At 47.1% G+C, this 279,178-nt stretch overlaps 11 protein-coding genes, 1 non-coding gene and 2 pseudogenes across 35 annotated transcripts; 8 read left to right on the top strand and 6 right to left on the bottom strand.

Moving 5' to 3' along the window:
• The first annotated feature begins 83,734 nt into the window (after positions 1 to 83,734).
• On the top strand, positions 83,735 to 110,435 carry CTDSP2 (CTD small phosphatase 2). The gene is made up of 8 exons (XM_025403569.1): positions 83,735 to 84,323; positions 100,831 to 100,979; positions 102,827 to 102,865; positions 103,276 to 103,377; positions 103,969 to 104,025; positions 106,048 to 106,140; positions 106,277 to 106,462; positions 106,639 to 110,435. Exons 1-8 carry the CDS (start codon positions 84,260 to 84,262, stop codon positions 106,762 to 106,764), a joined length of 816 nt encoding a protein of 271 aa, XP_025259354.1. The 5' UTR covers positions 83,735 to 84,259; the 3' UTR covers positions 106,765 to 110,435.
• Positions 110,436 to 112,294: 1,859 nt separating this feature from the next.
• On the top strand, positions 112,295 to 134,834 carry AVIL (advillin). Its single transcript, XM_025403557.1, has 20 exons — positions 112,295 to 112,370; positions 114,921 to 115,005; positions 116,753 to 116,827; positions 117,556 to 117,752; positions 119,843 to 119,951; positions 120,044 to 120,154; positions 120,419 to 120,621; positions 121,077 to 121,155; positions 121,272 to 121,370; positions 122,419 to 122,572; positions 122,673 to 122,773; positions 123,239 to 123,376; positions 123,477 to 123,635; positions 124,423 to 124,602; positions 127,735 to 127,880; positions 128,013 to 128,157; positions 129,042 to 129,230; positions 130,479 to 130,547; positions 132,415 to 132,540; positions 134,322 to 134,834. Exons 2-20 carry the CDS (start codon positions 114,940 to 114,942, stop codon positions 134,433 to 134,435), a joined length of 2,460 nt encoding a protein of 819 aa, XP_025259342.1. The 5' UTR covers positions 112,295 to 112,370; positions 114,921 to 114,939; the 3' UTR covers positions 134,436 to 134,834.
• Positions 124,704 to 124,808, top strand: LOC112635606. The gene has a single exon (XR_003121953.1). It is a non-coding gene; the product is annotated as a U6 spliceosomal RNA (small nuclear RNA).
• Positions 128,542 to 148,584, bottom strand: TSFM (Ts translation elongation factor, mitochondrial). Of its 6 annotated transcripts, none has more exons than XM_025403560.1 (7): positions 148,477 to 148,580; positions 148,066 to 148,239; positions 144,582 to 144,710; positions 143,719 to 143,841; positions 138,470 to 138,557; positions 135,746 to 136,117; positions 134,254 to 134,264 (listed from the first exon to the last, which is right to left on the bottom strand). In XM_025403560.1, coding segments are annotated over exons 1-7 (945 nt in total). In that variant the 5' UTR covers positions 148,534 to 148,580; the 3' UTR covers positions 134,254 to 134,262. The 6 variants fall into 6 exon arrangements, with proteins under 6 accessions (XP_025259347.1, XP_025259345.1, XP_025259343.1 ...); XM_025403558.1 differs by lacking the exon at positions 134,254 to 134,264 and adding an exon at positions 139,505 to 139,567 and having other exon boundaries at positions 135,526 to 136,117; positions 148,477 to 148,572; XM_025403562.1 differs by lacking the exons at positions 134,254 to 134,264; positions 135,746 to 136,117 and adding an exon at positions 128,542 to 128,842 and having other exon boundaries at positions 148,477 to 148,584.
• Positions 148,585 to 149,115: 531 nt separating this feature from the next.
• Positions 149,116 to 159,533, bottom strand: EEF1AKMT3 (EEF1A lysine methyltransferase 3). Of its 2 annotated transcripts, none has more exons than XM_025403570.1 (3): positions 159,136 to 159,533; positions 158,930 to 159,041; positions 149,116 to 151,394 (listed from the first exon to the last, which is right to left on the bottom strand). In XM_025403570.1, exons 1-3 carry the CDS (start codon positions 159,331 to 159,333, stop codon positions 151,003 to 151,005), a joined length of 702 nt encoding a protein of 233 aa, XP_025259355.1. In that variant the 5' UTR covers positions 159,334 to 159,533; the 3' UTR covers positions 149,116 to 151,002. The 2 variants fall into 2 exon arrangements, with proteins under 2 accessions (XP_025259355.1, XP_025259356.1); XM_025403571.1 differs by having other exon boundaries at positions 159,157 to 159,533.
• On the top strand, positions 159,511 to 163,516 carry METTL1 (methyltransferase like 1). 4 transcript variants are annotated; one of them, XM_025403565.1, is made up of 7 exons: positions 159,564 to 159,636; positions 159,946 to 160,073; positions 160,784 to 160,947; positions 162,044 to 162,228; positions 162,322 to 162,435; positions 162,599 to 162,700; positions 162,848 to 163,516. In XM_025403565.1, exons 2-7 carry the CDS (start codon positions 159,964 to 159,966, stop codon positions 163,001 to 163,003), a joined length of 831 nt encoding a protein of 276 aa, XP_025259350.1. In that variant the 5' UTR covers positions 159,564 to 159,636; positions 159,946 to 159,963; the 3' UTR covers positions 163,004 to 163,516. The 4 variants fall into 4 exon arrangements, with proteins under 4 accessions (XP_025259349.1, XP_025259352.1, XP_025259353.1 ...); XM_025403564.1 differs by having other exon boundaries at positions 159,511 to 160,073; XM_025403567.1 differs by lacking the exon at positions 162,044 to 162,228 and having other exon boundaries at positions 159,511 to 160,073; positions 162,848 to 163,406.
• A 514-nt stretch (positions 163,517 to 164,030) lies between these two features.
• Positions 164,031 to 169,142, top strand: LOC112634833 (25-hydroxyvitamin D-1 alpha hydroxylase, mitochondrial). The gene is made up of 9 exons (XM_025402687.1): positions 164,031 to 165,162; positions 165,810 to 166,000; positions 166,509 to 166,711; positions 166,797 to 166,997; positions 167,082 to 167,254; positions 167,456 to 167,628; positions 167,829 to 167,907; positions 168,194 to 168,391; positions 168,735 to 169,142. Exons 1-9 carry the CDS (start codon positions 164,968 to 164,970, stop codon positions 168,846 to 168,848), a joined length of 1,527 nt encoding a protein of 508 aa, XP_025258472.1. The 5' UTR covers positions 164,031 to 164,967; the 3' UTR covers positions 168,849 to 169,142.
• Positions 169,143 to 171,904: 2,762 nt separating this feature from the next.
• On the bottom strand, positions 171,905 to 177,209 carry MARCH9 (membrane associated ring-CH-type finger 9). The gene is made up of 4 exons (XM_025403781.1): positions 176,423 to 177,209; positions 175,210 to 175,365; positions 173,982 to 174,174; positions 171,905 to 173,720 (listed from the first exon to the last, which is right to left on the bottom strand). Exons 1-4 carry the CDS (start codon positions 176,777 to 176,779, stop codon positions 173,386 to 173,388), a joined length of 1,041 nt encoding a protein of 346 aa, XP_025259566.1. The 5' UTR covers positions 176,780 to 177,209; the 3' UTR covers positions 171,905 to 173,385.
• A 2,563-nt stretch (positions 177,210 to 179,772) lies between these two features.
• On the top strand, positions 179,773 to 184,077 carry CDK4 (cyclin dependent kinase 4). Of its 3 annotated transcripts, none has more exons than XM_025401047.1 (8): positions 179,773 to 180,119; positions 180,557 to 180,793; positions 180,949 to 181,084; positions 181,202 to 181,369; positions 181,527 to 181,636; positions 182,792 to 182,842; positions 182,981 to 183,116; positions 183,681 to 184,077. In XM_025401047.1, the coding sequence occupies exons 2-8, from the start codon at positions 180,576 to 180,578 to the stop codon at positions 183,771 to 183,773; spliced, it is 912 nt and encodes a 303-aa protein (XP_025256832.1). In that variant the 5' UTR covers positions 179,773 to 180,119; positions 180,557 to 180,575; the 3' UTR covers positions 183,774 to 184,077. The 3 variants fall into 3 exon arrangements, with proteins under 3 accessions (XP_025256832.1, XP_025256833.1, XP_025256831.1); XM_025401046.1 differs by lacking the exon at positions 179,773 to 180,119 and adding an exon at positions 180,179 to 180,381 and having other exon boundaries at positions 183,681 to 184,076; XM_025401048.1 differs by lacking the exon at positions 180,557 to 180,793 and having other exon boundaries at positions 179,889 to 180,119; positions 183,681 to 184,076.
• Positions 184,056 to 194,287, bottom strand: TSPAN31 (tetraspanin 31). Of its 4 annotated transcripts, XM_025401050.1 has the most exons (7): positions 194,105 to 194,287; positions 188,979 to 189,038; positions 186,390 to 186,557; positions 186,053 to 186,133; positions 185,589 to 185,720; positions 185,168 to 185,281; positions 184,056 to 185,083 (listed from the first exon to the last, which is right to left on the bottom strand). In XM_025401050.1, exons 2-7 carry the CDS (start codon positions 188,994 to 188,996, stop codon positions 185,009 to 185,011), a joined length of 588 nt encoding a protein of 195 aa, XP_025256835.1. In that variant the 5' UTR covers positions 188,997 to 189,038; positions 194,105 to 194,287; the 3' UTR covers positions 184,056 to 185,008. The 4 variants fall into 4 exon arrangements, with proteins under 4 accessions (XP_025256835.1, XP_025256834.1, XP_025256836.1 ...); XM_025401049.1 differs by lacking the exons at positions 188,979 to 189,038; positions 194,105 to 194,287 and adding an exon at positions 187,096 to 187,432; XM_025401051.1 differs by lacking the exons at positions 188,979 to 189,038; positions 194,105 to 194,287 and adding an exon at positions 187,082 to 187,318.
• On the top strand, positions 193,924 to 208,963 carry AGAP2 (ArfGAP with GTPase domain, ankyrin repeat and PH domain 2). The gene is given in 20 exon segments (XM_025401033.1): positions 193,924 to 195,227; positions 196,882 to 196,940; positions 197,711 to 197,798; positions 197,987 to 198,072; positions 198,218 to 198,365; positions 199,416 to 199,550; positions 199,861 to 199,970; positions 200,744 to 200,902; positions 201,069 to 201,155; positions 201,241 to 201,345; positions 201,748 to 201,819; positions 201,821 to 201,911; positions 202,093 to 202,212; positions 202,945 to 203,073; positions 204,340 to 204,399; positions 204,631 to 204,779; positions 204,948 to 205,038; positions 205,162 to 205,384; positions 205,516 to 205,771; positions 205,951 to 208,963. Coding segments are annotated over 20 exon segments (3,579 nt in total). The 5' UTR covers positions 193,924 to 194,059; the 3' UTR covers positions 206,194 to 208,963.
• Positions 208,964 to 211,126: 2,163 nt separating this feature from the next.
• On the bottom strand, positions 211,127 to 240,213 carry OS9 (OS9, endoplasmic reticulum lectin). Of its 10 annotated transcripts, none has more exons than XM_025401037.1 (15): positions 239,836 to 240,213; positions 239,232 to 239,408; positions 237,991 to 238,054; positions 237,793 to 237,869; positions 237,462 to 237,560; positions 216,723 to 216,933; positions 216,508 to 216,609; positions 216,194 to 216,294; positions 215,962 to 216,013; positions 214,760 to 214,848; positions 214,288 to 214,566; positions 213,528 to 213,717; positions 212,449 to 212,613; positions 212,194 to 212,306; positions 211,127 to 211,913 (listed from the first exon to the last, which is right to left on the bottom strand). In XM_025401037.1, exons 1-15 carry the CDS (start codon positions 239,995 to 239,997, stop codon positions 211,788 to 211,790), a joined length of 2,007 nt encoding a protein of 668 aa, XP_025256822.1. In that variant the 5' UTR covers positions 239,998 to 240,213; the 3' UTR covers positions 211,127 to 211,787. The 10 variants fall into 10 exon arrangements, with proteins under 10 accessions (XP_025256822.1, XP_025256823.1, XP_025256820.1 ...); XM_025401038.1 differs by having other exon boundaries at positions 214,333 to 214,566; XM_025401035.1 differs by having other exon boundaries at positions 216,194 to 216,612.
• Positions 240,214 to 257,945: 17,732 nt separating this feature from the next.
• Positions 257,946 to 258,531, bottom strand: LOC112634246 (annotated as a pseudogene).
• Positions 258,532 to 277,645: 19,114 nt separating this feature from the next.
• On the top strand, positions 277,646 to 277,741 carry LOC112635717 (annotated as a pseudogene).
• Positions 277,742 to 279,178: the final 1,437 nt, after the last annotated feature.

Here is a 279,178-nt window from a genome sequence, read left to right as displayed (position 1 = left end):
AGACCATCCTGGCTAACACGGTGAAACCCCGTCTCTACTAAAAAATACAAAAAACTAGCCGGGCGAGGTGGCGGGCGCCTGTGGTCCCAGCTACTCCGGAGGCTGAGGCAGGAGAATGGCGTAAACCCGGGAGGTGGAGCTTGCAGTGAGCTGAGATCCGGCCACTGCACTCCAGCCTGGGCGACAGAGCCAGACTCAGTCTCAAAAAAAAAAAAAAAAAAAAAAAAAAAAAAAAAAAAAAAAGAAAAAAAGTCTAAAAGGCTGAGAAAAACTGTCGTATACAATTTGATACCATGTTAAAAAGAATGAGGTAGACTTGTATGTTGACAAAAGAGGATGCCCCAAGATACACTGTTTTTAAAAAACAAGTTGTAAAATAATATGCATAATAGGATTCCTTTTTTAATGATTAATATATGTTGATACAAACAAAAAAGTATTGATGGTGTTTTTCTTTGGGGTTAAAATTAATGTTTAATTCTATATTAAGTAGAGGGGTCCAGCCAGAGGAGGGTCAGAACAGGGGCCCCTACCTTGGTGTAAGTACTACAATATAATTCCCACAGTCTGAGTTTTGCAGATCGCATCCCCAAGGTGTCATTAAATAAGGTTTTTTTTAATTCCCTCTATTTCCTGTAAATTGATGTTTAGATCTAGGAGCTTGATCAGATTCAGATTCAAAAATCTTGGTAGTATTTCATAAGTGACTTTGTGTGCACCCATCAGGAGGCACATAAATATCACTTTTTAATTGAGTTATAATTAAAATACACAGATAGTAACAGCTCAATTTGTTTTCACAATTGCGTGGACCCATGTAGCTTCCTCCAAAAACAAGACACAGAATATTTCCTTCATTCTGGAAAGTTCTCTCATGGGTCTTTATAGTCAGTTCCTGTCCAGCCCCAGAGCCAACTATTTTCTCATTTCCATCACCACAGATAGTGTCTTAGTTATTTTATGCCACTATCACATAATACCCTAGACTGGGTAATTTATAAATAATAGAAACGTATTTATCACAGTTCCAAAGGCTGGGAAGTCCAAGATCAAAGCACCAGCAGATTCACTATCTGCTAAGGGCTTGTCTCTGCTTCCAAGAGTAGTGCTTTGTTGCTGCAACCTCACATAGTGGAAGAGGCACTGTGTTCCCACATGGCAGAAGAGACAGAAGGACCAGGCAGCTCCCTGAAGCCTCTTTTATAAGGGCACTAATCCCATTCACAAGGGCAGAGCACTTAGCCACTTACCAAATGGCCCCACCTCTTAATAACACCACAATGGAGATTAAATTTCAACACAAATTTTGGAGAGACATAGGCATTTAAACCATAGCAGGCCAGGCACGGTGGCTCATGCCTGTAATTCCAGCACTCTGGGAGGCCAAAGAGAGTGGATCACTTGAGGACAGGAGTTCAAGACCAGCCTGGCCAACATGAGGAAACCCCGCCTCTATAAAAATACAAAAATTAGCCAGGCATGGTGGCACACACCGTTAGTCCCAGCTACTCAGGAGGCTGAGGCACAGGAATCACTTGAACCCAGGAGGCAGAGGTTGCAGTGAGCTGAGATTGCACCCCCCTGCACTCCAGCCTGGGCAACAGAGTAAGACTCTGACTCAAAAAAAAAAAAAAAAAAACATAGCAGATAGTTTTGCCTATTCTTGGACTTCCTATGAATGAAATAATACAGTATGTAGTATTTTATGTCCAGTTTCTTTAACTTAACAAAATGTTTTTTAAATGTATCTCCATGTTGTTGCATATATGAATGCACTAGTTCATCCTTTTTTATTGCTAAGTAATATTCCATTATGTGAATATACCATAATTTGTTTATCCATTCTCCTTTTCATAGACATTTAGGGTGTTTCCAGTTTGGAACTGTTTGGGAATAATAGTTTGGGAATAAAGCTGCTGTGAACTTTTCGTTTTTCTGTTTTAGAGACAAGGTCTCACTCTGTTGCCCAGGCTAGAGTGCAGTGGTGCCATCCTGACTCACTGAGCCTCGACATCCTGGGCTCAAGTGATTCTCCCACCTCAGCCTCCAGAGTAACTGGGACTACAGGTGCAAAACGCCCCACATGGCTAAATTTTTTAATTTTTTTGTACAGACAGGGTCTCACTATGTTGCCCAGGCTGGAATTTTTTAGTACTTTTGTAGAGAAGGGGTCTCTCTATATTGTCCAAGCTGGTCTCAAACTTCTCTTCAAGTGATCCTCCCACCTTGGCCTCCCAAAGCACTGGTATTATAGGTGTGAGCCACTATGCCCAGCCCTGAACATTCTTATGCACACCCTTTTGTGGGCATTTTAATTTCTTCTCAGTAAGTACTTGGAAATGAAAATTATTATTTAACTTCAAAAGAGACTGTCAAACAGTTCAAAGTGGTTGTATCATTTTTCATTTCCAACAGCAATGTATGAAAGTCCTAGGTGCTCCACATTCCATCAAAATTTAGTGTTGGTGGTCTTTTTTATTTGGGGTTGTTGTGTGTGTGTGTATATGTGTATGTGCAAGTGGTGTATGTGCTGTTAGCAGTTATTGATTATCATTACTTACATATATTAATTAAGGTTTACAAAATGGTGATATTCTAATTCTGTCATCCATATATTTGCTGAAATGCTTTTATAAAAAGAAACTTCCCTTCAACATATATTTGGTTTCCCTAAAATACAGTTTATATGGGAAAGGCAGGATTCATGCTTAATTCTTTCCCTTTATTTAACAATTTTCAAAATAATGAGTTGGTTCCCTCATATCCATCAAAGATTACGAGTGAGAGTTGTGAGGGTTTTAAAGAATTTAAGAATTTAAATACAGGCCGGGCATGATAGCTTACGCCTATAGTCCCTGCACTTTGAGAGGCCAAGGCGGGCAGATTGCTTGAGCTCAGGAGTTCAAGGCCAGCCTGAACAACATAGCGAAAACCCATTTCCACAAAAAAATATCAAAATTAGCCAGGCATGGTGATGCACGCCTGTAGTCTCAGATACTCTGGAGTCTGAGGTGTGGGGATTGTTTGAGCCCAGGAGGTCAAGACTGTGCCACTGCATTCAGTGGAGCAAAACCCTGTCTCAAAAAAAAATATTTTCAATGGTGGTTGAGCATTCCTAATCCAAAAATCCAGATTCCAAAATCTGAAACTTTTTGAGCACCAACATGATTCCACAAGTGGAAAATTCAACACCTGACCACATGTGACAGGACACAGTGGAGACTGAAAGCAGCCATGTTGGCTGTCACTGTTGTTTACCAGCTGACACAGGTGTTCTGATGATGCTACTGTGCCATTTAGTTACCCTGAACACATTAGTTTTTCACTGGATTAATAATGGTGGGTCACATTTTTTATTGTTAGGCACTTATGTGTGACAAGTGTAAGAAAATGTTTGCTTATCAGTAGCATATAAATTCAGAGTCAGGAATAATGGTGATGTCAAACAACCACAGATTGTCCAGATGGGTGACTGAGATAGTGACACCTTTGCTTTCTGACAGTTCAGTCTACACAAACTTTGTTTCATGCACAAAATTACTTAAAATATTGTGTAAAATTACCTTCAGACTGTGTATATAGCTGTATATGAAACATACATGAATTTTGTGTTTAGATTTGGGTCCTATCCCTAAGATATCTCATTATATATATGCAAATATTCCAAAATCCAAAAAAAATACAAAATCCAAAACTTTTCTAGTCCCAAGCATTTTGGATAAGGGATATTCAGCCTGTATATTTGATGTGTTTAATTCATTTCAATTCTCATTCTCATTGATGTTGAAATTGTCCCACCTTTAGCCAATGGGAATCTTCTCCAAGTAACTTCTGAGTTCTTTGACATGACTATAAAAGCCTTTGATAGCTTCCTTACCTTCTAAATAACAAGATGTTCCAGACTCATCTTCAACATTTCCTGCCTCAGATGTGGAATCAGCACGTCTCCAAGGAGCCCTAATTCTTCTCAGTGGGAAATGGTATTTTAGAGGCCACTATCTAGAATGGGTGCTTATTCCTACAGGGTCATTCTTGACCGGTTCATTGTTTCTAGACCTTTGCAGTGGGTGGAACTAGGAAATGTTGTTGTTTTAAAGATATAAAACATCATGAGTTTTATTGCTGTATCCAATTCAAAACCAGTACTATCTTCATCAACCTCATATCTGTATCTCCTTTTCCCCTGTGCCTAAAATTCCACCGTAATTACCTATTTACTTTTTCCCATCATGAATAGTCTCAAAATAACAGTCCACAGCACCACCACAATATGATCACTGAACATAGTTTGGGTTTTTTGTTGTTGTTTTGGGGGGACTTTTTTGCAATTCTTTTTCTGATTAGGGTATATTCCAATAGAGATGTATAGTCAATTACTATGTTTTAAAGTCACTTGGAGGACAGTTGCAGTGGCTCACACCTATAATCCCCGCACTTTGGGAGGCCAAACTGGGCGGATCAGTTGACGTCAGGAGTTCAAGACCAGCTTGTTCAACATGATGAAACCCCATCTCTACTAAAAATACAAAACTTAGCCGGGCATAGTGGCACACACCTGTAATCCCAGCTACTGGGGAGGCTGAAGCAAGAGAATTGCTTGAATCCAGGAGGCAGAGGTTTCAGTGAGCCAAGATTGCACCACTGCACTCCAGTCTGGGTGACAGAGCGAAACTCCATCTCAAAAAAAAAAAAATTAATAATGATAATAATGTTACTTGGAAAAGTTTCTCATGTGTGGTTATGCCACTAGCTCAGTACACAGGCTGATGTGCTTAATTTTTATTTCAATTTTTAGGGGTTGCATTTTTTGTTTTAATTTTGTTTTATAATTATATAAATTATTTGTGTGGTTCTAAAGTCTATAAAACAAGGTCTATTTGAGAAAAATCTAGCTTCCACTTCATTCCATAAATGCTCCCTCATTCCTTATTATATAAATGGCCATTTATTTTTATGGCTTGTCCTTCCATTTTTTAAAGTATAAGCAATATTTCAGATATATGTATATATGTCCATCCTCTCTTTAAATATAAATGGCACCGGGTGCGGTAGCTCATGCCTGTAATCCCAACACTTTGGGAGGCCAAGGCAGGCAGATCACAAGGTCAGGAGTTCGAGACCAGCCTGGCCAAAATAGTGAAACCCCGTCTCTACTGAAAATACAAAAAATTAGTCGGACTTGGTGGTGGGCACCTGTAATTCCAGTTACTCAGGAGGCTAAGGCAGGAGAATCACTTGAACCCGGGAGGCGGAGGTTGCAGTGAGCTGAGATTGTGCCATTGCACTCCAGCCCGGCTGACAGTGCTAGACTCCATCCCAAAAATAAATTAATTAAATAATTAATTAATTTTAAAATGGCAACAGACTGCACTCAATTCACTCATTTAAATTATACAATTCAATGGTTTTTAGTATATTCACTAAGCTATGCAACCACTGCAACAATCAATTTTCAAACATTTTCATTACCCCAAAAAGATATTCCCACCAGCTGGGTGGTTTCCAATTTCTCTGAATCCTTGCCACCATTTATTACTGTCCATTTTCTTTATTATAGCCATCTTAGTGGAAATGAAGTGGGATCTCATTGTGGTTTAGTTTGCATTTCCCTAATGGCCTATAATATTGATATGGTTTGGCTCTGTGTCCCCACCCAAATCTCATCTCAAATTATAATCCCCACATGTCAAGGGAGGCACCTGGTGGGAGGTGTTTGGATCATGGGCGGGGGTTTCCCCAATGCTCTTCTCTTGAGAGTGAGTGAGTTGTCACAAGAGCTGATGGTTTTAAAGTGTGGCACTTCCTTGCTGTCTCTCTCCTGCTGCCATATGAAGAAGGTGCTTGCTTCTCCATTCACCTTCTACCATGATTGTGAGTTTCCTGAGGCCTCCCCAGCCATGCAAAACTGTGAGTCAATTAAACCTTTTTCTTTATAAACTACCCAGTCTCAGGTAGTTTCCTTATAGCACTGTGAAAACGGACTAGTACAAATATGGAGCATCTTTCATGTGCGTTTTGGCCATTTGTATATCTTCTCTTTGAAGAAATGTCTGTTCAGATCCTTCACCCATTTATCAATTGAGTTATTTATCTTTTTGTTGTTTTAAGAGTTATTTATTTTTTTTTGGACATAAGTGTCATCAATATTTAATTTGCAAATATTTTCTTCCATTCTATTGTCTTTTCTTTTTTTCTTTTTCTTTTTTTTTTTTTTTTTTTTCATGAGATGGAATCTCACTCTGTTGTCCAGGCTGGAGTGCAGTGGCACAATCTCGGCTCACTGCAATCTCTGCCTCCCGGGTTCACGCCATTCTCCTGCCTCAGCCTCCCGAGTAGCTGGGACTATAGGTGCCCACCACCACTCCTGGCTAATTTTTTTTTTTTGTATTTTTAGTAGAGACAGGGTTTTGCCGTGTTAGCCAGGATGGTCTCGATCTCCTGACCTCGTGATCCACCCACCTCGGCCTCCCAAAGTGCTAGGATTACAGGCGTGAGCCACTGCGCCCGGCCCCTATCGTCTTTTCTTGATGGTGTCCTTTGAAGCACAAAAGGTTTTTAGTTAGTTTGTTTTAATTTTGATCAAGTCCAATTTATCTGCTTGTTCATTTGTCACTTGTGGTGCTGGCATGATGTCTAAGAAGGCTTTGCCTAACCCAACATCACAATGATTTACTCCCACATTTTATTCTAAGATTTTCATAGTACTATTTCTACATTTAAGTCTATGATCCATCATTATGAGTTAATTTTTGTCTATGGCATGAGGTAGGGATCTAACTTTATTCTTTTGTGATATTCAGTTGTCCTAGCACCATTTGTTGAAAAGACTATTTCCTTTTTTCTCTGATTTAATTGGGTTGGCACCATTGTTTAAAAAAACAATTAGCCATAAATATAATAGTTTAATATAATATAAAAACAAATATAATAGTTTTTATAGAGATTGTGTTTAATCTGTGAGTCAATTTGGAGAGTATTGCCGTGTTTGCAACATTAAACATTCCAATCCATGAATGTTAGATGTCTTGCCATTTATTTATGTCTTCATTAATTTCTTTTAACAATAATCTTTTAATTCCTTTTTTAGTTTTCAGAGTACAAGTTTTGTACTACTTTTGTTAAATTTATTCCTATTTCTTTTTGTGCTGCTAATATAAATGGAATTGTTTTCTTCAAGCCATTTTCAGATTTCTCCTTCATTTTTTGTCTTGTTTTGTTTTTGTTTCTTATTCTGTTTTTTAATAGGTTTTATTTTTTAGAGCAGTTTTAGGTTCACAGCAAAACTGAGCAGAAAAGTAAAGAGAATTCCCATCTGCCTCCTGTCCCCACACATGCATAGCCTCCTCCACTATCAACATCCCACACCAGAGTGGTAAGTACATTTTTTACAATTGATGAACCTACATATCATTATCCATCATTTGCGTTAGGGTTCACTCTTGGGGTTGCACATCCTTTGGGTTTTGACAAATGTATAATAGCATGCCCATCATTACAGTATCACACAGAATAGTTTCACTGTCCTAGGCCAGGCTTGGTGGCTCATACCTGTAATCCTAGCACTTTGGGAGGCCAAGGTGGATGGATCACCTGAGGCCAAGAGTCCAAGACCAGCTTGATCAACATGGCAAAACCCCGTCTCTACTAAAAATACAAAAACATTAGCCAGGCATGGTGGCACGCACCTGTAGTCCCAGCTACTAGGGAGGCCGAAGCATGAGAATCACTTAAACCCGGGAGGTGGAATTTGCAGTGAGCTGAGGTCACACCAATGCACTTCAGCCTGGACGATAGAGCAAGACTCTGTCTCAAAACAAATAAATAAAAAGGATAGTTTCACTGTCATAAAAATCCTCTGTGCTGCCTCTTCATCCCTCCCTCCCCAATAACTACTGGCAAACACTGCTCATTTCATAGTCATGGTTTTTTCTTTACCAGAATGTCATATAGTTGGAATTACACAGCATACATCCTTTTCAGCTAACTTCCTCTACCTAGTAATGTGCATTCAAGTTTCTGTTGTTGTTGTTAGTTGGTTGGTTGATTTGTTTTTTTGTTTGGGACAGGGCCTCACTCTGTTACCCAGGCCAGAGTGCAGTAGCGCTATCGTAGCTCACTGCTGCCTCAAACTGCTAGGCTCAAGGGATCCTCCCACCTTGGCCTCCCGAGAAGCTGGGACTACAGGCACCCACCACCATGGCTAACTTTATTTTCTTGTAGAGACAAGGTCTCATTACGTTGCCCCGCTGGTCTCAACATCCTGGACTGAAGCCATCCTCTCACCTTGGCCTCTCAAAGTGCTGGGATTACTGGCATGAGCCACCATGCTCAGCCACATTTAAGTTTACTCCATGTCTTTTCTTTTTTTTTTTTTTCTTTTTTGTGGACATGGATCTCACTTGTTGCCCAGGCTGGTCTCGAACTCCTAGGCTCAAGCAATTCTACATCTCAGCCTCCCAAAGTCCTGGGATTATAGGCGTGAGCCACTGAACCCAGCCTACTCTGTGTCTTTTCACATCTTGATAGCTCATTTCTTTTTAGCACTGAATACATTCCACTGTCTGGATCTACCACAGTTTAATTATTCATTCACCTACTGAAGGGCATCTTGGTTGCTTCCAAGTTTTGGCAATTATAAATAATGCTGCTATAAATATCCATGTCCAGATTTGTGTGTAGATGTAAGTTTTCAGCTCGTTTGGGTAAATACCAAGAAGCATGATTGCTGGATTGTTAGTAAGAATATGTTTAGTTTTGTAAGAAACTGCCCAACTGTCTTCCAAAGTGACTACACCATTTTGCATTCCCACCAGCAAAAAATGAGAGTTTTTCTTGCTCCACATCCTCACCCATATTTGGTATTTTCAACGTTTTAGATTTTGCCCATTCTAATAAGTGTGGCACTTCCTTGCTGTCTCTATCCTGCTGGTGTAGTGTGTAGTGATATCTCATTGTTTTAATTAGCAATTCCCCGATGACATATGATGTTGGCCATCTTTATACCCATTTATTTGCCATCTGTATATCTTCTTTAGTGAGGTGTCTGTTCAGGTTCAAGTGTCTGTTCAGAAAAATTTTTTAATCAAATTGTTTTCTTATTATTGAATTTTAAGAGTTCTTTGTTTACTTTGGATAATAGTCCATTTTCAGATATGTCTTTTGCAAATATTTTCTTCCAGTATGTGGCTTGTCTTCTCATTATCTTGATCTCCTTGGTTTTTCTAGACCTAAAGATCATACCATAGTAGTAAATATACTTCTCACTTCTCTTTACAACTGCAATTATTTTATTTGTTTATAGCTTAAGTTTTTCAAAAGGATTGTATATTTGTGTAATTTAACAAGAAGCTATTATGTATTTTGAAATAGATAAAATAATATGCCCATCAGATAATTACTTTCATTACATTTTATGATGTGGCAAATATTAGTATATTTGAGATGCCAATAATTGCCTGCCTGCCCACATCTTCTAAAAGAACTTGTTTTGTGCACAGATTTTCTTTCCCTAAAGGATAATTTAGACAAATGTGGTGGCTCAGACCTGTAATTCCAGCACTTTGACAGGCGAATCACTTTGAGCTGCTCAGGAGTTCGAGACTAGCCTGGGCAACTGGTGAAACCCCATCTCTACAAATACTACAAAAAACAGCAGGGCATGGTGGTTCACGTCTTTAGTCCCAAATACGCAGGAGGCTGAGGCTGAAGAATCGCTTGAGCCCAGGAAGCAGAGGTTACAGTGAGCTGAGATCATGCCACCGCACCCCAGCCTAGGCAACAGAGCAGACCCTGTCTCAAAAAAAAAAAGATAATTTACTAGACCAAATAACCACTTATCATCACCATGACTGATCAGGCCAGGGAGTGCAACACTGCATTCAATACCATTCTCTCATTTTCCTTTTCCATCCTAATAGAAAAATTCCTTTATCTTAGCCAAATGTATTATGACAGGCTGAGCACCTTCTCAGCCTAAGAGGATGAACCTTGATTAGTCCAAGTCAGCCACAATAGTTGTCATTTACCTTGCTTAATCTGCCAATGAGATGTAAGGGGAAGTTTGTTGGAGGCTTTCCGGGAACATTTTTCCCTGCCCTAAAAATGGAACACATAGGAACAGAAAACCAAGCACCGTATGTTCTCACTCATAAGTGGGAGTTGAACATTGAGAACACATGGACACAGAGAGGGGAACAACACACACCAGGGCCTGTTGCAGGGTGAGCGGTGAGGGGAGGGAACTTAGAAAATGGGTCAATAGGTGCAGCAAACCACCATGGCACACGTATGTATACCTATGTAACAAACTTGCACATTCTGCCGATGTATCCCGTTTTTTGTGTTTCTTTTTGTTTTTGTTTTTTTGAGAAATTTTTTTTAAAATGGAACACATGAGAAGGACAGTTCATTTTCTGTGTCCCAGTGTTGTGAACCCCTGTAATGCCTGAAGCTATAACAACCAACTTGGAATCATGAGAGACACCAGCCTCAGTGGAAAAGCCAACCTGTTGAGGATGGCAGAGCAGAAAGATGGGAGACACCTGGGCCCGCAGGTAATGAGGTCACTGAGCACATGCCCTATCTCTAGATTACTGTTATATATGATAATAAATGCTTAAACAACTTTGGATTGGGCTTTTTGTTACTTTTAGCCAAGAGCATCACAACTGATCAAATCAGATACCTAACTCAAGGGCAGCCAATCCCTAGGCCTGCCAGTTGGACACAGAAATATGCAAGGTGTCATCATTCACACTAATGCCAAAGCATGGAGCTGAGGCCCACACATTTCTGCTTAAATCCAGAGCCACTCTCCAGCTCTCATCTGTTGATGCCTAATCCCAGTATGTCTCCTATTTGTCGAGTGCCAAGAAAATTGGTCCCCCTTAGTGCAATTATCACCTTTTGTTTGAACTAGCTTGAGTGGCTTATAACCAAATGAGTTTGATTAGAGCAATCTGGAAAAGTTAGTACCTCGGGAAATAACCTGATTTCTTTAAAAGAGAGATGAAGCTTGTCACCTTTAGCCTACAAGACATAATAGATGCATTATGCTGCATTTTGCTTTTTCAGCTACCCCTATTACAAATTAAGGAACTAAAGACAGTCCATTTGACGGGCAAATATGGAATCTGGCCTAAAAACTTCACAGAAAATTTTATAGTATATTTTATATACTATGTTTTATATACTTTTCAGGAAGATATTTTAGTACATATGTGAATTATAGGTATTTATTTTAGTTTGTTTTTGCTGAACCTTTTGAGGCTTATTACAGAGATTATGACTCTTCTCTCCTAAGCACATCTGCATGTATGTACTTAGGAGAATATGAGAAACCAGCCTCAGTGGAAAAGCCAACCTGCTGAGGATGGCACAGAAGAAAGATGGGATACACCTGGACCCCCAGGTAATGAGGTCACTGAGGATATGCCTTATCTCTAGATTATTGTTACATATGATAATAAATGCTTAAACAACTTTGGAAGTTGTTTAATATACATTCCATCTTCAAATTTCAATATTATCAATATTGAAATATTGATAATAAAATACCAATATTATCCTTTATAGAAATGTTTTTTTACAATCTAGAATCACATATTTCATGTAGTTGTCATGTCTCTTCAGTCTCTTTTTTTTTTTTTTTTGAGACAGAGTCTCGCTCTGTCGCTCAGGCTGGAGTGCGGTGGTGAGATCTTGGCTCACTGCAAGCTCTGCCTCCCAGGTTCATGCCATTCTCCTGCCTCAACCTCCCGAGTAGCTGGGACTACAGGCGCCCACCACCACGCCTGGCTAATTTTTTGTATTTTTTTTAGTAGAGACAGGGTTTCACCGTGTTAGCCAGGATGGTCTTGATCTCCTGACCTCGTGATCCACCCACCTCGACCTCCCAAAGTGCTGGGATTACAGGCATGAGCCACCGCGCCTGGCCTCTTCAGTCTCTTTTAATCTGGAACAGTTCTTGGCCTTGCTTTGTCTTTCATGACAGTGATGTTTTTGAAGAATACAGGCCCATTGTTTTATCCCCATTGTTTCCCTGTGATTCAATTAAAATTATACATTTTTGGCAGAGACACTACGTAAGCAATGTATGTTTATCACATCAGGACCCACCTACAGTCAGTTTGTATTATTTGGGAGGATGTTGTTGACCTTGATTACTTGATTAAAGTGGTTTCCACTAGATTTGTCCTCCTTTTTTCTCCTTGTATTTAATAAATAATCTGTAGGAATATACTTTGGTACTGTGTAAATATCCTCTTCTCCAATAAATTTTCTACCAACTTCCAGCATCCACTGACAATTCTTTCCTGAATAAATTATTACTATGGTAATTGTTGCAGGTGTGACTTTCTAGGGCTAGTGGCGCAGGCTGTAAAGGAATTTACCAAGACAGTTGTAGGTAAAGAAAGTCAGATTAAGACATGACAATGCGTTGCAAGGATGCAACAGGCAGCACAGCAGAGAAGGAGCTCGTGTGCAAAGCTCCTGCAAAGAGGCAAGGGCTGGAAGGAAGTTTTGTAGGGCCATGCTGGAGGGGCCTACTTGCCGAACAGGTCATTGTGCCACAAGGTCGTTGTGCCCTTGGGTTGTTTGATTAGCCATCTCTCAGAACAATTGTTCACTGTTCTTCCCCACCTGGGGCCCCTTCCTTGCTTTTGCTACTTATCAGTACTCCACAGTAATTGCATAAATGGTGACTTTCTAACTCATCATTACTTCTACATTAGTTGACACCCTACCGTAAAGAGCCCTCCTTCTCCCTTCCCTATCTGTATTTGCTTGCTTGCTTGTTTTTTACTGTCAGTATGAATTCATGGATTCTATTTTATTCAGTGGGATGTAATCCATTAATGTCACTACTTATTTTTATGCTCAAATTATCCCAGGTTTGGCCAGGGAAAGCCCATCAGCTGGCTTCTGTGTCATTTTGACATAATTTCATGCATTTTTAGCACTTCTTTACTTTCTGGCCTAGCAAATTTTTCAGGCCCATGTTACATTTTCCCTCCTCTAACCATGAAAACAGTCCCATCTTCAAGAAGCTCTGGTTCCTTGTAGCAGACAGTGATTTTTTGAAAACAAGATTTGGAAACCAAATCTCTTCATTGAAACTTGCTCTTTCAGCAAACATAGCTAGGATGTTGTTTTGTTTGTTTTAAAAAGAGGGAAAAAAAAAAAACATGAGTGTATGCCAATCCAGCACCACCACAAGGTTCTTCCTTACCTTTCCCCATTCCATATTGAATCTCCCTCCTCAAAGCAAGAACTCTGGCTCCCAACAATTATCAATGCAATTATTTGCTCAATACTATAATATACAAAAAATAGTTTCAGAATTGCTACACCTGTGCCACCACCAACAATAAAGCTGTCAAGTAGAGCTCAAAATTTCTCACAGCTCTTTTGTTTTTAAACTCAGGATATATAGTCAAGATACTTTGTCCAAATGTTACTTGAGTAGGTTGGGTTTCTTTTTCCTTCTGTGTGATTCTCCATTTTTATGTACGTTCAGTTTCTTTGTTTCTATTTGTATCCAATTTTAGGACTTCTTCCCCAAAATTGTTGATTATTTTATAAACGCGTAAAGCATTAACATGATTCCAAAAGTCAAAATAATACACTAGTGGATATGGAGATGTGTCATTCTCTCTCTATATTCCTCCCATTCTGTTCCCACTCTCCCCCTGCAAGTAACAAATTTCAGTCCTTTCTGCTTTGTCCTTCTAATATGTCTTTTTGTTAAAAGGAAGCAGATACATGTGCATTCTCTCCCCTTACTCCTTTTCTATGGTAGTGGCATACTATTATTCTCTTTTGCTCTTTGCTTTTTTCACTTAGCAGCAAAGCCTGAAAATCACTCCTTAAAAGCTGCCTAATATGCTATTATGTGTATGTAATGTAATATAATTTATTCACTCTGTATCCTTGTGTATACACATTTAGGTTATTTCCATTTCGCAATTACAAATAATACTGCATATAAAATCTTACACATGTGTCATTTTATATTGTTGAAGATGTTTCCTCAGGTTAAATTCTTAGAAGTGAGATAATTAAGGCTGAGCACAGTGGCTCATGCCTGAATTCCCAGCACGTTGGGAGGCTGAAGCAAGCAGATCACTTGAGTTCAGGAGTTCGAGACCAGCCTGGCCAACATGATGAAACTTGGTCCTACTAAAAATACAAAAATTAACCAGCCATGGTGGCGCATGACTGTAATCCCAGCTACTCAGGAGGCTGAGGCAGGAGAATGGCTTGAACCCTGGAGGCAGAGGTTGCAGTGAGCTGAGATCACACCACTGCACTCCAGCCTGGGCAACAGAGTAAGACTCCATCTCAAAAAGCAACCATAAAACAAGAAGATGACTGGATCAAATGGTAAACTTACATGTAGTTTTCATAGATGTTGCCAAACTATGGGGATTATGTCATTTTGCATTCAATACCAGCAATCTATGAGAATGCCTGCTTTTCCACAGCCTACCTGACAAAGGTCACAGTGTTGTACTTTTGATTTGTTTGTTTGTTTGTTTTGAGACAGGGTCTTGCTCTGTTGCCCAAGCTGGAGTGCAGTGGTGCAATTATAGCTTGCTGCAATGTCAACCTCCATGTCTCAAGTGATCCTCCCATCTCAGCACCCCCAAGTAGGTGGGACTACAGGTATAAGCTACCACACCTGAATGATTTAAAAAAAAAGAAATTTGTAGATACAGTGTCTTACTATGTTGCTGGCTGGTCTCAAACTGCTGGGCTCAAGCAATCCGTGTGCCTCAGCCTCCCAAAGCGTGAGACACTGCACCCGGCCCACAGTGAGTTTTTTTTGTTGTTTCTTTGTTTGTTTGTTTCTTTTTTGAGACAGAGTCTCGCTCTGTCACCCAGGCTGGAGTGCAGTGGCACAATCTCAGCTCACTGCAACCTCCGCCTCCCGGGTTCAAGCGATTCTCTTGCTTCAGCCTCCAGAGTAGGTGGGGTTACAGGCACCGGCCACCACACCCAGCTAATTTTTGTATTTTTACTAGAGACGGGGTTTTGCCATATTAGCCAGGCTGGTCTCAAACTCCCAACCTCTTGTGATCTGCCCACGTCGGCTTCCCAAATTGCTGGGATTACAGGCATACACCACTGTGCCTGGTCACAGTGTTTTTTAAACTACTGGTAACACTCATTTAAAAAAAAAAATACAACTGGAATCATCATGTCTATCTGTGTATCCTAAAATTGATGCATTTTCCAAAAGAATTCTAGGTAAAAGTCTGTGGAATCATGAGCAGCTTGCATCCATGAGTCTACATTACGTGGCTTTAGAACCATGTTGATTCTCTATTTGGATTTTTTTTTTCCAGCTATACTTTGAAACAGTATGGGACCTAGAAGAAGGCAAGCACCCAGCCCCTATCATGTAGTCAGTCTGGCTGCCATCCCAGCAGCAGGATATAGTGAAAATATTATGCCCTGGGGATAACCACCCAAATAGATACCCACAAACGCCCTATGCTTGTCAGTGTCTTGAGACTGGTATTGCGTTGTGTTTGTCTTTCTTGCAAAATGTGTCTGTTTTATTCACATATTTTCATCATGTAAAAAAAAAATTTCACTGTTTTGAAACTCTGGCACCAAGGAACAGAGAAAAATGGATGTGAAACTAAACATTATGGATGTGAAACTAAACATTATCGGCCGGGCGCGGTGGCTCAAGCCTGTAATCCCAGCACTTTGGGAGGCCGAGACGGGCGGATCACGAGGTCAGGAGATCGAGACCATCCTGGCTAACACGGTGAAACCCCGTCTCTATTAAGAAATACAAAAAACTAGCCGGGCGAGGTGGCGGGCGCCTATAGTCCCAGCTACTCGGGAGGCTGAGGCCGGAGAATGGTGTGAACCGGGGAGGCGGAGCTTGCAGTGAGCTGAGATCCGGCCACTGCACTCCAGCCTGGGCGGCAGAGCGAGACTCCGTCTCAAAAAAAAAAAAAAAAAAAAAAAAAAGAAACTAAACATTATCAAGAACTATGTGCCAGGAGAAGACAGCTAACATCAAAGGTTGCTTGGATCTGATTGAATGCACATTGCAAATCTCAAGAAGCTCAAAGCCCTTGAGTGGCTGGAGTGGGCACATGCCTTTAACCCTCATTTTGTTCTTACCATCCTCAGAATCCCACACAGGAAAAGGCCCATCTGTCAATGTGCAATATTGTAGAATCAGCCTGGAGCCACAACTCCTCTTTAAGGGAGTCAAGCACCTCACTCATGTCTTCTTCCTCAAAGTCCGCCTGCCTAGCTGGCCTTCAAGCCATCAACCTGTGGAGGGTGGAGGAAACCACCCCCACTAACTACAACCCTGCATCCAACAGCTTTCCCTGCTTATGCCTCACCTCGACTTCCTTTCCTTGCTCTTTCTTTCTTACCCTGCACTTCTCCTACTCTTGGTCACTTCACCAATTACCCCGTTGGTACTTCAATAAGCCCATCTGGGTCCTCTCCTTCCCCCAGCCTGATGGAGGCTGCATAGTATACTGGAAATAGCAGAGGCTTTGGATAAAAACAGTAAGTTTGACTTTTGGCTCTGCTTTGATGAGTTTTCTTTGATGAGTTTTATGAGCTTGGTCATGTTATATAGCCCCTCGAAGTCTGTGTCTTCATCTGTTAAATAGGGGTAATAAGATTTACCTTGCAGGAATGAAATAATGTATTTCGCACAACTTGAATGGAGCTAGAGGTCATTATTCTAAGTGAAGTAACTCAGGAATGGACACCCTAATATCATAGGTTCTCATAAGCAGGAGCTAGGCTGTGAAGATGCAAAGGCATAAGAAAATTCATGGGTGACTGGGTGCGGTGGCTCACGCTTGTAATCCCAGCACTTTGGGAAGCTGAGGTGGGCGGATCACAAGGTCAGGAGATCGAGACCATCTTGGCTAACACAGTGAAACCCCGTCTCTACTAAAAATACAAAAAAATTAGTTGGGCAAGGTGGCAGGTGCCTGTAGTCCCAGCTACTTGGGATGCTGAGGCAGGAGAATGGCATGAACCCGGGAGGCGGAGCTTGCAGTGATCTGAGATCACGCCACTGCATTCCAGCCTGGGTGACACAGAGAGACTCCGTCTCAAAAAAAAAAAAAGAAAAGAAAATTCCTGGGAAGACTTTGGGGACTTATGGGAGATTGGGAGGGGTGAGAGATAAAAGACTATACATTGGGTATGGTGTACAACTGCTCAAGTGATGGGTACACTAAAATCTCAGATATCACCACTAAAGAACTTACCCATATAACCGAAAACCATCTGTACCCCAAAAACAATTGAAATAAAAATTTAAAAAATTTAAAAGATCTTCCTTGCAGAGTTGTTGCAGGATTAATAAAGATGGTTTTAGTGTCTGACATATTAGTAGTGAAACAGGACAGTTCCCTGACCCACCTTGCAGGACATGTGACAGGGGTGTGACTCATCTGTTCGGACGCTGCTGCTGCTCAAACCCCTTACAGGATGAGAAGCACATAGATGCACAGGTTAAGGAGCCGGGGTGCTGGGCTCAGGCCCCATGGCAGCATCCAGGGTTGGGAGCCTGTGACTCTTTGAGCCCAACGGGCATGTGTTTCAGTGTGCACTTTTAGCCTTGCTAGTGTTAACCAGCTCAGTGGACTCTCTGCCTTTTTGCAAGGGCAGAGGGCCAGTGTGGCTGCTTTCTGTATCCTGAGCTCTTATCCAGTATCCCGGAAGTATCAGATCACATATGGACTTGAAGGATGAATGCAGGGGTTTTATTGAATGGTGGAGATGGCACTCAGAGGGATGGATGGAGAACTGAAAGGGGGATGGACTGGGAAGATGATCTTCCCCCGGAGTTTGGCCATCCAACAGTCAGTCTCCTCTCCATTCGTCCCCAGCCGAACTCCTCTTGGCGTTCAGATGCTCCTTCTCTTCTCTCCTTCTCCATCATTCATCTGCTTATCTCCTTGTCAGCTTCTGGAGCCTGGGGTTTGGGGCTCCAGGTCTACCCCAGGATAGGAGGATGGCAGGCCAAAAGGCAAATTTTTGGGTGCAAAAACAGGAATGCCTGTTCTCATTTAGGGTGACAGGTATCTGGGCTTGAGGGTGGGACCTTTGCCAGGGAACTGCCCTCTTCTACCCAGTATTTCCCTGTCTCCTGTTGATATCATTAGCTCAGTAAGCAGTAACTGGTAGTGGTAGTGGTCATGGAAGGAGAGAAGGAACTTCAGGTTCCTATGCAAAAAAACACCACACAAGGAAGGCTGAAAGGTAACTTTATACTTTCTTTTTTTTTCCATCTTCTATTCTGTACTTCCTTACTTAAAAAAATAAATGATTTGTAAAGCCTTTCCGATACTAGAATTCTGTTTTTAATGTCAAAAAATAAACATCCATATTAAAGGCCTATTATGTACAGAGAAATTCAAATACATTGCTTTAGGTCAACCTGCTTAAGTTAAAATCTGCTAAAAAATAATCTTTAGATTTTTGTTTTTTTCTTTCTTCACACACTATTGCCACTAGTCTCACTACAATCTCAGAAATCATCACTAAGTTACCACTCTGAGGCTATTTTCATATATATGTATATATTATATACACATACATATGTGTATATAATACACACTCACATATATACATATATATATATATATATGAAAATAGCCTCAGGGGCCAAAGTACTTATGTAGAGGAACGCTTGTCATTTGCTGCTCCCTTTGATCACATACACAGTGACACTAGTGGCAATAGTGTGTGAAGAAAGAAAAAAAACAAAAATCTACTAAGCTCATAAAATATGAATAATCATAACTGAAATGTGCTGTAAGTGCAGATTACGCACTAGATACCAAATATTTACTTTGAAAAAATGGAATCTACTTCACTGACCAGCCTGGCCAACATGATAAAACCCCATCTCTACTAAAATACAAAAATTAGCTGGGCATGGTGGCACACGCCTGTAATCCCAGCTACTGGGGAGGCTGAGGCACAAGAATCACTTGAACCCAGGAGGTGGAGGTTGCAGTGAGCCAAGATCATGCCACTGCACTCCAGCCTGGGTGACAAGAGTGAGACTCCATCTCAAAAAAATAAATAAACAAATTTCTCTTGCTTATTTTTACTTTTCTTAACGTGGTTACTCATCAGGTCTCATCAGGCTAAATTTAAGAATTACCTAAGGGGTTCACTTTATATTTCTACTGGACAGCACTGCTCTAAACAAATAGGAAATCTATATAACATCAATAATCCCCAAAACAGTTCTTGTCACAAACTTATAGTAAATTTAATTTACTAAAGAATACTATGTATGATTTCTTTTTCTCTACATACTCTTCAGGGGAATAAAATCAATACCCTTCTTAGTAATTTTTACATTTTAATTTTTCAGAGTGATTCTCAAATCAGTAGATATCAGTAGCTATCTCATAAAGACTGGCTGTTCTACTCAACAGTGTGGTCTCATTCCAAGGAGTCCATCAGGAAAAGATCAGGCTGAGATGGTTGCTTTTCAGCTTCAGTGTCTAGAAATTCATTTTATTAAAATTGAATCTGTTCATTGCAACCCAGCTAAGTGTTCTCCTGGGTACTATGAGAGTCTTTGGTGGGAGAGAACAATGCTATCCCTAGGAAGCCTCATTTCACCCACTTGTCTCTTCTGAACATACCTTTTGCCTTTTTAACATCTGCAAACATTTTTACCCTGGGTCCATGAGGTGTGCTCTGGTGAATTCATGAACCTCTCAAAGCTGTATTCAAAGTTTTGTGTGCATGTGAATTTTTCTAGATAGAAGATCCACGGCTTTCACCAGGTTCTCAAAGGGGCCTATGACACTCAAAGAGTGAAGGACCATGGATGTAAGGAATTAAGTAGTGCTCTACCTTTTGTATTAGTTTTCTATTGCTGCACAAAGTACCACAAATTTAGCAACTTGAAACAAATGTATTATCTTACAGTTCTATAGGTCAGAAGTCTGACGTGGTCTCATGGTCTCATCAGGCTAAATTTAAGGTGTCAGCAGGGTGGCTTTTCCTTCCTGAGGTTCTAAGGGAGAATCCGTTTCCCTGCTCCTTCTGGTTTCGGGCAGAATTCACCTCCTGGTGGTTGTCAGACTGAGGTCCCATGTCCTTGCTCACTGTAGTCGGCTGTCCCTAGCTTCTCGAGGCTGCCACGTTGCTGGCCCCTGGCCCCTTCCTCCATCTTCAAAGCCAGACTGTAAGTACTTCTCACACTTCGAGTCTCTCCTGCCTCATCTTCTGTCTCACCTCCCTAACTCATTCTTCTGCCTTTCTCTCCACTTTTAAAGGCTCTTATGATTCACATTACGACCATCTGGATAATCTAGGATAATCTCCCTATTTTCAGTTCATGATCTTAAATCCCTCTGCAAAGTCTTTCTTTTTTTTTTTTTTTTTTTTTTTTTTTTTTTTTTTTTTTTTTTTTTGAGACAGAGTCTCTCTCTGTCACCCAAGCTGGAGTGCAGTGACGTGATCTCAGTTCACTGCAACCTCTGCCTCCCGCGTTCAAGCGATTCTCCTGCTTCAATTTCCTGAGTAGCTGGGATTAGAGATGTGCACCATCACGCCCGGCTAATTTTTGTATTTTTTGTAGAGACAGGGTTTCACCATGTTGGCCAGGCTTATCTCAAACATTTGACCTCAAGTGATCTCAGCCTTCCAAAGTGCTGGGATTACAGGCGTGAGCCACTATGCCCGGCCAGCAAAGTCTCTTTTACTATGTGATTTAACATATTCACAGATTCCAGGGATTAGGGCTGGATGTCTTTGGAAGGGACCACTCTTCTGCCTATCACATCTTTCTACCCATGTTTGTGCCATTTGCTCTCTTCCAAGCACAGGGTGGGTGAGGCTGATCACTAGCCCCCATGCAGGGAATCCCTCAGCAAACATCGTGAGGCAATGTTTGTCCTCAAAAGCTTCCTAAGTCTTCTTTTAATTACTCATTATTGAACTATCATCCAAGCCTCTCACCTAAAGATTCAATGCACTTGGGCCCCAGTCACACCCACTCCTCCTGCCCCTCAGGCCAGGCTGTGACCACCATCTCTCCACCTTTCCTCCTAGTTAAAAATAAAGTTCCTCAGTGACTGCCTGGTAGGGATCTAAAGAACAATTTACTCTAAATTGCTTGTAACTGTTTAGCAGTAACCCTTCCATAATAATCTTAGTGCAAAAAAGAAAATCGTAAAATGTATTAAAGTGCAAAAGAAATTTGTTACTAAATTTCTGTGAATTGCAATTAAACTGTGTCCAATGCTAATTAAATACTTCTACTTACCTCCATCCTCTTTTTTTCTTCTTAGCAGCAGCAATTGACCCCACTTACTTCTTTTATCCTGGGGACTATCGTTCATCCCTTTTGCTCCTAGGAGACTCACCTTCTGTGCCAGACCCACAGCCCCTGGTTCCACACACAGGTCTCCAGGAGAGCATTGCAGGGCTGCCTGTGATGAAGCTCACAGACAATCAAGGAAGGAGGTTGCATTACAGGAAGACGGCCCAGGCTTCTTGGCCTAGACATTCTTTAACTGTCTTCTTTATAAAGGAAATTTTTATAGACTTCCTAGCTAATTCCTTAAAGTATCCTAATTTTTTACAAAAATAGTCAAATGTAAAAAGATATTGAGAATACTTATATTCACCAGTAGAGATGATCTCTCTCTCTCTCACACACACACACACACACACACACACGCACACACATGCAACTATTTCTGCTCTGCGTGGTCACAATAAATAAAAAAATTTGTTGCTGATAGACTGTTTCATTTTTAAAACTCAAAGTTTCAGGTGTGCCTAACATTAAGCCAATGCCTCCCTGACACCACAGACAAATGGCAGGCCTCTTCAGCACAATACTTGCTCACCTACTGATGCTTGCCACAGTGGGAAGGGGAACATTACATTGTCATGCGGCTGTTTTGATGTGGGGCCATTTTTTAATAAGGTCTGAAAACCGACATCACTTCTTTTCTCCCTCTCTCTCCACAGCCCTTTCATTGTTCATCATCAGGTGGTGTGTGCAATGCACGTCCTCCTCTCAACCCTTCTCTCCCATCTCTGATCTCTGCCCCATTCCTCAGTCACCTCCAAGGGTGGACTCACAGTGAAGCTAATGAAACTTCAGCTTCAGGGCCCCTCACTTTCAAGGCCCCTACAAGTGTTGAGAGTTGCTGGGAGTTGTGAAGGGGTCTAGGTGGAGAGGGGAAGCTATGCTGCAATCACAAAGCATTTCTGCATGAGCAATTTTGGTAAATTGCCTGAAAGGCTATTAGGAAAAGGATTCTGGTTCCCCAAAGCATCAATAATTTTTCTGTGATTTATTGTCTCATCCTAAATAAGTACCTAAATAGGTACTTTTGTACCAAATTTAGCATGTTTTTTATTAAAGCACCCTCCCGTCAAGTTGTAAAAGCTTCAGCCCCACGAAGCCTGGATCAGCCCCTGCTCACCTCATCACAGTTCCCCACAGCATCCGCAGGTGTCAACCCACTCATACTTCATTCCTAGCCCCATCCCCATCCAGCCTGCCTCAGCTGTGGGAGCCACAAGGGGGAGAAGTCAGTTGAAATACTTTATCACTTATTAGCTCTGTGGCCCTGGGTGAGATATCGAAGCTCACTGAACTTCATATTCCCACCTGTAGAAACTGAATAATAACAGTACCCATCTTGAAAGATTAAGGTTCAGAAAGAATGGATGAGAAGTACCCATCATCACGCTTGACATGTAGGTGTTAAATTTATATAACCTAAGGCTTTCAATTACTAGGGTGGATGGAGATGGGGAACACAGACTACACTCAAACTAGGTAAATTCCATAAATAGTTAAGTACTTAACATTTGCTTACCACAACTTATATATCATCATGCTCTTAACAGAGGGTTGCTTTAGGTTTGACCCACGTATTAACCATCTTCAGACCCAATCCTGGGTGTCTCACCCTTTGGTAGCTGCAGAATCTACCTCTTAGTCCTTTTCTGCAGTTCTGCAGGTACCCAAATTCTGCCTCAGACTCTGCCTCCGACTTCCCGATTCCTCCCAGTGCCTCTTCATATTATGTTTCTGCTTCAACCCTTTATTTCTAGTTTAGAAAAACATTAATTGCTGCTTCCCCCATTTATATTATTTCCTAAGGATTTCTCAGTAATCAAATTTTTTTTTATTTTTTGAGACAGGGTCTTGCTCTGTTACCCAGGCTAGAGTCCAGTGAAATAATTATAGTTCACAGCAACGTCAACCTCCTGGGCTCAAGTAATCCGCCCACCTCAGCCTTCAGAGTAGCTGGGACTACAGGCACGTGCCATTATACCCAGCTAATTTGTTAAACTTTTGTGGAGACCAGGTCTCCCTATATTGTCCAGGCTGGTCTCAAACTCCTGGCCTCAAGGATCCTCCCACTTGGCCTCCCAAACTGCTGACATTACAGGCGAGCCACTGCACCTGACCCAATTGTTTTTTAATATTCATTGAGTACCTGTATATGTGCTGGACATTTTGTTAGGCTCTTGAGAGAAAACAAGGAACATAATACAAGACCCTTTTACCTGAAGAGGGTTAGAGGAAATAAAATGGATTCTAAATTACTACAAAAGTATAGGGAATATGTTAAGTGCGGTAGAAGTTCAGAAAAGTGATTTTTTTAAATGGTTTGGGCTAAAAGAATCCGGGAAGGTTGAAAGGACTATTCGATCTTGACCTTAAAGGATGGAAGGAATTTGGGTGATGACACAGAGGTAGGGGAAGTGAGCTCCAGTGTGCCTGAGGTTCTGGCTGGGTGGAAGTGAGTGGAGGAATTCTGAGCTAAAGCTGCAAGAAGAAGTTGGGATCAGATTTTAGGGGCTGAATGCCGGGCTTGAGAGCTACTCTGTAGGCAGTGGGGATCCCTGGGAGAAGGAGACTAAGAAAGGGAGAATGAACGATTGTGATGGGGAAAAGTGAACAGAACTACTCGTGAGCCAAGCTGGTGAGATCACAGCGGGAGAGAGGTTGCAAGGGAAAGGCCCAGGGGGAAGGAGCCCACTCTAACTCTAACTGTGGCCAGCTCCTGTCTATGCAGCAGAACCTTAGGGCAGAGAGGGGTGCTCTTACAAGAAAAACCTTTTACAAAATGTGAAGACAAGCATTGAACAAATAAATAAGCAAACGCATGGTGCAAAAAACACAAGAGCAATTCTGTCTGGACCAGGCTTCTGATCCTGTTAGGCAGACTCTAGCCCCGAGTTGACTAGCCCTTTAAGGACACCTGCCTCGGCCAGTTTCCCCTTTGGTTCTCCTCCTCTCCTAGCTCCTCTTCTGCCCCTACCCACCCATTCTTTGGTCACCAGAGTTCATCCTCTGCTCTCCCCACTGGTCACACACTCCACACACTCTCCGGGTTTCTTTCATTCAGTTTTGTGATCCTAAACCCAGACCCATGTATTCAGATGCCCTCTTGCCATCGACCTGGAGGTGCCACAAACACCACCGCTATGTTCTTTGCCTTCCCTTCAAAATCTGCTCCAGGCAGGCCCCACGCCAAAACTCTGGGTGGCATCCATCCTAGACCCTTCTCTCTCTTACATTGTCTCTACTGATTTCTGTATTCCCAACAGTACTCAAATCCATTCTTTCCTCAATGTTCCCATTTTACTGACTTAGGACTTTGTCATCACTCACTGGGTTATTTCAGTAGGCTACTAATTAGTTCTCTGCCTCCTTCTCACTGATGCCAAAATTGTTTTTAAAACATAAATATGATCATTGTCACTCCTCTGCTTAAACCCTTCAAAGGCACTCCCACTCACACCCTCTCTCACCTCTTCTAGCATGACGTTCAAATTCCTTAGTGTTATGACCTGCACCCCGCCCCCCATAAGCTCTTCATCCTCCTCTCTCACCATTCCCACGGTCACCATTCATAGATGCATTCATTCAGCAAGGATTTATGCAGCATCTGCTACCTACCTCACACCATATGCTACAGCCCAATGCAATGTCCCACCTGTCTGCGTGTGCTTCCCAACTGCCTGGGCCTCCCTCTCTGATCCCCACCCTCACCCACCTATCTGGAAAACTCCTTATTCTCTGAGACACAAGTCAGGTGCTAACTCCTCTCTTTTAAGCCTTCACTGACCTCAGATAGAGGGGCCCATTCTGACTTCTGTCCTCACAGTATGGTATGCTCTTCCCTTGCTATTGCACCTGTCACATTACATGGCATTTCCTTGCTTTATTGTCTGACTTTTCCGCTACACTTTTAACTCTTTGAGGACAGGGCTTATTGATATCTAATTCAGCCTTAAGTCCCTAACAGCACGTAGTACAGAGGCACACAGTAAAAACTCAATAAAATCGTATTGACTCATTTCTAAGATCCTTTCCAGCTCTAAAATTCTATGATTCAAAAACAGGATAAAGATTTTTTTAATTGAGAATATGTCATAAAACTCCACCACCCCACTCCACCCAAAATTATGAATTGGGATTGTCATATTTGGGGTTTTTGTAAATCTCCTGTGGGCAGCAGGCAGCAGATACCACGCCAGCGTCGGTGCTGTCCTGGCTCCTCCCGGAGCCCCATCTGCTTTAGGGCATTAAGTAAACGTTAACTGTTAACTGCCTTCCTTCCTGATCTGTATCTTTTCTGTAATCCTGAACAAGGCAGGGCGAAGGATTCCTACCTAGGGCGTCATACCACCTCTTGCCACGAGAGGACAGCAGGGAGCCCTGGCCTGTGTTAAAATCTTTCTGGCCACCAGATGGTTCCCAACACCACTTTAATGGAGGCCAGGACTTAATTTAAATCAGGTGCACTAGACAATCGTTTTCCTTTATTCCCGCTCCCGGAAAAGTGAAATCTCTCCCACCAGTGAACACACAAATACCTGCCAGTTGTCTAGAGTTGTCATGTTACTTTGCTTAGGAAGAGGAAATGTAGGAAGAGAGAGGAGCAACACTGACAGCTTTTTTTTTTTTTTTTTTTTTTGTGACAGGGTCTCTGTCACGCAGGCTGCAGTGCAGGCGTTACCCACCGCGCCTGGCCGCTAGTGGTGTTTTTATTAAGAAAATAACAAATATACATACCTAAAAGCAAAACAAACAAAAGCCCTTCAAAAAGTCCTGGACAGGCCGGGCGCGGTGGCTCACGCCTGTAACCCCTACCCTGGAAGTCCAAGGCGGGTAGATCACTTGAGGTCAGGAGTTCGAAACCAGCCTGGTCAACATGGTGAAACACCATCTTTACTAAAAATACAAAAAAAAAAAATTAGCTGGGCGTGGTGGTGGGCGCCTATAATCCCAGCTACTCAGGAGGCTGAGGCCGGAGAATCGCTTGAACCAGGGAAGCGGACTTTGCAGTGAGCCAAGATCGTGCCACTGCACTCCAGCCTGAGCAACAAAGCAAGACTTCAACTCAAAAAAAAAAAAAGTCCTGGGCAGAGGGTGAATCCCTTGATCATCAAATTATATTCCTGTAAGCCCAGCATTCTCACCATGGCTCAAACAACCAAAATGAGAGGAGAGGTGTTGGTGAACAAAATAAAAACCGTGTAGGGGACAGTTTTGCTGTGCCTAGAAAAGTGTGTAGGCCAAGTACTGTCACCCAAGCCCTTGGGGACTGGCAGGTGCAAAGAGAGGAGGCGAGATGAGGAAGCAAATCCTTCAAACGTGCTTCAAGGAAGATGTTTTGCCTTGAAGGGCAGTGAATTCAAGAGAGGGGCTTTTCATGTTAGTTCTGGATAGACCTCTGGAATTTAGATTATCTTTCAATGCTTTTGGGTCCTCCCATTAAATATGGGTGGTCATCTTTTACCTCAAGGAAGAAATTTCCGTGAAAAACCAAGATGCACATCCAGATTGAATGAAAAGACTGCACTTGGGGTATCTGGTGTTTGCATTCAGCAAGAAAAGCTATCCAGGGAGGCTCATGGCTATTTTCATTTTGTAGACCCCAGAAGAAAAAAGTGCATACCCTGCTTTTCTTCTTTGTATACTGGTGTTGTTTCTCCTCAGTTAAAAGAAAACTGTTTATATCAAAGCTGATTATAGGAGGGTTTTTGGGTTCTTTTTGCTATGTCATGAGGTGTTTTTTATTTTCAGTAATCGTACAAATAATGTTCTTTAATGAAAATTATTTGTATGATTAATACAAAATTATTTGTATTAATTTTCATTACAGAACATTATTTGTATGATTTTCATTATAGAAAATTATTTTGTATGATTTTTCATTACAGAAAATTATTTGTATGATTATTGAAAATAAAACACACTTCATGGCATGGCAAAAAAAAAAAAAATCCTCGTATAATCAGCTTCCTCCACATGGCAGACGAAGTCTGGAAGATGATGGGGTAGGGAATCCTCCAGGCTCTTAGGAAGTCTCTCACCGCTTCTCCTGCTCAGCAGTCTCTTGGGTTGGTTGGCAGGGTGTTCTGCATCCCCATTTTCCTCAGCTTGACCTTATGAAAGCTGGCGATTTCCTCCATGCCCAGTTCATCTGCCATTTTCTTAAAACAACCCGAGGCGTCCTGCTCTGAGCCCAGGCTCCTGATGCTCCTGCTGGCATGGTTGCAGCAAAAGACCTGTAGGAGGTATTTTTAATTCCAAAATAAACGTTAGTACCCAAACACCCACAGACCTTCCCTGACCCGCCCACTAAAGTCAATCCCATAATATTCTCTGTCACAGCACGTGTGTATGTACCTCACAGCACTTACGACAGCTGTTAAGTATTTTATTTGTTTACTTGTTTATTGATTATCCCTCTCACTAGACTGTAGGCTCCGTGAGGGCAGGCCCTAGGTCTGTTCACCACTCTTTCAGCTCTTAAAAAGGTGGCACAGAATGTGAATGTGGTAAGCAGTTGATGGATGAGTAAATGAGTGAAGAGAAAGCTTAATGTCATCCAAATTGTACTGAATGCAAGACAGGGAAAAATGGAATCTTGGCTGGTTTCTCCGTTGAACATTCTTTCAGGCATGAACAGGACTATTAAGTCTATTGCTGTTTTTCAATAGAGCTCAATTATAATTACTGTTAATTTACCTGTGTTCTCCAAGAGGGACTACTTAAGTCAATTATTGACATTAAAACATAGAAATATGAAATTTCACTGTTGAGATGGCAATCTATTTAAAATATGTTCTAATTTGACTCTTTTGTTGTGAGGCTCTCCTGATCTCCGTATAGAAGCCAAGTCTTCCCCTAATTGAGACTAATCATGGTAGAACCATTAGTATGCTGCAAAGAACGGGGCTGAAGAGTGAGCTAGTCCCAGAGTTGAATCCAAGCTTAGCCACTGACAGCCCTGTGACCTGGAGCAAATCAGCTTTCTTGAGCCTCCATCAGGGCTGCATGCCTGGTACAGGCCAGACCCTCAGAACTATTCCATTCCACCACTCTTACCACCAGCCAAGGGCAGCCAAGCTGCACAAGGCACTTCAGACTTCCTCACCAGGGCATTAGTAACGTTTCACTTAAGAAATGAGAATGCAGACCACATTCCTATTGCTCCAACTCAAACTTTCTCTCCCATCTCTGTTTGTCTTACCCTTTAATAGAAGATGGGCATCCACAGCGTGCACGCTCCCTACCCTAGCTGCTCCTACTTACACAGAACTACATTGCTCCTCCTGCCGCCTCCACAAAGACTCCAATTGCAGCTTTTTACATTCTTGTGCAACACAGCTAGTGTTCAAGGGCCAAAGCGGGCAAATGTGGTACAGAGGCTCAGGTTTTTCTAGTTTCATCCTCAATGGCCTGCAGTGAGGAGGTACACATGCAGCACGTAGCCACATACACGGCAGAAACAGGGTGTATTTCTTTAGTATTCAGAAAGCCTTCACAAATCAATTAGGAAAAAGCAAACTACTCAATAGAAAAATGAAGAAAACAGAAAAAGAAATGTAAAAGGCCAGTAGCCTGTGAAAATATGCTCAAGCTTACCCATAATTAAGACAGATCAAAACAGTGAGACACCATTTTCACCTATCAGATTTAAAAAATTAAAATCATTCAGGCCCAGTGTTGGCAGGAGTGTGGAAAACCAGGCACTCTTATACACTATTGGCAGAAGTACAAGCTGAGCAATTAACAATATCAAAAATTTAAATACAAAACTCAACTATATTACATCAACTTCCGTTCATCAAAAGTCCACTCATTTTAAAAGTGAAAAAATAGCCAAGCATGGTGGTGCACACCTGTATTCCCAGCTCAAGGCAGGAGGATCACCTGAGCCCAAGAGTTCGAGGCTACACTGCGCTGTGATCGCACCATTGTGCTACAGCCTGGGCAGCAGACTGAGACCCTGTCTCAAGAAAAAAAAAGTGAAAAGATAATCAACAGATGGGAAATATATTTGCAAAACATTTAACTGATAATAGACTAGTAAGCATAATATTTACTGGAATTCTATAATCAATATGGAAAGGACAAGCACTCCAAAAGAAGAAAATGGGCAAAGGTAATTATCACAAGAGGAGATACGTATAGCAAAAAAAAAATATGTGAAGAGATGCCTAACTTCACTAGTAATCAGAGAAATGTAAACCACAACAAGAAAACATTTCATACCAATCCAATTCACAAAAATTGAAAGTTTGACAACAGTAAGTGATGGTAAGGAGGTGGAGTAACTGGCTGTGGATAAGACTGTAAATTACAATAACCACTTTGGATGGAAAAGGCTTCTTTTTTTTTTTTGAGACAGAATCTCACTCTGTCACCCAGGCTGGAGTGCAGTGGTGCAGTGTCGGCTCACTGCACCTCTGTCTCCTGGGTTCAAGCAATTCTCCTGCTTCAGCCTCCAAGTAGCTGGGATAAAAGGCTCGTGCCACCACAGCCAGCTAATTTTTGGGTTTTTTTTTTTTTTTTTCTTTTTTTTTTCTTTTTTTTTTCTGAGACGAGTCTCGCTCTGTCACCCAGGCTGGAGTGCAGTGGCGTGATCTCGGCTCACGGCGAGCTCCGCCTCCTGGGTTCACGCCATTCTCCTGCCTCAGCCTCCTGAGTAGCTGGGACTACAGGCGCGCACCACCACGCCCGGCTAATTTTTTGTATTTTTAGTAGAGACAGGGTTTCACCGTGTTAGCCAGGATGGTCTTGATCTCCTGACCTCGTGAGCTGCCCGCCTCGGCCTCCCAAAGTGCTAGGATTACAGGCGCAAACCACTGCGCCCTGCCAATTTTTATATTTTTTTAGTAGAGACAGGGTTTCACCATGTTGGGCAGGCTGGTCTCGAACTTCTGACCTCATGTGATCCACCCACCTCAGCCTCCCAAAGTGCTGGAATTACAGGTGTGAGCCACCATGCCCGGCCTGGAGAATACTTCCAATATCATTGAAGATTCCCATAATCTATGAACCAGTCAGTAATTCCACTCCTAAGCAAATATCCTAGAGAAACCCCCACACATATACAAGCAAAAGATGATGTATACAAGAATGTTCATAGAAGCACTGTTTGTAACAGGAAAAAAACTGGTACAACTTTAATGTTCATTAACCAGAAAATGGATCCATAATTGTAGTATATTCATACAATTTGAAGTTATACAGTGAAAATAAATTGCTTTAAAAAGGTAGCAACATGGAAGAATCTCAGAAATATAATACTAAGGAAAAGACGATGCGAGTTTCAGCCAGGAACAGTGGTGCATGCCTATGTAATCCCAGCTACCCGGGAGGCTGAGGCAGGAGGATTGCTTGAGGCCCAGAGTTCAAGAAGAGCCTGCGCCACATAATGAGACTCAGTCGCCACAAAAAATTTGTTTTCACCAGGCACAGTGGCTCATGCCTGTAATCCCAGCACTTTGGGAGGCCAAGGCGGGTGGATCATGAGGTCAGGAGTTCAAGACCAGCTTGGCCAAGATGATGAAACCCCGTGTCTACTAAAAACTACCAAAAAATTAGCCAGGTGCAGTGGCAGGCGCCTGTAATCCCAGCTACTCAGGAGGCTGAGGCAGGAGAATCACTTGAACCTGGGCAGCAAAGGTTGTAATAAGCTGAGATCATGCCACTGCACTCCAGCCTGGGCAACAGAGCGAGCCTCTGTATCAAAAAAAAAAAAAAAAACTTGTTTTCATCAGCCAGGCATGGTGGCGCAAGCCTGTAGTCCTACCTACTCGGGAGGCTGTTGTAGCAGTTTGAGCCCAGGAGTTAGAGGTTATAATGAGCCATGTTCACACCAGTACCCAGCATGGGCAACAGAACAACACCCTGAATCACAACAATGAAAGATGCAAGTTTCGGAAGAATACATACAGTAAAATATAATTTACGTAAAATGTAAAAACATTCAAAGCATTGCACAGGAAGGATAAACGCCAAATTCTAGATCCTGGTGTCCTCTAGGTAGAAGGGAAGCGATGGCAAGATCAGGGTTGTATAAAGCAGCATTCTGCTTGTGTTGACAGTGTCATTTTTTAAGCTGCTTTTTTTTTTATGTCTATTCATATGCCTTAAATGGTGTATATTTTTAAATTTAATGTATATATACTTTCATCCAATTCCATTGCCAGGAGTTTATCTTATGTAAGCATTAGTGTATGCGATAACTATCCGCAGAGCATTTTACTAATACTTGCCTTACTCAAATCACCATTCTAAAAACCACAAACTGTCTTTTCACCTAACAAGTTTTTTTTTTTAAGAAACTCATTCAAAAAGGAAATTAGGACCCAAAGTATATTTGGGTATATCAGGCAGGGTGGGTTAGCATGCCCCAGCCACGGTGGTTCCCCGGCCGCCATGACTTCAGGTGCTACTGTTCATCCTGCCTGACCAGAGACAGTGCACCTGGCCGTCTGCCTTGCCCCAAGCTCAGCTGGTTCACGCTCGTGCAGCTGAAAGCTGGGCAGAGCCAGGCTGTTGGCATCATCGCCAGAGTCAACACTTGGCTCACACAGAGGGCACACCTAGGGGTCTGTGAAGCCTTCTTGGGCTGGGGCCTGGCTTTCACCGTCAGGAAGTTTGTGGCTAAAAAGGAAAAGAATGAAGCTTAGTGTAGAGGGAGAGGCTCTGGGTGCTGGGTTACCCCACAAGGAAAGCCCCACTTCTCAGCCTGGCCTGGGGCTGGGAGTGGGAGCACAGCCAAGCAGTCGTGACTCAGAACCTCCCCACTGCACTGAAACCAGAACTGGGTTGCCTATATCTATTTTATTTGACTACTGAGTAAAATTATTTCCAAAAATAAAGGGCTACAAATAGAAGTTTAGAAAGCTCTGAACTAGAGAGTACTGATTAGACATGTGGTTCTCAACAGAATAATAAAACTTTTTACAACCATTCTTCCATTTCTTCAGCTGTAGTGGGGAAAAAAAGGCCTGATAATACCTGCCTTCCCAAACCCTGCAGGGCTGCTGGAAGGATCCAGTGAGGTAATAGCCAGCTTCAGCTAAGAGGCCCTTAGGAAAAAAATTTATTATTTCCTTCCTTCGTAATGGAGGGTATTTCCAGTTCAAATAATTAGTCATGCAAACAAGACTGTGTGTTTCTTCTAGAAAAAGAAGAAGGAGATGAAGCAGAGGAGGAGTAAGAAGAGAAACAACAATTTGAAAGGAGAGAAACTGTGTTCAGGTGCCTGCCATGAAAGGACATAGAGGGTGTGGCAGGAAGGGAAGTGCGGAAAGGAAGAACAGCTGGTGCTTGCCCTGCGCCAGACACTGTGCAGTGTGTGAGATGCTTCAGACATTTCACGTCATCATCACAGAAAGTAAGGCAAGTGCTGTTAGTGCCATTTTATAGATGAGAAAACTGAGGTGCAGACAGAATAAACAACTTGGCCAAGGTCAGGCAGAGACACTTCACGCCCAGGTTGGTCTGTCCCTGGGGTATGAACATTCCTTCCACAGCCTTGCCAGCGGCTCCTTCTCCTAAACATGGGTGTCCCCTGGCCCTACTTCTCTGTCTCCCTTTCTGTGATCTCCCTGTAAGATCTGCAAGATCTCTTTCATCCCTTGAGTTATTTCCTCTGACTTCCAGCCCACTGGACATTTCCCAGTTAAGAGCCCACTGTCTTCACAAACGCCATCTCCAAAAGGAGCTCCTCCCCTGGCCACTCGCAGCCCCACCGCAAGGGCTGCCCTCTTCTCCATGCCACCCATGCTCAAAATCAACATCACTTCTGGTGATTTCTCCCCTTTTCTGTATACACAATCACTCAATTATCTCCATTCTTTCTTCAAAATCTCTTATTTCTCACTGTTCATTTTCTCCTTTTCTCTTAACACCCCAGCACTGTGACCTTATGTCAGCCTGGTTCCTTGCAGAAGCCTCCAACGGGTCTCCGTCAATGCTTCGAGTTTATCCTGCACACTGCTGCCAGACTTGTGGTCCTTGAAAACACCCCCTTCATCATACCGTTCACCTGCCCTCCCATCTCTGCAGGCTCGCCCACTGCCTTCACCAGACCAAGTCCACACTCAGCCCTGCACTCAAGGCCAACTGCACCTGGCCCCCCACCCCCCACAGCTTCCCATCCTCATCCCCTACTCCCCCTCTCTCCAGTTCCTCAGTTTAGCAAAGGGATTACTCCAACATCATGCTCCTTTCTCCGCTCCTGACACATGCCGTCCCTCCTCCCCCAGCTCCCTGTCCCCCTCCTGCCTCTGGCCCACCTCTCAGTCAGGGCCTCCAGAGCCCTCCTCCCAAGGCCTGCAGGACTCATTATCTGTACTGTTGATCAAGCAAGTAATTATGCACAGCCTTGTAAGGCTCTTCTGTTTAGCCTGGAACAGGTATTGAAACTGACTAGCGCTATTTAATCTCTGTATCTCAGGTCTGCCTCTATGTCTGTATCTACATATCTCATCACCTAAATCCTATAAACCACTTGAAGGTGACAACTGTCTTAAAGGTCTTGGTTTCTCCCTACAGTGGCTAATAGGTAGACGATAGGTGCTGGATATATATGTTGAGCTCGTCTTTCTGCCCACATAACTTGGTCTCAAACAAATAACCAGGGCTGGTCAGAACAGTAAGCGTCACCGTTAGAAGTCTGCTCTTGGCCACCACAAATCTGCCACAGACCAATTTCACTGTAACCCCTCAGCTCAGGGTCCCCCACGGGCATCGCCGGTCTCCAGAGTGATCGCTGACCGAGGCGAGGCGCTGGAGGCCGCCCCAGCTCGGCTCTGTCTGCTGATTTGGCGATCGGATTTCCATGCCCCTCCCTGGTCCCCAGCTAAAAGGAAACATCCCGGGGATGGGGGATGGGTGGGGGGATTCCTGAACCCTGAACCCTGACCCCTCCTTGGTGAAACCGCTCCAGCCCAGCTCAGGGGTCGTCAAAAGCACTCTGGGGAACCTCTGCCCTTGGGAGAGAAAGAAGACACTGCACCTTTAAGTCTGCAGCCGGTTGAGAAAAACAAGCTGTGATTTATATAAGCGGGAAAATCATGTGATTTGCAGGAACGCTCCCTCCTCCCCCGACCCCCTCCCCGCGTCGCCTCCAAGCCCTTCCCAGAGGGGCCCGGGCGGCGGGCTGGGCCCGGCTGCCCATGAGGGGCGCGGGCGGGGGGCGCGCCGAGCCTCGGTTCACAAAGCCTCCTCCCCGGGCCTGCACTCCCGCAGCTCTTCCTTGTGGACGTCGGACTCGGGGACAGGCGGCGGCGGGCTCTGGGGCGCGGCAGTTTGGTCCCCACGTTGCCTCGCGGCGGGATGCAGTTCAGGGGGTCCTCGATGGGGCCCCGCGGACCTGGGCCTCCGAGGGCGCCCGAGGCCCACTCCCCCGACTGGGTGGGCTGTTGCCCTCAAGCCAGGGTGTGCGGTGGAGAAACTGAGGCTCTCCTTCAGCTGCTCAGGGAGAAAGGAAAGCCGGGGACCCCACACACTGGCGTCTGTGTCCCAGAACACCCAGCAGGGGGGAGAGCAATTTAAGAAATAATCTGGTTGGCAAAGGGCATAATGAAAATCAGCCATTTCTAGAGCTGAGGGGCGGTCGTGTTTAGCCCAGAGGACCTAGCCAGCTTTCAGGAAAAAAACGGATGTGGCCTTTCAGGCAGAGCTCAGAAAAAAAGAGCTGTGATTAGGAGACCCTAAGAACCAGGAAAGATCTTTTAAATATTGGAGGGGAGGTGGTGTAGCTGCTGAGGAGCCCACACCCACGCTTAGTTAGCTCTGACAGCTTCTAAAGGAAAGGGAGATGCTTAGATCATCCTGAGAAACTGGAGGATCTCCTGAGTGACCTGAAAAGGTCATCTCATCCATCCCCCTGCTGCTGGAGGAATATACAGAGCCCATCCCAGAAGAACTCCCAATGGGAGAGGATGAAAATCACTTCTGAAACCAAGCTCAGGAGAAGTTGAGGAGCTTTCTCAAGGGAGAAGAGCTGCCAGGAGAAGCAAGGGTCTCTCTCATTGCCACTTCCTTTCCATAAACCATATTGATGGGCTCTGAAATTGTCCAAGGAAGGAAACCTGTGGCTTCTCAGAGCAACCAGTACCAGGGGTTCAAGCTCATCGGAGAGCATGTTGAAGTTCTGTTTTATTTTCCTCCATTGGTCACCTGCTGGGGATGAGGCATAGGCCTAGGGTTGTCACCTGGAGGAAAGACATGATGCAATTAACAAAGCTGCTAATGCCTCCTCTCACCCTGAACTCTGCCCTCAGCCTCTGTCCCAGCCCACCCTCTGCATCCTGCACAGCCAGCTGGGCCCTGGGGGGGTCCTCCTGGCCCTCCTCCCACCCGCCCTTTCCCTGTCAGATGGAGGGTCTTTATGCTGAGATCACTGAAGGAACAGAGCCTCAGTGCGCTCTGTCACACCAGCAATGAGAAAACCTTTCTAAAGGCGAAAGCTCATGGAAGGCAGATTCCTGATTATTCCATAAATCCTGGAGAAGAAAAATATAGGTTAACATAAGGATTCAAGAGGATGGCACTCTGTGTGTTCAGGCACATGCTAACTTCACTCATTCCGTTATTTAGTGATTTTGTTATTTAGGGTGTGCCTGGCACTGAGTTAGGCACCAGGGCTACCACATAAATAAGACAGAGATGGTCCCTCCCCGAACCCTGCTGCGCAGTCCTTCACTCTGCCTCCCAGGACAGGAGGCTATGATAGACTTTTCTCTCCTGCACCAGCATATGTCTGTCTCCTTCCCAGCCCACCCCTAGCAGGTGTTGCCCCCAGCCCCAGCTGCTTATGTCTCGTGTGTTCTGCCAAGAGCTGCTTCTGTCAGAAAGCACTAACTCTCTGGTGATTGGGTGGTGGATAGAAGAGGTAACCTAAAGGCCTGTCCAGAAAATGAGATCAAAGTTGGCAGCCTCCTGGGCCCCTCCCAAAAAAGGATATAACCACCACCATTTATAATTATTTCAGGCCCCACTTCACTCTGTCGCACCCGCTTTCTGTCTCTCTCTCTCTCTCTTTTTTATTATTATTTTTTTTTTAGTTCTTTTTCTGATATGCCTGGATGCCCCAGTGCAAGTCTCCTCTTTCTGAAGCCTCCTGTGCCAGGGACCTGTCCACCTCAGAGCCCTCCGAGGTGCAGCTCAGCTGCATCCACAGGGGGTCCTGGGTCCCTAGGCCCTGCACAGATGTCTACCCAGGGTCTCTTGGTCTCTCCCCATTGAGGGTGCCCAAACACCATCCTTAATCACAAGTCTGCCAGCCTCCACCTTCTAACTCTCCTAGACCACACCAGCCCCTGCCTTATTCCAGTATTTTCCTGATTTCACCTATTTCCAGCTTCCCTCAGCCATGCACAAGCACAGCCTGATGCTGTGCATAGGAAGAACTGGCAATAAGCCTGTGGTGAACAAATATTTCTAATGAAAAAAAGGAATTATGGCCCCAAACTGAAAACACACTGAAAGCCACAAACTCTGTTACCTTCAAAAGAAGTCATATCTGGACCGCTGAGGTTTTAAAAAAATGCAGAGTGAATTAGTGAAATCAGCTCATCACGGACACTGTCTCTTTCAGGAAATGAAGCCTCAAAAGAAAAAAGGCATCCCAGCCCCTGCCAAATTCCATTCTGTTTCAAATTAGCCTTCCAGTAAAATGAGGGGGCTGTCCTAACTGGTCTTTAAGGTCCTCCTAGTACCAGCGCTCTGAGGCTCTCTATTTCCCCTGAACAACCTCTTGGAACTCTCCACATTCTCTTAACTGAGAAGAAACTGCATTTGTGCTCTGGGCTGAAGCTCAGAAGTGGGCTTTCACGACAGTCATTTCAGGCCTGTTTCCCTTTTTCTCCCTTCCCTGAAAGGGCCTCTGGTCTTTCCCAAGCTGCCTGAGTAGAAGGGAACACAGCTCCCCCAGAGCAGAGGGGCCCGCGAGAGGGAAAGCTGGCCCAGGCCCAGGGCAGGCTCGCCTCTGACTCTGCAGGGACATTCTTCCCTCCCAGCCAGCAGGGAATTTCTGGAACTTCTAAACAGCACATCCTCGAGCCAGCCCAGGCCCCCACGGCATCCTGCACCCCAGGTTTACAAGCTTTTTAGTGGTAACTAACACATTTGGCAAACCTCCTCAAGTGTGAGCCAAGCCAGGCCTTTTTCCCCAGGTCCCAAGTAACAAAGGGATACTGGGCTGGGCCAAAAACAGGATCCATCCAGCCAGATGAGCCTAGAGCCTTGGTTCTCGGGGCCAAGGCTGGAGAGGACAAGAGGGAAATGTCCTCGGCCAGCCTCACTGTGGGCTCCGTCACCATGCAGGCTGGTCCAGAGATTTCAGGATGCATCACTGATTCCAGGCAGGGCTCCATCCCCCGCCCACATTCAGCCCAGGACCTGGCCAAAGAATCACCAAGAATTCCCAACAACACAACGCACGGCCCATTTTCCATGTCAGGCTCCTCCAGGATCTCTGGGTGGGAGCAGCCCGGCCTTCTCACTGGGTTCCTATGTCTGGGGGGTACAAAAAGCACATGTTGGCCAGGCACAGTGGCTCATGTCTGTAATGCCAGCACTTTGGGAAGCCGAGGCAGGCAGATCGATTGAGGACAGGAGTTCAAGACCAGCCTGGCCAACACGGTGAAACCCTGTTTCTACTAAAAACACAAAAATTCGCCAGGTGTGGTGGCACATCCTATAGTCCCAGCTACTCGGGAGGCTGAGGCAGGAGAATCACTTGAACCAAGGAGGCGGAGGTTGCAGTGAGCTGAGATCATGCCACTGCACTCCAGCCTGGGCAACAGAGCGAGACCCTGTCTTAAAAATAAATAAATAAATAAATAAGGCATATGTCTCCATCAGAGATAGTCAACTGCCATATATCTCTGCTTTCAGATGATTTTAAAGAGAATGTTGTTTTGAAAGCTCGAGACATGTTCAGGGTTTGGCTTTGGTTCTACCTCCATCTCTGTTTTGAGAAACACAGTCCTCTTCTCTGTGCATCTGGAAATCTTGAAGGCAGTGAGCTGTGTTGCAGGGACTTCCTCATTACCCAGGCTGTGCCTTGTCCAAATGTTGCCGAAGGTCTCCAGGAAGAGAAATCCATCCACTCCTTCCTTCAGGCTGTCTAACTGGCGTGCCTGCCCTGTAATATCCAAGCAGTGACTCCAGCCCCATTCCCCTAAGTGCAGGGACTCCATCATTGTGTCCCCCCAACCTTGCAGTGCCTCTCAAATCTTGCCACAACCTCCCACCTTCTGAGTGCCAAGATTCTCAGGTTTGTGCTTCCTCTGGTGACCTCTTGCTGGGCTTCCCTGCTTCCCACCTCTCACCCTCTAACTGCACCTCTCCTCCCGCAGCTGCTCTCCTCTCCCACCCCCTCTTTATCACCCTCTGCTTAGCCCCATCCCTGCATTCCCCCAGCCACCCACAACTCACACAGCAGCAAACTTTTACTCAAGGTTAGGGGTCATAGAGAGGAAATGGCAGTAAGCAAATGAGAATCTATGAATAGATATTACCCTGAAAGTTCACCAACCATCTCCCACCTCAGAAAACTTCTCACTATCCCCTAAGTCCCAACTGTTTTAAACCATCTTCTCTCCAGCCTTCCTCTTCTCTTCTAGACCCTTCTACCCAAACTCCAAGTTCCTGGGGATTCATCTTGCAAAACAATTTGTCTTGCCTTCTGCATGCACAGAAAGTTCCATTGTTCTCACCAGAGCACTTCCCTATCGGGGTTCATCATAGCTTAATCCTCAAAACAGAGGCATCTACCTCCAGGATAGATGCCAGCCCGCCCCTGGAATGATAAAGCACAGCATTTTGTTTTCTATGTAACACTTTCTTCCTATCCACCCCCCACCACCGCCCCCTTACATCTGGTACCCCTGACAGTCAAGAAATCCACCCCAAAATGTTCCTGTTTTCTTTTTCCTTTTTGCTCCTTCTTTTTTTCTTTCTTTACTCCTCTATAGGCATGGCACATCACTGATCCGCATTCCTGCTGCAGTTGAAATGGTGATCTAATTAAAAATAAGTCAGCATGAAACAGATACAAAAGCACAAAATATTGTATGATTCCCCTTACATAAGGTACCTAGAGTAGCCAAATTCCCAGAGACAGAAAGTAGAATAGTGGTTACCAGGAGCTGGGGAGAGGGGAGAAGGGGGAGTTATTGTTTAGTGGGTGTGGAGTTTCAGTTTGGGAAGATAAAAATACTTCGTGTCACTAAACTGTACACTTAAAAATTGTTAAAATGGTGTATTTTATTTTATTTTATTTTATTTTGTTTATTTATTGAGACGGAGTCTCACTCTGTCATCCAGCCTGGAGTGCAGAGGCGCCATCTCGGCTCACTGCAACCTCTGCCTCCTGGGTTCAAGTGATTCGCCTGCCTCAGTCTCCCAAGTAGCTGGGACTACAGGCGCCCACCACCACGCCCGGCTAATTTTTGTATTTTTAGCAGAGATGAGGTTTCACCATGTTGGCAGGCTGTTCTCAAACTCCTGACCTCAGGTGATGCGCCCACCTCAGTCTCCCAAAGTGCTGGGATTACAGGCGTGAGCCACCATGCCCAGCCAAAATGGTACATTTTCCATTATGTATACCTTACCACAATACAAACAATAATGTTAATAACATTCATTCTGACCTCAAGAGAGACCTGCAGTTAATTCCACAAATAGGGGCTTTTCCCTCAGCAACTTTGGATCTTACCACTTCTGTGAACTCCTGGGCAGACAGCCTGTGCTCAGGAGATCAGCCTCACCTGCCTCAGGCTTGGTGTTCAATCATCTTTCTGCTGACCCCACCCACGTGGCTGTAGACTTTAGGCTCTCCTTCCAAACTGATGGAAAACAGAAGCAGCACGCAGCAGCTGACACTGGAATAGGAGCCTTCAGAGTTGGTTTTAAGCCTAGTTCAGTCATTAACTAGCTATGCAGCCTTGGGCAAGTTATTTAATCTCTTTCAATATCCTTATAAAGAAAATGGAGAAGATAATAGCCGGTCCCCAGTGAAATAATGGATGTGAACACACTTTGAGAAGTATGTGCAAGCTTCATCATCTCTTAAACACCTCAGACATTAGAAAGAAGTTGCTACCTGGAAATAAGGAGGTAGCCAGCAAATAGCTCAGTAAATACAGCCTAAAAATACCACTTTGATCTTGGGCCAATGTCCCTAAATCATTATCCTCCTCAAAGATGGAATGAAGCAAGGTCCTTCACAGTCTGGTCTCTACTAAGAAAACTCCATTTTACTGAGACACTGATTTTCCCCATGATTTGCTTTTATTCAGAACCAATATCCAGCTTTGTCCACAGGGTGCCCACTGCATTGCTTCACTGAGGTGAGGAGTGGGTTCTGAGCAGGAGCATCATCAGGGAGGAGTGGGAACGGGACAGAGGGAAGGGCTGATTCCCAGGAGCATGTGTTCCCAACAGCCCCCTCTCATAACGTTCACAGCACTCGGGCATGTTGACTGTCAAAAGACAAATGAAAAGGTGACAGCACGAGTAGGGTGGATACAAGACTAAAGTTCTCATAAAAGACGGTGGCCTGATAGTGGCTTCAGACGGTGGCATTGGCTGCCCCTCAGTCTGGCTGCCAGCTGGTCCCGCTGCCCTGGCTCTGGTCCATTCGGATGTAAGAGGCAGCACTTCTTGTCAGGAAGTCCCTCTTTCCCTCAGGCCTTAGGAAGAAGTTCAGGTCCCCACAGCCTAGGTAAGTCCACACTCTTCCTCCCTCTGCCCTCCCCTGCCTCACCAAGACCCTCTCTGTCTTTCTCTTATCTGTCCCCTCCCACCTCCAGGGAACGCCCAGAGGCAGAGGACCCTGTACTCCATGTCTCTGGCCCCAGCCACACTCAGGCCCGTCTCACACACCTCACAGTGACCCGGCTTAGCCCAGATGGAAGTCATCTGGTTAGGGCTTCAGACTGATTTCACCAACAATGACGTTATGCTTGTCCACACCCATTCCCACATCACCTCCTTCCGAGTCCCCTTCCCACTCACTCAGGCAGTGCCAAGAAGTGAAAATGGAAGCAGACTCAAAGGAACCCGGGCTGGGGTTGCATCTGGGGACACGACCAGGGCCCAGGGCTTGGACCACGGACAACTTCAGGCTCCGACCTTATCCAGCCCAACCTCCCAAGCCACTACCACACCACAGCTGCAGAATCTGCAACCTACAGGAGCTCGCTTTTCACTTAAAGCCAAGGGAGGGGAACGGAGAGATTTCCCGCAAAGCCGTTCTCTCATAGAGTAGCCTGTTTCCCTGCTTGCCTCTGGGCCTCGGGACACTCAGGGTGGACTGTCCTTGCTGCGGCCCCACAGCCTTCAATCCAAGCCAGTCAGGGGTGTCTGCGTATCACCACACCCCAGGTCCGAGGACCCAGAGGGGCACAGGGTTGTTGTGGGCTCTGAGAATATCACCGTGAGTTGCAAAATTTATGGGATTTTAACTTTACTTAGTACCCAGCCAGGACAGACCCAGAGGACCTTGATCCCATGGACGACCAATGGAATAAACTGTTCCTACAAATGGGACCTCATCCCAACCTCCTCTCCACCCCTCCTCTCAAAGGTGGCCTGTTTAAGAGCAAGCTGCTCTAACCTTACCACACCTTCCTGAGAGCTGGGTAGAGGGGAGGGGTAGGGGTGCTGAGCAATCACTGTGGCTGAGAGCTCCCTGGAAAGGGGGAGAGAATTCAAGAACTCCCCATTCTTGAAAGAGCCAGAGTGGTTCCTCACAAGAAACCATGGAGTGTCACTGGCCAGACCACTAGCACAGCCTGGAATGTATGAGCCACCAGCTTCTCCACCAGCGGCCCTCTCAGCTCCTCCATGGAGGCTGGGGGTGGAAAGGAATAACGTTTCTTCTGAGGCCCTCCGGGGCGTAGCCCACCCCAGCCTTCTCACAGGGTGCTTTGAGGGAGAAGCTGCAGCCCAGCCTCTCCAGCCTCTGCCCTCACAAAGGCACCCTCTGTCACAGCCTCCCCCACGCTCCCCACTCCCCGCACCCCGCACCACACACATGCACTTCCTACAGGAGCAGATTCCAAGCCCAGTTAATGTCGGATGCTGCCTCCCGACAACATGCTGGAACAAAGGCTGCTCATGACTAAATGTGCCGGGGTGCTTGTCAGGGCTTAGGCGAACGTAATTATAGGGAGAGGCAAAGCCGCTCTTGCAGCCACACCTGGCCATACAGTAAACAGCACTTTTTCCTGTCGAGCTGGGGGGAGCTGAGAGACAGGGAGGCGACAAACCACAATTTGAATCATTTGGAGAGAAGCTATAAATATAATAATGAGTCATTTGTAAAATATAATTTCATCCAAAAGCCTGGAAAAAAATAGGAAAGAAGTTCTTATGCTATTTCAGGCTAAATTGTTCAAGGGTGTTCTGCCAGAACCTGGGGAGGGGACCCAGCTGCCCACCAAGAGCCAGGCTGGGATTCACATACGGGCCTTCCCGAGCTCCCCGCCTCCCACTGAGAGTGCTGCCTGGGACAGCGCCTTCCCCTGGCCCTCGGAATATGCCGGGATGGAAATGCCGCAGACTCTAGCGCTCACTCTGTGGAGAGCTGATAAGAATCATGGACAAGCCAACCTGAGGTCCAGGCTGTGCAGCCTCAGAACAGTTTAGGGCAGGCCCGCTGTTGTTTTTGGCAAATTCTGGCCCAGCCTTGAGGCCCTACCAACCTTTCATGCTCAGGGTGGCTTTTCTAGTGGTGTTCCAAGGTCTCTTCTAGAACACTGGGAAGACAGTTCCAGCCCTGGGCCCCAACGGCTCTGGGGGAAGAAGGTGGAGCCTTTCTAAAGCTCTGTCTGGGGGAGGGGGCTGAGGTCACACTAGGGTTGGCCCAGGTCACCACCACCATTCTGGGTAGTTGTGAAGAGCACGTGCTGTGGAACTAGACTTTTCTTAGGTTCAATTACATCTGGGCCACTTAATATCTTTGTGACCTTAAGAAAGTTACTTAATCTCTCTGGGCGCAGTTGCTTCACTTATTAGATGGGTTTAATAATAACTGTACCTTCCTCAAAGGATTCTTGACAAGATGAAATGAGTTAATATGGAAACACTTGGAATAGGGCTTGGCATAGTCAGTACTTAATAATGTTGACTAATAAGTATTATTATTTCTCACTGGCATCTCTGTACAACAGAAAACCACAGGACAAAGGTACCATGGCATACATTGTTCACCATGGGTGGCTGTGGATACACAGGGTCAGGTCCTCTGGCTTGTCCTGTCAACACTGAGCAAACTCTTCAATCTCTGCAGCCAGAGGATCCCCTTTATCCCTCCTTACACCCCTACTTTGTCTCTGAACTGAACTGCAAGTAGGGAGAGGAGGCAGGGTAGCATTCTACCTACTGGGGTTTGGTTTTGGTTTTGCCTTTTAGAGACAGGGTCTCACTCTATCACCTAGGCTGGAGTACAGTGGTGTGATCATAGCTCACAGCAGCCTCTAACTCTTGGGCTCAAGTAGCTGAGACTACAGGCCGCACCACCACACCCAGCGAATTTTCAAATTTTTTTGGAGATAGGGTCTTACTATGCTGCCCAGGCTGGTCTCAAACTCCTGGCCTCAAGTGATCCTCCTACCTCAGCCTCCTGAGTCATGGGGATTACAAGTGCAACAAGCCACTATGCCCATCTTCTACCTACTGTTTAGGGGCCCTAAGTCAGTTGCTACTTTAAAACAACTGAACACATCCTGAGGTCTAACTTCAGCCCCTCCTTCTCTCCTCTTCTCCTCCTCCTTTCTTCTCTTCACTTCCCTCCATACTTTCCTGTTCTTCGTGCTATACCTCTCCTCCTTCCTTGTCTTCTAATCCCAGGGCAGAGCTGGGAGAGTGGGATGAGATCAATGTACTCAAAGCCTCTGTTCCACCCAAACCACCAGGTCCTTTTCTCTTGTTGCTAAGAGTGGCCTTGAAAACCCTCAGTAACACTTCTCCCCTGCCCTTAGGTGCCTGCTACACCCAGGGAAGCCAGAAGTGGTGGACAGAAATAGTCTCCATGTCAATATGCTGCATTTTCCTTTCTCAGAAACCAGAGCACCATAGTCAGCTCTAGCCCAGAGACAAAGTAAGAGGATGTTTTTGCAGCAGGTGTCCTTTCTCCTGTAACTACTAAACTGTCACCCCTCACTAAAGAGGATGTCTTTGCCTATGCTGTCCCCACCCCTGAGGTGAGCTTCCTCCTCTATTGGCATAGGTAACCATTTTCTCTTCAATAATTCTTTAATGTTATAAAATACTGCCAGTGTTCACATTCCCCTGAATGATTTTGAATTCTTTTTCCTTTTTTAGTATGTTTGTTTGAAGTAGGAATCTAAACAAGATCTATATATTGTGATTAATTGATATGTCTCCAGAGTCTCTTGTTTATAATTCTCTCTCTTTGTAAATCTCTCTCCCCTTGCACTTTTTTTGATGAAAAAAAAAATTTGATTGTTTATCTTACAGAATTTCCCAAATCTGGATTTTTTTTAAAAAAAAAATCAAAACACAGTGATATCATTTAACACGTTTCTCTGTCTCTTGTAAAGACAGTAAATTGATAGTTAGATCCAGTGGCCAGGGTCAGGTTTGATTATTATTATCTCTTTTTGTTCTTATTTTTTGACAATATTACTTCACATGGGTGGTATATAATACCTGGTTGCCTCTCTTTTTGTCACATTTTCAGTCATTGTTGATCATTGCCTACACTCATTAATTCATTCGAGCATACAAAATTTTGTTACTCTATTCTGTTATTACTTATTCATTTATTAGATAGAATTCCCTATTTCCAGGGCTCTTAAATTGTTTTGTATAGATTCAGATTTCTATCTAGTATAATTTTCCTTCTGTTTGAAGGACTTCTGTCACTGTTTTTTATAATTCAAGTCTTCTGGTGATCCTTGACATTTTAAATGCCAAAAAAGTTTTTATTTCCCCTTCATTTTTGAAAGCTACTCTTGTTGGGTATAGAATTCTAGGATGACAATTTTTTTCCTTCAGTATTCAAAAGATGTTACTCCACTGTCTTCTGGCTTTCACTGTTTGCAAAAAGAAGTCTGTGGCTAGGTGCAGTGGCTCACGCCTGTAATCCCAGCACTTTAGAAGGCCAAGAAGGGCAGATAACCTGAGGTCGGAAGTTCAAAACCAGCCTGGCCAACATGCCGAAACCCTGTCTCTACTACAAATACAAAAAGTAGCTGGGTGTGGTGGCCCACGCCTGTAATCCCAGCTACTCAGGCGGCTGAAGCAGGAGAATTGCCTGAACCCGGGAGGCAGAGAATGCAGTGAGCCAAGATCATGCCACTGTACTCCAGTCTAGGCCACAGAGTGAGACTCCATCTCAAAAAAAAAAAACAGCAGACTTCTTTTAGATTTCTTTTTGTTTTTCTTTTTCTTTTTTTTTTTTTTGAGACAGAGTTTCACTCTGTCACCCATGCTGGAGTGCAGTGGTGCGATCTCGGCTCACTGCAAGCTCCACCTCCCAGGTTCACACCATTCTCCTGCCTCAGCCTCCAGAGTAGCTGGGACTACAGGCGCCCGCCACCACGCCTGGCTAACTTTTTGTATTTTTAGTCGAGACAGGGTCTCACTGTGTTAACCAGGATGATCTCAATCTCGTGACCTCATGATCAGCCTGCCTTGGCCTCCGAAAGTGCTGGGATTACAGGCGTGAGCCACCGTGCCTGGCCTGCTGTCATTTTTAATGTTGTACCCTTGTACATAGTGTATCCTGTTTTCCTCTAGCTGCTTGTAAGACATTCTGCTTCACAATGGTTTTAAACAGTTTGGTTATGATGTGTCTTTGTGTAGTTCTCCAGTTTTTTGTGCTAAGGATTCATTAAGCTTCTTGGATTTGTAGACTTACAGTTTTCATCAAATTTGAAATATATTTGGCCATTATTTCTTCAAATTTTTTTTACCATCTCCCTTTTCCTGGGACCCCAATTACACAAATATTAGGCCACTTGAAGTTTTCTTACAGATCACTGGTGCTCTGCTCTTTTTTGTTTTCCTCAATCTTTCTTCTCTGTGTTTCTTTTGGATAGTCTCTGTGACTATAGCTTCAGGTTCATTTGTCTTTACCTCTGCAGTGTTCACTCTGCTATTGATTTCATCCAGTATGTTTTTTATTTCAGTATATTTTTCATTTCACATTATATTTTTCATTGCTAGAGGTTTAATTTGGATCTTTTTAATATCTTCCATGCCTTTATTTAACATACTTAATCTTTCTTTTATTTTCTTAAACATGTAATAACTATTTTAATGTCCTTGTCTACTAATGTTCTTTTTCTAACATCTATGTCATTTCTGGGTCTGTTTCTATTGATTGGTTTATTTTCCTTGTTATTGGTCATATTTTCCTCATTATTTGTATGCCTGTATCCAATAATTTTTGACTGGATAGTATACATTGTGAATTTTACCTTGTTGGGTGTTGCATATTTTTATATTTATGTAAATACTCTTGAACTTTGTTCTGAGACACAGTTATTTGGAACCAGATCTTTTCAAGTTTGATTGTGTTTAAACTTTGTTAGTTAGGACCATAATATCCACTAGTTTAGTGCTAACTTTGCCCCACTACTGAGATAATACCCGTCTGAGTACTCTGATGTCTTGTGATTTATGAGGTTTTTCAACTGGCTGGTGAGAACATACACTCCAGAGATTAATTATTTCCTCTGCTCCTTTTGTGTGGTTGTTTCCCTAGACTCAGATACTTTCCTCACATACATGCTCTGATCAGTACTCAGCTGACGACTCAATGGGACCTCTGCAGATTTCTGCCTCTCTCTCACGCTCTCTCTCTCCCCACATCTCCTGCCCTCCACCCTTATTCTCCTCCTTCATCTCTCTGTAGCTCTCTCCTGTCTGGCACACTGCCCTTAAAACCATAGCTGCCTTGGCCTCCCTGAATTCCCTGTTCCATCTCCTCAGCTCAGAAAGACTATTGGACTCTGCCTGGGTTGCTCCTCTTTGCAGAGCAGCCTGGTAACTCTCTCAAGGCAGTAGGATGGAGCAAATGTACAGCTCAGCTCACTTGTTTTCCCTCTCTCAGGGATCACTGTCCTGTGCTGTCTGATATACAAAACCATTGCTTCATATATTTTATACAACATTTTAATTGCTCCAGGAAGGAGGGTAAAGTCCATCCCTGTTATTGCATCTTGACCAGAAACAGAAGTTGTTCTGGATAACTTCTGCTTAAATTTGTATATTCAGCTCAGGACCTTGCTTTCAGAAGATTTCCCTATGCCCCACCATTATCTCCACCAGTGCAGGTTGGAAACTCTTTATCAGTGAGCTTATAATACCTTACCTGTGAGTATGACTATCACTCATGAGTCTCCCTGCAGGGCCACCAAGTTGCTTTCTTGTCTGTGAGTTAATCTGGAGTACAGTTATATCTACACATCTTTGTATTCTCTCTGGCATCTTGAATATAGTAGGTGCTGAATTAAATGTTTAGGATATCTCAGTAAACATAAGATTCAGTTGAAAAAAGAAATAAAAAGAAAAGAAAAAGCAAACAAGAAAGAAAAATAGAAAAGAAATAAATATTTAGGAGAATGAGGCCAGGTGCAGTGGCTCATGCCTGTGATCCCAACACTTTGGAAGGCCAAGGCAGGAGGATCACTTGAGGCCAGGAGTTTGAGGTCAGCCTAGGCAACGAGAAAGACCTTGTCTCTACAAAAAAAAAAAAAAATGAAAAAATTAACTGAGCATGGTGGCATGTGCCAGCAGTCCCAGCTACTCAGGAGGCTGAAGCAGGAGGATCACTTGAGCCAGGAGTTCAAGGCTGCAGTGAGCTGTCACCATGCCACTGTACTCCAGCCTCGGCAACAGAGCAAGACACTTTCTTTAAAAAACAAAGAAAGTTTAGGAGAATGAAAGAAGAGAAACCCATAGTCACTTGGCCATCACCAGCTATAACTAAACAATGATAAGACCATACCTATAACTGGCATTTACCATTAGACTCACCATAAACTATGCGCACTGACACTGACAGCTGTCTCTGGGCACCTCCCTCATCCTGAGCTGACCTGGCAATGTCCAGAGCACTCCCAAGAACGTGGCTTTAAATATCCTGACCTTGACAATCCCAAGGACTTCAATGGAGGGTGTGTGTGGCACTGAGACATATGAGTCATTCAAGGTGCCAGAAAAGTGTAACTGCTTCACTAAGGCTTTCAGAATACTCCCTGTCCTAAGGTGAGGTGGAGGAAAGAAAATAAACATGGAAAAGCCTAGTAAACACTCTCCCCAGAGTTTGTCACAGTCTCTACCTCCCACAGACGTGTCCAGAACTCTCTGACTATACAAGGGACACTGACAGAGGATCCCAGGCACACTCACTGCCAGGTCAGTGTCTGGACAAAGCAATCCTAATAGAGCCAAGGCAGAATCAAACATAATCAAGGAGTAAGGGAGCAGGGACCCAGGGCAAATCAGTTCCTGAAATCATAGTCTGCAAACTTCCCAAACCCACCTTGGCTCTAGAAACCCATGCTTTTCAGGTCTAATAGACAAGGCTGTGCTGAGCTCTCACTGTGGGCGCTATGCAGTGCACAGATACTATCAGGACAAAATGAGTCCTGCTGATCATCCCTAAAGAATTTAATACTAGGCCAGGCGCCGTGACTCACGCCTGTAATCCCAGCACTTTGGGAGGCCTAGGCTGGCAGATCACAAGGTCAGGAATTCGAGACCAGCCTGACCAACATGGTGAAAACCCGTCTCTACTAAAACTACAAAAATTTAAAAAAAGAAAAAAAAAAAAATATATATATATATATATATATATATATATAAGCCAAGTGTGGTGGAACGGACCTGTAATCCCAGCTACTGGGGAGGCTGAGGCAGGAGAATCGCTTGAACCCAGGAGGCAGAGGTTGCAGTGAGCCGAGCTCATGCCACTGCACTCCAGCTTGGGCAACAGAGCGAGACTCCGTCTCAAAAAAAAAAAGGCTGGGCACAGTGGCTCACGTCTGTAATCGCAGCACTTTGGGAGGCGGAGGCAGGCAGATCACGAGGTTAGGAGATCGAGACCATCCTGACTAACACGGTGAAACCCCGTCTCTACTAAAAATACAAAAAATGAGCTGGGTGTGGTGGCGGGCGCCTGTAGTCCTAGCTACTCGGGAGGCTGAGGCAGGAGAATGGCATGAACCTGGGAGGCGGAGCTTGCAGTGAGCTGAGATCACGCCACTGCATTCCAGCCTGGGTGACACAGAGAGACTCCATCTCAAAAAAAAAAAAAAAGAAAGAAAAGAAAAGGTAATAATTTCCTTAAATGCAATGTTTCCCAAAGCAGGGCTCCCTAGCCCCCTACATGTGATTCATCAAGGATATTTGTTAATAATGCAGATCCCTAAGCCCAATCCCAGATGGAAGGAGTCAGATTCTTTGGGGATGAAGCCCAATAATCTATATTTTTAATAAACATCTTATGTACACAAAAGTGTGAGAACCACTGTTTTAATGTTCACAGAAGACATTAAAGCAGTGGTTCTGTGAAGACAGATTCATTGTGCTTTGGGACCTGAGAATTATGTTAGGAGTTGAAAAGTCTCCAGCCATTGTCATCTGGGCTTGGAGCTTCTTTGTGGGCTTCAAGTTTATTTGCTTCTGGTTAGTATATGAAACCAGAGCTTTTTTTTTTTTTCTTTTTTTCCCTTGAGGCGGAGTTTCATTCTTGTTGCCCAGGCTGGAATGCAATGGCGTGATCTCGGCTCCCTGCAACTTCCACCTCCCAGGTTCAAGCGATTCTCCTGCCTCAGCCTCTCAAGTAGCTCGGATTACAGGCAGGCGGCACCAAGCTCAGCTAATTTTTGTATATTTAGTAGAGATGGGATTTCTCCATGTTGGTCAGGCTGGTCTCGAACTCCCAACCTCAGGCGATCTGCCCACCTCAGCCTCCCAAAGTGCACTGAGACTGCAGGCATGAGCCACCGCGCCCAGCTGAAACCAGAGCTCTTTGTGAGACTAGTCTTTGAGTCTGCAGTCTGCAGTCTGGCCTGGATATTTCTTTCTCTAAGCAAATAGGTCTTAGTTCTCTTCCCAAATACCCAGCCTTACATTTAGTCTCGAACTGTACCTTTGAACAACTTGAAGAAACTGGCTGGAAGGCACTCTAAATCTGGTCATTGCCTATAAGCTGTGTCCCACTTACATCTGTCATGGAAGTTATGGCCATCTTTGTTTTAGAAGAAGTAAAAACCAGGAGGTGCTTGGGAAGGGGCTAGGGATAAGCCTTCAACCATATCCCATATCCTATATCCCATATTCCATATCGCATATCCCACATCCATATCCCATAGCCCATATCCCACATCCATAGCCCATAGCCCATATCCCATATCCCACATCCATATCCCATATCTCATACCCCATGGCCCATATCCCATGTCCCATATCCCACATCCATATCCCACATCCATATCCCATAGCCCATAGCCCATAGCCCATATCCCACATCCATGTCCCATAGCCCATATCCATAGCCCATATCCATATCCCACAGCCATATCCCATAGCCCTTAGCCCATATCCATATCCATACCCCATATCCCATATCCCATATCCCACATCCATATCCCATAGCCCATATCCATATCCCACATCCATATCCCATAGCCCATATCCATATCTCATAGCCCATATCTTATATCCATATCCCATAACCCATAGCCCATATCCATATCCCATAGACCATATCCATATCCCATGTCTCATGTCCCATGTTCTATATCCCATATCCCATATCTCATATCCCATATCCCATACAATGCACTCCCCATCCCTGCTTCTGTTCATATTAGGTTAGTGCAAAAGTAATTACAGTTTTGCAATTCTTTTCAATGGCAAAAAACGCAATTACTTTTGCACTAACCTAATACTAACTTACCTTGAGACAAAGTTTTTGGAGTTTTCCAGTACTTCTCAGTCATTTTTTTTTTTTTTAACCATAGGCACAAAGGGCTTCTCTTATCAAAGCTGTATTTTCTTCCTTCTTTGTTTTGCGGTAGGCTAGTTTGAGCATAAGCTTACCTTTTTTTTTTTTTTTTTTTTTTGAGACGGAGTCTCACTCTGTCACCCAGGCTAGAGGGTAGTGGCGCGATCTCAGCTCACCGCAACCTCTGCCTCCTGGGTTCAAGAGGTTCTCCTGCCTCAGCCTCCTGAGTAGCTGGGATTACAGGCGTATGCCACCACGACTAGCTAATTTTTGTATTCTTAATGGAGACAGCGTTTCACCATGTTAGCCAGGCCGACCTCGAACTCCTGACCTCATGATCCGTCCGCCTTGGCCTCCCAACGTGCTGGATTCAGGCATGAGCCACTGCACCCGGCTAGCAGCTTACCTTTTTATAGTACTTTACTAATAGTAACAAGAAGGAGCCAACACAATCCAACACTCTACATTTTTTTACTAAGTAGTGTACCGCTACAGCCGCAGTAGGCACGTGATCTGCACATCAGGATCGTCACAACAGGAAACTGTAGAGCTAATTAGATGACCAGTTTCTCAGCCGAAAATGTATGGGTTCTTTATCCTTCATCTTACCTCTTTGGTTGGACAATCCCATTTTTAGGGCCTGTCTCTTGAAACACCTTATGGAACTCATTTCTGTATCAGTTAGGAATCTTTAGGTTACAGTAAACCAATCTCCAGTTCAACTGGTTTAAACAATACAGAGAATGTATTGGCTCACTTTACTGTAAAGTCCAGAGGAAGAGGTGGCTTTAAATAAGGCTTGAGGCCAGGCGTGGTGGTCATGCCAATAATCCCAGCAATTTGGGAGGCCAAGGTAGGCGAATTGCTTGAGCCCAGGAGTTTGAGACCAGTCTGAGCAACATAAAGATACCCCGTCTCTACCAAAAAAAAAAAAAATTTAATTAGCTGGGCACAGTGACATGCATCTATGGCCCCAGCTACTCAGGAGGCTGAGGTGGGAGGATCACTTGAACCTATGAGGTCAAGGCTGCAGTGACTGTAATCACACCACTGCAGTCCAGCCTGGGCAACAGAGCAAGACCCTATCTATAAAAAAAAAAAAAAAAAAAAAAAACAGTAAAAAGTAAATAAGGCTTGATCCAAAAGTTGATACAATGTTACCATGAAATCAGTTCGCCCCTTCTCTCTCTGCCTTTCATGGCATCATCATGTTTCATACAGTGGTTTTCCAACAGCTCCAGATTTTCCCATAATAGTCATGGCCTGGCTACAAAAATTCACACCTCACATCTTCATACTAGTAACTGCTATACAAGTCCTGAGACTCATATTCTCTCACTCACTCAAAATGGATCAAGTGCCCATCCCTGAACCAGCCACTGTGGTCAGTGCGCTAATTAACTTAGCAGTGGTTGGGAAGAAGAGCTCATCACACCCCAATCCAATGGTTGAAGATGTGAAATCCTCTAAAGGAAAACCATGACTATGGCAGCAGGTGGGGAACAGACACTGGCCAGGCACCCAACAAAGGGTTTGTAGCCAAATAGCCAAAAATGAGTGTGATCTACTAATTTTTTCCCATACTTTGGTCAAAGTGATCTTACTAAAACTCAGATTCAATCCCATCACCCTCCTGCCTTAAATCTTCAGGCTTCCCATTGCCTTTTGAATAAAGTCAATATTTGTTCATAAGGTTAGCAGAATCCTGTATGATCTGGCCAATCTCTCTTCCTCCATCACACTTCAGATAAACTGACAAGGGTCAGTTTAGTGTCTTAAATTTGCCGTGCTCTTTTTGAGCTTTCACACATGGTCTTCCCTATAACTGAACTTTCATCATACTTCTTTTTCTTATTCCTACTCAGTCCTCAGATTTCAGTTTAGAAGTCACTTCTTCCTGGAAGCTTTCTCCGCGTCCCCAGTACTGAGTCATGTACCCCTCCATGGACTCCACATCACCTCTAATTTTTTTTTTTTTTTTTGACAGAGTCTCACTCCATCGCCCAGGCTGGAGTGCAATGACGTGATCTCGGCTCACTGCAACCTCTGCGTCCCAGGTTCAAGCAATTCTCCTGCCTCAGCCTCCCAAGTAGCTGGGATTATAGACGCATGCCACCACACTCAGATAATTTTTTTTTTTTAGTACAGACAGGATTTGCCATGTTGGCCAGCCTGGTCTCGAACTCCTGACCTCAGGTGATCCACCTGCCTCGGCCTCCCAAAGTGTTGGGATTACAGGCATGAGCTACTGTGCCCGGCCTCCAAAATCATTTTTTAGTGTCATTGGCATTTAGTAAAAGATAAGGAGATCATTACCATGGTACTCAAGAAATGACCACCTGAACTAAAAGCATGGCTGCAGAGACAAACAAGGGAGAGAAGGTAATGAGGGAAGCATTTAGAATAACTCCCATGTTTCTGGCCTGGTTAATAGAACACCGGTGTCATGAGAGGGAGGTTAGATCCTATCAAGCCGGTGATGGAGCTGCAGCAGACAACTTTAGGTGTCCTGTACTCTATACCCTCTCTCCCTGCTCAGATTCGGGTGCAGCTGTGGCAGACAGTCCCTCCAGGCACTCACAGCTTCCCTCCTTAACGGCCACCACATGGCTGGCTTTCTGCCTTGGGCAGCCCAGAAATGCAAGGAGGCTAATATCCCCAGTACAGCGCTCAAGAAACGGGGCACAAGAGACCATTGAAGTGCCCTGGCTTCCTATGCTGCTGAGGGCCAATCTGAGATGCATTCACCCAGTTCCTCACAGGCCCAGCCAGATTGAGCTTCATTTGCTCACAGTGGTAACCAGCTCAATAACATACTCTTTGTGGCTTTTCCTTCTTCCCTGCCTCACTCTTTTTGCTCTCGCACCCTGCTTCCTAGGATCATCTCCCAAATAAACTCCCTGAGCTCAAGTCCAAGTCTCAGTCCCTGCTTTCATCCCAAACAGAAACTCTTGAAGACTCTTTGACAGAGAAAATAAGAGGAGAAGCAGGTTGAGGGGCAGCTGGCACCTTAACAGTCACATGTACTGTGTGAGAAGCCCATGGGACAACACAGGACCATGATGTCAGCAGGGATTTGACCTCTGCTCAACCTACAGAACATCTACCCTTTATTTGTCACTGCTGATCTCTCTCTTTGACGTGCTTCACTGACACAATCCTTTCCTGGTCTTCCTTCTACATTCCTGACTACTACTTTCAGTTTCCTTTGTAAAATAAAGTTGTTAGTGTTGAGGCTGGGTATATAGGAGGTTGTGACAGAATGTTACACTTTTGTGTGTCTTACTCTTTCCAAAATACTTTTTGTTTTGTGTGTGTGTGTGTTTTTGTTGGTGTTTTTTGTTTTTTGTTTTTTTTGAGACAGAGTCTCACTCTTGTTGCCCAGGCTGGAGTATAGTGGTGCAATCTCCCTCACTGCAACCTCTGCCTCCTGGGTTCAAGCTATTCTCCTGCCTCAGCCTCCCAAGTAGCTGGGATTTACAGGCACTCACCACCATGCCTGGCTAATTTTTTTTGCATTTTTAGTAGAGACGGGGTTTCACCATGTTGGCCAGGGTGGTCTCAAACTCCTGACCTCAGGTGATCCACCTGCCTTGGCTTCCCAAAGTGCTGAGATTACAGGCGTGAGCCACCACACCCAGCCTCCAACATGCTTTTAAGGAATAACTTTTAGGCCAGGAGTGGTGGCTCACGCCTGTAATCCCAGCACATTGGGAAGCCAAGGCGGGTGGATCACCTGAGGTCAGGAGTTCCAGACCAGCCTGGCCAACATGGTGAAACCCTGTCTCTACTAAAAATACAAAAATTACCCAGGCGTGGTGGTGCATGCCTGTAACCCCAGCTACTTGGGAGGCTGAGGCAGGAGAATCGCTTGAACCCGGGAGGCAGAGGTTTCAGCGCGCCAAGATTGTGCCACTGCACTCCAGCCTGGGCAACAGAGTGAGACTCTTGTCTCAAAAAAAAAAAAAAAAGAGTAACTTTTAAATGGGGTTTCTCTTCTCATCTCTTCTTCATCTACCCTAATGGTTTTCAAATGTGTGCAGAAGCTTACATAAGTGTCACCTGGGGATCTTGTTCAATGCAGGCTCACCTTGCCCTACTTGAATGCCTGAATGGGCCCCTGCTATTTTTCTGACTTTATATCCCACCACTCCCTTGTGCCTACATTGCTGCAGCCACACTGGCCTTCCTCCTCTTCCCCAAACACACTGATAAGTCCTCCAGGCCTCTGTGACCTTTGCACTTGCATAACCACAAATGACAGATACCACTACACGATCTCTGCTCAAATGTTACCTCCTCAAAGCAGTCATTCTAAAATAGTGTGCATGCACACACATGCATATACCCTCTATCACACTGACCTGTTTTATTGTCTGCATAAAACCTGTCACTATCTAAAAATATCTGGCTTACTTACTTGTTTACTTGGATTTTGGCCACTAGCTCCATATTGGCTAGCACTCCTAGAAGGTGAGTTCCTATTTACTGCCCTATCGCAACTCTGGGCATATTCAAACAGCTTCATAAATATGTGCTGTGTGGATAAAGAGCTATATGCCTACAGGACTCGGGAGGGAGAGCTGGGGGCATAGACATAGGAGCTGGCGTCATCACAACAGTAACAGTGGAAACCATTTCGCAAAACGGTTTGCCCAGTAAGAGTGGGTAGAAGTGAGGAAGACCAGAATAGAATCCAGGAGATCAGCCACAGAGTGGAAAAAGGAAAAGGAGCCTGGGAAGGAAACCAAGAAGCAGCCAGAGAGGCCGGACAAGGCTGGAGGGAGAACTGCCATAGAAACCAGGATAGAGAGCGTTCAAAAAGAGGAAGTGGTGGACAGAGCAGGCCAAGATGAAACGCACTCAGTGGATTCTTGTCACTAGGAAGTCACAGGAAACATCCAGTTTTAGTAAAATGAGGGGCAACTGGCAGCCAATGAAGGTCTCTGGATAAATGCCCTAGCCTCCTGCCATTTGGAGGGACAATTATAACAATAAGCTCAAAAGTATGCCCTTTGTTGGCTTCTCTTCCTTTCCTGTTTCATTCTCCCCACTCCCTTCTCCCTCCTCCCTTTTCCCTGCTCCCTAGAATCCCTTACCACGTAAACAATTAGCATTTTAATCCTGTCTCAGGCTTTGCAATCCAGGAAATCCAAACTAGAACAGACTAGCTGCATTTCTCACCTGTTCCTGTTTTCCTAGGAGGGAACGAGACTTTCTCTTTACATTTCATCATCCAAAACTGGTTTGTGTACCCATGTCTAAACTAATTACAGCCACCAGGGAAAGGGATTATTAGGATTCGCCTAGACCAACCATGCTTCATTCCCTGGAGCTGGGCATGCTGGGCATGCTGGGCGTCGATATCAAGCCTAGTCCTGGTTCCATCTCCAAACCATCAAGATTCCCAAGACTGGCCGGGTGCAGTGGCTTATGTCTGTAATCCCAGCACTTTGGGAGGCCAAGGCAGGCGGATCACAAGGCCAGGAGATCAAGACCATCCTGGCTACGGTGAAACCCCATCTCTACTAAAAATGCAAAAAATCAGCCGGGTGTGGTGGTGGGCACCTGTAGTCCCAGCTACTCGGGTGGCTGAGGCAGGAGAATGGCGTGAACCTGGGAGGCGAAGCTGAGATGGCACCACTGCACTCTAGCCTGGGCAACAGAGCGAGATTCTGTCTTTAAAAAAAAAAAAAAAAAAAATTCGCAAAGACTAATGAGTACCGGGGCCCCTGGAAAGGATGACCCCTCCCAACCTCTACACCTACGTACGCCCAACTGCATCCACCACAGCGAAGAACTGCTGCACATTCATCCCTCCCCTCTGCAGGGCACTATGCTGAGGGCTGTGGGCCAGAATGCTAAGATCGTAACATAGGATTTCTGACCTGCCGGGGTTGTCATCTGGACACATTACATACACACGATATAATGTGAAAACACAGAGGACAGCACAGTGGATTGCAACACAGAGAGGGAAGGCTTAGGGTAGACTCAGTTGTGCTGAAGAAACAAAAGGCCCCCTCAGATATATGTGTCTCACATTACATAGCGCCCACAGGTGGACAGGAGATTCTACTCCATGGTACCACACACACTCCAGAACCTCCAGCCTGAGAACAGCTTTTTTTTTTTTTTTTTTTCAGACAGAGTTTCACTCTTACGCCCAGGCTGGAACAAAGTGGCATTATCTTGGCTCACTGCAACTTCTGCCCCACTGGAGTTCAAGCAATTCTTCTGCCTTAGTCTCCTGAGTAGCTGGGATTACAGGCATGTGCCACCACACCTGGCTAATTTTTGTATTTTTAGTAGAGATGGGGTTTCACCATGTTGGCTAGGCTGGTCTCGAACTCCTGACCTCACGTGATCCACCCACCAAAGCCTCCCAAAGTGCTAGGATTACAAGTGTGAGCCACCACACCCGGCCTGAGAACAGCTTTTATCTGGATGTCACCCATCACTGAGCCAGAGGGAAAGACAGCTCAGAGGGTTTTGAATTAGCAATTGAATTCTGGAATTCTTGGCCCAGAAGCGAAATGTATGACATCCACTCACAACCCATTGGCTAAAGCTGGTCACATGGCCCCATCAAACTACAGGGAGCCAGGAAGAGAGATCCTACCATATGCCAGAAGGCAGAGAGGCACAGATATTTAGTGAGCATTGGAAAGACATTCAGAAACCACCAAGGAAGAATGACATTTGAACCGAGCTTTAAAAAATATTTTAGTCTTCAATAGATGAAGTTAAGGGCCAGGGAGGAGGACCTGCCAGGTAATTACATAAGAGAAGTCACGGAGGCATGAAATGGCCTGGCAGATATGACCAAAAGCCAGGTTGAATAAAGGGATAGGGATTGGCCTGGGATCCCCATCCCAGGGGATGGGGAAGGAAGGAAGGAGGAAGGCTGAGCCTAACTGTGAAGGGCTTTGAATCACATAATAAGGATTTTGTACTCTACTAAATTATTGGCAATAGAGAGCTACCAAAGAATTTTTAAGCAGGAAAGCACCATGATATGATTTGTGTTTTAGGAAGATCTTTGGCAGCAGAATGGGAAGAAGACTGGATGGGAGAGAGATCAAAAGCTGGGAGACTCTAAGAGGCTGTTGCAGTACAGTCCAGGTAGGTAGTAAGAAGAAACTGAAGTGAGGAAGGGGCTGGGAGAATATGAAGGAGGAGGTAGATGAGAGAGACAATTCTAATCTAAAAGGACCACTGCTTCTTTTTTTTTTTAACTTGTATGGAAATATTCAAACATGTACAAGAGTAGAGAGAATAGTTTAATGAACCCCCACATACCATCACCCAGCTTTGTTACCCACACACGGCTGATTTTGCTTCACTTCCACCCCTCACTTCACCCCACTAAATTATTGTCAAGCAAATCCCCATATCATATCATTTAATCTTTAATTTCTTCATTATGTGTTCCAAAAGATAAAAACTTGTTTGGAACATGACTACCATACCATTATCACTCTAAAAATTAACAATGACTACTTAATGTTATCAAATAACTAGTCAATATCAAAATGCCCCTCATGGCCTCTTTTATTTTTTCCTAGTTGGTTTGTTTGGATTGGGATCCGAACAAGATCCTCACTTTTCTTTCTCTCTCTCTCTCTCTCTCTCTCTCTCTCACAGAGTCTCACTCTGTTACCCAGACCAGAGGGCGGTGGCGTGATCGACCTCCTGAGCACAAGAAATCCTCCTGCCTCAGCCTCTCAACGAGCTGGGACCACAGGTGCAAGCCATCACACTCAGCTAATTTTTAACTTTTTTGTAGAGACTGGGGTCTCGCCATGTTGCCCAGGCTGGTCCTGAACTCAGGGTCTCAAGCAATCCTCCCACCTCGGCCTTCCAAAATGCTGGGATTACAGGTGTTAGCCTCTGTGCCCGACTGACCTTCACATTTCACTTGGCCCTCTCTCTTTTCATTTGTTCATTGAGGATTCTAGGTCATTTGTCCTATAGAATTTCCCAAATTCTAGATTTTGCTGATGAAATCCCCCCCGCCACCACCACCATTTACCATGCTTATCTTCCTCCTGCATTTCCTGTAAACTGGTGGCTGATTACAAAACTCTTCTCCTTTTTAACAGAAGCAGAGGGAAAAGGAAAGGGGGAAGGGAACCATTATTTATCAGCACCTACTGTGTGCCAGGCACTGTGTGGGTTCTTGTATAAACATGATCTCATTTAATCCTCACTGATACCCTTTGAGGTGAATATTTATTATCACTATTCTTATGGATGAGGAAACTGGGACTCAGAAAATCTGAGTCTCACAAATTGATCTGACAAAACTGGAAAATGACAGAACCAGGGTTGGAACCTGGCTGTGTGTGACTCCAAAGCCCCTTCTCACTGCACTACACAGCCCCGGAGTGAAAAGGGGCTTGACACGTGAGCGATGGTGCAGGAAGGTGGTCTAGCTAGCCTGAGTCCTGGGACTATTATTCAGACTGTTCAGTGTTAATAATACACATTGTGACTTCATATGTGCCAAGTACCTTATATGCATCACGAGGATGTGGACAATGGATGCTTTATTATCCCCATTTTACAGGTGGGGAAACTAAGACAGTGAGGTCCAGAAAGGGCAAGTGGCTTGCCCTGGGCAGTGCCGCTGGTCTCACCAGGTTTTGCTGCCAGGTTTGTCTGCCAGTGGAGCCCATGTTTCCACCACTGTCCTACATGACCTCTCCTCACGAATGGCTCCAACCTCCTGGATGCAATGGATGGAGCCAGGTGCAGAGATGGAAAGAGCAGCCCAACTTTCCTAACTGGAGGACTGGAGCAAGAGCTCTCACTGTCGGCCTAGTGTAGATCGACTCCTTTCCATCACATTCCCCAACCAAGGACAGTCTAAACCAAGCTCACAGCACTGAGGCACTGGGGGAGGGCCAGCCCACACCTAGCCCCGTCAATCTTGGTGGCATGGACTCCCTCCTAGGGCTTTCTCAGGAGACCCCATTTCCTACTGCAGCAGGGCAAGAATTCAGGAGGAGCCCACTCAAAGGGGAGACAGAGGCAGTGCTCCCTGTGAGCAGCTCTTCCTCCCCAGAGCTGTCATGGACAATTGGAGAGAAAAACCGGGACATTCTCCCCCACCAGGATATTTTGTATGCTTTGCACTTACTGCTGCGTTCCCTTCATCTGAAAGCTCTAAAATTTCAAATAAAAAGGTACAATGAAAGCAGCAGCAGGATAAATAGCCACAGTGATCTGAGCTGAAACCCTGGAAGCTTTATTCACATCTTTAGAAAAACTCTGAAGGCTCCTAGTAGCAGCTGCAGTACAAAGCCTCACACTTTAATTCTAAGGCTGCCAGAAATAGGTCTGTCAGGCCTGAAATATCACTGCATTTCATTACTCTTAAATGTGCATTACCATCTCCGCTTCATTACCAGCTGGGGGGTATTCTCCGGATCAACTCCGGAGAGCACCAGGGATCTGGGACATATGCGGAAGGGCAGAGGACAGAGTTGGGTCTAGAACACCCAGATGGGCGGGAAGACCTAGTGGGCTTAAAGATCACACTGAAGCCCACAGTAGAGGAGGATCCATGTCCCCAGCAGAGGAAGGCGAGCTGCACTCTCCAAGTCTGATGTCACCCACTTGGGCAGTGAAGCCAGTAGGAGATGGGAGAGGCAGCGGCAGGACTGCTGGGGCGGTGGAGAGGACAGTTTTTAAGCACGGAATAGGGCTTGTGGAAGCAATGGGTAAAGGGCCGAGGCTTTCAAGTCCAGCAGCAGGTAGGAACTGGTCAAAGGGAAATTAGGCCATCAAGGCCTGGGGAAATCACAGGCACAAAGCAGTCACTGCAAAATCCTGGAGGGAGACGGTTGCTGGAGGTTTGGAAGTTTGGAGCCTGGAGCAATCTGCATGTTTATAATAAAACTGACACTCAGGGCAGCTCTGAATAATTCAGTAGGCACTGTGATCTCGTTACAGTGCGTGTCCCTGGGGTACAAAGGGAGAGGGGCTGGCTCGGCCCAGGCTGGCTGCCGCCACCAGGCTCCCTGAAAGGGCGTGACAGATGGGCCGACACCAGCCACCACCCAGTCACGCTTCGCATGGTGATTGGTTTTCAAAGGAGGACAGGGTTTGTGAATGGAGCCAGCTTGTTGCTTGCGGCCTTCAAATGGATGCTGCTGGGTCGCGTGGCCGACCAGGCCCCCTTGTGAATGGAGCATCACCAGTGGGTGGTGAACAAGCCCGAGATGACTCCTGCTCCCCTCCCCTGTCGTTGCTGAAGCTGAGATGGAGGGAAAGGGGAGCAGGGCCCCTGACCCTTCTCTCTGCTGACGGGCTTAACCCTCCATTGGTCCTCCTCTGCTCTAACCCTGCATCAGTGAGAATAAAGTTCAGGCGCATATACCAAAAAACAACAACAAGTTAAAACTAGATGGGAGTGTCTTTTTCTCTCATATAAACAAATCTAAAGTACAGACCTAGTTTGTGAGCTCCACCACCATCAGAGACCTAGGCCCCTTTCCCCTCACTGCCTGCCATCCTCAGTCCTCAACATGCTAGTCCTGGTCCCACATGACTGCTCAAGCTCCAACATCATGTCCACATTCCAGCCATCAGGAAAAGAAGACGGGAAGAAGCTGCCCAGGGTGCATGCTAGTCATTGAAATTTCCCAGAAGCCGCCACACACGCAACAGATAACAATTTAGTTACATGGCTACACTTAGCTGCAGGAGAGGTTGGGAAATGTATGCTTGTCTTATATGGCCGTTTGTTCGTTGGGAGACAATGCTCCATGGTTCTATTCCATTTCTACACATCTTGCAAGTGAGGCATTGACTGTCCCTTGTTCCAGATTATCATTTTCAGGATATAGTGGACAGCCTTGGAAGATCTACAATGTCTCCCTCCCAAAGGGGCAGGCATGCTGCCCCTTATAAAATATTCATGGAACATTCTAAAAGATCTGGGTTCCCTAAGTTCAGGGTTCCTGTCTTGAAATGCAATCCACTGGGTGTGCAGGCATCACCAGGCCCTTTCTGCAAAATCCTGTGGGAATTAGGACTGATACTCTTGTTACTGCTATTGCTGTGAATAATAAACTGTCCTTCATCTCTGACCCGGGAGTCTAGGCTTCTATCACAAGCTATGACACAGGTGGGCTAATTTGTTAGCTTGTAAGTAGGACAAAATCTCAGACCCTTTACAATTCCTGGCAGTGTTCAGCTAAGAATCAGGGTTTCTGCAGGGGTAGTTACTAGAAATCTGCCATAGGCTTTTTCCAGCTACTTGAGTTGGCCATAAAGGCGTTCCCAGGTATCTGGACCCCTCCCACAACCAAACAGAGGAGAGTGCCTTCAGGTCAAACTCCAGTCACTTCCAAAATTATAGCAAGTCTCAAAATGCCTAAAGACAGTAGGAGTCGGCCAGGCATGGTGGCTCACACCTATAATCCCAGCACTTTGGGAGGCCAAGATGGGAGGATCACTTGAGCCCAGGAGTTCAAGACCAGCCTGGTCAAAACAGGGAGACCCTGTCCCTACCAAACAAAAAGAAAAGAAAAGAAAATTAGCCAGGCTTGGTGGCACATGCCTGTAGTCCTAGCTTCTCAGGAGGCTGAGGTAGGAGGATCACTTGAGCTCAGGAGGTTGAGGCTGCAGTGAGCCATGATTATACCACTGCACTCCAGCCTGGGTGACAGGGTGAGACTCTATCTCAATTTAAAAATAAAAAGTAAAAAAAAGACAGGGAGCTCATGCACCTGCTTAACTCCTTAGCTCTGAGTGTTCTCTAAAGAACCCCATGGACTTCCTTGTCGCTATCCAGTAGGACCAGGTGCAGGCCTTGGGATCCGGATTTATACCAGGTGCTACAGGAACCAGCAGGCAGACCTAGCAGGAATCCCTTAATAGCATTCTCAGGATATCCAGGGCTCGAGGTGTTTCCTGGGCCATCAGGACAAGGACAGGGAGGTCAATCCAGTGCCAGGGACTCTGCTTCCTGCCTCATTGTCAAGGGGAGAGACTCTACACAATGAAATCTGGATTACATACTAAAAGGCTTCAAACCCCTAAATGCAAGGTGATGTACCAGACTGAATTCTGAAACAGAAAAAGGACATGAGTGGAAACATGTGAAATCCAAATAAAGTCTGTAGTTTTGTTAATAGCATTGTTCCAATGTTAATTCTTCATTTTGACAAACGTACCATAGTTACGTAAGATATTAATTTTGGGGGAAGCAGGGTGAAGAGTACATGGGAATTCTCTACACTATTGTTGTAACTTTTATGTACATCTAAAAATTTTCCAAAACAAAAAGTATACTAAAATAAAATAAAGCTAAAAAAATTCAAGACCTAAGCTCAAGATTTAAGAGGCAGGAAAAGAAAAAGACGAAGGGTGGGGCATGGTGGTTCATGCCTGTAATCCCAGCACTTTGGGAGGCCGAGGCAGGCAGATCACTTGAGTCCAGGGGTTCAGTACCAGCCTGGCCAACATGGTGAAACCCTGTCTCTACTAAAAATACAAAAATTAGCCTGGCATGGCACGCATCTGCAGTCCTATCTACTCAAAGACTAAGGTGGGAGAATCGCTTCAACCCGGGAGGCAGATGTTGCAGTGAGCTGAGATTGTGCCACTGCACTCCAGGCTGGGGGACAGAGCAAGACTCTGTCTCAAATATGTATGTATATGTGTGTGTGTGTATGTATATATGTGTATGTGTATGTATATATGTGTGTGTATATATATATATACGCACACATAGATGATTGTCAAGTATTTAAATTCAAAGAACTGAGTTAGGACCCCTCTTCTGGAGTTAACTATAAACTGTCCTCTTTTCATCGACAAAGAATCTCCAGGATTGGAGTAAAAATGGAAGCAAAGGCGCTCTCACTCAGTACAGGGCGTCAGAGTGGGCGGTCAATCCGGACCAATGCCAACATCAAGGTCGGGTGAGGCCCGGCACCCGCTTGGTGTTTGGGCAATCCCACCGGCGCTGCAGGAAAGGGTAGGCTGGGACCCGGGCTCTGCGGCCCCGGTCTCTGGGCTCGGCTCCCCGGGGAGGGCCTGGCAGCCGCGCTCCACTTAAACCCGGGGCGCTGCCAGAGGCCCCGGACACTAGGGCCGCGCCCCGCGAGGGCCCCAGCGCTCGCGGCCCCGCCTTGCCTGGCCCGCCGCCCTCGGAGGAAAAGCTGTTGCTCAACCCGGAGGAATGCGGGGCCGGCGCTCCAGCGGGGGAAGCGCGGGAGACAGCACGGCCGGCGGCGGCCACAAACTTCGCCCCTCTGGACGCTGCGGCTGCGGGCGGGAAGAGAGGGGCGGCCCCAGGCCCGGCCGGCAGCCCAAGGGTGGCCCAGCCAGAGCTCCCAACTTCGGGGCCGTTTAAAAACGGCGGCAGACGCAGGCCCGAGGGCCGAGGCAAGACCCTCCCACGGAAAGCTCCAAGGAGGAGGGGATTTCTGCCTCACTGTTGTGTTCGTGATTCATCTGCGGCGCCTGAAGAGTGCCTTGAACATAGTAGGCGCTCAGTAAACATTTTTGAAAGAATAACATAATCCCTCCCGGCCTCAGTTTCCTCCTGTGTACAGGAAGGGTTTCATCTCGGAGGGCCTTATCAACTCTGAAATTCTAGGATGTTGAGATTAAATCCCATGTGTACTGCTGTGGTTTTGCTTTTAGTTTTTCGGGGACATTTTTAGTGCTACCCTTTATGATGTGCCAGGAGTGAATTTGACACCAGATGGCTTTTTTTTTTTTTTTCTTAATAAGAAAGAAGACAAAGGGAGGGAGAAAAATATTTTCCAACTGGCAGTGGTGACAGCATTTTGGAAAAGAATCCAGGGAGGAAAAGAGGAGCTGTTTCAGCCTGATTCTGCCTCCTCCTGCACACTCTGCCACCCTGGCCTCCACCATAAACGAGGTAGATCTGAGTGGAGCTTTTTATGGATGAGGCAAAGGGAGCATCATTACAGGAGGCTCCACCCCGAGTTAGCACTTGCTTTGTCCTCTGTGGCAGTCACAGCAAGCTGGCCCCTGAGCCGCAAGGTGATGGATTCCAGCTATAGGCAGGGCTCTGGCTAAAGGCTGAGTCTGGTGTTAATTAGAAGAACAGAGAGACACCTGGCCGAATCAAAAGCTGGCACTCCCTGCCTGGGGAACATTCAGGAAAAATAGCCAAAGTGTCAGTGCCTCTTCTGGAATTCCTCTTCTCTGGGATCCCAACTCCCACTCATGGAAAGGCAGTGGAGAAGGGTTCCTTGCTCAAAATGACCTCTAGCTGAGTTTTTAATATGTCATGGCGCAGGGAAAGGAAATTCCTAGAATAAGACAATTTGGCAGTGTGTACAGGGGTGCCAACCAGGGATGCTGCAGGCAATCTGCTTGGGTTCAAATCGTGGCTCCACTACTTACTAGTTGTTTGATAAGGGTAAGTGACTTTATCTTTCTGTACCTTAGTTTCCCCAACTGTAAAATGGAATAATTAAAATTCCCACCAAAGGCAATTGTTGTGTGGATTGAATGAAATAATACAAGAAAAGTGTCATTGGTCTGCCTCTTTAAACAGACACTGGCACAAGGTAAGCACTCAATATTTTCTCATTTAAGTGTCAGGACCCCCAAAACTAGAACCTTGTGCTGGATAGGTCTCAAAATGACTGCCTGTGAAGAGCCCCACTGTGGTACTATCACCTTTGGGCAAAGAAGTCTCCATCCAGCTGACTGGTCCCTCCCTCCTCCTCCTTCACATCCCCAGGAAATTGGAGGAAGGCCACACACGATGAGCAGAAATGATGTGTCAGGCTCCAACTTGATGGATCACCTCCAAAGGGATCTTGGAGGGAAGAAGGGAGTAGTGGACAAGGAGAAGAGGACTGTTGGTGCCAGTTTGGGAGGCTGGGACTAATGCAGTAGATGGTATATAAACCAGTGCACTGTATACCATAGGTGGCTTGTGATGGCCACACATGGTCTACACCTCTGTTGGATGTCCTTTATTTTCTACTGATAAATTATTTTCTAATTATTTCAGATGCAGTGTTCTCAAATTTGACCAGCAAACTCCTTGAGGCCAAGTCTTGTCTTTCTGTCATGGTATCCACCTGACACAAACATGTCAAAGACGCTACTCACAAAGTAAAGACTTCAGAGGCACATATTGATTGGATGAGATGTTAAACAGGGGAGCAGACTGGAATTCCAGACTGCATAGGCAAGGGGAGACAGAGGCAGCTGGGCATGTAGGGATCAGAGGTGTGAGTCATCTGCTGGCCCCAAGTATCTTCCCTCCAACCCACAGTAGAAAATCAAGTAGCAAATCTATTTATCAGTAGAAAATTAAGGACATCCAACAGAGTTATAGACCATGGGTGGCCAGCACAAGCCACCTATGGTATATAATGCACTCCAAATATTCCACTCAGACCTCTCCAGCTTCCAGAAAGTCAGCAACACCAGGGTTCCCAGTCTGTCCTGCCCCAGGGGAGGTGATATCCATGCCAGCCCTGGGAAAATATATCTCTCCAGCTGCTCGGTCACTCTTGGCCTGCAGGAACCTCCAAGGCAAACTTTGCTACCATTTCTTTCCCTTTTCTGAATGGACATTGGACTTTGTTGCTGTAGTTAGGACAGAGCCCACTGTTGCCCTGAGATGTCTTCTGGAGTCCTCCTAAGTTTCTTCATGTGGCTGGCCCATCCCTGTACCCCCAGGCTATGTAACCTGGGGCAGGTGCATTACATGAATGTTCAGTAAATATTAAAGTGAACTGAAGGACCCCTCAGTGGCTCACGCCTGTAATCCCAGCACTTTGGGAGGCCGAGGTGGGCGGATCTCATCTTCTTCAGAGGAGACTTTCTGGACCATCCTCTATCAAAATTAACTGCCCCCCGCCAAATTACTTCCCATTATCTTATCCTGTTTATTTTGTTACTTACAAGTTCATTGTCTCTCTGCCCCACCCAGACTGAAAGTTTCCCTAAGAGCAGGGACCTTATATTTCTATCTATCACTGTATCCCACCCCCTTTCACAGTGCCTGGCATATGGCAAGTGTCTGCTTCATGAGTGGTGGCCTCCTTCTCCCTGAGTTAGTCCCCTTCTCTCTAGCATTTTCAGTCAGTTCTTTTCTATTAGGTAATTCTTCTGCCTTCAAAAAATATATCAGCGCCTTTATTTTGCAAACTCTTTTCATTTCACCCTTTAGCCATCAGCTTATTTTCCCATCTTTAGCCCCACCTACTACCCAGGAAAAATAGCTAGCCTTCATGTGTCAGAACCTTTCAACTGAAAGCACAGAAGACCAACTAAAAGCACCTTAAACAATGGGCAAGTATATTATTTTTCAGAGGCAGAGAGCATTAAGTCCACCTTTAATAAAGTCAGCTTCTCTGTGTTTCTTTCCGAAAGCCCTGGCCTAGTGGGCTTCCCCTTGTGTGTCCTTGGCCAGGGCTGCATCACATGCCTAAACCTAAACCAATCACTGGCACAGAGGCAGGAAGTGCCCTGGTTGGCTGAGACTCATCAACATTCATCCCGTGTGGCTGAGGAGGGGGTCTCCTTTCTTGGGTACAGGCAGGTAAATTTCAGGACAAAATCAAGCCTTTACCAGCACAGAAAAAGGGTAGAGAGTAGCTGTTGAATCTATGAGCTGCCCAATTTTTGAATCTATGAGCTGCCCAATAACCTTCCAATAAATTGTTTTTCTGCTTAAGTTAGCCAGAGTTGGTTTCTGTGGCCGGTAACCACAGAAGCCTGGCTGAGCTACACTCAGGGGCTGCCTGATGAGATGACAGGAGCAGCCTTCTCGGCCAGGAGGAGTGCTATCAGCACACATCTGTGAGGCGGCATAGAATGACCATATAGAAGCACATGGAAAATAGTCCAAGGACGTCAGGAAAAGACTGTGGAGTCATGCATGAGAGCTGAGAGTTACAGCTTAGAGTAAGAGGCTATGTATTTTAGGTGTCTCATTGTGACTATACTCCAAGCTATGTAACCTGGGGCAGGTGCATTACATAAATGTTCAGTAAGTATTAAAGTGAACTGAAGGTCCCTTTCGGTGGCTCACGCCTGTAATACCCAGCACTTTGGGAGGCCGAGGTAGGCAGATCAGTTGAGCTCAGGAGTTGAGTTGAGCCTGGGCAACAAAGGGAAAAACCCTGCCTCTACCAAAAATACAAAAATTAGCCGAGCTTGGTGGTGTGCACCTGTGGTCCCAGCTACTCAGGTGGCTGAGGTGGGAGGATCCCTGGAGCCCAGGAAGTCAAGACTGCAGTGAGCTGTGATCGTGCCACTGCACTCCAGCGTGGGTGACACAGCAAGACCCTGTCTCAAAATATAAATAAATAAAATAAAGTGAACTGAAGTGATCACCATTCCTTTTTAAAATTTTAAGCCAGGCGTGGTAGTTGGAACCTCTTGTTCCCACTACTCAGAAGGCTGAGGCAGAAGGATCATTTGAAGGCCGAGTGCAGTGCCTCACACCTGTAATCCAAACCCTTTGGGAGGCCATGGTGGGTGAAGTGAGTCCAGGAGTTTGAGACCAGTCTGGGCAACACAGCAAGACCCCATCTGTACTAAAAATACAAAAAAATTAGCTGGGTATGATGGCATGTGCCTGTAGTCCCCTATTCAGGAGGCTGAGGTGGGAGGATGGCTTGAATCCAGGAGGTAGAGGCTACAGTGAGACTGCACCACTACACTCCAGCCTGGGCAACAGGGCCAGACCCTGTCTCAAAAAAAAAAAAAAAAAAAAAAAAGAAGGATCACTTGAGCCCTGAAGTTCAAGGCTGCAGTGCCCTATGATCGTGCCTGTGAATAGCCACTGCACTCCAGCCTAGGCAACATAGTGAGACCTCATCTCTAAAAACTAAATAAAATAAAATAGTATCTTTCCTTGGTTCCTGAGAGGCCACCCATCTAAACAACTGGCCTCTCCCACCTGCTGCCATTCTTTCTGAAGACTTAACCATTATACCACTGCTTCTTCCCACCTCACCTCTTGCCCTCCTCAGGGACACCCTGCTTCATGGGTCTGCACGTGAGCAGTCTCTCACCTCTGGAGCAGGAGACTCCATCATCACTCAGACCTGCCCCACTCCCATCTCCGGGACCCAGCCCTTCCTTCACTGACCTACACCGCCTTTCCTTTCTCCTCCTGGCTGCCCACTCCCACTGAGCCTGCTTTGAAGAACCTGGCCCAGTCTCTGGCACATCACCAACATCTAATCAGTGGCTGTCATGTCTTGTCCTCTTCCGCTCCCTGGCCAACGGCCTGCCCCCAAGCCACTTCACTGCCCTCCTTCTGGCTCTAGAATGCCCCATCCCCTCACATCCTCCTCTGAGCTAGAAGCTGTTGCTCACTGCTCTGTCTCCATCCCTGTTCCCTGCTGAACTCACCACCGATTCTCACGGTCTCACCTCAACCAGGCCTCACTGGGGCCCAGTAATCTTCTTCCTCTTGGGCCCTCTTAGGAGGGCGGGGGTCAGGGGTTCCAAATCAAGTTCCCACAGCAGCTTGTCTAAGCTCCAGAAGCTTCTCTCCTCCCCTCCTCACCTTCCTCCTAACAGATGGCCCACTTTCAGTCACTTTGTCAGCAAGAGTGTCTGGCACAAGCACCACCACTTCCACCTCAAGAAGACATCTCTGGCCGGGCGCGGTGGCTCACGCCTGTAATCCCAGCACTTTGAGAGGCCAAGGTGGGCGGACCATAAGGTCAGGAGATCAAGACTATCCTGACCAACACGGTGAAACCCCGTCTCTACTAACAATACAAAAAATGAGCCGGGTGTGGTGGTGGGCACCTGTAGTCCCAGCTACTCAGGAGGCTGAGGCAGGAGAATGGCGTGAACCCGGGAGGCGGAGCTTTCAGTGAACCAAGATCGCGCCACTGCACTCCAGCCTGGAAGATAGCGAGACTCCGTCTCAAAAAAAAAAAAAAAAATAGAAGACATCTCTGCCTTCAGGTCACAAGATAGTGGAGTAAAGCCCCCTTCTCCTCTCAAAAATCACCCCCAAGATGATAAGGAAAATAAGAAACAGGAACCCAAAGTCCATCTTCAACGAAACAAGGATTTAGAATCCTGGCCCCCCATCATATGAAAACAGAAAATGGATAGAAGAATGGCAAACGACCCCACAGAGTCCAAGAAGGGCAGACCAAAAACATCTGGAGGCACAGACCCATGAGAAGCAAGCTGATTCTTCCCTCGGAAACCCAGGAAAGCTCGGGAATTGGAAGTAGCAAGTAAGTCAGAAGGATGGGCAGGGGTCTAAAACTGAGGCAAGGTCTGAAACTCCAGAGATTGCTTGAAGATCTCTTTAAAGAGCAATTAGACTGTCAGGAACCCTAGCCATCCCCAGCACAATCAGGTAGCTTAATGTGTCCCCTCCCCATTCCTGCAGGAGACAGGAAGATGGATTCTAGAGATACTGAAGCAGAAAGATTCTGGACTTACGGGTTGGGGAGATGCAGGAAAAGGAGTGGGATCGCCGGGCGCGGTGGCTCAAGCCTGTAATCCCAGCACTTTGGGAGGCCGAGACGGGCGGATCACGAGGTCAAGAGATCGAGACCATCCTGGCGAACACGGTGAAACCCCGTCTCTACTAAATAGTACAAAAAACTAGCCGGGCGCGGTGGCGGGCGCCTGTAGTCCCAGCTACTCGGGAGGCTGAGGCAGGAGAATGGCGTAAACCCAGGAGGCGGAGCTTGCAGTGAGCTGAGATCCGGCCACTGCACTCCAGCCTGGGCGACAGAGCGAGACTCCGTCTCAAAAAAAAAAAAGAAAAAAAAAAAAAAAAAAGGAGTGGGATCAAAGACTGAGGGAAAGTCGGTGATACGGTTTGGCTGTGTCCCCACCCAAATCTCATCTTCAGTTGTAGCTCCCATAATTCCCATGTGTTGTGGGAAGGACCCAGTGGGAGATAAATGAATCATGGGGGCAGTTTCCTCCATACTGTTCTCAAGGTAGTGAATAAGTCTCACGAGATGGGATGGTTTGATAAGGGGTTTCCCCTTTCGCTTCATTCTCATTCTCTCTCTTGCCGACCACCAGGTAAGAAGTCCCTTTGCTATTCCTTCCTCTTCTGCCATGATTGTGAGGTCTTCCCAACCATGTGGAACTATGAGTCCATTAAACCTCTTTCCTTTATAAATTGTCCAGACTTGGGTATGTCTTTATTAGCAGCGTGAGAACAGACTAATACAGTTGGCATCTGAATGATAACACCCGGTCTCCCTGCCACACACTTCTCTCTTAACTCCCACACTATAGCTGGCTCTAGAACTCTGGATGAGGGGTTTGTAACCTTCAAGCAGGAGATGAAATTAGATCATTCTTTTCTGGAAAAAAACAAAATGTGCCAGAGAAAAAGCCTATTGACACTGACAATTGATACCCTCCAATGAAGGAGTCCAGCCAGCCACTTGATTGCCCTACTGGAAGCCCACAGGGAGAGCTTCCAACTGGATCGCTAGAGCCTCCCTCTCAACAGGAGTGGACAGCCAAGGACCACCAAACCTCTGAGGAGAGCCTCCAGCATGATGCAAATCAAAACACAGGGGAAGAAAAATTCAAGTTAATATCCTCAGAGAGATAAGATACTTCATGTGTCCCAAGGACATGAAACTATTTCTTTAAAAAAAGGAAGAAAGAAAGAGGCCAGGTGCGGTGGCTCACACCTGTAATCCCAGCACTTTGGGAGGCCAAGGCAGGAGGATCCCTTGAGGTCAGGAGTTCAAGACCAGCCTGGTCATCATGGTGAAACCCCATCTCTACTAAAAATACAAAAAAAAAAAAAAAAGCCGGGCGTGGTGGCGGGTACCTGTAACCCCAGCTACTTGGGAGGCTGAAGCAGGAGAATCGCTTGAACCTGGGAGGTGGAAGTTGCAGTGAGCCAAGATCACACCACTGCACTCCAGCCTGGGTGACACAGCAAGACTCCGTCTCAAAAAGAAAAGAAAAGAGGCCAGGCGCCAAGGCTCACACCTACAATTCCAGCATTTTGGGAGGCTGAGGCGGGCAGATCACCTGAAGTCCCCACCCAAATCTCATCTTCAATTGTAGTTCCCATAATTCCCACATGTTGTGGGAAGGACCCAGTGGGAGATAAATGACTCATGGGGGCAGGCAGCTCAAGACCAGCCTGGCCAACATGGTGAAACCAAGTCTACTAAAAATACAAAAATTAGCCAGGCACGGTGTCAGGCACCTGTAATCCCAGCTACTCAGGAGGCTGAAGCAGGACAATCGCTTGAACCTGGGGAGCGAAGGTTGCTGTGAACTGAGATCGCACCATTGCACTACAGTCTGGACGACAGAGTAAGACCGCTTCTCAAAAAAAGAAAAGAAAAAGAAATGCTGGGCATGGTGGTACAGTAACTTCAGAGGCTGATGTGAAAACGTCACTTGAACCCAGTTCTGGGCTGTAATGTGCTATGCTAGGATCAGGGAATCACCAGCTTGCCTAAGAGGGAAGAGGGAACCGGTTCAGGTCAAAAATAAAGCAGGTCAAAACTCCCATGCTGGCTGGGTGCGGTGGCTCATGCCTATAATCCCAGCACTTTGGGAGGCCGAGGCGGGCAAATTGCTTGAGGTCAGGAGTTCGAGACCAGCCTGGGCAACACAGTGAAACCTCGTCTCTACTAAAAATACAAAAATTAGCCAGGCGTGGTGGCACACACCTATAGTCTCCTGCCTCAGCAGGAGAATTGCTTGAACCCAGGATTGCAGTGAGCCGAGATCACGCCACTGCACTCCAGCCTGGGCAACAGAGCAAGACTGTCTCAGGAAAAAAAAAAAAAAACCTCCCATGCTGACCAACAGTGTGATCATACATGTGAATAGCCACAGCACTCTAGCCTGGGCAACGCAGTGAGACTCTTTCTCTTTAAAAAAAATATTTATCTTAAAAGAAAGAAAAAATAGAGAACATGAAAGCACTGTTGAAAATTATATAAAGAAAAAAGAAAAAGAGTAATAACGATATACTTAGCAAATAGATTAGGATATAACATAGCGAATACCTACCAGAAAATAGAACAAAGAGATGGTTAATAAGAGAGAAATAATAAAAAAAATTAGAGGATCAATCCAAGGAGCCTAGCATCCAAGTAATCAGAAATACAGAAGGAATGAACAGGGAAAATGGAGGAAGAAATTTCAAAGAAATTATAAAGCAATTCCCAGAACTAAAGTACATAAATTGTTTTGGGACAGAGGTTCTTAAGCTTTAGCATGCATCAGAATACTTGGTAGGCTTGTTAAAGCACAGACCGCTGGGCCCTATCACCAGAGTTACTGATTCAGTAGGTGTGAGGTGGGGCCCCAAGTTTGCATTGCTGACATGTTCCCACAGGTGATACTGATGCTGCTGGACTGGGGACTATACTTTAAGAACCACTGTATTAGATTTAAAGAACCTGACAAATACACAGAAAAATGAATAAAAAGCGACCAACAGCAATATACCGTGACATTTCAAAACAGCCGAGATAAAAGAAAACAATCCTAAAACTGGCGGTTGGGGGAAAGGGCAGAGGTGAATTCAAAGTCTCAGAAATCAAAATGGCAAGAACTTCTGAACCACAAAATTAGAAGCTGAAAAATAAAGGAACAATGTCTTCAAAATTATGAAGGAAAATGATTTTCAACTTAAAATTCCATACCCAGCCAAAACTATCAATCAAGTGTGAGGATGGAATAAAGCCATTTTAAGTAATGCAAAAGGCTAAAATGTTACCTCCCAGGCACTCTTTCTCAGGAAGCTACTGGAGGATGTGCTTCATCAAAACAAGGGAGTAAACCAAGAAAGAAGAAAACACGGAGTCCAGGAAAGAGGAAAAGGGCAAAGGTGATGAGAAACCCAGGATGACAGGTGTACCACGGCCCAGAGAGCAACATGTCCAGAGTTATGTGCAAGTATGGAGCACCCCAGGACAAAAATCTCCAAGGGAAAAAGAGAACCAGTAAGATTATATGACAGGTTTGGCCATATGCAAAATTGTACTGAGAGGGCGTTTTACAGAACTGTTGAAGGGTGTGGGAAGACAGAGCCAGAGATTCAAAGAAAAAACCAAGCAAATTAAAAATGAGGCAATTAACTCCAGAAAAAACAAAAAGGTTGTACAAGAAAGGAAATATAAACAGAGTATATGACAAAGTTATTTAGAAAAGGAAATGTAACCAGAATACTTGCCTTGAGAATAAACAATATTTACAAATTCAATAATGAAACCACTGAATATGGATTTAACTATAGATTATGATATAAACATAATGTGAGTCGGGGAGGGGAAGAAGCGAGTAGAGAATCAAAATCCTCCACTACCAAGACAAGAAGTCAACAAATTAGATGCATCCAGAATGGCAGTACATATACTATTTAGAAACAAGGGGCCAAGCATGGTGGTTTATGCCTGTAATCCCAGCACATTTGGAGGCTAAGGCGGGTGGATCACCAGAGGTCTTGAGTTTGAGACCAGCTTGGCCAACATGGTGAAACCCCATTTCTACTAAAATTACAAAAATTAGCCGGGCATGGTAGTGTGCGTCTGTAATCCCAGCTGCTTGGGAGGCTGAGGTAGGGAGAATTACTTGAACCTGGGAGGCAGAGGTTGCAGTGAGCCGAGATCGTGCCACTGCACTCCAGCCTGTGTGACAGATCAAGGCTCTGTCTAAAAAAAAAAAAAAAAAAAAAAAAAGCATAAATAAGGAAGGAAGTACCAGGAAAAAAACAGCTGAGAATTGAAAGCAGTTGACCCTGGGGACTAGGATAAGAGCTGGGAGAAAAGCCAGGGGGACTTCTGTTCGCGTTACAAGCCCTTTAGCACGATTTGATTTTTCAGCTAGGTGTATGTATTATCTTGATAAAATAAATACTGATTTTCTAAAGCAACTATAACTCTGGTGCCGCAATCTCCACTACAGCAAACCTGCAGGACTGTGTGGACCCAAAGGAGCAGGGATTTCTCCACGCTCACCCCGTCTGGACAGGTATTATCCATCAGCTTAACCCTCTTCCACTCACTAAGGCAATTTCTCCATCTCCTCCTGTTCCTGTGGCAGCCATCAACTGGGTAGCTGTACTGAACTATAAGTTTCTAGAGGTCAGGCACAGTGGCTCACACCTGTAATCCCAGCACTTTGGGAGGCCAAGGTGGGAGGACCGCTTGAGCTCAGGAGTTCGAGATCAGCCTGGGCAATGCAGAGAAACCCTGTCTCTACAAAAACATTTAAAAATTAGCCAGGTGTGTTGGTGCTCACCTGTGGTCCCAGCTACTTAGGAGAGTGAGGTAGGAGAATTGATTGAGCCCAGGAGGTTGAGGCAGCAGAGAGCTGTGATCACACCACTGCACTCCAGCCTGGACAATGGAGCAAGATCCTATCTCAAAAATTAATTGATTAATTAATTAAAAGTAAATGTCTATAACATGCTTTTAAGGCTTTACAGGTACTCACTGTGCCCCTTGCTGGAAGACTAGTCTTCCCTCCTCTGCTCCCATCCAAATGCTGAACTCTAGTTTATACTTCAGATAACATTTCCTCCATAGCTGTTGCTCTCTCCACTTATCTGAGCTATCCCCACTTAGCCCTCCCCCGGCCCTCCTGGCACTCCTCCCCTTCTTCCTCCTTCCTCCCTTTCTGCTCCTTCCTTCTCCTCCTCCCAGCCCCTCCTCCTCTGCTTTCCCTGCTGAAGCCTTTAGCGCATTGTACTGTAACCGCCCCTCACTGTTAGACTGTAAGCTCCTTGAGGCCAGAAACTCTGTCTTGATCACTGTAGCCTCAGGACTGGGCCTGGTGCACTGTTAAGGAGTCAGTAATTATGCAAATAGATGAATGCATGACTCACTTTTAGTAAGAGCTCAAAAAGGATTTGAGCGAATTAATGAGTCACAAAAAATGCAGGCTCCCCTCAATATTTAAAGTCTGCCTCTCTCTGCCATCTCCGTTCTACCATCTACTCTCCCTCTTTCCTACAAGGTCACACCCTCTCAAACAAGTTGGCTGTCGCCAGTGCTCCACGTCCCAGTCATTTACGCCTGCCTCAACCCCATAAAGAAGCCAGGGCTCCCTTCATGTGACCAGGGTCAGCTCCAGTACAGGGCTTATTTTTTTTTAGAGATGGGTCTTGCTCTGTCCCATGGGCTGGAGTGCAGTTGCCCTATCATAGCTCACTGCAGCCTCGAATTCCTGGGTTCCAGCAATCCTCCTGCCTCAGCTATGGCGGCTGGCTTTCCCAGGGCTTTGCTAGCTATCTGAGTTTGTACTATACTGGAATGAGCTGCTTAGGGGATATCTGTCTACCCAGCTCTGATGGAAATCAATCCTCTCTCAGTTTCCCTTTCCCTAGGCCCAAAGTACAGCTCTCAGAGGTCTAGGACCTAAGCTTGACACGGGGTACCCAGGTAGCTCTGGACTTTGGCCTGCCTGACAAGGATAGATCTTGGCCTAAACTAAGTGGCTGGCCCTTCCCAGTCTTCTCACTTTCCCGTCCATTTTGCAGGCCAAGAGTTGAGATTCTAGTCCTTTAGGTTCACCTGCCCCGGTGACTCCCGGCCAGTATCTTCGAGTAGGATAGCTATGCAGCCTGGGCTGGGGATACAGGGAGGACTGGAAGACCGCTTAGCACCGCAGACCCTGGAGAGTGAAAACCTGCCTTGCGCAATTCCCCACTGAGTTCTTGAGGCCAGAACGAAGCTGGCCCCTGGGAGGTCTCGGGAGAAGGGCCCCCAATCTGTTGATAACTGAAAGGCCTCAAGTACGCCCGCCCGGGTCAGGGCGGTCCCCTCCCCACCCCCACCACGCCACTTGACCTCAAAGAGCCACCCGGGCTTTGGAATACAGCGACCTAAGCTGTGCCCCTAGAGGGCCCAGCAGGCGGCGGGGAAGGGAGGGAGGTAAGGGAGGAGAGCACCCGGGCTTGGAGGATTGGAGAGGTGGGGGTGGGGCGCAGGAGAGGCCCCTTCTTTCCTTTGCCCACCACCGGAGTAGGGAGGAGCGTGGGAAGTGGGAGGTTTGGTCTGTAAATAGGGAACATGTAAATACCGGCCGAGAAACTCGATCGGGTCTCGTCGCTTCCCAATTTAGGAGAAGGGCTGGAGCCAGGCTCTCAGTGGCTGCTTGGGGCTCAGGTCACGTGGTCGCCCAGGACCAGAGGGTTGGAGGGAGACTAAGGGGGTGCTCCCGATGTGGGTAGAGGGGAGGCAGGAATCCCGGCAAACCTCGCCAGCTCTGGCCCCCAGTAATTATTTTTGTCCTTACGGCACACTCCCCCAACACTGACTGTGGGGCTGGGAAGGTCGGGGGGGCTGCGCTGCTCCGGATTCATCCGCCCCAGGCGCTTTCTGAATGCTAAGGAAAGGTGTGTCTGTGGTTTTCTCCAAGCCTCAGTTGGCCTCGGTCTTGTTTCAGAAGACAGGTGTAGATCTGACTCCCGGGCGGCTCGCTGCTGCCTGGGGTGATGGGCAGGGTGCTGGCAGGCTCTGCCCTGAGTTGAAACTCCATCACTGACTGGCTTGTGGAGAAAGTGCCTAGGAGGCTGGCATCCCGCCTCCCAGCCTCGCTGGCTCAGTGCCCCAGGGAGCTCAGCAGTGCCCAGAAAGGAAGGTGCCCGCTGGGACTGGTTTCCAACAGTGTGCCAGGCTCTGTGAGAGGCATTAGGGGTGTGCAGAAAAAGAGACAGCGCCTGCCCTGAAGGAGCTTACACTGCAGTGGGGAAACAGGCAAGTAAACCAGAATGAAAATACAGGAGCTCCGAGAAGCTTCTAAGTCAGACCGGGACCTGGGAGGATTTGAGGAAGAGGTGGCACTTGAATTGTATCTTCAAGGATGAGGTTTAGCACACAAAGGAGGGGGAAAGGGCATCCAGGCAGAGAAAACTGCCTGTGCAAAGGTAGGGAGGCATAGGAGATGAGTAACAGGATCCCAGACACTTAGTTCCTCCTGACAGGAGCACAGGGGGCTGTGGGGGAAAGTGCTGGAGATGGGGTGGGCAGGCTGACAGGAGCCAGATCTTGGGGACCATGGGTGCCCAGCTAGGCATCTGAGCTTCCTTCTGGAAGTCTCAGGGAACTGCTGAATCATTCCATACAGACAGGATCAGGACAAGACAGAGTCAGATTTGCATTTTCTAGGAGAGCTGGGAATGGATTTGAATTTGGGATGTAGAGAATGAAAAAGGTTGATGAGAAGCCTGTTGCCAACCTCCCCTGAGACAGCAGCCAGCCATGCATTCGAATCGAAAGAAGGAAAAGGCCTGACAAATCTTTGGGAGTGGAGGAGCCATTGGTTTTCAGGACTGATTAGGGGTAGGCATGAGTTAGGTGGAAGAGAATTGGATGATCTCAGGTTTCTGGCTTGGGGAACTGGGCAGATGATGGATGCAGAAGGAACAACTTTGGAGGAAAGGAGAATGATGATGATGAGCATAGAATCTATTAAGCACTCAGTTTCAGGCATAAACACTTCATATATCATCTCATTTAATCCTCACGATAACTTACAAAGTAGGTACTATTGTTGTCTCCATCTTAAGGGGAAACTGAGTCAAGAGGTTAAGTAACTAAGTGGTGGTGTTGGAGTGATGAGCATGTGTGCACCTTGCAGGCAGTGAGGTTTCCCAGGCTGTTGCACAGAGGAGCTATCCCCCCTACCACTAGCTCCTCCCTCCCTCTCCAGCCCTCAGCAGTTCAGTCATTAGTCGCTGGGTCTCTCTCCCTCACCCCACCCCACCTCAGCCCCGAGACTCTGCCCTGGGAAGCCAGGACAGGACCATACCACACAAGCCTTGTGACAGGAGGGCACCAAGCTCTGGAATCTTGGCACTGACATTCACCTACCCATGAACAATACAAAGCAGAACTGAGACTGCAGGGACAATCAGAAAAACCAAGAAAATAAGTGTGTTCCTTTCCTTTTTTTTTTTTTTTTTTAAAGGTTTTAAGAAAAAAAGTAGCGTCTCAGTGACATCAGAGATAATCATGAAAGGTCAATAGCCCAACCTTGTACTTATTTTCTGTGGGAAAAAGGGCAATTAGGTATCTTCCATGGAGGAAGCTCCTCCAGCTGTTTCCCTTTCGCCGGCCTTGGCTCAGGACACCCAGTCCGATGTCAGTAGCCACAGCAGGAGACAGACAAGGACAGCCACACCGTGTTTGCCCCACCTAGTCCCCCGTTCCAGCATTTGGGGGTAATGGGGACACCACTGTTGTTTCCAAATTGCCTCTTTCCAACCATGCAGTCAGAGAGGACAGAGGAAAGGGGATAGAGCAGGTAGGGAACCAAGTGAGAGTCAGTGGACATTCTCCTGGGAGAGTTGTTAGACCTGGCTTCAGCTATCTCCCTTGAACCACCTAAAATGAACCACCTAAAGTTACACAACCAGCAACTGGCCCAGGCCCTGTAGGCAAGATGTTATTTTTAAGGCTGTTTTAGGCAGAAGTTAGAAGGTCCACTTGCCTCCCACCACCCTCACCACTTTACAGGAAAGAGGCCCACCATGACCCTAGAGCTTTCCAGGATGCAGACCTTTTCTTAGTCATCTGTGGGCAGAGCAGTGAGAAACCTGTGGCATCAAGAGAGCAAGCCCCACCTATGTTTGGGGTTCCAGGCTCCAGTAGAGCCTCCACTGCTTTTGTAGTCTCTGGAAACACGGGGTCCTCACCAGGCCTCTTGGGAACTGTCCCTCCTCCCTCATTTACCCCTCCTTGCTGGGTTCTATTTGCATCCCTGTGCCTCTGGCCTTGGAAGGGGTTCTATCTGTTATACACAAACTTTTCTTTGACCTCAGAGCAAGAAATGCTTGAGGACCATCTCCTCTGCATTTTTCAGGGACAGCCAGAGCCCTACACATTAAGGCATCCACTGTATCCAGGAGTGAAAGTAGCATTGTTTTCACACTGGGTCACAATCCAGTGGTGGTTTGTGAATTCAATTTAGAAGGTCATGGCTGGCGCCTTAAAACCATCAAATAGAATACAATACGTGCAATAGAAAATATGAGTGTGCACACATAGCCAGGGTAAGTATTGTCCATGAAATTTTTGTATCATTTATCCCACAACATAAAATGTGTTTCTTGCTGTAGGTCACTGAACGAATCCCTGGACAAAAGAACACTGGTTAAGACATAAAGTCAAGGCCAGGCATGGTGGCTTACACCAGTAATCCTAGCACTTTGGGAGGCCAAGGCAGGTGGATCACCTGAGGTCAAGAGTTCGAGACCAGCCTGGCCAACATGGTGAAACCCCGTCTCTGCTAAAAATACAAAAATTAGCTGGGCATGGTGGCGGGTGCCTATAATCCCAGCTACTCAAGAGGCTGAGGCAGGAGAATCGCTTGAAGCCAGGGGGCAGAGGTTGCAGTGAGCCAATATCACACCACTTCACTCCAGCCTAGGCAACAGAGTGAGACTTCATCTCAACATGTACAGGTCACCTGTTCTGCGCTAGGCACTCTGCTAGGCACAAGAAACCCAGTAAAGACATCCCCTAGTCTCAATCCACCTTCTGGTTGGGAAGCCAATAAGCACACAGTTGCAAGATATGATGCCAAGTGGTCTGAGAGAGTATGTACGAGGCTATGAAACCCTGACATGAGGGCGGGCATCTGGGAGGGCTTCCAGGAAGAGGTAATGCAGTTGGAGCTCTCAGCAGGAAAAGAGAGCGATAGGTTCTAGGGTCTCCTCCATCCTATGGATAAGAAGGGAACTATGTTAAAATGTCAAGGGTTCTAGTCTTTTTTTTTTTTTTTTTTTTTTGAGACGAAGTCTTGCTCTGTGGCCCGGGCTGGAGTGCAGTGGCCGGATCTCAGCTCACTGCCAGCTCCGCCTCCCAGGTTTACGCCATTCTGCCATTCTCCTGCCTCAGCCTCCCCCGTAGCTGGGACTACAGGCGCCCACCACCTCGCCCAGCTAGTTTTTTTGTATTTTTTAGTAGAGACGGGGTTTCACCGTGTTAGCCAGGATGGTCTCGATCTCCTGACCTCGTGATCCGCCAGTCTCGGCCTCCCAAAGTGCTGGGATTACAGGCTTGAGCCACCGCGCCCGGCCTGGGTTCTAGTCTTAAAGTCCAAAGACATCCTGTCTCCTTAACAAGCCGTGAGGTCTCAGGTGAGTCAATTAACCTTCCCAGACCCTGATTCCTCATTTACAAAACAGGCATCTATAAAAATGGGCACAGTATCTGCTCTATCAACCTCAAAGAAGTGACAGATCAAATGAGACAGATTAGTACGTGAAAACACTTTGTAAATTACAAAAGGGGAGGTATTGTCTCTATGGATGAGGAAATGGAAGCATAATGAAGTGTCCTGCCCTACAGTGCTATGGGTAGCAGGCCCCCCTCAATCCTCAGTCCTCAGCTCCTGCTTGCATTGCTCCCACTGTAACTATTCTACCTTAAAAGACAGCAGGGGCAGGGTCTAAAAGGCCCCCCTAGCAACCTGACTGTTGAAGATTTACCTTAAAGATCCTATTGTTTTAATGATGGGAGGTGGGTATGTCAGAACTCCTCCGTTTCCCTTTCTGTTAATGAATTAAGATCTACCCAAATTCAGTGTTTAAAGTTACATAAGCATCATTCAGATCTGTAACAGCCACTTTCATTTTGGAAAAACAGCATTTCCATTAAAATGGTGTTATATAAAAAGGTTTTGTATACGTGCGTAGGAACAGCAGAAAGAAACAGGCACACATGATCACTGTATGGCACACAGGCATATGCAGATCATGACCTCACCTGTCCTCATGAGGAAGGGACCATAGGGAGCAGGTGTCTGATAGTACCTGGCAAGTTTAGCTGTGACCTAGTTGTCCTCTAACCATGGGTAAGACCTGATGCATGTTGGGCAATGGGAACTGCAGCAGGAAGGAAGCCCCTTCTTTGGCAGGGTGAGTGCCATTGAATCACAGAATATTAGGGTTGGATTTAGCTCAGAAGTCACCCAGTGCAATCTCACTCTGCACCACTCTTGCTGGCCTTGACTCGAACAGCTACCATTGTCCCCAGGCAGCCCGTGTCACCTGTGGACAGATGTAGATCACTGGAAAAGACCTGATTTTGACCTGAAACCAACCTTTCTTTTTTTTTTTTTTTTTTTTTTTTTTGTATTTTTAGTAGAGACGGGGTTTCACCATGTTAGCCAGGATGGTCTCGATCTCCTGACCTCGTGATCCACCCGCCTCGGCCTCCCAAAGTGCTGGGATTACAGGCTTGAGCCACCGCGCCCGGCCGAAACCAACCTTTCTGGAGCTACTGCCTCTGGGGAGCAAAAGCACCTACAACCTTGAGCAGAGACTCCAGGAGCCATAGCCAGCGGAGCATGCCCTGAGGCCTAAAGAGCAAGTGGGGAGGGCAGTCTGAGTCCACAAAGCTGAAGCTCCTCCCTGAGGGACCTCCATTCATCTAAAGGAAGCTAGGACGGTGGGGGCAGAGAGAGGGGTAGGATGAGGAAGGTAGGGTGGAGGGGAGGAGTCGGGGCTGCCTAAATTGGAGTAAGTCGTTGGCTGTGAGGAAAGCCCAGCACCTCAGGTCTCATTTTCAGTGTTGGGGGTGACACAGTCCTGAGGTCAGTTGCAGCTCTTATACTCTGGAGTCCTAGGTCCGCCCACACGCATACACCCCTTTCGGGATTCGAAGGTTGTACTTTTTTTTTTTTTTTTTTTTTTTTTTTGAGAGGGAGGCTCGCTCTGTCGTCTACGCTGGAGTGCAGTGGCACGATCTCGGCTAACTGCAATCTCCGCCTCCCGGGTTCAAGCAATTCTCTGCCTCAGCCTCCCAAGTAGCTGGGATTACAGGTGACCGCCACCACGCCCGGCTTTTTTTTTTTTTTTTTTTTTTAAGTATTTTTAGTAGAGACGGGGTTTCACCATCTTGACCAGACTGGTCTTGAACTCCTGATCTCGTGATCCACCCACCTCGGTCTTCCAAAATGCTGGGATTACAGGCGAAAGCCACCGCGCCCGGCCTCGACGGTTGTACTTTTATGTGACTTGGTAGGTCCTTGATTCGAGGGCTAAGCAAGGGGTAAGGTAACTTCCGATCCGCCCCATCCCCTGCCGGAGTCCGGTTAGGCTCAGCGGCTTGTCCTGGTCACCCCTGAAGGGCAGAACCATTCCACTTTCCCCGAGTGCAGCCACCGAGACAAGAACACCCCAGCACTGAGGACAGAAACGTGAGCTTTGGAGTGGCCTTTTAAATAGTTGGGAAGGGGGTGTGGCCGAGGAGACTGGGAGGCCGCAATCTGGCGATGGAGGAGTGGCCCGGGGGCGTGGCCGTGGCGCCTGGAATGTTGTTAGGTCCTCTCACCGCATAGTAAGGAGGGGCCACGCCCCTTTTCTCCAAGAGAGCCAATCGGAGCACCGGAGCGGTTTCAAGTCTCCCCCGCCAGCCCGCCCGCCCGCCACCCCACCCCCCTTGAGGATTCGCTTTTTCCGTAACAAAATAGCAAAGCTCCGGACTGTCCGAAGCCCCGGTCGCTCACAGGTGGAGGGTCCCGGGGCCTAGGACGCAGCCCCGGAGCGGGAAGCTCCAGTGGGCCGTGAAGAGGCCGAGTCGAGATCCGGGAGGCGCGGGGGTGGGCGCTGCAGCCGCGGGTTGTTTATCTGGAGTACGGAGGGGAGGGGGGAGCCTGGAAACCGCCCCGTGTCCCATTTCCTCCTCTTGTTTTCGCTCCGGATTCTCCATGTTGGACCCAAACTGAGGAGCCCGGAGCTGCCGCCGGGGGATCGGGGCCGGGGGCACCCGGGGGAGCCGTTGCCCAGGCCGCCCGCCCTCTGTACAGGCCGCCTACCTTCCCGGCCCGGGGAGGAAACGAGAGGGGGGATGTGAACAGCTGTGGAAGTCGGAATCTCGGGAGCTGGAGCGGGCCCCCGCCCAGGCCCCCCAGCCCAGCCCAGCCCGCGCGCCCGCCCGTCCTCCCGCCCAGCCAGCCCGGGCCCGCGGGATTGTTAGATGGAACACGGCTCCATCATCACCCAGGCGCGGAGGGAAGACGCCCTGGTGCTCACCAAGCAAGGTAGGGGCAGCAACTTCCCAAAACTTTGCGTCGCCCCCGGGCGAGGAGGGGGCTAGCATAGCCCCGAACCCCAGGTCTCGGCCCTTGACCTCCCGGGCTCAGAGCCAGTGATCCCGACTGGACCCCTTCGGTCCATCCGCCCCCGCATCCCGGCTGGCACTCAGACCTCCGTGGGGGCTGCACGGGACCCGGGATCCCGGCGCCCTAGGGGAAGGGGCGTCTTCGGCGCAGCTGTCACCCTTTCCCGCAACCCCTCCCCTCGGGATTGAGAGACGGAGGGATCGCTCTCGAAGCACTGGGCCACTCAGCGTCCGTCCCCTCGGAGTTGGGGGATAGGGTCGTCACTTTCCCTCACAGCCGCGCGCGGCTGCCCTGGGATCGCGGGGAGGGGTTAGGAAGGTGACGGAGGGACCCCCAGATGGAACGCAGCCGGGACTGGAATCCAGTACTTCCAGGCCCCCCAAGCCCGAGGTCGCTCCGGCACCTAGCTGGCGGTGACGGCGTCCGGCGGGACTTGGGACCAAGTTCACCTCTTGGAGGCGGGGGCGGTCGCGGTGGGGGAGGGGCCCGGGCCCTGGCAGACCAGACGTGGCGGGTCCCCGGCTCAGCGCGGGCCCCGGGACATTGGCGGCGCCGGGCTCCCTCCCGGCTGCCTCTGGCTAGTTTCGCTGAGCAAACAAGCCCGACTCCGAGGCCCGGCCAGAGCCCCTCCCTGCCCGGTGCGCTCCCCCGGGGCCGCCGCTGCACACACAGAGCCGCGTTTGTTTAGCTCGGGAGCGGTGTCCCTGGTTACATAATTCGCCGGATGGCATCAGACCCGGCGTGGTTCTGAATCGCGCAGCGAAAAAGTGCGAGTTCTCTGTGGGCAGGGGCTGGCGGCCCCCGCCTTCCAGAGTGTCAGGTGGAGGCGCGAGGGGGCCCGCAGGCCCTCGCCGGGGTGAGGCGGCGGCCGAGGCCTCTCCCGGGGCGGGAGAAAGCTGGGGAGCGAGGGTGGAACCTCTTAGTTTGGTCACAGTGGGGGACTCGAAACTCTTTCCCCCTCCGCCACGTTCTTCTGGCCTTGAGGAATGTGTCCAAAATAGCGGCAGAATTTCCGCGGGATGTAAGGACGAGTGTGGCGTTTCTCTGGAGAGCCGCCGGACCCGGGCCACCTGGCCCCGGAGGCTGGGGCGGGAGCTGGCTCCTGGGGCGGAATCCGGAGCGCTCCCGCCCCTCCTCCTCAGAGCGCGAGGGGCCGGTGCTGCAGTTGAACACACTGAGGCCTAGAGCCTGGTGGGCGGCCAGCTTCGGGGCCTTGTGTGCCCCACGTCTACCCGTTTGGCAACATTAGTCAGCAGGTCACTAATTCCTGGGGTTCACGTTCCAAGGAGCTCCCCCAACTTCCCTAGGAGCAAAGACGCTGAGTTGGTGGTGTCAGCCTCTCCCAAATTTCCCAGTGGAATGAGAAGAGCTGGGAGGGGGTTAGGGGTGGGGGAGGGGGCAGTGTGTTCCTCTTGCATCACTGGCCGGACTTTAAATAAGCCTGCCCTGAGGAGGGATGAGCCTGGCCTACTCAGATCCCAACCCCCCAGAAGGCTCCGGCCTCCCTGACCTCGGTGTTGCCATGATTTCTGCTCTCCTGGCTGCATCACTAACCAGACTGTGACCCAGGCGGCAACTTCACCGCCTCTGCTGGCTGCTCAACTGTGCTGACGGCTGAAAAAGGGAGGGAGGCTGCGTGTGTTCATAGCTCACTCCTGACTCTTCCCACTCCCTTCCCAAACTCATCCCAGGAAAAGGCCCTAAGAACTAGCCAGAGGGGAAGAAATCCAGATGTGGGGGGATTCAAGAGGGGGCAGTGGTGATGAATAGGGGGAGGAGCCCTGTGCTCTGGAGTGTGCCTTGGGCATCGTGAGACCACGCAAGGAGTAAGGGATAGGTGGACTGCGCCGGGGCATCGTAGAAATCAGAGCTGGAAGTTTCATCCACCAGGGTGAATGGCAGGCAGGCCACAGAATAGATAACAGCAGAAAGCAAAGCAACTGGCTTGGCAGTGTTAAGTTGCTGGTGTTGGATTTTCTTGGAGTTAATGTTTCCCTTTTTTTGTGTGTGTGGTTTAAGCCAGCAGCCACTGAGTCTGTCCCTCCCCATGTAATTTTTTATTTTTATTTTTTAATTGAGACGGAGCCTCACTCTGTTGCCCAAGCTAGAGTGCAGTGGCGTGATCTCAGCTCACTGCAGCCTCCGCCTCCCAGATTCAAGCAATTCTCCTGCCTCAGCCTCCCGAGTAGCTGGGATTACAGGCGCGCGCCATCACGCCTGGCTAATTTTTTTGTATTTTTAGTACAGACGGGTTTCGCCAATTGCCCAGGCTGGTCTTCACTCCTGAGGTGATCAGCCCGCTTCAGGCTCCCAAAGTGCTGGGATTACAGGCCTGAGCCACCGCGCCCGGCCCCTCCCCAGCCCCTCCCCATGTAATTTGATTGCATTCCAGAGAAGGCATACTTTCTTCCTGGGCTGCTTAGGCACCCATCAGCCACTCAGCCAGCTTTCTCAGTCCCACATCATTTACAAACAAAACCTACATCTTCAAAACAAAACAAAAAACAAAAGCTGGGGGACTGGGGAAGCAGACGTTTTAATTAGCTCCTTTTGGAGTTCCTGCTTCTCCCCACTCCCTCCTGTCCATAACATCCCATCTCCATGCCTTGCCTGCCTTTGGAAAAAGGGGAAGAAGGAGTGTGAGGTACTTATTAATAAGTAAATTTCTGGAAAGAAACAAATTGCTCCTAGCTTGGGTGGCTATTTAGTGAAGTTACTTGCCATTGCAGATTTTTTTTTTCTTTTTTAGCATTCTGTTCTCTGAGGTTTAAGGCTGTCTGGGTGTGTTGATGATTCAAAAGTAATTACAGTAGGGGAAGTAGAACAAAGTTGCTGAAAGCATTGATGATAAAAGCACCAAAATTGGATCATCTTCCCAGACAGATGGGTGAAATGGCTTTCTGGTACAGCAAGGACAGGATTGTGTGTAACATCAAAAAGAAAAAAGAAATGTTAATATCAGCTTGGCAAGAATGGCTGTTTACTGCAGCTCTATATGAGATTGTCACCCCATTGCTAAGAGGTTGTGACCTTGGCTTTTGGATTAGATGGGGAAAAGCCAAGAAAACAAGACCCACCCTGTAACCTCCCAACGTGAAATGAGAACTGGTGGAGGCAGCCTCTTTGGGAGCTCTCTGACCCACACGCCTTTTGGAGGAATCAGAGATTTTTTTGTTGCCCATGAATCCTGATGCCCCTTCCTCTCGATGATGCCTTGGATTACCTTCTCACATGCGGAACTGGACAGGTTCTGATAGCTAATCGCAAGGATTCTTCTGAGAGACTGGCCATCTCTGAAAATTGGGATGTGGCAAGTTTTCAGGGTGGCTAGCTCTTTTGTTATCCGCATAAGGGGGAAATTCTGCCTTATTCCCTCAAGAAGTTGTTCAGGCACCCTTCATTGTAGATGTAGCCAAGACTTTAACTTGAAAAGCTTAGACATGAATCTTGCTGGAAGCTTCCTTCCATAGCTTGCTATGTGGGGGGCGGGAAGCCTCCATGTTTATAGCTGACTCCTCCTCCTGCCCTGCTGGTGCCTCTCACCTTCCTTTGCCTACCCTGGGTCTTGGCCTCTTTGTGCTCTCACAGTGACTGCTGAGGCTCCCTCCTGCATCTCCTTTGGAGTTTTTCCCCCATCTTGGGGTAAGGGGTGGAGCCTGTGTGGTGACTTAAGCTTGTGTTTGCTCCTGCCCTCAAAATCGCAGAAGAGTGCTGATAAATCAGCAACAAAGTTTGTAAATGTCTAACGTCTGGGGCTGGGGGTTTGCAGTTGACTTGCGGAGCTTTCCACTGAGCAGCACTGGAATTGCTGTGAAAAATCCCTCGGAGGATGGCAGAGGTGGGGGTGTTCCTTTGTCCTCTCTTCTCAACCATGGAGGTCTTAAAGAAACTGGGTAACAGAAAGGTGTCATTTCATCCTCTCCGTGGGACCTTCCAAATCACTTATCATGGATTTTGTTAAAATGGTAAATACTAAAGAAGTCACATTTCTAGCCAACGTGAATTGATGCTCCCAACCTGTGGAGAATTAAAGTGTTTATAAATAAGTATGGGAAACAAAAGCAATATGTAAATATATATGGGATTATGTGTGTATGTGTGTACATATCAATACATAGCTTCCCTTCCTCTTCCTCCTCCATTTTTTTTTTCCTGGTAGTTTTTGGGTAATTTGGAGTATTGTCTTTTATTCCCATCATGGTCAGTTTGGTTCTTAGATTGGATGAAGTAGGACCAGGGTCGGGGTTAAAGTTTTCATTGTTACTTCAAAGCATTGTTTCTGAAGCAAAATTGCTTCAGACCTGGGTTCAAATCCCTTCTTTTCCTATTCACAGTGAGACTTGATAAATCACTTGATAAATCACTTTAGTAACTTATCTATAAAATAGTAATAATGATATCTACTCTTCTATTATACCTAGTAGGTGCTTGATAAATATTAACGTCCTCCTTTTTTACATAGTGAGACGACTCTGTTCGCCTTCCTCCATTCCCCCAAGGACACTGTGTAAACAGCACGTAGTCTTGTGGGTTTTAGTTTTCAAGACAGGTGGCCAGGGGTCAGAGGGGACACTGACTGTGGGGGCTTGGGCCTTCTGGAAGGATCAACCTCTGAGGCTTACAAAGAGCCTTGCTGCACAGACCCCTTCTTTGTGTCATGTGACTTGGGATGTGATTTTATCTGCCTGGGCTTTGGGACTTTTGCCATTGTGTCTGATGCCTGGGCATCTGGGGGTGGGAGAAGGCCAGGCATGTGCCCCCTCTGAGTCTCTAAAGTCTAAATCTCTAAAGTCTAAACCTCCTTAGAGGTTCTCAAATATGGATATAACGAATATTCAAGACAACTGTATGCTACATTCTCTCACTGTTTGCTTTGAGAGTTAATGAATTCAGAGAAATTGAGGTTTCTTTTAGGTAATTTTAGTAAGAGGGGAAAAAGAAAATGGGGTTTGAAGAGAAATAGATGTTCTTAAGCTATATGTTTTTTGCTGTGGTTTTGGGGTCCAACATTGAGAAAGTACAAAAGCAGCACTGATCTGCTTTTCATCTTGTCTTAGTCTAGCCAGCTCTGGGAAGCATGGAATTAACTCGCTTGTCTTGGGGACGTGGGATTGGGTGTGGCCCTGACATATTTCCCTCTCTCTTCTGAAATGGAGGAGTAGTTCTGAACTGGGATGCAGATGAGCACATTAACATGCAAATCTTACGAATAAAATACTAGAAATTAAAGTGGATAAGTTGACTTCTTAAAACTGGAAGCATCTCTGGACCAGAGACCAAATAGAATGGAGTTTCTTTGTTTGGCAAAATGCCCAGCCCTTCAGGTCTGAGTATGCCTGCACCAGGATCTGTTATCACAGGGTACTCCAGTGAGCGCCACAGCCTCCCTCTAGGCAAAAGTGTGTATGCCCTGTTTTATGTTAGCTATTCTAGGAGTTAGCCTTGAACCTGATCTCTGAGTGGATCTGACCTTTCCATTTCCCTCCTAGGTGCTCTAGTCCTTCCCCAACCCCCATCCCCCCAAATCAGACTTTGCTGTTACTCTCTTTTTATTCTATACTTTCTTTTATTTCTTGCCATAGCTTTTTCCATCCTGTTGAATTTGCACTTTCCCACCTGCACTTTTCCCAGGGAAGAAATATGGCCCCAGTCCCAGTGAGAGCCAAGCAGACTCATGGAAAGGCTCAAATTGCCTGTGGAAAGCTTCCTGGATAGTAGATCCCAGCTGTTCTGTTCCCACAGCAGAATAGAGCTAGGACCCCTCTTTCACAGGAACAGGGGCCTGCAGGTAGAGACAGCAGACCCAGGTTTTCTGTCTCACATCACATAGAACTATCCCTAGAGAAGAAAACCGGATCCTGGGCATGAGTCCTCCAAGGCTTGCAGAAACACTGAGCCAGTCAGGTATGGTGGGGAGAGGGGCCAAGGGGACTTTGGCTGAATTGCCTTCTAGCCCTGGGTTAGTCAGAGACCCTGGCACCTTTAGTTGTTGGTTCTCAGCCAGGGACACACATCAGAGTCTCCTGTGACACTTGCTAAAAATACAGACCCCCCACCTGGGATCTACTGAATCAGCTCACGGGCAGGTGGGTCAGGCATGCATGTGTTCCAAATGCTCCTTGTGGCTCTGACAGGTGCCCCTGGAGAAGAGCCAGGTAGGCACAGCAGTGGCCCCAACTGCCTGTTTTGCTCCGAGCAGGAAAATTCCTCTTGGTAGTCCAGTTTTACTGTTTGTTAAAGATCTGTGGCTCTTCAAGAGGAGTCCTAAAGTTTTCAGAGTAAATGGACAGAGTAATGATCCATCCTTGTTTACCCAGTAAAGGTTATAGCCAGTATTTATAGAGTACTTGCCATAGGCGAGGTACTATTCCAAGCATTTTGTATCTAGTATCTCACTTAGTTCTCCTGACAACTTTTCCTTTCCGATAAGAGGAATTAACCTCACTTAACAGATAAAGAAAACTTTCTCTTTTTTTTTTGACAAGGAGTCTCGCTCTGTCGCCCAGGTTGGGGTGCAGTGGCACAATCTCGGCTCACTGCAAGCTCCACCTCCCGGGTTCATGCCATTCTCCTGCCTCAACCTCCGGAGTAGCTGGCACTACACTACAGGCGCCCACCACCACGTTTGGCTAATTTGTTTTTTATTTTTAGTAGCGATGGGGTTTCACTGTGTTAGCCAGGATGGTCTCGATCTCCTGACCTCGTGATCCGCCGGCCTCGGCCTCCCAAAGTGCCAGGATTACAGGCGTGAGCCACCGCGCCCACCCTGCAGATAAGGAAAACTTTCACAGAGAGAGGGGAATGACTTTGCCCAAGGGTACATGGCTAGTGTCAGCCAGACATTTGCATTGTCTGGCATTTCACTTTTTTGAGTGCCTTTGAGTTCATGCTTCAGGTGCATGCTTCAGGTAAAGCCACCTTTTAAGGGACCATGCAGGGGAAACCTTTCCAGATTGACTTATGAGGAAACTGAACCCCAGAGAATTGTGCCCTAGCAAGGCCACGGAACTGTTGAGAAGCTGAACTGGAGCAAGAGCTGGGTTTCCTGATGTCTAGATCAGTGCTTTCTCAAGTGGACTCACCTATACAACTTGGCTGGTCCTAGGTGAAGCTGAGGGGTGTAGGGGGAGAAGGCGAATGTCCCTGGAGATGGGTGCCTCCCTGGCAGACTCCTTCCAGTCCTTCTGCAGAGGCCAGCCACATGAAGGAGGAACTGGTTGGCCAGCCTCAATGAGTGTGTATGTGTGTGTGCAAGTGATTGGTTTTTGTTGAGTCCCGGAAAACATCATTTCCGGTTTGGCCGTTACTACCTCTGAAATGAGGTAACCTCTGAAATGAGTTAGAAGAAATCTCTATGGTCCCTTTAATGTGAACATTTTGAAACGGGGACTGAGGTTAGGAGTATGAAAGTGCTCTATGCTTAATGAGTAGCAGTTGACACTTACCAAGCTTTTGTTAGGACCAGGACTCTCCCTGAGCTCCTTGTAATTCTGACACTGAGAAATAGGTAGTCTTCCCGTTTTGCAGATGAAGAAACTGAGGCCCATGGCTGCATACCTTACACATGGCAGAGCCTAGATTCGAACTCAAGTCTAGGTGCCTTATGTATTGTTTCCTGGTCAGAACAGATACCCTTGCTTTGTCCTGTGTCCTCACTACTTTCTCCAGCTCACGTTTGTATCAACCTAAAGCAGGCCTACATACCTGGAAGGGAAAGAAGCACTGGATTCTTCCTAGGCTTCAACTGTATCCAAGCATTCCAGGAGTCAAGGGCACAGCACCAAGGCAGGAACTTGAAACACTCACTGAGAGGGTGTCTGTGTGTAGCCCCTCCCACACGGGCTTGTTCTACACCTCCTTAAGGGGACGGAGGGGTTGAACTCCAGGTGGGCAAGTGTGGTTTCCAGTCCCTTACAATCTTTGCTCTGGCTGGTGCTACATAGGGCAGGGTCTCCTGCTGAGGCAGGGGCAGGATCCAGCCCTTTGAGTTTTCTTGGATGGCATCTCAGGCTTGTCCCTGCTCCCCTGTGGGCTATTATATCACTTCCTGACATCCCCCAAGAGCCCTCTGGAGTGGGGCTTGCAGGGCTGAGCCTGCAGCTGACTTGTCTATGAGGAAATGCCTCCTCTGTCTCTGGTCCAGGACCTACTACTTCTGGAGGCCCACCCCAACCCAGCACGTTTTTAAAGTATGTTAGAGCTGCCCAGGAGGGTGTTTTGGGAATAACTCCTTTAGAGGCTGATTCTGAAATCAGCATCCTTTAGAAGTTGCCAGAAGTCCCCTGCTCCCAAAACCGAGTCCTCTGACCTCTCTAGCTGAGGTCAGAGAACAGACTGCTGAAGGGGGAGAGACAAGAAAGTGTGTGACCTGTGACCCTCGCCCCACAGGTGGCATTAAGGACTCAGGTCTGAAAGAAGAGACAGCCATGAAGGGAGCTCTCCTGCCCAGGGAAAGGGAACTAATGGAGACACTGGCTTAGGTAGGACTGCCCCAGTTGCTGGTGCCCTCCCTGCACCAGCATACAACATGCTGGTATGAACCAAACAGCATGGCTAAAACTGCTTTTTAAAATTTAATTTAATTTAATTTTATTTTTTGAGACAGTTTCACTGTGTCTCCCAGGCTGGAGTGCAGTGGTATGATCTTGGCTCACTGCAACCTCCACCTCGTGCCTCAGCCTCTAGAGTAGCCGGGATTACAGCAGCTCGCTACCACACCCGGCTAGTTTTTGCATTTTTAGTAGAGATGGGGTTTCACCATATTGGCCATGCTGGTCTCGAACTGCTGATCTCAAGTGATCCCCACCGCCTTTGCCTCCCAAAGTGTAAAACTGCTTTTTTCAAAAAATGTCCATGCAGTTAGTTACTTTTTGGAACTTTGGGAGCCAGTGCTAAGCTGGGTCCGGCCCTGCCTTACTTGTTAGCAGTAGAGAACAGTGTCAGTGGCCGGGTGTGAAAGCAGTACACCCTCCCAATTGTTTGCAGTCTTTTGGGGGCTACCTAGGCATCCCACCCTCTTTTGTTCCTTGCCGACTCACCTGCTGGTCCCAGGAGCTCTTCCGTCCACCTGGCACTTTAGGGTATGTCCATAGCCAAGGCACAGATGCCCCTTGCAGAGGACCTGGGAGGACTTCTCTCCATGGGGGAGTCCCAGTCAAATGTGTCTTGGCTGCAGGGTTCAGGCAGCCGGCCAAGAAGGGCCGGAAATGCTCCAAATACTCTCCTTCCTCCAATAGCTGAGAGGAAGGAGGCCCCTCAGAGGGGCCATTTTATAGTGATAGCCAGGCTAAGGCTAAGTCCTTTGCTGTGGGGGATGGGAGGTGGTGGGGAAGGAAGTACTTCTGGGGATGAACCAAAAAAGAAAGCAACTTTCTACGTGAATGGGCTTGTTAAAATCTGATTGCCTCAGAGGTTACCTTCTGCCAAATGCCAGGCAGATGTGTGAGAAGTTCCTTTGCTGGGACACAAAGCTGTGTTGTTGACAAAAGTGGTATCTGGACCTGACCTTCAGGAGAAGATTAAAAATACTGTTGCCCTGGTCACTCTGGTCTTCATTTGTGTGTATGTGTGCATGTGTTCACATGTTAGTACATGCACACGCTTTTTTTTTTTTTTTTGAGACAAGGTCTCACTCTGTCACCCAGGCTGGTGTGCAGTGGTGCAGTCACAGCTCACTACAGCCTCGAACTCCTGGGCTCAGGTGATCAGGTGATTCTCCCACTTCAGCCTGCCAAACTGGCACTACAGGTGCACCTGGCTAATTTTTTTTTTGTAGAACAGGATTTTGCCATGTTGCTCAGGCTGGTCTTGAACTCCTGGGCTCTAGTGATCCACCAGGCTCGGCCTCCCGAAGTGCTGAGATTACAGGCTTGAGCCACCTCCCCTGGCCCATGCATATGCTTCTTAAGAGGCAGAGGCAAATAGTGTCCTCACCTGGTACTTCTTGAGGGTGGTGGGGGTGAATACCAGGGGAGATGGTGATTTTTGTCTCAAGTGAAACAGTCTTACTTGCTTTTGTTTTTCACAGAATACCTAGTCAGGGAGTTTGTGAGCTGGAAAACAAATTTTGTTGTGGATTGGGGAGAAGGTATAGGGGCTGTTTTGACTTTCTGAAACCTGCTCATAGTAGAGCTCTCAGGCACCTTTCCCTCGTCTTCTTGGGCTTCATCCACGTGATGATGGTGGGAGGGCTCCTGAGCTGTTGCTGGCCTCCTGGAATGAGGCCCATGATGTTGCCAATTAGTGGTCCTCTCCCCTTGGATAATTAATTAAAACAAGCACAGCATTTAGCTCTAGAGTTCGCACAGTGCCTTACTCTAACTTCGTTTATCCTTTCAGTCCTGAGTGAGGGCTTGCTGTTATCCCAGTTTATGGATGAGGAAACTAAGGCTCCAGAAGGCTGTGTGGCTGAGTCAGTAACTGGCAGAGCCCGGACCTCAGCCCTGATGATCCCCAGTGGGGGCATACTCCTCACATCCCCTCTTCTCCTCACACCCCGCTTCAGTAGGAAGCCTCGCAGCAGTGAGCTGGAGGGCTGGCCTGGCTTCCCTGTCTTCAGCCACCAGCTCACTTTCTTCTTAAGCCAGAGCTGCTTCCCTCATTGGGTCTGTGCTGGTCCTCTCAGACATCTAGCCCCAAACCAAATGTTTGGGGCAGGGAAGACAGAAGCACGTCTGCATCTGGGCAGGAGAGGAGGGCTGGATGTCCACAGAGGGTAGCAGGGAATGAAGGAGGGAAAGCAGCTTGTCCTGGGGCTACATGGCATCCGCTGGAGTCCTGTCCTTCCTGGTTGGGGAAACCATGTGCAATGAATTTCCTGTGCGGACCAGGCATAATGGCTCACACCTGTAATCCTAGCACTTCGGGAGGATGAGGCAGGAGGATCGCTTAAGCCCAGGAGTTCAAGGCCCCATCCTTTTTTTTTTTTTTTTTTTTTGTAGATGGAGTTTCGTTCATGTTGCCCAGGCTGGAGTGCAATGGCGTGATCTTGGCTCACCGCAACCTCCACCTCCTGGGTTCAAGCAGTTCTCCTGCCTCAGCCTCCCTAGTAGCTAGGATTACAGGCATGCACCACCACGCCTGGCTAATTTTGTATTTTTAGTAGAAACGGGGTTTCTTTCTTTTTTTTTCTTTTTCTTTCTTTTTTTTTTTTTTTTTTGAGACGGAGTTTTGCTCTTGTTGCTCAGGCTGGAGTGCAATGGTGCGATCTCCGGCTCACTGCACCCTCCACCTCCCGGGTTCAAGCGATTCTCCTGCCTCAGCCTCCCGAGTAGCTGGGATTACAGGCATGCGCCACCACGCCCAGCTAATTTTGTATTTTTAGTAGAGACCGGGTGTCTCCATGTTGGTCAGGGTGGTCTTGAACTCCCAATCCCAGGTGATCTGCCTGCCTTGGCCTCCCAACGTGCTGGGATTACAGGCGTGAGCCACCACTCCAGGCTAAGACAGGGTTTCTCCATGTTGGTCAGGCTGGTCTCGAACTCCCAACCTCAGGTGATCTGCCTGCCTCGGCCTCCCAAAGTGCTGGGATTACAAGCATGAGCCACCACGCCTGGCCTCTGTTTTCTTTTTTTTTAAAGAAGGAAATCCCTGTGGGCCTGTAAATCATCTTGTGCCCAGTGTTCCTCTCCTGGAAGGGCAGGCTGTACCCCTCCCCATCACACACAGATGGGTAGGGGCTGGCCTGCACCTGGCTGTCAAGGACACAATGCTGAGTGCTGGCTGAAAGGAGCCATGTGAAAGGCTCTTTGACACAAGTTTCAGATCCCTCTCTGAACTCTGTGGTTCCCTCACCCTTAAACCCAAGGAACAATGCAGGTCTTGGACCAAAGCTCCTGGCTCCAGCCCCTCCTTCTTCCTCTCCCCCCATTGTTATCTTGATCTCCCAGAGGTATCTGCTGGTCACAGCAGGTCCAGGCAGGGGTGGGGGTGGATTCCCTGGAGTGGAATCCCAGAACCTTGCGCTGTTTTACCCCTTCCAACTTTGGCAGCCTGCCCAAGAAAACCTGGGGCTAGGGGCAGGGGCTAGACCCCAGACTGGTCCTTTACCAGCTCATCCTAGAGAGGCAGAGAGCAAAAGTTCCCAAGAAGACTGTAGTCCTAGCTACTTGAGAGGCTGAGGTACGAGGATTGCTTGAGCCTGGGACATCGAGGCTGCAGTGAGCCATGATTATACCACTGTACTTCAGCCTGGGCAACAGAATGAGGCTTGTCTCCGAAAGAAAAAAAAAAAAAGTTATCCAGAAGAGACCTTGAGAGTGCCCCTACACCTCCCATTTGTTGCATGAGTAAATGTGTATGAGACCCTATACAGGGTAATGGTTAAGAGCCTGGGCTCTGGGTTCAGGCAGATCTGGGTTCGAATCCTGGCTCTGCTATCATACTACCTGCATGACCGTGAGCCAGGTTACTTAACCTCTCTGTACTTTAGTTTCCCTTCTGTAAAGTGGAGAACTAGTGCCTACCAAAGTGTTAATAGTAAGGATTAAATGAGGCTAATGATGTCAAGTGTCTAACGCAGGCCTGGCACATCCGTGATGCTCAGTAAACATGGCGGTGGCCTAGAAAGACTCAGTGGCTTGCCTCAGGGCCCCAGCTCCCTCAGTGTTCACCTTCCTCTCCTCACATAAAGGAGGCTTTTCTATCTAACTCTTCCGGGCTGTTGCAAACTAGTGGGGGCTTCCCCAGGTCCTGGCTCTGTAGTCGTGACAGGCCCTGGAGGACCCTGGAGTCATTTACTCAGCCAAAGTTACTGAGTGCCTGGTACGCAGAGGGTCACAGAGGCTGATGAATGCACTGAGTTGCGGCCATTGTGGGCCTTGCAGGGAGGCAGCCATGCTGGGAGAGGCTGATGCATTCTGATGAATTCTCTGGAGTAGTATTTAGAAAGGTAAGGAGGACAGCCAGCCTGGAAAAGGATTGGAGGGAAGCAGGACCCCATCAGGGGAGTGGGGAATGACGGATGCCTGAGGTGTTGACCTTGCTGTTGTGGGTCTGAGGTACTCTGCTTCAAGCTCCTGCCCCCAAGTTCAAGGCATTTGTGGGCTCAGAGGCCCAGGGGCTGCCGGCCACATTGTGTTTTTGAGAAGACCCTCATCTCCTGCAGAGTCCAAGCTCCCTCCCTGTTTAGGACTGAGGCGTTTCTGCCTGTTGGGCTCCCTGCAGCGGGCACAAGCCAGGCCTTTCCATGCCCCCAGCCAGCTGCCCCTTTCACTGCCCCCCCCAACCTCTCAGGATTACTCAGCCTTCACAGCGTCTGTCACTAAGATGCTGAGTGCATTCCTGACAGCCTCTCTTCAGGAAAAGCCCAGGCTGTGTGGCCTTTTAAAAAAGGCTCTGTGCCCGGGTTAAGCCTCTGATTGTGGTTCTGCATGAAGAAACCATAAACCAAACGGAAAGCAATGGTTCAGCTTTCGTCTTGGAGCTTTGTGTCAGCGTCTGCCCTGAGTCCCTGGGCTTAGAATTTAATGTGAGCCATACAGGCAGGTGGGGAAGCTGTCCTTTCCCTCCAATTTCAGCATAGAAATAGGGAAAGTCCAAGGAACCTCTGTCTTGATGACTTTTCTTTTTCTTTTCCCTTTTTTTTTTTTTTTGAGCTGGAGTCTCGCTCTGTTGCCCAGGCTAGAGTGCAGTGGCCCGATCTCAGCTCACTGCAACCTCTGCCTCCTGGGTTCAAGCGATTTTTCTGCCTCAGCATCCCAAGTAACTGGGACTACAGGTGTGCGCCACTGTGCCCAGCTAATTTTTGTATTTTTAGTAGAGACGGGGTTTCACTATGTTGGCCAGGCTGGTCTCAAACCCGCAATCTGCCCACTTCGGCCTCCCAAAGTGCTGGGATCACAGGTGTGAGCCACCACGACCGGCCTGTCTTTTTAAATTTGAGATGAGGTCTTACTGTGTTGCCCAGGCTGGTCTTGAACTTCTGAGCTTGAGCAGTCCTCCTATATGAGCCACCATGCCCAGCTTATCCTGGTCTCTTTGAGCGCTGGGCTCTGCTCTGAATTTTTTCTCCTTGATAAAGGGCTCTGGGGGATGTCCCCAGCACAACTTCATGACAAAATCCCTGTCCCTGGAAATCTTGGTTCCTCTTCCAGAGCCAGGAGCTTGAAAGTGATGTCTAGGCTTTTAGGCTAATTGCTGGAAAGGCCCAGTCATTTTCTAAAAGGTTTCCAATGGCCATACCAATGTTAAGGAATCTGGCCTAACCCAGGGAAGAGGGAGAGAGAGAGAGAGAGAGCAAGCTCTGGACCGGCCAGCAGGGGAGGGTGAGCCTGCACCTGCAGGAAGTCCTCTGCCTTTCTGTTGAGACAGAGCTGAGTCCCTTATCCTAGGGGGTGATGCTGACTGTACTTGTCCAACTGCTGTGTAAAGGCCATTTTCCCACCCTTGGTCCTGGGGAATAATTTGATCTTCCCCTGCTCCTCTCCAGGGGGCACTGGCAACCCAGTAACTGGATGTTATATGGCCCTCCCATCATCCACTTCTGCAAGGGTCACCTTGGTGCATTTTCTGGGTGTGTTGCTCCTGGGTAGCCCCTACCACATTGTCTTCCTCTTCCCTTCATCTTTGTCCCAAGTAATAACACAGGGCAGTTTGTCTGTCCTTCGTGGTACATTCTGCTTTCGTTTTTCCCCCACAAAGACAGAGGCATTTCCGGCATCCATTTTTCTGCACAGTAGTTTGCCCTGTGCTTTAAACTGGAATGGCTTGGGTTTAATCACTAGGCCCATCTGCTCAGGCTCTGGGAAACTCAAGACCCTCTGGAGAAGAGACCTGGGACCAAGGACCATTCTGTGAGTGGTTGTGCAGCGCCACCTCCTGGCCACAGTGCACATTGTAGCTTTCCACTCTTGCTCAACAGTCGTCAGAAAAGTTCATCTATAGAAGGAACTTGCAAAAGATAATCTTTTTTTTTTTTTTTTTTTTTTTGGAGACAGAGTCTTGCTGTGTCAGCCAGGCTAGAGTGCAGTGGCATGATCTCAGCTCACTGCAACCTCCACCTCCTGGGTTCAAACAGTTCTCCTGCCTCAGCCTCCCAAGTAGCTGAGATTACAAGCACATGCCATCACGCACAGCTGTTTTGTATTTTTAGTAGAGACGGGGTTTCACCACGTGGGCCAGGCTGGTTTCGAACTTCTGACCTCTAGTGATCCGCCCACCTCAGCCTCCCAAAGTGCTGAGATTACAGGCATGAGCCACCACACCCAGCGCAAAAGCTATCCTTAAGTCCGTTTCTAGTTGATCCTGTAATGCTCATAGTTTTTTTCCGTATCTGCTTGGCCTTTCTGGGGATGTCTTGCCAAGTCTCCTATTAAAATGACTTTGTTTCCACCACCCAAATTATCAAGGTAGGACTAAGCAGCTTCAGTCCAGAAGCAAGGCTATCACCCTAGAACCTGAGGCCGCAAATGTGTGTTCCAAGGGGCTAATCCATGGTATCTTGTGTTTTACCAATTAGGCTCCCCATCCTGGGGTGGGGGTGGGGGGGCCTTAAAGAGAGCTGCTGGAGTGGAGGAGGAAGACAAGACTGTGAACAAAAAGTGTAGCTTCTTCCTTGGGGCTGGGGCTGCTCTGTAGTTCCTGGTCTCTTGTTTCTAGCCTGAAGGGGTTTTTTTTTTGTTTTTTTTGTTTTTTTTTTTTTGAGAGGGAGTCTCACTCTGTTGCCCAGGCTGGAGTGCAGTGGCGCAATATGGGCTCACTGCAAGCTCCGCCTCCCGGGTTCCCACCATTCTCCTGCCTCAGCCTCCCGAGTAGCTGGGACTACAGGCGCCTGCCACCTCGCCTGGCTAATTTTTTGTATTTTTAGTAGAGACAGGGTTTCACCGTGTTAGCCAGCATGGTCTCGATCTCCTGACCTCGTGATCCACCTGCCTCGGCCTCCCAAAGTGCTGGGATTACAGGCGTGAGCCACCGCGCCCAGCCTCTAGCCTGAGGTTTTTAGGCAAATTGGGCTCAGTTCTGCCTCCCCTGACCCAGTATCTAGGGAAGCTGATGCTGAACAGAACTACAGCTCCACTAACTCGAAGGGGACCAGGTTACTCCGTTGTCTGGAACTGATGGCCTTCCTGGGAATTGATGTTAGGGAGGATTTTTGTCTTCGTGAATTAATTTTGAGTGGGCTGCAGCTGGAGCAGCAGAACACCTTGATTCTGTGCCTGGCCTCATCTTCCCCCATGGAATGAAGAATAAATGCTCTGTAGCTCAGGTCTCCCAACCCAGAGAATGGAGATTCCTGACATTCCTGCTTTAAAGAGAAAAGGCTGGAATAAACATGTATGTTTTACTGTTAACTGTATGTGGTTGTTCACCAGCCGTATACTGTGTGCCCTAGTAGAGCTTACAAACTGGAAGAGCTATGGGCATGGTAGTATCTGTGGACAGAAACTGATGTCCCTAGAGCTAAGGCTTCTCATTCTGTCCACCCTAGGCCTGGTCTCCAAGTCCTCTCCTAAGAAGCCTCGTGGACGTAACATTTTCAAGGCCCTTTTCTGCTGTTTTCGCGCCCAGCATGTTGGCCAGTCAAGTTCCTCCACTGAGCTCGCCGCGTATAAGGAGGAAGCAAACACCATTGCTAAGGTAGGTGGGTCGGGGTGGTAAGATGCCAGCAAAGAAGGGACTGTTAGTGGGAGATCCCTGCCAATGATGGCAACCAGACAAGGAAGCCTTGCCTGAGGTTGCAAAGATTTCTGGCTGAGAGGGGCCTTTCCTCTATCCTTCCATAAGTAGTTCATTTCCTTTCTGTCCCTTCCCCTTTGCGGTATGGGCCATTCAGATGTCCCTGTGGTTTCTGACGGCCCCTGTGATCCTGATCCTTCCAGGTTCCAGGAACTAGGCAAGGTGCTTTGCATATATTGTCTCATGTGATCTAGCCAGCAGCCCTGTAAGGAGATCACAGGATTTACACTTTGCAGATACGGGTTTATGGAGAGGGTTTATGTGGCACCTGAAGAGTTCATGGTTGATAAATAGTAGTGTCAGGATTTGAACTTAGAACTCTCTGGCTCTAAAGCCTGTGTTGTTGTTCTCAACTATGCAAAGCTAACTTCCAAGTTCTACCTGACTTACAGGGAACCAAGGAATTGAAACTACCATGCTGTTAATAACTCCTGTCAGTAATTCTCTCCTGTACTCACGCAAGGCATTTGGGATTTTGTGGGTATGTCTAGTACTTCACAGGTGGGGCCAGCCCCAACCAGCAAAAATTATTCTGCCCCAAAAGCCAGTAGTACTTCTCTGAAACACTGAGGTCTGGTTGTCCTTCCTTTTTCTCAAGACCAGGCTGAAGACATACATCAGTGAAAAATCACTGCATTTTGCAGTAGGGGAAATGGTTAAATAAAATACAACATGACAGTATTACTGAGTGATTAGCTTTTACAGAGTTCTCAATAACATGGAGAAGTATTGACTTGCAACATTAAGTAAAAAGGCAGAGTGTGTAATTATATAGCATTCTGAAAAAAGTCTGCTGACACAGATTTGAAGGCAGTACACTGAATGCCACATTGTTTATCTAAGTGCTAGGATTTTAATTTTTCTTCAGAGTTTTCATTAAGAACACTTAAAACCGTAACCTTTCTTTTTTTTTTTGGAGACGGAGTTTCGCTCTCGTTGCCCAGGCTGGAGTGCAATGGCATGATCTTGGCTCGCTGCAACCTCCGCCTCCCGGGTTCAAGCGATTCTCCTGCCTCAGCCTCCCGAGTAGCTGGGATTACAGGCATGTGCCACCACGCCCGGCTAATTTTGTATTTTTAGTAGAGATGGAAAAGGTTTCTCCATGTTGATCAGGCTGGTCTCGAACTCTTGACCTCCGGTGATCCGCCCGCCTTGGCCTCCCAAAGTGCTAGGATTATAGGTGTGAGCCCCTGCCCCCAGCGGTCATAATATTTATATTAGCAAAAATTGGGGTGGGGAGGCTTGCTGATCTCTCTGCACTCCCTCCCCTCACATTTTGGGTACCCACAGTGTGGCTTACTTGATGTTTTGTAGGGCTTGTTCCCCCATATAACCCCTAAGGAGTGCATAGAAAACAACATATTCTCAAAGAGAAGCTGAGTTTAAGGACTTAGCGAGAGTTTGCCACTGTGAGGAATTCAGACTTTGGTTCTGCCTCGACTCTGTGTCCCTGAATCAGTTACTTGAGTTCCCTGTTCCTCACTTTGTCCAATTGAGAGGCAGTGTCAACTGAGAACAGGGACACTTGTCTTCTTCATCCTTCACCAGGCCTAATGTGGAAAGGAAGCTCTAGCCTTTCCCTTTTCCTGCCCCACTCCTAGGAAAAGTAAGTTTTCACATGGTAGGAGCTTCCAGGTGGCTGGGTCTGCAGGAGAAAGTTGCCCTTCAGGCTTAAGACAGAAGTAGCGGGTTTGAATGGGGTGGGAAGGGCGGTGAGATGGCGCTGACCGCCTCCTTCTCTTCCTCAGTCGGATCTGCTCCAGTGTCTCCAGTACCAATTCTACCAGGTACGTGACTCTGGCCTGGTAAGTACTCAGAAGCCAGGACCCTGTGACGCCTGGCCAGCCACCTCCCTGACCTGCGAAGCCATTTATTCCCCATATTTGTTGAGGGCCTGCTGTGTGCAAGGCATTAGATTTTAGGGGACAGCTGGTGCTCCATGCCCTCTTCCCACAGCTGCTGTCCATCCCACACCAGCCCTGGCCACCACCTCCAATGTCCAGATCACTTAATTAGTCCCATTGGGAGGTTGAAAGCAATGAAACAACTCCACCTTCTCTCTTCCCGGCCTTTAAGAGGTGCCTATCTTGGGTTGGTGATTGTCTCCACAAACAGCCCAGCTCTTCCCATAGTTATGCCAAGGGGTACAACTGGGCTTTCTTGGTGGGCAGATCTCAGCAACCTGGCTTGGTTTTAGATCCCAGGGACCTGCCTGCTCCCAGAGGTGACAGAGGAAGATCAAGGAAGGATCTGTGTGGTCATTGACCTCGATGAAACCCTTGTGCATAGCTCATTTAAGGTAACTCAACGTCTGGGGAACCCTTCCTACCTTCATCTTGGGCCCTTTTGTGAATCTGACAACAATTGTGTAAGGAAGCCTAAAGGTGAGGAAAGAGGAGCGATTAGAAGGGAAAAGGCCAGGCCTCTGGCATTTTGGCCACCCTGGTGTCACAGGTATCTAGAGGCCCCACTAAAGACTGTTGAGTAGGAACCCTGTGTGTGCCACCAGGGCTGCTATCTCCAATCACTCCCGACAGGCTGCATCTGCCCCTGAGCCACATAGCACAGACAGCCACCAGGGCTCTGTGCAGGGCAGGCCTAAAAGAGTGGTTGAATCACCTTTGGCCCTTGCCCCTGCTTGTCTCATCAGGAAACTCAGGCCCCAAAACTCTCAGCTCAGGTAGAATTTGTCAGAGTGGAGGTGCTAAGGAGTAGGGAAAACCAGAATGGGATATCACATTTTGAACTAGGGTGAGAACCCCTTAATGGGGCGGCCAGAGGCACTTCCAGGAGTCTCTAAAATCTGTTTCTCCCCACCCACCTAGGGTTATGGTGGGCCCTCATATTTCTTTGCCACCATGCTGACAGCATTAACTTTTCTGCCTTCCAGCCAATCAACAATGCTGACTTCATAGTGCCTATAGAGATTGAAGGGACCACTCACCAGGTGAGCTGCCAGCCCGACCACACCCAGCCCAGAGGGTGGGGGGGTCTGCCTTCTGCCCCACGTGTACTGGGGTCCTCCACCCGTCTCAGGGCTTGCGTTCTGTCAGCTGATCCCTTTTCTATAACTCCAGCCTCCCCTTTTTATTGGTATCTTTCACACTCAAGGCTTTCTCATCTTAAAAAAAGAGTTTCAGCCCATATCCCCTCCAGCTGTCACCCTTGTTTTCTCTTTGCAACCAAGCTGTTTAAAAAAATAGTTTACATTTTATTTAATAATAATAATAATAGCTATCATTTGTTAACCACCATCCTGTCACGTGGCCAGCACTGTTAACATGATTTATTACATTTCTCTGTTCCTTAAGAAAGGTATCTATACCTGTTAAGATACCTTAACCAGGTATCTCTTTTCCTGTAACAGGCAAGGAAACCAGTAGTAACCATTTTCTCTGCTTGGAATGCCCTCTTGCCCATGCTCCCCCCCCCACACCCCCACTGTGAATAGCTAGTGACTTTCTTCCTCCCCAGCCCAGACATCTCCTCCTCTGTGAAGCCTTCTCTGACTGCCTTCCCTGGGGCCCTCCATTGGATTCTGCCTGAGGAAGTACTCAATGTATGTCTGTCAATGTAAAGAGCACTCAAATCTAAACGGACCAGGCTCCAGCCTGCAGCCCAGGCAGTCCCGGCTTAAGGATCATGTGACATTGCTAGTGAAAGACCATTTACTCAGCTTGCCTGCCCAGAAGACCTGCCAGGCCCCGGTCAGGCCCAGGCTTGGTCCAGCAGCCCTTTTACAGTCTAGCTGAGGGTATAGGGATGTGCTAAACCCTTGTAGAACAGGTGAAGGCATATTTTCAAACAGATACACACTGTGAACTCCTGGCTAACAAGGAAGGGTATGAATAATTTTTAAAAGGATGAGGTTAAAATAAGGGAGCACTACCTGCCCAAGGTGGGTGAAAGGATGCCAGACTTGATGAATAGCTGGGATGAGGAAGGGGCTTGTTGGAGGTCAAAGGAATGGCAGGCTAACAGAAGCTAAGTTGTGGCTGCCTAGAACAGAGGGTTCCTGCAGAGCTCTTGAGGGGTCTGGTGAGTTGGTGGCCAGTTCAGGCCCACTCTAGGAGGGAGAGTCACGGCAGGCTGACTCTCGTTGAGCTCGGGAGTTATGTGGGTAAAGGAGCTTTGGGAGTCAGGCGCCGTGGCTTACACCTGTCATCCCAGCACTCTGGGAGGCTGAGGCAGGAGGAACGCTTTGAGCCCACAAGTTACAACCAGCCTGGCCTCACACAGCAAGACCCCATCTCTAAAAAATAAGAAAAGAAAAAGGACCTTTGTGGAAATGGTTCTGGTAGCACCTGTGTAGGCTACAGTCATGGAGGCAATAGAGTGCAGACTGATGGGGGGTCAGGTAGCCAAAGGACTTGCCAAAATGTGCAAGATCGTAAAGGTGGACGCAGGTGTTCGGGGTGGCTGGCAGAAGCAAGCACAAAATCTGGTGCAGAGCAAGAGTCGGCAGGGTATCTGTCTAGAATGGGGCCATTGAGGGGAAAAAGTCACTGCTCCCTGGTGCAGTTCATTACCTGATCGTGACCTGGACAGACTGTCCTGTTGGAGCCAAGGACAGAAAGCTCCCATAGAGGCTGTGGCTGGATTCAAGTAATCCAGGATAGGCTGTTTCCATCTGTGAGGCCTATTCTTGATTACTTGTTTCTGGAGGCAGCTGATGGTCCGCCGCTGGAAACAGAGATGGCTCCTGGGACAAGGTGTATGCACTTCTTCCTGCGCCAGGTTGAGGTTGGGACCACCGATCCATTGGAAACCTGGTGAGGGGATACAGCCAGTTCTTGGGGTCTGTAGACCCCCCCCTCAGGGGGCCGCAGGCTTCCAGCCAGGTAGTCTTAAGAGGCTGGGCTGCAGGGGTTGAGAGCTCCTTGCTGCTCTCTGTAACTGGTGAAGGTACCTTGTACTGCAAAGCTTCATCACAGGGAGGCTTCCAACAGGCTGCTCTGCTCTTCCTCAGGTGTATGTGCTCAAGAGGCCTTATGTGGATGAGTTCCTGAGACGTATGGGGGAACTCTTTGAATGTGTTCTCTTCACTGCCAGCCTGGCCAAGGTACCTAGGGGTGAGAGGGAAGAACCAGGAGTGGGTGTGTGGCCACAGGGGTGGTCCAGCAGCTCCCTTTTGGTCCCTAGGGTGCCACAGGAGGACCAGGACTGCATCCATACTAAGGCATCTTCTCTCCTCCTAGTATGCCGACCCTGTGACAGACCTGCTGGATAGGTGTGGGGTGTTCCGGGCCCGCCTATTCCGTGAGTCCTGCGTGTTCCACCAGGGCTGCTACGTCAAGGACCTCAGCCGCCTGGGTAGGGACCTGAGGAAGACCCTCATCCTGGACAACTCACCTGCTTCTTACATCTTCCACCCTGAGAATGCAGTGAGTGCTCCTGACACGTCTCCACGGTAGGGATTGGGAGAGGAAGCAGACTGGAACTGTGGGTTCCACCAGAGAAGTACACCCCTCCAGGAAGACCCAGCCACCCTCTAGGGCTCTGGGGTGAGGGACGAGGAAGCGGCAGTTGGGAGATTGACACCACATCTTCCCCCCACCAGGTGCCTGTGCAGTCCTGGTTTGATGACATGGCAGACACTGAGTTGCTGAACCTGATCCCAATCTTTGAGGAGCTGAGCGGAGCAGAGGACGTCTACACCAGCCTTGGGCAGCTGCGGGCCCCTTAGCCTGCCCTGCTTCCAAGCAACGGCCATCCCAGTAGGGGACTTTCCCACACTGTGCCTTTTTGATCAGCGTGACAGAGTAGAAGCTGGAGTGCCTCACCACACAGCCCGTAAAGAGTGAGAAGTAATTGGAAAGAGCTTTAGGACAGCTTAGATGCCGAGTGGGCGAATGCCAGAGCAACGATACCCAGAGCTACCTGCCGCCACCTTGTTGAGATGTGTGTTTGAGAGAGTGTGTGTTTGTGTGTGTGTTTTGCCATGAACTGTGGCCCCAGCATATAGAGTTTCAGTGGGGGAGAAGCTGAAAGACCAAGACTCTTCCCAAGTTAGCTTGTCTCCTCTGTCACCCTAAGAGCCACTGAGTTCTATAGGGATGAAGACTATTGAAGGCTCCATTGCCAAACCATGGCCTTTCCTCAGTGTTGTAAGGCCTATGCCAAGGATAAAGGAAGGGTATGCCTTTGGGTACTCCAGGCACACACCTTTCTGAAATCCTTCTCCAGCCAGCTGCTGCAGACAAAAGATCACATTTCTGGGAAGATGAGGACTTATTTCCAGACCAGCACCCAGTGGCCATCAGGTCTTGTGGCCCAAAGGCTGTGCTTGCATCCAGCTGAGTGCCTGGGACAGGCCCTTTCTATGTTTCCCCAAGGCTGGGGTGCTGAGCCTGCCTTCCTCACCACCTAGCCATAGTCTCAAACGTGGGGAAGGAGGTTTTCTCCCGGCCCGGGAAGAGGACAGATAACTGATTTCCATTCTTTTGACTCTGTTTTAAAATTCTCTTTCTAAACACGGAGTGTCGGGCCTGGTTTGTTTCTGACAAAGTTACAATCCTGGGCCTGTGATGAATGTCGGCAGCGCTGGGGTTGCAGGGAAAAGATAAATCCTCAAAGCGTGGACATGTGTGTCCCCGTGACTTGTGGATCAACTGAGCTTGGGATCATTTCCATAAGTCTGCTCTTCAGGGATTCTCTGCTGGTGCTGGTGCAAGGACTTTTGTTCCAAGGGCTGGGAAGAACTAAGCTGCCCCAGCCCCTCCCATTTCTTGGGCAGGGCTCTTTCCTGTTGTGTCTTCCCCCAGGGCCTATCCTCTACTGAGCTCTGTCTGTTCCAGCCTTCATCCTTCCTGGCTGTTGCTTTGCCTCCCGAGGGCCTCAGAACTTCTGCTGTTCCTGGGCTGAGGGGGAATGAGTGTTCTTGCCATTTGCCAGCCTAATGCACATGCTTTCTGCCTCTGGTAACAGGAGTGAGCGAGCCCCTCAGACCTGCACTCTGGGTGTCTCCTGCTTTCAAAGGTTCTTAATAGTGAATGCTTTAGAATTAAAGTCATCATGAAATGGAAGTTTTCCCAGGGTGGAAAATGAGGAAGTGCTGCTGTAATTGGGAGCACAAGGGGCCTCCCAAAAAGGAGCCCCACCTCAGCATCACTGCCTTAATTATGGCCTCCCTGGGTGGGTGGGGTTCTCTCCTCCCTCCCTCCCTCCCTCCCTCCTGGGGTGGGAGGGAGCTCCTATTCCCATCTCTGTGTTCCCTGGAGGCAGGTATCACAAAGCATTTATGAATTGCTTCAGGTGCAGGGACACCACCCACTCAGGACTCTTCCCCATTATCCCTTCCATTGCCACACCCTAGGTCCAGCCTCAGGAACTAATAAGTTCCGAGAAAAGCAGAGGGTAGAGCAGCAGCTTGGTGCTCTCAGCGGTAGCTGGCTGGCTGGCTGGCATCTTTCTCTAGCGTTGTGGTACCACCTTGCCTCCTGTTACAAGGTTATAGGGCCTTGTCTTTCTCTTTGGAATCAAAGTGGAACACAGTCCCCAGAACTCATGTGGTCATTTCCGCCAGCATCATTCCCCTGGCCTGTGGGGTCCCAGTGTACCTAAAGGGAAAAGGGCCCCATATGCTAGCCAGGAATACCATCTCTTGAAGGAAAGCTGGAGCTCAGACCCTTAGAGCCAACTGTGGCTTTGGACCCAAGGCCTGGCCTAGGCTGCTATCCTAATATTGCAGGAGGGGCCTCTCTTCCAAGCCCCACCCTAAGGGTTAGCCCTTGGCCAAATCTTTCTTTGTATGGGCCCAGCTAGGCTCTTCTGACTAAATAAGCAATAAGACGCTCTAAGCTGACTTGAGTTTCTAGGACCCTTTCCGCCCTCCCTTGGATCTCCATGTTTTTCCAGATGAAAGAAGAGCGTGTGCCACCCCCTTTCGTAACAGGCTTGTCCAAGTGCTTGGTGTGGGGCCCATGACCAAAGCCCAGGATGGCTTGGTGGGAGTGTCCCTGCTGCATCTGCATGAAGCCCCTGCTTTCTAGGCCTCGCTCCCATCAGAACCCTGCCTGCCCACCTGGAACTCCCCCACAGCAATGCCATTCCCACTTGCCCCAGAGAAGCTACTCAGCCAAACCTAGCCAGGGTCCATTCATGTGAACCAGAGCCAGCCTAGTCATTATTTGCTGTCGGGTTTCCAGTTTCACCGTGTGTTAGGGTGAGGGATGACTGTAAAATTTGCTCCTCAGAGGAATCAGGCCAGACTCAATTTTGGAGGGCAAGACAGGGAGGAAGCTGCTTCATCTCGGACTCTGTTCTAGGGCTTCCCATCATCAGCCCCTCCCACTTGAGACTGGTCTGTGGGAGGTAATAGGCCACCATGCTTGGTCAGCACCAATTCAAGCCATGCCAGGAATCTGCCTACCTGCCAGGTTCAGTTCTTTTAAGGTGCCTCTTCAGGGACACAGTGTGTCTCTCTGATTGGGCTTCTAAATCAAAAGCCTGATGTTCGTGTCCCTCTCATAGGGGGAGCTTTGGACACAGGACCAGTTTGGAAAAGGGTCAGGTAAGGGTTTCCACTCTGCACATTGTAGAGGGGACACTCTGTAGGCCCATGGGTCCCTTACTAGAAAGGTTGAGTGAATTTGCCTTCAGTTAACCTGGGACCTTCTGTTTAGCTTCCTTCTGCCTCCCAAAGATTTTAAGCATTTTGTAAATGTATAAACTCACCTCTGGTAACAGTGGCCCAGACGCTGCTTTGTGCTAAAAGCATGGGAAGTGTAAAGGCAGTCTTTCCCTGGGAAATGGATGTTACTCTGTTCTGCTGCCCCTACCTGTTCCTGAGGCCTCATTTAGAAAGAAAGTCCCCTCAGAAGGCTGTCTGGCACTTAGTGTCCTAGCCAGGTCAAGTATATGAGAAAGGTAAGTTCATTTTCCCCTTCAGGTCCTCAGTGGATTACTTAACCACTGCTGTCCCTCGGTCCCTTTTTCCTAAACAGGGGTTTAGTTCTGTCTTTTTCTCCTTTTTTCTAAATGCCGGTAAATATCTACATTCAGCCAGGAAAGAGGAGGCCAGAGGTCAGGCCAGCTGCCCCCATTCTTTTAACGTTGTAGGGCCTGCCCCTGGAGTGGACCCTCCTCTTTGGGCCTCGTGAGCTTTTTTGCTTATCATGTTCAATCTCGTGCCGCTTTCCCCCTTCAAGACGCCACTTGGAGGGTAGGGGATCTGCTTCCCACTGTAACTGGGCTATGGGATGCTGACTACCTTGCTTACAGATTCATGGTTTGATAAATTTGTTGTATTCAAAAACTTGAAATGCAGGACGCCATTAAGTGTCTGTTTATATTTTTGGAATATTTGTATTACTTACAATTAATTAATAAAAGTGGTTTTAAAAACCTATCCAGGAATGTGAGCTGTCACTGACCTTCATTGGCCCTTAGGTGTTCACTGAGCCCTTAGCAATCAACGCCTTTCTTCTCGCAACCCCTTCCATCGTGAAGCAGCTGCACCCCAGGCTGAGTGGGGTGTTGTACCCACCGGGAGACCAGCTGCAGATGCCACATAGGGCTTCCACTCAAAGTTACACAAGTTCTGCTGTGATCAACCCCATTGCAGTCAGGTGCTTAGCAAGCATATATGCTTGATGTCCTGTTGACTTCTGGGCATCAACCAGAAGCCCTAAGGGAATGGAATCTTTTTTTTGTTTGTTTTGAGATAAGAGTCTTGCCCTGTTGCCCAGGCTAGAGTGCAGTGGCATGATCTCGGCTCACTGCAACCGCCACTTCCCGGGTTCAAGAGATTCTCCTGCCTCAGCCTTCTGAGTAGCTGGGATTACAGGCGCCCACCACCATGTGCGGTTAATTTTTGTATTTTTAGTAGAGATGGGGTTTCACCATCTTGGCCAGGCTGTTCTTGAACTCCTGACCTCGTGATCCACCCACCTCAGCCTCCTAAAGTGCTGGGATTACAGGTGTGATCCACCACCGCACCGGGCCCTGGGAATGGAGTTTTGTTGTTTTTTTTTTTTTTTTTTTTTTTTTTTTTTTTTTTTTTTTTTTTTTTTGAGACGGAGTCTCGCTCTGTCGCCCAGGCTGGAGTGCAGTGGCCGGATCTCAGCTCACTGCAAGCTCCGCCTCCCGGGTTTACGCCATTCTCCTGGCTCAGCCTCCCGAGTAGCTGGGACTACAGGCGCCCGCCACTTCGCCCGGCTATTTTTTTGTATTTTTTAGTAGAGACGGGGTTTCACCATGTTAGCCAGGATGGTCTCGATCTCCTGACCTTGTGATCCGCCCGTCTCGGCCTCCCAAAGTGCTGGGATTACAGGCTTGAGCCACCGTGCCCGGCCGTTGTTTTTTTTTTTTGAGACGGAGTCTCGCTCTGTCCCCAGGCTGGAGTGCAATGGCACAATCTGGACTCACCACAAGCTCCACCTCTCGGGCTCACACTATTCTGCCTCAGCCTCCCAAGTAGCTGGGACTACACGCACCCGCCACCACACCCAGCTAATTTTTTGTACTTTTAGTAGAGATAGGGTTTCACCATGTGAGCCAGGATGGTCTCCATCTCCTGACCTCGTGATCGCCTGCCTCGGCCCCGGAAAGTACTGGGATTACAGGCGTGAGCCACCGCGCCCAGCCTGGGAACGGAGTCTTGATTCTTCTCTGCCCCTGATTCTTCTAAACTGGGAACTCTGAAGCTGAGAGCCCAGCATGGTTCCTGGCAAACAGTAGGCACTCAAATATTGATTGGTTTACTGTATGACTAATAGAGACCCCAACGAGCAAAACTAATAAAATTCTCCTGGCTCCTCTCCCAGACTTCCCCTCCCTTTGAGAAATACCAGAATCTTCTTCGGGAGGCTCTTGCCAGCCTAGACATCACAGGCACACATGGGGCAGCTCCAGCCTCTGCCTCCTGTCATCACCATAATGCATCCATATCTACAATATGGCAAATTTCATATCCTTCCAACCTCTTTCCTGCATTATTGATGGGCTGTGTGCACTTTTTAAAAAATCAATTAGATCAGGGCGTGGAGCTGGAGTTAAAAGAAGCCTTTAAAAGTCTGCTCTTCTTGTTTTGCTGTTTTGAATAGGCACAGATAAAGCTTTCCCTCTGGTTTGAATAAGTCAAGCTCAGTGCTAGGTTGGCTCTGATTGGCCAGGACTAAGAAAACGCAGTTAAGATGCAAACACAAGCAAATATAACCCAGTGTCTCTGCGGCCATTACTAAGCTAAGGCAGCAGACCCGGAGCCTCCTGCTTTGGAGTGGTTCTTCAATACTGCTGCTGCTGCTTACTCACCGGGAAACAACTGGGAAAGCTGGTGAGCGAGAAGGCAAGGTAAGGTCTCTGATTTACGGGGGCATGCCAGTTAATCCTCCTGAATGAGGAATAAATGAAAGGAACAGGAGCTTGAGATTCCCTTGGCTTTGTCCTCTGAGATGAGACTTAAAATGAACCAAGAGTCTCGCCAGTTTTGCAAACTTCTTGTTGAGAAGTAGAAGCCCTTAGAGGCAGCTGAACATATAGGGCACATTTTCAAAAGCTGGGAAAGACAGACCCCTTTCACCTATCCTCAGAGAAAAATGGTATGGAGCAAGGCAAGAGGAGTTAAAACCAGCTTCCTGGCCCAGAGAAGTGGCTCACACCTGTAATCCCAACACTTTGGGAAGCCAGGGAATGAGGATTGTTTGAGCCCAGGAATTTGTAACTTGTGACCATCCTGGGCAACATAGTGAGACCCCGTCTCTACAAAAAATAATAAAATAGCCAGGCATGGTGGTGCACACCTGTGGTCTCAGCTTCTCAGGAGGCTGAGGCAGAAGGATCACTTAAGCCCAGGAGGTAGAGGTTGCAGTGAGCTGTGATCGTACCACTGCACTCCAGCCTGGGTGACAGAGCAAGACCCTGTCTCAAAAACAACAACAAAAAACAGCTTCCTCTGCTCAGGGTCCATCCATAAGGGCATCTCTGAGAATTAAAGGCCACTGGCTTTTAACCTCAAAACTGTGCCCCCCACCCAAGGGGTTTCTGTAGTCCCCTCAAAGAACACTGAATTAGGATTTAGGGAGGAGAGAAGGAGAGACGCAGCTTTGGGAGACTTTGATGTTAGAACTGTGTTTTCTGTGTGTTCCAGTGTGGCAGGAAGTCCCTTCCTGGAGTTTATCCTCTCGCACTCCGGGTGCCTAGCCCAGTGAGCTCCTTGATTCCTAAATTCCTGCTGGGAAATGGGACAGGTTTCAGCCTCTGAGGCTCACAGTCCTAACTGCTGCCGGCTGGTTTGGCTTTTACCAGGGTGACAGTTCTGTCTCCAAGGAATAAATTCACTGGCCTTTGTCCCCCTCCCCCAATTGGCTCATGGCTTTTGCCTTTAATGACTGCTACATAGGGTCTGAAGAAAACCCAAACACCATATTTCCTGGCAATTCTGAGCAGCACAGGGTGGGGCAGCACAAGTTATCAAATTAAATTCTCAAACACTGGCTGCTCCGCACCATTGCCTTGCTTTAGTCCTGTTATAGCAGTAGACAAAGGGAGTTTGCTTTGTGCTTTATGGTTTTTTGCCAAAGTCCATACTAGATGGCGCATGTTCTCCAACTTGGCTTTGTCCATCAAGGTTCAAGAAAACAATGGTCAGACATGTTCCTCTTAACAAGCACAGTATGTCCCCAAATAGCAAAAATCCATACAGTCCTTTCTGGGTGAATTTTTAAATCTTATGTAAATCCATCAACCCCATCCTTTTTCCTTTGCCTGTCAGGAGAAATTCATCTAGCTTTACATGAATTATGCATGTTATCAGATTTCAAGCTCCTTGAGAGCAGGTATTTTAATTCTATAAAGCCTCTACGTGACCTTGGACATGGGTAGGTGCTTAATTACTCAAGATGCTCCTTGAATACAGACGGTACACGACCCACACAGACTTAGATCTTTACCACTTCCTCCCTCTCCCCACCCTGACTTGCCCAATCCTGAAGGAACTGGAGACGTCTAAGTGTCTGAGGTTCACACTTCCACGGAGAAGCTTGGGTCTGTGTGGGAGGGAGAAAGGAAGCCATCTGTCCACAGGCCAGACCAGGCCACACCCTGCTGGCACCCAGAACCCTTTGTCCCAGGCCCAGCCCTGTCATTTTACTTTCCTTTGTATCTGGAAAGCACAGGAAATATAGTAGTCATATGACAAAAGAAGGAAGGGTTGTTTGAGTTTTAGAATAGTTTACTCAAAAAAAAAAACAAAACAAAACATAAAAGCCAAAGAGAAGGTCAAAGTTGACTGTGGAGAAGGCCTTGCAAGCAGGGAACTTGGGAAGAATTAGAGGGAATGAGTGAGAGAAGGCAACTGAGTTTGGAAATATTTTTTCTGACTAGCTTTTCTTTCCAAATGCCACTGAACTTAGATTGGTTTAGAAAGGGTTGTAGTACATCAAAGTGGCTAGAAGCATAGGTTTGGGGATCAGATAAGGATTTCATTCTACAGTGTGATCTTGTACAAGTTATTCAGCCTTTGTAAACCTCAAATTCACACAACGTAAGATGAAGAAAATCACCTTCTGAAAATTAGAGATAACATACGCAAAGTGAATCAATACAGGGCTTAACATATTTATCACCCCTTTGGTAAATAACCATGACGATTACCAGAGTTGTTAAGGGCAGTGGCAGGTGAGAAGCAGAACTCATGGGTGGTAATCCCTGGGCCAGCCAGGCTGACCATGTGCATTTGGACGGACAAGTCCTTGACCCCATCATTGTGAAATGGTGCAGGGATGCACCACGAGGGTGTGGCAAGATGGCTGACAACAGACTGGGAAGCAACTCAGCAGAAAAACTGGATTGATGCCCATTATGGCGAGAGGCATCACCTCCCTGTGTTCTGTGATGTTTCAGTCTTGGAAAGACAAGCACCATGTCTCTGACCAGTGCCTTCAGGGCTGTGGACAATGACCCTGGGATCATCGTCTGGAGAATAGAGGTGAGGTGGGCTGGAGGCACCTTACTTGTGACTACTGGAGTCTGGAAGCAGAGTCTGGCTGCCTGGGGCTGCTAGGCAACAGCCCGCCAGCACCCCTTAGCCTGTGGTTTGAGGAGAATGAGAGGCAGCATCAAAGTACCTATTTCCCATCCTTTACCTCTCCTGGGTGCTCAAAGCAGGTGGCTGGCAGGTGGAGGAAATGTTCAGACCCGAAGAGCAGGGCTCCAGGCAAAAACAAGCTTGTCCTTTAGCCAGCCACCTGCTCAGTGAGTCTGCACTCGCAGGAAATACCCTGGAAAGACAGGTGGGACCTACTCAGCAGATTCCTGGCAGCTTCCATCAGAGAAATGGAACATGTCTTCCAAGGGCACCCTGGCTCCTACAAAATATGGGGAGAGGTGAGGGGGCACTGCAGAGATGAGGCGCTGTTCAGCCCATCTCCTCTTGGGCTTGGGCCACTCTGTGTGGCCGTGACATCCAGCAATCCATAGCTGGGAACTACCCTGGCCTGGGTAGCTCCACCTGCCAGATATGAAGATTCCCCCTAACCCCCGCCCCGAGCCCAGTCAGTTGCTGCTGCATAAAACCCAGACGTAATGCCTCACTTCACTATTCTCAACCAGGATGGGGAGTCAGCTCTCCAGCAAGCCTTGCAGAGATTGTGAGGCCCAGGTCACTTCCATTGTTTTAAGGCTTCCAGTTTCCTTAAAAACTAACAGGTACTGGCCAGGTGCAGTGGTTTACGCCTGTAATCCCAGCACTTTGGGAGGCCGAGGTGGGCAGATCACGAGTTCAGGAGATCGAGACCATTCTGGCTAACACGGTGAAACCCCGCCTCTACTACAAATACAAAAACTTAGCTGGGCGTGGTGGTGGGCACCTGTAGTCCCAGCTACTTGGGAGGCTGAGGCAGGAAAATGGCGTGAACCCAGGAGGTGGAGCTTGCAGTGAGCCGAGATAGTGCCACTGCACTCCAGCCTGGGCGACAAAGAGAGACTCCATCTCAAAACAAACAAACAAACAAAAATAACTAACAGGTACTAAAACACGGTTACCAGAATTGCAGTATATTTAACATTTAACACATTTCACATAGAACACACACAAGTATGGCTGCAAGTTTCCCTCACTTGGAGAGTGTGATGAAAATCTACATGAAGGCTGTGTGAACAGTCCTCCAGGGGCAAGCCATACATGCAGTGACAAATCAGGGCCCTGATCCAGACTCCAAATATAAGACACTTGGCACAGAGCCCTGCTGACCGCTGGCACTCTCCAAATGTTATCCTCCACCTCCCACGGCCCCGCAGAATCCAAGTGTTCTTTCCTACATGGGCCTGGTCCAGCACCCTGTGGTCAGCATTGGGAAGAGTGTTGGAGGTTCTGGCACAACAGCTCAGAGAAGGGTTTGTACTTGGTCGTTTATATCCAGCAAAGGGCTGGAGGTGGCTCACAGGCTTCCCACAATAGTGTGAGATGAGATCGGGTGGGAAGTGGAGAGAATAGGGCGAGGGAAAGCAGGATAGGGACCAGATTCAGATCCAGGGTGATGCAAGCAGAGCTCACAGAAGTCAGAGGAGTGGCTACATTAACCCTGTGGCTGGCTGCCTCACGTCCTATAAGGTCATTGGGAACATCTCCCTTCCTTCTCCCCACCACCTGCACCAAATGACAGAGAGGAGAGGGAGGCTCGTGGGGAAGGGAGGTGGGAGGGGATGTAGCCTATACCCACCCCTTGTCCTTCCAGAAAATGGAGCTGGCGCTGGTGCCTGTGAGAGCCCATGGCAACTTCTATGAGGGGGACTGCTATGTCATCCTCTCGGTGAGCACCCTCCTCCTCCTCCCCACTCCTGTGAGCTTCTCCCCTGGGGCCAGTTCTTGGGCTCTACTGGGAGATGTGCTGGTGAGGGAAGATAGTCCCTGGTATCGGTCTCAATGGTTCCTCAGTGCTCTGCAGCAGACCTCCAGTCTATCAAAGGCCATCATTAGGCCTGGGTTTTTAATTCTGCATCAGAGGATGGGGGTATGACCCTCAGTCTGAACCTCAGTGAGCCACCCACAAGCAGCACTTCTCCCAGGCCTAGGTCCCACATTAAAGTGGTGTGGAAGAAAGCCAGATAAATGCAAGGCCTGTCTCTAGCCTCAAACTGCTGATTCTCATGGAGGAGACTCACTTGAACGGTGCTGACAGGGCCGTGCAGGTGTACAGATCAGCACTGTGCCAGCTGTGTGAGTGTAAGGGACCAAGGGGACCTGTGAGGTAAGCCTGCAACCTGGCTGGGAAGAGATCCCCGTTGGTCTCTATTTATTTGGGGAACAACAAGCTGTCAACTTTACCCAGATGTGGGGAGGAATTTGGGCTGCCAAAGCTTATGCCATGATCGCAGGTCTGCTCGGGGGCCAGGGCAGCTCCTGCATCCACCGCAGGAGAGAGGGCCCTCAGTCTGCCAAGGGCAGGCACATGTGCTGCATTCTCCCCATGACAGAGGGGCCACCAGCAAAGGGGGAGGTGAGCTGGCCCCTGACCTGATCTCTCTGACTACATCCCAGACCCGGAGAGTGGCCAGTCTCCTATCCCAGGACATCCACTTCTGGATCGGGAAGGACTCCTCCCAGGATGAGCAGAGCTGTGCAGCCATCTACACCACACAGCTGGACGACTACCTGGGAGGCAGCCCTGTGCAGCACCGAGAGGTCCAGTACCATGAGTCAGACACCTTCCGTGGCTACTTCAAGCAGGGCATCATGTGAGTAGGGGTGCACAGAGTAAGGACAGAAACAGCAGTTTACAGAGGAGGAAACCCAAAAGGCCAACATGCATATCAAGAAAGTAATCAGAGAAATGCAAATCAAAACAAAGCTGTCACTTCCACCCACTAGAGTAGCAAATTAAACAGCTGGGAGGTGACAAGTGTTGGCAAGGCTATGGGGAAATAGGAGCCCTTGTGCCCTGCTGATGGAAGTATAGACTAGCGCAGCATCCTGGAGAGTAGTCAGTGCCACTTGCAAATCGCACTTCTGTGTGTGTAACTCACAGAAATCCTCACGTATCCATGTCCATAAGGGCACATGGACCACACTGTTCACAGCAGCCTCATTAATGATGTTAGGAAGCTGCAGGCAACATAGGTGTCCATAACTGGGAGACAGGACATGCACACCACGGAGTATTATGCAGTAGCCAGAAGCAACAGATTAGATACATGCCTAACACAAGGACAGAGCTCACAAACATGGTGCTTAGCACACAAAGTAAGAAACAGACTAAGACATATAACAGAATGCCAATTTCTGTTTTAAAAAGCACATGCATGGACGGGCGTGGTGGCTCATGCCTGTAATCCCAGCACTTTGGGAGGCCAAGGCAGGCAGATCACAAGGTCAGGAATTCAAGACCAGCCTGGTCAACATGGTGAAACCCCGTCTCTACTAAAAATACAAAAATTAGCCGGGTGTGGTGGCGCATACCTGTAATGCCAGATACTCGAGAGGCTGAGGCAGGAGAATCACTTGAACCCCGGAGGTGGAGGTTGCAGTGAGCTGAGATCACGCCACTGCCCTCCAGTCCCGTGACAGAGCAAGACACCATCTCAAACAAAACAAAACAAAACCATGCACACAAAACAACATGATAGGTTGGGCATGGTGGCTCACGCCTGTAATCCCAGCACTTTGTGAGGCTGAGGCAGGAGGATCGCTTAAGCCCAAGAGTTCAAGACCAGCCTAGGCAACATAGTGAGATTTCCCATCTCTACAAAAAAATACTTTGTAAAAAAGCTAGCCAGGCATGGTGGTGCACTCCTATAGTCCTAGCTACTCCATGGGCTGAGGGTATCGAGCCCTCAGTTATCGAGCCTGCAGTCCCTGATGAGGATCACTTAAGCCCGGGAGGTCAAGGCTGCAATGAGCCATGATTGCACTACTGAACTCTAGCCCGGGTGACAGAGAGAGACCCTGTCTTTAAAAAAAAAAAGGGGGGGGGGCGAGGCACAGTTTACTAGAATGAAAATAAAAAGGTCAACAGTTAGAATGGAGCGTATGGGGAAAGGAATGGGAGTAGGGCAAGCAGGTAAAGGGAATGCACAGACACCTAACACAAGAGAGGGAGTGAAGGCCGATGATAATGTTCCATCAACTGAGAAGTTTAACTCAAAACTTTGCCCCTGATATTAAAACAAAAAGAGGAATTCCAATGAGCTTGAGAATTGTGAGGCCGGGCCAAGATCAGCTTCTTGCAGGTCAGCAGTCTCCACTGACTGAGGCCCTTCTGGGCACAGAGGACCACACTGAGCCAGTGGGGAACCCAAGGACAAAGCCCCTCTGCTCCAGGGCTACCTTCTGCATTCCTTTCAAGTGCAGGACGCCTGGCTCAGAGGTTGGGCTGGACTGAGTGCCAGGGCGGGCGAGCTGATTCCTAGGGTAGGTGGTCTTAAGGCTGTGGAGTCATTAATGCTTCTGCTGCGGCCCAACTTGTACCCCTCTCCCAGTGACACACTGGCATTCAGACAGTTCCTGGAACAAAACAAGCCCTCTGTGCAGGGGGTCTTCGTCACTGATGTCTCCTCTGCCTGGAGCACTATTCCTCTGGGTATTGGTTCATTTTCCTTGTAGTATCTCAGCTCAAATGTCACTTCTTCAGAGAAGACTGTCCCGACTCACTACCAGAAAGTCACTCACCCAGTCTACTTGTGGGGCAGCAGCTGTCACCATCTGTATTTACCTTGCTGATGTACTGTCATCATCACACGAGTGAGGCTGCATCTGTGTAATTCACCACTGTCTCCCCAGAACCTAGCACATAGCAGGCACTCAAATAACTGAATGGATGTTCCCTTAGCTACAAGAAGGGGGGTGTCGCCTCTGGGATGAAGCACGTGGAGACCAACACCTACAACGTGAAGCGGCTGCTACATGTGAAGGGGAAAAGAAACATCAGGGCCACTGAGGTTAGTCCTGCACACTGTCTGCCCCAGGCCCAGGATTTCTCTACCTGGCACCTAAGAATTCCTCCTGAACAATGTTTACCTCTCATCGACAGGTGGAAATGAGCTGGGACAGTTTCAACCGAGGTGATGTCTTCTTGCTGGACCTTGGGAAAGTCATCATCCAATGGAATGGCCCAGAGAGCAACAGTGGGGAGCGCCTGAAGGTATGGCTTCCTAGCCTTAGCACTCTCTCAAGTTCCTCTTTCTTCTTCCCTCCATGCTGGCTCTTTCCCAAGAATCAAGGTGGAGCCCTGCCTTTGAGTAGAATCTGTCTTGGAGACAGGCCAAGTGTGTGAGTTTGTGACTCACCCTGGACTCCTCAGCATCCGAGTAACTCCTGTGTCTGAGATCTAGGCTGTTCTCCCCAAAGACATCAGGCAGAAAGGGGTCCCAGAGGAGCTGAGGACTCCCTTGGGCTTCTCTGACAGGCTATGCTTCTGGCAAAGGATATTCGAGACAGGGAGAGAGGAGGCCGTGCTGAAATAGGAGTGATCGAGGGAGACAAGGAGGCAGCCAGCCCAGAGCTGATGAAGGTCCTTCAGGACACCCTTGGCCGACGCTCCATTATCAAGCCTGCAGTCCCTGATGAGATCATAGATCAGCAGCAGAAATCAAATATCATGTTGTATCAGTGAGTAACCAAACCTGGCTTTAGCTGGAAGCTGGGGTCGGGGGGAAGGTGTCCCCTAGAACATCAGCCACCTCTGCTTGGCTCCTTGTTTTGGGTGTAGTCATCTGGTTTTCTTCTTAGTCCTTTTCAAATGCAGCTCCTAGAAAGCTTGGAGATCCCCCGCTCAATGAGGCAGTTGTTTCTGTTAGCAACTCTCCTGATCTCTTGAGGAGACCTTTCCTTTACTCTGGCCTACACACGCCCAGGGATGTGGAAGGAATAATGTTTGGGACAGAGATGAACAAAAGTCTCCACCAAAGAAGAGTCTGCACATTCCTGTCCTCCCATGGCTGTCTTATTAGGAAGTCACATTCTACCCAGAAACTCCAAACTAAAACCAAACCAGAACAACATCTAGTTGACTACAAGATGCTTTATAGAGGAAAAGGCACAGGCTAATCTCTCCCCTTCTCCAGTGTCTCAGATTCACCTGGGCAGCTGGCAGTCACAGAGGTAGCAACGAGGCCTCTGGTCCAGGACTTACTGAACCATGATGTAAGTAGAGTTTGGGTGGCCTTAGCTTGGGGTAGCCAGACCTGCTTCAGAAGCAGACTCTGAGCAAAATCTTCCTTCTGGTCTTGAGCAACCATACCTATCTCTGGCTGCTTTAGGACTGCTACATCCTGGACCAAAGTGGAACCAAAATCTACGTGTGGAAAGGAAAAGGAGCCACAAAGGCTGAAAAACAGGCAGCCATGTCTAAAGCGCTGGTAGGAGCTACAGATGTGCAATACTGTTCAAATAATTCTGCTAAGAGCACTTCAGGTGTGTCACTTCACAGAGTCATGCTAGGTATGTGAGCATATAACATTGTGCTTACATACGTGGACTGCAAAGTCAGGCAGACAAACTGGGATTCAAATCCTGGTTTTGCCTTTTCCAGCTGAGTGCTCTGGGGAAGACTACTTAACACCTCTGGGCCTCAGTTTCCCCATATCTAACATGGAATCATACCCATCTCCTAGGGTTATTGTGAGGATTAAATATCATTTGTAAAGCACTCAAGGCTGGGCGCGATGGCTCACGCCTGTAATCCCAGCACTTTGGGAGGCCGAGGCAGGCGGATCCCCTGAGGTAAGGAGTTCGAGACCAGCCTGGCCAACATGGTGAAACCCCGTCTCTACTAAAGGTACAAAACAAAATTATCCAGGCATGGTGGTGCATGCCAGTAGTCCGGGCGGGGCTGAGACAGGAGAATCACTTGAACCCGGGAGGCAGAGGTTGCAGTGAGCTGAGATCATGCCACTGCATTCCAGCCTAGGTGAAAGTGAGACTCTGTCTCAAAAACAAAAAAAAAGCACTCAGAACAGTTCTTGGCACACAGCACCTGCTGAATAAAAGGTGGCTGTTATTATTGAAGGAGATATCACATACCAAGGTTAATAGCCCTGTCCTCAAGGAGCTTATATTTGTGCAGATTCATGCAGATGAACCAAGCAAGATGCACTTACAAAGCAATAAATGAGCAAACGGATGTGATGAAAAGTCAGTAAGTACAAAAGTACTGAAAGAACACAGCATAATCTTCCAAAAAATTAACAATCATAATCACTGCAAGTCAATAAAGAGATCCAAAAATGTTCCACTCTTTTTTTTTAGGCAGGTACCTTGGTCCTTAGATAGAAGTGAGTTAGAATTTGACTGACTCCCAGAGGGGAGACTCTTATCCTGTGGCTTCAAAGAGGTGAATTACCAGACAAGCAAAGAACTCAGTGTAATCCACAACTGACATGCCTTTGGGAATGGGTGGCTCTGCAGGGCTTCATCAAGATGAAGGGCTACCCCAGCAGCACCAATGTGGAGACTGTCAACGATGGTGCTGAGTCAGCCATGTTCAAGCAGCTGTTCCAGAAGTGGTCAGTAAAGGACCAGACCATGGGCCTGGGGAAAACGTTCAGCATTGGTAAAATTGGTGAGATTGCCCCCAGATCATCCTCTCACTGCTGGGACCCTAGAAAGGCAGGCACAGACGCTTCTTACTCACTCGGCTTTTCCCAACCCTTTCTCCACAGCTAAAGTTTTCCAGGATAAATTTGATGTGACTCTGCTACACACCAAGCCAGAGGTAGCTGCCCAGGAAAGAATGGTTGATGATGGCAGCGGAAAAGTTGAGGTAAGCCCAATGATTCAAATATCAGGGCAGGCAGCACTGGCCTTCCTGGCTGTCCTGCTAGGGGCAGGGGTGCAGGTGATTCAGAGTCTGCTTTGCTTTCCCTTTCCCCTCCAGCACCTCAGGAGTCTTCTCTAAGAGTCTTGTAGGTCTGTAGAGTTTTCAGGGGAAAGAGACACCCATCCTCAAATGTGCTATCAATATCTCACCTGGAAGATCTATTCAAATCATTGCTCGGCCTTACAAAGACTGAGCCATGATGGGATGCTCCTGACTAGGATGGCCCAGTTCATCTCAGGATTCAAATCATGCAAATGTGATGAGTCCTCAGCACTGGGACAGAACCAGAGGGAGAAAGAGAACATGGAGTAAATGTCAGCACCTTCCCCACTTGGATTCTCCCTTTAGCGTAGCCTAGCCCTTCCCAGCCCCCTATCTCTGGAAAACGGTGTCTCCTTCCATGCCCAGGTCTGGAGAATTGAGAACCTGGAGCTGGTCCCTGTGGAATATCAGTGGTATGGCTTCTTTTATGGGGGAGACTGTTATCTGGTCCTCTACACATACGAGGTGAACGGGAAGCCACATCACATCTTATACATCTGGCAGGTAGGCCTGGCACAGGCTTCAGCTTTGGATCCTGATGCGTCCTCTGGCCACTGGGCTGGGGCGGGAAGCATGGGTCCTTCATGGTCTCTCACCACTGCAGGGCCGCCACGCCTCACAGGACGAGCTGGCAGCCTCAGCATACCAGGCAGTGGAGGTGGATCGGCAGTTTGACGGGGCCGCTGTGCAGGTTCGAGTCAGGATGGGGACGGAGCCACGCCACTTCATGGCCATCTTCAAAGGGAAGCTAGTTATCTTTGAGGTGAGGATGCTCTGATAAAATTACACCATGAGCTGGAACGTTCCAAACTAACAAACCAGCATGGGACTATTGGCGAGCAGAGGAGGGGTCGGGTAGGGAGTTAGGCTTGGATTAGACAGAGGAAGAAGGGGGTTAATCCCTCTAAGACAGTCAAGTGAATCCCAAATGCCTAGGGCTTCAAGTCTGAACCACTATCTAAATTATGTTTAAGGTCTTTCATAACCTGACCCATATTACCTATGCAGGTGCACCACCCTCAGCTCCCTAACCCGCACCCTCCACTCCAGTCAGGTGGGTCTCCTCATTAGACCTCACGTGTGCCACACCATACGCCTCCTGCTGCAGATGTGCCCTTTCAAATTCAAGTCCCACTTCTTCCATGAAGCCCTGGCTGAAGCACTACCAAGCAATGCATAATGTCACATGCTTGATATCACACAAGTTTGGGGTCAAGTCTTAACCTTGTATTTACTAGTCAAGTTTCCAAGTCTCAGTTTCCTCATCTATACTGTGGAATAATAACATCTACTTCATAGAGTTATAAGGATCAATGAAATGATGTAGGTAAGGCACCAGTCACAGAGCCTGGCATATGATAAAGTTCTCAGAATGAAAGCTGTTGTTATTGGTACCATAACTCCAGCTCACCCTGACCCTTTCCAGTGAGCCTAGAAGCTCCTCAAGGGCAAACATAGTATTACAACATTCACGTTTCCCACAACAGCTCCTCTAGTGCTCTGCTCACATGGTGCTCCTCAGATCTGGACTCTGCTTTTCTTCTCTCTAGGGTGGGACTTCCAGGAAGGGAAATGCTGAGCCCGACCCTCCGGTAAGACTCTTCCAAATTCATGGAAATGACAAATCTAACACCAAAGCAGTGGAGGTTCCAGCCTTTGCCTCCTCCCTAAACTCCAATGATGTCTTTCTGCTGCGAACTCAGGCAGAGCACTACCTGTGGTATGGCAAGGTAGGATGACTGGGCCCAGGGGTCAGACCAGCCCCTGGGAGCCCAGACCTGCAGTCCCCTCCTCCTGTCAGCAAGGTCAAAGGACCTAGAGTAGGTTGGAGTGCTAGCTTCGGCAGCACATAACTGAAATTGGAACGATACAGAGAAGATTAGCATGGTCCCTGTGCAAGGATGGCATGCAAATTCATGAAGCGTTCCATATTGGGAAAAAAATAAAAATAAAAAAAAAAAGCCAGGTGCAGTGGCTCATTCCTGTAATCCCAGCACTTTGGGAGGCTGAGGCAGGCGGATCATGAGGTCAGGAGTTCGAGACCAGCCTGGCCAGCATAGTGAAACCCCATCTCTACTAAAAATACAAAAATTAGCCGGGTGTGGTGGTGCGCACCTATAGTCCCAGCTGCCTGGGAGGCTGAGGCAGAAGAATTGTGAACTGGTTGGGGGCGGAGGTTGCAGTGAGCCAAGATTATACCACTACACTCCAGCCTGGGCAACAGAGTGAGACTCCACTTCAAAAAAAAAAAAAAAAAAAAAGAGTAGGCTGGAGCAGTCCTCAAAAAGGAAGCCTTTTTCCTAAGAAATCTTCAAAGGGATCACCAACATTCTCCACAATCAGACTCCAATTAGAAACTCACTGAAGGCTGGGCACGGTGACTCATACCTATAAACCCAGCACTTTGGGAGGCCGAGGTGGGCTGATCACCTGAGGTCGGGAGTTCAAGACTAGCCTGACCAATATGGAAAAACCTGTCTCTACTAAAAATACAAAATTAGCTGGGGTGGTAGCACATGCCTGTAATCCCAGCTACTCGGGAGGCTGAGGCAGGAGAATTGCTTGAACCCAGGCTGCAGTGAGCCGACACTGCGCCACTGCACTCCAGCCTGGGCAACAAGAATGAAACTCCATCTCAAAAAAAAAAAAAAAAAAGAAAAGAAAAAGAAAAAAAAAAGAAACTCGGCCGGGCGCAGTGGCTCAAGCCTGTAATTCCAGCACTTTGGGAGGCCGAGACGGGCAGATCACAAGGTCAGGAGATCGAGACCATCCTGGCTAACACGGTGAAACCCCATCTCTACTAAAAATACAAAAAAAAAAAAAATAGCCGGGCGACGTGGCGGGCGCCTATAGTCCCAGCTACTTGGGAGGCTGAGGCAGGAGAATGGCATAAACCCAGGAGGCAGAGCTTGCAGTGAGCTGAGATGCAGCCACTGCACTCCAGCCTGGGCGGCAGAGCGAGACTCCATCTCAAAAAAAAAAAAAAAAAAAAAAGAAACTCACTGAAAACCCTGCTTACACCTAGCAGAAATCTCATAAACTTCTACGCAGATGGAGGCTGGATAAGTCAATCTTCCCATATGAGTTTGGTGGACTCTAACAGACAGGCACTAATACAGAACAAAAACACAAAATATTACGTCAATTCATATTGCAACAGTGGATTAAAATGCACTAAGTACGGGCACGGTGGCTCACACCTGTAATCCCAGCACTTTGGGAGGCTGAGGCAGGCAGATCACCTGAGGTCAGGAGTTTGAGACCAGCCTGGCCTCCATGGTGAAACCCCGCCTTTATTAAAAATACAAAACATTAGCTGGGCGTGGTGGTGTGTGCCTGTAGTCCCAGCTACTCCGGAGGCTGAGGCAGGAGAATTGCTCGAACCCAGCAGGTGGAGGTTGCAGTGAGCCAAGATCGCGCGACTGTACTCCAGCCTGGCCAACAGAGCAAGACTCCCTCTCAAAATAAAATAAAATGCACTAAAATTGTTTTACAAAAAAGAATTGAATAGGAAAAGATGCTTAACATCATTAGTCGCTAGGGAGATGCAAATCAAAATCACAATGAGATAACCACTACACATCTATTAGAATGGCTAAAAAAAAACAACAACATAAAATGTGAGCAAGGATGCAGAGCAACAGGAATTTTCATGCATTGCTGGCAGGACTGCAAAATGGTACAGCTTTTGGAAAACATTTCGCCAGTTTCAATTTTTTTTTTTTAAAGAGTCTCGTTCTGTCAGCCAGGCTGAAGTGCAGTGATGCGATCTCAGCTCACTGCAACCTCTGCCTCTTGGGTTCAAGTGATTCTCCTACCTCAGCCTCCCAAGTAGCTGGAATTACAGGCGTGTGCCACACACTAAGCTAATTGTTGTATTTTCAGTAGAGACAAGGTTTCGCCATGTTGCCCAGGCTGGTCTCGAACTCCTGACCTCAGGTGATTCACCTGCCTCAGCCTCCCAAAGTGCTGGGATTACAGTGGGGAGTCACCATGCCCAGCTGACAGTTTCTTACAAAGTTAAACATACACTTACCATATGATCCAGCAATCCTATTCCTGGGTATTTACTCAAGTAAAATAAAAAACTATCTTCACACAAAAACCTGTGCACAAATGTTTATAGCACCTTTATTCATTAGCAGAAAAAACCCAACTGGAAAATGGATAAACAAACAGTAGTACATCCACATGATGGAATACTACTCAGCAATAAAAAGGGATGAGCCGCTGGTAAACACAACAGAGATCTCAAATGCATTCTGCTAAGAGAAAGAAGCCAGACTCAAAGGCTAAATATTGTATGACTCCACTTATAGCATTCTGGAAAAGGCAAAACTATAGTGATGGAGAATAGATTCGTGGTTACCAGAGGTTAAGGATTCACAGAGGCTTTGACTCCAAAGGGGTCACGGCCCCAGATAATTTTGGGAGAGACTGAGGAAGAAACTGTTCTGTGCCTTTATTGTACTGACAATAACGTGATTCTGTTTGTCAAAATTCTTAGAATTGTATGTAAAAAGAGTATATTTTACTGTATGTACTTTTAAAAATAAATTTAATTTTTTTCTCTAAAAAAAAAAACCCAAAAGTAGGTACTTAAATTCCAACTGAAGCTGAAACGAAGGTGACTTTTGCCCACACCCACTGTGGGTTTCAAAGCCTAGTCCTGCTTTTTGCCCCACACTGTTTTCCTCCCCACTCCCCAGCACTAGAACAAACTTGTCTGTCTTTCCAGGCTGAGGGACTATGGCTTGGCAGCTGATCCTGGCACACTGAGTTATTAGTCTCAGATGCTTTTCTTTCCACGTCAAAGTGCCCCTGTGCAACTAACACTTGTGCTCTCCTCGCCCCACTCTCAGGGGTCTAGTGGGGATGAGCGGGCAATGGCTAAGGAGCTGGCCAGCCTTCTCTGTGATGGCAGCGAGAACACTGTGGCCGAGGGCCAGGAGTCCGCCGAGTTCTGGGACCTACTGGGAGGGAAAACTCCCTATGCCAGTGATAAAAGGTATGGGAACACAGCCTCCTCCTCTTCTGGGCTCCCCCTGCCTGCCAGGCTTATGAATTGCACAAAGGCTAAAACCTCAGTTTTAAAAACATTTCTAAGCAGCTTGGTGCCCTTAAATGGACTGTATTGCAGACTTCAGCAGGAAATTCTAGATGTCCAGTCCCGTCTCTTTGAATGTTCCAATAAGACTGGCCAATTCATTGTCACTGAGATCACAGACTTCACCCAGGATGACCTGAACCCCGGTGACGTGATGCTCCTAGATACCTGGGACCAGGTAAGACACAGCTGCAGAACTCAGAACATGACAAAGACTCCCATAGTAAGGGTTGTTTTTGTGTAGTATCCCCACCCTAGATAAACCCAGGGTAGCCCTGGACCATCCCCAGCTCAATCAAACCTCTGTCAGCAGTGACCAAAAGAAAGCCTCCGTTTTTTTGCAAGGGGTGATGTTTGAGAATGATGTTTGAAACTCACCATCCTGGGCATTTTCCCACCTTGCTTTGGAAAAATCAAGTCATCCTATCATCGTGCACTTTTTAATCTTAGGATCAATAGCAACAGACTCCACATGCAGAGGATATGGGCATTTGGGGGAACAACAGCAGTCAGTAGCCTATTGTCATAGTCAAGTAAGAGCTACTGTGGGTCCACATAAGGGCAGTGGAGTAGGGATGGAGGGATGGTGACAGATTTGACAGATGCTTAGGAGGTAAAGTTGGTCAGCCTGGTGACTCATTGGATATGGGGGGTTTCTAGGAAACTCCCAGGTTTCTGCCTTAGGTGACTAGATGGATACCACCTATCAGAAGTGGAGACTCAGATACAAGTTTAGTAAAGAAGAGCTACATCTTGAGGGTGTTATTTTTAAGGTGCTTAGAGCAGTCAAGAGGAGGTGTTCTGCAAGAAGTTGGATTCAGGAAGCTGAAGTTCAGAGACAGCTCCGATTTGGAAAGGCAGATCTGGAAGATACACATAGCAATTAAAGTGATAAACATCAAGCTGATTCTGGGAAATCCTTTCTCTGCTGAACAAATTAGGCTGAGAAAGTTTTCTGAGGCTGTGAATTGCTCACGAAAGAAAGGGGAAAGATAGGGTAGTGTGTATGATCTAGTACTTAGTATGAACACAGTAACATATATTAAATCTCCACCATAACAGGTGTTCTTGTGGATTGGGGCTGAGGCCAATGCCACGGAGAAGAAGAGTGCCCTTGCCACAGCGCAGCAGTACCTGCTCACTCACCCCAGTGGCCGAGATCCCGACACACCAATCCTGATCATTAAGCAGGGGTTCGAGCCTCCCATCTTCACAGGCTGGTTCCTAGCCTGGGACCCTAACATTTGGAGTGTAAGAAAAGAGAGTGGGGAAGCTCTTACTTCCTGCCAGGAACAGCTCAGTGGGCAGGAAGGTGGGGTACTGCTTCACGGCTCAGTGAAACCAGGACTTCATTTCCCTACTCCTGTCCTGCTCCCTGCCTTTTTCTTTTCTCCTCTTTTTCACCTGCCACAGCAGGAAGTCCAGGTAGACAATTCACAGCAGGTCTCAGCAATAAGCAGTGTGAAGTATAAACAGTTTATAAAGTGTATCCATACACATCATCTTTTTGATCTGTACAATGATCCTGATAGCCAGTAGAAGTACTGTTCCCTATTTTATTGATAAGGAAGCTAAGAGAATGAGCTATTTGTCCAAAGTCACAGTTAATCAACAGAAACCCAGGTTTCCTGACTCCTAATCAACTTATTTTTTTTTTTCCAAGACACAATTTTGCTCTTGTCGCCCAGGCTGGAGTGTAATGGCACAATCTCGACTCGCTGCAACCTCCACCTCCTGGGTTCAAGCGATTCTCCTGCCTCAACCTCCCAAGTAGCTGGGATTATAGGCATGCATCACCACGCCCAGCTAACTTTTGTATTTTTAGTAGAGATGGGGTTTCACTGTGTTAGTCAGGCTGGTCTTGAACCCCTGACCTCAGGTGATCCACCTGCCTCCGCCTCCCAAAGGGCTGGGATTACAGGCATGAGCCACTGCGCCTGGCCTTCAACTGCTCTTTCTTAAATCTTATAGGGAGGACTGAGGGGTTACCATCAAAGAATGTGCATTATGTTTAAGCACCTTTCAAGCCTTCATGGACCCAAAAGGGGGGATTTTCTTTTTTTTCTTTTTTTTTTTTTTTGAGACGGAGTCTCGCTCTGTTGCCCAGGTTGGAGTGCAGTGGCCAGATCTCAGCTCACTACAAGCCCTGCCTCCCGGGTTTACGCCATTCTCCTGCCTCAGCCTCCCGAGTAGCTGGGACTACAGGCGCCCGCCACCTCGCCCGGCTGGTTTTTTGTACTTTTTAGTAGAGACGGGGTTTCACCGGGTTAGCCAGGATGGTCTCGATCTCCTGACCTTGTGATTCGCCCGTCTCGGCCTCCCAAAGTGCTGGGATTACAGGCTTGAGCCACCGCGCCCGGCCGGGATTTTCATTTTTATTTATACTTGAAATGTCTTCTGACTCCCTGGCTCTTTTGCTTTTCCTGAAGACACAGACCAGACCTAAGATGTCCCTCCCCTATAAGAAAGACCTCATCTTGTGTTTTCTCTCCTTCTCAGGCAGGAAAATCATACGAACAATTAAAAGAAGAGCTGGGAGATGCTGCTGCTATCATGCAAATCACTGCTGTGAGTCAGGTTCGCTCTTGGGAGAAGCCAGCCACACAGGCAACCAGAGCCAAAGAGAACCCACAAATGCTACAGATGCTCATGGGCAAAACTCATGTCCTCCTTAGTATTACTAAGGAGTATTACTATAGTTGTCTGTTTTGATGTAAAAATTTTTTGTAATCAATAGAAAAGCAGGTCTGAGAGCCAAGTTCCTTATTTTCCTGACTTCCAGATTTTCAAACAGACTTGCTGCTTAAAAACAAAAATGGGGCTGGGTGCAGTGGTTCATGCCTGTAATCCCAGCCCTTTGGGAGGCCAAGGCGGGTGGATCACCTAAGGTCAAGAGTTTGAGGCCGGGCGCGGTGGCTCAAGCCTGTAATCCCAGCACTTTGGGAGGCCGAGACGGGTGGATCACGAGGTCAGGAGATCGAGACTATCCTGGCTAACACGGTGAAACCCCGTCTCTACTAAAAAAAAAATACAAAAAACTAGCCGGGCGATGTGGCGGACGCCTGTAGTCCCAGCTACTCGGGAGGCTGAGGCAGGAGAATGGCGTGAACTCGGGAGGCGGAGCTTGCAGTGAGCTGAGATCCGGCCACTGCACTCCAGCCTGGGGGACAGAGCGAGACTCCGTCTCAAAAAAAAAAAAAAAAAAAGAGTTTGAGACCAGCCTGACTAATATGGTGAAACCCCATCTCTACTAAAAATATGAAAATCAGCTGGGCGTGGTGATGGGCGCCTGTAGTCCCAGCTACTCGGGAGGCTGAGACAGGTGAATTGCTTGAACCTAGGAGGCAGAGGTTGCTGTCAGCTGAGATGGCACCACTGCACTCCAGCCTGGACAACAGAGGGAGACTCCATCTCAAAAAAACAACAACAAAAAATGAAAACTTGTTTTATTATTCAACTCTGCCATTTAGGAGAGATTAAAGTCATTGGCACTATTTTTCAGAAATAAGCTTCTAACCCAAATGACATTTTTATTCGTTTCTGACAGTGAAGTCCACAGAAACTTAGACCATTTACCCCTATTTTAATGGTTAAAAGAAGTAGAGCCTCTGGCCAGGAATCCAGCAGTTCTTTAACCTCAGGAGGAGTGCATGGCACCAGGAGTTCAAACCTGCAATTCTGTCCTTTGTGCTCCACAAACTCAGATTCTAAAGCTAATGTTGATATAGTATCTTTAAATTATATTTAAGTAGAACTACAACCTGAAGTCATTTAAAGGCTGGAAATGCAGGGCTAAATAAAAGTACCAAGAGAAGGTATGTGATCCCAATATTCAAATGAGATTCCGGCACAACATGTATGCCAAACTGGCTATACAGGACTTGCCTTGAACTTACTGAATCACTTTTCCCAAAAACAACCCCAAAATCTGAATATTTTCCTTTTTTTTTTTTTTTTTTTTTTGAGACAGAGTCTCGCTCTGTAGCCCAGGCTGGAGTGCAGTAGCCAGATCTCAGCTCTCTGCAAGCTCCACCTCCCGGGTTCACGCCATTCTCCGGCCTCAGCCTCCCGAGTAGCTGGGACTACAGGCGCCCGCCACCTCGCCCGGCTAGTTTTTTGTATTTTTTAGTAGAGACGGGGTTTCACCGTGTTAGCCAGGATGGTCTCGATCTCCTGACCTCGTGATCCACCCATCTCAGCCTCCCAAAGTGCTGGGATTACAGGCTTGAGCCACCGCGCCCGGCCAAAATCTGAATATTTTCTATTCCCAGATGATTCTGACATGCAGCCAGGTTTGGGGACCATTGCTCTGAAAGATGATTATAGAGGGTGAAGTGGCACAAGTCAAAATGTTAAATATTACACACATTTAGAACTGTAACCATACAGACACTGAGGAGTCTTTTCCCTGTGCCTACATTCTTATCTTACCTAGGACATGAAGAATGCAACCCTCTCCGTGAATTCTATTGACAGTGAGTCAAAATATTACCCTATAGCAGTTCTGTTGAAAAACCAGAATCAGGAGCTACCTGAGGATGTAAACCCTGCCAAAAAGGAGGTGAGTGACTGAAGAAACTGTCTGTTGGAAGTGGAGCTCTCCATGAGTAAATGGCCTAGGACAGTTCTGGCACGGCACGCTGTAGCTGCTCAGTGGACATCTGAGCTACTCAGGAGCTCAAACCAAAAGAAACAGGGTTCTTTCTTGATTCTTTTCTCTTTACCTACATCAATCTATCAGCTAGCTTCTGTCCACTGCTCTCCATCTCTCTGCTACTAGTCTAGTGCAGCCATCTTGGACTACACACTACAATCCAACTGGTTTCCACCTGTTCCTACAATCCGTTCCCCACGCAATAGCCAAAGGGATCTTTAAAACATATGGCACTGCCCTGTTTAAAACACCTCGAATAGCTTCCCACTACATTTTAAAAAAGAATGTGAAGGCCGATACAATCTGGCCCCTGCCTAGCTCTCTGATTTCATTTCATATACCAATACCCTCATCATTCACCACCCTACAGCCAGTACAGCCGCTGCTTTGCTGTTCCTTAAACATGCTTATTCCAGCCTTTGAGCCTTTACACTTGCTAGTGCTCGTGCCTGAGAAAACATCCCTCTCCCAAATCACCACAGTGCCAGCACCTTCTCATGGTGTAGGTCTCAGCCCCAGTGTCACCTCCCCGAGGAGGCATTTCCTGACCACCCTAATACTGCTTCCCATACCTGCTCCAGTCCCTTTATACTTGTTCATTGCCTATTTCCCCCTCTAGTAATATCCTTAAAAGGAAGGACCTTTGTCTGTCTTGTTCACCATCATATTCTCAGCTTCTCAGCATCTACAACAGTGCCTAGCAGATAGCAAGCATTCTTAAGTTTCGCTTGAATGAATTAACATATTTGAGTTAAAAGAATAAATTTCTTGGCCGGGCACAGTGGCTCACACCTGTAATCCCAGCACTTTGGGAGGCTGAGGCGGGCGGATCACAAGGTCAGGAGTTCAAGACCAGCCTGGCCAATATGGTGAAACGCCGTCTCTACTAAAAATACAAAAATTAGCAGGTGGTGGGTGCCTGTAGTCCCAGCTACTTGGAGGCTGAGGCAGGAGAACTGCTTGAACCCGGGAGGCAGAAGTTGCAGTGAGCCAAGATCATTCCACTGCACTCCAGCCTGGGCGACAAAGCAAGACTCTGTCTCAAAAAAAAAAAAAAAAAAAAAGAATAAATTTATTTTCCCCTTGAAGAAGTTGATTTGGGAATGGACTCTGGACTCTGGATTTCCCACAACGTCTTATCTAACCAACTCAAGTATCTGGACTACAATTTTCTTGAAAGCAGAGCCCATATATAAATAATCTTTACTTAATTAATAATCTTTACTTGTATATAAATATTCAATAAATCATTAAGTAAATGTTTAGAATACTTTTATGCTCAATAAGATCATGCATTTGAAAATTTCTGGGTAAAAATGGTACTTACAGACGGAAAACAAGGAAAACCATGGCTCAATTTAGTTCTTCATTCTGCCAAAATTTGATGTCTGTAATTCATCCTTAATACATAACCCATTTATTGCCTTCTGGCAAGAAACTGGTGCTTGCTGGCACTGTGAGAGCAGTGAATCCAGTAAGCTTCTGTCACAGGCCAAAATGGGACTCCCTGAACTGAAGAACACCTCTCCAATGAATAATTTAAATCTCTAACAGCCTTTCTGAGAAAGTCATCCTACCTCCCTCTTCAAGGATCCACCTAGAACTCCCTCTCGCTCTGACTTTCCCAACTTCTGTTGGCACTGATGTCATGTCTTCCTTCTAACTAGAAACTTTGTTTTCTCTCTTAGAATTACCTCTCTGAACAGGACTTTGTGTCTGTGTTTGGCATCACAAGAGGGCAATTTGCAGCTCTGCCTGGCTGGAAACAGCTGCAAATGAAGAAAGAAAAGGGGCTTTTCTAAAGCAAGAAGGCCTATATCTACTGCAAGGCCACAGAAGAGAGCAGATAGTGCCAATATCAGGAAATAATTTATCTGCCAATTTCTGCCTGACATTCAGCTACTTAATTTAGATATAATAGAGTCTGAAAATCACTGTTCTCCATTTTTTCTCATCCTTGCATTCCTTCCTTGTTATATACCTAAAATGTTAACCACATGGTTTTTGGATTTTGTGGCCCTCTACCTAAAGCCTCAGCAGAAAGCACTAAAACTGCATAAATCTGGAGAAATCAAAAGAAAGAGAACCAAAAAACAATGCTCAAAATGTTTAATAACTTTGTTTAGCATTATACCAGGACCTACCTTTGTTTTCAATTTTAAGATCATTATTTCTAAAATCTATTTAACCTGTAAATCATTTCAAAGCATTTTTAACTTTTCAAATAAAGATACCTCTAATGAACAAATGCGGTTATTTTCAGTATTCTGGGTTTGCTTGTTATGGTAATTTTATGTTATATTGGAAGAAATGTTTCAGTACTGGGGAAGTAAAGAGGCAATGTTAAGTGACCTCTCTGGATAACCGGACTACTCTAATTTCTGTTTCTGGCACAAGAATGTCAAAATCTGCCTTACAGCTGGCCAGGAAACCTCAGTACTCACCCACCCACACATTATCCAAAAGAGAAACAGAGGCATGTGTTATTAATTTAATTAAATGAAGCCAGAACCACTGTGCCTACCACTGCAGAGCACCTTCAAAGCATGCTACAGACAATCACAAAGAAGAGAACCCACAGTTTCCAGACAACTCTAGGTTTGAATCAGTAATCCCAAAGAATTCCATGTGGCAGAAGTAATATAACTAGGGAGGTTCCGAGGCAGAAGCATGGTCCACAGTATCGCAAAGCAAAAACAGAAAAGAATTCTATGTCATAAAAGGTGGAAGACAGAACATGTAAGTTAGAAATTTCAGAAACACCATAATAAATCTATGTTGAAGGGAGCAGCAGTATTGTTGATGCCTGTTCTCCAAGACACTGTCAATCACGTCAATAAGGCCCGCCCGTTATTTTTGAAAGGCACAGAAAAGCTAAACCCAGTATTATGCAAACAAGGAAAAAATTATTTTTATTATATAACTATTTAATAATTTTACCCATGAAGTCTATAATCTCATTATAATGCAAATGAAAAATACATTCTCAGTCTGAAGAGGCTTGGGAAATACTCCTTTTTGTAATGATGTCCAGAGCTAAAAATAAATATTCCTCCTGGGCCGAAAGTCTCTAGAACCTATTCAGTTTCTGCTGCCTCTTCACCTTCTCCACATTCAAACCGCACAAAGTCTACTACCGACACCCCCTGAGGCTGCACATACTGCCCCAAGGTAATGGAGGGATCCAGCAAGTATGGCTGGGACAACATCTTAGTCTCTGCCTCCCCCCCAGGCTCATCATCCAGGGAGCCAACAGAGAGGGGGGCCATGCCCACCACATGCTGCCCAAGGCGGCGGCCAATGTCTTCAAGGTTTGTTTTCTGTTCAGACGTCTCACAGATGACCAGGGCCCCATACTTTCCCAGCACCAGGTTGTGAAGTGAGGGACTCTGCATTGCTCCGTGGACATAAGAGCCAACGTAGAACCCAGATGGCACCTTCACCCATGCAGCTCGTTTAAGAGTCATGTTTTCTCCCAGTTTTCCTATTAAAAAAAGCAAAAACAAAAAACCAAATACACCAACAAATTGTGATGTCTGTGATGGTACCAAAATAAGAACAGAAGAGGCCCAGTTTGGAAGACAGTCCCTTTGCATTTACACAGGACATGCAGTAAGATGAAGAGACATCATTTTCAGTTTTTGTATAAAGAGGAAAAGGGGCATGGGGCGGGGCAGTGGGAGTGGGGGAAGTGAAGAATACCTTTATGAAGCATCAACTATGTACCAGGCACTCTGGTACTTAAAAACAGGTTGTGAGGCTGGGTGTGGTGGCTCATGTCTGTAATCCCAGCACTTTGGGAGGCTGAGGTGGGTGGATCACCTAAGGTCAGGAGTTCAAAACCAGCCTGGCCAACGTGGATGAAACCCCGTCTCTACTAAAAATACAAAACTCAGCTGGCCATGGTGGTGTGCACCTGTAATCCTAGCTAATTAGGAGGCTGAGGCAGGAGAATCACTTGAACCCATGAGGCAGAGGTTGCAGTGAGCTGAGATCGTACCACTGCACTCCAGCCTGGGCAACAGAACAAGACTCTCTCTCCAAAAAACAAACAAACAAACATAGGTTGTGGTGACACAAGTATGTGTGACTCAGGTCTCACTTCTGCCTCTTTACTGACTATATGACCTTGGGCAAGTGACTCAATGACATAATCTCATTTACTAAATTTATCAAGCCTTTGTTTCCTCACCTTTAATATAGAGATGAGACCACCTACCTTTCAGGGTTTTGGGGAGAAATAAATTATATATGTAAAAGCAGCCGGGCACGGTGGCTCACACCTGTAATCCCGGCACTTTGGGAGGCCGAGGCAGGCAGATCACCTGAGGTCGCGAGTTCGAGACCAGCCTGACCAACATGGAGAAACTCCATCTCTACTAAAAATACAAAAATTAGCCAGGCATGGTGGCACATGCCTGTAATCCCAGCTACTTGGGAGGCTGAGGCAGGGGAATCTCTTGAACCCTGGCGGCAGAGGTTGCATTGAGCGAGATCATGCCATTGCACACCAGCCTGGGCAACAAGAGCGAAACTCCATCTCAAAAAAAAAATATATATATATAGAAAGAGAGAGAGAGAGCATTAACTATAGTATGTGGCACAGAGTGAGCACTCAAAAGCTAGCTATTATTACAATAAGCTTAGGCTTAGAGAACTTAGGTAACCCACCCAGTAACACAAGGCAGAGTTAAAATTAAAACTCAGATCTGACTCCAAAGCAATTAAGTACTTTTTCCCACCATCCTGAATGCTCCATAACTGACACAGACAAGTCCTGATCATCCCTTGTATCAGGAGAAAGTCCACAGCTCAAAGCCCTCATCAAAAATAGAAAAAATAATATTGTCAGAGTTATTCATGAGAACCATAAACAGAAAGTATGCCTGGATGAGCCATAGTAATATCTAAAAGTCACGGAAAAGGAGAATACAGAAACCAAAACGAATTTTAAAATAGCTCAAAGCATATACCCAATAGTTAATTCCCAGAAACCGACAAAGTTGAAACACCCAGCTCTTCCAGAATTTCTTAATAAGCCCCATACACAGCTGTCTGCCTGGTTTCTAACCCATGACTCATTGAAACATCATAGATAATACAAGATGACCTGATAAAAACGGAATTGATGCTTTGACTGGAAACTTCAGATGAGCAGTAAATTCCCAGCAAGCTCCAACCCTTCCCTACCACCCTCCCTACATCAAGCACTTAGGAAGAAAGCAAGATCCCCGCTAGTCCCACCACAATGATCCAGATGTGGTTCCTATAGCCAACAGGCTCTAAAAGAATGTATCTTTACAAATTCACAACCAGATTTTTTGAAAAGAAAGATCAAATTCCTAAAAACAATGCTCCTCAATTGTCCTGCAACCTTTTATAAAAAAGAGGAAATAATCTTTAATGTACTATTTTCCCTATAGTGTATGCTAAAGTACTTAGCTGGAAGTCAAAAGGCCATCTCTGCCTGAAGACATGCTTTGTTTTGTTGGCACAGTAATGAAAATAATTTTAATTAGTTGCAAACAGCCAAAACCCATGAGATTTTGGACATAAATGTAAATCCTTTTAAGGAATTTAGAAATTCTGATGACCCTGGGACTCCATTTCCCTAGATATAACAATTGGTTAGAGCTTGGTAATGACACTTCCTCCAGCAGCGTATGAGCTCTTTAAGATGCCTAATGTTCCCTAACATCTAATACACAAACCACTTCTCACATTCGTATCATCTGACCCTTGTAGGCACATGATTCTTGACCTAGATTTGGAGGAACAAGATAACAAGAGATCCAGTCCCTAATTTCCAGTTTCCAGAACCTCTACAAATACTCACCAATTGCTAAAGCCAACTGATCCTTGAGTGAGCCATCTCTGTCAGGCCCAGCTGGAAGTCCAGAAAGCTCAGAGGAATTTAAGAAGCCCTAAGTACACAAAGAAAACAAACATGAACTGATTCTGTACTATTCAAATTATCAAAAGAATAAGCAAAAATAGTCTATTTCTAAGAAAATTATTGGCCAGGTATGGTGGCTCACACCTGTAATCCCAACACTTTGGGAGGCCGAGGAGGGTGGATCACCTGAGTTCAGCAGTTTGAGACCAGCCTAGCAAAAATGGTGAAACCCCATCTCTACTAAAATACAAAACTTAGCTGGGCATGGTGGCACACGCCTATAATCCCAGCTACTGGGGAGCCTGAGACACGAGAATCGCTTGAACCTGGGAGGCGGAGGTTGCAGTGAGCTGAGATTGTGCCAATGCACTCCAGCCTGGGAAACAGAGTTGAAACTCCATCTCAAAAAAAAAATAAAAATTATTTAAGACAACTAAGTGTAGATAATATTTTCATTAAGCCAAGGATGTTAAAAATTGGTAACAGTTCCATCTTTATAAATATTTTATTCTATCACTGCACCACCCCCAATAACATTCCACTCTCATTCTCCAGTCTAACTTCTTAGAATGTAATTTCCTAGAAATCAAGAACAATTATTTTCTTTTTATTTTAAATATAGAGATGGGGTCTCCCTGTGTTGCTCAGACTGGTCCCAAACTCCTAGCTTAAGAGATCCTCCTGCTTCAGCCTCCCAAAGTGCTGGGATTACAGGCGTAAGCCACTACACCCAGCCAAGAACAGTATTTTCTTTTTTTTGAGATGGAGTCTCGCTCTGCCGCCCAGGCTGGAGTGCAGTGGCATGATTTCAGCTTACTGCAACCTCCGCCTCCCAGATTCAAGCCATCCTCCTGCCTCAGCCTCCCGAGTAGATAGGACTACAGGCATGCGTCACTATGCCTGGCAAACTTTTATATATTTTTTAGTGGAGACAGGGTTTCACCATGTTGGCCAGGCTGGTCTTGAACTCCTGACCTCAAGTGATCCACCTGCTTCAGCCTTCCAAAGTGCTAGGATTACAGACGTGAGCCACCGCACCTGGCCAAGAACAATATTTTCATAAAATCATAAAATGTTAGAGCTAGACTTGCACATTGTTGATGGGAATGCAAAATGGTACAAATCCAATGATGTGAAATTGTAGTATCTAATAAAACTACATATGTATTTATCCTTTGACCCTGAAATCCTATTTCTAGGAATTCACCTTGATGATATACTTACAATAATACTGCACAAGTTTATTCATTGAACAATTATTTCTAATCATAAAATTGTAAAAACAGCCTAAATGCCCAAACATAGGAGATTAAACTATAGCACATCCATACAACAGAATACTATGTAGTTGGAAAAAATAAAAAGGATGACCTTCATGAATTGTTATGGAGTATTTCCAGGATATATTATTAAGTGAAAAAAGCAAATTATAAGTGTATATGCATATTATACTACTATCTGTGCAACAAAGAACTATTTGTATAAATATGCTTATTTTTGCAAAAAGAAATACTGAAAATGGATAACCACAATCCAATGACACTGGTTATCTAAGTAAACAGATGGATGGGAACGGGGTAGAAGGGACAGAAGCAGTAACACCTCTCCGAGTATAGCTTTTTTTTTTTTTTTTTTTTTTGACAGTTTCAACTTTGAGGACTTTGTTAATGTATTTTATATATTCAAAAATAAAATTAAATCTGGCCAGCCAGGCACGGTGGCCCACGCCTGTAATCTCAGCACTTTGGGAGGCTGAGGTGGGTGGATCACCTAAGGTGAGGAGTTCGAGACCAGCCTGGCCAACATGGTGAAACCCCATCTCTACTAAAAATACAAAAATTAGCCAGGTGTGGTGGGGGGTGCCTGTAATCTCAGCTACTCAGGAGGCTGAGGCAGGAGAATCACTTGAACCCAGGAGGTGGTGGTTGTGGTAAGCTGAGATCAAACCACTGCACTCCAGGCTGGCTGATGAGCATGAAACTCCATCTTAAAAAAAAAACAAAAAAACCTGGCCCAGTACCGTGGCTCATGCCCATAATCCCAGCACTCTGGGGAGGCCAAGTCAGGCAGATCACTTGAAGCCAGGAGTTTGAGACCAACCTGGCCAACATGGTGAAACCTCATCGCTATAACTATAAAAAATATTTAAAAAATAAACAAACAAACCCCAAAGTGCTGGGATTACAGGCATGAGCCACGGCACCCAGCCAAAACAAACAAACAAACAAAAAAACCCCACACATTTAAAAAATAAAATTAAATCACATATTTGGGGTGAAAATAAATATTGACTACTAAGAAATATAAAACTATATTTCAAACGAGTAACATAACCTCACAGAAGGAAAAAAAAAAATCCAAATAACAGAGTCACGTGACCACCTAACTTCAATGTAAAGACAAAACGAACTACAAATAAATCTTGAACTCCTTAGTAGTTTTGTTATTTGCAGTGGTCAGGGGTAGCAATTCTGAAACAATTTTGTATATATGTTGTAACACTGAGTACATATGAGTACATAGGTAAAAACAGTAAACATATTGAAGTTGCTATGAAAAAGGAACCACATACACACAGCACATACACCTGCACTGTCTGCTGAAAGAACAAATGACATCTCAGTAGAAATCAGCACACTTGGCTGGGCGCAGTGGCTCATGCCTGTAATCCCAGCACTTTGGGAGGCTGAGGTGGGTGGATCACGAGGTCAGGAGTTCAAGAACAGCCTGGCCAACATGGTGAAACCCCATCTTTACTGAAAATACAAAAATTAGATGGGTATGGTGGCACGTGCCTGTAATCCCAGCTACTCGGGAGGCTGAGGCAGAATTGCTTGAACCGAGACCCGGGAGGCAGAGGTAGCAGTGAGCCAAGATCGCGCCACTGCACACCAGCCTGGGCTACAGAAAGACACTCTGTCTCCAAAAAAAACAAAGAAATCAGCACACCTAATACTCAAATCTTGGTTTCTAAAAACCATTCCCCAGCTAAAAAGGACCAGGACTCCTTGAAGAAGTGGCCCATTCCACACTTGAGGAAAGGAAAGTATGACATAAACCCAAAAGATAAGAATAAACAAAAAAAAGGGCTGGGCGCGGTGGCTCACGCCTGTAACCTAGCACTTTGGGAGGCCCAGGTGGGTGGATCACCTGAGGTCAGGAGTTCAAGACCAGCTTGGACAACATGGTGAAACCCCCCGTCTCTACTAAAAATACAAAAAAATTAGCCGGGTGTGGTGGCAGGCACCTGTAATCCCAGCTACTTGGAAGGCTGAAGTGGAAGAGTCCCTTGAACCGGGAGGGAGAGGCTGCAGTGAGTGAGATGGCACCATTGCACTCCAGCCTGGGTGACAGAGAGACTCCATCTCAAAGAAAAAAAAAAAAAGCGATGATAACATGTACATAAAAAGTGACAGGGCCAGCTGTAGTGACTCAAGCCTGTAATCCCAACACTTTGGGAGGCCAAAGCAGGTGGATTTCTTGAGCCCAGAGGTTTGAGACCAGCCTGGGCAAGATGGCAAGACTGTCTCTACAAAAAACTTAAAAAAGAACCTAGCATGGTGATGTGCACACATAGTCCCAGCTACTCAGGAGTCTGAGGTGGGAAGACCACTTGAGCCCAGGAATTTGAGGCATCAGTGAACAATGATTGTGCCACTGCACTCCAGGCTGGGCAAGAAAGCCGGATCTGTCTCTATTTAAAAGAAAAAAAGAAGTGATAAAGCAAATACAGTAAAATGTTAACAAATGGTGAATCTGGATAAAGAGTATACTGAGGCCAGGCATGGTGGCTCACGCCCGTAATCACAGCACTTTGGGAGGCGGAGGCAGGCAGATCACTTGAAGTTAGGAGTTCAAGACCAGCCTGGCCAACATGGTGAAACTCTGTCTCTATAAAATATACAAATACTAGGCGTGTGTGGTGGCACGTGCCTGTAGTCCTAGCTACTCGGGAGTCTGAGGCAGGAGAATTGCTTGAACCCAGGAGGTAGAGGTTGCAGTGAGCCAAGATTGAGCCACTGCACTGCAGCCTGAGCGACAGAGCAAGACTTCATCTCAAAAAACAAAAACGAAAACAAAAAAAAAAGGAGTACACTGGTGTTTACTGGTAAAATCAGAGCTAAAATTTCTGGTTCCAGTGACTTATCTACTCAATACAATTAAAAAAAATAATCTCAACATTGTTTTCCATATAATATGACTATGTAATGCCAGTAATAATTAACATTTACCAAGACATCTCAAGAGAAGGATAAAGAAGATAAAAAGTTAGTAACAAATTCAAAAAAATTACTGTGAGTGGTTGGTTCATTTTTGCTTTGGCAATAAAGCTGAGTCAAAGGCAGAATGACATAATTCCTTTCCTTGATCCCTCTATGGATAAGAATATGCTTATTTTCCTAAACTGTGTCTTTTCCAATCTTTTTTTTTTTTTTTTCTGAGACGGAGTTTTGCTCTTGTTGCCCAGGATGAAGTACAACGGCTCACTGAAACCTCCACCTCCCGGGTTCAAGCGATTCTCCTGCTTCAACTGCCCGAGTAGCTGGGATTACAGGCATGTGCCACCACGCTCAGCTAACTTTGTATTTTTAGTAGAGACAGGTTTCTCCATGTTGGTCAGGCTGGTCTTGAACTCCCGACCTCAGGTGATCCACCTGCCTCAGCCTCCTAAAGTGCTGGGATTACAGGCCTGAGCCACTACATCCGGCTCCAATCTCTTTATTTAGAAATCCTTTCCTAAGATCATTCCAAATTTCTGAACACAAAGCCTAAAATGGCTTCACTTGATCTGGCTAACTCCATTTCCCTGGCATGCATGCATTCATTCATTCATTCATCTGACAAAGATTTATTGAACTCCAACTAAGTAGTGGGCCCAATTCTCTTTCACCAGAGATACAACAGTAAAAAGACAAATTCCCTGCCTCATAAAGCTTACATTCTATTGGGGAAGACAGACAACATACAGCTAAATTAAAATGTAATATATAAACACCATAATAAAAAATGTTAAATGAAGCACGACATGGGGATATAGTAATGGGGGAAGGGTAATCCTATGCAAAGAGATAGCATTTAAGCAGAGATGTGAAGTAAGGGAATGAGACATGAGAATGTCTAAAACAGGAACAGCAAAGACCCAACGAGGAGAGCAAATTCAGCACACTGAAGACAAACCCCAAACTTACTTTACTGTATGTAGAGAGTTGATCCTTTAGGCTCTGACAATACATCATGGTTCCAAGGGCTACTTGCTGGACCAACTGTTGAAATTTTAAATTTCTAGAAACAAAATCTGTCTCACAGTTTACCTGTGGGAACAAATTGATATAGCTGTATAAGCTGTTTAATAATTTCCAAAAGTGCCTTAAGGCTGGAGAGTAAATCAAGATACTGACAGAACAAGCTACAGACTCAACAGAAAAAAAATGACTCCAAAATTTTAAAGCTACAGTTCCTCTCCTAGCCCGAAACAGAATGAAGTGATTCACGTTGGGCCAGTGAGTTAGCAATAGCCTGTATATTCAGAAGATGGTTCAATAATGTCCTGAAGGACTCACCACAAGTTCACCACTTACCTGTGTCTGCACACCATCATCACCTCATTCTCCAGCCATCCCAACTCCAAACCACTTATGCTATTATCTTGTTTATTCCCACCTCTCATTCTAAACTAATCCACACCTGATTCTTCACCAACTATGGCCCCCAAACCTCCTCTAAAATAGCTACACTCTATTCAACAACAATTAATATAATTAACTTTGTAATCTAACTGTTCCAGGAAACAATCAGTGACAAGGGGTAAGGCTGCACCAGACTCACATTCAGGAGTAATATTCTAGACTGCTAGGCCATTTCTCATCAACACACCAGTACATTTCTATACTTAAATGAATTCATAACTAATACCCAAGGTTTCATGAGTTTAACTTCAACTACCCTTTATGGTTCTTAAACAGATCTCTTCCTCAAGAAGATAAAGGGCCTACTACAAGCTTTATACCCAAGGGACAGCTATTCTTGGTATCTGGAATTTCCAACAACTCACCTCTACTAATACAGTTGTGTTTCCTTCCTGCAACAGCCCAATCAGGCCTTCTTTGGTCTTTCTCCCTTGGAGCTTGGCAGCTTTGCTCCAGCCCTCTTTCTGGGCCTGCTTGTGGAGCCAGATCTCTGCCTATAAATTGAGAAGAAAAAGAGCAGACAACAAAGTCACAGAATTTAGAACTAAATGTAATTCTAAGATACGCTCAGGTTTCCTGATTCTCTAAATTCTCTAACAGAAACTGAAGTAATCTATCATTTACTGGCAGTCTACCACTAAATGCCAAGCACCAGGTATTATTACAACCGGTGCCTTGGATGAATTTAATCTTCACAACAACCCTATGGGGCACACAGTTGTATTTTCTGTATACAGTTATGCAGCACATAACAATATTTCGAACAATGATGGACTCCACATACGATGATGGTCCCTAAGATTATAATGGAGCTGAAAAATTCCTATTGTCTAGTGACACTGTAGCCCTCCTAACATTGTAGGGCAACATATTACCTACATGTTTGTGGCAATGCTAGTGTAAAGAAAACTTCTGTGCTGCCAGTCCTATTAAAATATAGCACGTACAATTACACACAGTACATGATACCTGAAACAATGAACAACTATGTTGCCGGTTTATGTATTTACTATAATATATATACTTTATTGTTTTTTTAGAGTGTACTCCAACTGATAAACTACTCGGGAGGTTGAATCTCTTGAACCCAGGAGGCGGACGTTGCAGTGAACCAAGATCAATCACGCCACTGCACTCCAACCTGGGTGACAAAGTGAGACTCTGTCTCAAAAAAATAAAAATTGAAAAAATTTAACAGTAAAACAGCTTCAGGCAGGTCCTTTAAGAGGTATTCCAGAAAAAAACATTGTTATCATAGGAGACAACAGGTCCATGCCCGTTACGGCCCCTGAAGACCTTCCAGCAAGACAAGATGTGGAAGTAGAACACAGTGTTAATGATGATCCCACTCCTGTGTAGGCCTAGGCTAATGTATGTGTTTGTGTCTCAGTTTTTAACAAAACAATTTTTTTTTTTTTTTTTGAGACGGAGTCTCACTCTGTCGCCCAGGCTGGAGTGCAGTGGCCAGATCTCAGCTCACTGCAAGCTCCGCCTCCCCGGTTCACGCCATTCTCCTGCCTCAGCTTCCCAAGTAGCTGGGACTACAGGCGCCCGTAACAAAAATTTTTTAAGGTAAAAAAAATTTTGGCCAGGCGCGGTGGTTCATGCCTGTAATCCCAGAACCTTGGGAGGCCGAGGTGGGCAGATCACGAGGTCAGGAGATAGAGACCATCCTGGCTAACATGGTGAAACCCCATCTCTACTAAAAATACAAAATAATAGCCAGGCATGGTGGTAGGCATCTGTAGTCCCAGCTACTCGGGAGGCTGAGGCAGGAGAATGATGTGAACCTGGGAAGCAGATCTTGCAGTAAGCCCAGATCGTGCCACCGCACTCCAGCCTGGGGGAGAGAGTAAGACTCGTCTCAAAAAAAAAAAAAACAAAAAAAACCATTTTCCTTTTTTTTTCTTTTTTTTTTTTTTTTTTTTTGAGACGGAGTCTTGCTCTGTCACCCAGGCTGGAGTGCAGTGGCCGGATCTCAGCTCACTGCAAGCTCCGCCTCCCGGGTTTACGCCATTCTCCTGCCTCAGCCTCCCGAGTAGCTGGGACTACAGGCGCCTGCCACCTCGCCCGGCTAAGTTTTTGTATTTTTAGTAGAGACGGGGTTTCACTGTGTTAGCCAGAATGGTCTCGATCTCCTGACCTCGTGATCCGCCCATCTCGGCCTCCCAAAGTGCTGGGATTACAGGCTTGAGCCACCGCGCCCGGCCAAAAAAACATTTTTCAATAAAAAAAAAGTTTGAATTTTTTTTTTGAGACAGAGTTTCACTCTTGTTGCCCAGGCTAGAGTGCAATGGCGCGATCTCGGCTCACCACAACCTCCACTTCCCAGGTTCAAGTAATTCTCCTGCCTCAGCCTCCCGAGTAGCTGGGATTACAGGCCCTCGCCACCACACCCGGCTAATTTTATACTTTTTTAGTAGAGACGGGGCTTCTCCATGTTGATCAGGCTAGTCTCGAACTCCCAACCTCAGGTGATCTGCTCGCCTTGGCCTCTCAAAGTGCTGAGATTACAGGCATGAGCCACCACGCCCAGTCAAAAAAAGTTCAAAATTTTAAAAACAGAAAAAAGCTCACAGAATAAGCACATAAAGAAAAATATTTTGGCACAGCTGTACAATATGTTTTACACTGTTATTACAAAAGAGTCCAAAAGTTTAAAACATGTTAAAAGTTTATAAAATAAAAATGTTACCTTAAACTAAGGTTAACTTATTATCGAAGAAAAAATTTCTTACAAATTTAATGTAGCATACGTGTACTGTTTTGATGTCCACTGTAGTGTACCATAGTGTCCTAAGGCAGGCCTTCTTATTCACTAACCACTCACTGACTCACCCAGAGCAACTTCCAGTCCTGTAAGCTCCATACATAAGTTCCCTATAGAGATGTATCTTTTTTATGTTTTATGCCTATTTACTGTACTTTTTCCATGTTTAGATACACAATACTTACCACTGTGTTACCACTGCCTACAGTATTCAGTCCAGTAACATTCTGTAAAGGTTTGCAGCCTAGGAGCAGCTGGCTATTCCATATAACCCAGGCTGTAGTACAATACACTATCTAGGTTTGTGTAAATACTCTATGACGTGCGTAAGCCAAAATCTCCTAACGACCCCATTTCTCAGAATGTATCTTCCTGGTTAAGAGATGCATGGCTGCACAGACAAAAATTACACAACTCTGAAAAATTAAGATGTCTAAAGTCAGCCGGGCGCGGTGGCTCACTCCTGTAATCCCATCACTCCGGGAGGCCGAGGCGGGCAGATCACCTGCGGCCAGCAGTTCGAGACCAGCCTGACCAACACGGCGAAACCCCATCTCTACTAAAAATACAAAAAAAAAAAAAAAAAATTGCCGGGTGTGGTGGCGCACGCCTGTAATCCCAACTACTAGGGAGGCTGGGGCAGGAGAATCGCTTGAACCCAGGAGGCGGAGGTTATAGTGAGCCGAAATCGCGCCATTGCACTCCAGCCTGGGCCACAAAGGCAAGACTCCGTCTCAAAAAAATAATAAATATATATATATATATATGCCTAAAGTCAGACTGGTGGGGCACCACAATGTGACTCCTGATCAATCTAACTGTAAAGCTCACACAAACCCTTTCAGCTCCAGGCAACAAGAAACACCATAAGAGTCTGGTTTGTTAATCCTGGGATACTCAATTGCTTCCAAGTAAGACAAAGTGAAGGCCAAGGTTGTCATTTAAGCCAGATTTCCACTTAGGGCTGTGCCATTATGGTCACTGGAGAGCAGGTCTAACTTCACGCTCCCCAGCGTGACCGCTCCAAGAGTCTGAGGTCGAGCTCTAGTACTCCGCCCTGCACCCCTCCACACACACACCTGTTTGAGGTCCCCGCCACAAGTCTCCAGAGCTTTCTTGCAATTTACAAAGGAGTAGCCTGTATTCCGCCGCAGTTTCATGAGGAGCTCCTTCCTGGAGGCCGAGGCAGACAGACGGGGCCCAGCATGAAGTGTGTGCCGTGGCTGGGGCGACTGACGCAGAAGAGACCCAGCCTGGATGGGGTAAGAAAGGGATGAGAGGCAGGAAGCAGCAAACTCCAGAGGGTGGAGGGTACACTGGCAGGGAGTGGACGGTGTGCAAATGGGGGTGCACCGGGACTGGACTGGGCAGGGGAAATGCTGTCCGGGAAGGTGGGATGGAGTCAAACGGGGTTGGGAGGAAGGGAAAGGTACAGGCGCACAGAAGAGCTGCAGAGAAAGCAGGTCGGTACCAGGACCAGGACTTCTCACCGAGTGGCTCCCGGTCCGCGCGACCAGGAACACACGCAGTGACCGTAGCAGCGACATCTCCCTAGCCGCAGTAAACTCCCTCCCGCGGGCGCAAAGGTGAGGTGACAAACCTACGGCGCGGCGGAAGGGCCACAATTCTCCAGCGGAACGCACCAAACGAGGATGGTGCCACCTGCTGGCCGGAGGAACACAGTCCTCTCCTCTACTTGATATCTTGAGACTACACATTTGTTTTTGGTTCTTTTTTTTTTTTTAAGTCTCGCTCTGTCGCCCAGGCTGGAATGCTAGTGGCCCGATCTTGGCTCACTGCAAGCTCCGCCTCCCGGGTTCACGCCATTCTCCTGCCTCAGCCTCCCGAGTAGCTGGCACTACAGGCGCCCGCCACCACACCCAGCTAACTTTCTGTATTTTTAGTAGAGACGGGGTTTCACCCTGTTAGCCAGGATGGTCTTGCTCCTGACCTCGTGATCCGCCCACCTCGGCCTCCCAAATCCCAGCTCACGCTGGGATTACAGGCGTGAGCCACCGCGCGCAGCCTGAGACTACACATTTCGTATGGGAATTAACCCCCACCTCCCACCCCAGGTAAAATAACAGAAACCAAGAAATAAAGTTGTCACAAAACAACAACACAAGAAATGTGGGTAACATTTTATGTTTATTTTCAATGCGCGTTTATATTCATTATCCATTTATGACTCACAACAAACTTGTGTAGTTGGTGAATGGGTTCTGAAATTTGTCCAAGGTCACCTAGAAAGGCAGGGGTGGAATCCATTGAACAAAGCAAGTAAATATTTATTGAATGAGCACAATATCTGTGTGTGCCAGGAACTATGTTAGGCTTCTGGGGACTAGACATGAGTAAATCACAGCCCTATCCTCCAAGGTAATTTAATGGTGAGAAAATGAAAATCAAAAATGTCAATGCAAGACAAATTAAGGTCCCATAAGACGAACAAACAGTTAAAGGGTCTCAGGGAGAAAGAAATCACATTCAAGCAAGGGGCTCAGGAAAGAGGCAAAGAATAATGAAGATTTTGACAGGTGGCAATAGCCTTTCAGGCAGAGGATTATCATAAAGAGTGAGAAAGAAGTCAGGAAACTTTAGTGTGGTTTTAGAGAACAAAGAGTACTTTTTTTGTAATTTGGCCAGAGGTCCAATACATGTAGCAAAGGAGTAGGAAATGCAATAGGAGTGTAATTTGGGATAACATGGACGCAGACTAAGTACCAAGCAGAGGAGCTTGTTCTTGCTTCTATAGGCAGTGAAAGCTAATCAAGCTAATTTTGGAAGATCCCAAGAGTTTGCAGAATGGACTGAAGGAGAAAGCATGGAGGCAGGGAGTCCAAAGAAGGTGACTATGTGCCTAAGCAGTAAGTAAAGAGAGCCCCAACCAGAAGTACCAATGTGGAAAGAGAAAAGAGGTGAAGGCAAAACACATTAGGAACTGTGTTAGGCTTCAGGGGATTACAGATTAGGAAGGAAGGACTGATGAAGCTAAAGAAAAATCAAAGATGAAAACTTAGTACTGAGTCCAGTGTTCTGCATAGCATGATGTTCTGTGATCAAGGCTCTAACTCTGGAAAGCACGAAGAAACTACAGTCCAAAGGACAGCTCTGCAGCCTCAGCTTCAGAGCTGGGAGGACTTGACTCAGTTAGAGCCATGGTTCCACCAGATTCTATCTCTAAAAAGCAGGAAACAGGTGGTTTGAGGCTTCTTCCTTCTCAGCTCCTGAGCAAAAGCTGAGTTCTTGCACAACAGATTTTTAAGGCTTAATTCTTTCTTAAAAAATAAAAAACAAAAACAAAAAAAAATCCTGGGCTAGCGCAGTGGCCCATACCTGTAATCCCCAGCACTTTGGGAGGCAAGGCAGGTGGATCACTTGAGCCCAGGAGTTTGACACCACCCTGGGCAACATGGCGAAACCCTTCTCTACTGAAAATACAAAAATTAGCTGGTATGATGGCTCATGCTTCTAGTCCCAGCTACTTGGGGAGCTGATGCAGGAAGATCATCTGGGCCTTGAGAGGTTGAGGCTGTAATGAGCTGTGATCATGCATCTGCACTCCAGCCTGGGTGACAGAGTGAGACCCTGTCTCAAACAAAAGAAAAAAAATCCCATAGAATTTTTTTTTAAGTCCATTCTGTATAAACAGCAACAGGAATGGAAGTGATCAGTGACAGTCTCTCTACAACCACTGCTCTCATATCCCATATACCTGCCTTAGCCCCTAAAAATCCTAGATACCTTACCATCCTCCTCCTCTGAGAACAGGAGCCAGGAACCTCCTTGGTGTTCTAACACTAGTGCTGCCAGAGCTCTGGGATTCCTGGTAAGCAGGCCCCTCACTGCACCTGCCCAAGAGTATCTGGGGTAACAAAGAGGGAAGGAAGAAAGTGAGAGAGGCCAGGGAAATCCATCCTTTTTGGTCTTCATGTTTGTGGCTCTGGAAACATGATTTTTGAGATACCCAGTTCCTTCATTAGGGCAAGAGACTGAGAAGAACAGCAGGGGTGATGTCAAGCAGGTCTTGGTTCCCTGTGCCTGGCCCTATAGATGTTGACATTTTCATCCTCATCCCGCTGAGCCAGCTCCAGTTGGAAATGCTGGGGCAGGAGGTGCTGAAAGAAGCTCTCTGTCCCGTGCTCCTCTCTCATCTTGGAGGCCAGATAGATGGTGCCATGGGGCCTGCACAGGTGTTGGAGGGTCCCCAGCAGCAGAGGGAAGGTGGGTTCCAGGTACACGATATCAGCCCCCAGCACCAGGTCATAGTCTCCAGGGAAGACATGATGGTCAATCCCCCAGGACAAGGCACGCACCTGGGCCTGGCCTCCAGCTGGCACATTGGCCTGGACGTTGCCCTGGATCTGTTCTAGGGCCAGGGGTAGGTCAGTGATGGTAACATCCCCCCCTGAGAGAGAGGAAGGAGGAAAAATGCAAGTCAGAGGGACCAACCAAGGGTTCTTGGCTCCTGCCTGGAAGGTCCAGAGACCTCAGAGCATAGAGGACAATGTCTTGACAGCCCGGAGCCCACTCTGGCTTTTAGTTGCTTCAACCTCCATTTCACCCACTGCTATTCTCATTACCCTACATTCTACAACATCAACATTCTCTCTGAGCTAATCTTCAACCTCTCTGGCCAACACACAACAATCAGATGTCAGCAGAAGCCTGGGAAGGACTAAGCTGGAGATGGGTTATGCACCCACCCCCACTGACACAAGCTTGCCTTAAGGGTCTGGAAAACTTCCCAGAAAATGTGACCTCAGCTGAGTCCTAAAGGACAAGTGGGAGTTAGTCAGGTGGAGCTTTCCAAGAAGAGAACAGTGAGTACAAAGGCCTGGGAGTGAGAGAGCATGGCATATTCAAGAAAGGCTGGATCTTAGAGGATATGGAAGGGGGAGAAAAGTGTCAAGACATGAGATAAGGGGAAAGTGATTATGATATGCTAAGGAGATTCAGGTTTGGTACTGAGGGCAATAGGCTTTAAGGGCAGAAACAGGGGTGAAGATGGTCAGATTAGCATCTCAGAAACCTTCATTCATGCAGTACATATAATTTGGAGCACCTACTAAGTGCTGGGTGTATAAGGTGAGCAAGACAATAACACAGCTTTGTTTCATTCTAGAGGTAGAGACACACTAGGTACTGCATCATAATCATGATGACTATGATAGAAAGAGAAGCAAGAAGTACTAGGAATCCATCCATTCATTCATCCATTTATTCATATTTATTATGTGCCTATATGCCAAGTGCTGAGAACATAATGATGAACCAAGAAGGTAAGAATACCCCCTCACAGAGCTTATGGTCCAGTGGCAAGAAACAGATAACAACAACCAAAATAAATAAAATAAATACACTGTACATCAGATGATCATATATGCCATGGTGAAGCCCCAAGCAGGGAAAGGGGATAAGAATTGCTTGAGGGGGCTGGGCGCGGTGGCTCAAGCCTGTAATCCCAGCACTTTGGGAGGCCGAGACGGGCGGATCACAAGGTCAGGAGATCGAGACCATCCTGGCTGACACGGTGAAACCCCCTCTCTACTAAAAAATACAAAAAAACTAGCCGGGCGAGGTGGCGGGCGCCTGTAGTCCCAGCTACTCGGGAGGCTGAGGCAGGAGAATGGCATGAACCCGGGAGGCGGAGCTTGCAGTGAGCCAAGATCACGCCACTGCACTCCAGCCTGGGCGGCAGAGCGAGACTCTGTCTCAAAAAAAAAAAAAAAAAAAAAAAAAAAAAGAATTGCTTGAGGGATGGGGAGAAATGCAAGTTAGAGTGGACCAACCAAGCATTCTCAGCTCCTACCTGGAAGGTCCAGAGACCTCAGGGCATAGAGGACAAAGTCTTAGCAACCTGAATGTTATTTTATTTTATTTTATTTTATTTATTTTTTTTTTTTTTTTGAGGCGGAGTCTTCACTCTGTCCCCCAGGCTGGAGTGCAGTGGCACCATCTCGGCTCACTGCAAGCTCCGCCTCCCGGGTTCGCGCCATTCTCCTGCCTCAGCCTCCCGAGTAGCTGGGACTACAGGCGCCGCCACCGCGCCCGGCTAATTTTTTGTATTTTTAGTAGAGACGGGGTTTCACCTTGTTAGCCAGGATGGTCTCGATCTCCTGACCTCGTGATCCGCCCGCCTCGGCCTCCCAAAGTGCAGGGATTACAGGCGTGAGCCACCGCGCCCGGCCCTGAATGTAATTTTAAATTGAGTGGTCAGACCAGCCTGACCAAAATGGTGAAACCTCGTCTCTACTGAAAATACAAAATATTAGCCAGGTGTGGTGGCGGGCGCCTGTAATCCCAGCTACTCGGGAGGCTGGGGCAGGAGAATCGCTTGAAGCTGGGAGGCAGAGGTTGCAGTGAGCAGGGATCACGCCATTGCACTCCAGCCTGGGCGATAACAGCGAGACTCCATCTCAAAAAAAAAAAAAAAAAAAAAAAAGAATGGCACGTGCTGGCTGGCATGCTTTAGGAGGAGCACACTGGCTGCTGTGATGAGAAGAGTACAGGAGGGCAAGGTCAGAAGCTAGGAGACCAGTTAGGAGGTGACGGCAACGACCCAGGTAAGAGATGATGATGGTTTAAACCAGGGCAGCAGCAATGGCTAAGAAATGGTCAGATCCTGAATATATTTTGAAGGTGGAGTCAACAGGATTTGCCAACAGATTGGATATGAAATATCAGAGAGAGAGAAAAGCTTGGGATGGGCCAGGCACAGTGGCTCACACCTGTAATCCCTTTGGATTACACTTTGGGAGGCCAATACGGGATGATTGCTTGAGTCCAGGAGTTTGAGACCAGCCTGGGCAACAGGGCAAAACCTCGTCTCTACAAAAAATACAAAAATTAGCTGGGTGTGGTGGTACGTGCCTATAGTCCCTGCTACTTGGGAGGCTGAGGTGGGAGGATCGCTTGAGCCTTGGGAGGTTGAAATGTCAGGGCTTTAGTGAGCCATGACTGCACCACTTTCACTCCAGCCTGGGCAACAGAGCGAGACCCTGTTTCAAAAAAAAAAACAGCTCAGGATGGTTTCTGGGTGTTTGGCCTGACCAACTACAAGACCAAATTGCCACTCATTTAGATGAGGAAGGTTGCAGGAGGAGCAATTTGGACAGGAAGATCATGAGTTCATTTTCTGAGCACATTAAGTTTGACATAGACATCTATATCACATCAGACAACCACATGAAGATACTGAGTACGCACTAGGTTATGCAAGCAAGTCTGGAGATAGAAATGGGATGGTCTTAGAGTCATGATCACCAACAGGGCATTTTTTTTCTTTTTTTCCCCGAGACAGAGTCTCACTCTTGTTGCCCAGGCTGGAGTGCAGTGGAACGATCTTGGCTCACTGCCGCCTCCGCCTCCCAGGTTTAAGCGATTCTCCGACCTCAGTCACGCAAGTAGCTGGGATTACAGGTACCTGCCACCACGCCCAGTTAATTTTGTATTTTTAGTAGATGAGGTTTCACCATGTTGGTCAGGCTAGTCTCGAACTCCTGACCTCAGGTGATCCACCCACCTCAGCCTCCCAAAGTGCTGGGATTACAGGCGTGAGCCATCGTGCCCAGCTTCAACAGGACATTTAAAGGCATGAGGTGATGGGCTGCTCAGGAGTGAGGTAAACAAGAAAAGGAGGGGATCAAACGACTTCCCCTGAGCCCTGGGGCACTCACATTTTCAGTTGTGAAGATGAAAAAGAACCAACAAGAGAGCATGGAAAGGGAGTGCCTGCCAGGTAAGCAGAAACCAGAAGTGTGGTCCCCTGGAAACCAAAGGAATTGTTCCAAGGAGGAGGGAGTGTCAGCATCAAATACAAAGTTAACAAAGGTAGGCTGATAACTGACTCCTGCGTTTAACAACCTGGAGTTGGAAATGAAGCTCATGACTTTAACTAGAACAACTGGATTGAAGGGGGCACAGTGGAGTGAAAATCTGATCGTAGTGGTTTAAGGAAAGAATAGGAGGAGAGAAACTAGACACTAAATATTAACTTTTTTGAGGAGTTTTTTTTTAAAACGGAGCATAGAAATGGAGTGATAGCTGGAGAGAGATGTAGGATCAAGAGTTTTTTTCTGAAATAGGAGAAATCATATCATATTTATATGCATTTTGTATTCCATATATTGCTACATATGGAATGATCCAAAGAAAAGGAAAAACTGAGAATGCAGGAGAAATGGGAGTGGGTGTTACTGGAACAACGTCTTTGAGTAGGCAGAAAGGTTTGGGGTCTTGTGACAAGTGGGGGTCTTGACCTTAGCTAGCATAGTATGTTCATCCATGGTAACAGGAGAGAAGGCACTGCACACAGATGCAGATGCAGTTACATAAGTAGATGCTGTGATAGGGATATGTGGACATTTTCAGAGAAAACAGAAGCAATCATTAGAGATAGGAAACACCCAGGCACAGTGGCTCACATTTGTAATCCCAGCACTTTGGGAGGCCAAGGCAGGTGGATCACCTGAGGTTAGGAGTTCGTGACCAGCCTGGCCAACATGGTGAAACCCCATCTCTACTAAAAATACAAAAATTAGCCAGGCATGGTGGTGCATGCCTGTAATCCCAGCTACTTGGGAGGCTCAGACAGGAGAAGAGCTTGAACCTGGGAGGCAGAGGTTGCAGTGAACCAAGACTGCACTACTGCACTCTAGCCTGGGCAACAGAGTGAGACTCCATCTCAAAAAATAAAATAAAATAAAAGGATAGGAAGCAAAGTCATCAGGTGTGGGTGAAGATGGCAGAGGAGGCATTTGGAGGTTTGAGGAATAAGAAGGTAAGAAACAGTTGTTCAGGAGAGTGGCAGAAAAAGTGAACAAGAGAATGTACCAGGCTAGCTGGGAAGCACTTAGGACCCAACTAAGGTCAATGGTAACAAAGTTAAAATTAGCCCAGTTAGCATAGTTGTGTATGTACTATGAGGGTCTGAATTAGCCTAGGAGTGGGAGTGCCAAGGATGCCTTCCCTTCGAAGTGATGTTTGAGCTGAGGAAGGAGGGATGCATATGCATTAAGCAAATGGTGAAAAGTTTCAGACAGAAAGTAAGCCTGGGTGAAGTCCCCAAGGAAGGGAACATCAGAGTAGGTTTGAGGAACTGATGGACGGGCAACAGGCAGCCCAAGAAAAACAAGAGAGAAAGAGGCACAGAAAGAAGGAGGCAGTACCTTGGAGGCCATGCCATAGGTGTTGGTTCTATCCTGAAAGCAACATGAAGCCACTGAAAGTTTGGGGCGGGAATACACGATTACAGTTTTATTTTGAAAATATCACTCTGACCACTGGGTGGAAGAGCAGAGGTCTGGGTGAGGACAAGGAGTCAAAGCAGGAAGACCAGTGTGGCTGTTGTAGTAGTCCAGGCAAGTGATCGTGGTGGTTCGGACTGGGGAGCTGTCAGTGGAGATGGAAAAACATGAGAAGATTTAAGAGATTTTTAGGAGATAAATTGAAAATGGACATGTAGGTGAGAAAGAGAGTTGTGTCAAACGTGATTTCTAGGTTTCCCACTGGGGGCACGGTGGTTTGATTCACTGACATAGGGAAGCCTGAGGGAGAAATGGGTTTGGTGAGGGAAGCTCACAAGATCTAGTTGGGTATGTCACACTTTCCCAGAAGAAGCTTGAAGACTCTTGTGAAAATTCAGGCAAGAGATGCCAGTGGCCTGAACTAGAGATGATGAAAAGAGGAGCAGACAACTGGGGAAGTATTTAAAGCATATAACTTGGCTCAGTGCAGTGGCTCACACCTGTAATCCCAACACTTTGGGATGCTGAGGTGGCCAGATCACTTGAGGCCAGAAGTTCATGACCAGCCTGGCCAACATGGCGAAACTCCGTCTCTACTAAAAATACAAAAATTAGTGAGGCATGGTGGCACATGACTATAATCCCAGCTACTCGGGAGGCTGAGGCAGCAGAATCGCTTGAACCAGGAGGCGGATGTTGTGGTGAGCCGAGATCATGCCACTGCATTGCAGCTTGGGTGGCAGAGTGAGACTCTGCCTCAAAAAGAAAAAAAAAAGAGAGAAAGAGAACATTTAACTCATAGGACTGGATGATTGCTGGAATGTGAGGAGAGAAAGTGAGAGACAAGATGACATCCAGCTTTCTGATTTGACAGCTAAATAGGAGGCAAAGAAGGAGAAGCCAGTCTGGGAGCAAGTGAAGCTAGGTGTTCCCATCCATACCGCATGCCTTTTCTCCCCTTTTTAGCGTAGCTGCCTGCATCCACCCATGCTTCATGCAAAAACTGCTGTTGGCACCCTCCACTGTTTCTGAGCCTGCTGTGTTCACACTGTTCACCTCCTCCTCACCTGACAGAGCTTTCCTTGATGGATTCCCAGGGAGTCAGGTAGACATGGACAGAGCATGTCCACAGGCTCCACGCATACCTCACCAGAGTTCTTGTTATATGACATCGTCCTCTGTCTCCCTCACTAGACCATAAGCTCCTTGGGGAGAGAAAATCTATCTTACTCATTGTTGAATCCCCAATACCTAGCATGATTCTTGGTACATAGGGGACTTGAAATACATTTTGGTTGAATTAATAGAAGAATGAATGCCTGCCTCTGGAAAGATTTCCCTTTTTTTATTTTTGAGACAGAGTTTCGCTCTTGTTGCCCAGGCTAGAGTACAATGGTGCGATCTCAGCTCACTGCAACCTCCACCTCCCGGGTTCAAGCAATTCTCCTGCCTCAGCCGCCAAAGTAGCTGGGATTACAGGCATATGCTATCACACCCGGCTAATTTTGTGTTTTTAGTAGAGACGGGGTTTCACCATGTTGGTCAGGCTGGTCTCAAACTCCTGACCTCAGGTGATCCACCCACCTTGGCCTCCCAAAGTGCTGGGATCATAGGCATGAGCCACTGCACCCAGCTAGACTTCCCTTAATATGACCTAGTTCTGTCCCTATGAACAAATACATGTTAATTTACATTCCTAGAGAGATGACATTGTAAGAATTTTTAAATGAGTGCTTTCAGTTTGAGGTTTTGTCTGCTGATTAGATTATAATTTGTGAAACTGTTTCCTCTGTAGTTTTTGGTTCTTGACAAAAGAGAAGCAAATTTTTCCTTACCTTTTCCTTTTCCAAGTCTGCAGTGCCTAATTCTACCCCCACTTCCTACAAAACACATCCTAACCCTTGGAAACTCATAAGCTTGTTTCTCTTAGCAATAAAAAACTAAGGAATCTGAAACATATTCATAATAAAGTTATAAAGCACTCAAGAAGTTCAATGTCCGCAAGTCTCCCTACAGAGTACCCCCATATGTGCATCTTGACAGAAAACCATCTTCAAAACCAAGGTGCTTTTAAGTGATAGCATTCTCCATAAAATCACAAAGAGCAACACAAGGCTGGGTGTCGTGGCTCACGCCTGTAATCCCAGGTGCTTCTCAAGGCAGTTGGATCACCTGAGGTCAGGAGTTCGAGACCAGCCTGGCCAACATGGTGAAACTCTGTCTTCTACTAAAAATACAAAAATTAGCCGGGTATGGTAGCACAAGCCTATAATCCCAACTACTTGGGAGGCTGAGGCATGAGAATTGCTTGAACCCGGGAGGCAGCGGTTGCAGCGAGTGGGGATAGCGCCACTGCAGTCCAGCCTGGGCGACAGAGTGAGACTCCGTCTCAAAAAAATAAAAACAAAACAAAACAAAAAGCCACACGATAGAAACAACTCCTTCTTATAGGCCTGCCTGAGTTTTATTTCCTGCCCTCCCCAATCACCCACCCTAGGTGCTTTGACAGGCAATTCCCGCTGTCTGGCATACAGAAGTAGGCGCCAAAACAAAAACAAATTTTAAAAAGTTTGTTAAAAAGAAGGGGTTGGACTGGGCCCAAAGTACTCCCCTCTCCCCCAGTGATGCACGAAGTGACCATTTCTCCGCGCCCCTGGGTCCCCACTCTTTCCCGCCACAAAGCCAGCTCACGCACCCTGCAGCGCTGCCAAGATCCCCACGATGCCTGTCCCCGCACCCAGTTCGATCACCTTCTTGCCTCGGAAATCCACATTTTGACTCTCGAAATAATTGCACAGGCTCAGGGCCTACGGGAGAAAAGAGAGAGAAAAAGACAGTCGTGAGGATGGCTCCATATGGGAGAGGCAGAGTCCGGGATCTGGACCTCCCACGGACCCTCACCCGGCGCAGCCCACTCCTCACCGCGTCCCACACGCGCGCCGCCACCCCGAGGCGGGACCCAAAGTTCTGCGTGATGGTCAGCACATGCCCACAGAAACAGAACTGGCTCTTCTCCGAGTAAGAGTCCGCAAAGAGCCCGACCTCCCGTGGGAACACAGATTCCGACTCAGATTCGGGATCTGGGCCGGGGTCCGCCATCTGGCCCCCCAAGGGAGTGCCCGGGCACCACGGCCAGCGCTCAGATCCCGGCTCCGGAGCAGGGTAGAGGTTGGGGGCCGCGAGCCGTCTCGGTGTCCCTGTGGCACGAGCCCCGCCTCCCTGTGTTTGCCCTCCTTCCTCCAGTTCGACTTCCTGGAGGTGGAATGAGGAGCTGCCCCTCCCACCCCGGCCCCGAGCGCACACGCGACAAAACCCACACGGGACCACACGAGTCAGACCCGGCGGACTGGTCGGAAACCGGGAGTGAGGGGGAAGGAGCGAGGACTGATGCTACTGTAGGAGGTGAGGTATCTAGACCCCTTTCACCTGTGGGGTTCACAGGTGCCTGCAACCAGGATGGTAACCCAGACGAGGCAGAAGCAAGCTAAGAGAAAATGTTGGGTCCTTGGGCCTGGCCTCACCCTCCCAGTTGGAGGCTAACGGTGCGGAGGTTCCCTCCAGCACTCGCTCCTTACAGCCCTCCCGACCCAGCCGGCCCAGCCCAGCCGAATTTGCTCTTGGGTCTTTAAGGGGCGGGAACTGCCCCTAACGCGCATGGCTACGTCATTAACCTGCGCCTCTGGCCTGTGTCTCCACGTGGATTTGGTACAGAAACCCCGGACTGGGATCATGGCAGCCGAGACTTGGAACGTGGCCGGAGCAGAGGCCCCACCGCCCCAGAAGCGCTACTACCGGCAACGTGCTCACTCCAACCCCATGGCGGACCACACGCTGCGCTAGTGAGGAGTGGGCAGAGGGACAGACAGGAGGGAGGGATTCTCAAAGCAGCCGGGAGAGCAGTTGTGCTGCGACTGCTGGGAGGATTTGGGATAGACCCGGGAGGATCAGATGGGTGACGTCAGTTTTAGGGGTGGGACCGGGAGATTCGACCGAGAGTGGAGTTGGCGGGTTGGGAGTGGGCGTGGCGTTCGGGCCTAAGACTGGTTAGCGGTGCAAAGTTTGGGAAGAGGAATAAATTGTTACTGAGACTGAAGTGATAGAGGCAGAATGTCGTTTCCATCTTTTGCTTTTGTTTGTTGGATTTAATAAAAAGGCAAACATATACACAATCCTGCCCGCACCTTCCCTTCCCTCCCCGCAGAGCACAAACACAAAGTAGGATCCCAGTGCATTAGGCAGCCAGTCTTGGCATAAGGGGAACTTGTGCCCCAGAAAGGGCAGCTACCCGGCCAGGGTCACATAAACCGCCAGAAGTGGAGTTGAGCAGGTCAGCGTTTATGGGCCTCATGATGGGCCTATGATTCACACTGGGAGTTAAGGGTGGTTTCCATTGTCCTTCTTAGAGGCCACAGGGCCCAGTGTTACAGAATTTTTGAGAAACCCTCCTCCCATTTACCTCCCACCCTCACCCACCCACACACTTTCACAGTACCACTTCTGCAATAGTGTGACCAACCACCTCATGCTTCTTATGTCTTCTTTCCAATAGCCCTGTGAAGCCAGAGGAGATGGACTGGTCTGAGCTATACCCAGAGTTCTTCGCTCCACTCACTCAAAATCAGAGCCACGATGACCCAAAGGATAAGAAAGAAAAGAGAGCTCAGGCCCAAGTGGAGTTTGCAGACATAGGCTGTGGCTATGGTGGCCTGTTAGGTAACACTTCGGCCCTCTCTCTGGGGTGAGAAGAGGCCTAGTAGTTTCTGCTGCCTCAGCGACTTTTGTTGGGGGTCATAATCGGCCTTTCCCCTTTCGTCCAGACACTGGTGACATCAGCATGGAGAGGCTCCACCTTCCCTCTACTCTGGGTCTGTGACCTTTGCCCTGGAGAGTGGAGGGGGCTGCCTCAAATGCTTCTTAAAACCTGGGTTGTCCTTTATGGTGTCAATCCCTACATGAGCCATTTCACCTGCCAGGTACCGGGTCAGTGAGCTGGTCAGCACAAGCATCAGAGATCAGCCATTGTGGCCAGTGATCCTGAACTGTCTTTCTCAGGGATTCTACCATCTCCCCTCCCCTTTGCCCCTCCCTCGCCAGATCTCATTCCTTCTGCCCCACGCTCCTGTTTTTTGGGGTTCCTCTTGTATTGTCTATATTGTCGCACCCATGCATGCCAAGCCACTCCCTATTTTTAGATCTTCCCAAACAGATAACATTCTGATAGAGAGGAAAAGCATGGTACATAGAGGCAGAAAACCTTGGTTTAAGGTCCAGTTCTGCCTGGGCACAGTGGCTCACACCTGTAATCCCAACACTTTGGGAGGCTGAGGCAGGTGAACCACTTGAGGCCAGGAGTTAAAGACCAGCTACCCAGGAGGCTGAGACACAAGAATTGCATGAACTTGAGAGGCAGGGATTGCAGTGAGCTGAGATTGTGCCACTGCACTCCAGCCTGGGTGACAGAGCAAGACTCCATCTCAAATAAATAAGTTCCAGTTCTCAGTTTCCTCATCTTCACAATTTACCACAGAGTGTTATAAGGATGAAATACTACAATGTGTGAAAACACTGTGGAAACTCTATAGCAATGGCAAATATACATGTATTCTCAGCCCTCCCATTCTGGTCCTGATGACAATTTTCATTTCTCCCCCAGCCTCTTCAGCATAATACTATCCATATATGTATCTCTGTCCTCTCTTGCCATTCTGGACTTTGGTAGTTGCAGATTGAGGCTTCCTTTCCTGTGTTGACCCCTTTGCACTTCCTACAAGTATATGGTTGATGATTCCATTGCTATTTCTGTGTCCAGTGGAACTGTCACCGCTGTTCCCAGATACACTGATTCTGGGTCTAGAGATCCGGGTGAAGGTCTCAGACTATGTACAAGACCGGATTCGGGCCCTACGCGCAGCTCCCGGAGGTGGCTTCCAGAACATCGCCTGTCTCCGCAGCAATGCCATGAAGCACCTTCCTAACTTCTTCTACAAGGGCCAGGTGGGGAGGGGCCCTGGTGGGTTAGACTGGTAGGCAGGTGGGGGCATGGAGGCCAGGCTCTCACAACCCTGTTGGTGCGTGTCTGTCTCACAGCTGACAAAGATGTTCTTCCTCTTCCCCGACCCACATTTCAAGCGGACAAAGCACAAGTGGCGAATCATCAGTCCCACCCTGCTAGCAGAATATGCCTACGTGCTGAGAGTTGGGGTGAGTTGGGATGGGAGGGAGGATGGGGTGAGTAGCCTATCCAGGGGCCCTTCACTAAGAATTCAGTGGTGGTGCATTTAGGGACTCACACCACCACTCCCATCATCTGGCTGCTAATGATGTTGCATGCAGCCTCCTGTCTAGGGTGATTTTGCCTATGCAGGGGCTGGTATATACCATAACCGATGTGCTGGAGCTACACGACTGGATGTGCACTCATTTCGAAGAGCACCCGCTGTTTGAGCGTGTGCCTCTGGAGGACCTGGTGAGTAGGGAATCTACAGGATGTGGAGGCCCTTTCCAGAGTGGTTCTATATTTGAACTTAGCTCAGTGCCAGGAGGATGGGATGGGTGTCTAAGGGCCAGGGGCAGTCTGAACAGTGGGCACTTATTGGACCCTTCCTTCTCCCAGAGTGAAGACCCCATTGTGGGACATCTAGGCACCTCAACTGAGGAGGGGAAGAAAGTTCTACGTAATGGAGGGAAGAATTTCCCAGCCATCTTCCGAAGAATACAAGATCCCGTCCTCCAGGCAGTGACCCCCCAAACCAGCCTGCCTGGTCACTGACTGCTTACTCTACCTTAGCTGGACCTCGTCTCCCAGGGACTAGAGAAAAGAGCAGGAGTCCTGGGTCTTCCCAGTTGAGACTGCTGGAGCTGAGACACAGTACTCTCTCAAAGAAGGTGGGGAGCTGCCCAGGGCAGAACCCGCTGGTGTTCATGACTACCCCTGGCTCTTCTCACTTTGTCCCTCCACTGCCAACAGAAAACAAAGCAGCTGACTGAGATGGTCAAAGGACTTTGGACCATAGGGAATCTTTGGAAGGCTATGGGGTCTTGCTCTCCCTTCTCCTTGTGAGATCTCTCCTCAGCTAGAATGAGGAATGTAGTCTATCTATACTGCTTGCTAGGCTCAATTACCACTTCTGTTTGCTTTGTGGATCCTGGGATAACATGTATATGTGTATACATGCCCATTCTGCTATTTCTCAGGAAATGGTGGAGTATGTATCATATGCCTTCTACCATCCCCCTGTCCTCTCCCTGCGTAAGACTCGAGCTGGGGAATCTATTCCCTAAATGTTGTCTCTGGGGAGTCCTTGGGAAGGTGTGGGGGTGGAGACCCTCTCCTTTTTCATGTTGTCCTTCAATTCAGAACTTCAGATCTGACTGACTGGCACAGAGCCTGACAGGGTTGGAGTAGGGAATGAGGGAGTAAGGAGCAGAGAGGTAACTGTAAGGGATTCTTTTATTTTAATTTTTTTTAGAGACAGGCCCTCTGTCTGTTGACTAGGCTGGAGTGCAGTGGCACAGTCATAACTCACTGCAGCCTTGACCTCCTGGGCTCCTGTAATCCACCTCAGCCTCTCAAGTAGCTGGGACTATAGGCACGCGCCACCATGCCTGGCTAATTTTTGTATTTTTTGTAGAGACAGAGTTTCACTATGTTGCCCAGGCTGGTCTCAGACTCCTGAGCTCAAGCAGTCTGCCCACCTCAGCCTCCCAAAGTGTTGGAATTATAGTGATGAACTGCCGTGCCCAGCCTAATTTTTAAACTTCTTTTGTAGAGACAGAGTCTTGCTGTGTTGCTCAAGCTTGTCTCAACCTCCTGGCCTCATGCCATCCTCCCGCCTCAGCCTCCCAAAGTGCTGGGATTATAGGCATGAGCCACCATGCCTGGCTCTGTGGAGGATTCTGATGCTGAAAGTAGAAAGGGGCTGCTAACCAGAAAGCCCCCCAGAGGAGACCAAGTCAGCTGGGGAATTAGAACATCCACATCCATGTAGTTCCTCTAACAGCCCAGAGACAATCTTAGAACTTAACTAATGTACAAAAAGTTTCTTCATTTCTGCTTCTCAAGCCCCAAATTTCCATGTCTGGCAGAAGTGGGCTTACACACCCAAGAGGCCCCCTTATCCTCAAGAAAGAAAAATGGAGGTTCTAGGAGCCATTTTAGCCCATTAACCCACCTGCCATCTGCCTAGTATATGTTAGGTACAGGAGGAGGGGGAGATGTGGCTAGTGCAGGAAAATAATGCAGAGAAGAGACAACCCACTGAGCCAAGAATGTGGGGACAGTTACAGCTGTGCCTCCCCTGCTTCCCTTCCCGGAGGAGCTGAAAGATGGGGAATTCCTGAGGATGGGCCTAAAGGGGCTGGGCTCCCTGGTGGAAGTGGTGGGAATATCAGACACTGACTAGTGTAGCTTGGTCACTTAGTCCGTACTAAAAAGCCTTATAACCTTTCCTAGGATGAGACTTTTAGGCTCCTAGACTAGGGCACTCTCCCAGGAGGAAAGTCTTAGGCCCTCCCTCCCATGAGGGTCATTGCAACACCCACGGGAGTCGTGAAGTCAGCTCCAGCCCCGCCTACTGTTCCTGGGTGCTAATCCCCAGCACAGACCACTCAGGAGGAGGGATTGGCTGAGGAGCTTGGAGAGGGGGCGTCATCACCTCACCCAAAGGTTAAATAGGGGTTCAGACTAGGTGCTCAGGAGAAGCGCTTTCTATCGCGGGCACCCGGAACCAGACCATGACCCAGACCCTCAAGTATGCCTCCAGGGTGTTCCATCGCGTCCGCTGGGCTCCCGAGTTGGGCGCCTCCCTAGGCTACCGAGAGTACGACTCAGCACGCCGGAGCTTGGCAGACATCCCAGGCCCCTCTACGCCCAGCTTTCTGGCTGAACTTTTCTGCAAGGGGGGGCTGTCGAGGCTACACGAGCTGCAGGTAGGAAGGGACGTCTTTCCCGAGACTGAGTGCTGGGAAAACTGGCTTTGACAGCGTCAAAAAGGACTGACTAGTGCAGAGCAAATGTGGGAGAGCCAGAGAGAACGGATACCCATGAATTAAGGAAAAGGCGAGTTGAGGCTGGGGACGGTGTGGCTCGACCCGCATAGAGTCCGTCCCGACTCTTAGCAGAGGGCGCTGGGAAAGCACTTTCTCGCTGTCCTGAGGTGTGGAGATCCTGCAGATACAGTGCAAGTGCGCGGGAGGCGGGAGCACGCGGTACCCTCCGCCTGCGTGGGGCTTAAAGCTACATGGGCTCGTTTTCATTTACTGAGAACTCGTCCTGAGATGGACAATCTAGACATGGAACTTTTAGAGATTTCTGCTCGACCAAGGTGATCAGAGAGGTCCTGAATGTCTGCCTTGCGCAAAGTTCCTGTTTTGCCCATCGCACTCAAACTTTCTAGGGATGGGAAGTGAGAGAGGAGGAGTTTGCAGTATCAAAGGCATGCAATAGCTGGCTGGGCACCCTAGAAGGAGCAGAAGCTCCCTCTTCCCAAGCCCAGTCAACACCCTTGGCGTGGGCACAGGTCAAGCTGAAAGTCCCCGCCCAGGTATCCAAGTGTCCGCTGCGCCCCCTCCCCCAGGTGCAGGGCGCCGCGCGCTTCGGGCCGGTGTGGCTAGCCAGCTTCGGGACAGTGCGCACCGTGTACGTGGCTGCTCCTGCCCTCGTCGAGGAGCTGCTGCGACAGGAGGGACCCCGGCCCGAGCGCTGCAGCTTCTCGCCCTGGACTGAGCACCGCCGCCGCCGCCAGCGGGCTTGCGGACTTCTCACCGCGTGAGTCTTCTCTGCCCCCAGAAAGCCAAACACCCTGCAGCGGCCCTCTCCTGCTGCGGGTCCCGAAACTATCGGATTTAGGGGCATGGTGGGAGGTTGGCTGTCCTACTCTATCTTTGGTCATCTTGGGGTTCCCATCCCAGTCTACTTCACCCACACTCGGGTTGAGCCCCAACCTCACTCCCCGCCTACCTCCTTATCATTTGAGACCAGAATCCTGGGAACTGGGGGAGCCAGAGGAATTGGGTTAGGGTACCAGGATCTGGATGGAATGAATGTAAGGTTCTGTGATTCAAGTTACCCGGGAACCCCAGCCCCTGCGGGCAGGAAATGAGTAAAGAGGAAGGGGGTTGGAAGACAGGCGCAGGCCGGTGTAGGTTTCTGTACCCCAAGGGGGCAGACGCAATCCCTTTCCTGGCCACCACAGCCGAATGCGCTTCTTCACTACAACCAGTCCCGTCGAGCCGTCCCCACCTCCCCGATGCGCACTCTCTCCTCAACCCTGCAGGGAAGGCGAAGAATGGCAAAGGCTCCGCAGTCTCCTGGCCCCACTCCTCCTCCGGCCTCAAGCGGCCGCCCGCTACACCAGAACTCTGGACAACGTAGTCCGCGACCTTGTGCGGCGTCTGAGGTGCCAGCGCGGACGTGGCACGGGGCCGCCTGCCCTGGTTCGGGATGTAGCGGGGGAATTTTACAAGTTCGGACTGGAAGGTGAGTCCCAGGACAGAGCTGGGCAGGCGTCGAGGGCGCCCTACCGGAGCCTCCTTGAGCCCTGACGGCGCCCCCTCCCGACAAGGCATCGCCGCTGTTCTGCTTGGCTCACGCTTGGGCTGCCTGGAGGCTCAAGTGCCGCCTGACACGGAGACCTTCATCCGCGCGGTGGGCTCGGTGTTTGTGTCCACGCTGTTGACCATGGCGATGCCCCAGTGGCTGCGCCGCCTCGTGCCTGGGCCCTGGGGCCGCCTCTGCCGAGACTGGGACCAGATGTTTGCATTTGGTAAGGCACAGGACGAGGTGAGAATGGGGGAATGTAAAGCTGTCGAGGGGTAGCGAGGTATTCACGTGCCTTCTACCTACGCAGCTCAGAGGCACGTGGAGCGGCGAGAGGCGGAGGCAGCCATGAGGAACCGAGGACAGCCCGATGAGGACCTGGAATCTGGGGCGCACCTGACCCACTTTCTGTTCCAGGAAGAGTTGCCTGCCCAGTCCATCCTGGGGAATGTGACAGAGTTGCTACTGGCGGGAGTGGACACGGTTAGGTTCTCCCTCCGTGCTGTGAGTCTGTTCCAGGGCTTAGCCTCCCCAGACTCCGGGACCATTTTTCTGTTGCAGGGGGTCCGTTATGGCCACGTAGACCAGCTTGGCTTAACACCCCGTAGCTCCAGACTGTTCCATAATCTGCACCCTCTGCTGGGTTCCCACACCCAACACCTCTCTTGCTTTCACGTTTCTCAGGTGTCCAACACGCTCTCCTGGGCTCTGTATGAGCTCTCCCGGCACCCTGAAGTCCAGACAGCACTCCACTCTGAGATCACAGCTGCCCTGGGCCCTGGCTCCAGTGCCCACCCCCCAGCCACTGTTCTGTCCCAGCTGCCCCTGCTGAAGGCAGTGGTCAAGGAAGTGCTAAGGTGAGGGGAAAGGAGAGGAGGAACAAGAGGAAATGCCAAGGAAGGCTGCGGAAGCAAATAGTGGATGGAAGCAGGGAGATAGCAGAGAAAAATGGCACTCTGCTACTGGTCAAAAAGGGTTTGGAAGTTGGAAACAATGAGAAGAAGGCTGCAGCCCCTAGCCTCACCTTGCTGTCTCCATTTTGTGCTTTGCAACCTAGACTGTACCCTGTGGTACCTGGAAATTCTCGTGTCCCAGACAAAGACATTCATGTGGGTGATTATATTATCCCCAAAAATGTAAGTAGAGCCTATGCACCCTTTCTACTGAGCCATTCCTCACTATCTTAGGCCCCAGCCCTGTTCTCAAGCACTCTCCTAAAAGCCCTTCAAACACTCCCCTTGACCCCTCTCTAGGATATGCCTTTCTGGGATATAATGGACAGTGGAGAGATCCTTCCAAAAGTAGCCCCAGAAAACTTCCCCATCACCCACCAGGACCTGCCTTTGTCCCTGTCTGAATATCCTATTCATGCCTGCCCCCATTCTGAGCACAAACTGACAAGTTTGTTTTTCTTCCCACCAGACGCTGGTCACTCTGTGTCACTATGCCACTTCAAGGGACCCTGCCCAGTTCCCAGAGCCAAATTCTTTTCATCCAGCTCGCTGGCTGGGGGAGGGTCCCACCCCCCACCCATTTGCATCTCTTCCCTTTGGCTTTGGCAAGCGCAGCTGCATGGGGAGACGCCTGGCAGAGCTTGAATTGCAAATGGCTTTGGCCCAGGTAAGTGCTCTAGATTTTATACCTTCCCCAGGCTGGAGAGACCCTAACCCTCTAAAGTTGTGAGATCTTTCCCCTGACAAGCATAGGAAATCATGTAAGACCTGGTAGAATGAATATTCTAAAATATGATAAGCCCATTATAGGCCTGGAGTGTAAGTGAGGGTATTCAAACTATTTTTTCCCTTCCACAATCCCTCACCCTTATTAACCAAGGAGTCCCCTACTGGCCACAGGTGCCACCCAATCATTGACCATTCTAACACTAATAATGCATGCCCTTTACCAATCAATCCCCCCACTATAGATATCTTTCACAGTAGTGCTCACCTTCTTCCCTTTCCAGATCCTGATACATTTTGAGGTGCAGCCTGAGCCAGGTGCGGCCCCAATCAGACCCATGACCCGGACTGTCCTGGTACCTGAGAGGAGCATCAACCTACAGTTTTTGGACAGATAGTCCTGTGGAAAGAGGCTGTCATCATCACCCTTTCGTTCATCGTAGGGATAATATTTTTTGTAGGCACAAGACCAAGAGATACATCTGCCCCTAAGGCCTATCTGACCAAACTGGGTAGAATGACCATAGTGAAGTGTGAGGCAGCCCTGACCAATGTGTGAAGTATGCACTTGGCCTGACTCAGTAGGCCAAGTGAGAAAACCATTGTCTCTCTCCGTGCTCGGCCCTTCTGATCATGTATGCATCCCCCAAGGATGAAATCAGATTTTAACTAATAATGCTGGATGGCCTGAGGAAAGATTCACCCGCCACTGTTTTTGGGCTTTCATAGTGTTCATTGATGCTGCTGGCTAAGCACTTATCAAAGCATAAGCTCAGTAACTGTGCATCTGCTCTGTACCTGGTTGGTCCTTCCTCTTTGCATGTAAGCTCTTTGAGAGGAAGGATGAAGCCTTATTTGTTTTTTATGTCCCCTGCCAGGGCCCATCTCTGACTGGGTGACACCATACACATTCTTAGATTGAATCTGAACCATGTGGTGGAAGGGATAAGCAGCTTAGTAGGCTCTGTCTACCCACTTCCTTCTTTGTCTTGCCCATAGGAAGGTGAATCTGCCCTAGCCTGGTTTACAATTTCTTACAACTCTCCTTTGCTCTCTGGCCACTATTAAGTGGGTTTGCCCCATCACTTAGTTCTCAGGCAGAGACATCTTTGGGTTTGTCCCTGCCCAGATCTCTGGCTTCTTTTTTATATTGAAAAGTTTTAAATATTCATAAATTTTAGAATAAAAAGTCAAGGCCGGGCGCGGTGGCTCAAGCCTGTAATCCCAGCACTTTGGGAGGCCGAGGTGGGCGGATCACAAGGTCAGGAGATCAAGACCATCCTGGCTAACACGGTGAAACCCCATCTCTACTAAAAAATACAAAAAAACTAGCTGGGCGAGGTGGCGGGCGCCTGTAGTCCCAGCTACTCCGGAGGCTGAGGCAGGAGAATGGCATAAACCCGGGAGGCGGAGCTTGCAGTGAGCTGAGATCCAGCCACTGCACTCCAGCCTGGGTGATAGAGCGAGACTCCATCTCAAAAAAAAAAAAAAAAAAAAAGAATAAAAAATCAAATATTCCATTCTTGATTTTGACTTATTTCTCTCATATTACCACTTCCTACAAGACCTGGAGGCAAGACCCTAACCCTCCCATCTCCCACCTTGGTTTCTCAGGTCCTGGGGGTGACCCCCATAACAATGGGAGGTCTGGATGCCTAGAAGAGTAGTTTGTAACACAAACCCAGACATGTTTCTGTCTGTAGTGGGAACGGCCAAGTCTAGTCTGGCTTCCTGTAAGAGATTAAGGGGTGGGGGGTGAAAAGTAACTGCAGGGGCTAAGCTGTAAAATCGGCCGGGAGCTAGGGATTTGCAGAGATTGCTGACTTTGGTAAGCAAAGTGCTTTTGGACTGCCAGGATTGAAGGAAGTCCTAGATTGGTCACTGCCCTCTCTGGAATAGTTCTTCCAAGATAATTTCCTTCAGATGAAGGGATACAAGCAGAGAAGTGGAATCAGACCGACAGAATGAAAGCTGAGTGTGGGGGTGGCCAGAAGCCCTGGGGCAGTGGGCAGAGGGAGCCTGTTTCCCTAAGTCAGCATTCTCTGGCCCCCCAGAGACTGGGCACAGCTCTCCTCTTGTGATGTATACAGATTAACTCATCTTCCATCCAAATAAATCTCTCAGCACACTGCACAGTTCCTTCTGCATCCCAGATTACCCTCCCATGTCAAGACTTGCCCCACTTCCCCTACCCCTCACCCTATTCCAATTAGCTGGGTGTAAATGGAGATTTCACTTCACACTTCTTCCTCCTCCACACCTTGGTCTCCTGGCCTAGACATGGCTCCCTGACCACAGAAACTCCATTTAGCCACCAGGCCTTCTGTGGGGGCATCTAATTATGCAAGATCTACAGAGGGGCAGGGAGGACCCAAAGGCTCATACAAAGATCAAGGTTTCTGTGCAATTTTCTGACCTTCTCAACTCCTTCCCTACTGTATACTCAGTCTTCACCCCATCCCTCTATCACTGAACTCAATTTGAACGTAAATGACCAAATTTTTAACAGATTTGAGCTTTGAGGGAGATAAAGCCCAGCTTGTGGTCAGACCCTTTCCCCTGGAATCAGTGATGAGAATTCTGCCCACTCGTACTCTCTATTTTCCAGTGGGCAAGTAGGAATGCCCACTTGAGGAGGGCAGTAGTTCCCATGACCCCTTTCCTGGACAATGATCTTTTTAAGTTGGAAAAAGGGAAGAAGAGGAGACCATACTGATTGCTGGCCCCAACCCCCATACCAATACTTCCATTAGTGCTGAAGGAGAGGGGAAAGTGTCCCACTTCGCCTCATTTTAGGACCCAGAGTGTAAATGGATACAGTGTGTTTGTGTGTGAGTATGTCTATTTTCTTTGGTATGTCTAACCTTCCCTGCAGATCTATCACAGAGGACAGCTCAGGCTTGGCACAGGAAGCTCCACATGTGTCCTATATGCCTGAGCCCTACCTGCCAGTATAGATAATAGTAGTCACTCTGATTTGCAGTCCCCCATTTGGTCCCCACCAGCTCTTCTGTGAATGGCAAATCAGGAAAGTCTGGCCTTTCTGTCTCCCAACTTGGGGGGTATAGAGGGTTCTCTCTCTGGGGAAACAGTTTCCTACTGAGCAGACGGAGGACTCAGTCTCAGCTCCCTATCCACTCTACTCCTTCAGAAATTGGAAGTTATATACTTCCACACTTTGAAATTACTTGAACCCCAGTCCAGCTTTAGTTCCTACATCCCTAGGTTAGTCGGGATGCCAGCACCATGGACAGCGACAAAGACCCCTTTTGGGAGAGGCGAGGGGATCAAGGTTTCCTGGGCAAGTATATGTGTGGGCCTTTACAAGAGAATCATTTTCTCCAAAACATCCCCAGGGAGGAAGGAGGCAGAGCAGAACCTTCCCTGAGAGAAGGATCAATAATAAGAAAGGCCTCCAGATCTAACTTTAGCTGTGAATGAAGGAATTATTTAATTGCTGATGAATGGTTTACTTAAAAAAACAGCATCATTCATATAATACACAACCTCAAAGTCACAGAAGAAAGTGCCCAGCCTTCAGGCTGACCCACATTTTAACCAGTCTTTCCCAAATCTTTTCTCTATAAACAACAGTCCTCTATGCTGCTGCCTCCAAACATAATGCCATCCATTAATACCACTAGCTGGGCACACCGGGATCAAACCTGTGACCCTAAACTGCCATAGAAATAGCTTAAACTGGGGTTGGAGACTCATAACTGAGGGGGGGGGGTTCCCTCCATCTCACTCCAAATGAGTCCAAATTCACTCCACACTGCTTTTCTGGGTGAGCACAGTACTTGAGAAGGGCTAAAAGAACCCAGATGATCTCCAGAACAAGGCGGATGGCTCCAGCCTTCCCCAGCCCATAGGCCCAAATATTTAGTCAGAGGAGTTCTCATTCTTACAAATAATCACCATGCTTCACATTTGCAATGTCTATTTTCCCTCATATTTCCATACCTATTATGTCACTCAACATAAAATTCCAAGATTCTGTGCAACTTCAGATGAAAAACACATTTTAGAATTTGTTATACCAGCTACTATTTGAAATAAATGAACCATCAACTAGTCTAGAAATCTCTTTATGTCATTGCTGATTTTCTTTGCAACGACATCCAACCTGTCCCTCATTTATCCTCATTCCAACCATATGAGGTAGACAGGAAAACCATAGCTAAGAGATTTTTTTCTAAATCATACAACTCATAGGTGGCAGGTTCAGGTCTACCCCTTAGATACCTCTGAGTGCTGCCACCTAGCAGCCAACATGAATTATTCACCAGCAAGTGGGAGTCACACCTACAACTCGGAACCCACTGCTGCATTTGGGATTTGCAACCTGTGCAGAGAAACCTCCCCACACCTCCCAACCCTCCAGAAAAGCCCCAGATGAGAAAGGAGTCTCCATGTGCATATAAATGATTCTTTATGCCCTTCCCCCATGCAATGGGGGATGGAGCAGGGGGAAGTCCCCCGCCCTCATGCAGGGAACGGGAGGTCAATGTATACTAGTCTTATTGCCAGATGCCCTGTGGCCATGGGGTGGGGAATAGGGGTCTACAGCCCCTTTCTTCTGGCATTGGTCCCCCTTCACCAAGTCGCCATGGTGGAGCTGGGGGGCTGGAGGCCCTAGGAGCTGAGGTAAAGACGGTTCTCTCCAGGGAAGGAAAGCTGCTCTCCCCGCCTGCCCACCGGCCATCTCTGGATGAGTGTGAGGAGCTGCCAGTGGGTACTGAAATGTCATCCAGGTGTCTCTACCCAGTGGGCAGTGAGGCCAGACAATGTCTCCAGCTTGAGGCTGCCCACAGAGATCCTAGGTGATGGGGGCAGCATGCCCCAAACACCTTGTCGAGCTGGTACCTCCAGCAGTCATGAGAGCTCTTCTCTGACTGATGCATTGACTCAAGATCCCTGCTCCTGGAGTCCAGTTTAGACTGTAGTGACCCTCATGACAACCTCTCGGCCAGAATGGGAGCTGGAACGGGTATCTGGTGGCCGCAGCTGCCCAAGGAGGTGCAAGATTGTATAACCGCAGCGCTGAGGCAAGAGCGTCCGCATGCGCTGGGCAGTTGGGGGGCGGCTGGTGGCCCCAGAGGTGGGGCCCGTCCGTGAGGTCCTGGGGCCCGGCTTCCCTGCCGTCCCTCCCCCTGCATCTCCTCCTATGTCCTTGGTCTTGTCATAATTTAGGACCTTCCACTGCTGGTTCACTGCCTGCCAGCGCTTGAAGATGCGGTAGACAGAGGAGCCTTCATGGATGATGAGGCCTGAGCAATAGGGATAAGAAATCCAGGGTTAACTGTGGCCTAGATCTAGGCCAGAGGTACTTAAGCAAGCATTTCTTCAGAGTGAGAAGATACAGTTGCAAAGGGCCCTGGACAAGCAGGGAAGTGGGTTGAGGGGGCACCAGGATAGCCCTAAAGGCCCCCAGTGGCAGAAAATAAGGCCATGAAACTGAGGGGATGGGCAGGGGAGTCAGGTGTGTAAGAGGAAGATAAAGAGCAGGTAAAGGAGAGAGGTGCCCTCACCTATGCAGACGACATCCATGAAGCCATACATGCCGTAGCAGATCTGAAAGAGCAGATCCTGTCGTTGCCACTTGGCTGAAGGGCTGAGTGAGGACCAGATGAGCCAGGAGATGCTGGCAACCAGGAAGAGCGAGCCCAGGACTATGGCAGCAATCTGGACCTTCTCGATGACCGTCAGGGAGATGGCCTGCCACTGTGTGGGAGAAAGGGCTCCAAAGAGTCCCACAAAGGGATGGAGGGCCAGGTGATGGGTGGCCCTGAAAAGCAGGGTGCTCCAGTAACCTTCCCTAAAACCTTCAGGCAGGATCAACATCTGTCTTCTCTGTGCCTTCATTAAATCTAGATCGTGGCACTTGTCTGACAAGATTTGTCTGTCTTATTTTAAAAAGGCAGGATTGGGCAAGTGCTCTGAAACCAAAACATCTAGATTTGAATCCCAAATCTTGACTCCATCACTTACTGGCTAAGTAACCTTGGGTAACTTTTCAAATCTTTGTGCATCAGTATCCTCATTTGTAAGAGGGGATAATAACAGAATCTAACTATTAAGATTATTGTGAAGATTAAAAGAGTTAATACACACCAAAACTTGACACAGAAAACACTACACATTTGCTATCATCATCAACATCATTTTTTCTTTTCTTTTTCTTTTTTTTTTCCCCTTCGAGAGGGAGTCTTGCCCAGGCTGGAGTGCAGTGGCTGTGATCTTGGCTCACTGCAACCTCTGCCTCCCGGGCTCAAGGATTCTCCTGCCTCAGCCTCACGAGCAGCTGGGATTACAGGCAAGCGCCACCACGCCCCGCTAATTTTTGTATTCTTAGTAGAGACGGGGTTTCACCATGTTGGCCAGGCTGGTCTCAAACTCTTGACCTTGTGATCCGCCCGCCTCGGCCTCCCAAAGTGCTGGGATTACAGGCATGAGCCACCGCGCCCGGCATTTTTTCTGTTTTCGTTTTCTTTTCTGTGTCTGTGTGTGTGTGTCGGGTGGGGAGTGGTGGTTATTCCAGTGCCTAGAACAGTGCCTGGAATGTAAGTGGCACCCTGTAAATGTTTTTGTGAATAAATTTAGGGAGGAAGGATATACAGACACACAGGCGACTGCAGTAATTGGTGGGGAAGGGTGGCTTTGGGAAAAGAGTAAATGAAATAGGCCTCCTGGAAGGTTCCTCATTCCAATAGCTAAAAAGTCCCCGCCCAGTCTCTGAGTCCTCTCCTTGCACCTCACCTGCAGTGGGTTCTTGGTGCTGATCGCCAGGACCTGGTACTTGAAGTAGCAGAGCTCACAGCTCCAGGAGCCCCTCTCGCTGATCCAGCGGATGAGGCAGGGCTGGTGCGTGCAGCGCACTGAGCCGTCGCAGCGGCAGGGGCTCAAGAGCTCCCCCTGGAGGAAGAGTGAGGAGGGACCCTGTCAGCCATCACCACCCCGACCCCACTCGGCCGCGCTCCCAGACAGGGAAACCTCTTCAGGTCACTTGCCCACGTTAAAAAACTCAGGCCTTTCACCCAAGACAGGGCAAGAGGCTAAGTAAGGCTGCAACAGAAAATAAGTTTCCCTTGGAGATCAAGGGAAACTTCCCATACCAAAGAGATGAGGGATGGAAAGGGATGGGGGGATTAGAGGGGAGAAGGACTGGATCTTCTCTTTTCCTAGAATTTGGAATGGGTGGTCTTTAAGACTTCTCAAAGGAAAGGCTTCCTCTTAGGATCTGGAGGGAGGAGAGGGTTAGAGCTTCTGAGCCATGTTTTCCTTCCCCCACCCCATCACTGTAAAGTTACTTCACAGATCTGGTGCAAACTGGGATGGGTTACGGTCCTCGGTTTCCACGTATTAAAAGGGAGAAATTCCGGAGGTGGGAGTGAAGGGTGTTTCCCTTTAATCAAGGAATCAATTCTCACTACAGAGACACCCTCCTAGCACTATTCTGGGACAACTTTGCCCATAAAATTTTAACAAAGAATACTCTTTAGAATGAGATAGAAAGTTGCAGGATGGGAAGTGAAAAAAAGTACCCCATAGGGAGAAATACTGAGCTAAGCAAGGGCGCTGGCTGGGCCCCTCCCTTCTAGGTGGGCACAGAAGCACTCTTTTCTGCCCACCTGCAAGAGAACAGGTCCCCTCAGCTTACGGAGACCCTGGGGCGAGGCAAACAGGAAAGAACAGCAGTCCCTGTTAATGGGTGAGATGGATTTTGTGCTCTCCGGGGAGAAAGCCCCACCCCTTCTTGGGGACCCTTGACCCTCCAACACAAACAAGCGCTCCAGGAGTCCCCTGCCAGCCCCTCGGCCTCACCCCATTCCCACTCCGCCTCACCCCATTCCCACTCCGGGTCCTGGGGCCCGCCCAGCCTCCTTAGGCACCGCCTCTGCTCGCAGTCTCCGCTGACACCCCAGGTGCGCGCCCCCACCCCTCCGCGCCCGGCCAGGTGCCCAGGCCTGACCTGCTCCGGGCCCTGGAAGCAGATCCGGCACTGAGGGGTTCGGAGTCCGCTGTCCAGGCTGCTGCTGAGCGACAGGGCGTCCAGTGCGCCCGGGGGCGGCAGCGGCGGCGCGGGCGGCGGCAGGGGTCCGGCCCGCGGCTCCTTGTCGCCGGCCAGGCCCCGAGCCCGCGGCTCCGACCCGTAGTACTCCTCCTCGTCGCCGTCGCCGTCCCGGGTGGAGCAGCCAGCGAAGGGCGCCCAGCCGCAGCCGCCTCCCCCGCCCCCCCGGGGCTGCGGCTCGGCCCGGGGCCGCCCCCCGCCTGTCAGAACCAGCAGCTTCAGCTCGTTCAGAAACATGCGGAGCCGAGACTTGAGCATCGTCCGGGCGCTGGGGCGGGGGGCGGCGTGCAAGGGGGGCTCGCTGGCGGCGGGGGGAGGGGAGAGGACAAGGCCGGGAAGGGGGCGCGCGCTGGAGAGCCGAGCCGGGCCGGGGTCTTCCGGGCCTGCGACCGCTGTTCACTGCTGCCACAGCCGGGGCTCCGGTGCTTACGGGGCCGAGCGGGCTGGCGGCCCGGGGGCGGCGGGGTGGGCGGCCATGGCCAGGGCAGGAGGCGGGGAGGGGGGCTCAGGGTGCCGCACCCCGCGGGTCTGGGTCCGGAGCGGGCCGAGCCCCCGGGGTTACGCGCCCGGGTCCTCCTGCGGCGGGGCCGCCCCCCATCGCCGTCCTCCCGGTCCCAGTCCCCCTCCGGCTCCGGGATCAGGCTTGGCTCGGCCCGTGCGCTCGGCGGTGGCAAATGGCGGCTCCTTCCGGCGGCGGCGGCGGCGGAGACCCCCCCGGAGCGGCGGGCGGGCGGGGCGGGCGGGGCGGGCGCCGGGGAGCGGGTGAAGGATGGAGGGAGGGGCGGGGCGGAGAGGGGGAGAGCAGAAGGGGCCGCGGCTGCGCATCCCCGCCCTGCCCCGCACGAGCAGGTGTCCCCAGGGGCGGGGGCAAGTGTGAGAGCCCGAAGAGGGTGGAGGAAGGGGAGTGGCCAAGGAAGGGGAGTGTGCACACGAATAGACTAGGTGTGTGTCTGGGAGTGGGAGATGAACGGGTGAGCATGGAAGGTGAGTGGTCAAAGGACGCAGGTGTACCGGGGAGGGAGAGGCTTGTGCAAAATGGGAATGTGCAAAGAAAGAGCTGTTAAAGCGTCGGAGGTGTGAAGGAGGTACATGGGCAAGGGAGGGACTCAAGCAATATACACTTTACCCAAAGGGCTGAAAAGTGTGCTCGATGGGGACTGGGAAAGAGCGGTGTGTAAGGAATGGAGTCGCGTTGTCTGAGAAACAGAAGCCTGTGATTGTAATGTGTGAAGGAGGTGAGTGAGCAGGGGAGGTAGAAGTGCTAAAGGGATGGGAGTGTCTTTCCTGGTACTCTCCTGCCCTAACCTCTACTACATTGAAGTGAACAACGCACACACTTACCCTTTGCTCTTATGGAGCCTTCACTCTGAGAAAAAGCTCTACCCTCATCACATTTTTTTCTGCCTTACACTTACATTCTCCCTCTCCTTCCCTTTGCAAAGCTGAGGGAAAAGGGATTCCAGGGGAGCTCATTGGGTCAAACGCACTGGGAAAAAAATTAATTAGTGAAAGAGTAATTAACAGAAGAAGGGAGGGGACAGAGCCTGGGACAGACTGCCAAATTAAGGTTCCTCAATAGAAAGTGATGGAGAGACAGTAATGTTCCCATGAAGTATTCAAATGTTTTGGATGGACTAATGAATGAATCAGAAAAAGAGGCTGGGACCCAAGCAGACAGAGAAGACGGCTTCTGTTGTAAAGAGAGTAAGGTGCGAAGGGCTTATGTGGAAGGTGAGGCTGAAGTGGGGAATGCTGGTGTGGGAAGGGAGTTTGAAAAACTTAGACACTTATCTTCGCCTCCAGAAGGCTTACAAAGCACCCACCCCTAGCAAGGTAGCCAATAAAACATTCACCTCTTGAGCCCCTTAGTCAGTTCAGTCCTTGAGATTTTTCTTACTAGTGTTTCAGCTGCCCTTGCCAGGAGGGGCCCAGGATGGAAAGAGGAGGCATCTGTATTAACATGTATTCCATTTTGCTCTAAATCACGGTTTATATTCATCTTCTAGTTTGAACTCTTATATTCTCAGCCAGATGGTTAAGGAAAACAAGTTAGAGTGGAAGGAGTGGCAAATAGGGTAATAAAATGGCTTTAGATTTTACACAAATTCTCACAAATGAGACACTAACTGCTTTCCTCCTTTACTCCCATACCCTCAAAGGGCTGGGACATGAAGACCTTGGAGCCAATAAAACAAAGAAAGTAGGAGAAATCTACCTACGTCTACCTCGGTGTCTGTGGGCAGAGGCCATTTGGGAAAAAGTGTGTTCTGGACACCGCTAAGTGCTAAGAAAGAGGCACTAGGGAAAAAGAGGGAAGCACAATGACTCCAAATGAGCAGTCACAAGGTTTACAGAAGGAGACATGTCATTTTCATTCATTGTGGTGGTCTGGAGGGTGCAGGGGGTGTGGTGGTAACTTTCTTGCACATGTACACTCCTGTATCCATTTTATATATTACATGTAATAAATAATATATACATACATATATACATAGAAGTATATATACACATATATAAATATCACATAATCATAGAACCGTCCTACTGGGAAAAAAAAAAAATTAAAGGTCAAGTATTCCTGTCTCCTGCTCATTAATAACTTCTCTGCCAGATGGCCTCAGGTCTTTGCATTAACACTCCCAGGGAGATTTGGAAGTTGAGAAAAGAGGGGGCATTACCTTGTCACTGAACCTGTTGGATTACTGTATTAATCTGCCTTCTGTCCGTCCTTTAATCGTAGTTTTACCCTCAAATGGGCATTGTTTACTCCCTATTTTAGAAGACCCCATTGTTGACTACATCTTTCTAGATAGTCGTACCACTACTTTAAAGGGCCAGTGACAGACACCAGAAACAAAATAAAAACCCACATACACACTGGAAGCAAGCACTCAGTAAAATGTTGTAGAATTAATGAATGAATCAATGACACAAATGAGAGTAAGTTTTATCATGGTGGAGCGAAAAGGTGACAGCATCACCTCTGGTACCCCAACTCCCATTCCCTCCCCAATGTAGACAGGCTGAAAGACCGGTAGTGAGACTGGAGTTCAGCCTTCAGACCGGTAGTGAGACAATCCTTCAGCCGGGAGTTGGGCTCTGGGTGGCCTAGGTTGCCATGGCACCGCCTCGGGCTCCACCCTCTCTTGTCCCCTTACCGCGCCCCCCCGCGGCGGGGGTTGTGGCAGCCAGTCACGTGCCCGCCGCGTAACCACACCTCTGCTCCTCAGAGCAATGTCAAGCGGTCACGTGTGATAGCAACAGATCACGTGGCTACCATCGCCCCTCCGCCCCCTTACACTCTTCGCCCTCCTCCCCGTCAAAGCGGCTCCTGGCCACCCCTCCGCGCATGGGTGGCGGTCACGTGCCCAGAACGTCCGGCGTTCGCCCCGCCCTCCCAGTTTCCGCGCGCCTCTTTGGCAGCTGGTCACATGGTGAGGGTGGGGGTGAGGGGGCCTCTCTAGCTTGCGGCCTGTGTCTATGGTCGGGCCCTCTGCGTCCAGCTGCCCCGGACCGAGCTCGGGTGTATGGGGCCGTAGGAACCAGCTCCGGGGCCCCGATAACGGGCCGCCCCCGCAGCACCCCGGCCTGGCGTGAGGTAAGTGCAGTCCCTTCCCGGGAATGAGAACCAGTGCCCGCCCCCCTCACAGTTTTCCACGCGTTCGTTTCTCGAGCTGGTTATGGAGGGGTCGCTCAAGGGCGGGAAGTGGGGCCTTTGTGGTCATTGGGAAGTATAATTTTAGGGACTGAGGTGTAGGATCTTCGATGCAAGGCATGTGTCATGTGTGATCTTTGTGCAGGGCGCGATTGTCCCAAAGGAAAATGCGTTTTTTATTGCAGGGCCTCACGTGGCTGGAGGGGTTGGTATTGAGTCATTGTGTTATCTCTGGGGCCGGCCCCAAGGAAGACTGCGAGCGGGGGATGGGATGCTAGTGTTGCTCTTTGTGCTTTTTTTTGGGAGTCCTTTTGTTGCTGCAGGCTCATACCATCCTAATTCTGTAAGGGACTTTTGGTGATAGGAGTCTGTGATTGTAGGGTCGCCCTTGATCTGAGAATGGCTACCTCTCGATATGAGCCAGTGGCTGAAATTGGTGTCGGTGCCTATGGGACAGTGTACAAGGCCCGTGATCCCCACAGTGGCCACTTTGTGGCCCTCAAGAGTGTGAGAGTCCCCAATGGAGGAGGAGCTGGAGGAGGCCTTCCCATCAGCACAGTTCGGGAGGTGGCCTTACTGAGGCGACTGGAGGCTTTTGAACATCCCAATGTAGTCCGGTGAGAAGGTGGTGACGAGGGGAGTGGGGAGTAAAGGGAAAAGACAGCCTATAGGTGGGGTATGGTGATCTGTAGAGAAGTGGGGACCCTGAGGAAATAATGAGAGGCCATGTTGGGTTAAAGGGGATTGAAAAGTGAGCATTTACTCTGGCCAGGCTGATGGACGTCTGTGCCACATCCCGAACTGACCGGGAGATCAAGGTAACCCTGGTGTTTGAGCATGTAGACCAAGACCTAAGGACGTATCTGGACAAAGCACCCCCACCAGGCTTGCCAGCCGAGACCATCAAGGTGAGTGGGGTTGGTAGGCATTGAGAGGTGGTTTGGGACCTTTGTAGTAAAACCTCCTGGAATTTCAGGTATGGTGCCTAGTTTCCAGTGCATCTGTACCTCCCCCTTCTAAACTAGGATTTGATGCGCCAGTTTCTAAGAGGCCTAGATTTCCTTCATGCAAATTGCATCGTTCACCGAGATCTGAAGCCAGAGAACATTCTGGTGACAAGTGGTGGAACAGTCAAGCTGGCTGACTTTGGCCTGGCCAGAATCTACAGCTACCAGATGGCACTTACACCCGTGGTCAGTAGAAAGATGGTACCAAAATGGGTTCTGGTTGGGAGTAGGAGAGTGATTGCCTGTAGCAATTGAGAAGTCATGTGCTTCATGTGTTCAGTCAAGCAAGTTGTGTTTTGTGGTAACCCATGGAGTCCCCATCCATTCTTCCTATTCTCTTTAGGTTGTTACACTCTGGTACCGAGCTCCCGAAGTTCTTCTGCAGTCCACATATGCAACACCTGTGGACATGTGGAGTGTTGGCTGTATCTTTGCAGAGATGTTTCGTCGAAAGTATGGGACCCACATACCCTGGACCACCTTGAATTCCCCAAATTGCTTGTTCATAAACCACGTCCACACCCTGCCCATTCTTTCTTTTTCTTTTTCTTTTTTTTTTGAGACCAGGGCTTGCTTTGTTGCTCAGGCTGGATTGCAATGGCATGATCACAGCTCACTGCAGCTTCAACCTCCTGGGCTCAAGTGATCCTCCCATCTCAGCCTCCCAAGTAGCTGACACTCCATGCCCAGCTAGTTTTTTAATATTTCTGTAGAGAGGGGGTCTCAGTATATTGCCCAGGCTGGTCTTGAACTCTTGTACTCAAGCAGTCCTCCCACCGCTACCTCCCAAAGTGCTGGGATTACAAGCATGAACTACTGGACCTGGCCGCATTCTTTTACTTGCATACTACTGACTACTTTGCCCATAGCAGAAAGCTCTGAAATGTTCTAGAATTAGGAACTTCATATCCCTTTATTCTATTTATTTATTTATTTATTTTTGCAATAAGGTTTCACTCTGTCACCCAGGCTGGAGTGCAATGGCCCAATTACAGCTCACAGTAGCCTCTATCTTCTGGGCTCAAGCAATTCTCCCGTCTCAGCCTCCTGAGTAGCAGAAACTATAGGTGCATGCCACCATGACTGGCTTTTTTTTTTTTTTTTTTTTTTTTGAGACGGAGTCTCGCCTTGTCACCAGGCTGGAGTGCAGTGGTGCGATCTCAGCTCACTGCAACCTCCGCCTCCCAGGTTCAAGTGATTCTCCTGACTCAGCCTCCCAAGTAGCTGGGACTACAGGTGCGTGCCACCACGTCCAGCTAATTTTTGTATTTTTAGTAGAGACGGGGTTTCACCATGTTGGCCAGGATGGTCTCAATCTCTTGACCTCATGATCCGCCTGCCTCAGCCTCCCAACGTGCTGGGATTACAGGCGTGAGCCACTGTGCCCAGCAATTTTTTTTTTTTTTTTTTTTTTAAGAGACAAGGTCTTGCTTGCCCAGGCTGATCTGGAACTCCTGGGCTCAAGCAGTCCTCTCACCTCAGCATCCCAAAGTGCTGGAATTATTGACCTTTATTCCCTGTGCTTTCTATTTTGGGCCACTAAGCAGTAACCATTCAACTAAGATATCTTTGAAAATGACTGCTACCTTATGTCCCTTCTCACCTTAGGCCTCTCTTCTGTGGAAACTCTGAAGCTGACCAGTTGGGCAAAATCTTTGAGTAAGTGACCAACGTGGGAGAAAAAGGTTTTCTATTCTGAGTCCTCTTTCTGCTAAGCCCAGGATGGCAACTGGCTCTGCGCCCATGGGGATGGGAACTGGAGGACCCTCCTGACCAGAGTTCTCCTGTCCCCCACAGCCTGATTGGGCTGCCTCCAGAGGATGACTGGCCTCGAGATGTATCCCTGCCCCGTGGAGCCTTTCCCCCCAGAGGGCCCCGCCCAGTGCAGTCGGTGGTACCTGAGATGGAGGAGTTGGGAGCACAGCTGCTGCTGGTACTGGGGATGGCTGTGGGCATAGGGAGAGACTGGGGAAAGAAATAGAGCAGTGTGCAGGGCCCTGGCCACTGTGGTTAATGAAACTTGGTTGGTAGATGGGCTGTAGTTTTTATTACAGCTGCAGATGGCTACCCACAGAGAGGGATGTGGAAGAGAACCCATCCTGGCTGGGCGTGGTGGCTCATGCCTGTAATCCCAGCACTTTGGGAGGCCAAGGTGGGCAGATCACCTGAAGTCAGAAGTTGGGAGACCAGCCTGGCCAACGTGTTGAAACCTTGTCTCTACTAAAAATGCAAAAATAAGCCGGGCGTGGTGGTGCACGCCTGTAATCCCAGCTACTTGGGAGGCTGAGGCAGGAGAATCACTTGAACTCAGGAGGCAGAGGTTGCAGTGAGCTGAGATCATACCATTGCACTCCAGCCTGGGCAACAGAGCGAGACTCTGTCTCAAAAAAAAAAAAAAAAAGAAAGAAAAGAGAGCTCATCCCAGGTATTGTCATGGGTGGGTAGAAGTCTCTCTCAGTTTTCTTCCTGGTTTTCTGACCTTTGCCTCTCCCCTCAGGAAATGCTGACTTTTAACCCACACAAGCGAATCTCTGCCTTTCGAGCTCTGCAGCACTCTTACCTGCATAAGGATGAAGGTAATCCAGAGTGAGCAATGGAGTGGCTGCCATGGAAGGAAGAAAAGCTGCCATTTCCCTTCTGGACACTGAGAGGGCAATCTTTGCCTTTATCTCTGAGGCTGTGGAGGCTCCTCCTCCATCTTTCTACAGAGATTACTTTGCTGCCTTAACATTTCCCTCCTACCTCTCCTTTTGAGGCTTCTCCTTCTCCTGCCCCACTATTTCTCTACACTAAGGGGTATGTTCCCACTTGTCCCTCTCCCTACCTTTATATTTGGGGTCCTTTTTTATACAGGAAAAACAAAACAAAGAAATAATGGTCTTTTTTTTTTTTTTTTTTTAATGTTTCTTCCTCTGTTTGGCTTTGCCATTGTGCGATTTGGAATAACCACTTGGAAGAAGGGACTTTCCTGCAAAACCTTAAAGACTGGTTAAGTTACAGGGCCTAGCAAGTCAGTGGAGCCCCTTGACTGACAAAGCTTAGAAAGGAACAGAAATTGCTTCTTTGAATATGGATTTTAGGGCGGGGCACGGTGGCTCACACCTATAATCTCAGCACTTTGGGAGGCCAACGCGGGTGGATCACCTGAGGTGAGGAGTTCGAGACCAGCCTGACTAACATGGTGAAACCCTGTCTCTACTAAAAATACAAAATTAGCCGGGCGTGGTGGCGCACACCTGTAATCCCAGCTACTTGGGAGATTGAGGCAGGAGAATCGCTTGAACCCGGGAGGCAGAGGTTGCAGTGAGCTGAGATCATGCCATTGCACTCCAGCCTGGGCAACAGAGCAAGACTCAATGTCAAAAAATATATATATATATATAGATTTTTAAATGGCTTTTCTATATTCACTGAACTTTCTCAAACTGGGTCCTGCTTATTACAGGAAAGAGCTCTTGGTGGTTTTCTCCTTGGCTCTGTCCCTGATTTACCCTTAGAGCCACACCCCAGGGTATGTTGAGGTGATCCAGCATATGGACGGAGGAGGGGAAACAGCTAAGAATGACTCCAGCCCATCCTATGTACCCTCAGAAGCTTCCCATATCCTCTTGGAGAGAGAGGGAGAAAGTTTTTCCTTTTATTCCTTATAGTCTGGCTCCCACTAAAATATGTCAAGGCATAAAGTCTTGCTATTCCATCAATTTTAGAGGATTTGACAAGGGGCCTTTCCTTTTTCTCAAACCAAAATGGTTACAGACCCTAGATATTCCCTAAGGGAGGAAGAGAAAGCTTAGAGCAGAAGAGAAGTCAGAAGGATCCAAAGTCTCATAGAAAGGCACTGGGGTTGGCTCTAGGATCCTTCTGATTCCGAAATCTCATTGCTAGCCAAACACCAAGGATCTGTAGGAACAAAGGGAGAGAGAAGCATCAATCAATTATCAGTCTCAAGTTGAAAAGGATGTGCGTGAGGAAACGAGAATGTACCTCTGTAAAGCTAAAGAAGAGTCCAACACCCCCTAGGATTTTCAGGGCTTCATCTGAATGCTTAAGAAACTTTTCTCCACACATCTGGCATGTAGGGCTCTGGCTCTTGCAGATCTGAGGATAAAACGTGTGTGTGAAGAATGCAAAGTTGCTAATGTAAAGTTGCTAGTCACCAATACCTACGCCGAATGTCTCTAGAAACTTTCCTGTTATCTGACCAGCGTCCTACAAACTAAAATCCGACTTGGCTAATTCCCCAGCCTCTTTATCCACCCCCACTGCCCACCAATACACAGCCCCAATACAAGAGGGCTTCTCGAGAGAGAAACAATGACATTCGAACTAAATTTGCCAACCTGGGCATTGTCCTTACCCAGTTTCCTACCTCCCCTGGCTGCTGCACCACCCCCAACACACTCACTGCAGTGCAGAAATCATAATCTTGTTGATACAGGGTTGTGAGGTTGAATAAGCCACAACAATCAAAACTTCTTTCCAGTTCATCCCGAGTCTTGTTGCTCATGACCCACCAAGAAGCATTGATGACATCTGTCTGGAGGATATGGGCAGAGAGAAATTAAGTCTCCCTACATCCCAGTATCAGTTCAAGTGCCTCAATTTCCCTAGTCCAGCAAAAGAAGTCAACCAGAAGCATAACGGTGTGCCACAATTATAGACACAATAAATATCTACCTTTTCAGGTTCTCTAGATCATCCTCATGAAAAATTAACCAGACATTCCAGAGGAAGCAAATAGCCCAAGGGGCCAGAAGCAGTGCACCTAAGGATGATCTTTGGGTAGCTGGGGCCAGACTAAGGAAGGAGTTTGAGGTTAAGAGGAAAATTTTAAAAAGCAAGTAAGTACTTGAAAGGGTACTGTCTTACCTGTTTGCTTCGGTTAATAGCCAGACATGAGCAAGAGATTACAAATTGGAAGATGAAGACCAAACCAAGGATGATCATGTACTGAGAGGAAAGGTTATGGAAAAAAGTCCTAGATTCCTTTATGTTCCATCTATAACTGCTCTCATCTGTTCATAGAACTTATACCACCATGTCAAATTGAAAGCAATAAAATCAGCTCTTGTTTCGTAGATTATGGGACAGGGCAGGGCAAGGAGACATGTCCAAGATCCCTGAGGTCCCCTACCCTTTTAACATCTTCCATAGATGACAGCCCTCCCAAGAGCCCAGTTGCCCCCATCACTTCAGGTCAGGATACAAAGAATAGCAGGACTTGGTGGTGGTTGACAGCACCCACCAGTCCAGCCACTGCGATAAGGAGAAGGAAGACTCCCACAGCAATGACTCCGCCGATGATGTGGATGCTGGACACCAGACCCAGGCCCTTGCCCCAAGCAGCCACTCCAATGAGCAACAAGCTCACCAGCTACAAAGAAAGAGCAGGATACATCTCAAAAATTCTAGCATGAGCACGGCCCAAGGCCATTACAAGAGGACTTGGGGGCGGGGGTGGGGAAGGAATAATAGAATGGTGTGTGAATTGGGGGGGGGGGGGCGGGGCGGGGGTGGTGCTATCGCCACCAGGAGCATCCCTGGGCATTCCCAAAGGTTAGAATGGCTGGGATGGGGTATAGGGGGTGGCAGAGATAGTACTATGAATACAAAAGCTGAACCCTCAGGGTCATCCTATCACTTCTACTTTGGGAGAAACTGAGGTTCAAAGGAGGGAGGGATGGAACTTATGCCCACGGCCTTAAGTTCATTCCCCCACCCCCAGACAAACCCCTTCATCAACCGGTAGTCTTCCCTCTCCCACGGAAGTCCCCAGGAATTCCCTCTTCGCCGGAAGTTCCTGGGAATCTTCCCGGAACCCCTATACACCCCTTTCCCCACCGGAAGTACCCTGGAGATTCTCCCCACGAGGCCTTTCCGCCCGAAAGCTTCCCCCACCTCCAAAACCTCACCATGTAGACCACGTTGAGAGCGCAAAGCGCATTCTTGGAGCAGGCAAAGCCGCCGCAAACCATCTCCCCAGCTCTGGGGACCCAAGTGGTCCCAAGGACTTGGGGGGAGGGTATTGGGGACCGTCTTCCAGGACCCCGACAGCTTCTGTCTCTTTAAATCGAGGCCAGCCAAACCCAATTCTCTGCGCCTGCACCGTCCCTCCCCTGCCTCTGGATTGGCGAAATGCGTGGCTAATCGTGGACGTCCAAGGCCTGCATGCCAATCAGCCCGCATTACGTCACTGACCCGCCTTCTGTCCTCCTCCTCTTGTTTTTTCATTGGGCGAAACTGAAAACTAGGGGCAGGGCTTCTAGAGATTCTCTCAGGGACAACAGTCTAAACTCCAAAAGCTTGAGTTGAAAGCTGAGCTTTCTGTGGTCGGAGTTAGGAGAGGGCTAATTCGAGGGAGACGGCTCTGGAGGAATTTAGGTGAAGGGGACACGGCGGGAGGGGCAGGTGGGGGGCCGCTCCGAGAGCTGGGCAGAAAGGGCTCCACCGGTAGAAGGAGGGCCCTTCCGCCGTCCCTTCCCCCTGTGCTGCAGTGACTTCATGATGACGCCATTGTTTTGTTAATGCGTCACGCTCGGGAACACCCAAAGGAGCCACATATTGAGCTTATTTAGCCCGGCCACAGAGTCCGCGGGTTGGACACAGCAACACCCAGCAAATCATCATACGTTTGTGTATCCTAAAAGGGGTGTGAATATACCAGAAATTCAGTGTGGAAATAGCGGCCTCAGGCCAGCGCATTCCTGTGTGTGGCATTGCCACAAGTGCACACACGGGTGTGCTCAGCATTTTCAGAGTACACGCCTGATCCAGGGCTTGCAAAAAATGACAGGCAAGAGGAAGAGTCTTGGATATAAATAAATATAAGGGGAAGGAGTCTCCACCTTTTCACTTACGGGTGGACTGATCAGTAACTTTATTATCTAGTAAGTGCTTTGACAAACCATCCTTTTCACGGGGGTAGGGAAAGGCATAATCCTTCTCTCCCCAGGAGAAAGAAACAGTAGGAACAAAAAAGAAAACCCTCTAATCAACTCAACAGAATGATTTATGTTTGTGTGTACTTAGATTCTATAGTCTACTGCCACAGTCAGATTGCCACTTGGATTGCCACTTCTAGCTGTGTAACCTTTGGCCAGGCACTTAGAAACTGTCTGTGCCTGTTTCCTCATCTGTAAAATGGGGATAAATAACAACACACCTACCTCTTGGGTTGTGAGAATTAAATGAGTTAATATATGTAGAATACTTAGAAGAGTACCTGGCACATAGTAAACACTCAATGTTAATTATTACTTTTCAGGTCATTTTACAGGTTCCTGTGGGCAATTCCAACCTTAATTCCCTTATCTGTAACTACACGGTATTGATATAAACTTTCAGAAATTAATATCAAAAAGGTATGCAGAAGAGATATTTGACAGGGCCAGAGAGGTGTTTGGGTCTTGAAACAAGGTAATGTATTATTATTATTATTTTGAGACAGAGTCTTCCTTTGTAGTCCAGGATGGAGTGCAGTGGCGCGATCTCAGTTCACTGCAACCTCCACCTCCCGGGTTAACACAATTCTACTGCCTGGCTCAGCCTCCTGAGTACCTGGAATTACAGCTGCCCACCACCACACCCAGCTTTTTTTTTTGTATTTTTAGTAGAGACAGGGTTTTGCCATGTTGGCCAGGATGGTGGCAAACTCCTGACCGTAGGTGATCTGCCTGCCTGGGCCTCCCAAAGTGCTAGGATTACAGGCGTCCAGTGTAAGCAAAGTAATTAAGTCAAACTACCCACTACCTCCCACCTCCCACCCCCTCACTCCCCACCTACATCCCCTTCCTGCCCCAACTCCCATCTTCATTGTCTCCTTCAATTCCTCATCTACCTTCTTTTCTTTCAGGCCCTAAATCAAGGGCAAGACAATGGTATTAGAAGGGGAACTGGCTGACAAGCATTTTGGTTGTGTGGTGTAGTGAAAGGGGAATCAAAATTATAATCAATCTGGGCTTTATGTGCTTGGTAAAAAATAAAAATAAAAAAGTAAAAATAAAATAAAATCAGAAGACCTAAATCCATGTCTTTGTTTCACCTCTTAATGGCTTCTCTGAGCCTTAGTTTCCTTTTATTCAGAATAGGTATAAATAATCTTACCCCTCAGGGCTGTCATGAGGATAATATATATGAAAGTAGGTTGTAAACTATTAAGTGTTATAGACATGTTAATTATTATGAAACTGATTGAACATGGAACATGGTAGTTTTTGTCTTTTTATAGGTTACTTTCCTCCTTCGGAACTCATTTTCCCCATAATCACTTGGCCTATTTATTTATTTATTTATTTATTTTTGACATGGAGTCTCACTAAGTCACCCAGGCTGCAGTGCAATGCACTGCAACCTCCACCTCCTTGGCTCACTGCAACCTCCACCTCCTGGGTTCAAGTGATTCTCCTGCCTCAGCCTCCCAAGGTGCTGGAATAACAGGCATGAGCCACCACGCCTGGCCTCACTTGGCCCTTTTAAACAGGAGGTGGCCTCAGTGGGTAGCTGACTGAAAAAGGGTTACGTTGTAAGACATAAGGATACAGAGCTCATTGAGATATGTAGAGAGGGCGATGGGTACAAGTGTACACTAGAATGCAGGGCTCTGAAGGTAACAGACCAAGTGTGCATGAATTCCTGTGAGAGTTCGAAATCTGCAAGTCATCAAGAGTTTAGGATTGCACCTGGGACCTAGCTTGCCATATTCTCCCAGAACCAACACCCATTTTAATTAACCACCTCCCACAGGAGGCCCTGGGACACTGTTAAGATCTCTCCATCCACCTGGCTGGGAAATCATAGCAGGGGCTGGCTGGCAGGGCTGATGGGCCAACACTAGAGGGGGTGGGAGGTGCAGGAGGTAGTGCTGTCCCAGGCTGTGGGTTTGAAACTCACCAGTCAGGAAGTGAGGTCTATAGACGGAAGGGCGGGCAGGGGCGGGGAGTTCTGGGCACAGCAGAAGGGGCCTTCTGAGGTTTGGGGGCTGTAGGGCCATGGGCCTCAGGACCAGAGGTGGTTGTTAGCCTGGAAAGACAGGTCTCGGCAACATGCATGCCCAGAGGCAGTTCGTTGTAGCTGCAGTGAGAGCAGAAGTCAAACGACATGAGGTGGCCAAGCAGGCTCTAAAACGCCTCAGGAAGCTGGCAGAGAGAGTGGACGACCCTGAACTGCAGGACAGCATCCAGGCCTCATTAGACAGCATTCAAGGTAAGAGAAAGGTCAGCCCTCAACTTGGGTGTATCGGGGACTAGCAGGTGCATAGAAGGGTTAGCTGTATCATGTATCACTTCCCAGTCGGCTACTTCCTAGTCCCCAAGATGGAGCTGGGACTCTGGGGAAGAATACATTTAGGGAGGATGGAAAAAGACACGGGAGGTATCATTCTGTCTCTTTCCCTGCTCTGATCCTTCTCCCAGGAGATCAAAATACAGGTCCCTGTTGAGCTGACCTTCTTGGCAATGAAGAAATGTGTGAGCATGAGGAAGATAGGCTGTGACAGACTCATGGTAGACTTGGTCCCTGCCTGGGGAGTCCAGAACAGGAAGCAGTCTGGAGCAGCAGGTTCTGGGACTGGATAATGATTTCATTCCCAGGACCCACTAAGGATCAGTGACCTCTTGTTCTCCAGCTGTAGAGAGACACATGCACACACGTACACACACACACGCATGCACATTGAAGTACACCATGCAGAGAATCTTAGGCTCCCAAGCGCATACTAACTCTAACATACCATGCTCTGCAGAGCCAGAGTGCAGATATGTCCCCAGAACTCTTCTTGGTCCCCTCTCCTCCCCTTGCTCCTGTTCCTGTCTTCCCCCCACACACCTTCCGCTCTACCTCCTTAGTGCCATTAGAGCAAGTGATGACAACACAGGGAGGAAGTGCTGCCATGGCAACACCATCCGCCACATCCTCCTGCCCACCCCAGCCTTCAATCCTGTGGTGGAGCCCTGGCAGGAACAGCTTCTCTCCATCCACAAGGCCCTACCACTGACGAACTGGTGGAACTGGAGGTTGTTTCCAGCTCACTCTCATTTCATTCACCTCTGATGTGGCAAAGAGCTAACAAAAGCAGCCTTCTTTGCTCATGAAAGTTATCTGGTGGAAGCACTTCTTCCATCATATCCTGATCTCTTCCAGCCATTTCAGTCCTCTCCATTGTTACCTGCCTACCTGGGGGGGTCAACAGATCATTCTTTCCCTCAAGGACACTTCCTGCCAGACCTCTCTGCTGGTACACCAGAGTATAATTTGGGGAAGGAACGGTTTGCTTTGGATGCCTAGTGGGACCAGCTGATGATCCCCTTCCTATTGCTCTTCGGAGGCTAGTGCCCCTCTCACCTCCTGTCCCACACCCTTTGCCAGGAACTACACCTGAAGTCTCCCCTGACAGCCTTAGTGTTTGGAAAGGCAGACCAAGGGGGAGTGGCCCATGGGGCCTCCTAGGGAGGAACTCTATGCCCCACCCCTGTCAAAAATAATAATGATAATAATAATAAAGGAGAAGAGTGGTTTAGGCCAGGGAGAAAAGCTGTGCTCCCTCTGGAGAGGGAGGGAGGTGAGGAGGGGTGGAGGCTGAAATCCCTGAGAAGGCTCCACTCCTCATAAGTGATTTGTTTTACTCCTTCTCTAAGAATTAGTATTCTGTTCCCATTGAACATAAAGGAAAACTGAGGCCATCAAAGGAGGGAAGTTTAAACCAGAGCCAACAATTCTCCTTCACCATCTCCATCAAAAAACATTACTGAAGGGTCTCCTGTCCTGGGGATGGTGTCATCCTGGTTCTGTAGGGAGGGAGGGAGAAGCTGCTGAGCCCCAGGACAGAACACTGGAGGGATTGGGTACAGGCCTCTAGGAGAACAAAGGGCTGGTGGCATCCTGGCTCAGCCCCCCGCCCCCCCCCCCCCCCCCCGCCCCCTCAGCCCCCCACCAGGCCGAGCACGCTGCGGGCTCCTGCCTCCAAGAGCCGCCCACGGCAGCACTTATTATAGTCTCAGCTGCGTCAGGAGGGTGGGATGCCAAATCAGGGGACCGCTGTGACTCCCCAAGTCCTGGGAAGGGGTCTCCAAGGCTGCAGAGAGAACTTCTTTCGCCCATCTTGCCCCACCCCCAAGGGGTCTCAACCTCTTTTCCACTTTGGCTTAACCACTTCAGGATTCTCACCTGGCTGGAGGATAGACAGCCTTGAACTCCAAGACCCCTAGAGGTGTGGGGGACAAGGAGCAGACGGTTTCCATTCACTCATCTGCCTCCTCTTTAACCTTCCGTAAGAATCCCACTCAGCAAACCTTAGGAGACTGAAAGGGAACTCTGAAGAGGCTGGCTCTCTCTGCCTCAACTGAAGGGTCCTTATACTTGGGGAGTGAAATCCCCCACCTTTGAGTAACCAGGTTTGCGGGCAGTGCCTCCACTAATTCATCATCCCCCGGTTGGTCTCCCACCCACCATACACACGGATCCCTCTCTGCTTCTGCCCGCTGTTTCTGAGGCACTCTTGGAGCTACGGTTGCTATGGAGACTGGATGCATTTTGGCATGGGGGGGGTATCAGCCTAAGACACATCCTTCTCCCTCCTCCTAGAGCTGGAGCCTTTGACTTACCCTGTGGCCTGGGCTTCTCCAGCACTCAGATCTCTCCCCTCTCTCCTACCCTGCTAAGTTTGTCCCCATCCCTGGGGAACATTTTCCAAGTTCACTTTGGGACAGTCGAGCTCAAGTCTTGGCCCCATCAAAGTATTAAGTGTGGGGGTGTGAGTGTGAAAGGGAGTTGGGTCATGAGAAAGGGAAGGCGTCCAGGTACCTGGGGGAGACAAGATCCTGGGGGAAGGGATTTCAGGGCCCCCGCTTTCCCACTTCAGCTTCCCTAGAATTGACAGTGACCCTGGATTTGCTCTGTTCACCGCGGCCTGTTCACCCAATAGATCGATTTTCACCCTTATCTCTAAATGCCATACCTCGCAGTCGCGAGCTTCCTAACCTTGGTGTGAGAGAGGAGGGGGCTAGGTTGTTGGAGGAGGTGAGTCCAAGTCCCAGGAAATCCAGCCCAGGATTTGGGAGAGAAATCCAGTCCTGGATTTTGCACCGCCCTCGCAGACATTGGTGCTGGTGGAGAAAAGGTGGGGGGGAGATAGGGTGGGGGGGCCTGGGGGCCGCCTCCTCCTCAATGTGAGGGGAGCGCCCGGACACAGCGCGCATCCGGACCGAGCCGAGCCCGGGCGAGGCCCCCGGACTCTTCGCCCGGATCTCACGCCCCTCCCCTCCCAGACCCCAGACCCGTGGGTTCCCACCCACCTCCCGTTCCCTCTTTCCTCCCCCGCCGCCTCCTGTATCTCCATCCCCAGCATCCTCCCCGCGCCCCTGCGAATCCCCCGCACGGCCAGCCCCACTAGCTTCCCACCCTCCTCAAGACCCTCTCTCCGACCGCATCCGCGGCCCCTGTCCCTTGAGCCCCAATTCCCCGCCCCTGCCTCCCCCGCACTGGTTCTTTTCCCCTAGCCTCTGGTCCCCTTTTCTGCCCCCTTTTCCTCTCTCTCCCCCATTTGCCCCCACTACTGTCCTCCCCGCCCTCCCCCACCCATCTCAGCGCCCCCACCCAGGCCGGGGTGGACGGTCCGGCGCGCCTCCCTGGAGCAGCACCAAGGTCCCGGGGCTCCAAGAGGGTGGGGGCGCAGGGCGGGGAGCATGGGGAGGGGGCGCCCCATGTGATGGGAGGGGGGCGCAAGCGGAGGCGGCGGCGGCGGCGGCGACAGCGGAGCCGGGCCGGGGGCTCAGAGGGGTCCAGGGGCTGGGGGCAGCGAGCAGGGCGGCCCCATGGCCGGGCCCCCCTGAGGCAGTCCGGGGGAGTCCCCTCCCCTCCCCAGCTCGGGGGTCTCCGGGCCCCATGAGCCGGGGCGCGGGCGCGCTTCAGCGCCGGACAACGACCTACCTCATCTCGCTGACCCTGGTTAAGCTCGAGTCGGTGCCTCCGCCGCCGCCTTCTCCGTCTGCGGCCGCGGTCGGCGCCGCCGGTGCCAGAGGCTGCGAGACTGGGGATCCTGGCAGCCCCAGAGGTGCGGAGGAGCCGGGCAAGAAGCGGCACGAACGTCTCTTCCACCGGCAGGATGCGCTGTGGATCAGCACCAGCAGCGCGGGCACCGGGGGCGCGGAGCCCCCATCCCTGTCCCCGGCTCCGGCCAGTCCGGCCCGCCCAGTCTCCCCTGCTCCCGGCCGCCGCCTCTCCCTCTGGGCCGCCCCTCCGGGACCCCAGCTCTCCGGGGGGCTGAGCCCCGACCCCAAGCCTGGGGGCGCCCCCACCTCCTCCCGGCGCCCCCTTCTCAGCAGCCCGAGCTGGGGCGGCCCGGAGCCCGAAGGCCGGGCGGGCGGCGGCGTCCCTGGCTCATCCTCTCCGCATCCTGGCACCGGCAGCCGGAGGCTCAAGGTGGCGCCTCCTCCGCCGGCTCCCAAGCCTTGCAAAACCGTGACCACGAGTGGAGCCAAAGCCGGCGGGGGCAAGGGCGCGGGTAGCCGCCTGTCATGGCCCGAAAGCGAGGGCAAGCCCAGGGTCAAGGGGTCAAAGAGCAGCGCCGGGACTGGAGTTTCTGCCTCTGCAGCCGCCACCGCCGCCGCCGCCGAGGGAGGGGGCGCTACAGCTGCGACCTCTGGTGGGGTCGGGGCTGGGGCCGGAGCCCGAGGGAAGTTGTCTCCTCGGAAAGGCAAGAGTAAGACCTTGGACAACAGTGACTTGCATCCGGGACAGCCTGCCGGTTCTCCTCCTCCGCTAACCCTCCCACCAACTCCGACTCCAGGGGCTGCTGTCACCGCCGCTTCCGCGCAGCCCCCTGGGCCTGCACCTCCAATCACTCTGGAGCCTCCAGCTCCAGGGCTGAAACGGGGCCGGGAGGGGGGCCGAGCGTCCACTCGTGATCGCAAGATGCTCAAGTTTATCAGCGGCATCTTCACCAAGAGCACAGGAGGGCCTCCTGGCTCCGGGCCCCTTCCCGGACCCCCCAGCCTATCTTCTGGCAGCGGGTCCAGGGAGCTGCTGGGCGCCGAGCTCCGCGCTTCCCCTAGTGAGTTGAGTCAGGGCTTGAGAACACGAAGGGAAGGGTACCTGGAATGCTCAGCTTGGGGTGGAGGAGCGAGGTGCAGGAGACTAGGGAAGCTTTTCTCTGGGGTGGGCGGATGAACCAAGCTCACTCCTCTGCCAAGGATTGGGGCAAAGAATAGGAGTCCTGAAGCGGGGTGAGTAGCTACATTGTGCGACATGAGAAATGACTTGATTTCAGAGGGACTAAGAGAGCCTCAGAGCTTTCTGGGAAAATAATGCCCTTGGTCAGAGTGACTAGAAAATTGCTCCCAGAGAAGCCCAGGACCCCACTTCCAGCCTCAGCTGAACTCTGGGAGCATGGAAACGGGGATTTGCCGTATTTAGAGGGACGTTGAAGGTGAAGAGGATGAGGAAGCCTCAGTTTCCCCTGAGCACTTAGGGCAGGTGGCATGACAGTGACCTTGCAGGCAGCTTCTCGCCAGGGACCAGTCGTCCCCTGGGCTGAGAGCAGGCTAGTGATGTTTTCCGTGCGGTAAAGGCGGATTGGGCGGTACGCGAGTGTGCGGGGGCTGGAACGTGCAGAATATTTAAATGTGAAGTGAGGGGGGCGGATAGGAAGCCTCACTTCCCCCATTGCCAGCCCCCTCCCCAGAGCCGCACTGAAACCCACCCGGGGCTGACCCCGGAGTGAGTCAGTGGGAGCGGAACTGCTGCAAAGGCAATCCGTACCCTGGGAGACTTGGGAGGCGGTATGGGGAAGGTAGTGTTTTTTACGGGGGCAGGGTGTCTATTATTATTACTATTTTCTTACTGGAGGAGATAAGCAGGAGACTCTTGGTTCGGCTCACACTCCCGGGAGAGGAGGCGGGTCCGGGAGCGGAGGCGGCCCCCGGGGTTTGGCTCCAGAGCGGGTGGGAGCAGATGGCTCCGGATCCCAGAGTTCCCGCCGCAGCTGCGGCGCCCCGGGAACGTCCGGCCGGTGTCAGGCGCGGGGGCTGGACCCGGCGGGCGGAAGGAGCATCCTTTCCCCCAGGCCTGTGGCTTCTCTTGGCCAGGCGATGGAGCCCTTCACCACAGTTCTTTTGGAGGGCGTTTGTGGGGAGGGTGTGGGAGATGGAGGCATAGGAAAATCCTAGCTCTTTCCCTTGGGTTGTGGGGGGGGGGTACAGGGCCACGGTGCCGTTGACCTTGAAGAAGGGGAGGGAAACCCCTCAACTCAGTTTCTGTCCTGTGGAATGGAGGTTGGGGAAGACACACTCTCTTCTATGTTTCAGCACCTCCTCTCAGGGTCTGCCCTCGGAACCAGTGGGTTAGGGAGGAGCTCCTCTTCTATTCTTTTTCCAGAGGGAAGAACCTGCCACTGTCAGAGCCCTGGTCTCCCTGTCTGGGGCCGGGACCCGCGTTTGGGGATGTGCTTTAAGGGAGATGCCAACTGAAGTATTTTTGTCTTGCTAGCTCCGTTGCTAAGCAACCACTGAGCGGCAGCAACAGCTGGGGGAGAGCGGCTGGGATGGGAGGCCTGGGGACCACCCTCAAACCTGTCTGTACCACACACCTCTCCAGTGCAGGCAGGGTTCAGGGGGTTTGGAAAGCTGCAGAGGGAGGAGGGGTGGCTCAGTGTTGGGGGTCCTCCTGAGCCAGGAGCCTCCCCTCTTACTGCCCTTCTCCCATTACAGAGGCTGTGATCAATAGCCAGGAATGGACTTTGAGCCGCTCCATTCCTGAACTGCGCCTGGTAGGTATCCCAGTCCCCTTGCCTATAGGGAAGGCTGACCTCCCACCCACTGCACTCTCAGCTCTCTCCCTTCACCTCTCCTTTTCTCTCTCTCTCTCTCTCTCTCTCTCTCTCTGAGAATAGGGAATCGTTTTCCAGTTCTTCTGAGAGTCTACCTTCATAGCACCAACCTGGGAATTTGCTACATCTTCCTCACAAGTTTTTCCTCTCTAGTCTTTATGCAGCCATCCCCTTTTTCCTGTTTGTTCATGGTCCTCCTCCAGGCTTCTCACTTCTGGCATCTGCCCTTTGGCCTTCATGTTGTGTTGCCTAGAATTGGGTAAAGTTTTCCAACTAGTGCCTAGAGCTGTGACATGCTACAAACACACACACACACAGACACACACACACGTCTAGTTTGTTTTCTAAACAACCCAACACACACGAAAAAACTACTGAATTGCTGACATTCTTCAGCTTGTGCTCCACTTTGAGCTTGGGATCATTTCTTACCCACACTCATGCCCTGATCCTCCCAACTGCTCCGATTGCCCCAGCTGCTCTGATCCTCCCAAATGCTCCGATCCCTCCAGCTGCTCTGATCCTCCCAGCTGCTCCGATCCCCCCAGCTGCTCTGATCCTCCCAGCTGCTCTTTCTGGAATGACTGTCATCCAGGCGCTGTAGGGCCTACTTGGATGATTTATCTCTCTGGGTTTTCTGGAGTGTCCAGACCCACACATCCTGCCTTCTCTTACATCCCACAATTTCTGCTCCACATCCTTGCCCTCAGGGTGTGCTGGGCGACGCCAGGAGTGGGAAGTCATCACTCATCCACCGATTCCTGACCGGTTCATACCAGGTGCTGGAGAAGACAGAGAGTGAGTTCTCAAGAGCCATAGTAAGCTAACAATTGGGGTTAGGGATCCAGGAGTGAGATCAATGATTAGGCAGGTATGGAGACCAGGAGGGGAAGGATGAGGCCATAATAGCAAAAACACTGGGAGCATGGGGAGGTTTGGTGACCTGTCACCTCTGACCTATTACCCTTTCCAACTCTTCTGGACAGGTGAGCAGTACAAGAAAGAGATGTTGGTGGATGGGCAGACACATCTGGTGCTAATCCGAGAGGAAGCTGGGGCACCTGATGCCAAGGTGAGGGTGGAAGTGGTGGGGGACAGACTGGCTGGGGTCAGCACTGGCCAAGGGAGAGGGCTCTGGTTTCCCAGGTCTCCATCTGGATTGGGTCCAGAGGAGTAGACCTGCCTGACTTTCCATTTGCTCCCTCACTCCCCGCAAGTTCTCAGGCTGGGCAGATGCTGTGATCTTCGTCTTCAGCCTGGAGGATGAGAACAGTTTCCAGGCTGTGAGCTGTCTCCATGGGCAGCTGAGTTCCCTTCGTGGGGAGGGACGAGGAGGCCTGGCCTTGGCACTAGTGGGGACACAAGGTAAGGAGGGGTTAGGAAAGCACTGCTTTCAAGGGAGGCCCTGAGGAGGCTACTGGGATATTGCCCAACATGGGTGAGAATTTGGTAAGGTGTGGAAACGGCCACTTGGATTACAGTACCCTTCTGGAGGGAGCCTGGTCTCCAAATAAGGGAGTCATGAAACCAAACAATAACTTCCCAAGGTTTGAGCAGAGAAAAGGGGATCTCCAGGGAGGAAAGGACAGCTATAGTAGCCATCTCCTTGCCTCTCCTGAAATGTCACCTACCTTGTGTTCTCACATTGCCATTTCCCGGTGCCACCATCACAGGACACAGAAAATCTCAAGTCCTAGTGTGGATAGGAAACCTTTTCCATCTTCCTTTTTGCAACAGCTGGGTCAGACTGACACCTTTTAAAGGAACTTATCCAAAAACAAAGTGAAAACACAAAGGAAATGATGAAAAGAAGAGAGCAGAAAACCTTTTAGTTCTCAAAGAAGTGACTCAGAGGCTCCCAGACTCTGCCAGGGCCAGGAAATGCTTTTCCAGCACTCCCTTGGGTCGAGCTGGTGGGACTTGGTCTGGATGCCTGTTCTGCTGGTGCCTGCCTCCACCTGTTGCTTGCCTCCTGGTTTCTTGCTGCAGAGTGGGCAGTCCAGCCATGACCCATGGGTACCCAACCTTTTCCTAGTTCACAAGCTGGTGTCCTCCCACCAGTTCAGGTTTCGATGGATTTGCAGGGCAGGGTGATTATTGCTCACACCTGGGTCTCAGCTATGTAGCCCTTGTCAGGAAGCACCACTCAGTATTCTTTGAGGACACACACACACACACATACACACACACACACACAGCTCACCCATCCTATTCATACACAGCTAGTTGTGTGAACTGGGCCCAGTACTCAGAAAGGGCTTATGTACTCTCATTCCACCTGGTCACAGAAAAGATGATCTCTCACACCCCATCCCCAGTGGGCCCAGCCTGAGGGCCCAGCACAGGGATAAGGGAATCGTGAAAAATCGAACAAGGCGAGGCTCCTTCAATCCTGCCCCTTTCCTATCCCATCAGACAGGATCAGTGCTTCCTCCCCTCGGGTAGTGGGAGATGCTCGTGCCAGAGCTCTGTGCGCAGACATGAAACGCTGCAGCTACTATGAGACCTGTGCAACCTATGGGCTTAATGTGGATCGGGTCTTCCAGGAGGGTGAGTGTGGTGATCTCCAGTATATGTGGGAAGCCAGAGCAAGGGACCTGGCATCCAGGCCTCTCTCTGTGCGTGACAGGAAATTGGCCTCTGTGGGAAGGAGGAGAGATCGGGGAGGCCAGAGGTTTGCTTAATAGTCACAAGGTCTTTCTGGGTTGGAGGAACTGGCAAGGCCACAGGGGGCATAGAGGCCACAGTGACAAGGAAGTTGGGTCCTGTGTTGTCTACTGGGGATTTATCAAAGCTGGGCATGGAGGGGTGGTCTTGGGTATCTGGCCTGCTCACACCTCCTTCCCTCAACTCCCCTCAGTGGCCCAGAAGGTGGTGACCTTGCGCAAGCAGCAACAGCTTCTGGCTGCCTGCAAGTCCCTGCCCAGCTCCCCAAGCCACTCAGCTGCATCCACTCCGGTAGCTGGCCAGGTGAGTTGGGGTTTCAGAGTCTGCAGAGGGGCTGGTAAGATGCAGAAGGGCTGGGGATCCTAGGACAGGTACAGAGTACCCAGGGAGGTTCAGGGGGTGGGGAAACAGATGGAAATGGCAGTGAAACTATTGGAGAAAGTGCATTGGACTGGAAGTCAACCAGACTTCCAGTGATTTGAGACATCATTTGCAGTGTCCTTAAGCAACTCACCTAACCTCCCAAGGCTATTAGAAGATTGTATGACATAATACTTGTGATTCAACCTTTGCAACATTTATAAAAAGCACTGTCACAATGTTAGTGAGGATTTTAAAAATTATTAATGACAATATAAATAAATGGTGAGGTGATCAAGGAATGTCTCAAATTCCCTGTAACTAGATAAGAGTGTAGCTTGGCCGGGCGCGGTGGCTCAAGCCTGTAATCCCAGCACTTTGGGAGGCCGAGGCGGGCGGATCACGAGGTCAGGAGATCGAGACCATCCTGGCTAACATGGTGAAACCCCGTCTCTACTAAAAATACAAAAAACTAGCCGGGCGTGGTGGCGGGCGCCTGTAGTCCCAGCTACTCGGAGGCTGAGGCAGGAGAATGGCCTGAACCTGGGAGGCGGAGCTTGCAGTGAGCCGAGATCGTGCCACTGCACTCCAGCCTGGGTGACACAGCGTGAGACTCCGTCTCAAAAAAAAAAAAAAAAAAAAAAAAAAAAAAAAAGAGTGTAGTTTGGTGGGGTAGGGGGCATCCCAGCTCTGCTGACTCTTCCATATGCTCCCAGGCTAGTAACGGGGGCCACACTAGCGACTACTCTTCTTCCCTCCCATCCTCACCGAATGTTGGTCACCGGGAGCTCCGAGCCGAGGCAGCTGCAGTGGCTGGATTGAGCACCCCAGGGTCCCTGCACCGGGCAGCCAAGCGTAGGACCAGCCTTTTTGCGGTATTGGACAGGGACATGCTGACCCCCATCCTCCTGTCCCTCATGACCTGCCCATCTTCCCTAGTCCCTAGACTCCTCTGTTGGGCCCTTCTTCATCTGTCTTCCCTATCCTCACATCAGTGTATCCCTCTATCCCTCCTTAAACTGATTCCAATGACCATTCCAGAATCGTCGGGGTAGTGACTCCGAGAAACGGAGCTTGGATAGTCGGGGAGAGACAACAGGGAGTGGACGAGCCATCCCCATCAAACAGGTGAGTGGTCCAGGGGCTGGGGCAGGCTAGGGGCAGCTGGTCTTAGTTGGCTTTTTTCTCCCATGTGTCTTTTCACTTTCTCCAGAGCTTCCTACTAAAACGAAGTGGCAATTCCTTGAACAAAGAATGGAAGAAGAAATATGTAACCCTGTCCAGTAATGGCTTTCTACTCTACCACCCCAGCATTAACGTGAGTGGCAGAAACTGGGCCACACTGGCCAGCTTTGGATTTCCCTCAAGCTCTACCTGTCTGTGCCTCTGACAAAGCACTAACGTCATTTCTAGGAAGTGCTAGTCCTATTCACTTAAGTTTAGCAGGCATGTGTTAAGAGCCTGCCATGTGCCCATGCCAAGAATGTAAAGGTAAATGCATTGCCCCAGGAACTTGCAGTCTAGTGGGAGAGCACCCAGGAAGGGAATGCTTCCTGGAGGAGACAATGCTGGATCAAGTCTGATGGGCCCATCCCCTAGATGCTCATCACAACCCCAAGGCCCCCTCTCCAGTCCCTCTCTATTCTGTAACATATTAACCGCTTCCCAGCATGCCAAGGACCCCAACCTTCCCTACACTCTCGGCCCTGTACCCCTCCAGGATTACATCCACAGTACTCACGGAAAGGAGATGGACTTGCTGCGAACAACCGTCAAAGTCCCGGGCAAGCGGCCCCCCCAGGGCCATCTCTGCGTTTGGCCCCTCAGCCAGCATCAACGGACTCGTCAAGGACATGAGCGCTGTCCAGATGGGCGAAGGCCCCGGTGAGCAGGGCTTATGACATAGGAGCAGGAGAGGGGCCAGGGCTGGGGAAAAGGAGGAGTAAGAGGGAAGTGGGGGCTGGCACTGGGCAAGTAGGAAGCTGGGTGATAAAGAGGGACCATGTAAGGAGGGGGGCCAGAAGAAAGAGAGGCTCACTGAGGTTTCATCTTCTTTTTCCGACAGAAGTCACTACTCCCATGCCAAGCCCCAGCCCCAGCCCTAGTTCCCTGCAGCCACCACCAGATCAGACATCCAAGCACCTGCTGAAGCCAGACCGGAATTTGGCCCGAGCCCTCAGCACAGGTCAGTGGGGATGAAATTCCATCCGCTGTCTTCCACACCCAAATAGGGTGGGTGTGGGAAATGAATTTGGGGTGAAGGCTTGGAGGTTGGAATAAATGCATGAGTGAACACATGGAGCCCCACACATGAACACCAAGCTCAGTCATACCATGTCTATCATAATGGTTAAGACAAGTGGACTCTAACGTCAACTGCCTGAGCTTGAATCCTGGCTTGTCACATGGGCAAGTTACTTGACCTCTCCATGCCTCAGTTTCCTCATCTGTAATGTGGAAATAATAGTTTCTACCTCAGAGGGTTTCTTTGAGGTTTAAACAAACTGAGAATATTGTCTAGTACATAGTCAGCCATGTTTGACATGTTTGAAAAAAATATATATATAGTATGCAAATGACACATTGTAAACAGATGATCCTCACAACAGTTTTGTCAGGTCAAGATTATTATTCTTATTTCAGGGATAAAGAAACTGAGGCTCAGAAGATTAAGTGCTTTGCTCAAGGTCTTAAGGCCAGTAAGTAAGTGGTAGAACCAGGATCTGAGTGCAGGTCTGACTTTAAACCTCTCATCTGCCTGCCTCCCCAGGAATGATCAAGGGGGAACTCTTGGAGAGGGACAGTTGAGGAGGGGTGCCCTAAAATGCCAAAGTAGTTCAGGGAATGAGACAGGCTATCAAGAAATCAGGAAATATGTGGAGGGGGCTATTGAGGCAGCTGTGTCTTCCTCCCTAAGACTGTACCCCATCTGGAGACCTGAGCCCCCTGAGTCGAGAACCCCCTCCTTCTCCCATGGTGAAGAAACAGAGGAGGAAAAAATTGACAACACCATCCAAGACTGAAGGCTCGACTGGGCAGGCTGAAGGTGAGGCTCTGGCAGGCACTTCCACTCCCACCCAGAACCCTCATCCCCAACATCAGCTCCCCGGGCTAACTCCTGCAGCAGGAGGAAGTGCCTGAGCTGAGTGCTTGACGACCATTACTACTGCACACAACTTAGTGAAAGAGTGTGTGGACATCCCCCAGCCCCGTCCTTCTTTCCTTGTTCCCCAGCCAGTTCCTTTCCCCAGCCCCTATTCTCAATGACGTCCATGTCTATAGCTCCTGCTCCCTCTCCTAAGGATGTTCTAGTTCCTCTTCCTTCCCTCAACTCCACTTACCACCCCAGCCCCTGCACCCAGATGCCCCCCACCCATCCGCAGTGACTCAGCCCCTGATCTCTGCGTCTCCCACTGATTTCCCAAATCCTGGATTCTGTGACCACCCAGTCCCTTCTCCCGATAACTTACTTTCTTTTTTTTTTTTCTTTTTTCTTTTCTTTTTTTTTTTTTTTGAGACGGAGTCTCGCTCTGTCACCCAGGCTGGAGTACAGTGGCGTGATCTCGGCTCACTGCAAGCTCCGTCTCCGGGGTTCACGCCATTCCCCTGCCTCAGCCTTCCAAGTAGCTGGGACTACAGGTGCTCACCACCACGCCTGGCTAATTTTTTGTATTTTTTAGTAGAAATGGGGTTTCACTGTGTTAGCCAGGATGGTCTCGATCTCCTGACCTCGTGATCCGCCCGCCTCAGCCTCCCAAAGTCCTGGGATTACAGGTGGTGGGGATTACAGGCGTGAGCCACCACACGCAGTCTTCTCCGGATAACTTTCTATTGCCAAGTGCTCCCCAACAGCCCTTGACCATAGTGATCCCCATTCTTGTCCCTCAGTGATACCCCGCACCCCCACCGCCACCAGCCCCAGGGCCCTCTCATCTCAGCCCTGCGCCCCAGCTTCTGCCCCCTTCCCCTGTGTTCACTCAGATCCTGACCCTCCCTTCTCCTCCCAGAGGCCCAGCTCCTGGCTGGTCTTGATAACCCATCCCTGCTGCCCCTGCTCTCTGCCGGGTGCTCAGACCCAGGTTCCAGATCTGCCTACTCTCATGGCTCTTGGCTTCTGCTCCACTCTGCTCCGGGGCCACTGACTTTAGTTCTGCTTTCTCTCCCCATCTGTCTGTCCTGCTTTGTCTCTGGCACTCTGTCACTCTCTCTCTCCATCTCTCCATCTACCTCTCTTTTTCTCCTTCTTTCTTGGTCTCTCTTTCTCTGTTCTGCTCTCCATTCTATCTCTATCTCCTTCGCTTCGGGAAACCAGCCAAGCGCAAAATGTGGAAACTAAAATCCTTTGGTAGTTTAAGAAATATTTATAAAGCAGGTAACAAGTGGGGAGCCGGGAGGGGCGCTCAGCTGGGGTGCAGAAGGGTGGGGGTGCCCCCGCCTTCCCCTGCATGTGCTCGGGCTTCCTGCTGCCCCCACCCTCTGCTTCCCCTACCCCCACTGCCCCACTCCCAGGGGCTCGGGATGGACATCAGGGAGGACGGGCTTGGGGAAGGCAGCCCCTGCTTGAACTCTGTCCCTTAATGACTCCATCCCATCCCCCACTCAGAGGAAAACTTTGAGTTCCTGATCGTGTCCAGCACGGGTCAGACGTGGCACTTTGAGGCAGCCAGTTTTGAGGAGCGGGATGCCTGGGTCCAGGCCATCGAGAGTCAGATCCTAGCCAGTCTACAATGCTGTGAGAGCAGCAAGGTCAAGGTAAGAGTTTGAGGTGGGGAGGAGGACTGACCGCAGGAGCTAACCCTGGTACTGACGGCCATTGGCAACTACACGGCCGAAGTCGTGTGGGAGGAGAGCAGAGGTGTCTGAGGAGAAGGGGGTGGGGCTTGGAGGCAGAATCAGTACCAACCCAAACCCTCTCTGCAGCTGCGCACAGACAGCCAAAGCGAGGCCGTGGCCATCCAGGCGATCCGGAACGCCAAGGGGAATTCAATCTGCGTGGACTGCGGGGCCCCCAGTGAGTGCCAGGAGGCAGCGGTGGGGCTAGGGAGTGTGGTTCACTGGAGGTGGTGAATGCCGGGGTGACTGTGCTGCCGGCTCAGTCGACCTCTGGAAGCCGACCTCTACGCTCTGTCCGCAGACCCCACATGGGCCAGCTTGAACCTGGGCGCCCTCATTTGCATCGAGTGTTCTGGCATCCACCGCAACCTGGGCACTCACCTGTCCCGCGTCCGCTCGCTGGACTTGGACGACTGGCCACGGGAGCTGACCCTGGTGCTGACGGCTATTGGCAACGACACGGCCAACCGCGTGTGGGAAAGCGACACGCGAGGCCGTGTCAAGCCCACGCGGGATTCTTCGCGGTAAGGGTGAGGGAACAGAGCTGGGGGGAGGGTTGCTGAGGGTGTGCGAGCCTGAGACGGTCCCTTGGGTAGGGGCAGAGGTCCTGGCTGGGGGTCCCTAGAGCCTTTTCAGTTGATCCCTGGTCTTGCAGGGAGGAGCGCGAGTCGTGGATTCGCGCCAAGTACGAGCAGCTGCTGTTCCTGGCGCCGCTGAGCACCACGGAGGAGCCGCTGGGCCGCCAGCTGTGGGCCGCCGTGCAGGCCCAGGACGTGGCTACCGTTCTTCTGCTTTTGGCCCATGCGCGACACGGGCCGCTCGACACCAGCGTAGAGGACCCACAACTCCGCTCCCCACTCCACCTGGCTGCCGAGCTCGCCCACGTTGTCATCACGCAACTGCTGCTGTGGGTACGTCAGCTGGGGGGAGGAAAGGGGGTCTTTGAGGCCTCATCTCGGAAAACGCCTGGCGCGGGAAAGCCCGATCTTCCCAGAGGGACCCCGGAAGTAGGCTTGGCCATGTGGGGGAGGCGGTGCCGGGTGTGGGCGCCCTGGGGACGCGCGGTCACGCGGCCGTTTCCGCCCTCCAGTACGGCGCGGACGTGGCGGCCCGTGACGCCCAGGGCCGCACGGCGCTGTTCTACGCCCGCCAGGCTGGAAGCCAGCTGTGCGCCGACATCCTTCTCCAGCACGGTTGCCCGGGTGAGGGCGGCAGCGCGGCCACCACGCCCAGCGCGGCCACCACGCCCAGCATCACAGCCACGCCGAGCCCCCGCCGCCGGAGCAGCGCCGCTAGCGTGGGCCGCGCCGACGCCCCAGTTGCGCTGGTATAGTTGCCCAGTGGGAGAGACACCCTCACCCCCACGCGGGCCGGGCACGACCACACCGGGCGGACCGCTGGACAGACGCACCCACTCACCTCTCCGATCCGCACCCAGCCCCACGGGAGCACTTCCTACCCCCACGAGGGCACAGACCCCACGCCTCCCAGAAGACACAAACTCACCTCCCTCTCCCCAACGAGGCATGGAGACCCCAGCTCAACACGCCCCCTCTCCACTGTTTCCACACTCGGATTGCTCTGGGTCTACCCGCTCGGGTTTCGCGGAAGGGGACGTTTCCCGCGGTACGGGCTCCTAGGCGCTTGGACATGGCCGCTTGTGCCCCCTAGGGGCGGGAAGAAGACCCGGTCCTGCCCGAACTCAACAATCCCAGGGCGGGAGCCCATACCCAGGCTGGCTCCTGGGGCGACGCCACGCCAGAGGGAGGGTTTAGTACGTGGGAGGGCTAGCCCTGGGACTTGGGGCCAATATGGAGACCCTACCCCTTCCATACTCATCTCACTGCCCAGTGAAGGGGGCAAGGGCAGCGAGGGGCAGGACCCCTGCTGCTCATGGGGGTGGGGGGTTCCCAACCCTTTCCGTGAAAGGGACCGTGAGTAGTGGAAACCAGGACGTCCCCTTACACCTACCCATGGGTGGAAGCTAAAGAGTCCGGGGGAAGCCAAGAGTCTGGGTCCCTCCCACTACTATCTTGGGAGGGAGAAGGGATGTAGCAGGAGCGGGCTAAGGGGGCCTTGTAATTTATTGCTTTGTTCCCCAACATGGGGGTGGGGGCGGGCAGGGGCGTGGGGAGGGCGTTTTGGGGTAGGGGAAGCCCAGGGTGGGCAGGGGGTGGGGTGGGGTGGGGGTGCTCTCGGGTTGTGAGTGTCTGTGACCGTGACTGCGTACCTGTGACTGTGCAGCGCCCGTGGTGATCTGGGGTAGGGGGCACCCCTACAGTGGGACCCCTCCCCCATTATTTTTTCTGTCCAGCCCCTCCCTCCCACTGGAGCAGCTCCAGAGCCATTCCTCACCCCCGTGACCTCTCCCAGCCAGGGCTGAGAGGATTCGAGGTGGCTGGGAGGGTTTCCAGGCCCCCTGCCCCATCCCCACAAAGTGGGTGGTAGGGCGGACTTGCCTGGCCCAGCCCTGCCTCCCTCAGCCAACCCAGCCCTTGGGCTGTCTGTGTCAGTGGTTTCCGGTCTTTTTTTTTTTTTTTTTTTTTTTTCTGGCTAAAATAGTTTGCAAAGGACCAGGTAATCGGGAAGGGGAGAGAGGTGGGGGCAAGGGGGGAATGCCCCCCCATCTCCTTGGAGGCAGTGGTGTGAATCTCCTTCAACAGCAATTAAAGAGGAAGTGATTTTGTCTAGGGGGTGAGCTGCTGGTCTGTTCTTGGAGGCAGGTCAGGGCATGGCCTTGGTCAAGGTGGGGTACTGGGGTGGGACAGGGACAGGCAGAGGTGCTTCCCACTGGGGCTGGTGGCAGCACAGTACCTATGGGCATGGAGGTAGTTCCATTATGTACAACAGATCCGGGTTCATGTAGTGGAGGACATGGCAGGTTGGAGTCAGTGGGGACCCTGGGAGCAGAGAAGGCACTGACTTTTAAGATGATGCCAGTCCTGGGAGAGTTGGGATATGGTACTTAGAGGCCATGGAGAGGGGTGAGAAGATGGGACAGCTTTGGTTAAGAGCAGGAACTTTGGAGACAGATCTGATTTTGAAACCTGCCCCTCCACTTCACAGCTAGATGACCTTGGTGGCATCTGTTTATCTGTATTCTGAACAATATCTGTTCAGAGGGCACCTGAAAGGTGCACCAGCTCTGAGGAGGGCTGCCCCAGGCCAGCCTGCTCGCCGTGAGCACTAGGTACCAGAGTAGAACATAGAGTAGGGGTTCCTCCACTGGCCCCATCAGGGGGTGCTCCAGAGGGAAGGGGTGGGAGACCTCGGAAAGATTTCCCAGCTGGCTGCAGAGGTCCCTGGTGTCCACAAAATCAGTGTCAGCTGATGCAGGCATTTATCCACCTCCGTGCCATCAAAGGGACCACCAAGGCCACAGTGGCCTGAAGCCAGTGCTGCCTCGTGAGCTGCAGTGCCGCTAGGCTCAGCACATAGCCAATCCTACCATTTCTCGAGGGCAGCTGAAAGTGTTTACTCAGGTAGAGGGGCTGGACAGGGTAGGGTTGGGTCAGCAGCCAGTGCAGGTTGGGCATAGCCATATGTTGTTATCTACTTTGAGGAGTTAGTTGGTAGCACCAGCATCTTTGGGTAGAATTGCTTCTGACCTTTGGTGCCCACCAGCCCCAAGATGTTCAGGTGCAAGTGTGCCACTGAACTGAGGACACAGCACCAGACCTGAATGCAGTTCACATGGAGGCTGCAGCTCTGCAGGGCCTTAGTCTGTGACCACCCAGCACAGCGGCGTGACCCAGGAAAGGTGAATTCAGCAGTGCAGGTGCAGTGACAAGTACAGAGGCAGGTGTGTGGTCTGGGCAAAGCGAGGAGACGGGGAGGTCGCAAAGAAAATTGGACTGGAGGACCTGGCCATTCCCCCTTCACCTCCAAGACCCTGGACTCTTATTTCAGCTCCACTCCTTCCTCGTGGTCAAAGTTTGCTCCCTTCTTCAGCAGTTTGGGAGTGTGAGAGAATATGGGGAGGAAATAAGGACCCTGGAGAGAATGAAATTGCCTGCAAAGAGCAAGTGGGAAGTTCCTTTCATTTCCAGCCAGTGAAAAATGGTCAAGGTGTCAGCAAACCTCACAACAAATCCTAACACCAAATAATCCACTTGCCTCTTCTCTTAATGGGGAGTATCTTCGGTCTTGTGGGGGAGATGTAAAAGGCGGTAGTGGATGGAATGACAAAATATCAAGTCCTCCAGGTTATGACAAAATAGGAGCCCAGAAAGGGACTCCCTGGGTGGGTGAAGGAGAGCTGCTGCCCCTTTGTGCCCATGCCCCCTTCACAGCTCGCCCTGGGCTGCCTTGCTTGGATGCCCTGCCATGCAGGATGCCCTATTGCCATCCGCCAGCCTTCCCTGCAGCCCTGCTGGCTGCCATCTGCCACACCCTGCTCCCCTCCTTTTGTTTGTCTTAGCACAGCTGAGGCAGACCGACCTTCACCGTGGGAGTGCTGCCAAAAGCCAAAGGAAAGGAAAAAGGAATTTTGATTGAAAGTACAAAATGATTGACAGTGAGATTTCCAAAACTCTGCTTTCTGGCGATGCTGAGACTCCATCCCCAGCAAATCAAAGCACAGTCCTCCTGCCGCAGCCCCTTCCCATTCTGAGCTGCTTATCAGCTGTGGGGACTCCTTCTGAGACCCTTGCTTCCAAGTAACCCAGTCTTTTCAGAACTCAGGAGCTAGCTTATAATAGAAAGCTAGTGAGCACTTACTTCGGGCCAGGTTCTGTGCTAAAAGCAAGACATACACTCTATGTCATTAAATCCTCGCAACCATCTTAAAAAGCCAGTATTATTGTCTACAATTTACCAATGAAGAAACAGCATTTAGAAAGTTAAGTGACTTGTTCAAGGCCCCGCTGGTGGGAGATGAGGGGTGTGGTCTGGGCACAGCATTCTGACTACTGCTGCCCTCAAGGCAGTGTCTAAGCTCTTGCCCGGCTAGAGCATCCCTCCCTCAGGGGGCACAGATGGACCAGGGGAAGCAGGGTTTTCTAAGTCTGCCAATTTACACTTCAAAACAAAACAACGTAAGCATAGCACGCACAGTAAGCACTAGTCCACATTCAGCAAGAGCTTCCTTCAACAGTTGAATCCTTCACTCTCCATTTACAGACATGTGGGAGTTCCGGGCCCTCTATCCTTTTTTTTTTTTGAGACAGTCTCACAGTGTCGCCCAGGTTGGAGTGCAGTGGCGTGATCTCAGCTCACCGCAACCTCCGCCTCCAGGGTTCAAGCGATTCTCCTGCCTCAGCCTCCCGTGTAGCTGGGATTATGGGCACCCGCCACCACACTCAGTTATAACTATTTTTTGTATTTTTATTAGAGACGGGGTTTCACCATGTTGGCCAGGCTGGTCTCGAACTCCTGGCCTCAAGTGATCCTCCCGCCTCAGCCTCCCAAAGTACTAGGACTACAGGGGTGAGCCACCGTGCCTGGCTCCTCTATCCCTTTTCTTATCCTGTGAGCCCGGGGGGAGCCCTCAGCAGAAAGGCCGTTCACCTCAGAGCAAAATTAGCAGAGCATGGTGGTGCATGCCTTTAATCCCAGTCACTGGGAGGCTGAGGCAGAATTGCTTGAACCTGGGAGGCAGAGGTTGCAGTGAGCCGAGATCCGGCCACTGCACTCTGGCCTGGGCAACAGAACGAGACTCTTGTCTCAATAAAAGAAAGAAAAAAAAAAATCAAGAGTCCTCCACACTGGGAGGAGGCATGTTGGGGGACCCATGCTTGCACTTGGTAGTGAAGAAGAAAGGGAGACACCAGGCCCACATACCCTTGGCACACTAAGAAACTGGCATATGTGGGCAGCAGCCCTCTCTCTGGGCATGCCCAAAGGTGGAGGTCTTTTTGGGAAATGTTGAAAGGACAGGTGGGTAGGGGTGTGGGTGACAAATGGAATCTGGAGCATGCTGTGGGCGAGACCGCAGCAGAAGGAAGATCCCCGCTGTGGGGAACTCCATGGTGTGCATTTTGGCTTTCAGGGTATAAAGGGGGAAATGATAGGGAAAGACTTGGTGCAAGAGAAGGGAAGGAACAGAAACAGACAGATGAGAAAAAGATGATGGTACTGCAAGTGTTTCTTTCAATCCTTGCCAGGCCAGGCTTCATTTAGCCACTCTGGTCTCTTCCTGCATACCCCAGTCCCCGTTTATAGTACCTGGGGAGTGGGGAGCAAAGAACAGGATCAGAGCATGGTCTGAAAAGAACACTGAGCCTCCTCCCTGCTGGAACCCCCACCCCACAAAAAAGGTTGACAGATTGATGGTCCAGTTCTTTATTTAGAAACCTGATTGTTCAAGAACATGGTGGATGCTTCACACCTTTTTCACTGGGATTGTGCTGGAGGTGATGGGCAGCATTCTCCCATTTCCTCAGCAACAGAGGTGAAGGCTCCTCAACTCAGAAGCACAAATTGTAGGGGACAGGGTGGGCAGGGACAGGGTGGGCAGGGAAAGGGAGAAGGAAATCTCAAGGCAATTCAATAGAAGGGGGTAAAGCGACTCCAAACAGCACTAAGGGCAGGTGGAGGCCTGCTTGCTCAGTGCCTAAGTGTCCTGCCCTCCTTGCTCTCTCTACCCACCTCCACTCAAAAGATCCTACTGAATCTCCAGGTAGGGAGCAGGGAATATCCTATCGTTAGGGTACAATAACAAGAAAAGCCACAGAGGAAGAGGAAGAGGATTGAGCGAAAGCTCAGGAGAGCAAACATCACAGGCCGGGTGAGCTCTCAAGGTGGCTGCCAGCTGGGGTGGCAGCATTCACCCAGGGCCCCCACACCCACAGAATTGCCCGAGAGGTCCACAGCTCAGCTCCACTCTGCTGTTTGGCCCTCAGGGGTCCCAGGGTGGGGAGGTGGGGAGGAGGCAGGCCAGTCCAGGAAGACTCTGGATTCTATGAAGGGTCAAGTGCAGTGTTGGTCTCAGAAGTCAAATTCGTCCAGGTCCCCTGTGCCCTCCCCACCTTGAGAGCCCCACACCCGGCGGTAATTGCTCTCCAGCTCTTTCTGCCGCTGGCGCTCCTTCTGGGCCTCTTCAGCTCCCGGCACCTGGTGGGAGAGGGTAGAGGTAGGCTGGAGCTACTCGCTGTTGAGCTCAAGGAAGTCCTGGGCCAGGCAGCTGGGGGAAGGCAGGGAATGAGGACACCCATGTCCTGAGAGGCTCTTCCTGCATGGCAGCACTCTGAATCACTGGAACCCTAGCCTTGTCTTACAGATCAGGAAACGGAAGCTCAGCAGTGGCATGGCTGGGGCAGGCCCGCACCTCCACTCCAGGCGAGCTGGGGACAGGAGGCCTGGGGGCCAGGACTTGGGGGTAGAAGCCTCTCACCAAGATATTGAAGAAGATCTCCTTGAGGTTTCTTGTGTCCTCATCAGTCAACCAACGTGCACCCTCTTCAGTTCCTTCAGCCCATGGGCGGACAATTTTGATCTCAATTTTCCCTGGAAAGGAGCAGTATGCAGTGAGAGGAGAGGATGGCTGGGAGCCTCAGGGCAGGCCCCCTGCCCCACTGGTCCCAGCCCCTCCACTTCCGGCAGCTTGCCCTTCCGACAGTGCTGGGTCCAGCCGCCCTCCAGGGCCCACCTGCAGCTGTGAGTCCCTCCCTCTCCAGCAGCTCCTTCACCAGCCCCTCGATTTGTTTCAGCTGTGGGTTTTCCCGTTTCATCTCGAGGACAGTCAGATCCTGATTAGGGCCTCCGAGACGGAGCTTGGTGACCCGGACCCGGACTCTGTGCTCAGGATCCTCCTCTTAGAGGGGGAGACACACAGGGAAACACAAAGCAGAGGCATGACTCCAGGGTTAGGGGTGGCAGCTTTGGCAGCTATTCCATCTCAACATGTGTATGAGCCAGGGCTCAAAGAAATGTGTGCCCCCACTCCCAATTCAGCCTATAGAGCTCCCTCCACCAACTGCTGCCATCCGTCTTCCCACCCTACCCAATAATTCTGCCCATCACCTATAGGAAAACAAATGTTTTCTGAAGCCAAAATCAGGCCACCTGCACCAACAAAGTTTTGTCTGAAGAAGCAGGTTGGAAAAGTGTGGTCTCCTCTTCCATATGTTAGGACTTTAAAGACATTTCAATGTTTATAGGGAGAATGGGATGGAGGGTTTGAAACTGGAATATTTCGTTTGGAACATCTGATGTCCACACCCATAGGACCCTATGAAATGGACACAAGGGGATGCAAGAAGAAGATATAATTTAAAGTCTATCCAGGCTGTTGGCTCATGTGCGGCTGGGCTCTCCTATTCATGCCCTGACAGCTGGGGACTCTCTTGGTGCAAAGTCCTAAATGTTGACAGGTTGCATCCTTCATAGATGTGTGGTTTTCAGCATATAGACTCGCAAGCATTCAATTACTACCTACTGATCATCCATTGTGTGCCAGGCAGAGTGCTAGGTACTGGGTGTACAGGAGCAAACCAGAAAACAAGCAGACATGCTCTAAAAGCTGCTTCCCAGAGGGATGAATAGGAGGTAAGCACGCAAAGGGATGATGGTGATGGGAAGCAGGCGCAAGTGAGGACAGTGTTCCAGAAAGCAGGGAGAGAATGAGCACCCTCAGAAGGGAAGGAACAGGGTCCCCTCTGGGAATAGGACCAGCTGAGGGATGAAAACAACGGACTGGGCTACTCCTTCTTGTCTGACTGCTCTCACCTGTAGGTTGGGGTGATGGAGGAGGTTTTTTGGGGACAACCCTCTTTTTCTTGTGCTTCTTCACCAGCTCTGGACTCTGTTTTTCCTCCAGTCTTTTGATGAGTTTGTTGAGAGTGGATGTCAGAGCCAGCATTGCCCGATCCCGCTCTGACTCCTTCTTCAGTCCATCTGGGTCCAGCTCCTTCTCGGTCTGGAATACCCAAGAGAAGAGAGTGAGTCAAGGGTCTGGGGCGTGGAGGCAGCCAGCGGGCTGGGCTGTGTAGGAGAGTCTGATATTTTGAAATGGAGTTTTGCTCATCACCCAGGCTGGAGTACAGTGGTGCCATCTCGGCTCACTGCAACCTCCGCCTCCCGGGTTCAAGAGATTCTCTTGCCTCAGCCTTCCAAGGAGCTGGGATTACAGGTGCCCATTGCCATGCCTGGCTAAGTTTTTTGCATTTTTAGTAGAGAGGGTTTCACCATGTTGGCCAGGCTGGTCTTGAACTCCTGACCTCAGGTGATCTGCTCACCTTGGCCTCCCAAAGTGCTGGGATTACAGCGTGAGCCACTGTGCCCGGCCAGAGAGTCTGATATTTAAGTCTTGTGCCTCTCTCTGGTCCCCCTTCCCCAATAGCCCCGATTAATTAGGGAAACAGCTATCATTTCCAAGTGCCCTGTCCTTGCCCTGTGCTGTGCTCTCTGTTTCTTTTAGTCCCTCAGCCTGTCCTGCTTCACGGGACCAGGCGGCTGTGGAATTAACAGGAGGAGGAGCTGGGCTTGCCTCCTGGATGATGTTCTCCAGTTCCCGCTCCATGCCAGCCTTCACCTCCGAACGGAGCCGGTCTCGGTCTGATGGAAGCAGGATCCCTTCCAGTTCCTTCTCAAATTCTCCCAGTAACTGCTGTTCATCCTCATCTTCATCCTCATCCTCATCCTCGTCCTCCTCTTCTTCCATTTCTCTCTGCCGTTCCGGATCACCCCTTTCCTTCTCCTCTGGTTCCCTCTGAGGGACTTCTGCAGCATCATCCACAGGCTGCTCTTGGCCTATATTTGGCTTCCCCTGGGTGGGTAGGGAGTGGGGAGAAAGAGGTGGACAGTTGGAGTTTCAACAGAGACACATGGTGGGGGGCAGACAAATAGTAGCAGGTGTGTGGTACTGGGGGACCCAGGAGTTGAGTCCCAGGTCAGCGTAGTTTTTCAAATGCTCGCAGTTGGGAGGTGGGTTCTACCCATTCCCTGAGCATGGCCTATACCTTTTTTGTTCCACCTTTCAGCTCCTCTATGAATCGAATCAAATCTGCAGGGCTTCGAATGACTTTGACCTGCACGTTGTTCTGAAAATCTGAGATGAAAGAGTAATAATCATGAACCAGTTCTGTTGTGTTTAAATTTTTTTTTTTTTTTTTTTTTTTGAGATGGAGTCTTGCACTGTCACCCAAGCTGGAGTGCAGTGGTGCAATCTCTGCTCGCTGCAACCTCTGCCACCCGGGTTCAAGCGATTCTACTGCCTCAGCCTCCCAAGTAGCTGGGATTACAGGCGCCTGCCACCACGCCGAGCTAATTTTTGGATTTTTAGTGGAGATGGGGTTTCACTATGTTGGCCAGGTTTGTCTCGAACTCTTGACCTCAGGTGATCCACCTGCCTCAGCCTCCCAAAGTGCTGGGATTACAGGCATGAGCCATCCCACCCGGCTCTTTTTCAACATGGAGTGTTACTATGTTGCCCAAGCTGATCTTGAATTCCTGGGCTCAAGCAATCTTTCTGCATCAGCCTTCCAAGTAACTACGATTACAGGTGTGCGCTACTGCACTCCTAAATGCTCTTTGGATTCCTAAGGACAGGTAATGAGAGACCAAGGAAGGACACGGTCCCTGCCTCTAGGGTTTACCTGTTAAATAGTGAGACAAGGGCAAACATTCGTCTGCAGAGAGCACTGTTCTAAGGTGGACACTCCGGTAGGAGAGATGGATGCCAACAAGCTGCTAAGTCCCCACTCTTCCATGCACTTCTGAGGCCCTTCTGGCAGTCACTCCAGCTTTTAGGACTACAGAGGAGATCCTGGGGCTAAGGACTTATCTTCCCTGGAACCCTTCTCCTCTTTCCACAAATATTAACCATTTAGTTTATTCAGTTCCAGGCCTTCTACTGTGAATTATGGATGCATTCTCATTTAATCCCGTGCAACTCTCTAGGGTAGGGGTTATTACCCTCATTTTATGGGTAAGAAAATTAAGGTTAAGTGAATTACAAAGTCACCAAGTGGTGGAGCTACTGTGTTCTGCCACCTTGCTAAAATAGCAGTGCTGTCTACAAAGAGTATTAACTCCTGTAAAAATGAATTTGCTGCTGGCCTGGCTACTCAATCTCCCTCCCAGTGCTTAGCTCTCCCTTCCATCTCTATCCCTGCCAATCCTAAAATATATATGGTAAAGGAGACAGGGAAGGTTCACTCACCATTGGGAGCACCTGGAGCTGAATCTGTTGCCTCAGGGCTTGGGTCCTGCTCCTGACAAGGAGAAAAGGAAAGAGTCAAGTATGAAAGCCTGTTCATGCCCTCCATACTATGAAGGCAAAGGTTCTGGGGATATCCTTGCATCCCTAGGTAGATGTAGGTCACCTCACAATGACCCCAGCTACAGTGACCCTCCCCATTCCCATCCCGCTCCTCTGAGGCAGCTGGTCTCACCTCAGCCTGCATCTCCTCCCCTCCTGGGGCCTGGTCCTCTGGTTCATTAAGCATCTTCCAGAAATCTGAGTCCTTACTGTCATCCTTGGTCGGGCTCGCACCTAGGGTACAGAGAACAGGGAGACATTGATCTGACAGGAGGGGTGAGACAGAAAGGAGCAAATAGGATGGGGTCCCTTCCCCTCCTCTATCACCAAGGGATGAGGGCCCATGGTACTCTCCCACTCCACCCCACCAGTCAGTCAGGACAGTAAGATCAGGGGAAGGGAAAAAATGGAAGCGAGTTTCATGGAACAGATGAAACAAGGTCCTACCTGCCATCTTTTGGGGTGCCACCCCAGACTTGGTCTCACTCCACACTTGGGGGCCCAAATCTTGCAGCTCCTCTATGATTTTATCTCCATACTGCTTTGAGTCTACTGAGAAACAGCATGCAAGCAGGCCAGGAACACATTCCTCTGGCTATTCAATACTTGATCTTTTGCCGCCCCCTACCCCCGTATCTTCTCCTCCTTCTCTAATTACTCACCTGCTTGCCTCTGAACGTAGGCCATGTACTCCTCAGGCTGCAGGGAAGGGTGACAGAGGATGGCCTGGGGTGCAGCACTGGGTGGGGGCCGGAGGAGAGGGTGGGGGCAGAGCCGAGGAGTGCGAATGGTCAGCACATAAGAGCAGGACAAGGGCTCGTCCACGCGATCGATGTAGTCCCCAGAAATACCTGCACCCTCGTCACAGAGGAACTGCCAGGACAGAAAGGGTGAATACACTTAATCACCAACAATAACTTGCTTTAGTTCTTAGAGCAGGTGTCTTTACTAAGCACTGATTATCTGTCAAGCATTGTGCATACACTATGCATATGGCACTTTACATAAATTTGCTCACTTAATTATCACAAAGACCCAGTGAAGGGGTATTGGTATCTCAACTTCGTGCCTCAAGAAACAGGTGTGATGCAGTTAAGGCACTTGTTCAAGTTGACCAGCTTTTAAGTGGTAAAAACAGGAACTGAACTCAGGCAGTTTAACTGTAGGTAACCAATTTGTGTTTCATATTCTTATTTTGTACAAATATTTTGTGTGTGTATATGTATATATATTTATATTTGCTTTATATATGTATTATTATTATTATTATTATTCTTGAGATGGATTCTCGCTCTGTCACCCAGGCTGGAGTGCAATGGCATGATCTCGGCTCACTGCAACGTCCGCCTCCTGGATTCAAGCGATTCTCCAGCCTCAGTCTCTCAAGTAGCTGGGATTACAGGCACCTGCCATCATGCCTGGCTAATTTTTGTATTTTTGTAGAGATGGGGTTTCACTGTGTTGGCCCAGCTGGTCTTGAACTCCTGACCTCAGGTGATCCACCCGCCTTAGCCTCCCAAAGTGCTGGGATTACAGACATGAGCCATGAGGCCTGGCCTGTATTATTTTTTAAAGTGTATATATATTTGTGTATAAATATGTATTTTTCATATATGTGTATATGGTTAAAAACTTCAAACAATTCTAAGATTCTTATATCATTCAGAAAGAGGGTAAAGATATTGATTGGCCTTTGATAAATTAAGCATGCAATATTCTAATTTCTAAAAGAACTATTAAAAGACAGCCTGGTGGTTCACAACTGTAATCCCAACACTTTGGGAGGCCAAGGCAGGAGGATGGCTTGATGCCAAAAATTCAAGACCAGCCTTGGCAACATAGTGAGACTCATCTCCACAGAAAATTTTTAAAAATTAGCCATGTGTGGTGGTGTGCACCTGTAGTCTCAGTTATTTGGGAGACTGAGACTTAAGGGATCTTCCGTTAAGATCAGAGTTACAGTGAGCCAAGATCATGCCACTGCACTCCAACCTGTGTGGAAAGCAAGGCCTTGTCTCAAAAACAAACAAAAAGTGGGAGAGGTCCTACTTCTGAAATGGCAGCATGAGGGACTTCGCACACTCCACAGGGAAACTCCATAACTGATGAAAATTTAAAAACACAAAGCATGGCCAGGCGCAGTGGCTCACACCTGTAATCCCAGCACTTTGGGAGGCCGAGGCAGGCAGATCACCTGAGGTCAGGAATTTGAGACCAGCCTGACCAACGTGGAGAAACCCCATCTCTACTAAAAATACAAAATTAGCCGGCCTCATGGCGCATGCCTGTAATCCCAGCTACTTGGGAGGCTGAGGCAGGAGAACCGCTTGAACCTGGGAGGCGGAGGTTGTGGTGAGCCGAGATCGTGCCATTGCACTCCAGCCTGGGCAACAAGAGCAAAACTGTGTCTCAATACAAACAAACAAAAAAACACAAAGCATTTAAACTCTTTGGAAATTTTCCTAAGGACATATAACAAATGAGGAAATGTTTACTCAAGAAAATCTACTAAATCTTTTTTTTTTTCAGACAGGGTCTCACTGTGCCACCCAGGCTGGAGTGCAGTGGCATGATCACAGCTCACTGAATCCTCAACCTCCTAGGTTCAAGCAATCTTCCCACTTCAACCTCCCAAGGTAGGACTACAGGTGTGTGCCACCATATCCAACTAATTTTTAAAAATTTTTTGTAGAGACAGGGTCCCACTGTGTTGTCCAGGCTTTCTCAAACTCCTGGGCTCAAGCAATCCTCCCACCCAAAGTGCTGGAATTACAGGTGTTAGCCACCATGCCCAGCTACTAAATCTTGAATAGTGAGAATTTGCAGCACTTGAGCCATGACCTGCTCCCTCCACAAAAGCCATGGGGTGGAGGGCAGGAATTTCTATCTGGAGTTACTACAACCCCACCCAATAGCTCAGTTTGATAAAAGCTCCACTCCAGCAGGTGAGTGTAGTTTTAAAAAAAGGTGGGGTGGGGCGGTGGAAGGGGGGGAGGGACTTCCTATTCTCTTAATATCCAGTCATGAGATATGGTATATGGTATTTTACCAGGAGGGCCACGAGCTCCAAGGTACAGCAACTAAATTCCTAAAAAAGATCAAGGGCTCCCTTCCTCCACCCAGCCCCACCCACAGGGCAGAGGCTTTACTTCAAGTGCAGTGGGACAAGAGTATCAGGGCCCTGATTGCCCTCACTGAAGCTTGCTCAGAGAGTGGAGGGTTCACAAAAGGAGATGCAAACTTAGAGAGTAGAGGCTGTCATCCCTGCCTAGCTCCCTGCTCATAAAACAGGAATGTCCTTCCAAGGGAAGCAAGCCATTGTTCCTGACCCCAACTCCAGAGCAGGGCCTGGGAGATTTTGCCCAGCAGGAGAGGCAGTCCATAAGAACACACAGCTCTAACATTCTCCAAAGGACCTGACTTAATATGAAACAGAGTATGGGGAAATTCAAGCTTACAGGCACTTCAAAAATGTAGAGATTTTGGCAGGAGGCAATTAAAAGGAGGCTGATTGCTCCGTGATAGCAACAGGCTAAACCTTGGGACAGCTAGTTTAACAGAGAGAACCAGGGAAAGGGCAACTGAGAGCCGTCCTGGAGTCATAACAAACCTACTTATTGCCCTCAAAAACTAGCCTGACAAAGGGGCCCACAATTAACTGGACTAAACTATGGAACAACTTATGCCCCACATGTCAAAAACAATAAAGCAATTAGTTGGCAATGAGTGGAGCCTAACAGCTGGGGGTGATACCAGCAGAGGCAGATGGCTTAACAAATTCATGAAAGAAACAGTCAGAAAGAGCCTGTTGAAACCACTGTCATCTAGTGTGGCTGTGTGCAGGGCCAAGATTGCCCTCTGAGAAGACACTAGAGGCTTCATGTTGTGAGGGAAAGAGACTCCACTCAAGTAGTTCAGCCAAGTCACTGAACAAACAAAAGCCATGGGGTGGAGGGCAAGAATTTCTATCTGGAGTTACTGCAACATACTATCTAAAATGGTTTTCAACAATTACAAAACATGCAGAAACAGTAAAGTATGAAACATATATAGGAAAAATATGCAGGCAACAGAAACCACCCATGAGAGGGCCCAGATGTTGGATCTCACAAAGACTTAAAAGTAGCCATTACATTAATAAATACGTTCAAAGAATTAAGAATTTAAGTCATACAAAGTGTGTTCTCTGACCACAATGGAATAAAATTAGAAATGAATAAGGAAAAAAATTTGGAAGTTCAGAAATATGTAGAAATTAAACAATAATCTCATAAGTAACCAATGAGTTAAAGGAAAAAAATCAAAAGAAAACTATAAAATACCTCAAAAATGAATGAAACTGAAGACACGACATATCCAAACTTACAGGATGCAGCTGAAGTAGTGCTTAGAGGGAAATTCATAGCTATAAGCATCAATTTTTTAAAAACAAAATCTTGACTCCATAATCTACCCTTCTACCTTAAGAAACTAGAAAAAGAAGAACACACTAAACCAAGAGCCAGCAGAGGGAAAAAATACAGACTAGAACAAAAATAAATGAAATAGAGAACAGGAATACCATCCTATGTGTCCAAAGACAGGGAACCACAGATACACCTTTGTAGGGAGTTTATATATGTTTTTAAGTTTCTGTAATAAAAGGTTTCAAAAAAGACAATCTTTAAATATCCATAACTTGCACCTGGCAATTATGCTTTTTTTTTTGCTTACTTTCTTTTCTTTTTTTATAGATGCAGGGTCTTGCTGTATTGCCCAAGCTGGTCTCATACTCCTGGGCTCAATTGATCTTCTCTCCTCAGTCTCCCAAAGTGCTGGGATTATTGGCATTAGCCACTGTGCCCAGCCCAATTATATATAAGAGATATTTACACATGCATATATGTACAATGTAATAATCATTTGTGATAACAAAAGAATTAGGGGGGGGAACTATTTCAACCAGTAGAATAATGGTGACAAAATGATGGAACACACAATGGAACTTTATGCAGCTATAAAAACTAAAAAGGGCCAGGTGTGGTGGCTCATGCCTGTAATCTCAATACTTTGGGAAGCCAAGGCAGGTGGATCACGAGGTCAAGAGACTGAGACCATCCTGGCCAACATGGTGAAACCCTGTTTCTACTAAAAATACAAAAATTAGCTGGGTGTGGTGGGGTATACCTGTAGTCCCAGCTACTCGGGAGGCTGAGGCAGGAGAATCCCTTGAACCCAGGGGGCGTAGGTTGCAAGGAGCCGAGATCACACCACTCCACCCCAGCCTAGGCAACAGAGCAAGAATCCGTCTCAAAAAAGAAAAAAAAAAAAAAAGATGTACTGCCATTGAAAGATCTCTAAGGTTTATTGTCAAGGGAAATAAAAGCAAGGTATAGAACAGTGTGTTTAATTTACTATATATTGTTTATAAATAAAAAGGAAAGGAAATAAGAATCTCCATTCATAATTGTTTGTAATCATACAAAAAAAGGCTGGAAGGATACATGCAAAAATAAGACCAGGGATAACCTGTGGAGCTGGAGAAGGGACGGTGGGGAGAGAATGGGAAATAAGCAGATGAGAGACAAGTAAGGGAGGGAAATATTTCTTTTTTTTTTTTTTTTTTTTTTGAGACAGAGTCTTGCTCTGTCGCCCAGGCTGGAGCATAGTGGCGTGATTTTGGCTCGGCTCACTGCAACCTCTGCCTCCTGGGTTCAAGCGATTCTCCTGCCTCAGCCTCCTGAGTAGCTGGGACTACAGACATGCCCCACCACACCCCGCTAATTTTTGTATTTTTAGTAGAGACGGGGTTTCACCATGTTGGCCAGGCTGGTCTTGAACTCTTGACCTCAGGTGGTCCACCTGCCTCGGCCTCCTAAAGTGCTGGGATTACAGGCATAAGCCACCGTGCCCAGCTGGGAAATATTTCATTACATACCTTTTAAATAGTATTTTCTGGATTTTGTATCATGGGAAAGTATTATCTATTTAATAATTATATAAGGAATTTAAAATAGCCATTAAAAACTTGTGAGAGATATATAGGTAGTTGGAGACAAATTTATGAGATATAAAAGAGGAAAAGCTGAAAATGAATGAGCTAGGCATTCATTTCAAGAAGTTGAACAAACAGCAAAATAAATCCAGAAAAGTAGAAGGGAGGAAAAGAAAGATTAGAGTAGAAATTAATAGAAAACAAATACAATAGAGAAGCTCAACAGAGCCAAAAGTTGGTTCTTTGAAAAGACTAATAAAACTGACTTACCTCTGATGCAACTGACCAATAACAAATGAGTGACGCAAAAATAACCCATAAGGAATGAAAAGAGGAACCTCATTACAGATGCCACAGAGATTAAAAAGATAGAAGAATATAATGGACTTTATGCCAATAAACCTTAAAAGTCAGATGAAATGAACAAACTCCTGAAAAGAAAACTTAAACTAACCAAAGTAGAAATAGAAAACTTCGAATATTCCTAAAACTACTTCAGAAAATGAATCAGTAGTTAAAAATCTACCCTCAGCCAGGTGTGGGTGGCTCACGCCTGTAATCCCAGCACTTCAGGAGGTCAAGGCAAGCAGATTGAGGTCAGGAGTTCGAGACCAGCCTGGCCAACATGGTGAAACGCCGTCTCTACTAAAAATACAAAAATTAGCTGGGCATGGTGGCGCACACCTGTAATTCCAGCTACTTAGGAGGCTGACGCACAAGAACCTCTTGAACCTGGGAGACGAAGGTTTCAGTGAGCTGAGATCATGCCACTGCACTCCAGCCTGGATGACAGAGTAAGACTCTGTCTCAAAAAAAATAATAATAATTTAAAAAAAAAAAAAAGGATAGTCAAGGATAATATATATGACCACATTCGGTCCATTTCAGGAATGCAAAGTTGGTTCAACATTAGAAAACCTATAAATTATTTAATTTCAAAATTAAACATGGCCTTAAAACATATAAATAAAAAATTAACAAAATTGCCAAATCCACCATCACAGTGGGAATACTAACAGAGTTCTTTCAATGATCACGAGTCAACTCAACATAAAGTTGTAGAAAATCTGAACAATACAATGAGCATCTTGAACTGCTTAAATGGAGAAAAGACATGCTTTCAAGCACAAACATACAATTTTTAAAAATTCATCAAGGCCGGGCGCGGTGGCTCAAGCCTGTAATCCCAGCACTTTGGGAGGCCGAGACGGGCGGATCACAAGGTCAGGAGATCGAGACCATCCTGGCCGACACGGTGAAACCCCGTCTCTACTAAAAAATACAGAAAACTAGCCGAGCGAGGTGGCGGGCGCCTGTAGTCCCAGCTACTTGGGAGGCTGAGGCAGGAGAATGGTGTGAACCCGGGAGGCGGAGCTTGCAGTGAGCTGAGATCCGGCCACTGCACTCCAGCCTGGGCGGCAAAGCGAGACTCCGTCTCAAAAAAAAAAAAAAAAAAATTCATCAAAAAGAAAGTCTCAACAATCTCCAAAAGAATCATTGACACAATGGCATAAAATTAGAAACCAATAGCAATCATATAAAAACAACAAAGCAAAACACATTTGTTTAGAAATATATTAAGCTAATTCTAAATAAGTTCAGAAGCATGTAGAAACCATAATGAAAATGGAAACATCACATATTAAAATTTGAGGGATGCAACCAAAATAGTACTCAGAGTGAAATGTAGAGCTTTAAGTGTATAATTAAGAGAGAAGACAGATTGAAAGTTAGTGAGGTAAGCATTTCGCTGAAGAAGCTGTAAAAATATTTGCAACTTGTATCACAAACAAAAGGATAATATCTCTACTGTATACAGTTCTTATAAATTGACAAGAAAAAGACCAGTAAGCCATTAGGAAAATGAGCAAAGAATTTGGATAGCTGAAAGAAAAGAGTAAAGAAGGGAATAGAGACAACCCTTAAATGAGTAAAATTAGACATTTTTTTTCTTAAGAGAAATGCAAATTAAAACCACACTAAGAAATCATTCTTTCTCTGATGCCTAGCTGATGATGGCCAAAATCCAAAAGTTTAAAAATATACGGGGTTGGCATGGCTATAGGGAAATCAGCATTCCCATACATTGTTAGAGGGAAAGTAATTTACCTAAGCAGAGTAATTTGGCAGTACATAGCAAAATTACACAAACTTACTTCCAGGAACTTAATTTACATATCTTCTATAAGTACAAGATTATTCACTGCAGCACTCGTGTGTTAATAAAAGATTTAAAACAAGCTAAATGTCCATCAACAGGGAACTATTTAGATAAACAATGATACAGCTATATAACAGAATAACAGAAACTATATACAGGAATAAGGATGACTTTTTTTTTTTTTTTGAGGCAGAGTGTCACTCTGTTGCTCAGGCTGGAGTGAAATGGTATGACAACAGCTCACTGCAACCTTGACCTCCTGGGCTGAAAAGATCCTCCCTTATCAGCCTCCTGAGCAGCTGGGACCACAGGCACACACTACCACACCTGACTAAATATTTTTTTGTAGAGATGGAATCTCACTACATTGGCCAGGCTGGTCTCAAACTACTGGCCTAAAGCGATCTTCCTGCCTCCACTTCCCAAAGTGCTAGGATTACAGGCATGACACACGACACCTGGCCCAAGTAAGGTTTTAGATATATATATTTATTTGGAAAGAGTGCGAAGATATATGCTTATATGTGCATTTAAAAAAATCTCAGAGTATATAAAGAAATTAACAATGGTTACCTTGCTTTAAGGATGGAAAGAGGCTAATGAGGGACAAGATGTGTTAATCCTTTTCTCTGTATATCTTTTAAGCATTTCTATAGTTGAGTTATGTGGATGTGATGCCTATTCAGAAAATTTAATATAGAATTTTTTATTTAAAAAATTTGAGATGATGTCTTGCTGTGTCACCAAGGCTGGAGCGCAGTGGCGTGTTCATAGCTCACTGTAGCCTTGACCTCCTGGGTTGAAGAGATCCTCCCAACTCAGCCTCCCAAGTAGCTGGGACCACAGCACATACCACCACACCTGGTTTTTTGTTTTGTTTTTTTTTTCCACAGAGACAGGGTCTCATTGTGTTACCTAGGCTGGTCTCAAACGCCTAGCCTCAAGTGATCCTTCCACCTTGGCCTCCCAAAATGCTAGGATTATAGGGCATGAGCTACCATGCCTGGCCAGAATTTTTTAATGTTAAACAAAATTCAGGTTGTTAGAAAAAAAGAAATCAGAATAACACAAAGAAAGGAGAAGGAAGGAAATAACAAAGATAAAATAGTGAACGTGTGGCGGGGCACAGTGGCTCACGCCTATAATCCCAGCACTTTGGGAGGCCGAGGCAGGTGGATCACCTGAGGTCAGGAGTTCGAGACCAGCCTGATCAACATGGAGAAACCCCGTCTCTACTAAAAATACAAAAATTAGCCAGGCATGGTGGCACATAAAGCACTATGTGCTATCTCGTGATAGTGAGTGAGTTCTCAAGAGATCTGGTTGTGGCACTTCCCCCCTCTCTCTTTTGCTCCTGCTCCCGCCATGTGAGACTCTGGCTCCCCATTTGCCTTTCACCATGATTGAAGCTTCCTAAATCCTCCCCGGAAGTAGAGGCTGCTATGCTTCCTGTATGGCCAGCACAACTGTGAGACAAACCTCTTTTCTTTGTAAATTGCCCAGTCACAGGTATTTCTTTATAACAATGTGAGAATGGACTAATACAATGTTAGTGAAATACTAAATGGACAACAGGATAAACAAAACCAAAAGGTGATTATTGGACTAATAAAGTAGACAAGCCTCTGGCAACATAGATCAAGAAAAAAGAGAAAAGGCAAAGTCAATATTAGGAAAGCAAAAGAGGATATATCTATAAAAAGAGTTTATTAAAAAAAAACTGTAATTTTATGCTAATACATTTGAAAATTTAGACAAATGAATAATGGCCTATGAAACTATACTTTATTAAAGCTTCATGATGGAGCAAACCTAAAAAGCCTTACAATCTTTAAATAAATTAAATTAAATCAGTAGCAACAACCATCCCCACAATATACCAGTTTTGTAGCATATTGTGGGGATGGGGAGGATTCACTTTATCTAACCTTTTTTTTTTTTCTTTTCTTTTTTTTTTTTTTTTTTTGAGATAGAGTCATGCTCTGTCACCCAGGCTGGAGTCCAGTGGCGTAACAGCTCCTAACAGCCTCAACCTCTCCAACTCAAGCAATCCTCCTGCTTCAGGCTCCCAAGTAGCTGGGACTACAGGTGTACACCATCACACCACGCTAATTTAAAACTTTTTTTTGGAGAGACAGGAGTCTCATTATGTTGCTCAGGCTGGGCTCCTAGGCTCAAGCAATCTTCCTGCCTTGGCCTCCCAAAGTGCTGGGATTACAGGCATGAACCACCACACCCGACCCTACCTAACCTTTGAAGAATAATCTCTATCTTAGCAAACTGCTCCACAGAGCAGAAAAAGAGGGAAGCTCCTCAAGACATTTTATGAAGTGAATGTAACTTTATACAAAAACAAAGTAAGTATAAGAACAGAAAATTATAGACCAATCCACTTATGAAAATAGTTATAAAAGTTAATTATACTATCAGGATATTGAATATAGCAATGTATAAAAAATACTTCATGACCATGGATTATCCCAGAAATGAAAGAATAAAAAAAACTATAAATTTAACATTTTTAATATTAAAAAAACCATATCACTAGCTCAATAGACACAGAATAAGCATGTGTTAAAATTCCACACCTGTACATGGTGAAAATATCCAGCAGTCTAGGTACAGAATGGAACTTCACATACCTGATAAAAGGTATCTGCAAAAAGCCTGCAGGAAAACATCATGCTAACAGTGAAACTTCAGGAGCATCCCCTTTAAAGTCAGAAACAAGTCAAGGATGCCCATCATTGCCACTTCTGTTGCATTTGAGGTATAAGAAAAATGAAATGTATAAGACTTAGAAAGGAAGAAACCAAAACTGTCTCTCTTGCAAATGACATAATTATCTATACAGAAAATCCACAAGCATTTGTGAACTACTAAAAATGAAAGAGTTCAAAAAAAGTTGCTGAATATAAGATCAATATGTAAAACCAATAATGTGACCATGTGCCAGCAACAATCAGAAAACGGAATTTTTGGCCAGGCACGGTGGCTCATGCCTGTAATCCCAACACTTTAGTAGGCCAAGGGTGGATCACATGAGGCCAGGAGTTTGAGACTAGCCTGGCCAACATGGTGAAACCCCCTCTCTAAAAAAAACACAATAATTAGCCGGGCATGGTGGTGCACACCTGTAATCCCAGCTACTCGGGAGGCTGAGGCAGAGAATCACTTGAACCTGGGAGGCAGAGGTTGCAGTGAGCCAAGATCGCACCTCAGCCTTGATGACAGAACAAGACCCCATCTCAAATAATAATAACAATAAAGAAAATGAAATTTGTAAAAGATGCTATTTAAAATAGAATCAAAAAACTATAAGGTCCTGTATGTTTGAAATATTTGTATACACAAACAATACAAAAATAAAAACTATAAGGTATCTAAGACTAATCTCACATAAGATGTACAAGAATTTTTAGAGAAAATTAAAACTTTACTAAAGTATAGGACAACAAGCAAATGGAAACAAACATGTTCATAGTGTGTGAAGGCTTCATATTATAAAGTATCAATTCTCTCCAAATCAGTCTAAAATTAAATTCTAACCAAAATCCCCAAAAGGAGTTTTAATAGAACTTGACCAATGATAGGCCTGACAGTTTTGAAGAATAAAGGCAAGTATATCCTACCATATACCAAGATTTATGAAAAAGCTATAGTAATTAAAATAATGTGGTAATGACATAAGAATAGATAGACTATTGGAACAAAAGAGAAGCCAAGAAGAAAATGCACATATATTTGAGAACTTGGTAAATAACTGAGGAGGCATTACAAATCAGAGAGGAATGTATGGTGTATTCAATAAACAGTGCTGGGGCAACTGCGGAAAATAGGTGTATCGGCCGGGCGCGGTGGCTCAAGCCTGTAATCCCAGCACTTTGGGAGGCCGAGATGGGCGGATCACGAGGTCAGGAGATCGAGACCATCCTGGCTAACACGGTGAAACCCCGTCTCTACTAAGAAATACAAAAAATAGCCGGGCGAGGTAGCAGCGCCTGTAGTCCCAGCTACTCGGGAGGCTGAGGCCGGAGAATGGCGTGAACCCGGGAGGCGGAGCTTGCAGTGAGCTGAGATCCGGCCACTGCACTCCAGCCTGGGCGACAGCGCGAGACTCCGTCTCAAAAAAAAAAAAAAAAAAAAAAAAGAAAATAGGTGTATCTAGGTCCTAATCTTATAACATACATTAAGATAAATTTGTATTGAATTGTAGTCCAAAGTATGAGAAACTCTATTCACACTTTTCTACTTTTTTAGAAACCCCCCAAAAAAATGAATAGTAAATAGGAAAGGATTAAATAAAAAACATAAAATGTACAAGGTATAAAGAAAAAGACTGATAAGCTTGACTATATTGGAATTTAAATTTTTTTTTAATTAAAATTCATTTAAGACACTATAAACAAAAAAGACAAAGTATAGATAGACAGAATGTAGGTGACAAAATAATTAAATCTGAAATTTATAAAGAATGCCTTCCTAACTTATTCTGTGAGACTGGCATTGCCATAGTATCAAAGCTAGACAATACTACTACAAAACACTACAAGAAAACAATAGACTAATATCTTTTTTTTTTTTTTTTTTTGAGATGGAGTCTTGCTCTGTCACTTAGGCTGGAGTGCAGTGTGCAATCCTGGCTCGCTGCAACCTCCGTCACCCAGGTTCAAGCGATTCCCCTGCCTCAGTTTCCTGAGTAGCTGGGATTACAGGTGGGTGCCACCACATCCAGCTAATTTTTGTATTTTCAGTACAGACGGGGTTTCACCATGTTGGCCAGGCTGGTCTCAAACTCCTGACCTCAGATGATCCGCCTGCCTTGGCCTTCCAAAGTGCTGGGATTAGAGGTGTGAGCCACCATGCCTAGCGACTAATATCTTTTATACATACAGATGCAAAATTCCTCAACTAAATGGTAGCAAACCAAATTCAGCAGCATATTAAAAGCATTATACATCATGATTTATGTTGGATTCACTCCAAGAATGCAAGGATGGTTCAACATAGGTAAATCAATGTCATACACTATATTAATAGAATGAAGGGGAAAAAAACCCACATGACCATCTCAACTGATGCAGAAAATGCACTTGATAAATTAAATAACCTTTTCATGTAAAAAACAATCAACTAGGAATAGGAGGGAATGTCTTCAATTATTGATAAAGTCCATATAAGAAAAACCCACAGCTAACATCATACTCAAGGGTGAAACATTGAAAGCTTCTCCCCTAAGATTAGGAACAAGACAAGGATAGACACTTTTTTCATTTCTATTCAATATAGTACTGGAAGTTTTAGAGTGATTAGGGGTGAAAAATAAATGAAAGGCATCCAGTGGTGTTTTTTGTAGAAAAAACATCTTAAAATTCACATGGAATTTCCAGGGATCCCAAATACCCATAACAATCTTAAAAAAAAAGAACAAAGTTAGAGGACTCACATTTCCTGACTTAAATCTTAATACAAAGCTACTATACTCAAAACAGTGTGATCCTGGCATAAAGACAGACATATTTACCAATGGAATAGAATAGAAAGGCCAGAAATAAACCCTCACATATATTGTCAATTGATTTTTGGTAAGGATATCAAGAATATTCCATGGGGAAAGGACAATCTTTTCAACAAATGGTGCCAGGAAAACTGGATATCCATATTCAAAACAATGAAGTTGTACTATATGCAAAAATTACACCATATACAAAAATTAACTCAAAATCAGCAGCTGGGCACAATGGCACACCCTTATAATCCCAGCTATTCAGAAGCTGAAGTAAGAAGCTTACCTGAGCCCAGGAGTTTAAGGCTAGTCTGGGCAACATAATGAGACCCCCATCTCTAAGAAAAAAATATTAACCTCAAATGAATCAAAGACTTAAATTTAAGAGCTAAAACTATAAAACTCTTGGAAATCAAAATTAAAAGCTTTTGTGTGCCAAAGGACACTGCTGAGGCTGGAGAATCGCTTGAACCTGGGAGGCGGAGGTCACAGTTAGCTGAGATTGCGCCATTGCACTCCAGCCCGGGCAACAAGAGTGAAACTCTGTCTCAAAAAACAAAGCAAAACAAAAGATAGTAAAAAGGCAACCACAGGATGGGAGAAAATATTTACAAAGCATAGATCTGATAAGGAATTAATATTCAGAATATATTACATAAAGAACTCTCACAACTCACCAAGAAAAACCAACTCAATTCAAAAATGGGCAGAGGATTTGAATAGACATTTCTCCAAAAAAGATATACAAATGGTCACCAAGCACATGAAAGATGTTCAACATCATTAGTTACTAGGGAAATGCAAATCAAAAACCACTATGAGATACTACTTCACACCCATTAAGATGGCTATTACTGAAAAAAAAAAAAAAAAGAAAGAAAACAAAAGAAAGGAAAATAAGTGATGGAGATAGCATGGAGAAACTGGAACCCTATGCACTGCTACTAGGAATGTAAAATGATGCAGCTGCTATGGAAAAACAGTTCAGCAGTTCCTAAAAAAATTAAACCTAGAATTACCATAAGGCACATTCTACTCCTAGGTACAGACCCAAAAGAACTGAAAACAGGACTCAAACAGATACTTGAACACCAATGTTCATCACAGCATTATTCACAATAACCAAAAGAAGAAAACCCAAGTGTCCATCCATCAACAAATAGGTAAACAAAATGTATATACAGACAATGGAACATGATTAAGCCATAAAAAGGAATAAAATTCTGATATATGCTACAACATGGATGAACCTTGAAAACACCATGCTAAGTGAAATAAGCCAGACACAAAAGGACAAATCTTGTATGATTCCACTCATATAAAGTACCTCGAACAGGAAACTGATACAGACAGAAAGTAGAACAGAGTCTGGGAGAGGGAGAAATAGTTATTTTTGTTTGGGATGATGAAAAAAGTTTTGGAAATAGTAGTGATTGTGACAGAACATTGTGAGTGTTTCCACTGAATTGTACACTTAAAGACTGTTAGAATGAACTTTTAGGTTATATATTTTTTCAATCATTAAAAAAATTGAGGGCTGGGCATGGTGGCTCACGCCTGTCATCCCAGCACTTTGGGAGGCCAAGGCAGACGGATCACAAGGTCAGGAGTTTGAGACCAGCCTGGCCAAGATGGTGAAACCCCGTCTCCACTAAAAATACAAAAATTAGCTGGGCATGGTGGTGGGCGCCTGTAGTCCCAGCTAGTCTGGAGGCTGAGGCAGGAGAATCGCTTGAACCTGAGAGGCAGAGGTTGCAGTGAGCCAAGATCGCGCCATTTCACTCCAGCCTGGGCAACAAGAGTGAAACTCTGTCTCAGAAAAACAGAACAAAACAAACAAACAAAAAATTGAATTCACCAATAACATACACTCCTGTAACCCAGTGATTCTACTTTCTAGGTATTTCCCTGGAGAAATTCTTGTACACTCACAATAAGACCTACATTGCAGCACTGTGTATAAGGGCATTAGAGTTGAAACCCAACTGTTTATCAACAGAGGAATGGGTAAGTAAGCAATGAAACACAATATAGACATTAAAATCACTCAACCAGGCTGGGCATGGTGGCTCGCACCTGTAATCCCAGCACTTCGGGAGGCTGAGGCAGGTGGACCACTTGAGGTCAGGAGTTCAAGACCAGCCTGGCCAACATGGTGAAACCCCTTCCCTACTAAAAATATAAAAATTAGCTGGGCATGGTGGCGGGTGCCTATAGTCCCAGCTACTCAGGAGGCTGAGGCAGCAGAATCACTTGAACCCAGGAGGCAGAGGTTGCAGTGAGCCTAGATTGTGCTACTGTATTCCAGTCTGGGTGACAGAGCGAGACTTTGTCTCCAAAAAAAAAAAAATCACTCAACCAGAGCTCCACGTCATGCCATGGAGTGGCAAACACATTGATCAGTGAAAAAAACAAGTTGATACTCCTGATGTACAATTTTAAAATACAAAACACTATCTATTGTCTGTAATACATATATACCATTAATAAAAATACAAAACAAGCGTAGTGAGGGGTTGTGGTTGTTTCTGGTGAGGAGGGAGAGTGATTAAATATGAAGGTGGGCTTTAGCTATTAGCATAAGTATTTTATTCCTTTTTTTAAACCAGAGATCTGAAGCAAATCAGGCAAAACATTAACATCTGTTTAACTTGGCAGTGAATTCATGGGTCTCTATGACATTTTTTTTTGGTATAATTATATGTTTTATAACTTAAAACTTGGATATCTCTAGAATTTTACTTTATAAGAATTGAATTGGCCTACTACCCTAGACCTTCCTTTTGAGGCAAATTGCTCTCCCAGGGTTCTGCATCCCAGCCCTGTCCACATTTTTTTCTCACTCTTTCTACTACACCTTGATCTCCCTCTCCTCCTCTTCACTAACATCCCCCCAACAGCCTTCAAAATATTCTAGTCTGTTGCATCTTAAAACACACACCAATAAATAGAAATTTATTTAATTCCACATAGCTAACCAGTTGTTCCCTAGCCCCACAGAGACTGCACTTTCAACAAACAACATGCACGCTCTTCCTACTGAGGAGGCATCAGGCCAGCAACAGGTCACAGTGCCTGCCCTGGAGTAGGGGCTTTACTTGATCACCTAGGCAAGTGGCATAAGAACTGACAACTAGATGCAACCAGATAGGAATGGCCTCAACTTTCTGCCACCAAAACCTCCAGACTCATTAGCAAATACACTTCCAGTTACGACCCTAGACCTTCCTTTTGAGGCAAATTGCTCTCCCAGGATTCTGCATCCCAGCCCTGCCCATATTCTTTTCTCATTCTCTCTACTGTATCTTCACCTCCCTCTCCTCCTCTCCACTAACATTCACCCAACAGCCTTCAACATGTTCTAATCTATTCCATCTTAAAACACACACCAAACACAGAATGCCCCCTCTCTCAATCCCCCAGCACCTCTCACTAATGCTTACCTTTTATCTCTCCTTCATAGCCAAGCTTCTTCAAAGATTTCCATTCTTTTCCTTTGAGACAGAGTCTCACTCTGTCATCCAGGCTTGAGTACAATGGCGCGATCTCAGCTCACTGCGACCTCTGCCTCCTGGGTTCAAGCAATTCTCCTGCCTCAGCCTCCCAAGTAGCTGGGATTACAGGCACCCACCACCACACCTAGCTAATTTTGTATTTTTACTAGACATGGGGCTTCACCATATTGGCCAGGCTGTTCTCGAACTCCTGACCTCAAGTGATTTGCCTACCTTGGCCTCCCAAAGTGCTGGGATTACAGGCATGAGCCACCATGCCCTGCTGAGTTCCACTTTTTCACCACTTTTCTCAACACCTCATCTTCACCACTCTGCTCAAATTGCCCCAGCAAAGATCACCAATGACGTCTATCATTAAGTCCAACCAAAGGACTGGTCAGGAGTGCCTGGGAGTAGAGGATTTATACTTTCCATCTGGCTCTCTTCTCTACTGTCTGGATTTTTTATTTCCATGTACATGTTTTGCCTTTATTAAAATAATAATGACTATGACTGCCTACAAGCAGTTTTTAATCCTCCTCTTCCTTGAAGGTTCAGGCACAGCCAACACCATGGACCAATTTCCCCTTGAGATATGTCCTTCCTCATTTCCATATCACCATAGCCTCCTCTCTGGCCCCTTCTTCTGGCAAAACCCTATTCTTCCCATGCTCTCAATATTGGCTTCCTTGAAGTTCTGTCCCATTTTTCTCATTAGATACTGTTTCCTTGGGGGATTTCATCCATACCTTGGCTTCAGTTATAGCTGAGATGAGGATGACTCCCCACCTCTGGGTTCAATTCAGATCTCTCTGCTGAACTCCAGACCCAGAGATCCACAGCCTCCTTGGAAATCTCTACCTGATCGCCTCACCATTTACCTTCATCACACCTACTCCTGTTCCCATTATACCTATCTCAGTAACACGAATCACCATCTATCTAACTGCACAAGCCAGAAGCCTGGAAATCATTCTTGACTCCTTCTTACTCTATTGATTTTGCCCCCTAAATCTCTCTCCAAATATTCACATTTCTTCATCCCCCGGCCACTTTTATTTCATACCTGGATTACTGCAGCTGCCTAAGTGAGCTCTCAATCTTTGCTATACTCCAGCTAGAGTGGACCTTCAAATCCAAACCTGAATATGTCATCATTCTGCTTCAAATATCTCATTGCCTCCCCCAACCACTGTCTCTTGGATTGTCTAAACTCCTCATCATAGCTACAGAGCCCTTCGTGACCTGTCCCCTACCAACTGCCCAGACTCATCTCCTATACTCCTCTTCCCATGATTATCCCCATCAGTCCCTGTGAATATTTGTCAGTTCCTGGGATAGGCCATTGCCTCTTGTCTCCAGGCCTTTTGCACTTAGCGCACCTTCCATTTGGAATGCCCTCTTCTTCCCCACACCATCCTCTCCATCTGCTAGGCTAACTCCTCATCCTCCAATGTCAGTTCAAAGGTCACTTTTCCCAAGAGGCTTCCTTTTTACCCTGGACTCCGTCCTGACTGTGTGCTCCCCTGCAGGCTGCACTTCACTGCTCATGGCATTTATCCTGCTTGTTGTGGCTGTTTATTTAACATGTTTCCTGAAAGCAAGACTACGTCTCATCCACCTTTTTGTTCCTAGTTTCTATTAGTGCTTGGCACAAAGCATATGTTCACCAGAGATGAGGAAGCTGTGCAGTCTTGACCTCAGTTCTTGGCCAACTGAAGATACAAACACCCAAAGGAATAACTAGAATACAATGAAGTAAGTGCTATAACGGATTATATATGTGTTTGGATGCTTGTATTATTAAGTGCTGAAGGAACACAACTAACTAATTTTCTGTGTTAATCAAGAAAGGTGACATTAGAACTGGCTTGTCATTCATTTCATTCATTCATTGAATAATTTCTAGGTACCTATTTGAGCAAAGCACTGTTCCAGGAGCTGTGGATACAGCAGAAAACGAGACAGACATCATCCCTGCCTTCCCAGAGCTTATCTTAGTGCGGGACGACAGAAATTAAACAAATACAGTAATTTCAAGTAATGATACATGCTTTGAAGAATACAAAACACTGTGGATGCTTACTCGGACAGGAGCAATAGGTACATGTGTGTGTATGTGTGTCTGTTTGCTTATGTTAGGTTCCCTGGGAATTGTCACTTGAATATAACCTGAATGAGGGGATGGGGCCGATCATTCAAACATCTGCAGGAGACTGCTCTAGGCAGAGGGAACAATGAGACCCACTGGTTTGAAGGACAGAAAAAGGCCAGTGTGGCAGAAATACAATGAGTACTTATATCTATATCCCAGAACTTGTCCCTGAATTCCAGAATCACAGAGCCAACTGTCAACTGGACATCACCACTAGGATGTCTAAAGGCACCTCAACCTTCAATATCCAAAACCAACCTAATTTCCTCCCCCAAACCTGTTCCTTCACACTTCAGTAAATTACAATTCCATCATTCCAGTTGCTCAAGCCACAAATCTTGAAGTAATCCATGATTCTATCCCACATCCAAACCATCAACAAATCTCATTGGCTCTACCTTCAAAATATATCCAGAATCCAACTACTTCCCATCACCTCCACTGCTACCACCCTGGTCTGTGCTGAAACATTTGAATCTTAGCCTTTGCGCAAGGCAGAAACACTGAAGTTTTTTCAGGACTGAACGAAGAAGCGATGCAGACTTACAGGTGTGTTGGAGCCAACTGGTAAGTTTTGGAGAATGTTGCAAGACAGTTAACATCATTTGACTTGGGCATCATGGGAGTATTTTTACCACAGATATTGGCAAATGTTACAAATCAGGGTTCCCTCTCACACCCACAGAGATCTGGGTGTCCAACACTTACCAGCACACGACTGCAGGTACAAATCTGCATTATGGAAAGATAACTCTGACAGGTGTCATGTAATTCTTTACAGGTGTGTATATTTATGAATACATGAGAATGACCTAAGGAACTTTTTGCATTCTATATTTGCCTGCCTCCACTCAGCTAAGGACCACTAGATCAGAGGCACTTGTAAAGAAGCTGTTCGCAAGGATGCAGGCAAGAGTGAAGGTACCGACCACATGAAAGCATAGGAGAGTTTTGAGAGATATCTAGAAGTAGGAAAAACGGGCTTTATTTACTCTGAGAGAGCTAGATTCCTTTCCTTCATCTCACTTCTTAGTTGATAATCATAGACTCATTTCTATGATTCTGTGTTCCCCTCTAATGCAGCCTGTGAGGGCAGGGGCTGCACATTTGCTCACCATTGTATCCCCAGAGCCCAACCTAATGCCTGCATATACAGCAAGACCTCACTGAAGAGCCATTAAATAAATAAAAGGAGGGACAATGCAGAGGAGAAGAAAGAGTCAAGGATGGCACTCAGGTTTATTGCTGAGGCGACAAAAAGGAGAAATGTGGGAAAAAGATTAAGTGTGGTTGGGGGTATGGAGAAGAGGATCTGGGAAATGTTGACTTGAAGTGCCTCTGAATATCCAGGTAATGATGTCCAGGTGGCAGCTGGAAACACGTTTTATTTTATTTTATTTTGAGACAGAGTTGCACTCTAGTCACCTAGGCTAGAGTGCAATGGCGTGATCTCACCTCACTGCAACCTCCGCCTCCCAGGTTTAAGTTATTCTCCTATCTCAGCCTCCCAAGTAGCTGGGATTACAGGGTGCCCACAGCCATGGCCGGCTTATTTTTATATTTTTAGTAGAGACAGGGTTTTGCCATGTTTGCCAGGCTGCTCCTGAACTCGTGACCTCAGGTGATCCACCTGCCTTGGCCTCCCAAAGTGCTGAGATTACAGGCGTGAGCCTCTGCGCCCGGCCTGGAAATAATGTGTTTTTGCTATTTTTTTTTCTTTTCTGAGACAGAGTCTCACTCTGTCACCCAGGTTGGAGCACAGTGGCACAACCTCGGCTCACTGCAACATCCACCTCCCTGGTTCAAGCAATTCTCCTGTCTCAGCCTCCTGAGTAGCTGGGACTACAGGCACCCGCTACTACACCCAGTTAATTTTTGTATTTTTAGAAGAGATGGGGTTTCACCATATTGGTCAGGCTGGTCTTGAACTCCTGACCTCAGGCGATCTGCCCCCCTCGGCCTCCCAAAGTGCTGGTGGCATGAGCCACCATGCCCTGCTGGAAATATGTTTTAAATCTCGGAGGGCGCCCCCTGACTATAAGATGCAATTCTCTTCCCTTAGAATCTGAACTGTCCCTATGGGAGTGTCAATTTCCTCTCTCAAGACTCACCCGAACCTCGGCCTCTCGGGGCCTCCCATTGAGGTCGCACTTGGACCCATTGCCATAGGTCTGGCTGTGGTAGCGTTTCAGACGATGCTGCTTGGAGGCCTGGAGAAGACATGAGGCAGGAGTGGGGGAGATGAGAAAGACAGCAAAGAGGAAGGATGGCACTGCATCCCCACAGAGACAAAAGAATGGCCTGTGCCCCCCCCAGGAAACTTTGTCCTAATGGCCACCAAGCCCCAAGAAACAGATCAGCTAATCTTGACCCTCCCCTTCTTGTCAGGGCTTTCAGCCGGTGGCCAGAACCCCTTCTCCCCGAATCCCACACTCTTGCCACCTTGGCTGTTTCATCATCCCAGTCGAAGGCCGATTGGTAGTAGCCAAGATAGAGGACTTCACCTTTGATCTCTGAATCTGCAAGAGAAGCCACAGAGAAGCACTGTTACCCCTAAGAGGAGTAGGAGGGAACTGGGGAGGCAGGTTACCTTCAATGATACGATGCTGAGGGCTTAAGGAAAACATAGGAGGGAGTTACCTTCCATGTGGTATTGCTGGATGTGGCGTCCATAACAGAATTCATATGTCCACCAGTCCTTTGTCTGACAATTAAAAATTAAACAATCAGGGGGATGGGGTGCAGACGTCTTTTATTGGAATCAGAGTCTCCTGGCTCCAAGACACATAGCCTCTCATCTACTTGCACACTCAATTCTCTTCCCTTCACTTCCACTCTCAATTCTCCAGACTTTCAGTAAGGAGGGAGGGCTGCTTTCCTTCTGTGACGTAGAGAGTTATCTCTAAAGTCTATTTTCCACTTGTGGTCTTTCCATTCCTCCCTCTTAAAAGATTTTTTAAATTCTCATTTCCCCTCCATAAAGATAAGAAATTATGGTATCCCTGAAGCAATCATATTAGGGAAACATAGAAGAACCCAAAATTAAATATTAATTGAACTTCTTGGACATTCCTTGCACTGTTCTGGCCACTGGGAATACAACTATGAACAAGATAAATTATTTGACCTCATGGAGTTTACATTCTAATGCTGGGATTCAGAGCGAAAACAAACAAACTGATTCAGTTAATATGATTTCAGATCATGAAAAGTGCTACGACGAAAATAAAATTGGATACTGGAGTGGAGTGATAGGGCAGGGGGTGACTTTAGCAGGTAGGCTTAAGAAAGTACTCCTCCTACCCAACGCAGACCCTCAGTCTTGCGTTAGCCCTTTTCTGTGATCTTCTTTTTTGTTTTGTTTTTCGGTTTTTTTTGAGACAGAGTTTCACTCTGTCGCCCAGGCTGGAGTGCAGTGGCCCGATCTCAGCTCACTGCAAGCTCCGCCTCCCGGGTTCACGCCATTCTCCTGCCTCAGCCTCCCGAGTAGCTGGGATTACAGGCGCCCGCCACCACGCCCAGCTAATTTTTTTTTTTTTTTTTTGTATTTTTAGTAGAGATGGGGTTTCACCGTGGTCTCGATCTCCTGACCTCGTGATCTGCCCACCTTGGCTTCCCAAAGTGCTGGGATTACAGGCGTAAGCCACCGCGCCCGGCCTTTTCTGAGATCTTCTATCCTAACCTGCTCCTACATTCAGCAAAGTGTCATCAATGGTTACAGGATTCTTTGCTTCTTTCTTGTCCGTGTAATCTGTCTACTCCTCCAATGGTCTTCTTAACCACTACAGGTCCCCTAGATCCTGCCTCATTCACTGGAGTACAGTTCTCGGATGAACTGCTAGTTCCCAAGCCCTCATTCTATCTAACCCAGTCCCTTTCACCTTCAGCAAGCAGGGAGCATCTCTCATTGGGCTCAACAACTCAGGGATCCCAGGCCCTTGGTAAGCAGGTGTTTCCTCCTCCCTTTCACGCTGGAAGTGAATAGCTCCAGCTGGCAGGCGACACTCATAGCGCTGTTTGTACTTAGAGGAGACAATCACCACGTCCGAAGATTGGCTCTGGGAAAGAAGGGAGGGTCGGGGGGGCAAGGAAGCAAAGAAAGGCTGGGATCAGGGAAAACAACGAAATCCCTCTTCAGACCCTGGGGAAGAGCTCAGTCGAAGACAGAATAAGCCACGAGCTCTCCAGCTGTATTTAGTGGGTGAGGCGAGAGGGCGCTCCCATTTCTCCACGGGAACGGAGTCCCGGTGTTTCGATAGTAAACTGAGACCTGAATGTTGACAGCGGGAAGCCCCACCTCTCCCAATTCCTGGCCCCTAGAGAACGGGTCCCAGTCTGCGATCCCCAGGGGTCACCGTAAAAGCAATACCTACTCTTCCCGATTTCCCGTAGGCTCCAGCCCCAGACTCGGGAGCTGCCCTTCTTCCTCTATCTCTTACTCGCTTCCTCTTCTGCCCGGACCCTCGCCCCTTATACGCCTCTCACCTGCCCTCCCATGACAGGCAACGGCAGGATCTCGATCCCATAACGCATCTCACTCAGCTCCTCCAGGTTCAGGCTCCCAACACCGCCAGTCAGACTTGCGGGTAACAGGAGTCCCAGAAGCAGCAGTCCCAACACACTGGACAGCACCGTTTCCGCCGCCATCTTTCGTTCCCCCTCTTATCCAGAGAATCTGTTTCCGCCCTAAGCCTGGCAGCGGCCTCAACACGCCCATCGGCGCCACATGATTTTATTGGCTATATGTTCTATCCCTCCCACGTACCCTATTCCTATTTGTAAACGTAGCTTCAAGGCCCCGGGGAGGTGGATCACGACGATTAGAAAAATCAATTGCTGTCTGTGATTGGTCAGAGACCAGCCAATCATCGACAAGATCAAACCCCTCTCGCCTACCCCAATTTCAGAGGCGTGGTCTATGCGCTTGGCTCTTTTATGTTTGCCCTCTGTCTTCGCCTAAATGTCATGCGCATCTCATTGCTTTTTCAGATGTTTGTACCTGCCCACCGCTGGGCGGAGTATTGAGGCAGATAGGTAACTTGCGCAGTGCCCGTGAAAGTTATTCAATGCTTGTTGCAAAACAAATAATTATTATACAGACGCTTACCTCTTTTCATATATACATATTGCTTTGGGGCAATAAGAAAATTTGTGTCAAAATCTTCCTATACGATCCTGCAGTTGACCTCCAAAAAAACTATCCTAGAGAAATAATGCGGGCAGTCAGACGCGGTGGCACGCACCTGTGGTATCAGCTACTCCGGAAGCTGAGGCAGGAGGATCTCCCGAGCCCAGGAGTTCAAGTGCAGCCTGCACAACACAGCGAAACCGGGTCTCAAATAAGTGAGTACATACATACATACATACATACATACAGGGGCTTCCAGTTAAAGGTGGAATTATGTATTACTCTCCAGGCCGTAAGAAAGGGAAAGGAGACAACAACAGCAACATTTTGGAAGCTGGAAATCGAACCGAAGAATGGTAACTGGTTTAGCAAACTTGAGAATATTGATTACGAAACAAAGGTAAACAAGAGCCTGATTATACCTTTGGAAAATCCTCTCTGGGGAATCTCACCAGCTCCAAAGAAAAATCCCAAAGATACCCTCATCAGAATTCTCTTAATGATGTAGATAATTATAATGAATTCCACATGTAAGACTTTGGCCTAGGTGCCCCAGCCCTCATTTCACTTTCCAATCAGCGTTTTAGTGTTCTTACTCTTCAAAATAAATAGCCAGAGATCATTAGACGTTTAAGGAAGGACTTTAATATACAAGTAAGAAACAAAAACAAACAAGAAGGAAAAAGCAAATGAGAGGAAACATAAATTGCAACGGAGTTGGGGAAAAAAAAAAAAAACCACCAAAAATAAAACATTTAAAAATTGGCTGGGCACGGTGGTTCATGCCTGTAATCCCAAAACTTTGGGAGGCCGAGGTGGGCGGATCACTTGAGGTCAGGAGTTCAAGACCAGCCTGGCTAATGTGGTGAAACCCTGTATTTACTAAAAATACGAAAATTAGCTGGGCATGGTGGCACACGCCTGTAGCTACTTAGGAGGCTGAGGCCGAAGAATTGATTGAACCTGGGAGGCAGAAGTTGCCTTGAGCTGAGATTGCTGCACTGCATTCCAGCCTAGGCCACAGAGCTAGACTCCATCTAAAACAACAAAACATTAAAAATAATCCATCATCAGACTTCTCAAAGAGATATTGTAGTGCATTCATAAAATAACAACAGGAAACTACTTGAGAGTAACTACTATTTCGATAAGCAAAAAGAGCTCTTGGAAACTAAAACCATGTTACAGAAATAAAAATTCTGTACAAAGGCTGGAGGATAAATTGAAGAAGATCAAATTTGTTCTACTTTAGGAGAAAACATAAAAATTAAAGGATCAGTCCAGAAGGTCTGGATGAAATAAGAGTTCTAAATTAGAGTTCCAGAAAGAGAACAGAGAATCAGAAGCGAAGAAATCATCAAAAAAATTATTTAAAAGGACTAACCCAAACTGAAGAACAGAGTCTCCAAATTGAACGGGCACCCTAAGTATCCAGAACAACAAATTAAACCCACACCAAGACACATCATTATAGAATCTCAGAGCACTGGACACAGAGAAACAATTCTAAAAGCTTCCAGAAAGAAAGAACAAGTTGCATACACAGACAAAAAATCAGAACGTGTGACTTCATGTTGTTGCTTTGTTAATAAATTTTTTAAAAATCAGAACAGCATTAGGATTAAGAATCAGAACACCATTACTACCCAAAGCAATCTATAGATTAAATGCAATCCCTATCAAAATACCAATGACATTCTTAACAGAAATAGAAAAAACAACCCTAAAAGACCTAGAATGGAACCACAAAAGACCTAGAATAGCCAAAGCTATCCCGAGAAAAAAGAACAAAACTGGAGGAATCACATTACCCGACTTCAAATTATACTACAGAGCTATAATAACCAAAACAGCATGGTACTGGCATAAAAACAGACACAGACCAATGGAATGGAATACAGAATCCAGAAACAAGTCCATATATCTGTAGTGAACTCATTTTTGACAAAGGTGCCAAGAACAGACACTGGAGGAGAGACAGTTCTTCAATAAACGGTACAGGGAAGACTAGATATCCGTATGCAGAAGAATAAAACTTGACCCCTATCTCTTGCCATACATAAAAATCAAATCAAAATGGCTTAAAGACTTACATCTATGACCTGAAACTATTGAACTACCGTAAGAAAACATTGAGGAGCCTCTCTGGGACGTTGGCCTGGGCAAAAATTTCTTGAGATACCCTACAAGCACAGGTAACCAAAACAAAAATGGACAAATAGAATCACATCAAGTTAAAAAGCTTCTGCACAGCAAAGAAAACAATCAACAAAGTGAAGAGACAACCGACAGAATGGGAGAAAATACTTGCAAACTACTCATCTGACAAGGGAGTAGTAACCAGAATATATAAGGAGCACAAACAAAAGAAAAAAAATCTAATAATCTGATTTTAAAATGGGCAAAAGATCTGAATAGACATTTCTCAAAAGAAGACATACAAATGGCAAACAGGTGTATGAAAAGGTACTCAACATGATTGATCATCAGAGAAATGAAAATCAAAACTACAATGAGATATCATCTCACTCCAGTTTAAATGGCTTTTACCCAAAAGATAGGCAATAACACTTATTTGAGAGGACGTGGAGAAAAGGGAACCCTTGTACACTGTTGGTGTGAATGTAAATTAGTACAACCACTATGGAAAACAGTTTGGAGTTTCCTCAAAAAACTAAAAATAGAGCTACCATAAAATTCAGCATTCCCACTGATGGGTATATACCCAACAGAAAGGAAATCAATATATCGAAATGGTATCTGTACTCCCATTTTTGTTGCAGCACCATTCACAATAGCTAAGATTTGGAGGCAACCTAAGTGTTCATCAACAGATGGATTTAAAAAATGTAGTGCATATACACATAGGAGTACTTACTATTCAGCCATGAAAAAGAATGAGATCCTGTCACTTGAAACAACATGGATGGATCTGGAGGTCATTATGTCAAGTGAAATAAGCCAGGCACAGAAAGACAAACTTCACATGTTCTCACTTATTTTTGAGAGCTAAAAATCAAAGCAGTTGAATTCACAGAGATAGAGAGTAGAAGGATGGTTACCAAATGCTGGGAAGGGTAGTGTGGGGTTGGGGAGAAGTAGGGATGGCTAATGGGTACAAAACATAGAAATAATGAAAAACACCTAGTATTTGATAGCATAACAGGGTAACTATAGTCAATAATAATTGTACATTTTAAAATAAAGAGTATAATTGGATCGTTTGTAACACAAAGGATAAATTCTTGAGGGGATGGATACTCCATTTTTTTTTTTTTTTTTTGAGACAGAGTCTCGCTCTATCACCCATGCTGGAGTGCAGTGGCATGATCTCAGCTCACTGCAAGCTCCGCCTCCTGGGTTCACGCCATTCTCCTGCCTCAGCCTCCTGAGTAGCTGAGACTACAGGCGCCCACCACCACGCCCGGCTAATTTTTTGTATTTTTAGTAGAGACGGAGTTTCACCGTGTTAGCCAGGATGGTCTCGACCTCCTGACCTCATGATCCGCCCGTCTCGGCCCCCTAAAGTGCTGAGATTACAGGCATGAGCCACCGCACCCGACCGGATACTCCATTTTTCATGATGTGATTGTTACTTATTGTATGTCTGTATCAAAGTATCTCATGTACCCCATAAATATATACATATGTACACCACTGTGTGCCCACACAAATTTAAAATACAATTTTTTAAATTTAAAAAAAAGGAATCAGAACAGCATTGGGCTTACAAACTCATCAACATTGGGAGGGCTGGGTGTGGTGCCTCACTCCTGTAATCCCAGCACTTTGGGAGGCCGAGATGGGAGGATCACTTGAGCCCAAGAGTTTGAGACCAGCCAGGACAACATAGGGAGACTCCATCTTTACAAAAAAATAAAAAATAAAAAAGTAGCAGGGCATGGTAGCGAGTGCCTGTGATCCCAGCTGCTTGGGAGGCTGAGGTAGGAGTATTACTTGAGCTCCGGAGGTCAAGGCTGCAGTGAGCCATGAACACGCCATGGTACACAACCAGCCTGGGTGACAGAGTAAGACCCTGTCTCTTAAAAAAGAAAAAATACATTGGGAGCTAGAAAATAATATAAAGTACCTTCAAATTTTTTAGGAAAATTATTTCCAACCTATAATTCTATACTCCACCAAACTAAAATGTTTGTTGATTCAACATTATTTTTATATAAATTTGTGGAATACAAGCACAATTTTGTTACATGCATAGATTGTGTAGTGGTGAAGTCAGGGCTTTTAGGGTATCCATTACCCAGACAATGTGTATTGTACCCATTAAGTAATTTCTCATCATCCAGCCCCCTCAAACGCCATCATCCTTCTGAGTCTCCATTGTCTATTATTCCACACTCTATGTCCATGTGTACACATTGTTTAGCTCCCACTTATAAGTGAGAACATGCAACATTTGTCTTTCTGTGTCTGACTTGTTTCACTTAAGATAATGGTCTCCCATTCCATCCATGTTTATGCAAAAGACAGATTTCATTCTTTTTTATGGCTGAATAGTATTTCATTGTATATATATATATATATATACCACATTTTCTTTAACCAGTCATCCATTGATATACACTTAGGTTGATTCCATATCTTTGCTATTGTGAATAGTGTTGCAGTAAACATACAAATACCAGTATCTTTTTGATATAATAATTTCTTTTCCTTGGGTAGATACCCAGTAATGGGATTGTGGGATCAAGTGGTAATTCTATTTTTTAGTTCTTTGAGAAACCTCCATTCTTTTCCATAGAGGTTGTACTAAATTTACATTCCCACCAGCAGTGTTTAAGTGTTCTTTTTTCTTCATATCCTCACCAACATGTTATTTTTTGACTTTTCCGTAATAGCCATTCTGACTGTTGTAAGATGGTATCTCATTGTGGTTTTAATTTGCATTTCTCTGATGATTAGTGATATTGAGCATTTTTTCATACATTTCTTGGTCATTTGTATATCTTTTTGGGGAAAAAATGTCTATTCATAACCTTTGCTCACTTTTAATGGAGTTATTTCAGATTTTTGTCGAGTTTTAGTTCCTTTTATATTCTGATATTAGACCCTTGTTAGATGTATATTTTGCAAATAGTTTCTCTCATTCTGCAGGTTGTCTGTTCATTCTGTTGACTGTTCCTTTGCTAGGCAGAAGCTTTGTCATTTAATTAAGTCCCATTTGCCTATTTTTGTTTTTTGTTGCCTGTGCTTTTGAGGTCTTAGTTATGAATTATTTTCCTAAGCCAATGTCCAGAAGAGTTTTCCCTAGGTTTTTGGCTAGTATTTTTAAACTTTCAGGTCTTACATTTAAGTCTTTAGTCCATTGTGAGTTGATTTTTGCATATAGTAAAAGATAGCGGTCCAGTTGCATTCTTCTGCACATGGCAATCCAATTTCCCCAGCACTGTTTATACCATTTGTTGAAAAGGTTATTCTTTCCCATGTATGTATGCCTGTGTGTATTTATTTATTTTGTTTATGTCACCTACAATTTCTTTCGTGTTTTGTAGTTTTTCTTATAGAATTCTTTTACCTCCTTGGTTAATATATTCCTAGATATTTTATTTTTTGGTAGCTATTGTAAATGAGATCACCTTCTTGATTTCATTCGCAGCTAGAACATTGTTAGTGATTAGAAACACTCTTGATTTTTGTGCATTTATTTTGTATCCTGAAACTTTACTGAATTAATTGATCAAATCTAAGAGTTTTTTTGGTGGAGTCTTCAGGATTTTGTAGATATAAGATCATATTGCTGGGCGTGGTGGCTCAGGCCTGTAATCCCTGCACTTTGGGAGGCCAAGGTGGGCAGATCACCTGAGGTCGGGAGTTCAAGATCAGCCTGACCAACATGGAGAAACCCCATCTCTACTAAAAATACAAAACTAGCCAGGCATGGTGGCACATGCCTGCAATCCCAGCTACTTGGGAGGCTGAGGCAGGAGAATCGCTTGAACCCGGGAGGCAGAGGTTGTGGTGAGCCGAGATGGCGCCATTGCACACCAGTCTGGGCAACAAGAGCGAAACTCAATCTCAAAAAAAAAAAAAAAAAAAAAAAAAATCATATTATCAGTGACTGGGGATTATTTGACTTCCTCTTTTCTAGTTTGGATGCCTTTTATTTCTTTCTCTCTTGCCTGATTGCTCTGGCTAGAACTTCTACTATGTTGAATCAAACTATAATTTAATTGTGAATCCAGAATAAAAATGATTTCAGACATGCAAGTTCTCAAAGTATTGCTATTCCATGCACTGCTTTTCAGAAAGATAGAGGATTTATTAGGCCAAGACAAATTAGTCAGTTGAAAAAAAGAGAGAGAGAGAGAGAGAAATGCATGAAGTCCAAGAAATGAGATCCAGCACAAAAGAGACCAAAGGAATCTCCAGGACAGTGGTGAAGGGAGATGCCAAGTTGTATGGCAGGACTAGAGATCAATTCATCAAAATTAGAGCAGTTCAGAACGGTTTGAGAGTAATTTCTTTAAGAAATACAAAGACTACCTAATGCATTTGAACTTAGGGAGAAGAGATTTGCATGAGAAGAGTTTGCAGATATATTAGTGGCAAGTTGGTAGAAAGCTAAGGAGGATAAAAAACAATTATTAATTCTATAAAAATAAAAAGTTGTATTGGAAAAGCTAAACAGATTTCTGTTTTCTTCCATATAGTAGGTTAGGTATTCAACTGATACTCCCACAAAAAAAAACAACTAAAAAATGCTGGAAAAAATGGAAATACCTTCTTAAAAGCATGGTAGAGCCAAGAAGACAGTAAAGAATCAACAGGCTAAAATATAAAGGGGGTCAGAAACCTAAAGAAGTATTCAAAACAGCAGTCACATTTGCTTGGAGGGCATCTACCACATATGCAGACTTGAGCTTCGTTTTCTAGAGGAAGGGACGGAAGATTCACCAGGGTGAAGAGTCTGAGAGGAGATTCCCTCCATAGTGAACCTTCCTTTACCTCCCCATTCTCAGGGAACCACAGCAAAAGTTACCTTGGTGTCAGAGCAGAGGAATTTGTGACCACAAATGGTCCCTTAAAGAAATTTTCAGTGTAATTTCAAATTCAGGTAGTTTAAAAACAGACAAACAAAAAAATCTACTTAATTTGTACATTTAGTTTGAGGTGGTCTTGAAGAGGTGAGTATAATGTGCCCAGGCATGGGCAGAAACAAATCCAAATACACACTAGAAAAATGTCTTTTCATCCTACCACCAAAGAACTCCTAGAAGTCATTTTCCAAGGAAAATTAGTAGTTCACACACACACACACACACACAACCCCCACCCCCCACAAACACATGAGGAGACCTCATAAATAAGAACCAGAAGAAATAACAGCAAAAACTGAGCCTGAAAGACTTTAGATATTGTAATTATCTGATACAGATTTTAAAATAATTACACTTACTCTGTTTAAAGAAATAAAAGAGAAACAAGAATATATTGAAAAACAGAAAACTAAAGAAATAAGGAATAAATAAATAATAACGTAGCACATTTTAAGATAGAGGCTCCAGAAATAAAAGGTATAAAATTTTAAATTAAAAATAAGACTTTACTGAATTCATTTCTCAGATCTAGGAGCTTTCTGGATGAGTCTTTAGGGTTTTCTAGGTATATGATCCTATCCATACACCACACCAACAACCAAGCTGAGAATCAAATCAAGAACTCAATCCCTTTACAATAGCTGCAAAAAAAAAATAAAATACTTAGGAATATATTTAACCAAGGAGGTGAGAGATCTCTACAAGGAAAGCTACAAAATGCAGCTGAAAGAAATCAAAGTCGTAGATGACACAAACAAATGGAACTATATCCCATGCTCACAGATAGGTAGATTCAACTGTGAAAATGACTACACTGTCCAAAACAATGTACAGATTCAATGCAATTCTCATCAAAATACCATCGTCATTCTTCACAGAACTAGAAAAAACAATCCTAAAATTCATGTGGAACCAAAAAAGAGCCCACATAGCCAAAGCAAGACTAAGCAAAAAGAACAAATCTAGAAGCATAACATTACCTGACTTCAAACTATACTACAAGGCTATAATTACCAAAACAGCATGGTAGTGGTATAAAAATAGGCATGTAGACCAATGGAACAGAATAGAGAATCCAGAAATAAAGCCAAATACTTGCAGCCAACTGATCTTTGACAAAGCAAACAAAAACATAAATCAGGGAAAGGACACCCTATTCAATAAATGGTGCTGAGGAACCTGGCATGCCACATGTAGAAGAATGAAACAGAATCCTCATATCTCACCTTATACAAAAATCAACTCAAGATGGATCAAAGACTTAAATCTAAAACTTGAAACTATAAAAATTCTAGAAGATAGCATCGGAAAAACTCTTGTAGACATTAGCTTAGGCAAAGAATTCATGACTAAGACCCCAAAAATAAATGCAACAACAACAAAGAGACCTAATTAAACTAAAAAGCTTCTGCACAGCAATATAAATAATCAGCAGAGTAAACAGGCAATCCATAGAGTGGGAGAAAATATTCACAAACTATGCATCCCCCAAAGGACTAATATCCAGAATCTAGTAGGAACTCAGACAAACCAGCAAGAATAAAAGCAAATAATCCCATCAAAAAGTTGGCAAAGGACAAGAATATACAAACAGCCAACAAACATCTGAAAAAATGCTCAACATCACTAATTATCAGGGAAATGCAAAAACCACAATGATATACCACCTTACTTCTGCAAGAATGGCCATAATAAAAAAGTGAAAAAATAATAGAGATTGGTGTGGATGTGGTAAAAAGGGAACACTTTTACACTGCTGGTGGGAATGTAAACTAGTACAACCACTATGGAAAACAGTATGGAGATCCTTTAAAAACTAAAAGTAGAACTACCATCCAATCCAACAATCTCATTACTGGGTATCTACCCAAAGGAAAAAGAAGTCTTTATAAGCTTATAGCAGTACAATTTGCAGTTGCAAAAATATGAAACCAACCTAAGTACCCACCAACCAGTTAGTGGATAAAGAAAATGTGGTATATATAAACACACAGAATACTATTCAGCCCTTTAAAAAGAATAAAATAATGTCTTTTACAGCAATTTGAATGGAGCTAGAGGCCATTATTCTAAGTGAAGTAACTCAGGAATGGAAAACCAAATACCGCATGTTCTCACTTATAAGTGGGAGCTAAGCTGTGAGGATGCAAAGGCATAAAAATGATATAATGGACTCTGGGGACTTGGAGGTGGAATGGGAGAGGGGGATGAGGGATAAAAGACTACATGTTGGGTACAGTGTACACTGCTTGGGTGACAGGTGCACCAAAATTTCAGAAATTACCACTAAAGAACTTATCCATGTAACCCAAGACCACCTATATTCCAAAAACTATTGAAATAAAAAATAAAAATAGGTGGGCACGGTAGCTCACGCCTGTAATACCAGCACTTTAGGAGGCTGAGGCAGGAGGATCACTTGAGGTTAGAAGTTTGAGACCAGCCTGACCAATGTGGTGAAACCCCTTCTCTACTAAAAATACAAAAATTAGCCAGGCATGATAGCATGTGCCTGTAGTCCCGGCTACTCTGGAGGCTGAGGCAGGTGAATTGCTTGAACCCGGGGGGTGGAGGTTGCAGTTAGCCGAGATCATGCCATTGCACTCCAGCCTGAGCAACAAGAGCGAGACTCCATCTCAAATAAATAAATAAATAAATTTAAAAATAAAAATTAAATTTTAAAATGAATGGATAAAGTAATTAAATAACTTAAGAATTCTTCTTTATAGAAGAATTTCAGCTAATAAGTGTAGAAGGAATGATATGCTGCCATCTTTTTACAGTCCTAATGAAATAAATAATCTAGTCAACTGTCACCAATGACCTCCAAAAACATTAGTTACATGGCTTGTGGGTGAATCAAACAGACACTAAGTGAATACACTGACAAAATCTAACATCATGAAAGGAGGAACAACCAGGGCTTCTTGATGTGATACAATAGGAAACACAGAGCATTATCTATGAAGGATTCTTGCTCTCCAAAGAAGAATTTTTTTGTTTTGTTTTGTTTTAAGACAGAGTGTGGCTCTGTTGCCCAGGCTAGAGTGCAGTGGCACGATCTTGGTTCACTACAACCTCTGCCTCCCAGGTTCAAGCGATTCTCCTGCCTCAGCCTCCTGAGTAGCTGGGATTACAGGGGCGTGCCACCATACTTGGCTAATTTTTGTATTTTTAGTAGAGATGGGGTTTCACCATGTTGGCCAGGCTGATCTTGAACTCCTGACCTCAGGTGGTCCGCCTGCCTTGGCCTCCCAAAGTGTTGGGATTACAGGCGTGAGCCACTGTGTCCAGCCCAAAGAAGATTCTAAATATAACCAACAGTTTACAGGAAGTATGAGAAATCTGAGAATATGTTAAATGACATCGAGGGAATGTAATCAGGAACAAACAGAATAAAAGCTCCAGTTTCTTCAACAAAGTACACTGCAAGGGGAAAAAGGTGGGAAAGGAGAACTGTTAGAGAATAAAAGAGATCTAGGAGACATAGCAGCCAAATGTAATGCATAGATCTTCTTTGGATCCTGAATAAAACTATCTATAAAAAAACTTTTATTAGTCAATTATGGACTCTGGATATTATGTGATATTAAGAAACTGTTGCCTGAGCGCAGTGACTCAGGCCTGTAATCCCAGCATTTTGGGAGGCCAAGGAGGGCAGATTACTTGAGGTCAGGAGTTCAAGACCAGTTTGGCCAATGTGGAAAACCCCATCTCTACTAAAAACAAAAAAAATTGACCAAGCATGCTGGCTCACACCTGTAATCCCAGCACTTTGGGAGGCCAAGGCGGGTGGATCACTTGAGGTCAGAAGTTTGAGACCAGTTGAGGCAGGAGAATTGCTTGAACCTGGGAGGCGGAGGTGACAATGAGCTGAGATCACGCCATTGCACTCCAGCCTGGGCAACAAGAGCGAAACTCTGTCTCAAAAAAAAAAGTAAAAATAAAAATACAAAAAATAAAAATACCATAAAATTAGTAGGCGTGGTGGCAGCCGCCTGTAATCCCAGCTACTTGGGAGGCCGAGGCATAAGAATCTCTTGTACTGGGTAGGCGGAGGTTGCAGTGAGCTGAGATCTTGCCTCTGCACTTCACCTCTGCCTCAAAAAAAAAAAAAAAGAATTTGTTAATTTTGTTAGACGTAGTCGTGGTATTTTGGTATGGTTTTTAAAATGGTCCTTAACTCTTAGAGATACAGATGCATGTATTTATTAACGGAATGGCATAATGTCTGGGATTTGCATTAAAATAATCCTGTGGGAGTCCAGGGGAAATTGGTGGGATAGAGATGAAACAAAATTAAACTTATTTTGTAATTGTTGCAGCAAGATGATAGGTACAGAGGGATTCATTGTACTTTTGATTGTGTTTGAAATTTTCCATTTAAAATTTAAGTAACCCAAAGACCAGTTTAGATTTAGCTGAAGATAGGATTAATGAACTAGAAGATAGATTAGAATAAATTATCCAGAATAAAATGCAGAGCAACAAAGAGGAGAATTTGAAAGAGAAAGATATATGAAGAGTAGAGTAAAAATCTAACTAGGCTGGGCACTGTGGCTCATGCCTGTAATCCCAGCACTTTGGGAGGGCAAGGCAGGCGGATCACGAGGTCAAGAGATTGATACCATCCTGGCCAACATAGTGAAATCCTGTCTCTACTAAAAATACAAAAATTAGCTGCGTATGGTGGTGCATGCCTAGTCTCAGCTACTCAGGGCCTGAGGCAGGAGAATCACTTCAACCTGGGAGATGGAGTTTGCAGTGAGCCGAGATCGCACCACTGCACTCCAGCCTGGCAACAGAGGGAAACTCCATCTTTTTTTAAAAAAAAAAAAAAAAAAAAAAAAAAAAAACTAACTAATTGGAGTTCTGGAATGAGAAGAGAGCATGGTAGCAAACCTATTGATTGGGCATTTTTCAGAACTAATGAAAGATACAAATCAACACAGATTCAAGAGGCCCAACAAGTTTCAGGCAGGGTAGATAAAAAGAAGTCCACACATAAACATAGTATGGTGAAACCGAATAACATTAAAGGAAAACAGCAGATCTTAAAAGCAACCAGACTGTGGGACATATAGGTGTATGCATTTGTCAAAATTCACTGTCCTTATACAGGTAAGGTCTGTGCACTTCACTGCATGCAACTTTTACCAGAGTAAAAAATTAAATTAAAAGCAGCTAGAGAAACAGCTTCCTTTCAGAGGAGCAGCAGTTTAGACTGAAAACTGACTTCTTATGGCAACAATGAAAGACAGAAGACAATAGTGGATATCTTTAATGTGATGAAAGAAAACAACTTCCACTAGAAATTTTATGACTAGTGTAAATACATTTCCATAATGAGGAGAGCCAGGTGTGGTGGCTCATGCCACCACAGAATGTTGGGAGGCCAAGAGGAAAGGATCATTTGAGGCCAGGAGTTCGAGACCAGCCTGGGCTACATAGGGAGACCCTGGCTCTACAAAAAAGAATAAAGAATAAAGAATAAAACAACAACATTAATGTCTTCTAGAATTTAAGTAAAAATATAGAATTAAAACACATTAAAACAATAACATAGACATTGGGAGGTGAACCAACAAAGTTAAATTGTTCTAGGCTTCTCTTATATTGTCTGCAAGGATAGTATGCTGATTATCAAACTATGTCCTTCAACTTCAGATCCACCCTTCTATACACCATGATGCTGGGGGTGGTATTCTGCAAATTACATTTTGTTTTCTTTCTTAGATTGACTTATTTTTTCAAACAACAGATTTAGGTTCACAGTGAAACTGATCAGAAAATATGAGTGTTTTCATATACCCTTTGTCCCCACACATGCACAGCCTCCCCCACTGTCAACATCCTGCTGCAGAGAGGCACTCTTCTTACAGCTGATCAGCCTATATTGATACATCTTTATCACCCAAGGTCCACAGTTTACACATGGGTTCACTGTGGTGAACACAACTCTGTGTTGTACATTCTCTGGGTTTGGATAAACATATAATGACCTGTATCCATCATATAAGTATTATACAGAATGGTCTTACTGCCCTAAAAATCCTCTGTGGTCCACCCCTTTATACCTTCCCCTACCCCAGTCCCTGGCAACCACTGAGCTTTTCACTATCTCCATAGTTTTGCCTTTTCCAGAATGTCACATAGTTGGAATCACAGTGTTTAGCCTTTTCAGCTGGTTTCTTTTACTTAATAATATGCACTTAATGCGTGTTCCTCCATGTCTTCTTATGGCTTAACAGCTCATTTCTTTATAGCACTGAATAATATTTCAATTCTGGATGTACCATGGTTTAATTTTCCATTCACCTACAGAAAGACATCTTGGTTGCTTACAAGTTTTGACAATTAAGGATAAAGCTTCTATAAACACCCATGTGCAGGTTTGTGTGAACATAAGTTTTCAACTAATTTAAGCTTATACCAAAAAGCACGAATGCTGGATAATATTGTAAGAGTATATTTAGTATTGTAAGAAATTGCCAAACTACCTTCCAAAGTAGCTGTACCATTTGGCATTCCCACCAACAAAGAACGAGAGCTCCTGTTGTTCCACATCCTTGACAGCATTTGGTGTTTTCAGTGTTCTACATTTTGGCCATTCTAATAAGTGTGTAGTGGTATCTCATTTTTGTTTTAATTTGCAGTTTCCTAAAGACATATGATGTGGAACATCTTTACATATGTTACATATGTTTATTTGCCTTTTTTTTTTTTTTTTTTTTGGAGACAGGGTCTCACTCTGTCATATAGGCTGGAACACAGTGGCATAATCATGGCTCACTGCAAACTGAACCTCCCAAGTTCAATCAATCCTCCTGCCTCAGCCTCCCAAGTAGCTGGGATTATAGGCACACGCCACCACACCCGGCTAATTTTTGTATTTTTAGTAGAGACGGGGTTTCACCATGTTGGCCAGGCTGGTCTCAAACTCCTGACCTCAAGTGATATGCCTGCCTCGGCCTCCCAAATTATAGGCGTGTGCCACTGCACCTGGCCTTAGTTCTTAGGCCTTTGGACTCAGACTGAGACTTAACACCCTTAGCCCCCTGATTCACAGGTGTTAGGTTTGGACCAGAGCTACAGCACTGGCTTTCCTGGCCTCCAGCTTGCAGATGACAGATTGTGGGACTTAATCATTGTGTAAGCCAATATCTCATAATAAATATCTTTCTATCTATCTATCTACCTTTCTACCTACCTGTCTATTTACTTATCTATCTCTCCTATTGATTCTGTTTCTCTGGAGAACCTGACTAAATACATTTAATGTTGAATTTTAAGAGTTCTTTGATATTTTGGAAACTAGTCCTTTATCAAAAACACCTTTTTGTGTGTGTGTGTGTGTGTGTGTGTGTGTGTGTGTGTGCGCGTGTGTATATATATATATGTATGTGTGTATATATATATATTCTTGCTCTGTCACCTAGACTGGAGTGCAGTGACATAATCATGGCTCACTGTAGCCTTGAGCTCTCCCACCTCAACCTCCTGAATAGCTGGGACTACAGGTGCATGCCACCACATCTGGCTAACTTTTCATTTTATTTGTTTGTTTTCAGATGGAGTCTCACTCTGTCACCAGGGTGGAGTGCAGTGGTGCAGTCTCGATTCACTGCAACCTCTGCCTCCCAGGTTTAAGCGATTCTCCTGCCTCAGCCTCCCAAGTAGCTGGGACTACAGGTGTGTGCCACTACGCCCAGGTAATTTTTTGTATTTTTAGTAGAGATGGGGTTTCACCATATTGGCCAGGCTGGTCTCACACTCCTGACCTTGTGATCTGCCTGCCTCAGCCTCCCAAAGTGCTGGGATTACAGGCGTGAGCCACCACACCCAGCCAAATTTTGTCTAGAGACAGAGTCTCGCTATGTTGCCCAGGCTGGTCTTGAACACCTGTGTTCAAGTGATCTTCCCACCTTGGCATCCCAAAGTGGCAAATATTTTCTCCTGGTCTGCATCTTGTCCTCTCATTTCTTTTTATAGTGTCTTTCACAGAGCAAGTTTTTAGTTTTAATGAAATCCAGCTTATCAATTCTTTCATGGATCATGCTTTTGGTATTGTATCTAAAAAGTTATGGCCATACCCAAGTTCATCTAGATTTTCTCCTATGTTATATGCTAAGACTTTTATAGTTTGCATTTTACATTTAGGTCTATGATCCATTTTGAGTTAATTTTTGTTGAGGGTATAAGGTTTGTGTCTAGATTCTTTTTTTTTTTTTTTTGGCATGTGGATGCCCAGTTGTTCAGGTACCATTCATTGACAAGGTTATCTTTTCTCCATTGTATTGGCTTTTCTCCTCTTCTTTGTCAAATATCAGTTGACTGCATTTATGTGGATCTATTTCTGGGTTCCATTGGTCCATTTGTCTATTACTTTGCCAATACTTCACTGTCTTGATTTTTGTAGCTTTATACTAAGTCTTGAAGTTAGGTACTATCAGTCCTCCAACTTTGGTCTCCTATGTCATTGTGTTGGCTATTTCAGATCTTTTGCCTCTCCGTAGAAACTTTAGAAACAGTTTGTTGACATTCACAAAACAACTTGCTAGGATTTTTATTGAGATTGCATTGAATGTATTAGTCAAGTTGGGGAGAATTGACATCTTGACAATATCAAGTCTTCCTTTCCATGAACATGGACTATCTCTCCTTTTATTTAGTTCTTATTTGATTTCTTCCATCAGAGTTTTATACTTTTCCTCACATAGATCATGTACATATTTTGTTACATTTAAACCTAAGTAGTTTATTTTTGGGGAGTATTGTGTTTTTAATTTCAAATTCCACTTGCTCATTGCTGGTATAAAGACAAGCAATTTACTTTTTTATATTAATCTATATCCTATGAACTTGCTACAATCATTATTAGTTTCAGAAATTTTTCATTAATTCTTTTGGAATTTCTACATAGACAGTCATGTCATCTGTGAACAAAGACAGTTTTATTCACATTTCTTTCTTGTCAACTGGCTCCCTCTTAGTTTCTATCAATAGGAGTGCTAAGGGAGACTGGAAAACTGAAAGAAAAGTGACTTTCATTTTCCTCTTTGCTCGCTATGCCTGTCAGTGTTGGCCTGCATCAGTCCAGCCTCAAGCTTCTTTCAGCTCTCCCAGAACCAGACTCATTGTGCCCCCTTAAACATCCAGCACCAATCAGGAAACATCCCATCCTCAGAGGTCTGAGCCTCAGCTCTGTTAGGGCCTTTCTCTGAACTTTTGGTCTAGATAACCCCAACCTCTTCCCTTTGTTTCCCCAGATCCAAAGGTGGTAGCTACTCCTTGCAGATTTTATTTCTGTGTTACCTCAATGTTTCCCTTTGCTTTTTAATTCCTCTGACACTTATTTAATCAACTCCCTGCATTACATTCTAGTGTTACTTTTGTTTTCCTGAATGAACTCTTATTGATACAAGTAATACTGATTAACTTGATATTTTGATAAATGAAAGGTTTGTGTTGTAGGTAATCAGTAAAAGTGTGGAAATGGAATTATGTAACTTCAAATTGATCAAGGGAAAAATGAAATGAGAAATAAATACCAGTTATGATGCCACAAGTATTTCAGGAAATACTTGTATCTGTCATCAAATAGAATATTGGCTGGGCACGGTGGCTCATGCCTGTAATCCTAGCACTTTGGGAGGCTGAGGCAGGCAGATCACGAGGTCAGGAGATTGAGAGCATCCTGGCTAACATGGTGAAACCCCATCTGTACTAAAAATAAAAATGAGCTGGGCGTGGTGGCGGGCACCTCTAGTCCCAGCTACTTGGGAGGCTGAGGCAGGAGAATGGTGTGAACCCAGGAGGCGGATCTTGCAGTGAGCTGAGATCCGGCCACTGCACTCCAGCCTGGGCGACAGAGCGAGACTCCGTCTCAAGAAAAAAAAAGAATAAAAGTAATTTATTTGATTCTGGTCACAAAATACAGGCAACAAGCATAGGCAATGCCTGTAACCCCTTGATCACACATCTTCCCAGTCTGTGCTTTTATAGATACCCTTTGTACAATAGCAAGCTCATGCTGCTGTCCCCAAGTGCTTGTTCACATTCTAACAGCTGCAAAGTATAGTATATGACCAGTTGGGAATTAAACAGATGCCTACTCACAAAATAGGGCCCCTCTAATTAGTGTTCCAGCTCCCTTTTGCTGATATTGAAACTGAAGTAACTGGTTGCTCTGTTGGTCACAGATGAATTATGCCTGCACAATTCTTTGAGTGCTTTAAGTAACCTTATTGAAAGGCAATGACTAAGACCCTTTCCTTGCTCCCAAGCTTCCTAAATCCCAGGCTGCCTGTGGCACCTGGACTGCTGCCTCTGGGTCCCCACATTCCAGGTCCATGATGGAGGAAGGGCAGGACAGGCCAAGCATGAGGAATAAACAGTCTTTACTGGACTCAGGCCAGGAGTCCATGGGCCTTGAGGACATCTCTGTATTTGTCAGTTTTCTTCTCCACATTCTTTTCGGCCTGTCTCCGTAGCCTGAGGAGTTGTTTCTTCTGGTCGTGGATCTTGGTTTTCTCCTTCCCCTTCTCCTCCAGGGTGGCTGTCATGGTCTGGCACTTTCAGCCAATCTCGTGAGCCAGGCACCCCAGGTAGGCGAACTTTCTCATAGGCTTCAGACGCACAACCTCGAGGGTAACAGAAAGCACCATCCACTTTTTCCTGTCACAGGGCGGTGGGACGCCACCGAGCACCTAGCGGCTGGTCCTAGGCGGCCTGACTGGCTGCTGTTGTGGGGCAGCCCGCCTCGCAAGCTCTGCCAGAAGACGTGGGGCTTCGGCAAGGGCTGATGTTCATCCACTTGTGGAGGAAAGCCAGGTACTTCAACTTGTTTCTGTAGAAATTTCCAGAAATGTTGATGCCCTCGCAGTGCACGACCACCACCTTCTGGCCCAGCAGTACCTGCTTAGCCACGATGGCTGCCAGGTGGCCCAGGAGGTGACCTTGGTCAGCAAGCAGCAGAAACTGCCCCTCCGCCATCTTCAGCAGCCGCCTAGAAGAGATTGAATTATAAATCAGAAATTTCCGATGAAAAAATATCAATTAATACTATTTCTTCACAAGTTTTTCCAAAAACAGAAGAAAATGAGCTCTTCCAAGCCCATTCAAGGATGTAGTACTACTCAGATACCAAATCAGACAAACACAATACAAGAAAACTAGACTATTTCTTGTGAATATAGACCCAGAAATTCTCCACAAATTACCATGAATTCAACAACAAATAAAAAGGATTGTATACCATGACCAAGTGGGATTTATCCCAGGAAGGCAAGATTGAGTTAATATAAGAAATAAAATTAATTTAGTACATCCTATCCATAAAGGACAAAAACCACATGGTCATCTTAACAGACACAGAAAAGACATTTGACAAAATTCAACATCTCTTCATGATAAAAACATTTAATAAACCAGGAAGATAAAAGGACTTAACCTGATAAAAGTCAACAAGCATCTACAAAAAACCCACAACTAATATCATGCTTTTTGGTAAAAAATGAATGATTTCTCTCTCTAATATTAGGAATAAGACAAGAATACCTACTCTTACCGTTTCTATTCATCATTGTACTGGACATTCTAACCAGTGTAATTAGGCACGAAGATGAATGTAGTATGTAGATGAATGAATGAATGTAAAAGGCATACAGATTGGAGAGAAAAACAAAACCATCTCTATTTGCAGATGACCTTATATCTAAAATATCCTAAGGAATTCACTAAAAAATCTATTAGAACTAATACAAGAGTTCAACAAGGTTGCAGAATACAGTTGTATTTCTATACACTTGCAATGAACAATCTAAGAACAAAAGTAAGAACATAATTTCATTTGCAATAGCATCAAAAAGAATAAAATAATTAGAAATATACGTAGCAAGATGTACAAAACATGTACTCTAGAGCCGGGTGCGGTGGCTCACGCGTGTAATCCCAGCACTTTGGGAAGCCCAGGCGGGCAGATTGTCTGAGGTCAGGAGTTTGAGACCAGCCTGGCCAACACGGTGAAACCCTGTCTCCACAAAAGTAGAAAAATTAGCCGGGCATGATGGCGGGTGCCTGTAATCCCAGCTACTCGGGAGGCTGAGGTAGGAGAATCACTTGAACCTGGGAGGCGGAGGTTACACTGAGCCGAGATCGTGTCATTGTACTCCAGCCTGGGTGACAGAGCAAGACTCCATCTCAAAAAAAATAAATAAATAAAATGGAAAACATGTACTCTAAAAACTACAAAACATTGCTGAAATAAATTTTAAAAGACTTAAATAAATGGAAAGACATTCACGTTTATGGATTGGAAGACTAAATATTATTTAGATGGCAATACTCCTCAAAATGATCATCAGATTTAATGCAATCCCCACCAAAATTTCACCTGGTTTCTTCCCAGAAATTAGCAAACTGATTACAAAATTCATATGAAAATTCAAGGGACCCAAAATAGCCAAGACAATTTTAAGAAAGAAGAACAATGTTAGACAACTCACACTCCTTGAGTTCCAAACTTACTACAAAGCTACAGCACTCAAGACAGTGTGGTATTAACATAAGGCTAGACATTATACACCAATAAAATATAATTGAGAGTCTATAAATTAAATCCTCACTTTTACCAAGAATTGTTTTTTGACAAAGTTGCCAAGAAAATTCAATGGGAAAAGAATCATCTTTTCAGCAAATTATGCTGGGACAACTGGCCATCCACAAGCAAAAGAATGAGGTTGGACCTCCCACTTCATAATATATACAAAAACTAACTCGAAGTGGATCAGAGACCTAAATTTAAGAGCCAAAACTATAAAACTCTTAAATATTACATAAAAAACACAAGCAACAAAAGAAAAAATAAATTGGATTTCATTATAGGTAAAAGCTTTTGTGCTGCAAGGAATACTACTAAAAATGTGAGAAGACAACCCACAGAATGGGAGAAAATATTTGTAAATCATTATGTCTGATAAAGAACTTCTATCCAGAATATATCAAGAACTCTTACAACTCAATAATAAAATACCTAATTTTTTGTTTTTGTTTGTTTGTTTGTTTTCTTTTCTTATCGACCAGGCTGGAATGCAGTGGTGCAATCACTGCAGTCTCAACCTCCTGGGCTCAAGTGATCCTTCTGCCTAAGTCTCCTGAGAAGCTGGGACCACAGGTGCACACTAACATGCTCAGCTAATTTTTAAATTTTTAGTAGAGATGAGGTCTTGCTATGTTGCCTAGTCTGTAGGCTGGTCTTGAACTCGTGGCCTCAAGATATCCTCTCATCTCCTAAAGTGTTGAGGTTACAGGAGTGAGCTACCATGCCTGGTCCCAGTTTTTTTAATGGGCAAATAATTTGAATAGACATTCTCTCAAGAAGATAGATAGATTGCTAATAAGCACATGAAAAGATGCTTGACATCATTAGCCAGCAGGGAAATGCAAATCAAAACCATAATAAAATACGATTTCATTCCCAGTAGGATTGCTGTGGTCAAAAGGACAGATAGTAACAAGTGCTTGTGAGAATGTGAAGAAATTGAAACCCTTATAAAATACTAGAGGGATTTTAAATGGTGAATCTGCATTGGAAAACAGCCTGGTAGTTCCTCAAAAGGTTAAACAGTTGCTATATGACCCAACAGTTCCACTCCTCGGTAGGTACTCAGAAGAAATAAAAATACATGCCTACACAAAAGCTTTTACATAAATGTTCATAGCATTATTCATAAGAGCCCCAAAGTGGAAAGAACCCAAATGTCTGTAAACTGATAAATGGATGAATAAAATGTGGTATCATTATACAATGGGATATTATTTAACAATAAAATGAAATGAAGTACTATACTGGTACATGCTATACACAGATGATCCTTGAAAACAGGCTAAGCATGGCCAGGCATAGTGGCTCACACCTGTAATCCCAGCACTTTGGGAGGCTGAGGTGGGTGGATCACCTGGGGTCAGCAGTTCGCGACCAGCCTGGCCAACATGGTGAAACCCCACTCTACTAAAAATACAAAAAAAAAAAAATTAGCCGAGCATGGTGACTGGTGCCTATAATCTCAGCTACTTGGAAGGGTGAGGCAGGAGAATTGCTTGAACCTGAGATGCGGAGGTTGTGGTGAGCCGAGATCATGCCACTGCACTCCAGCCCCGGTGACAGAGCAGGACTCCATCTCAAAAAGAAAAAAAAAAGAAAGAAAGAAAAGAAAAGAGGCTAAGTGAACAAAGCTAGTCTTCAAAACCACCTATTGTGTGATAACATGTCTATGAATTGCCCAGAATAGGTAATTCTACAGACAGAAAGTAGATTAGAGGTTGCTTTGGGCTGGGGAGCTCACTGAAAGTTGGGAAATGGGTAGTGATTGCTAATGGATGCAGAGTTTTTTGGGGGGTGATAAAAATGTTCTAGAACTAATTGTAGTGCATAACTCTGTGAATATACTAAAAGCCATTGAATCTACACTTTAAATTGGTGTGATAGTTAGTACTATCAACTTGATTGGATTGAAGGATGCAAAGTGTTGTTCCTGGGTGTGTCTGTGAGGGTGTTACCAAAGGAGATTAATAATTGAGCCGGTGAACCAGGAGAGGCAGACCCAACCTCAATCTGGATGGGCACCATCTAATCAGCTGCCAACATGGCTGGGATAAAAGGATAGGAACGTGGAAGGAACAGACTGACCAAGTCTTCTGGCCTCCATCTTTCTCTCATGCTGGATGCTTCCTGCCCTTGAACATTGGACTCCAAGTTCTTCAGCTTTTGGACTCTTGGACTTATGCCAGTGGTTTGCCAGGGGCTTTTGGGCCTTTGGCCACAGACTGAAGTCTGCATTGTTGGCTTCTCTACTGTTTTTTTTTTGGTTTTTTTTTTGACATGGAATCTCGCTCTATCACCCAGGCTGGAGTGCAGTGGCTTGATCTCAGCTCACTGCAACCTCTGCCTCTCATGTTCAAGCAATTCTTCTGCCTCAGCCTTCCAAGTAGCTGGGATTACAGGCACCCATCATGCCTGGCTAATTTTTGTATTTTTCGTAGAGATGGGGTTTCACCATGTTGCCGAGGCTGGTCTTGAACTGTTGACCTCAAGTGATCTGCCCGCCTCGGCCTCCCAAGGTGCTAGGATTGCAGACTTGAGCCATCACGCCTGGCTGGCTTTCCTACTTTTGAGGTTTTGGAACTTGGACTGGCTTCCATGCTCCTCAGCTTGCAGATGGCCCATTGTTGGACTTCACCTTGTGATAGTGTGAGTCAATACTCCTTAGTAAACTTCCTTTCATATATACATCTATCCTATTAGCCCTGTCCCTCTAGAGAACCCTGATATAATGGGTAAGTTGTTTGATATGTGAATTAGATATTCTTTTGTTTTTTGGAGACAGGGTCTTGCTGTGTTGCTCAGGTTGGCCTAGAACTCCTGGGCTCAAGGGATCATCCTGCATCAGCCTGCTGAGTAGCTGGGACTTAAAGTCACATGCCACTACACCAGACTTATATAAATTATATATTGATAATACTACTATTTTTTTAAAAAAATGAAAGGAACAGAGCACATAGCTTCCAACCTAGATGAGGGGAAAAAAAAAATAGGCAAAGGGCCAGGCACAGTGGCTTATGTCTGTAATACCAGCACTTTGGGAGGCTGAGGCAGGTGGATCACTCCCAGGTCTGTCCCGCAGACCCTGGCCGATGGATGAAATGAGTACTCAGACAAAGGTATGCAGTGTAAGAGCAGCTAGGTGACTGCCTGGCTCTAGTGGCCAGAGAGCAGCCCTGAGAAGCTGGAGCTGCTTGCTTTTATTCAGTGCAGGCACAATGCCGAAAACCTGGAGCCAACACAACCTGTAGGTAATTAACATTTATTGTTCCCCTTTCAGGGAACGTCTGGCCTGTGGATAATCAAAGGTCAGTTCCTGGTCAACATAAGTAAACAAGACTGTTTAAGATAAATTCCCCCACACTCCCTTACACCTACTCCTTGCCCTCTGCCTGAGGGTTACAGAACAGCTGCCTTCAGCTATTCTCCCCCAGGGGTCTGCAGAACCTTCTGACCTTTCAGAAAATTTGCGTCCTTTCCGTATAGTTTTTCCCACAACTCTGATGATCCCCCACAGATCCCTTGAGCCAGGAGTCAAGATCAGCCTGGGCAACATAGTGAGATTCCGTCTTTACAAAAAATGTTTCAAAAATTAGCCAGGCATGTGAGTACACATCTGTGGTCCCAACTACTTGGGAGGCTGAGGTGAGGTGGGAAGATCACTTGAGCCCAGGAGGTCGAGGCTGCAGCGAGCCAAGATCATGCCATTGCACTCCAGCCTGGGTGACAGAGTGAGACCCTGTCCAAAACAAAAAACAAAAAAAACTAAAGAAAGAAAAAAAAGATGAAATGATTAAAACAAAACAAAATCCAGAGGGGAGACAAAAGAAACAGAAGTTGAATAAATAGAAAGCATAAAATGTTAGATATAAATGCAAATATATTTATATATATATATAAAATAAGTGTAAATTGATTAAATTTTTTAGATAATGACATGCCACACTGGTTAAAATTTTGAAAGCACAACTATATACTATCTAGAAAACACATTTAAAATATAGGAATACAGAAACTTGAAAAGGATGGAAATATATTTAAAAATGGTAACTCAATATGAGTGGTGTAAAAATTTGAGTATAGTTGTTTGTCTCCATCAAATCTCTTGTTGAAATTTGATTGCCAGTTTGGCAATGTTTGGAGATGGATGTAGTGGGAGGTGTTTGGGTCATGGGGGCAGATCTCTCATGAATAGATTAATGAGTGGGGAGAAAGACGAGTGAGCAAGTTCTCACTCTATTCATTCCTGCAAAAGTTGGTTGTTAAAGATAGCTTAGCACCTTCTCTCTTTCTCTCCCTGTCTCTCTCTTGATTTCCCACTGTGTGGTCTCTGCACACACACCGACTTCCCTTCCCTTTCTGCCATGAGTGGAAGCAGCCTGAGGCCTTCACCAGATGCAGATGCCCAATCTTAAACTCTTGAACTTTTCCAGCCATCAGAATCATGAGCCAAATCAACCTTTTTTTCTTTATAAATTACCCAGCCTCAGGTATTCCTTTATAGCAACACAAAAATGGATGAAGACACGCTGTTATCACAATATTAACATCACACAAACTAGAGTTTACATTAAAAATTATTAAAGATAAAAAGGTCATTTCATAATGTTCAAAGATTCCATTTACAGAAAGATAATTTCAAAATTGTATGCAATTATTTATCTTTCTTATGATCTGATTCTGTCAACAATAGCAGGAATGTTTGCCTATTTCGTTCACTGCTATATCCCCTAGCAAGTAGAACAGTGTCTGGCACTCAGAAAGCTCTCTCTCTCTCAGGCTGGTCTCAAACTCCTAGGATCAAGCAATCTGCCCACGTCTTAATATACCTTTAATGAATAAATGAATAAGTAGTTCCAGTATACCTAAAATAGCAAGTGACAGAATAATGAGGTGTATATATAAATTCATAATTATGGTAGGAGACTTATAAATCAATAAGGATATAAAAGATTTGAATAGCATGATTAACATTCATGACCTAGGAGACATACAGAAAACACAGTAGCCAACAATAAAGCATGCAAATAAACATTCACAGAAATTGACATATACTGGACTACACAAGTCTCAACAAATGTAAAAGAACTCAAATCAAATAGGACAAGCTCTCCGACAATGATGTAATAAAGCCAGAAATCAGTAATAAAGAGATAACTAGAATAAATGCAAATGTTTGAAAAAGAAGAAATTGCTAACAACCCTATAGTTCAAAGCAGAAATCATAATGTAATTAGAACATATGTATAATAATGGAATAATATTCTATTCTCTGAATGTACTACAGTTTATTTTACCCATTCACCTACAGAAGGATATCTTGGTTGCATCTAAATTTTGGCAACTAAGAATAAACCTGCTACAAACACCCAAGTGCAGGTTTTTGTGTGAACATAGTTTTCAACTCATTTGAAGCGTGATTGCTGAATTGTATGGTACGAGTATGTTTCGTTTGGTAAGAAATTGCCAAACTGTCTTCCAAAGTAGCTGTACTATTTGACATTTCCATCAACAGTGAATGAGAGTTCCTGTTGCTCCACATCTGATTTGGGCCATTCTAATAGGTATGTAGTGGCATCTCATTGCTGTTTTAATTTTCAGCACCCTAAAGATATATGACATGGAGCATCTTTTCATATGTTTATTTGCCAATCTGTATATCTTCTTTGGTGAGGTGTCTGTTCAGGGCTGCTGCCCATTTTTTAATTCGGTTGTTTTCTTATCATTGAGTTTTAAGAGTTCTTTGTATATTTTGGATACTAGTCCCCTATCAGTTATGTCTTTTGCAAATATTTTTTCCCTGTCTGAATCTGTCTTCTCATTCTCTTGAAGGACTCAATATTTTTAAGATGACAATTCTCCTTGGATAATTTAGACAATTCTATAAAGATTGATCTGTAGATACAATGCAATCCATACCAAAATCCCAGAAAGATCTTTTGTGAAAATTGTCATGCTTACCCTAAAATTTATATGGAAAGACAAAGATCCCATAACAGCCAAAATAAATTTGAAAAAGAAGAAATTCAGATGATTTACCTCATCCCATTTCACAGCTTAGTATAAAGCCTCAATAATAAAAGACTGCAGTACTGGGGTAAAACTAGGCATATAGATTAATGAAACAAATTTGAGAGTCTGGACATAAACCATTATACTTCTGGTCAATTGATTTTTGACAAAGTTGCCAAGGCAATTCAATAGTGGAAAGGGTGGTCTAATCAAGAAATGGTGCTAAGACCACTGCATATCCATAAACAAAATATAGAACCTTGTCACACACAAAAATTAACTCATAATGGATCACACACCTAAATTGTATTAGTCTGTTTTCACACTGCTGATAAAGACCTACCTGAGACTGGGTAATTTATAAAGAAAAAGAGGTTTAATGGACTCACAGTTCCACGTGGCTGGGGAGGCCTCACAATCATGGCAGAAGGTGAAAGGCACGTCTCACATGGTGGCAGACAAAGAGGAAATGAGACAGCCAAGTGAAAGGGGCTTTCCCTTATAAAATCATCAGATCTCATGAGATTTATTCACTACCAGGAGAACAGTATGGGGAAACCACCCCCATGATTCAATTATCTCCCACCGGATCCCTCCCAAAACACATGAGAATTATGGGAGCTACCGTGAGATTTGGGTGGGAACACAGCCAAACTATATAATAAATGTAAAAGCTAAAACTATAAAACTTCTAGGAAAAATTCTTCGTGCTTTGGCTGAGGCAAAGCATTCTTAGATATAACACTAAAACATGACCCATAAAATTAAAAATTAATAAATTGGACTATATAAGAAATTTAAAATTTGTACAGACCAGTTCTCTGGGCGCATGGACCCACCCAGTTCTTCCCTGTTTCTTGCTTGTAAGAATAACTTGGAATGTTCTGGGAATGTAACATCCTCAAGAATAACTTGGAATGTACTGGAATGTAACATCCTGAGACAAGGAGGAACTGCCTGAAACAGCCCAGGCCTTGTTCCTGTCCCTCCTGGGGAATGGAACATCTTGAGTAGGGAGGAACTGCCTGGAATAGCCCAAGAGTTGTTCCTGTCTCCCCTGGAAGCAGTACATTTTTGAAAGCATTGCCCAGCAAGACATATGACCATGAGATATGTAACACAGAGCTACCTTTTGGGGTCCCTCAGCTGTGGTACAAGTGGGGCACATGCAGCAGAGACTACATCTGCCCCAGGCAGCTTTCTTGAGGCTTGGCATATCAGCTCACAGTGGACCCCAGGCTTCTGCCGTTCCTTGCTGCCTATCTGTGAGGAGTAATTCTGCATCATGTAACTTGCATATAAGTGCATTCTGCCTCACCAGACTGACACAAGTTGGTAAGCAGTGCACAGTGAACCTGCTTCACAAAACTGGCACAGTGAGCAGCATCTGGTCTGACAAAACCATGGATTATTGTCAACGTGGAAGGGGCGATACCCCCCAGTACCTGGCCCAGGGTGGAGAGATCAGCTTGGGGGTTCAGGAGCTGAAAATGCAAATGGATGATTTATGGGAAAGGAAGAGTGATGAGCAGGACATAGATTGCTAACCCTGCCCCAGCCCCACAGATGTGAGTGAGCTGGCTTCATGGATTGAAGCCAAGAAAGAGCAATGTTGTGTCAATCAAGAAAAATGACGAAACAAGTGTCAATCATTTTAGGAGGTTTATTTGCCAAAGTTAAAGACGTGTGCCCATGACACAGTCTCAGGACGTCCTGACGACACGTACCCAAGGTGGCTGGGGCACAGCTTGGCTTTATATATTTCAGGGAGACATGAGATATCAATCAATATATGTAAGAAGTACATTGGTTCTGTCCAGAAAGGTGGGACAACTCGAAGCAAGGAGGGGGCTTCCAGGTCATAGGTAGGTGAGAGATAAATTGTTGCATTTTTTGAGTTTCTGATGAGCCTTTCCAAAGGAGGCAATCAGAATATGCACCTATCTCAGCGAGCAGAGGGGTGACTTTGAATAGAATGGGAGGCAGGTTTGTCCTGAGCAGTTCCCAGCTTGACTTTTCCCTTAGCTTAGTAATTTTGGGGTCCCAGGATTTTCCTTTCACAGTGGCAACAGGGAAACGTAATGCAAGATCCTCTGGTTGTTGAGCACTTACGTGATCCCTCATTCCCTGGGCCAGAGTTTGGGAAGTGGCTACTCAGATGGACCCTGAGGTACTTGACTGGGTACAAGAAAGAGGTACTCAGGTAACCCCTGAGGCATCCGAGGGGAACCAGTGGTCCTTCACAGAAAGCAAGACTCACTATCTAAAGGTCAGATGTGGAGCCGTATGCCCCTCACACCTGAAAATTCGAGCTATAACAGTGGGGCAAATTCACTCCTACCTGCCACCTAGCTACTCAAACCCCGATGGGTTATTCAACAAAAGCAGTGCTGCATACTAAAAGGAGAACAGGAGATCACTTGGTTAATTCAAAACTTTCTTACAAACCACCCCGTGATAATGTAACAGACCAGTTTGACTGGGCAAAAAAGGCTGTCCAGGCATGGAAACTAACAATGGACTGTAAGAGGCAGAATGCCAAGGCCGCCTGTGCTAAAAGTCAAAAAAAGTATCCCAGGAAGGTAGAAACAGACGATGAAGGAAAAGATGACTAAGACTCCAAATGACCTGCAGAAACAGCGCCGTTCAGCAGGACTGCTCATGAATTTGGTGGCTGTTTAAAAAAAAAAAAAAAAAAAAAAAAATTAGCTGTGTTAGAAACCCTAAAACACCCACCCACCCAAAGAGCCTAAGAATAGTTCCAGTATGGCCAGGCGCGGTGGCTCAAGCCTGTAATACCAGCACTTTGGGAAGCCGAGACGGGCGGATCACAAGGTCAGGAGATCGAGACCATCCTGGCTAACCCAGTGAAACTCCATCTCTACTAAAAAATACAAAAAACTAAGGCCGGGCGCGGTGGCTCAAGCCTGTAATCCCAGCACTTTGGGAGGCCCAGACGGGCGGATCACGAGGTCCGGAGATCGAGACCATCCTGGCTAACACGGTGAAACCCCGTCTCTACTAAAAAAAAAAAAAATACAAAAAACTAGCTGGGCGAGGTGGCAGGCGCCTGTAGTCCCAGCTACTCGGGAGGCTGAGGCAGGAGAATGGCGTAAACCCGGGAGGCGGAGCTTGCAGTGAGCTGAGATCCGGCCACTGCACTCCAGCCTGGGCGACAGAGCGAGACTCCGTCTCAAAAAAAAAAAAAAAAAAAAAAAGAATAGTTCCAGTGACATTCCACCTTCTTCTATTTAGTCACTCTTGGTAATCCACCACCATGCTTCAGGACTTAACCCCAACAAAATTGTAAGCGCTGATAGGTTTCTGTGTAAAACTCTTGCTATAACATGGATAGCTGTGATTGGTAAGTCAACCGTCCATGGCTACCAGTTACACCAAGATTGGAACAGCATTTTTTACTTTTCACACAACAACAACAAAAAATCTTGTAAATAAAATCTTAACATTAAAAAAAAGTATCCATGCTGGGTGCAGTGGTTCATATCTGTAATCCTGGCACTTTGGGAGGCCGAGGCATGAGGATTGCCTGAGCCCAGGAGTTTGAGACCAGCTGGGCAACATTTTTGTATCTACAAAAAAAATACAAAAAATTAGCTGGACATGGTGGCATGTCCTAGCTACTTAGGAAGCCGAGGTGGGAGGATTGCCTGAGCCAGGGAGGTCAATGCTACAGTGACACCACTGCACTCCAGCCTGGGTGATAGAGCCAGATCCTGTCTTTAAAAAAAAAAAAAAAAGTATCCCAGATACTGTCAAGCAAAAACGTTTAACCCTGACAGTACCCACTAATAAAAAGGAGCCCCAACAGCTGGTAGGCCTCTTTGAGTACCAAAGACAGTATGTACCCCACCCAGGTGTTCTCTTGGCCTTTTTAGTCAAGGTCATCAGCAAAGTGGCCAACTTTGAAAAGGGTTCTTTGCAGCAATAGGCCTTGGAAGACTTTCAGGAAGCCATGGCCCAGTCACTGCCTTTAAAACCTTTAAAAGCACTTGCCTGAGAGGGTATGCCCCCTCACACCTGAAAATTCGAGCTATAACAGTGGGACAAATTCACTCCTACCTGCCACCCAGCTACCCAAGCCCCAATGGGTTATTCAACAAAAGCAGTGCTGCACTAAAACCTTTAAAGGCAATGCCTGCTAGTCTGATGGAATTTCAGGTATCCCAACCTCCATACGCACTGATTAGAGTCTGTGGCAACAGCAAACTGCCACTGGGGTGCACCAGCCTCACAGATTTGGGGCATGTAACTTGCTTGAAACAGCATGAGACATAACCATTTTAAATGGCTACTCCATACTTGCTTCTGGGCCCTGGTGGAAACAGCATCTTACAGCTGGAGTGTCACGTGTTGATGCTGTGACCTGAATTGCCAGTTATCACTTGGGTGCTTAGAAATCCCACCAATAAAACTGGATAGGTTCAACAGAGTGCAATTATCAAATGGAAATGGTACATTCAAGATAGGGCCCAGCCAGGATCCCAAGGGACCAGTAGGCTTCAGGGACAAATGGCCAGCTTACCACAAGGGACCAAGTGACCTGTAAAGGATGCTTTGGCTCATTCTGTGGCTATCTGTAGCCCAAGACTCAGACCTCAGAGACATGCCTAGTGCTGGCATGGCATGTTTTACTGATGGCTCTGTGAAACAACAAGCAGATGGGATCCACCAGGCTGCAGCAGCCATCCATTCATTTTCACTGATTCAAGGGCCATTGCCAACAGCCTAGCCACCTGGTCAGGAGAATGGCAACTAGGAGACCGGACTGTTAAAGGAACCCTTGTGTAGGGACAAGGACTTGCTGCCTGAAAGAGACAAATATACATCACTCATGTGGATGCTGGGTCTAACATGACCACCCTCCACCCTTGAGAGGAACTTAGGTCATGTTTTTGGATGCCCTATGGGACTTTACTCTGACCAAGAAACATGCTTCACTGACCAAGCAACTTGCCAGTGGGCACTCTCTCATTAAATACATACACCTCATCATCCTTTGAATGAAGACTTTTAATGATGAGACACCTAGCTGACACAACAACTGAAGAAAGACATCAAGCTGGCCTGCTAATGGGATGGCACCTCTGTCTGACTAGGGCAGTATTGACACTAAACTCTACACTCCAGTGCAAGGGAAACAGCACCATGGTGCATGTTGAGAGACACTGAGTTTAGTAGGGGTGTTGGTGGACCAGGCAGCCACCTGCTAGGCTGCACCTTTGAAATCCCAATCTTAGTGTTCCCAGACATTCTTTTTCCTTTTTCCCTTTAGAGTGCACACCTTGGGGGTGGTTTGCACTTCAGGCTGCCATAGTAGCCCAGAGAAGGCACCCCAACTCTAATCTGGAAGTGAGGCTTCACTGAGTGACTCCACTCTTTGTGATCCCACAGGAGTGGGGAATGGGACCCAGAAATACCAGGGTGCTAGGTCCCTCAAGCTGTGCTGGGGATGCCTGATTCTTCCATTCAGGTGAGCAACATGTTCAAACATGTCAAGTTTGTATAGGATGTGACCTCCCTTCCTGGACTGGACAACTAAGGCAGAAAGGTCTGAGTCAAGCAATGAGGGCAACGGGTGCCCATAGAGGTTAACAGCCTCAGGAAGAGAAAGACAGATGGAGTTGCTACACTAACCCAGGTGAAGCCCGTCTGATAGGTAGGGAATGCATGAGACCCCGAGGATGGAGGGTGGGGCACTAACCTGTCCATCTGCTTTTTTCACAAGAAAATGGCAGCAGAGGTCTGGAAACAAAAAAACTTTTGTTAGGCTCTCCCAAACTGTGGCCACAAAGGATAACCTGAAGCAGCGCTGGATCTGCCACCCTAGACCTCATTTTGCTGCTGACCAGAATGACCTTCTTGTCCTGCAAGTAGTAAACCACACCAGCATTCCCAATGCCACAGTGCACACCAGCACACCAGCAGAATGCGAGCTCAGGCTTACTGAGCATCTGGCACCCTCTGTGTGGCAGGGAGGTGGAAATGGCCTGTTTTAACTGACTCTGGCAGAGTGTCACAACCACAACTAACCAAACTTTGATGGACTGGAACTTTATTGTACCAAGGTCTTTTGATTACATGAATGAGAAGTGTCCCAAAGGCAACAACAAAAACAAGGACTGGACTAATGCTAATCCTCTGAGTAGGGGCTTCATGAACAATATTATATGGGGGAAACTGAGCTCAGGCAACCATTCCATCAATAAGACTTGCTTGGCAGACACCAATGTATCCATACATATATAGAATATATATGATAAACTAGAAGAAAAAGAAAGGCAATATTTAAAACCCTGGATAGTAGCAACTGGTGGGGGAGGAAAAGGGTTGTAATAGGGAGAGTCATTTAGGGGCTTTAAAGCAATGGTTCTCAAACTTCTTAGTCCCAGGACTCCTTTACATACTTAAAAATTATAGGCCAGACATGGTGGCTCATGCCTGTAATCCCAGCACTTTGGGAGGCCGAGGTGGGTGGATCACCTGAGGTCGGGAGTTCGAGACCAGTCTGACCAACATGGAGAGAAACCGTGTCTCTACTAAAAATACAAAATTAGCCAGGCGTGGTGGTGGGCGCCTATAATCCCAGCTATTCAGGAGGCTGAGGCAGGAGAATTGCTTGAACCTGGGAGGTGGAGGTTGCGGTGAGCCAAGATCGCGCCATTGCACTCCAGCCTGGGCAACAAGAGCAAAATTCCATCTAAAAAAAAAAAAAAAAAAAAAAAAATTATCGGGAACTACAAAGGGCATTAGCTTTTGTGGGCTAATATCTTTTTTTTTTTTTTTTTTTTTGAGACAGAGTCTCGCTCTCGCCCAGGCTGGAGTGCAGTGGCACAATCTCAGCTCACTGCAACCTCTGCCTCCTGGGTTCAAGCAATTCTCATACCTTAGCTTCCCAAGTAGCTGGGATTACTAGCATGTGCTACCTCTCCTGGCTAATTTTTGTATTTTTTTCAGTAGAGATGGAATTTCACCATGTTGGCCAGGCTGGTCTCAAACTCCTGACCTCAAGTGATTTGCCCACTTCAGCCTCCCAGAGTGCCAGGATTACAGGTGTAAGACACAGCACCTGGCCTTGTGGGTTAATATCTATTGATATTTACCATATTAGAAATTGAGGCTGGACAAGGTGGCTCACACCTGTAATCCTGGCACTTTGGGAGGCCAAAGTGGGAGGATCACTTGAGCCCAGGAGTTTGAGACCAGCCTGCGCAACACAGCAAGACCGAATCTCTAAAAACAAAAAAAAAGCAAAAACAAAAAAAATTTTTTTGAGATGGAGTCTCACTCTGTTGCCCAGGCTAGAGTACCGTGGTACAATCTCAGCCCACTGCAACCTCCACCTCCCAGGTTCAAGTGATTCTCTTGCCTCAGCCTCCTGAGTAGCTGGGATTACAGGGGCACATCACCATGCCTGGCTAATTTTTGTATTTTTATTAAAGACAAGGTTTCACCATGTTGGCCAGGCTGGTCTCGAACTCCTGACCTCAGCCGATCCACCTGTCTTGACCCCCCAAAGTGCTGAGATTATAGGCATGAGCCACCATGCTCGGCCAAATTTTTTTTTTAATTAGTCAGGTGTGATAGCATGCACCTGTGGTTCCAGCTACTCAGTAGGCTGAGAGGGAAGGATCATTTGAGCCTAGTTCTGGGCTGCAGTGAGCTATGATTTCACTGCTGCACTTGTCTGGGTGACAGAAACCCTGTCTCAAAAAAAAAAAAAGAAGAAGAAAAGAAATTAAAACAGAAAAACTGTAAATGTATACTTATAAATTCATGTTAAATAATGATAAAACCACTAATTTTAACATAAATATATATTTTTAAACTATTATATCTTCTAAAACAAAAAATAGTGAGAAGAGACGTTGTTTTAAACTTTTGCAAATCTCTTTAGTGTGTGGGTTAATAATTAAAAAACAGCTGAACTCTCATATCTATTTCTCCATTCAATATATTTGCTTTTCTGTGTTTTTTGTTAGTTTTTTGGGTTTTTGGGTTTTTTTGAGACGGAGTTTCACTCTGTCGCCAGGCTGGAATGCAGTGGCGTGGTCTCGGCTCACTGCAACCTCCACCTCCCAGGTTCCAGCAATTCTCCTGCCTCAGCCTCCCAAGTAGCTGGGACTACAGGCGTGTGCCACCATACCCAGCTGATTTTGATATTTTTAGTAGAAATGGGGTTTCACCATGTTGGTCAGGATGGTCTCACTATCTTGACTTTGTGATCCACCCGCCTCGGCCTCCCAAAGTGCTGGGATTACAGGCACAAGCCACCGTGTCTGGCCTGTTTATTTTTGAGATGGAGTCTCACTCTGTTGCCTAGGCTGGAGTGCAGTAGTGCCATTATGGCTCACTGCAGCCTCAGCCTCCAGGTTCAAGTGATCCTCCCACCTCAGCCCCCTGAATAGCTAGCACTACAGGTGTGCACCACTACACCTGGCTAATTTTTTTGTATTTTTTCTAGAGATGGGGTTTTACTATGTTGTTCAGGCTGGTCTTGAACTCCTGGGCTCAAGTGATCCACCCAGCTCAGCCTCCCAAAGCATTGGGATTATAGGCGTGAGCCACCACCCTGGCCTCCATTCAATATATATTCAATATATTTGTTTTTTTTTTTTTTTTTTTTGAGACGGAGTCTCGCTCTGTCGCCCAGGCTGGAGTGCAGTGGCGGGATCTCAGCTCACTGCAAGCTCCGCCTCCCGGGTTCACGGCATTCTCCTGCCTCAGCCTCCAGAGTAGCTGGGACTACAGGCGCCCGCCACCTCGCCCGGCTAGTTTTTTGTATTTTTTAGTAGAGACGGGGTTTCACCGGGTTAGCCAGGATGGTCTCGATCTCCTGACCTTGTGATCCGCCCGTCTCGGCCTCCCAAAGTGCTGGGATTACAGGCTTGAGCCACCGCGCCCGGCCTATTCAATATATTTGTGATACGTTATTTTGGCTAAACTATATGAAGAATTCTGAGCCACTGTACCTGTAGTCCAAGCTACTCCAGAGGCCGAAGCAGTAGGATCACTTGAGCCCAGGAGTTTGAGGCCAGCCTAGGCAACATTGTGAGACTCCATGTTTAAAAAAACAAAAAACAAGAACTCTAGCTATGTAGTTGTATGATGCAGGGTTTAGTTGCCTTTTCAGACAATTAGGGACAATCTTTGTTTATTTTACACCACACTCAACAAATAGTCCTTCCTCCCTCCATCTTTCTCTCTCTCTTTCTCTCTTTCTTCTCTCTTTCTTACTTTTTTTTTTTCTCTTGAGACAGGACCTTGCTCTGACACCCAGGCTGGAGTGCAGTGGTACAATCATAGCTCACTGCAGCCTTGACCTCCTGAGCTCAAATGATCCTTCCACCTCCGCCTCCTAAGTACTTGGGACTACAAGGAGGTGCCATCACAGCTGACTAAATTAAAAAAGAAAAAGAAAATTGTAGAGACAGCAACTCCCAATGTTGCCCAGGCTGAAATATTTGTTTCTTAAAGGTTAGCTGCAACTTAAACTCTGAAACCATATCAATAAGCCTTTTCTGCTCTGGGTTATATGAAAATCTATCTTGCACTTTGATTGGATTTTTTTTACCCGTGCATGATTTTGTATCATCAACGAATTGGTCATTTGGAAAACATTGGTTCACTGAGCCATGCAAAGCTTCCAAATGTTGCCACATTTCACTATACAACGTTTTAAAAATAACATTCATTAATATCACCACCAATCTCATCAGAAAAGTCTTTAAGTATTGGGAAACTGGCAAGCTCGGGTGGCAGGTACAAAATTCTATTTTTGGCTTGAAAGTTCTAACTTTATCGTTGCCAACAAATAATGTTAAGTTGTTTTCCTTGAAGTGACAGGCTTACTTTGTTTATTTTTGTAAAACTGTCTGCCAAATACTCAAGACTCAATAAACATAGTTCATTATACTTTCAAGTAAAAAATGTGTTCACTGAAAAAAATTGGCTAGTTCAGCTTGTGTCTAAATAACACAAGGGCTTTTCTTACAAACAACCAGACTTTGGTAGGGAGCAAAAGCACTTTATGCATGCTTCCCATTTTGTTAGACAGAATTTCAAAAGATGTTCACTGAAGGGTTGAGATTTAACAAAATTAATACTTTTCACAGCTTCACAAAGGATACTCTTTGTTTTTGTTTTTTTTGTCTTTGTTGTTGTTGTTTTGAAATGGAGTCTCGCTCTGTCGCCCAGGCTGGAGTGTAGTGGTGTGATCTAGGCTTACTGCAACCTCCACCTCCCAGATTCAAGTGATTCTCGTGCCTCAGCCTCCCGAGCAACTGGGACTCTGTCTTACAAAACAAACAAACAAACAAAAAAGAGACAAGTACTGTTTTATTTGTTTGTTTGCTTGTTTTCTAATAGAGAAAGGATTTTCCTGTTTTGCCTAGGCTGATATCGAACTTCTGGGCTCAAGGTATCCTCCTGCCTTTACCTCCCCAAGTGTTGGGATTACAGGCATGAGCCCCATTTTTTTTTTTTTTTGAGGTGGAGTTTTGCCCTTGTCACCCAGGCTGGAGTGCAGTGGCGCGATCTTGGCATACTGCAACCTCCGCCTCCCAGGTTCAAGTGATTCTTCTGCCTCAGCCTCCCGACTACAGTGGCCTGCCACCACACCTGGCTAATTTTTTTGTATTTTTAGTAGAGATGGGGTTTCACCACGTTGGCCAGGCTGGTCTCAAACTCCTGACCTCAGGTGATCCGCCTGCCTCGGCCTGCCCAAGTGCTGGGATTACAGGCGTGAGCCACCATGTCCATTTTTTTGTTCGTTTGTTTGTTTGTTTGTTTTTAAAGAGATAGAGTCTCGCTCTGTCATCCAGGCTGAAGTGCAGTGGCGTGATCTCGGCTCACTGCAGCCTCGGCCTCCAGAGCTTAAAGAGATCCTCCCACCTCAGCTTCCTGAGAAGCTGAGACTACAGGCGTGCATCACCCCACCGGGCTAATTTTTGGGGATTTGTGTGTATGTGTGGAAACGGGGTTTCACCATGTTGTCCAGGCTGGTGTCAAACTCCTGGGCTCAAGCAATCCACCTGCCTTGGCCTCCCAAAGTGCTGTGATTACAGGCGTGAGTCACCTCGCCCAGCCATATTTTTTAATAAAAAAGAAGATGGTGCTTTAGGAGGCCAAGGTGGGACGATCACTGAAAGCCAGGACTTTGAGAGCAGCATGGGCAACATAACAAGACTCTGTCTCTACAAAAAATTTTAAAAATTAGCCAGGCATGATGGCACACTCCTGTAGTCCTAGATACTCAGGAGGCTGTGGCAGGAGGATTGCTTGAGCCCAGGAGTTTGAGGCTGCAGTGAGCTGTGATCATGCCACTGCACTCAAACCTGTGCAACAGAGTGAAAACCTCTCTCAAAAAAAGAAAAGAAAATAGAAAAAGTGCCAAGAAAACATCAATAATATGATATAATAATATTAGCAAAAAAGTGAAAATATGTAGTAATAACAGCAATAATAATAGCACACACAATCCTTTTGTGGGTCATACCCATGATGATTGGGTGTTCATGCACAAATATGAGATGTGCCACCTTTTTACAACGTTGGCACATTACCTGTCTGATGACGACAATGACAAAGAAGAAGGAGAAGGAGGAGAAGAGAAGGAGAAGGAGAGGAAGAGGGAGAGAAAGAGAAAAAGGAGGGCAGGCACTTTTTTTTTTTTTTTGAGATGGAGTCTAGCACTGTCACCCAGGCTGGAGTGCAATGTCACCATCTCGGCTCAATGCAACCTCCGCCTCCCAGGTTCAAGTGATTCTCCTGCCTCAGCCTCCCAAGTAGCTGGGATTACAGGTGTCCACCACCATGCCCAGCTAATTTTTTGTATTTTTAGCGGAGACTGGATTTCACTGTGTTGGCCAGGCTGGTCTCGATCTCCTGACTTTGTGACCCACCCACCTCGGCCTCCCAAAGTGTTGGGATTACAGGCTTGAGCCACTGCGCTTGGCCTGGGCAGGCACTTTTAAAGCATTTTAATTATGGTACATCTACATGACAGAATACTAGGCAACCTTAAAAATATGGTGGCAATACTTGGCGAGAGTGTAAATTGGTATAACCTTTCTGGAGGACAATTTAGGATTAACTATCCAAATTTAATATGTATATAATCCTTTCATTTAAAAATCCCACTGCTAGGAATTTATCTTAAGGACATTGTAATAAATGTAATTAATAAATAAATTATAAGGTGATATGATGTATAAATTCAGAGTAATGTAATATATTCTATCATCCTGAATTATTTTCTGAGAGGTGTTGGATGGGGTGAGAAGGAGCAATTTGTAAGTAAACATGTTACCTTAAACTTATAAACACATATACAGGTCCACTAGGCTGTATCACACTCAAAAATAAGCAGGTATTGTTTACACTGCTTCACCACTAATAAGCACTTGTTGTGTGCTTACGATGTAGACAACCTAAAATTGTAAATGTATTATGTAAAATATAATTTGTAAAAAAGCGACATCTGTTACATACACCCTTGTATAATAGGAATGTGAAAAGTGTGAACCCTGAAAATCTGAGACAGGTCTCAGTTAATTTAGGAAGTTTATTTTGCCAAGGTTGAGGATGCGTGCCTGTGGCACAACCTGAGGAGGTCCTGACGACATGTGCCCAAAGTAGTCAGAGCACAGTTTGGTTTTATACATTTAGGGACACATGAGACATCATTAACATATGTAAGATAAACATTGATTCAGTCTGGAAAGGCTGGGCAACTCAAAGCAGGGAAGGGGCTTCCAGGTCATAAGTAAATAAGAGACAAATGGTTGTATTCTTCTGAGTTTCTGATTAGCCTCTCTGAAGGAGGCAATCAGATGTGCATTTATCTTAGTGAGCAGAAGGGTGACTTTGAATAGAGGGAGTCAGGTTTGCCCTAATAAAAGAAAAACTTCAGCCGAATTAAATTTAAAGGAGCTTGATTGAGCAATGAAGTATTCGTAGGTCAGGCAGCCCCCAGAATCAGAGCAGGTTCACAGACTTCAGGACTGCCTC

This window comes from Theropithecus gelada, chromosome 11 (assembly GCF_003255815.1).
Source record: "Theropithecus gelada isolate Dixy chromosome 11, Tgel_1.0, whole genome shotgun sequence".
Taxonomy (NCBI): Eukaryota; Metazoa; Chordata; class Mammalia; order Primates; family Cercopithecidae; genus Theropithecus; species Theropithecus gelada.
The sequence above is the reverse complement of the archived record's forward strand: the minus strand, read 5'-3'. Positions and strand labels throughout refer to the sequence as shown.

Excerpts from the sequence above, each read along its gene's own strand:
- CTDSP2 (XM_025403569.1), top strand. The coding sequence starts at position 84,260 with ATGGAACACGGCTCCATCATCACCCAGGCGCGGAGGGAAGACGCCCTG. Across the intron at positions 100,980-102,826 it reads AAGCAAACACCATTGCTAAG|TCGGATCTGCTCCAGTGTCT; the intron begins GTAGGTGGGTCG and ends TCTCTTCCTCAG. Across the intron at positions 103,378-103,968 it reads TTGTGCATAGCTCATTTAAG|CCAATCAACAATGCTGACTT; the intron begins GTAACTCAACGT and ends TCTGCCTTCCAG.
- AVIL (XM_025403557.1), top strand. The coding sequence starts at position 114,940 with ATGTCTCTGACCAGTGCCTTCAGGGCTGTGGACAATGACCCTGGGATC. Across the intron at positions 120,155-120,418 it reads ACAGTGGGGAGCGCCTGAAG|GCTATGCTTCTGGCAAAGGA; the intron begins GTATGGCTTCCT and ends CTTCTCTGACAG. Across the intron at positions 130,548-132,414 it reads CTATCATGCAAATCACTGCT|GACATGAAGAATGCAACCCT; the intron begins GTGAGTCAGGTT and ends TATCTTACCTAG.
- TSFM (XM_025403558.1), bottom strand. The coding sequence starts at position 148,533 with ATGTCGCTGCTACGGTCACTGCGTGTGTTCCTGGTCGCGCGGACCGGG. Across the intron at positions 148,240-148,476 it reads CGCGGACCGGGAGCCACTCG|GCTGGGTCTCTTCTGCGTCA; the intron begins GTGAGAAGTCCT and ends TACCCCATCCAG. Across the intron at positions 143,842-144,581 it reads ACACAACTGTATTAGTAGAG|GTAAACTGTGAGACAGATTT; the intron begins GTGAGTTGTTGG and ends TTGTTCCCACAG.
- EEF1AKMT3 (XM_025403570.1), bottom strand. The coding sequence starts at position 159,333 with ATGGCGGACCCCGGCCCAGATCCCGAATCTGAGTCGGAATCTGTGTTC. Across the intron at positions 159,042-159,135 it reads TGAGGAGTGGGCTGCGCCGG|GCCCTGAGCCTGTGCAATTA; the intron begins GTGAGGGTCCGT and ends TTTCTCCCGTAG. Across the intron at positions 151,395-158,929 it reads GATCTTGGCAGCGCTGCAGG|GGGGGGATGTTACCATCACT; the intron begins GTGCGTGAGCTG and ends CCTCTCTCTCAG.
- METTL1 (XM_025403564.1), top strand. The coding sequence starts at position 159,889 with ATGGCTACGTCATTAACCTGCGCCTCTGGCCTGTGTCTCCACGTGGAT. Across the intron at positions 162,229-162,321 it reads ACTTCTTCTACAAGGGCCAG|CTGACAAAGATGTTCTTCCT; the intron begins GTGGGGAGGGGC and ends TCTGTCTCACAG. Across the intron at positions 162,701-162,847 it reads GTGTGCCTCTGGAGGACCTG|AGTGAAGACCCCATTGTGGG; the intron begins GTGAGTAGGGAA and ends TCCTTCTCCCAG.
- LOC112634833 (XM_025402687.1), top strand. The coding sequence starts at position 164,968 with ATGACCCAGACCCTCAAGTATGCCTCCAGGGTGTTCCATCGCGTCCGC. Across the intron at positions 166,001-166,508 it reads GCTTGCGGACTTCTCACCGC|GGAAGGCGAAGAATGGCAAA; the intron begins GTGAGTCTTCTC and ends TCAACCCTGCAG. Across the intron at positions 167,629-167,828 it reads GTGGTCAAGGAAGTGCTAAG|ACTGTACCCTGTGGTACCTG; the intron begins GTGAGGGGAAAG and ends TTTGCAACCTAG.
- MARCH9 (XM_025403781.1), bottom strand. The coding sequence starts at position 176,779 with ATGCTCAAGTCTCGGCTCCGCATGTTTCTGAACGAGCTGAAGCTGCTG. Across the intron at positions 175,366-176,422 it reads GCTTCCAGGGCCCGGAGCAG|GGGGAGCTCTTGAGCCCCTG; the intron begins GTCAGGCCTGGG and ends CTCTTCCTCCAG. Across the intron at positions 174,175-175,209 it reads GCACCAAGAACCCACTGCAG|TGGCAGGCCATCTCCCTGAC; the intron begins GTGAGGTGCAAG and ends TCTCCCACACAG.
- CDK4 (XM_025401046.1), top strand. The coding sequence starts at position 180,344 with ATGCGTTTTTTATTGCAGGGCCTCACGTGGCTGGAGGG. Across the intron at positions 180,382-180,556 it reads GGCCTCACGTGGCTGGAGGG|GGTCGCCCTTGATCTGAGAA; the intron begins GTTGGTATTGAG and ends CTGTGATTGTAG. Across the intron at positions 181,637-182,791 it reads GCAGAGATGTTTCGTCGAAA|GCCTCTCTTCTGTGGAAACT; the intron begins GTATGGGACCCA and ends TTCTCACCTTAG.
- TSPAN31 (XM_025401049.1), bottom strand. The coding sequence starts at position 187,158 with ATGGTTTGCGGCGGCTTTGCCTGCTCCAAGAATGCGCTTTGCGCTCTC. Across the intron at positions 185,721-186,052 it reads CTATTAACCGAAGCAAACAG|ACAGATGTCATCAATGCTTC; the intron begins GTAAGACAGTAC and ends CATATCCTCCAG. Across the intron at positions 185,084-185,167 it reads TCTTCTTTAGCTTTACAGAG|ATCCTTGGTGTTTGGCTAGC; the intron begins GTACATTCTCGT and ends TTGTTCCTACAG.
- OS9 (XM_025401035.1), bottom strand. The coding sequence starts at position 239,997 with ATGGCGGCGGAAACGGTGCTGTCCAGTGTGTTGGGACTGCTGCTTCTG. Across the intron at positions 238,055-239,231 it reads ATGCTCCCTGCTTGCTGAAG|ACAAAGGACTGGTGGACATA; the intron begins GTGAAAGGGACT and ends TTTAATTGTCAG. Across the intron at positions 216,613-216,722 it reads CTACGTTCAGAGGCAAGCAG|TAGACTCAAAGCAGTATGGA; the intron begins GTGAGTAATTAG and ends GCTGTTTCTCAG.